The 253,601-nt window shown below is 41.7% G+C and overlaps 19 protein-coding genes and 2 long non-coding RNA genes across 39 annotated transcripts; 10 read left to right on the plus strand and 11 right to left on the minus strand.

The window, feature by feature from the left end:
* Window positions 1-4,911: 4,911 nt before the first annotated feature.
* On the minus strand, window positions 4,912-26,901 carry LOC133163745 (lymphocyte antigen 75-like). Its single transcript, XM_061293960.1, has 67 exons — window positions 26,704-26,901; window positions 25,094-25,311; window positions 24,245-24,357; window positions 23,990-24,111; window positions 23,857-23,919; window positions 23,627-23,782; window positions 23,464-23,546; window positions 22,852-22,966; window positions 22,731-22,772; window positions 21,484-21,707; window positions 21,305-21,417; window positions 20,991-21,112; window positions 20,858-20,920; window positions 20,628-20,783; window positions 20,465-20,547; window positions 20,014-20,131; window positions 19,884-19,934; window positions 19,645-19,812; window positions 19,276-19,386; window positions 19,097-19,207; window positions 18,689-18,897; window positions 18,510-18,622; window positions 18,204-18,325; window positions 18,070-18,132; window positions 17,835-17,993; window positions 17,635-17,723; window positions 17,045-17,165; window positions 16,893-16,928; window positions 16,644-16,814; window positions 16,302-16,415; window positions 16,114-16,224; window positions 16,012-16,044; window positions 14,544-14,764; window positions 14,321-14,433; window positions 14,087-14,208; window positions 13,958-14,020; window positions 13,674-13,829; window positions 13,508-13,593; window positions 12,938-13,052; window positions 12,808-12,858; window positions 12,569-12,736; window positions 12,183-12,293; window positions 12,004-12,114; window positions 11,666-11,874; window positions 11,481-11,593; window positions 11,185-11,306; window positions 11,050-11,112; window positions 10,815-10,970; window positions 10,615-10,703; window positions 9,575-9,695; window positions 9,454-9,489; window positions 9,208-9,375; window positions 8,825-8,944; window positions 8,637-8,747; window positions 8,535-8,567; window positions 8,316-8,468; window positions 7,865-8,008; window positions 7,609-7,743; window positions 7,382-7,542; window positions 7,177-7,300; window positions 7,039-7,093; window positions 6,894-6,960; window positions 6,696-6,829; window positions 6,582-6,625; window positions 6,332-6,505; window positions 6,080-6,234; window positions 4,912-6,011 (listed from the first exon to the last, which is right to left on the minus strand). Exons 1-67 carry the CDS (start codon window positions 26,780-26,782, stop codon window positions 5,904-5,906), a joined length of 7,764 nt encoding a protein of 2,587 aa, XP_061149944.1. The 5' UTR covers window positions 26,783-26,901; the 3' UTR covers window positions 4,912-5,903.
* A 7,010-nt stretch (window positions 26,902-33,911) lies between these two features.
* Window positions 33,912-84,898, minus strand: LOC133163632 (uncharacterized). Its single transcript, XM_061293707.1, has 90 exons — window positions 84,704-84,898; window positions 83,099-83,316; window positions 82,250-82,362; window positions 81,995-82,116; window positions 81,862-81,924; window positions 81,632-81,787; window positions 81,454-81,554; window positions 80,856-80,970; window positions 80,731-80,775; window positions 79,477-79,700; window positions 79,298-79,410; window positions 78,984-79,105; window positions 78,851-78,913; window positions 78,621-78,776; window positions 78,458-78,540; window positions 78,007-78,124; window positions 77,877-77,927; window positions 77,638-77,805; window positions 77,269-77,379; window positions 77,090-77,200; window positions 76,682-76,890; window positions 76,503-76,615; window positions 76,197-76,318; window positions 76,063-76,125; window positions 75,828-75,986; window positions 75,628-75,716; window positions 75,038-75,158; window positions 74,886-74,921; window positions 74,637-74,807; window positions 74,295-74,408; window positions 74,107-74,217; window positions 74,005-74,037; window positions 72,537-72,757; window positions 72,314-72,426; window positions 72,080-72,201; window positions 71,951-72,013; window positions 71,667-71,822; window positions 71,501-71,586; window positions 70,931-71,045; window positions 70,801-70,851; window positions 70,562-70,729; window positions 70,176-70,286; window positions 69,997-70,107; window positions 69,659-69,867; window positions 69,474-69,586; window positions 69,178-69,299; window positions 69,043-69,105; window positions 68,808-68,963; window positions 68,608-68,696; window positions 67,568-67,688; window positions 67,447-67,482; window positions 67,201-67,368; window positions 66,825-66,944; window positions 66,637-66,747; window positions 45,012-45,044; window positions 43,544-43,764; window positions 43,321-43,433; window positions 43,087-43,208; window positions 42,958-43,020; window positions 42,674-42,829; window positions 42,508-42,593; window positions 41,938-42,052; window positions 41,808-41,858; window positions 41,569-41,736; window positions 41,183-41,293; window positions 41,004-41,114; window positions 40,666-40,874; window positions 40,481-40,593; window positions 40,185-40,306; window positions 40,050-40,112; window positions 39,815-39,970; window positions 39,615-39,703; window positions 38,575-38,695; window positions 38,454-38,489; window positions 38,208-38,375; window positions 37,825-37,944; window positions 37,637-37,747; window positions 37,535-37,567; window positions 37,316-37,468; window positions 36,865-37,008; window positions 36,609-36,743; window positions 36,382-36,542; window positions 36,177-36,300; window positions 36,039-36,093; window positions 35,894-35,960; window positions 35,696-35,829; window positions 35,582-35,625; window positions 35,332-35,505; window positions 35,080-35,234; window positions 33,912-35,011 (listed from the first exon to the last, which is right to left on the minus strand). The coding sequence occupies exons 1-90, from the start codon at window positions 84,780-84,782 to the stop codon at window positions 34,904-34,906; spliced, it is 10,443 nt and encodes a 3,480-aa protein (XP_061149691.1). The 5' UTR covers window positions 84,783-84,898; the 3' UTR covers window positions 33,912-34,903.
* A 4,777-nt stretch (window positions 84,899-89,675) lies between these two features.
* On the plus strand, window positions 89,676-90,571 carry LOC133163660 (lys-63-specific deubiquitinase BRCC36-like). Its single transcript, XM_061293751.1, has one exon. The coding sequence runs from the start codon at window positions 89,762-89,764 to the stop codon at window positions 90,542-90,544; it is 783 nt and encodes a 260-aa protein (XP_061149735.1). The 5' UTR covers window positions 89,676-89,761; the 3' UTR covers window positions 90,545-90,571.
* A 2,903-nt stretch (window positions 90,572-93,474) lies between these two features.
* LOC133163603 (cilia- and flagella-associated protein 44-like) lies at window positions 93,475-106,381 on the minus strand. 2 transcript variants are annotated; one of them, XM_061293659.1, is made up of 36 exons: window positions 105,913-106,381; window positions 105,767-105,826; window positions 105,495-105,633; window positions 105,016-105,178; window positions 104,528-104,630; window positions 104,244-104,460; window positions 104,063-104,177; window positions 103,801-103,965; window positions 103,558-103,713; window positions 103,432-103,479; window positions 103,059-103,158; window positions 102,580-102,674; window positions 101,595-101,789; window positions 101,275-101,385; window positions 101,005-101,157; window positions 100,665-100,847; window positions 100,180-100,322; window positions 99,827-100,106; window positions 99,660-99,715; window positions 98,970-99,132; window positions 98,729-98,859; window positions 98,292-98,497; window positions 98,079-98,223; window positions 97,803-97,980; window positions 97,462-97,703; window positions 97,150-97,351; window positions 96,863-97,066; window positions 96,503-96,695; window positions 96,329-96,430; window positions 96,095-96,225; window positions 95,702-95,818; window positions 95,398-95,599; window positions 95,166-95,326; window positions 94,925-95,059; window positions 94,002-94,067; window positions 93,475-93,937 (listed from the first exon to the last, which is right to left on the minus strand). In XM_061293659.1, the coding sequence occupies exons 2-36, from the start codon at window positions 105,804-105,806 to the stop codon at window positions 93,857-93,859; spliced, it is 5,121 nt and encodes a 1,706-aa protein (XP_061149643.1). In that variant the 5' UTR covers window positions 105,807-105,826; window positions 105,913-106,381; the 3' UTR covers window positions 93,475-93,856. The 2 variants fall into 2 exon arrangements, with proteins under 2 accessions (XP_061149643.1, XP_061149642.1); XM_061293658.1 differs by having other exon boundaries at window positions 93,475-94,067.
* A 36-nt stretch (window positions 106,382-106,417) lies between these two features.
* pum3 (pumilio RNA-binding family member 3) lies at window positions 106,418-112,788 on the plus strand. 2 transcript variants are annotated; one of them, XM_061293660.1, is made up of 18 exons: window positions 106,418-106,512; window positions 106,957-107,024; window positions 107,107-107,352; window positions 107,738-107,936; window positions 108,061-108,136; window positions 108,221-108,314; window positions 108,549-108,615; window positions 108,798-108,972; window positions 109,114-109,217; window positions 109,289-109,367; window positions 109,461-109,559; window positions 110,012-110,065; window positions 110,153-110,233; window positions 110,316-110,458; window positions 110,599-110,821; window positions 110,957-111,044; window positions 111,246-111,336; window positions 111,493-112,788. In XM_061293660.1, exons 2-18 carry the CDS (start codon window positions 106,958-106,960, stop codon window positions 111,614-111,616), a joined length of 2,010 nt encoding a protein of 669 aa, XP_061149644.1. In that variant the 5' UTR covers window positions 106,418-106,512; window position 106,957; the 3' UTR covers window positions 111,617-112,788. The 2 variants fall into 2 exon arrangements, with proteins under 2 accessions (XP_061149644.1, XP_061149645.1); XM_061293661.1 differs by having other exon boundaries at window positions 106,957-107,018.
* Window positions 112,347-117,503, minus strand: kcnv2a (potassium channel, subfamily V, member 2a). The gene is made up of 9 exons (XM_061293662.1): window positions 117,369-117,503; window positions 116,867-116,986; window positions 116,279-116,457; window positions 116,024-116,195; window positions 114,173-114,373; window positions 113,714-113,968; window positions 113,517-113,633; window positions 113,314-113,439; window positions 112,347-113,093 (listed from the first exon to the last, which is right to left on the minus strand). Exons 1-9 carry the CDS (start codon window positions 117,501-117,503, stop codon window positions 112,758-112,760), a joined length of 1,641 nt encoding a protein of 546 aa, XP_061149646.1. The 3' UTR covers window positions 112,347-112,757.
* A 2,155-nt stretch (window positions 117,504-119,658) lies between these two features.
* On the minus strand, window positions 119,659-136,313 carry vldlr (very low density lipoprotein receptor). 4 transcript variants are annotated; one of them, XM_061293229.1, is made up of 20 exons: window positions 135,840-136,313; window positions 132,789-132,908; window positions 132,023-132,145; window positions 130,594-130,716; window positions 130,301-130,509; window positions 129,937-130,099; window positions 129,545-129,667; window positions 128,983-129,105; window positions 128,672-128,791; window positions 128,421-128,546; window positions 127,557-127,728; window positions 126,835-127,059; window positions 126,622-126,740; window positions 125,953-126,092; window positions 125,436-125,577; window positions 124,965-125,114; window positions 122,964-123,020; window positions 121,414-121,491; window positions 121,064-121,233; window positions 119,659-120,611 (listed from the first exon to the last, which is right to left on the minus strand). In XM_061293229.1, the coding sequence occupies exons 1-20, from the start codon at window positions 136,084-136,086 to the stop codon at window positions 120,576-120,578; spliced, it is 2,766 nt and encodes a 921-aa protein (XP_061149213.1). In that variant the 5' UTR covers window positions 136,087-136,313; the 3' UTR covers window positions 119,659-120,575. The 4 variants fall into 4 exon arrangements, with proteins under 4 accessions (XP_061149213.1, XP_061149212.1, XP_061149215.1 ...); XM_061293228.1 differs by having other exon boundaries at window positions 129,545-129,670; window positions 135,840-136,312; XM_061293231.1 differs by lacking the exon at window positions 122,964-123,020.
* A 701-nt stretch (window positions 136,314-137,014) lies between these two features.
* sh3bp2 (SH3-domain binding protein 2) lies at window positions 137,015-151,419 on the minus strand. 3 transcript variants are annotated; one of them, XM_061293233.1, is made up of 13 exons: window positions 151,129-151,419; window positions 145,014-145,156; window positions 144,246-144,348; window positions 144,008-144,125; window positions 143,809-143,876; window positions 143,648-143,733; window positions 143,500-143,577; window positions 142,316-143,036; window positions 139,495-139,618; window positions 139,222-139,277; window positions 138,933-139,008; window positions 138,700-138,759; window positions 137,015-138,594 (listed from the first exon to the last, which is right to left on the minus strand). In XM_061293233.1, exons 2-13 carry the CDS (start codon window positions 145,150-145,152, stop codon window positions 138,469-138,471), a joined length of 1,755 nt encoding a protein of 584 aa, XP_061149217.1. In that variant the 5' UTR covers window positions 145,153-145,156; window positions 151,129-151,419; the 3' UTR covers window positions 137,015-138,468. The 3 variants fall into 3 exon arrangements, with proteins under 3 accessions (XP_061149217.1, XP_061149216.1, XP_061149218.1); XM_061293232.1 differs by lacking the exon at window positions 151,129-151,419 and adding an exon at window positions 148,624-151,104; XM_061293234.1 differs by lacking the exon at window positions 151,129-151,419 and adding an exon at window positions 145,485-148,436.
* Window positions 151,420-163,538: 12,119 nt separating this feature from the next.
* On the plus strand, window positions 163,539-170,403 carry spp1 (secreted phosphoprotein 1). The gene is made up of 9 exons (XM_061293986.1): window positions 163,539-163,671; window positions 164,427-164,496; window positions 164,753-164,797; window positions 164,870-164,944; window positions 165,031-165,096; window positions 165,178-165,342; window positions 165,561-165,881; window positions 167,083-167,370; window positions 169,338-170,403. The coding sequence occupies exons 2-9, from the start codon at window positions 164,443-164,445 to the stop codon at window positions 170,304-170,306; spliced, it is 1,983 nt and encodes a 660-aa protein (XP_061149970.1). The 5' UTR covers window positions 163,539-163,671; window positions 164,427-164,442; the 3' UTR covers window positions 170,307-170,403.
* Window positions 170,404-182,459: 12,056 nt separating this feature from the next.
* LOC133163482 (uncharacterized) lies at window positions 182,460-185,099 on the plus strand. The gene is made up of 3 exons (XM_061293428.1): window positions 182,460-182,575; window positions 183,055-183,407; window positions 184,350-185,099. The coding sequence occupies exons 2-3, from the start codon at window positions 183,130-183,132 to the stop codon at window positions 184,780-184,782; spliced, it is 711 nt and encodes a 236-aa protein (XP_061149412.1). The 5' UTR covers window positions 182,460-182,575; window positions 183,055-183,129; the 3' UTR covers window positions 184,783-185,099.
* Window positions 185,100-187,577: 2,478 nt separating this feature from the next.
* On the minus strand, window positions 187,578-189,320 carry LOC133163386 (5-hydroxytryptamine receptor 1A-beta-like). The gene has a single exon (XM_061293225.1). The coding sequence runs from the start codon at window positions 189,108-189,110 to the stop codon at window positions 187,854-187,856; it is 1,257 nt and encodes a 418-aa protein (XP_061149209.1). The 5' UTR covers window positions 189,111-189,320; the 3' UTR covers window positions 187,578-187,853.
* A 454-nt stretch (window positions 189,321-189,774) lies between these two features.
* Window positions 189,775-194,479, plus strand: rnf180b (ring finger protein 180b). 9 transcript variants are annotated; one of them, XM_061293219.1, is made up of 10 exons: window positions 189,775-189,994; window positions 190,076-190,129; window positions 190,341-190,433; window positions 191,241-191,336; window positions 191,438-191,762; window positions 191,845-192,116; window positions 192,193-192,306; window positions 192,711-192,942; window positions 193,109-193,234; window positions 193,786-194,479. In XM_061293219.1, exons 3-10 carry the CDS (start codon window positions 190,383-190,385, stop codon window positions 193,983-193,985), a joined length of 1,416 nt encoding a protein of 471 aa, XP_061149203.1. In that variant the 5' UTR covers window positions 189,775-189,994; window positions 190,076-190,129; window positions 190,341-190,382; the 3' UTR covers window positions 193,986-194,479. The 9 variants fall into 9 exon arrangements, with proteins under 9 accessions (XP_061149203.1, XP_061149205.1, XP_061149201.1 ...); XM_061293221.1 differs by having other exon boundaries at window positions 190,344-190,433; XM_061293217.1 differs by having other exon boundaries at window positions 189,775-190,129.
* Window positions 194,480-195,126: 647 nt separating this feature from the next.
* On the plus strand, window positions 195,127-207,214 carry c6 (complement component 6). Of its 3 annotated transcripts, XM_061293214.1 has the most exons (21): window positions 195,127-195,517; window positions 195,649-195,821; window positions 196,838-196,968; window positions 197,137-197,275; window positions 200,353-200,481; window positions 200,555-200,711; window positions 200,919-201,063; window positions 201,780-201,921; window positions 202,172-202,310; window positions 202,664-202,837; window positions 203,012-203,255; window positions 203,904-204,023; window positions 204,098-204,264; window positions 204,335-204,560; window positions 204,744-204,912; window positions 205,028-205,139; window positions 205,292-205,424; window positions 205,506-205,700; window positions 205,808-205,895; window positions 205,980-206,224; window positions 206,303-207,214. In XM_061293214.1, exons 1-21 carry the CDS (start codon window positions 195,395-195,397, stop codon window positions 206,482-206,484), a joined length of 3,333 nt encoding a protein of 1,110 aa, XP_061149198.1. In that variant the 5' UTR covers window positions 195,127-195,394; the 3' UTR covers window positions 206,485-207,214. The 3 variants fall into 3 exon arrangements, with proteins under 3 accessions (XP_061149198.1, XP_061149196.1, XP_061149195.1); XM_061293212.1 differs by lacking the exons at window positions 195,127-195,517; window positions 195,649-195,821; window positions 196,838-196,968; window positions 197,137-197,275 and adding exons at window positions 199,626-199,774; window positions 199,838-199,893 and having other exon boundaries at window positions 200,317-200,481; XM_061293211.1 differs by lacking the exons at window positions 195,127-195,517; window positions 195,649-195,821; window positions 196,838-196,968; window positions 197,137-197,275 and adding an exon at window positions 199,639-199,893 and having other exon boundaries at window positions 200,317-200,481.
* c7b (complement component 7b) lies at window positions 207,003-213,706 on the minus strand. The gene is made up of 18 exons (XM_061293215.1): window positions 213,548-213,706; window positions 213,295-213,356; window positions 212,845-212,920; window positions 212,562-212,703; window positions 212,352-212,496; window positions 212,127-212,265; window positions 211,778-211,906; window positions 211,423-211,666; window positions 210,947-211,060; window positions 210,712-210,878; window positions 210,147-210,375; window positions 209,800-209,971; window positions 209,587-209,674; window positions 209,277-209,409; window positions 208,744-208,935; window positions 208,361-208,457; window positions 208,120-208,280; window positions 207,003-207,772 (listed from the first exon to the last, which is right to left on the minus strand). The coding sequence occupies exons 1-18, from the start codon at window positions 213,551-213,553 to the stop codon at window positions 207,603-207,605; spliced, it is 2,466 nt and encodes an 821-aa protein (XP_061149199.1). The 5' UTR covers window positions 213,554-213,706; the 3' UTR covers window positions 207,003-207,602.
* A 1,513-nt stretch (window positions 213,707-215,219) lies between these two features.
* On the plus strand, window positions 215,220-224,548 carry ghrb (growth hormone receptor b). Its single transcript, XM_061293663.1, has 9 exons — window positions 215,220-215,441; window positions 216,444-216,522; window positions 220,125-220,260; window positions 220,596-220,774; window positions 220,931-221,109; window positions 221,818-221,962; window positions 222,306-222,396; window positions 222,594-222,663; window positions 222,861-224,548. The coding sequence occupies exons 1-9, from the start codon at window positions 215,259-215,261 to the stop codon at window positions 223,728-223,730; spliced, it is 1,932 nt and encodes a 643-aa protein (XP_061149647.1). The 5' UTR covers window positions 215,220-215,258; the 3' UTR covers window positions 223,731-224,548.
* A 984-nt stretch (window positions 224,549-225,532) lies between these two features.
* LOC133163589 (coiled-coil domain-containing protein 152-like) lies at window positions 225,533-228,784 on the plus strand. 2 transcript variants are annotated; one of them, XM_061293639.1, is made up of 8 exons: window positions 225,533-225,690; window positions 225,812-225,917; window positions 226,442-226,510; window positions 226,700-226,764; window positions 226,846-226,981; window positions 227,242-227,369; window positions 227,787-227,888; window positions 228,058-228,784. In XM_061293639.1, exons 1-8 carry the CDS (start codon window positions 225,628-225,630, stop codon window positions 228,181-228,183), a joined length of 795 nt encoding a protein of 264 aa, XP_061149623.1. In that variant the 5' UTR covers window positions 225,533-225,627; the 3' UTR covers window positions 228,184-228,784. The 2 variants fall into 2 exon arrangements, with proteins under 2 accessions (XP_061149623.1, XP_061149622.1); XM_061293638.1 differs by having other exon boundaries at window positions 225,558-225,917.
* A 1,309-nt stretch (window positions 228,785-230,093) lies between these two features.
* Window positions 230,094-232,317, plus strand: nim1kb (NIM1 serine/threonine protein kinase). Its single transcript, XM_061293783.1, has 3 exons — window positions 230,094-230,367; window positions 230,867-231,135; window positions 231,389-232,317. Exons 1-3 carry the CDS (start codon window positions 230,094-230,096, stop codon window positions 232,151-232,153), a joined length of 1,308 nt encoding a protein of 435 aa, XP_061149767.1. The 3' UTR covers window positions 232,154-232,317.
* LOC133163679 (uncharacterized) lies at window positions 230,751-231,652 on the minus strand. The gene is made up of 3 exons (XR_009716428.1): window positions 231,531-231,652; window positions 231,382-231,450; window positions 230,751-231,045 (listed from the first exon to the last, which is right to left on the minus strand). It is a non-coding gene; the product is annotated as an uncharacterized LOC133163679 (long non-coding RNA).
* A 1,484-nt stretch (window positions 232,318-233,801) lies between the features above and the next one.
* gadd45gb.1 (growth arrest and DNA-damage-inducible, gamma b, tandem duplicate 1) lies at window positions 233,802-235,237 on the minus strand. Its single transcript, XM_061293436.1, has 3 exons — window positions 235,016-235,237; window positions 234,718-234,925; window positions 233,802-234,623 (listed from the first exon to the last, which is right to left on the minus strand). Exons 1-3 carry the CDS (start codon window positions 235,156-235,158, stop codon window positions 234,510-234,512), a joined length of 465 nt encoding a protein of 154 aa, XP_061149420.1. The 5' UTR covers window positions 235,159-235,237; the 3' UTR covers window positions 233,802-234,509.
* Window positions 235,238-238,086: 2,849 nt separating this feature from the next.
* LOC133163576 (uncharacterized) lies at window positions 238,087-240,650 on the minus strand. The gene is made up of 4 exons (XR_009716414.1): window positions 240,534-240,650; window positions 240,400-240,457; window positions 238,413-238,487; window positions 238,087-238,291 (listed from the first exon to the last, which is right to left on the minus strand). It is a non-coding gene; the product is annotated as an uncharacterized LOC133163576 (long non-coding RNA).
* On the plus strand, window positions 238,414-239,691 carry LOC133163575 (growth arrest and DNA damage-inducible protein GADD45 gamma-like). Its single transcript, XM_061293615.1, has 3 exons — window positions 238,414-238,514; window positions 238,640-238,847; window positions 238,941-239,691. Exons 1-3 carry the CDS (start codon window positions 238,414-238,416, stop codon window positions 239,052-239,054), a joined length of 423 nt encoding a protein of 140 aa, XP_061149599.1. The 3' UTR covers window positions 239,055-239,691.
* Window positions 240,651-253,601: the final 12,951 nt, after the last annotated feature.

Genomic DNA, 253,601 nt, shown 5'->3' on the forward strand with positions numbered 1-253,601 from the left:
AGATACAGCCCGCCACATCATCATCACCATGTATGCCAAAAACACATATTGATCCTTGACACAGAAAAGACGAGGAGTGCCTTGCACTGTTGCGCAAGACCAACAAAGAAAGTTCGCAGGAAACCTACTGGCACCCCCACCTCCTCCTCTGTTTACACGTGACAGTCAATATTTTGATCTGATAAAACGAGAAAAGCAACATGTTAGAGGAGTTCCTCAAGAACTAAAAACAGTTTCCACTGCTCAGCTCTGATAATAAAGTAAGTCACACTCTGTGCACACATAGAAGTATTTGTTTAAGAAAATCCGGGAATCGAAGTACACTCCTCTACTTAAGTAAAAACAACATACACAAAAAAAGTACATATTTGAAATGAGCATGAGCACAAGAGTAAACAGTAAATATCTTTATTACTATTATTTTGTATTTATTTTTAGCTCCGAAAGAAGCTAAGACTGCAATGCAGCCCGTGAAAAAAATGAGTTTGACACCCCTGGTCTACACTATTTGTACTATGTGTCCTCTCTGCATCCATTGCAACGTGGTCAACCTGGAAGAGGGATCCTCCCATCTGTGGTCTCTTCTCAAGGTTTCTCATTTCCCCTAGTTGGAGTTTTGAATTTTTCCTTGCCCTCCTGGGAGTTTACGATCAGGGGATGTTTGAGAATATTTGTCATTTTTCACACGTCTTGAGTGTTGTTAGTCACCTAAATGTTGAACAGAGGCTGTGATGTACCGAAGTCAAATTCCATGTTTGGCACGCCTAAACATGGCGAATAAAAATTCTTGAATCTTCAGAAATGTTTTGTCAGTATAGAGAAGGATTCGCCGAAAGACTTTGTCATTGAGATGACACAAAAATAATGAACTGTGTTTCACTTTGTTATTAGTGCGTATCTATGATGCACTCGTTTTCATAGCATTAGCGTCAGTCTTTCTGCTGATTTTAGAGCTGTGCGCTCTGTTTTCACTTGTGGGTGTATTTTGAGTACCGTAATTTTCGGACTATAAGTCGCACCGGAGTATACAGGGCTCGAAACTAACGATTGCCCGATTGCCCGGGGCAAGTAGCGATGGCAGAGGGGCAAGTAGAAATTTTTCCTCACTTGCCCGAACTTGCCCTGCCATAATACCATGTTTTCAAGCTGTAAAAAGACGATTTTGTGCATAATTTCTCGCAACTTCTGCCGCTTCTGGTCCGACATTTTGTTTTCTAGGGAGCGGTTAGTTTCTCGTGTAAGTCTGCAATACATTGAAAACGGCAAAGCGCTTCGTAATTAAATGCATGCTCCCTCACTCGTCCCTGGCTCTTCTGCGCCTGCGCACCAGCAGAGCTTGTTTCCGGTTGGCGGATACGAAGGCATATGAAGGCAAAACTTATAGTGTTGTCTTTTTTATTGCAAAAATGTGTCGGGCAAGTAAAAATCCACTCCAAAAAAATTCGGGCAAGTAAAATTTTGTTTCGGGCAAGTAAAATTTTCTCCAACTTGCCCGAGGGCAACTTGGGCAAAAAATAAGCTTCGAGCCCTGGTATAAGTCGCACCAGCCATAAAATGCCCAAAAAATTAAAAAAAAACCATATATATGTATATAAGTCGCTCCTGAGTATAAGTCGCCCCCCCCACCCAAACTATGAAAAAAAAACGCGACTTATAGTCCGAAAATTACGGTAGTTGTTTCAGAAGAACTGCATCGAAGGTATTGTTGGTGAACACAGTGTGTTAAATCCATTCGTTGGCTTCTCGCTAGCTTGCTGGTTAACTTGACTGCAGTGCTTGTTTACAAGACGTGTTCATAAATATCGTGAGGGAGTTTATTTTGTTACGTGTTATGGTAGAGTCTTCTGCCGTTGACATCTTTTAATCAATCAAAAAGTTTGCGGTGCAAGTAAATGCTAACTTGCTAAAAGACTGCAAATATGTTTGACCAAAAAGTTAGGTGCACATCTTGTGGCCTCGAGGGAGTGGGGTGCAAAGTATCTCATTTGGATTTTAAAAGACCACACCAAAACAGCTTGCTCTGAACCGCACCTCAGAACAAGTATGAAAGAGGGACGTGTAATGCTATCAAAACAAGGAATACAGACAAAAGCATCACCGTTCCACTTTATATAAACCACAACGGAATGAGTAAAACTTAAAACGGAAGAATTTATAAACGTGATATGTGAGCTTAATGGGAATTGTTTATCCAATAAAATATTTACAGAAAATATAGATATGCGTATTTCTGAAAATGAAAATAATATGACTATAATGTCCTGTTATTTCGATGAGATTCATCATGTCTTTGTAATTATATACTGCAGATTCTTTTATTCAGACAAACCTTGCCTGAACAAAAGAATCTGCAGTATATGCTATAATGTCCCGGTATAACAGGAAAACATCAAACAAATCAAATGATAAAGTACTGCAACTTGACATTTGTTTCTTATTAAAACATGGTTGCATGCAGACAGTCACTCTATAAACATGGAGTTCAATTGTATTCAGTATTCTTTCACTAAAATAACCTGCAGTAAATCAAACTCAAACATTTCATCAAATATACCTTATCAGAACTCACTGTTCTTGTCCACTTTTTTGGGATACTTCTCACAATGATAAGTTTCCTACATTGACAAGTAACAACATCCAGGAGGCTGTTAATATTCTAGGTAAGGGCCCTGAAACATTTCTAAGACGACACACAAGCACAATGGTTGCCAAGTTACTCTCTTGTATCCATTGAAATCTGGTATGCTGTCTACGTATAATCTCACTGCTTTTTTTCTGTTTACTGGTAGAATTGTTCACTCAAGAAGCTTCATTATTTAATGAGTCAGTCTATGATTGTAAACCCCAGATTATATCTCAGGAGGTAATGGGCAGACACCTTATGTTACCTCTTGATATAAGCCAGAGGTGAATACATTCCAACCTACTGAGAGATCGAATCTTAATTAGCCTTGGTCCTTATCTTTCACAGCATATCAATTCTGAAAAGCAGATTGAGGCGGTGAACAACATGTCTTAAAAAGTGAGGTCATGATGAAAGTGAAAAAATAAAAGCAGTGATGTAAATGTGGGTGTACATTTTCAAAAAGGAAATACTCAATATTTGAGCCATTGCTTAAGAATGTCAGTATTTTTGAACATTTCTGAAAATGCGGCAATGCTACGCCGGATGTGAATCAATTTATATACGAGTTCAGAAATACCTCTGGAAAATCAAAGCATTCACGTATTTAACTAAAATAAAATGTAATCAATTTATGAATATGTTTAGAAATACCTCTCGTCTTAGACTTACGCGGCAAATGGGACATATGTTATTGTACAAATAGAACAACTATAAAACTTTACCGCCTGGATTCCACCAGGGGCACACCTGTGTTAGCCCACATGATCTAGTATGGGTTTCCAACTAGGTCTTAGGTGGGTTCCGAACTGGCATTTATGTCTGACCCACCGAGGCACCCCGTGTGTATTTGACTATATGGGCTTGAACTAGGGATCTGAATAGTCCTTGTGTGCGCTCCCACAGGACAAATTATATGCAATCCATTTAGACCCCATTTGTGTTTGCCCATTCAGGGCTCCACTGATTTTGGTGGCTCAGGTGCAGTCACATGCTCGGACAACGGCAATGCCAGGTGACTGAAGACTTGATCCAATTTGGAAATCCCTTGTTTAAACAAGGGTGCATGATTTTTTTTTTTGAAAAATAACAAAAGGCGATGATGTGCAGAAGGTTAGACAAAACGACAAAAGGATAACGTAAGGGGTTACCACAAGACAAACAATTCAAAAGAGTCACATGTACGTACTTACGGTGGCAAGAAGAAGAAGAAGAAAAAACAAAATCCATAAGCGCACAGAGCATACAAAAGTCATCACTTAGTACATGAGAGAAGTGAGCTCAAAAACTACAATGCACATGGAAAAGAGCGATGCAAACATTCTGCACCAGCACATTGCTGAAACTGCCCTCAAGTAGCTGCTGATTGGAAAAAGGTGCCTGGTGTGTAGGCCAGGCAATTCCCATGCCCACCTCGCTCAGACACTCCCCTTATTGCACCCACTTCCCATTTACCCAGTTCGAAATGCCCACAAATCCAAGATGGAGACGATGTGGAACCCGGTACCTTTGCCCACTTCCAGCCCATATAAGATAACATGTACAGGTGTGCCTCTGGTGGAACTCGGGGGCGAAACCAGATGAAACCCATCCTTCCTTTGGTCCCCAGGAAACACTCATTCACCACACTTGGGGCACAACTGGACATAATGGCAAGAAGAATTGAGGGTTAGATGAAATCACAGCTCTACTTAGTGGACAAACAGTGTAAGCACACTAGCTTGTATCTCTGTAGACGAAAAGAATATTCATCCTGATTTGAGCTGATGTGGAATATTCTGAAAAGAGCTAGTATATAAGGCCGATTTAGTCGGCAGAATGATCATCGGTTGGGCCCCATTCTGAACGGTATAATGACAAAACCCTCCACCGCATTTGGTCAAGTGTCCGTTTTTCACAACCCTGCAACCAGCCCTTGATGTCTCCAATTTTATGATTTGTTTTTTCTTTTTCCGAGAGGCCACAGGAATAAAAGTGTTTCCAAGTTGTATGAATAGGTGCTTGTTGAGTATTTGTTTTGTCAAACAGCCTCTGATGTTGAGAGTGTTTCAAATATGTAGGTCTATTTTCAAATACTACCTATTCCATCTGATTTGTTAAACAGTCCCAGACAGGGGCACAAGTGTTTAATTCAACCAAATTTAATTCAACCCAATTCATTGAGAGATCATTTAAAATATTTGCCTTTTGTTTTTAAATTTAGCAAGAGTTTGTGGTCGGGGTAAAGCTAACAGTTTAGTTGGCATGGTTTGAATCAGTCAAAAAATGTAGAAAAAAAACCCCCCGAATCGTAATCAGTTTCTTTTATTTTGAAATTAATGAAAATCAAACGGCAGTGAAAGCCAAAATTTTTCTGACAGCAGTGATTGAGTAAATCACTTCTACAATCAGTAATCAAAAATGCAATAATACATGAATTGTATACAGTGAATTGTAGATGTAGTAACATACTGTAGAAACAACAAAAGTGAAAAACACAATTTTTCTGACACCAGCGATCGAGTAAAAAACTGCCATCAGTTATCAAAAATGCTGGCTTTAAATTTATATGATATATACAGTGACTTGTACTTGCAGTACTAATGGAAAATACTGAATTACCCGTCCAGTGAAATACTGTCTACAATTGCAGACATCATTGGCAGTAACATAGCTCACTGTTGATTCACAATTCATTATTTGTAATCATAATATATATATATATATATATATATATATATATATTTTTTTTTAACCAGAATAAAACAATAGGCTGTCGAGTCTGGGCACCCTTTTCTAAGGCCGATTACGACAAGACAACACAACACGACATGAATATAAAACAAAACAAAGAACAATACCAGTAACCAACTTTGGACTTTCATTCCAGCTCCAAGACTATTCTAGCCTGTCACGTTCTTACAATTGGGCTCTTTGAAAGCACTGGGATTTCTGTACAATTCTTTACGAAAAGGCAGTCAAAGTTGTTAAGCGCGCAAAAAAAAAATAAAGAAAGACAAAGTAGACCAAGCAGAGTCGAGTGTTAGTGAACATAGCATGCTTGTTCACATTTCATTTGGACACGACATCTAGTTGGGTAATTATAGCGAAGCTAAATGCAGCTACTGTATGAATTACAAACTTATGCAGAGGTGTTCTGATTGCAATTTTGATACTATTCATAGTTACTGAGCAGAGTAGGGAGGGTATTAAAAGTTGCTCTTCTTCTTCTTCGATGACTTCCTTGGGGCGCACCGTTGTAGATTTTCTCCACGGGCATCCTGCTGTTGGCAGGTGGACTCTACTGTGCTACCTGTGGCTTCGATGAGGTAATTGGAAAGTGCATTTTGGGCATCTTGCACATGAAGCTGTTGACTTGGGCGCAAGACATTAGCTTCCATTTTCCAGTCTGAAAGAAAACCATCAGTTTCAGTGGAACGCAAAGGTATTCTTCCAAATGCTCTTTTGGGCACCCACCTGCCGTAACAGAGCCACGCAGTGCTTGCCGAGGCCAACTCGCTGGTTGGGTTCTCCTGCGACCCAGTGGGTGAAGGTCACCTTGTGGCGGTCCGACCACACGAACATGCCGGGAAGCGCCAGGTCGTTCAGTCCGGTCCACATGTCGCTGGTTTCTGCAGAGGATGGATGGGAACAGAGCTCTCATCCAGTTCTCAGGTATTGCATCCATCGAGTTATTCTACGGAGACTGTTAATGTTTGGGATGCGCACCAAAGTTGGAGGCATTTTTCACCCACGCCTGCTCGACCTCGGTGCGGATGGACACCATTTCGGCATCAAAACCACGGCAGACTTGTTGAGCATCAGCCCAGTTCCTTTCGTCGTCAAAAGGTTTGTAGCAGAATCCCGCAAACTCCTCCCAGTCAGGTGCCGAGCATCTGGGCTCTGCAGGCGAGACCCCGTGTGAGTTTTAGTGGTCATGACAGTTGGCGTGACATAAAGAAATGGTTTTTGAACTCACCCCCATCTGCAAACGTATAAGACATACCCAGTGGGCCGTCCAAACTGCAGATAGGAAAGCGGTAATTAGCTGGTGGCTCTTCATGGGACTTTTCTGTGAAAGTTGGCCACTCACTGTCTGGAGATGATCCCGTTCCCAGCGGAGCCCGTGTAGACTTGCTGTTTGGGAGCTCGCATCACAATACAATCTCCTCCAATGTCATTCTGAATGACTCCAGCGTGAATGGCGGCGGCGCAGATGTGCGAGTCCTGCATTTACACAAAGTTGCAGTCACAGACAAGAACTTGACGGGTGGGTGAGGTAATCACGTACCTTTGAGTAGACCAATGTTCCAAAGACAAAGTGTTTGTCTTTGGCACACCCAGGTGGACAGTAGAACCTGCAGAAGTCACGCACACGTTGTGAAATTGACGACAGGCAGTCATCGTCATGAATCATTGTGTCAGGCGTGACTCACGTCATCGAATCGGTCAAGTGGAGGCTGTTGAACTGTCTGGCACAGGTCATCGCATCTGTCGGACATAAGGCGGGATCATTTTTCATTGTTTTGGGCTTGTTGTTTTCGGCAAGCAAAGCAGTAGATTGTGTTGCTCACCGTCATGTGCGCATCCCAAGATGTCTAAGCGGAGGCCAAATTCTGGACGATTCTCCAGCGGCAGAATGCGGACGTACTGAGCGAACGCGGGCGTCTCAAGCAGATGAGTCCCACCACCGATGAACTAGAAATAGAATGTTTCCTTGTTTGTGGTGACAAGATTGGAGGATGAGGTTGCGGTCGATCTGATTACCCCTGTGCTCACCTTCCCGTTTGGGTGTTTGGTCCACTTCCTCCTATCAACGCTCACCTTCATCTCAAGTTGGATGTCCCAGGAGCGAGTATTGTCGCTATCACACCCCTGGGTCACGATCGCCGTCACCTTTCTCTTGTAACCGAGGTTCACCTGGATCCAGCTGCCGACGGCTGGAGGGGACCAGACATTAGAACGCTCAGGAGACCACAGTGACAAGCTGTCAATTATCTGCGTACGAGCTTTTGACGGCTTCCAGCAGGACTCCCCGTTGAGGCGGGCTTTTTCTGGGGTGGCGTCTTCCATTGAGGAGGAGGCTTTGAAGAAAGAGTCTGCGAGGCTCCCGTCCGCAATGCCCAGACTGTCAAGACATACTGAGGACAGCCAAAAGTCATTTTCATTTGGAAAAGAAATCGGCCCCTTCTATCCGCTTGTGGAACTCCTTGTATTGGTTTTTAGATTGCAGAGCAGAAGATCACAAAACGTGAAGCCCACCTTTGTGCTCACAGCTATAGACCATCTCCAGATATTTGGATGTGGCAGGGCAGGAATCGTCCTCCAAAAGCTCAATGTGGCATTTTTGGTGACCGTTGCACATTTTCCTGTAGCGAGGGAGGATGCCTTCCACTCCGCAGTACTCTGCAAGTTACAACACACCGGTGAGTCTGAGTGGCCCTGAGGAGCATTGATGCACCTGAATGAGTTCACTAAGACAAAGTCGAACCAAACTAGTATGTTTCTGCCCGATGAGCGTTTCTGCATACAGACTAATTTTGGCATCTGAACAATTTTTAAGCATTGGTTCATTTTCATTACGTTTTGTCGCATGCCAAAGTTCTTTGGAGACTTTCAGGAGACCAAGCAAAACACGCTGAATGAGCCTTCAGAGGTAGGCGGATAAATGCCTTAATTGGCAGCATCAAAATGGTGGGTTTTCAGGTCTTACCGTCGTCGTATGAGTCGCTGTCCACCAAGCAAACATTGTCACTCCGCCGACCGTAAAAGGCGGACTGGATGCTGATGCGGCCTTGCTTCTGACCCTCATCCTCACATACGAGGTCAGCAGAATGGTTGTCGCAGACAAGTATCTCCTTAAAGCCTGAAAAAGCATTGTCAGGTCATTTTTGCCTAGGAATGTTTGAAGCCACTGTTTAAGACGACTTACCGTCATGAGGCTTCGAAGGTTTTGGGGAGTTTCCTGCAAGACAAAAGCCAAAGACACGAGACAGCATGTTGTGAGAATCCACTGAGCGTCGTCACGTCTTACCTCTTTTCTTGCAGATGTAGCCCCTTTTCTTCCTGCAATCGTCAAACTTCCAGCGACCGTTGCTTGTGAGTAAGGAAAGACAGGATGCACCAGAGAGGTCACCGGGATCATCTGGAAGGAGACGACAGATGCTCGGCTCCGTTCCTCCGCAACATTTCAGACAAACGTCGATTGGGTGTTTGACCCACCTCCGTCCATGAGCACGTAACCAAACGGGGATCCGTCAGTCCACTCGCTGCCGTCTTTCGTGATGTTGTTGTTGACGCCCAACCACAGAGAGGGAGAGCTCGGCAGAAAGGTGTACAGACCTTTGGAGATATGTGGTAAATGTGCAATAAGCGTTTGAAACAATCCTGTTGGTGCTTTGCTCACTGCCGGCTTCTTGCGGGAGAGGAGCAAAGATACACCAACTGCTCATTGGTAGTATCGATGAACATGCACGTGATTTGAATGACTAATTGTTAAGGGTTGTCCGAGGAAACAAATGCAGGTGACGTCTGGAGCTCCACCCATGTTGGGGCAATTCAACAGCCCTGACGATAACCTGGAACCTGACAGACGGACAGCCTACTTTGTATGAAGGCCTGTTCATGTGAGTTGGTGATGCTGAGCAGATCGCCTCCGCGGCGGAGGCAGTCGTCTCGGGCCTCCTTCCAGGTCTTGGTGGGCCTGTGTTGAATCAAATAGCAGAAGTCGGAGGAGAATCGGTCCGGCCACCAGCCGCACTTTGCACTCCAGCCTGCAAGCGAGACTCGAGTCACTTGAGGGCAAAGCGGTGACAAGAGACCACATGTCGACTGCTGGGTGGGACGCCCACCTGCCGGCGGAGGAAGAACAATCTCTTGGACCTTGGCTGCAAGGAAAAGAGAGAACTCATTAGAACGCTTAGATAGAGGGAGCACATGGAAGTGCAAAGTGAGTGGTCTTCCTTTTCGTACCTTTTTTACAAATGAATGGCCGATTATTGGTGCAGGGCCAGTCTTCAATTTGTCCAGTTGGCGACAGCGCACAGCAATCACCAAGTCCTGTCGGCCGGTTTAGCACCCATGCAATGTTGCCCTGCGGACGACACGCCAAACATGACTTTGGCGCGTTTGGTCTTGCTTCCCGCTACATTTGGGTCCTTTTTTCCTCCCACTAATCAATATTTTCTCCATCCTTTTCTCACATTATATCCATTCATCCAGTTTTGAATGACTTTTATATCAATTTACAACTGTCTTCCAGTTAAATCACAACTTGCGTTTCAGACTCATTTTATTCTCCGAAATATCTAACTTTGACCCGTGAAATTTTGCACTTTGATCATCACTGATTTTTTTTTTCATTTTATTTGGTTTTCTTGTGTGTCAAGTTGAACCACGGCGGGGGCACTCTGGGACAGGGTATTAATAGGAAGTCCCACGTTGCGGCGAGGTGCCAGTTTTGTGTGGATGGCGAGAAAGATCGCTGGGCCCACGCAGTACGGTGTGTGGAGCAAAGAGTCCTAATCTGGTAATTGTTGTTTTAGTGTTTCAGTATTGTGGTATGATTATTTGTGGTAAATGTGTTTTCATTTGACAGGGTCGATTGGTGGTCGAGGCGTGGTGTGTGAGTGACTGGGTGTGGGTGTACAACCCGTCAGGTATGTGGAATTTGGGAGTTGGATTAGAACATAGTTTTAATTGTTTAGTGACACACTTTTTACAGTTGTTCACATATACCGCTGCCTACTGTCCTTTTTTGTTTGTTCTGTTATTCTTTTTTGGTTTTAATACATTTTGTAAACTTATTTCATCTGGGGTCATTGATTCACCCCACCTGCATTACATTTGTAAATTACAATACAACACACATAGTTCCACAACTTTGTCCTTGGTAAAGGTCTAGATGATTTACACATTCAATGTTGTTTATCTCTTCTCGTAACATTTGTCCTCACTTGGAACTTTTGCCATTCGATATAACTTTTGTAGACTGCTCTAAACGTTTCACTTACCGTAGGTGTTGCGTCGCTCCACTCAAAGTTGTCCTTGTTCTTCTTGAGTCCCACCCAAGATTGCACTCCTCCTGCATATGGTGCGTGAGCTTGGGGATATCAAAGAAGCGAGAAAATTTAGCACAAGAAGAGCACCGTGTCAGACATTGTGAAGCGGTCGGGGACGATTGCTGGTATCGGCAGTTGGTCTTGACGCTCACCAGTCAAGAATTGGCTATCAACCAGTGAGTGGACGCTGGCCAGGTGACCGTTCCATTCTTTGCAGAACCTCTCGGCTGCCTCCCAAGTTCGCTTCATCCCCTCAAAGTGATAGCAAGAGTCCTTATACAGGAAGTCGCCAGGGTTGCAGTAGGAAGCTGAAGCCACCAAGACACATGGATTACAAATCCACAACAAGACAGTGCAGGTGTGGAAAAATGCGTCGCTGCCACTCACTCTCCACTCGATTGCGGCCAATTCCATAGTCTTTGTAGGAACAGAGTCGTCCGTCTGGGCAGGCTGCAGGAGGACAACACGATTGCATTTTCTTCTCCTTTGAGCGTCAACATCGCAACGGGCGTGCGGACTTACCGTCGAGCGGCCGCTCGCACATGTACGGCAATGAGGATCCGCACGAGCCATGTCTCCACTTTCCAGGCTGACTGTCTACGTGCACACCTTGGTTGACATACGCGCAGGATTCATCGTTGGGGCTGTTGAGAAAAGTCGGGAAAAAGGAGACACACATCCGACAAACGTGCCAATTAGGAGGCTTTTCCTCCTTTCACATCAATACGAGTGCTCTCTCAAAATTTGCAGATGGGATCCATAATCTCGCTGTGTGTTCCGCCTGACAACAAAAGGACGCAAAGAGGTGACCTTCTTACCTGCTATCTTGACGCGAGTCCCAGTTGGCGTAAGTCGGCGTCACACCGGTGTCTGACAAAGACAGTCTTTTTTCTCCTGCTTCAAAAAACCGACACCAGGCCACGTCACATTTCTGCCGAAAACAATCGCAGGTGACAGTTAAGTACCAGCGGAGAGTCAACGTATTTTACCGCTTTCGTCTCACCAGATTGGAACGTCCGATCCAGAACGGCTTGTCGCCCATTTGCTCCTTCACGAAGCTTTGCTCGTCCTTGGAGATGATGGAGACCAGGTCGCCGCCCTCCCAGACGCAGTCGTAACGAGCCCCCAGCCAACCGTTGGTGGTCTCCATCTTCTTGTAGCAGTTGGAGCCAAAGCGGCGCCACCCTTTGGTCCTTTCACATGTCTGAACGACTGAGGACACATTTGGGGATTACGCACTCAGTTTCAGACAAATGCGTCATCTGCATCAACACTCACGTACGACAAAAAATGTGTCTGTTGACACACATTGGGGAGAATCGGCCGAGCATCTCGTCTTACCTCTTCTCTTGCAGACGTAGCCGCGCTTCTTCTCGCAATCGCCAACTTCCACGCCGCCCTTGCCACTGAGTATGGAGTTGCAGCGTCGGCCGGAGGGGTCACCAGGGTTACCTTGAAAGAGACCACAGATGCTCAGCGCTCCTTCCTTCCTCCATACATCGGCCAGGTTTTAGACCCACTTGCGCCCAAAAGGAAGGAACTCGGTGAGGATTCGTCAGACTGCTCGCTGCCAACTTCAACAATGATGTCGCTGGCGTCCAACCACAAAGAGGAACCGCTTGGCAGAAGCCCTTTGGGTCAAAGGTAAATACAGAACAGAAGGTTGAAGCACCTTACAGATGCGAGTGCAAAACGCTTAACTGAAACAAAGTGCGGGTGACGTCGGGGTTGGGTCCTAGTTGGTGGGGGTCACAAGCTTATTTTTGGTCTTTTCTTTGGAATGACAGAAACTCGGCAAAATGTTGACGCGAGTCGGTGGTCTCTCGATTGAACTTTCTTCCGCATGGATTATTTCATCAAGCACTTCAGACGCACCAAAAAGCGCAGCAGACTGTGGACGGCCTACCTCGTACGAAGGTGTGTTCGTTCGAGTCGGTGATGGCGAGCAGGTTGCCTCTGAGGCGGGCGCACTCGTCTCGCGCCTCCTTCCAGGTCTTGGTGGGCATGGCGTTGATCAGGTAGCAGAAGTCGTTGGCGGGGTTCTCCCGCCACCAGCCGCACTTTGCACTCTTGCCTGCAAGCGAGACTCGAGTCACTTGAGGGCAAACAAGATTCTGCATGTGGGCTGCAGGCTGGGACCCCCACCTGACGCTGATGCCGACGCCGGAAGTAGCGGAAGAGAAGCTCTGGCCTTGCCTGCAAGCATGCGAGAGGGATCAAATATGAGAGAGCAACGAGAAGACAAATGGCAAAGGAGAGGTCCTGACTTTCTGACCTTTTTGACAGATGGATGGATGAAGGCCAGTACAACCCTCAAGCTGAATTTCTCCAGTCTCATTCAACTTTGCGCAGTCATCTGAATTTTGAGTAGGGTTCTTTGTGACGTTGTCCTGCGGAGGATACAGCGTGTTTGGTGTTGTAATTGCTCTGATGGCTTCATGCGAAATTTCCTTCAAAGTCACCTCACTGATTCAAATCTGTTTTTCTTCTCACCATTCTCATCATTTCCGGAACCAATTCCAACCTGAGTTTCAGATTGAAGCTTTCCAATTCCTAAACTGTTTATTTTTATTCTGAAAAATGTTTCCCTGTAAAATGAATGGTGAAGTCTTATTGTTTTTTTTTCCTCTTATATAACTCTATTCTAAGCCATCATCAAACTAAAGGACATTTTCCACCTCTTGTAACAAATTCAAACCAATTGACAGGAAGACCATTCTTGTCAGATTTCTCCTCTCTTTTGAATCAACTGTGGTCTACTAAAATGACACTTTTTAATGTTTTGCTTTCCAACATCTTCATAAGTTTCAATTTTTTACACCTCCGTTGCAAACGTGTCACTTACTGTAGATGATCCGTCAAGCCACTCAAATTTGAGTGCTGTGGTTTTCTTGAGTCCCAGCCAAGGTTGAGATCCTTCTTGCACGTGAGCTTTAGGAAAGCAGAACAAGCACTTGTGACGATGTTGTGAAACATGGCGCGACGATTGGTCAGTTTGTCTTGACGCTCACCAGCCAAAAATCGTCTGTCAACCGGTGAGCGGACGCTGGCCAAGAGACCTCCCTCTTCCTTGCAGAAATCTTCCGCCGCTTGCCAAGTTTTAGGGGTCCCCTCAAAGTGATAACAAGAGTCCTTGTACAGGAACTCGTTAGAGTCACAGAAGGAAGCTGAAACCCAAAATAAACTCATTAGAAAACCACAACGAGACGGAGTAGGTGTAAAACGAAAAAAGAAACTAATTAGAAAACGACAACGAGGGGCTGCGGGTGTCAGAAGAAGCGTCGCTGCCACTCACTCTCCACTCGACTGTAACTGTAACCTAAGTCTTTGTAGGAACACGGCCATCCATCTGGGCAGTCTACGGAAAGATGACATGGTTGTACTTTTCTCCTTTCAAACATCACGTCAAAACGTGCGGACTTACCGTCGGACGACCGCTCGCACATGTACACCAATGAGGATCCGCACGAGCCACGCCTCCACTTTCCAGACTGACTGTCTCCGTGCACACCTTGGTTGACGTATGGGCAGGATTCATCGTTGAAGCTGTTGGCAAAAGTCGGAAAAAGCGAGACATAACCTCGTCACGTGCGCATATTTTGGACAGCAATTCGAAAATATCAACGTGTATCCCCTCTGACACAGGTGATCTTCTTACCTCTGGTCTTGACGCGGGTCCCAGTTGGCGTAGGTCGGCGTCACACTGGTGTAGGACCAAGTCACGCTTTTTTCGCCCGCTTTAAAAAACTGACACCAGGTCTCGTTGCAGTTCTGCAGAGTCCAAACTCATTGTCAATGGCGTACCAATAGTGAGCCAACAGCCACTTGCTTGCCGTTCCATCTCAACGACCAGTAGCGAGCCAACAGCAGCCTGCACTTACCAGATTGGAGAGTCCGATCCAGAACGGTTTGTTGCCCATTTGCTCCATCACAAACATTTCCTCGTCTTCAGAGGTGATGGAGACAAGGTCCCCGCCCTCCCAGAGGCAGTCGTGACGAGCCCCCAGCCAACCGTTGGGGGTCTCCATCTCCTTGTAACAGTTTGAGCCGTGAGGACTCCATCCGTTGACTGTGTCACATGTTGGCTCATGATGGGTTAAAGCTGATGAAACATCAAAGTTCCCATGGTCATTTTTCAACCTTTGTTGACAACCAGAAATTCAGCAAACAAGCAAGAATGCAAGCCATCTAATTCAGCCAAATTGCGTCACCTGCATGACTGACAATCCACCATTGACAAGACTTATAAAGGACTTGGGCATTTAGGGCTATTACAAAAAAAATCAACAAGGCACATTTTTTGACGAGACGCTCATTAACCAGTTTCAAGATGCTGAATGATTTCAAGGACTGCTGCACGTGTCAAATAACGGAGGAAATTCAGTCCACTTCTGTCATTCTGCCCCTCGGACAGAGAAAAATGTGGGTTGTTTTTTATTCATGTGCAGCCCACAGGATGGCGCTACAGGTCAGGAGTCCACGTTCAACTTTTTTTATTTTCATTTATCACCAAAATATACGTTTGCAATCTATGCAAAGGAAGACGTCTTTTTTAACACAGCTACAGAACAATTAGAGCTCACTGGGTTTTTTTTTTTTCAGGTAGTTACACAAGAAAGATCTCATGCCCAGTTGTACATTTGTAACGCATCACTATTCCATCAGCGCAATAGGCTAGCTAGTCAACATTTAAGAGGAAAAAAAAAACATTGAAATAAACTGGCTGAAATTATGCTCCCATTTGTTTTTGCTTTTGGCAAAATCTCAGTGAGGAAAATGCACTATATGCAGCGTATGGGGCGCTGCACCAAAAGGACTTCCCAAGCGACAGGAGAAAAGTTATTTCGAATTGATATTTTATGTATTTATTTAACAGCTGTCTCTTTACGTGTGATCATTAACAGAGGCGCTGCACTGATAGGTGCGCCTCTGCTCTGTGCCCCTCACCTCCACCCACACACACGCAGAGTCGCTCCAGAGCAAAGGAGCCTTCTCGAGCATGCGAGTGTTTTCTAAAGAATTCAGGTGATGGCTTGCACATTTTATCTTGTACAATTATATTTTGTCAAATAAAACAATTCCATTTAGTAAATTATTAGGATTGTACACTTGACCATCAACCCCCACATCCCTGGTTGTCATATGGCCACCCCAGCTGATGCAGGGCCCCCCTCGGCCACCCCGATGAAAAAGTGCATTCAACTCAGGACATTGGCAAACAATGAGGGTTATCCCTCATTAGCTTACAGCCTGAATTCTTTACGCTATGAAAGTAAAGTAAAAATGAAGACAAGCATCGTCATGCCATTTTTGTTTTGCATCGTTTGAAGTCACCGTGCAGAGACTTACCAGGAAGAGGCTGCTGAGGCTTTGCCGGGATTCCTGGAAGACAAAAGCCAAAGACTCGAGTCAGCACGTTGTGAGAATCCACTGAGCGTCGCCACGTCTTACCTCTTTTCTTGCAGATGTAGCCCCTTCTCTTCCTGCAATCGTCAAACTTCCAGCGGCCGTTGCTTGTGAGTAAGGAAAGACAGGATGCACCAGAGAGGTCACCGGGGTCATCTGGAAGGAGATGACAGATGCTCGGCTCCGTTTCACCGCAACATCGCAGGCAAACATCGGTTGGGTTTTGGACACACCTCTGTCCATGAGCATGTAACCGAGCGGGGATCCGTCAGTCCACTCGCTGTCGTCTTTCTTGTTGTTGACCCCCAACCACAGAGAGGGAGCGCTCGACAGAGAACTGTACAGACCTTTGGAGGTAAATGGTAAAATATGCAACAAGAGTTTGAAACATTCCTGTTGGCGCTCTGCTCGCTGATGGCTCGCCGACTGCTCATTGGTGGCCACGCAGTATCGTGTATTCAAGTATATTAGCGGTTGTCCGAGGAAACCAAATGCATGCATGTGAGGTCTGGAGCTCCGCCCATGTTGGGGGAATTCAACAGCCCTGACGACAACCTGACGGACGGACAACCTACCTTGTGCGAATGCCTGTTCATTTGAGTCGGCAATGCTGAGCAGGTCGCCTCCTCGGCGGAGGCAGTCGTCTCGCGCCTTCTGCCACGTCTTGGTGGGCTTGTGCTGGATCAGGTAGCAGAAGTCGGAGGAGGAGGATCGGTCCACCCACCAGCCGCACTTTGCACTCCACCCTGCAAGCGAGAGTCGAGTCACTTGAGGGCAAATCGGCGACAGCAGACCACATGTCGGCTGCCGGGAGGGACGCCCACCTGCCGGCGGAGGAAGAAGAAACTCTTGGACCTTGGCTGCAAGAAAGGAAAAGAAAGAAGTCATGAGCACTCTTAGATTTACCTTAAAATGTAAAGTGCATTCTACTATTATTATTATGAGAGGGCAAAGTGATTGGTCGTCATTTTCGGACCTTTTTTACAGATGAATGGCCGACTTTCGGTGCAGGGCCAATCCTCAAGTTGACCAGTCGGCGACAAGGCAGAGCAGCCACCACGCCCTTTCGGCCCGTTTGGCACCCACAGAATGTTGCCCTGCCGACGACACGCCAGAAGTGACTTTGGTGCGTTTGGGCTTGCTTCCCACCGCATTTCCTCCAAAATGATGAGTCCTTTTTTCCTCCCACTGATCAATATTTTCTCAACCCTTTCCTACAGTATGACTTGAATTCATTTTACAATTTTCTTCCAGTTAAATCACAACTTGAGTTTCATACTCGAACTTTTCCAGTCATTTTATTCTCAGAAATGTCTAACCTTAACCTCTGAAATTATGCACTTTGATTTTTCACTTCATTCACTTTCATTCTCTCCTCATTTCATAACTTTGTCCTTGTTAATGCTTCAGCTGATTAACACCTTCAATGTTTATCTCTTTTGTAACACGCTGACCATTCTTGCCAAAGTCTAACTTACATTGTTCTGTAAAATGTGGCTTCCGATATGACACCTTCATTCTGAGCAAATGACAGCTTTTGTCGACTGCTCTAAGCGTTTCACCTACCGTAGATGTTGCGTCGCTCCACTCAAAGTTGTCCTTGTTGTTCTTGAGTCCCACCCAAGATTGCACTCCTCCTGCATATGGCGCGTTAGCTTGAGGATATCAACGAAGCGAGGACATTTAGCACAAGAAGAGCATGGTGTCAGACTTTGTGAAGCGCTAGGGGACGATAGCTGGCATCGGCAGTTTGTCTTGAAGCTCACCAGCCAAGAATTGGCCATCAACCAGTGACTGGACGCTGGCCAGGTGACCACCGTGCCATTCTTCGCAGAACTTCTCGGCTGCCTCCCAAGTTCGCTCCAACCCCTCAAAGTGATAGCAAGAGTCCCTGTACAGGAATTCGCCAGTGTCGCAGTAGGAAGCTGAAGCCACCAAGACACATGGATTTCAAATTCACAAGACAGTGCAGATGTGAAAAAAAGCGTCGCTGCCACTCACTCTCCACTCGATTGTAGCCGTTTCCATAGTCTTTGTAGGAACACAGCCGTCCGTCCGGGCAGGCTGCAGGGGGACGACCTGATTGCATTCTTTTTCTCCTTTGAGCGTCAACATCAACGGACATGCAGACTTACCGTCGAGCGGCCGCTCGCACATGTACATTAAGGAGGATCCGCACGAGCCATGTCTCCATTTTCCAGGCTGACTGTCTACGTGCACACCTTGGTTGACGTACGTGCAAGATTCATCGTCGGAGCTGTCGGGAAAAGGCGTGAAAAACGAGACAAACATCCAACAAACGGGCAAAGTTCTTTTCTCTATTTTCTGATCAAAAGTAAACAAAGGTCCTTCATGGCGTGCTCACACATTTTAAAAAAGGGGTTCCAAAATCTCCCCGTGCATCTTGCCCGGCACAGGACGCAAAAAGGTGACCTTCCTACCTTCCGTCTTGACTCGAGGTCCACTTAGCGTAGGTCGGCGTCAGAGCAGTGTCGGACCAAGTCAGCCTCTTTTCTCCCGCTTTAAAAAACTGACACCAGACCTCGGCGCAGTCCTGCCAAAAACAATACTGGTTGTCACTCAAGTACCAGTAGAACGCCCACTTGCGCTTCCGTCTCACCAGGTTGGAAAGTCCGATCCAGAACGGCTTGTCGCCCATTTGCTCCATCACGAACTTTTGCTCGTCCTCCGAGGTGATGGAGACCAGGTCGCCGCCCTCCCAGACGCAGTCGTAACGGGCCCCCAGCCAACCGTTGGTGGTCTTCATCTTCCTGTAGCAGTTGGAGCCGAAGCCGCGCCACCCTTTGGTCATTTCACATGTCTGAATGCCTGAGGGAACATTTTGGGATTACGCTGATGTAATAACGCACTGTTTTTTGTCTTCTTCGCTAAAATTATTCATTCAGTTTCAGCCAATTGCGTCACCTGCATCACCACTCACATCAGACCAAAAACTTTACAATTGCCACTTTGGTCCTCTCGGCTTATAACGCAAGTTGGGGAGAACGTACCGGGCATCTCGTCTTACCTCTTCTCCTGCAGACGTAGCCGCTCTTCTTATCACAATCGACAACTTCCATGCTGCCCTTGCCATGGAGTAAGGAGTTGCAGCGTCGGCCGGGGGGGTCACCAGGGTCACCTTGAAGGAGACCACAGATGCTCAGCGCTCCTTCGTTCCTTCATACATCGGCCAGGTTTTAGACCCACTTGCGGCCAAAAGGACGGAACTCGGTGAGGATTCGTCAGACTGCTTGCTGCCGACTTCAACATTGGTGTCGCTGGCGTCCAACCACAAAGAGGAACCGCTTGCCGGAAGCCCTTTGGGTCAAAGGTAAATACAGAACAGAAGGTTGAAGCATCTTACAGATGCGAGTCCAAAACGCTTAACTAAAACGAAGTGATGGTGACGTCTGGGTTGGGTCCTTGTTGGCGGGGGTCACAAGCTTATTTTTGGTCTATCCTTTGGAATGACAGAAACTCGCCAAAATGTTGACGTGAGTCGGTGGTCTCTCGATGGATTATTTCATTAAGTATTTCAGCTGCGCCAAAAAGCGAAGCAGACTGAGGACGACCTACCGTGTATGAAGTTGAGTTCCTGTAAGTCGGTGATGGCGAGCAGGTTGCCTCTGCGGCGGGCGCACTCGTCTCGCGCCTCCTTCCAGGTCTTGGTGGGCATGGCGTTGATCATGTAGCAGAAGTCGTTGGCGGGGTTCTCCCACCACAAGCCGCACTTTGCACTCTTGTCTGCAAACGAGACTCGAGTCACTTGAGGGCAAACAAGATTCTGCATGCGGGCTGCCGGTTGGGACGCCCACCTGATGCTGATGCAGACGCCGGAAGAGGCGGAAGAGAAGCTCTGGCCTTGCCTGCAAGGATGCGAGAGGGGTCAAATATGAGAGAGCAAGGAGAAGACAAAGGGCAAATGAGAGGTTGTGACTTCATGACCTTTTTGACAGATGGATGGACGAGTGCCACGAGTACAACTGTCGATCACAACTTCTCCAACACGACTCAATTTTGTGCAGACACCTAAAAATTTCTCATGATACCACGGGATATCATCCTGTGGACGACAGTGGACATGACTCGAGCGTGTTTGGTGTTGCAGTTGCTTGGATGGCTTCCCACTACATTCCTTCAAAGTCACTTCATTGATTCAAATCGCTCAAATTAATCTTCACAAGGTCTATCTCACAATAAAAATTGTTGCTCTTCCAACTTTCAGTTTGTAATCTATATAATCTAGACGGGGAGACCATTTTTGTCCGATTTTTGCAGATTCAATCAACTTTGTTCTGCTGAAAGGACACTTTTCAACTTTATCCTTATAACGTAACAGCTTCATTAGGGCAAAGTGACAACTTTTTAGACCTCCCTTGCACACATTGTCACTTACTGTAGATGATCCGTCGCGCCACTCAAATTTGCCATTGTTCTTCTTGAGTCCCAGCCAAGAATACCATGCTATTCGCTGGTGATCTTGAGGAAAGCAGAACAAACACTTGTGATGAAAAATTGCGGGACGATTGCTGGCATGGTCAATTTGTCGTGGTGCTCACCAGCCAAAAACTGTCCGTCAACCTTTGAGTGGACGCTGGCCAAGAGACCTCTCTCTTTCTTGCAGAAATCTTCAGCCGCTTGCCAAGTTCCATTCCTCCCCTCAAAATGGTAACAAGAGTCCTTGTACAGGAACTCGCCAGAGTTGCAGTAGGAAGCTGAAAGCCAAAAGAAACGAATTAGAAAACCACGAGAGGGCGCTGGTGTCAAAAGGAGCGTTGCTGCCACTCACTCTCCACTCGACTGTAAGTGTGACCGAAGTCTTTGTAGGAACACGGCCATCCCTCCGGGCAGTCTGCAGAAAGATGGCGCGGTTGCGCTTTTCTCCTTTCAGCGTCAACATCGCAACAGACGTGTGGACTTACCGCCGGGCGACCGCTTGCACATGTACGCCAATGAGGATCCGCACGAGCCATGTCTCCACTTTCCAGGCTGACTGTATATGTGCACACCTTGGTTGACGTACGCGCAGGATTCATCATTGGGGCTGTTGGGAAAAGTCGAGAGACACACATCTGACAAACGTGCCAATTTGGAGTTTATTTTCCTCTTTCCCGATAAAAAGAAAACAAAAGCTCTTTTAAACCTCATCAAAGAAATTTACCCATATTTGGAAAGGGGTTCCAAAATCTCCCCGTGCATCTCGCTTGACACAGGACGCAAAGAGGTGTTCTCCTACCTTCCGCCTTGGCTTGAGGCCCAGTTAGCGTAAGTCGGGGTCACACCGGTGTCGGACCAAGTCAGCCTCTTTTCTCCCGCTTCAAAAAAGCGACACCAGTCCTTGTCGCAGACCTGCCAAAAACAATACTGGTTGTCAATCGAGTACCGGTAGGAAGCCCACTTGCGCTTCCGCCTCACCAGATTGGAGACTCCGATCCAGAACGCCTTGTCGCCCATTTGCTCCTTCACAAACTTCTCCTCATCCTCTGAAGTGATGGAGACAAGGTCGCCGCCCTCCCAGAGGCAGTCGTGGCGAGCCCCCAGCCAACCGTTGGTTGTGCTCATTTTCTTGTAACAGTTTGAGCCGTGAGGACTCCATCCGTTGACTGTGTCACATGTTCCCGCCTCATGATCGGTCGATCCTGATGACACAGCAAAGTTGCCTTGGTCATTTTTCAACCTTTGGTGAAAACCAGAAATTCAGCAAACAGGCATGAAGTGCATTGCCGCCTTTATCAGATCACCAAATGATTCCCGAGCGCGGCACCGCTGCTGCTCACTGCTCCCCTTCCCCCAGGGGATGGATCCAAATCACACGGGGATGGGTTAAATGCCGAGGACGAAGTTTCACCGCACCCAGATGTGTGTGTGACGACGATCATTGGGACTTTTGGGACTTATATCAGTTTTTGACAGATTAAGTTACCTGTATTGCTGACAATCCCCAACTGACAAGACTTAGGTGGGCATTTAGGGCTATTAGTCTGAAAGAATACTGTCCCAAGAGATAAACAAGGCAATTTTTTTCACAAGATATTTATCAACCAGTTTCAAGATGCTGAATAATTTCAAGCACTGTTGCACATGTCAAAGAACAAAGGAAATTCAGTGCGCAGTCAACATGGGCGGCATTTATCATGTCATGTTTTTTTTGGGGGGTCGCCCCCCAAAAAAAGCAAGGCGATTTTATCACTGTTTATCACTGTGTGGGGACTTTAGCGCCACCTTCATCTGCAGGCCGTGTGGGAGAGCTTGAGGCAAGTGAGAGTTTTCAGGTTAACTAAGTCAGTAAGCAATTGGCTAAGGCTGCGTCATGGCCTGTAGCCAATCAGAGCCAGTGTTTTATACATGCTGACTGACGCACTTCCATCAGTAGTCACAACAGGACCGCTGAAGAATTTTCAAGTGGCCATATCAAAATGTATTTTAATATTGATTGAGGTTTAAGGCAAAAACGTCCATGTATTGTGTTGTGTGTTGTTTTTAACCGTAACGCTTTACCCGGTAACGAGTTACTTTTATTCAGTAATACAATTAATCAATCGACCTCGTTGGCGGGGTTCTCCCGCCACCAGCCGCAATTTGCACTCTTGCCTGCAAACGAGACTCGAGTCACTTGAGAGCAAGCAAAATTCTGCATGTGGGCTGCAGGTTGGGACACCCACCTGATCCTGACTCCTGACTCGTTAGAGAATCTCTGGCCTTGCCTGCAAGGATGCGAGAGGGGTCAAATATGAGAGAGCAATGAGAAGACAAAGGGCAAATGAGAGGTTGTGACTTTCTCACCTTTTTGACAGATGGATGGACGACTGTAAGTACATGCGTCAAGCTCAACTTCTCCAGCATTATTCAATTTTGTGCAGTCACCTGAATATTTAGGGTCAGCCCACGGGACATCATCCTGCGGACGACAGTGGACATGACTCGAGCGTGTTTGGTGTTGTGGTTGCTCGGATGGCTTCCCACCACATTTCTTCAAAGTCACTTCATTGATTCAAATCGCTCAATTTTATTTTCACAAGCTCTTTCTCACAATAAGAATTGTTGCGATGTTCCAACCCCCTTCCAACTTTCTGATTGAAACTTTTCAATAAAAAATGTCTCCCCGTAAAATGAATCGTGCACTTTGATTCTACAAATCACGTCATCGTTTTTTCCTTGTAAATTACAATGGTCATCCTCAGAAATCTAAGAATTTTTTCACTTGTAACATGAGTCAATACAAGTCAAAGTCAAATCTATTTGACAGGAAGACCATCCTTGTCAGATTTTTCCTTCTATTTCAATCAACTCTATTCTACTAAAATGACACTTTTTAACTCTTGCCTTCGAACATGACAGCTTCATTGGGGAAAAGTGACCACTTTTTAGACCTCCCTTGCACACATTGTCACTTACTGTAGATGATCCGTCGCGCCACTCAAATTTGCCATTGTTCTTCTTGAGTCCCAGCCAAGAATACCATGCTATTCGCTGGTGAGCTTGAGGAAAGCAGAACAAACACTTGTGGTGAAAAATAGCAGGACGATTGCTGGCATGGTCAATTTGTCTTGGTGCTCACCAGCCAAAAACTGTCCGTCAACCTTTGAGTGGACGCTGGCCAAGAGACCTCCCTCTTCCTTGCACAAATCTTCAGCCTCTTGCCAAATAACTTGCCTCCCCTCAAAATGGTAACAAGAGTCCTTGTAAAAGAACTCGCCAGAGTCGCAGTAGGAAGCTGAAAGCCAAAAGAAACGAATTAGAAAACCACGAGAGGGCGCTGGTGTCAAAAGGAGCGTCGCTGCCACTCACTCTCCACTCGACTGTAAGTGTAACCCAAGTCTTTGTAGGAACACGGCCATCCGTCCGGGCAGTCTGCAGAAAGACGGCGTGGTTGCACTTTTCTCCTTTCAGCGTCAACATCGCAACGGACGTGTGGACTTACCGTCGGGCGACCGCTCGCACATGTACGCCAATGAGGATCCGCACGAGCCATGTCTCCACTTTCCAGGCTGACTGCCTGTGTGCACACCTTGGTTGACGTACGCGCAGGATTCATCATTGGAGCTGTTGGGAAAAGGCGTGAAAACCGAGACACACATCAGACAAACGGGCCGATTTGGTGTTTTTTTCCCTCGTTCACGTCCTCAGATAACGTGCATCCCACCTGACACAGGATGCAAAGAGGTGATCTTCTTACCTTCCATCTTGACGCGAGTCCCAGTTGGTGTAGGTCGGCGTCACACCAGTGTCGGACCAGTTCAGTCTCTTTTCTCCCGCTCGGAAATCCTGACAACCGTCCTTGTTGCAGACCTGCCGAAACCAATCCCGTTGTCAATGGCGTACCAAAAGCTCGCCAACAGTATGCTTCATCGAAAGGATTTGATGTTAAATATCTCTTTTAGATTGCGGTCAAACGTTTTGTACTTGAGAAAACAAAACTCATATGTACTTGAAAAAAATAAAACTTAAATCTGAAAAGAAACGAGCTGATCTTAAAACTAGAAAAATAAAACAATATAGTAAAACAAAAAAGTGTTTTTGATTTCGCCTTGGTAATATTTTGGAATAAACTATTTATTTTCAGGTTTCACCGCAATTTATTTTCATGATTTGAGATCTTTTTTCCAGTTGCATGTTTTATAGTTTAATATTTGGAAATATTTTCAGGTTCAACTCTTGTTTTTTCAGAATGGGATGGATCTTTTTTATTCAGGTTCAAATCTTTTTGAGTTGTAATCCCAAATCTGGCGTGGGTGGGGCGAGGCGTGGAATCACAAATGACAGCTTAAATGGAAGGCTTAATTGGAACCACTGCCCAGAGACAGAGCTCTCAGGTAACGTAGGAACTAAAACAAATGGAATTTGACACCTCAATACGGCATAGTCATGACATTGGCAGCCTTAGAATTGATGCCCGTGACGAATCTATATTCAAATACCCAGTTCTGAGTGACAGTACTGAGCGCCAACAGAGATTTAAGGGCAATTTTTCAAGTTCAAAACGTTTGACCCATCCATACAACAGCCGCTTGCGCTTCCGTCTCACCCGATTGGAGAGTCCGATCCAGAACGGCTTGTCACCCATTTGCTCCTTCACAAACTTTTCCTCCTCCTCGGAAGTGATGGAGACCAGGTCGCCGGCCTCCCAGAGGCAGTCGTGACGAGCTCCCAGCCAACCGTTGGTTGTGTCCATCTTCTTGTAGCATTTGGAGCCGTGAGATTTCCATCCGCGGTCTGTGTCACATGGCTTATGACGGGTTACACCTGATGAACCATCAAAGTTGCCATGGTCATTTTTCAACTCTTGGTGAAAACCAGAAATTCAGCGAACAAGCAAGAATGCACGCCACCTAACTGTGTCACCTGCATAACTGACAATCGACAATTGACAAGACTTCCAAAGGACTTGGGAATTGAGGGGAATTATCCTGAAATAATACAAAAAAATCAACAAGGCACATTTTTTCAGAGGATAACCAGTTTCAATATGCTGAATAATTTCAAGAACTGAACGGAGGAGATTCAGTCCACTTCTGTCGTTCTGCCACTCGGAGAAAGTTTTTTTTTTTACTCAAGTTCTGTCCACACGATGGCGCTACAGGTCAATAAATTCCACATCCAACTTTTTCTTTTCCTTTCATCCATTGCCAAAAGATACATTTGCAATAAGGAAGACGTGTTGACAAGTCACGCCTCTTGTTCTAACATTGGTACAGAACAATGTCCGTGACTATCTTCTGCTCTTCACCCCCTTGACACACGTTTCAAAGTATTTTTCCTTTGTTTTTTTATTGGAATGAGACAAACTCAATGTGCGGTTGCGAATATTAAAGCCAATAGTGGTCTCGCTATGTGCACATCGCTATACGTGTGCGTATACAAAAAAAAAAAAAAAAAAAAGTGGATTTTGTTTGGAGGGATGGACAAAAAAAGTGCGAGGTGAAAATCAAAGTGGATCATATGATATTCTTTTCTGTAAGTGTTTAAGTTGGATCAATATTGCACGTCCTATTAGATATAAAACATTGTTTGGTGGTAAAGAGAGATTTGATCACTTATACTTATCCTCACAATGATGTACGACTTTAATGTAGAACGGACATCTTCATTACTATTAAGTACAAAATGTACTATTTGCTTATTTTCACGACAGTGCATGTGAGGAAAAAAATAGGGCGTCTGCCTTTCAAGAGAAGTGATACTCTGTATACACTGGATACCATGTCCCAATTTGTCTCGCAATCAATGTTAGCTTGTTAAAAAGGTATAACATAAAATAATCAGTTTGCACTCACATGACTCAAGGAAAAACGTTGACCCACAAGGTTTACGTGCACAAGAACATTTATGTGACGTCAAGAACATTTATGTGACGTCAAGAACAGCCAATCTTAAAACAACTCCATTTGGGTCAAAAATTGGACCATATTTGGGTTGCAAATCAGACCGAACTGTTTGGCGCAGAACAATCCATTTTTATACAAAACTCCAAAAATGCCCAAACATCCCATAGTACATTCACCCAGCTTCCTGAGTCGGTCCAATTTTAAACCCAGCAGCGGATCCACACTGCAATCCGAACTTTATGCCTCCTTCCAAAGTTATAATAAAGAGTACAACGATCGCAAAGTTGGACGTTTTCTTTTATGTACTCACCGGCTGCGCAGCTGTAAATCATCCATACGACGACAGACAGGTGGACCAGCGTCAGGCGCGCGGCCAGCGGGGCCATCATGGTGACTGACGGAAGGCCACCAGAGAGGCTATTGAACGCAGAAATCACGATGTGGTGCACACACTAGCTCCGCTCAAAACAGGTGACGGCCGCCGAACGGGCGCTTGCTCCGGTGCTGCTGCTGCTCGGCCCCACCCACGTGACTCACGCGCCTGAGGAAGAGCGCTTCCAGTGGAGACGCTCTTTACGTGTCCACGTCATTGGCTGCGGTAACGCGATATTATTTGGGCCACCTTCGCTCAGACTTTTGACACCACTTTGATTTGATTCAAAGCTTCAAGCTTTGATTCTACGTTTCAAAGCGAAGCCAAGTAATGCGTAAAAGTAATTTTTACTCGACATCCATCAAAGCGGATTCAGCTCATGACAACATTGGCTTACAGAAAGCGAAAAATCATTGGGTCACTAAATCAGCTAACATTTTCAGAAAATGATTTTCTGATCAATTGTGTCGGAGCAGCAATGAGCAGGGTGACATGTCACATTTTGGGCTAGGGAGCCAAATGCAGGCAAGCAGGTCTATTCCACAGAAGGAATGTCTTCTTAAAAGGCACTGGCGGTCCTAGACAGTTTTACCAAGGGGATTGTCTCCCTCAACAGGGTTGCAAGAAACGTGTTGAGAAGAAAAGACGTAAATTAACTGGAAAAGATTCGAGAGGAATCAAAGGTGAAGCCACCACGAACCCGTTATCCTCTAGTGTTGTCATAGTTCAGAACTACAACCTGGAGTGTCAAGGTGTTCTGTGCTCAAAGACATGGCCAGGGTAAGAAAAGATGAAACCCGACCACCACTAAACAAGAGGCACAAATTGAAACGTCAAAACTGGGCCAAGACATATCTTAAGACAGAAGTTAAGATGAACTGATGAGATGAGAGTGACTCTTGACAGACCAGATGGATGGGCCTGCGGCTGGATCAGTGTCGGGCACAGAGCTCTGTTTTGACTCAGACGCCAGCAAGGTGGAGTCCTGGTATGGGCTAGTTGGACCTTTTCGGGTTGAAGATGGACACAAACTCAACTCCCAAATCTACTGCCAGTTTTTAGAAGATACTTTCTTCAAGCAGTGGTACAGGGAAAAGTCAGCATCTTTCAAGAAGACCATGATTTTTATGCAGGACTATGCTCCAGCGCATGCATCAAAGTACTCCGCTGTATGGCTAGCCAATGAAGGCCTTAGAGATGAAAGAAGGATGACATGGGCCCCCTTCCTCACCAAACCTAAAACCTACTGAGAACTTGTAGGCCCTTTTCCAACGGGAGATTTACAGTGGGGGAAGACAGTACACCTCTCTGAACAGTGTCTGGGAGGCTGCGGTTGTTGCAACACAGAAAGTTGATTGTCAGCAGATCAAGAAATGGACAGACTCCATGGCTTGTGGTTATTATTGAAAAGGGTGGCTATATTGGTCACTGATTTTTTTGGGGTGGGGGGAGGTCAGAAATGTTTTGAGTTGTTTGATTATTATTCTCACTTAAACAGATGACAATAAACAAATGATGTGTGAACATTTTGTTTTTCATTTAGTTGCATAATACTTCTCTACACTAATAATTGCCCAATAATTGTGCACACACAGATTTTCTTCTTAGAAAGCCAAAACCTCTGTTTTACTTTATGAAATAATCAGATTGAAGTTTATTAACATTTTGGATTGACTGCGGTCACTGTAGTCATAAAATTAATCCTGAAAAATACAACTTCCTAATCATTGTGCACAGGGTGTAGGTGCTCTCGTGAATAAGTGAGTGTATGTCATCACTGACAACAACAATTGTGGAATCACAGAGAGTGATATTCTAATTGATGAAAATTCAGGATAGCTAGGAGACCGTGGCGGCCCTGCGGCGGCGCGGCACCTTTGAATGGCCTTGAGTGAAACCAAGAGGATCACTGTGCTTGATACATTTGTTACCAGCAGGATCTTGTCGGAAATATGTCTGTAACAAATTCAGGCTCCAAGATAAGAGCGGTGCCAGAGAAAAGAAACCGAAACCTAACACACACAAACGAAGCCTAACTCTTGCTCGCGCGCACGCACACACGCGCGCACACACACACACGCGCACACATTAAGGAATCCTCTCTTCTCAAATGGAGTGTGTGTGTGTGTGTGTGCGTGTGCGTGCGTATGCGTGTGTGTTAAGTTTCGTTTTCTATTATCTGCCTCCTCCTCCCTTATCTTGAAGACCGAATTTGATACAGAGACATATTTCCAACACAATGCTGCTTGTTCCAAATGTTGCCAACACAGTTATTCACAGGTTATCTTGTTTCCATTCAGTCATCCAATGGTGCAACGCTGCCGCACGGTCTCCTTGCCGTCCCGAATCTTCATCAATTGGAATTTTACTCTCTGTGATTCCACCTGCCACAATTGTCTTTGTCAGTGATGCCATACACTCAGTCATTCACGAGAACCTAAATGACCGTCCGGCTCACTTTTACGTGGCACGTGCATGATGGGATCAGTTGGCAACAAGCAAATACCCAAATACTTTGGCACCAGGCACAAAGCTCATGAAGAGCAACAAGTATCCATTTGGGAATAAATGTTTCCTCAATAGATTTCAAAGTTGATTTCTTTTTGTGCATGCGTGTGTGTGTGTCTCAGTCAAAATGAGTAAGTGTGCCATTCCTCAACTATTAATTTTCACAAAGTCGGCTGTTTCAGGTTTTATATTAGCAATTTGCATATCCACCAGAATGTGACCAGCTCAACTGCTGCTTAATTGCAAATTAAACCTTATTTGCCTTGAAAATGAACGCCACACAGGGAAAAAAAAAACACGTTTCCACTGCAGATTTGTTTTTATCCCATTGAAAACTTGGAGTCAATCCTCAGGAGGTGGGTGGGGTGGACAATCAAAAACCCAGAAAGTTTGACAAACTCCAATTATTGATTATGCAAAAACCATTAGTCAGAATCTGGTCCAGAAGTTGATTGACAGCATGCCAGGGAAAACTGAAGATGTCTTGGAAAAGAAATGTCAACACTGCAAATATTGATTTATTGCATGAATTCCCAATAAAAGCTTTTGAATGGTGTCTCTTTGTATTTACCTCATCATAGTCACTAACGATAAACCCTAGTTTGCGTGTCATCAACTCTATGTGGTCTCTTTCAACTCTACTTTTCAATATGAAATGTTGCTTAAGGCCTTGCTTGAATTAGAAGATAAAGCACACAATCAATTTACACCAGTGAAGGCTTTTGTTCCACTGCTTGAAGGAATGTGACGTTGCTGTGGGCCTGCAGTGGTGCAAAAGTACTTTAGTTCTAGCTGTAGCAGTCTGAATGGCCTTCTCTCTCGAAGTGAAGACACAAGCCCAAAAAGGTTGAGAACTATGCGCGCCCAATAACTAATTGCGACATCTAGTGGCGATTGTTAGTTATTTTTCAAGATTCAAGATTCAAGAGTTATATTCGCCATGTTTGAGCGTGCCAAACAAGGAATTTGACTTCGGTAAAGACACACCCTCTGTTCAACATTTAGGTGACCCCCTCCACTTTGCCTACCGGGCAAACAGGTCAGTGGATGATGCGGTCAACATGGGACTGCACTACATCCTGCACCACCTGGACACCCCAGGAACGTACCCCAGGATCCTGTTCGTGGACTTCAGCTCGGCGTTCAAAACCATCGCTCCGGACATCCTCCAACAGAAGCTCATCCAGCTTGCGGTGCCTGCCTCCACCGCATCATCAACATTATTTTAGGCAAGGGCATTTTGGAAAAAAAATATATATATACACTACCGTTCAAAAGTTTGGGGTCACAAAATTGTTTGGGTGACCCCAAACTTTTGAACAGTAGTGTAAATATTATTATAATAAAATATTATGAATTAAATATTATAAATGATATCTTATATTTGTATAAGATTATATATAATCTATGAATATAAGTATACATATATATTATGAGATTTTTTACACAGAAGATTATATATATAATCTATAAATAATTATCTAAATAAATATATACACTACCGTTCAGAAGTTTGGGGGTCACCCAAACAATTTTGTGACCCCAAACTTTTGAACGGTAGTGTATATGTAATTTGTAATTGTTTTTTTTAAGTGAGGTAGTGAATAACGATATAATCAATCATTACATTAGTTGCTGCTTTGATTTACAATTAAATTCCTAATGTATTTTTTGAGAACAGGTCTGTGCTATTATTCTCAAAGGACACTCGGTATGTATAATTTTTATTTTCAAATGGATCAAATAAATAGCACAAGGCCGGGGGAGGAGGGGGGGGGGGGGGGCATGCTTCAGCTTATCGGGGTTGTGAGGTAAACAAGAAAGCCGTCGAAATACAAAGTATGCAGAAGCGACATAGAAAGTATGAATTAGTTGGCAAGATATTAAAACAGTGACACCAGAGAACAGCAAGGCAACATGTGAAGAATTTATAAAAATAAAGGCAGACTCTCCAATTATTGTAGAGGCAATTAGCAAAACTAAAAAAAAAAAAGATAATTGTGAAGGCAACAGAGAAATATCCAAGCATTGGTGGGAAGTAGTACAGGTAGTAGGCGCAGGAGTAACTCCAAAAGTAGAGGTAGCATTTAGACTGGAACATATTCTGCAGGTAGAGATTGGAAAAGTTATTTGAGACAGTGAGGTAAATTTTGGATTCTATGCGTCACTGTATGTCACCTTAAATGGCGACCTTGCAGCAGTGAGAAGACCCTAAGCTATTTTCGCGGTACAGAGAAGCTCTAGTTTCAGTAATGTGTAGGTACTTAGAATATGGAAGGGCCATTCGTCCGTGACCAGGAAGACCTTTGTCCATGCCCTTTTAAGGGCATCGGAAGTAACCAGTAGAGTGAGACTCGGACCGCAGCTGTTGTTTTACGAGGTACAAATGATGGGGGAGAACAGATAGAGAGAAGGACGAGAGCGCGAAGAGGAAGGAGCGCGCAGGGCGCAGAGGCGTGAAGGACAAGAGCAGGCGCGCAAGGGCGCAAGGGGCAAGAGCAAGAAGCGCGAGGGCCTTTTTGGGGCGAACATCTGTGCTGTCAAGAGCTGAAACATCTTTGCTCTTGGGGCCACTCTAACTTTTGGAGAGACATCACTTTGACATCGGTTGAATAAATCTTTTCCCAATCAGCCGTGTGTCACCGAAGTGCTTCCTTCCCCGGACCAGCCACAATCCACTGAGTGTTTTTTTTTGGAGACCAGAAAAACAACAAAGACCATTCACCACAGTTGCATTCCAGTTGTCATGGATACCACATCATGCATGATGTGCCCAAGCAGAGCTCTACTAAGCCACATTGCAAGTGCGGGCAGGCACATGTGACAAACGTGTTTGACCGAATTTACCTTTGAGTGTGTGCCTCTGTGTGCTGATCCCAAGCCATGGTTAAAATGTGACTGACCTGTTGCCGTGGAGACATGAAAGCTGTTGACACTGTTCTATTTTAATATAGAAATAATTATACCATTGTTTATGTCTCCTTATTGTGCATACTCATTTAATATTCACTTAAAGTGTCATGTTTTTACACATGTTCCTGTTTTATATTGTAAGAAGGGTCTCCTGCACCCTGGTCTGATCACCAATCAATTACAGGGCACATACAGACACATAATGCCATGAAAAAGCATTTGCCCTCTTTCAAACTCTTTTTTCTAGCATAATTTCATCATATAGTTGGATTATTTATTTTTATTTTTTTTGTATTGTATTGTAATGTATTTCAGGTCATTTTAATGTAAAGAATTAATTGGAAAACGGAATAAATTCAAGTTGCAATACCACTCATATTCATTTGTTAATTTTTTGATGTGATTGAAGACTTGATCCAATTTGGAAAATACTTTTATTAAACAAGGGTGCATGAAAACAAATGTGAAAAACAACAAAAGGCGAGGATGTGCAGAAGGTTAGACAGAACGACAAAAGGATAAGGTAAGGAGCTACAAGAAAAACAATTCAAAAGAGTCACATGTACTTACGGTGGCAAGAAGAAGAAGAAAAAAAAAGAAGCAAAATCCATAAGCGCACAGAACATACAAGTCATCACTTAGTACACGAGAGAAGTGAGTTCAAAAACTACAATGCACATGGAAAAGAGCGATGCAAACATTCTGCACCAGCACATTGCTGAAACTGCCCTCAAGTAGCTGCTGATTGGAAAAAGGTGCCTGGTGTGTAGGCCAGGCAATTCCCATGCCCACCTTGCTCAGACACTCCCCTTATTGCACCCACTTGCTCCCATTTACCCAGTTCGAAATGCCCACAAATCCAAGATGGAGAGGATGTGGAACCCGGTACCTTTGCCCACTTCCAGCCCATATAAGATAACATGTACAGGTGTGCCTCTGGTGGAACTCGGGGGCGAAACCAGATGAAACCCATCCTTCCTTTGGTCCCCAGGAAACACTCATTCACCACACTTGGGGCACAACTGGACATAATGGCAAGAAGAATTGAGGGTTAGATGAAATCACAGCTCTACTTAGTGGACAAACAGTGTAAGCACACTAGCTTGTATCTCTGTAGACGAAAAGAATATTCATCCTGATTTGAGCTGATGTGGAATATTCTGAAAAGAGCTAGTATATAAGGCCGATTTAGTCGGCAGAATGATAATCGGTTGGGCCCCATTCTGAACGGTATAATGACAAAACCCTCCACCGCATTTGGTCAAGTGTCCGTTTTTCACAACCCTGCAAGCAGCCCTTGATGTCGCCAATATGATGTAAAACAATACTGTGTGTCTGTTTTTGTCAGTGTCAGAAGGAACCAATATTATGATTTTTTTTTTCTTTTTCCGAGAGGCCACAGGAATAAAAGTGTTTCCAAGTTGTATGAATAGGTGCTTGTTGAGTATTTGTTTTGTCAAACAGCCTCTGATGTCGAGAGTGTTTCAAATATGTAGGTCTATTTTCAAATACTACCTATTTCATCTGATTTGTTAAACAGTCCCAGACAGGGGCACAAGTGTTTAATTCAACCAAATTTAATTCAACCCAATTCATTGAGAGATCATTTAAAATATTTGCCTTTTGTTTTTAAATTTAGCAAGAGTTTGTGGTCGGGGTAAAGCTAGCAGTTTAGTTGGCATGGTTTGAATCAGTCAAAAAATGTAGAAAAAAAAAACCCCGAATCGTAATCAGTTTCTTTTATTTTGAAATTAATGAAAATCAAACGGCAGTGAAAGCCAAAATTTTTCTGACAGCAGTGATTGAGTAAATCACTTCTACAATCAGTAATCAAAAATGCAATAATACATGAATTGTATACAGTGAATTGTAGATGTAGTAACATACTGTAGAAACAACAAAAGTGAAAAACACAATTTTTCTGACACCAGCGATCGAGTAAAAAACTGCCATCAGTTATCAAAAATGCTGGCTTTAAATTTATATGATATATACAGTGACTTGTACTTGCAGTACTAATGGAAAATACTGAATTACCCGTCCAGTGAAATACTGTCTACAATTGCAGACATCATTGGCAGTAACATAGCTCACTGTTGATTCACAATTCATTATTTGTAATCATAATATATATATATATATATATATATATATATATTTTTTTTTTTAACCAGAATAAAACAATAGGCTGTCGAGTCTGGGCACCCTTTTCTAAGGCCGATTACGACAAGACAACACAACACGACATGAATATAAAACAAAACAAAGAACAATACCAGTAACCAACTTTGGACTTTCATTCCAGCTCCAAGACTATTCTAGCCTGTCACGTTCTTACAATTGGGCTCTTTGAAAGCACTGGGATTTCTGTACAATTCTTTACGAAAAGGCAGTCAAAGTTGTTAAGCGCGCAAAAAAAAAATAAAGAAAGACAAAGTAGACCAAGCAGAGTCGAGTGTTAGTGAACATAGCATGCTTGTTCACATTTCATTTGGACACGACATCTAGTTGGGTAATTATAGCGAAGCTAAATGCAGCTACTGTATGAATTACAAACTTATGCAGAGGTGTTCTGATTGCAATTTTGATACTATTCATAGTTACTGAGCAGAGTAGGGAGGGTATTAAAAGTTGCTCTTCTTCTTCTTCGATGACTTCCTTGGGGCGCACCGTTGTAGATTTTCTCCACGGGCATCCTGCTGTTGGCAGGTGGACTCTACTGTGCTACCTGTGGCTTCGATGAGGTAATTGGAAAGTGCATTTTGGGCATCTTGCACATGAAGCTGTTGACTTGGGCGCAAGACATTAGCTTCCATTTTCCAGTCTGAAAGAAAACCATCAGTTTCAGTGGAACGCAAAGGTATTCTTCCAAATGCTCTTTTGGGCACCCACCTGCCGTAACAGAGCCACGCAGTGCTTGCCGAGGCCAACTCGCTGGTTGGGTTCTCCTGCGACCCAGTGGGTGAAGGTCACCTTGTGGCGGTCCGACCACACGAACATGCCGGGAAGCGCCAGGTCGTTCAGTCCGGTCCACATGTCGCTGGTTTCTGCAGAGGATGGATGGGAACAGAGCTCTCATCCAGTTCTCAGGTATTGCATCCATCGAGTTATTCTACGGAGACTGTTAATGTTTGGGATGCGCACCAAAGTTGGAGGCATTTTTCACCCACGCCTGCTCGACCTCGGTGCGGATGGACACCATTTCGGCATCAAAACCACGGCAGACTTGTTGAGCATCAGCCCAGTTCCTTTCGTCGTCAAAAGGTTTGTAGCAGAATCCCGCAAACTCCTCCCAGTCAGGTGCCGAGCATCTGGGCTCTGCAGGCGAGACCCCGTGTGAGTTTTAGTGGTCATGACAGTTGGCGTGACATAAAGAAATGGTTTTTGAACTCACCCCCATCTGCAAACGTATAAGACATACCCAGTGGGCCGTCCAAACTGCAGATAGGAAAGCGGTAATTAGCTGGTGGCTCTTCATGGGACTTTTCTGTGAAAGTTGGCCACTCACTGTCTGGAGATGATCCCGTTCCCAGCGGAGCCCGTGTAGACTTGCTGTTTGGGAGCTCGCATCACAATACAATCTCCTCCAATGTCATTCTGAATGACTCCAGCGTGAATGGCGGCGGCGCAGATGTGCGAGTCCTGCATTTACACAAAGTTGCAGTCACAGACAAGAACTTGACGGGTGGGTGAGGTAATCACGTACCTTTGAGTAGACCAATGTTCCAAAGACAAAGTGTTTGTCTTTGGCACACCCAGGTGGACAGTAGAACCTGCAGAAGTCACGCACACGTTGTGAAATTGACGACAGGCAGTCATCGTCATGAATCATTGTGTCAGGCGTGACTCACGTCATCGAATCGGTCAAGTGGAGGCTGTTGAACTGTCTGGCACAGGTCATCGCATCTGTCGGACATAAGGCGGGATCATTTTTCATTGTTTTGGGCTTGTTGTTTTCGGCAAGCAAAGCAGTAGATTGTGTTGCTCACCGTCATGTGCGCATCCCAAGATGTCTAAGCGGAGGCCAAATTCTGGACGATTCTCCAGCGGCAGAATGCGGACGTACTGAGCGAACGCGGGCGTCTCAAGCAGATGAGTCCCACCACCGATGAACTAGAAATAGAATGTTTCCTTGTTTGTGGTGACAAGATTGGAGGATGAGGTTGCGGTCGATCTGATTACCCCTGTGCTCACCTTCCCGTTTGGGTGTTTGGTCCACTTCCTCCTATCAACGCTCACCTTCATCTCAAGTTGGATGTCCCAGGAGCGAGTATTGTCGCTATCACACCCCTGGGTCACGATCGCCGTCACCTTTCTCTTGTAACCGAGGTTCACCTGGATCCAGCTGCCGACGGCTGGAGGGGACCAGACATTAGAACGCTCAGGAGACCACAGTGACAAGCTGTCAATTATCTGCGTACGAGCTTTTGACGGCTTCCAGCAGGACTCCCCGTTGAGGCGGGCTTTTTCTGGGGTGGCGTCTTCCATTGAGGAGGAGGCTTTGAAGAAAGAGTCTGCGAGGCTCCCGTCCGCAATGCCCAGACTGTCAAGACATACTGAGGACAGCCAAAAGTCATTTTCATTTGGAAAAGAAATCGGCCCCTTCTATCCGCTTGTGGAACTCCTTGTATTGGTTTTTAGATTGCAGAGCAGAAGATCACAAAACGTGAAGCCCACCTTTGTGCTCACAGCTATAGACCATCTCCAGATATTTGGATGTGGCAGGGCAGGAATCGTCCTCCAAAAGCTCAATGTGGCATTTTTGGTGACCGTTGCACATTTTCCTGTAGCGAGGGAGGATGCCTTCCACTCCGCAGTACTCTGCAAGTTACAACACACCGGTGAGTCTGAGTGGCCCTGAGGAGCATTGATGCACCTGAATGAGTTCACTAAGACAAAGTCGAACCAAACTAGTATGTTTCTGCCCGATGAGCGTTTCTGCATACAGACTAATTTTGGCATCTGAACAATTTTTAAGCATTGGTTCATTTTCATTACGTTTTGTCGCATGCCAAAGTTCTTTGGAGACTTTCAGGAGACCAAGCAAAACACGCTGAATGAGCCTTCAGAGGTAGGCGGATAAATGCCTTAATTGGCAGCATCAAAATGGTGGGTTTTCAGGTCTTACCGTCGTCGTATGAGTCGCTGTCCACCAAGCAAACATTGTCACTCCGCCGACCGTAAAAGGCGGACTGGATGCTGATGCGGCCTTGCTTCTGACCCTCATCCTCACATACGAGGTCAGCAGAATGGTTGTCGCAGACAAGTATCTCCTTAAAGCCTGAAAAAGCATTGTCAGGTCATTTTTGCCTAGGAATGTTTGAAGCCACTGTTTAAGACGACTTACCGTCATGAGGCTTCGAAGGTTTTGGGGAGTTTCCTGCAAGACAAAAGCCAAAGACACGAGACAGCATGTTGTGAGAATCCACTGAGCGTCGTCACGTCTTACCTCTTTTCTTGCAGATGTAGCCCCTTTTCTTCCTGCAATCGTCAAACTTCCAGCGACCGTTGCTTGTGAGTAAGGAAAGACAGGATGCACCAGAGAGGTCACCGGGATCATCTGGAAGGAGACGACAGATGCTCGGCTCCGTTCCTCCGCAACATTTCAGACAAACGTCGATTGGGTGTTTGACCCACCTCCGTCCATGAGCACGTAACCAAACGGGGATCCGTCAGTCCACTCGCTGCCGTCTTTCGTGATGTTGTTGTTGACGCCCAACCACAGAGAGGGAGAGCTCGGCAGAAAGGTGTACAGACCTTTGGAGATATGTGGTAAATGTGCAATAAGCGTTTGAAACAATCCTGTTGGTGCTTTGCTCACTGCCGGCTTCTTGCGGGAGAGGAGCAAAGATACACCAACTGCTCATTGGTAGTATCGATGAACATGCACGTGATTTGAATGACTAATTGTTAAGGGTTGTCCGAGGAAACAAATGCAGGTGACGTCTGGAGCTCCACCCATGTTGGGGCAATTCAACAGCCCTGACGATAACCTGGAACCTGACAGACGGACAGCCTACTTTGTATGAAGGCCTGTTCATGTGAGTTGGTGATGCTGAGCAGATCGCCTCCGCGGCGGAGGCAGTCGTCTCGGGCCTCCTTCCAGGTCTTGGTGGGCCTGTGTTGAATCAAATAGCAGAAGTCGGAGGAGAATCGGTCCGGCCACCAGCCGCACTTTGCACTCCAGCCTGCAAGCGAGACTCGAGTCACTTGAGGGCAAAGCGGTGACAAGAGACCACATGTCGACTGCTGGGTGGGACGCCCACCTGCCGGCGGAGGAAGAACAATCTCTTGGACCTTGGCTGCAAGGAAAAGAGAGAACTCATTAGAACGCTTAGATAGAGGGAGCACATGGAAGTGCAAAGTGAGTGGTCTTCCTTTTCGTACCTTTTTTACAAATGAATGGCCGATTATTGGTGCAGGGCCAGTCTTCAATTTGTCCAGTTGGCGACAGCGCACAGCAATCACCAAGTCCTGTCGGCCGGTTTAGCACCCATGCAATGTTGCCCTGCGGACGACACGCCAAACATGACTTTGGCGCGTTTGGTCTTGCTTCCCGCTACATTTGGGTCCTTTTTTCCTCCCACTAATCAATATTTTCTCCATCCTTTTCTCACATTATATCCATTCATCCAGTTTTGAATGACTTTTATATCAATTTACAACTGTCTTCCAGTTAAATCACAACTTGCGTTTCAGACTCATTTTATTCTCCGAAATATCTAACTTTGACCCGTGAAATTTTGCACTTTGATCATCACTGATTTTTTTTTTCATTTTATTTGGTTTTCTTGTGTGTCAAGTTGAACCACGGCGGGGGCACTCTGGGACAGGGTATTAATAGGAAGTCCCACGTTGCGGCGAGGTGCCAGTTTTGTGTGGATGGCGAGAAAGATCGCTGGGCCCACGCAGTACGGTGTGTGGAGCAAAGAGTCCTAATCTGGTAATTGTTGTTTTAGTGTTTCAGTATTGTGGTATGATTATTTGTGGTAAATGTGTTTTCATTTGACAGGGTCGATTGGTGGTCGAGGCGTGGTGTGTGAGTGACTGGGTGTGGGTGTACAACCCGTCAGGTATGTGGAATTTGGGAGTTGGATTAGAACATAGTTTTAATTGTTTAGTGACACACTTTTTACAGTTGTTCACATATACCGCTGCCTACTGTCCTTTTTTGTTTGTTCTGTTATTCTTTTTTGGTTTTAATACATTTTGTAAACTTATTTCATCTGGGGTCATTGATTCACCCCACCTGCATTACATTTGTAAATTACAATACAACACACATAGTTCCACAACTTTGTCCTTGGTAAAGGTCTAGATGATTTACACATTCAATGTTGTTTATCTCTTCTCGTAACATTTGTCCTCACTTGGAACTTTTGCCATTCGATATAACTTTTGTAGACTGCTCTAAACGTTTCACTTACCGTAGGTGTTGCGTCGCTCCACTCAAAGTTGTCCTTGTTCTTCTTGAGTCCCACCCAAGATTGCACTCCTCCTGCATATGGTGCGTGAGCTTGGGGATATCAAAGAAGCGAGAAAATTTAGCACAAGAAGAGCACCGTGTCAGACATTGTGAAGCGGTCGGGGACGATTGCTGGTATCGGCAGTTGGTCTTGACGCTCACCAGTCAAGAATTGGCTATCAACCAGTGAGTGGACGCTGGCCAGGTGACCGTTCCATTCTTTGCAGAACCTCTCGGCTGCCTCCCAAGTTCGCTTCATCCCCTCAAAGTGATAGCAAGAGTCCTTATACAGGAAGTCGCCAGGGTTGCAGTAGGAAGCTGAAGCCACCAAGACACATGGATTACAAATCCACAACAAGACAGTGCAGGTGTGGAAAAATGCGTCGCTGCCACTCACTCTCCACTCGATTGCGGCCAATTCCATAGTCTTTGTAGGAACAGAGTCGTCCGTCTGGGCAGGCTGCAGGAGGACAACACGATTGCATTTTCTTCTCCTTTGAGCGTCAACATCGCAACGGGCGTGCGGACTTACCGTCGAGCGGCCGCTCGCACATGTACGGCAATGAGGATCCGCACGAGCCATGTCTCCACTTTCCAGGCTGACTGTCTACGTGCACACCTTGGTTGACATACGCGCAGGATTCATCGTTGGGGCTGTTGAGAAAAGTCGGGAAAAAGGAGACACACATCCGACAAACGTGCCAATTAGGAGGCTTTTCCTCCTTTCACATCAATACGAGTGCTCTCTCAAAATTTGCAGATGGGATCCATAATCTCGCTGTGTGTTCCGCCTGACAACAAAAGGACGCAAAGAGGTGACCTTCTTACCTGCTATCTTGACGCGAGTCCCAGTTGGCGTAAGTCGGCGTCACACCGGTGTCTGACAAAGACAGTCTTTTTTCTCCTGCTTCAAAAAACCGACACCAGGCCACGTCACATTTCTGCCGAAAACAATCGCAGGTGACAGTTAAGTACCAGCGGAGAGTCAACGTATTTTACCGCTTTCGTCTCACCAGATTGGAACGTCCGATCCAGAACGGCTTGTCGCCCATTTGCTCCTTCACGAAGCTTTGCTCGTCCTTGGAGATGATGGAGACCAGGTCGCCGCCCTCCCAGACGCAGTCGTAACGAGCCCCCAGCCAACCGTTGGTGGTCTCCATCTTCTTGTAGCAGTTGGAGCCAAAGCGGCGCCACCCTTTGGTCCTTTCACATGTCTGAACGACTGAGGACACATTTGGGGATTACGCACTCAGTTTCAGACAAATGCGTCATCTGCATCAACACTCACGTACGACAAAAAATGTGTCTGTTGACACACATTGGGGAGAATCGGCCGAGCATCTCGTCTTACCTCTTCTCTTGCAGACGTAGCCGCGCTTCTTCTCGCAATCGCCAACTTCCACGCCGCCCTTGCCACTGAGTATGGAGTTGCAGCGTCGGCCGGAGGGGTCACCAGGGTTACCTTGAAAGAGACCACAGATGCTCAGCGCTCCTTCCTTCCTCCATACATCGGCCAGGTTTTAGACCCACTTGCGCCCAAAAGGAAGGAACTCGGTGAGGATTCGTCAGACTGCTCGCTGCCAACTTCAACAATGATGTCGCTGGCGTCCAACCACAAAGAGGAACCGCTTGGCAGAAGCCCTTTGGGTCAAAGGTAAATACAGAACAGAAGGTTGAAGCACCTTACAGATGCGAGTGCAAAACGCTTAACTGAAACAAAGTGCGGGTGACGTCGGGGTTGGGTCCTAGTTGGTGGGGGTCACAAGCTTATTTTTGGTCTTTTCTTTGGAATGACAGAAACTCGGCAAAATGTTGACGCGAGTCGGTGGTCTCTCGATTGAACTTTCTTCCGCATGGATTATTTCATCAAGCACTTCAGACGCACCAAAAAGCGCAGCAGACTGTGGACGGCCTACCTCGTACGAAGGTGTGTTCGTTCGAGTCGGTGATGGCGAGCAGGTTGCCTCTGAGGCGGGCGCACTCGTCTCGCGCCTCCTTCCAGGTCTTGGTGGGCATGGCGTTGATCAGGTAGCAGAAGTCGTTGGCGGGGTTCTCCCGCCACCAGCCGCACTTTGCACTCTTGCCTGCAAGCGAGACTCGAGTCACTTGAGGGCAAACAAGATTCTGCATGTGGGCTGCAGGCTGGGACCCCCACCTGACGCTGATGCCGACGCCGGAAGTAGCGGAAGAGAAGCTCTGGCCTTGCCTGCAAGCATGCGAGAGGGATCAAATATGAGAGAGCAACGAGAAGACAAATGGCAAAGGAGAGGTCCTGACTTTCTGACCTTTTTGACAGATGGATGGATGAAGGCCAGTACAACCCTCAAGCTGAATTTCTCCAGTCTCATTCAACTTTGCGCAGTCATCTGAATTTTGAGTAGGGTTCTTTGTGACGTTGTCCTGCGGAGGATACAGCGTGTTTGGTGTTGTAATTGCTCTGATGGCTTCATGCGAAATTTCCTTCAAAGTCACCTCACTGATTCAAATCTGTTTTTCTTCTCACCATTCTCATCATTTCCGGAACCAATTCCAACCTGAGTTTCAGATTGAAGCTTTCCAATTCCTAAACTGTTTATTTTTATTCTGAAAAATGTTTCCCTGTAAAATGAATGGTGAAGTCTTATTGTTTTTTTTTCCTCTTATATAACTCTATTCTAAGCCATCATCAAACTAAAGGACATTTTCCACCTCTTGTAACAAATTCAAACCAATTGACAGGAAGACCATTCTTGTCAGATTTCTCCTCTCTTTTGAATCAACTGTGGTCTACTAAAATGACACTTTTTAATGTTTTGCTTTCCAACATCTTCATAAGTTTCAATTTTTTACACCTCCGTTGCAAACGTGTCACTTACTGTAGATGATCCGTCAAGCCACTCAAATTTGAGTGCTGTGGTTTTCTTGAGTCCCAGCCAAGGTTGAGATCCTTCTTGCACGTGAGCTTTAGGAAAGCAGAACAAGCACTTGTGACGATGTTGTGAAACATGGCGCGACGATTGGTCAGTTTGTCTTGACGCTCACCAGCCAAAAATCGTCTGTCAACCGGTGAGCGGACGCTGGCCAAGAGACCTCCCTCTTCCTTGCAGAAATCTTCCGCCGCTTGCCAAGTTTTAGGGGTCCCCTCAAAGTGATAACAAGAGTCCTTGTACAGGAACTCGTTAGAGTCACAGAAGGAAGCTGAAACCCAAAATAAACTCATTAGAAAACCACAACGAGACGGAGTAGGTGTAAAACGAAAAAAGAAACTAATTAGAAAACGACAACGAGGGGCTGCGGGTGTCAGAAGAAGCGTCGCTGCCACTCACTCTCCACTCGACTGTAACTGTAACCTAAGTCTTTGTAGGAACACGGCCATCCATCTGGGCAGTCTACGGAAAGATGACATGGTTGTACTTTTCTCCTTTCAAACATCACGTCAAAACGTGCGGACTTACCGTCGGACGACCGCTCGCACATGTACACCAATGAGGATCCGCACGAGCCACGCCTCCACTTTCCAGACTGACTGTCTCCGTGCACACCTTGGTTGACGTATGGGCAGGATTCATCGTTGAAGCTGTTGGCAAAAGTCGGAAAAAGCGAGACATAACCTCGTCACGTGCGCATATTTTGGACAGCAATTCGAAAATATCAACGTGTATCCCCTCTGACACAGGTGATCTTCTTACCTCTGGTCTTGACGCGGGTCCCAGTTGGCGTAGGTCGGCGTCACACTGGTGTAGGACCAAGTCACGCTTTTTTCGCCCGCTTTAAAAAACTGACACCAGGTCTCGTTGCAGTTCTGCAGAGTCCAAACTCATTGTCAATGGCGTACCAATAGTGAGCCAACAGCCACTTGCTTGCCGTTCCATCTCAACGACCAGTAGCGAGCCAACAGCAGCCTGCACTTACCAGATTGGAGAGTCCGATCCAGAACGGTTTGTTGCCCATTTGCTCCATCACAAACATTTCCTCGTCTTCAGAGGTGATGGAGACAAGGTCCCCGCCCTCCCAGAGGCAGTCGTGACGAGCCCCCAGCCAACCGTTGGGGGTCTCCATCTCCTTGTAACAGTTTGAGCCGTGAGGACTCCATCCGTTGACTGTGTCACATGTTGGCTCATGATGGGTTAAAGCTGATGAAACATCAAAGTTCCCATGGTCATTTTTCAACCTTTGTTGACAACCAGAAATTCAGCAAACAAGCAAGAATGCAAGCCATCTAATTCAGCCAAATTGCGTCACCTGCATGACTGACAATCCACCATTGACAAGACTTATAAAGGACTTGGGCATTTAGGGCTATTACAAAAAAAATCAACAAGGCACATTTTTTGACGAGACGCTCATTAACCAGTTTCAAGATGCTGAATGATTTCAAGGACTGCTGCACGTGTCAAATAACGGAGGAAATTCAGTCCACTTCTGTCATTCTGCCCCTCGGACAGAGAAAAATGTGGGTTGTTTTTTATTCATGTGCAGCCCACAGGATGGCGCTACAGGTCAGGAGTCCACGTTCAACTTTTTTTATTTTCATTTATCACCAAAATATACGTTTGCAATCTATGCAAAGGAAGACGTCTTTTTTAACACAGCTACAGAACAATTAGAGCTCACTGGGTTTTTTTTTTTTCAGGTAGTTACACAAGAAAGATCTCATGCCCAGTTGTACATTTGTAACGCATCACTATTCCATCAGCGCAATAGGCTAGCTAGTCAACATTTAAGAGGAAAAAAAAAACATTGAAATAAACTGGCTGAAATTATGCTCCCATTTGTTTTTGCTTTTGGCAAAATCTCAGTGAGGAAAATGCACTATATGCAGCGTATGGGGCGCTGCACCAAAAGGACTTCCCAAGCGACAGGAGAAAAGTTATTTCGAATTGATATTTTATGTATTTATTTAACAGCTGTCTCTTTACGTGTGATCATTAACAGAGGCGCTGCACTGATAGGTGCGCCTCTGCTCTGTGCCCCTCACCTCCACCCACACACACGCAGAGTCGCTCCAGAGCAAAGGAGCCTTCTCGAGCATGCGAGTGTTTTCTAAAGAATTCAGGTGATGGCTTGCACATTTTATCTTGTACAATTATATTTTGTCAAATAAAACAATTCCATTTAGTAAATTATTAGGATTGTACACTTGACCATCAACCCCCACATCCCTGGTTGTCATATGGCCACCCCAGCTGATGCAGGGCCCCCCTCGGCCACCCCGATGAAAAAGTGCATTCAACTCAGGACATTGGCAAACAATGAGGGTTATCCCTCATTAGCTTACAGCCTGAATTCTTTACGCTATGAAAGTAAAGTAAAAATGAAGACAAGCATCGTCATGCCATTTTTGTTTTGCATCGTTTGAAGTCACCGTGCAGAGACTTACCAGGAAGAGGCTGCTGAGGCTTTGCCGGGATTCCTGGAAGACAAAAGCCAAAGACTCGAGTCAGCACGTTGTGAGAATCCACTGAGCGTCGCCACGTCTTACCTCTTTTCTTGCAGATGTAGCCCCTTCTCTTCCTGCAATCGTCAAACTTCCAGCGGCCGTTGCTTGTGAGTAAGGAAAGACAGGATGCACCAGAGAGGTCACCGGGGTCATCTGGAAGGAGATGACAGATGCTCGGCTCCGTTTCACCGCAACATCGCAGGCAAACATCGGTTGGGTTTTGGACACACCTCTGTCCATGAGCATGTAACCGAGCGGGGATCCGTCAGTCCACTCGCTGTCGTCTTTCTTGTTGTTGACCCCCAACCACAGAGAGGGAGCGCTCGACAGAGAACTGTACAGACCTTTGGAGGTAAATGGTAAAATATGCAACAAGAGTTTGAAACATTCCTGTTGGCGCTCTGCTCGCTGATGGCTCGCCGACTGCTCATTGGTGGCCACGCAGTATCGTGTATTCAAGTATATTAGCGGTTGTCCGAGGAAACCAAATGCATGCATGTGAGGTCTGGAGCTCCGCCCATGTTGGGGGAATTCAACAGCCCTGACGACAACCTGACGGACGGACAACCTACCTTGTGCGAATGCCTGTTCATTTGAGTCGGCAATGCTGAGCAGGTCGCCTCCTCGGCGGAGGCAGTCGTCTCGCGCCTTCTGCCACGTCTTGGTGGGCTTGTGCTGGATCAGGTAGCAGAAGTCGGAGGAGGAGGATCGGTCCACCCACCAGCCGCACTTTGCACTCCACCCTGCAAGCGAGAGTCGAGTCACTTGAGGGCAAATCGGCGACAGCAGACCACATGTCGGCTGCCGGGAGGGACGCCCACCTGCCGGCGGAGGAAGAAGAAACTCTTGGACCTTGGCTGCAAGAAAGGAAAAGAAAGAAGTCATGAGCACTCTTAGATTTACCTTAAAATGTAAAGTGCATTCTACTATTATTATTATGAGAGGGCAAAGTGATTGGTCGTCATTTTCGGACCTTTTTTACAGATGAATGGCCGACTTTCGGTGCAGGGCCAATCCTCAAGTTGACCAGTCGGCGACAAGGCAGAGCAGCCACCACGCCCTTTCGGCCCGTTTGGCACCCACAGAATGTTGCCCTGCCGACGACACGCCAGAAGTGACTTTGGTGCGTTTGGGCTTGCTTCCCACCGCATTTCCTCCAAAATGATGAGTCCTTTTTTCCTCCCACTGATCAATATTTTCTCAACCCTTTCCTACAGTATGACTTGAATTCATTTTACAATTTTCTTCCAGTTAAATCACAACTTGAGTTTCATACTCGAACTTTTCCAGTCATTTTATTCTCAGAAATGTCTAACCTTAACCTCTGAAATTATGCACTTTGATTTTTCACTTCATTCACTTTCATTCTCTCCTCATTTCATAACTTTGTCCTTGTTAATGCTTCAGCTGATTAACACCTTCAATGTTTATCTCTTTTGTAACACGCTGACCATTCTTGCCAAAGTCTAACTTACATTGTTCTGTAAAATGTGGCTTCCGATATGACACCTTCATTCTGAGCAAATGACAGCTTTTGTCGACTGCTCTAAGCGTTTCACCTACCGTAGATGTTGCGTCGCTCCACTCAAAGTTGTCCTTGTTGTTCTTGAGTCCCACCCAAGATTGCACTCCTCCTGCATATGGCGCGTTAGCTTGAGGATATCAACGAAGCGAGGACATTTAGCACAAGAAGAGCATGGTGTCAGACTTTGTGAAGCGCTAGGGGACGATAGCTGGCATCGGCAGTTTGTCTTGAAGCTCACCAGCCAAGAATTGGCCATCAACCAGTGACTGGACGCTGGCCAGGTGACCACCGTGCCATTCTTCGCAGAACTTCTCGGCTGCCTCCCAAGTTCGCTCCAACCCCTCAAAGTGATAGCAAGAGTCCCTGTACAGGAATTCGCCAGTGTCGCAGTAGGAAGCTGAAGCCACCAAGACACATGGATTTCAAATTCACAAGACAGTGCAGATGTGAAAAAAAGCGTCGCTGCCACTCACTCTCCACTCGATTGTAGCCGTTTCCATAGTCTTTGTAGGAACACAGCCGTCCGTCCGGGCAGGCTGCAGGGGGACGACCTGATTGCATTCTTTTTCTCCTTTGAGCGTCAACATCAACGGACATGCAGACTTACCGTCGAGCGGCCGCTCGCACATGTACATTAAGGAGGATCCGCACGAGCCATGTCTCCATTTTCCAGGCTGACTGTCTACGTGCACACCTTGGTTGACGTACGTGCAAGATTCATCGTCGGAGCTGTCGGGAAAAGGCGTGAAAAACGAGACAAACATCCAACAAACGGGCAAAGTTCTTTTCTCTATTTTCTGATCAAAAGTAAACAAAGGTCCTTCATGGCGTGCTCACACATTTTAAAAAAGGGGTTCCAAAATCTCCCCGTGCATCTTGCCCGGCACAGGACGCAAAAAGGTGACCTTCCTACCTTCCGTCTTGACTCGAGGTCCACTTAGCGTAGGTCGGCGTCAGAGCAGTGTCGGACCAAGTCAGCCTCTTTTCTCCCGCTTTAAAAAACTGACACCAGACCTCGGCGCAGTCCTGCCAAAAACAATACTGGTTGTCACTCAAGTACCAGTAGAACGCCCACTTGCGCTTCCGTCTCACCAGGTTGGAAAGTCCGATCCAGAACGGCTTGTCGCCCATTTGCTCCATCACGAACTTTTGCTCGTCCTCCGAGGTGATGGAGACCAGGTCGCCGCCCTCCCAGACGCAGTCGTAACGGGCCCCCAGCCAACCGTTGGTGGTCTTCATCTTCCTGTAGCAGTTGGAGCCGAAGCCGCGCCACCCTTTGGTCATTTCACATGTCTGAATGCCTGAGGGAACATTTTGGGATTACGCTGATGTAATAACGCACTGTTTTTTGTCTTCTTCGCTAAAATTATTCATTCAGTTTCAGCCAATTGCGTCACCTGCATCACCACTCACATCAGACCAAAAACTTTACAATTGCCACTTTGGTCCTCTCGGCTTATAACGCAAGTTGGGGAGAACGTACCGGGCATCTCGTCTTACCTCTTCTCCTGCAGACGTAGCCGCTCTTCTTATCACAATCGACAACTTCCATGCTGCCCTTGCCATGGAGTAAGGAGTTGCAGCGTCGGCCGGGGGGGTCACCAGGGTCACCTTGAAGGAGACCACAGATGCTCAGCGCTCCTTCGTTCCTTCATACATCGGCCAGGTTTTAGACCCACTTGCGGCCAAAAGGACGGAACTCGGTGAGGATTCGTCAGACTGCTTGCTGCCGACTTCAACATTGGTGTCGCTGGCGTCCAACCACAAAGAGGAACCGCTTGCCGGAAGCCCTTTGGGTCAAAGGTAAATACAGAACAGAAGGTTGAAGCATCTTACAGATGCGAGTCCAAAACGCTTAACTAAAACGAAGTGATGGTGACGTCTGGGTTGGGTCCTTGTTGGCGGGGGTCACAAGCTTATTTTTGGTCTATCCTTTGGAATGACAGAAACTCGCCAAAATGTTGACGTGAGTCGGTGGTCTCTCGATGGATTATTTCATTAAGTATTTCAGCTGCGCCAAAAAGCGAAGCAGACTGAGGACGACCTACCGTGTATGAAGTTGAGTTCCTGTAAGTCGGTGATGGCGAGCAGGTTGCCTCTGCGGCGGGCGCACTCGTCTCGCGCCTCCTTCCAGGTCTTGGTGGGCATGGCGTTGATCATGTAGCAGAAGTCGTTGGCGGGGTTCTCCCACCACAAGCCGCACTTTGCACTCTTGTCTGCAAACGAGACTCGAGTCACTTGAGGGCAAACAAGATTCTGCATGCGGGCTGCCGGTTGGGACGCCCACCTGATGCTGATGCAGACGCCGGAAGAGGCGGAAGAGAAGCTCTGGCCTTGCCTGCAAGGATGCGAGAGGGGTCAAATATGAGAGAGCAAGGAGAAGACAAAGGGCAAATGAGAGGTTGTGACTTCATGACCTTTTTGACAGATGGATGGACGAGTGCCACGAGTACAACTGTCGATCACAACTTCTCCAACACGACTCAATTTTGTGCAGACACCTAAAAATTTCTCATGATACCACGGGATATCATCCTGTGGACGACAGTGGACATGACTCGAGCGTGTTTGGTGTTGCAGTTGCTTGGATGGCTTCCCACTACATTCCTTCAAAGTCACTTCATTGATTCAAATCGCTCAAATTAATCTTCACAAGGTCTATCTCACAATAAAAATTGTTGCTCTTCCAACTTTCAGTTTGTAATCTATATAATCTAGACGGGGAGACCATTTTTGTCCGATTTTTGCAGATTCAATCAACTTTGTTCTGCTGAAAGGACACTTTTCAACTTTATCCTTCTAACGTAACAGCTTCATTAGGGCAAAGTGACAACTTTTTAGACCTCCCTTGCACACATTGTCACTTACTGTAGATGATCCGTCGCGCCACTCAAATTTGCCATTGTTCTTCTTGAGTCCCAGCCAAGAATACCATGCTATTCGCTGGTGATCTTGAGGAAAGCAGAACAAACACTTGTGATGAAAAATTGCGGGACGATTGCTGGCATGGTCAATTTGTCGTGGTGCTCACCAGCCAAAAACTGTCCGTCAACCTTTGAGTGGACGCTGGCCAAGAGACCTCTCTCTTTCTTGCAGAAATCTTCAGCCGCTTGCCAAGTTCCATTCCTCCCCTCAAAATGGTAACAAGAGTCCTTGTACAGGAACTCGCCAGAGTTGCAGTAGGAAGCTGAAAGCCAAAAGAAACGAATTAGAAAACCACGAGAGGGCGCTGGTGTCAAAAGGAGCGTTGCTGCCACTCACTCTCCACTCGACTGTAAGTGTGACCGAAGTCTTTGTAGGAACACGGCCATCCCTCCGGGCAGTCTGCAGAAAGATGGCGCGGTTGCGCTTTTCTCCTTTCAGCGTCAACATCGCAACAGACGTGTGGACTTACCGCCGGGCGACCGCTTGCACATGTACGCCAATGAGGATCCGCACGAGCCATGTCTCCACTTTCCAGGCTGACTGTATATGTGCACACCTTGGTTGACGTACGCGCAGGATTCATCATTGGGGCTGTTGGGAAAAGTCGAGAGACACACATCTGACAAACGTGCCAATTTGGAGTTTATTTTCCTCTTTCCCGATAAAAAGAAAACAAAAGCTCTTTTAAACCTCATCAAAGAAATTTACCCATATTTGGAAAGGGGTTCCAAAATCTCCCCGTGCATCTCGCTTGACACAGGACGCAAAGAGGTGTTCTCCTACCTTCCGCCTTGGCTTGAGGCCCAGTTAGCGTAAGTCGGGGTCACACCGGTGTCGGACCAAGTCAGCCTCTTTTCTCCCGCTTCAAAAAAGCGACACCAGTCCTTGTCGCAGACCTGCCAAAAACAATACTGGTTGTCAATCGAGTACCGGTAGGAAGCCCACTTGCGCTTCCGCCTCACCAGATTGGAGACTCCGATCCAGAACGCCTTGTCGCCCATTTGCTCCTTCACAAACTTCTCCTCATCCTCTGAAGTGATGGAGACAAGGTCGCCGCCCTCCCAGAGGCAGTCGTGGCGAGCCCCCAGCCAACCGTTGGTTGTGCTCATTTTCTTGTAACAGTTTGAGCCGTGAGGACTCCATCCGTTGACTGTGTCACATGTTCCCGCCTCATGATCGGTCGATCCTGATGACACAGCAAAGTTGCCTTGGTCATTTTTCAACCTTTGGTGAAAACCAGAAATTCAGCAAACAGGCATGAAGTGCATTGCCGCCTTTATCAGATCACCAAATGATTCCCGAGCGCGGCACCGCTGCTGCTCACTGCTCCCCTTCCCCCAGGGGATGGATCCAAATCACACGGGGATGGGTTAAATGCCGAGGACGAAGTTTCACCGCACCCAGATGTGTGTGTGACGACGATCATTGGGACTTTTGGGACTTATATCAGTTTTTGACAGATTAAGTTACCTGTATTGCTGACAATCCCCAACTGACAAGACTTAGGTGGGCATTTAGGGCTATTAGTCTGAAAGAATACTGTCCCAAGAGATAAACAAGGCAATTTTTTTCACAAGATATTTATCAACCAGTTTCAAGATGCTGAATAATTTCAAGCACTGTTGCACATGTCAAAGAACAAAGGAAATTCAGTGCGCAGTCAACATGGGCGGCATTTATCATGTCATGTTTTTTTTGGGGGGTCGCCCCCCAAAAAAAGCAAGGCGATTTTATCACTGTTTATCACTGTGTGGGGACTTTAGCGCCACCTTCATCTGCAGGCCGTGTGGGAGAGCTTGAGGCAAGTGAGAGTTTTCAGGTTAACTAAGTCAGTAAGCAATTGGCTAAGGCTGCGTCATGGCCTGTAGCCAATCAGAGCCAGTGTTTTATACATGCTGACTGACGCACTTCCATCAGTAGTCACAACAGGACCGCTGAAGAATTTTCAAGTGGCCATATCAAAATGTATTTTAATATTGATTGAGGTTTAAGGCAAAAACGTCCATGTATTGTGTTGTGTGTTGTTTTTAACCGTAACGCTTTACCCGGTAACGAGTTACTTTTATTCAGTAATACAATTAATCAATCGACCTCGTTGGCGGGGTTCTCCCGCCACCAGCCGCAATTTGCACTCTTGCCTGCAAACGAGACTCGAGTCACTTGAGAGCAAGCAAAATTCTGCATGTGGGCTGCAGGTTGGGACACCCACCTGATCCTGACTCCTGACTCGTTAGAGAATCTCTGGCCTTGCCTGCAAGGATGCGAGAGGGGTCAAATATGAGAGAGCAATGAGAAGACAAAGGGCAAATGAGAGGTTGTGACTTTCTCACCTTTTTGACAGATGGATGGACGACTGTAAGTACATGCGTCAAGCTCAACTTCTCCAGCATTATTCAATTTTGTGCAGTCACCTGAATATTTAGGGTCAGCCCACGGGACATCATCCTGCGGACGACAGTGGACATGACTCGAGCGTGTTTGGTGTTGTGGTTGCTCGGATGGCTTCCCACCACATTTCTTCAAAGTCACTTCATTGATTCAAATCGCTCAATTTTATTTTCACAAGCTCTTTCTCACAATAAGAATTGTTGCGATGTTCCAACCCCCTTCCAACTTTCTGATTGAAACTTTTCAATAAAAAATGTCTCCCCGTAAAATGAATCGTGCACTTTGATTCTACAAATCACGTCATCGTTTTTTCCTTGTAAATTACAATGGTCATCCTCAGAAATCTAAGAATTTTTTCACTTGTAACATGAGTCAATACAAGTCAAAGTCAAATCTATTTGACAGGAAGACCATCCTTGTCAGATTTTTCCTTCTATTTCAATCAACTCTATTCTACTAAAATGACACTTTTTAACTCTTGCCTTCGAACATGACAGCTTCATTGGGGAAAAGTGACCACTTTTTAGACCTCCCTTGCACACATTGTCACTTACTGTAGATGATCCGTCGCGCCACTCAAATTTGCCATTGTTCTTCTTGAGTCCCAGCCAAGAATACCATGCTATTCGCTGGTGAGCTTGAGGAAAGCAGAACAAACACTTGTGGTGAAAAATAGCAGGACGATTGCTGGCATGGTCAATTTGTCTTGGTGCTCACCAGCCAAAAACTGTCCGTCAACCTTTGAGTGGACGCTGGCCAAGAGACCTCCCTCTTCCTTGCACAAATCTTCAGCCTCTTGCCAAATAACTTGCCTCCCCTCAAAATGGTAACAAGAGTCCTTGTAAAAGAACTCGCCAGAGTCGCAGTAGGAAGCTGAAAGCCAAAAGAAACGAATTAGAAAACCACGAGAGGGCGCTGGTGTCAAAAGGAGCGTCGCTGCCACTCACTCTCCACTCGACTGTAAGTGTAACCCAAGTCTTTGTAGGAACACGGCCATCCGTCCGGGCAGTCTGCAGAAAGACGGCGTGGTTGCACTTTTCTCCTTTCAGCGTCAACATCGCAACGGACGTGTGGACTTACCGTCGGGCGACCGCTCGCACATGTACGCCAATGAGGATCCGCACGAGCCATGTCTCCACTTTCCAGGCTGACTGCCTGTGTGCACACCTTGGTTGACGTACGCGCAGGATTCATCATTGGAGCTGTTGGGAAAAGGCGTGAAAACCGAGACACACATCAGACAAACGGGCCGATTTGGTGTTTTTTTCCCTCGTTCACGTCCTCAGATAACGTGCATCCCACCTGACACAGGATGCAAAGAGGTGATCTTCTTACCTTCCATCTTGACGCGAGTCCCAGTTGGTGTAGGTCGGCGTCACACCAGTGTCGGACCAGTTCAGTCTCTTTTCTCCCGCTCGGAAATCCTGACAACCGTCCTTGTTGCAGACCTGCCGAAACCAATCCCGTTGTCAATGGCGTACCAAAAGCTCGCCAACAGTATGCTTCATCGAAAGGATTTGATGTTAAATATCTCTTTTAGATTGCGGTCAAACGTTTTGTACTTGAGAAAACAAAACTCATATGTACTTGAAAAAAATAAAACTTAAATCTGAAAAGAAACGAGCTGATCTTAAAACTAGAAAAATAAAACAATATAGTAAAACAAAAAAGTGTTTTTGATTTCGCCTTGGTAATATTTTGGAATAAACTATTTATTTTCAGGTTTCACCGCAATTTATTTTCATGATTTGAGATCTTTTTTCCAGTTGCATGTTTTATAGTTTAATATTTGGAAATATTTTCAGGTTCAACTCTTGTTTTTTCAGAATGGGATGGATCTTTTTTATTCAGGTTCAAATCTTTTTGAGTTGTAATCCCAAATCTGGCGTGGGTGGGGCGAGGCGTGGAATCACAAATGACAGCTTAAATGGAAGGCTTAATTGGAACCACTGCCCAGAGACAGAGCTCTCAGGTAACGTAGGAACTAAAACAAATGGAATTTGACACCTCAATACGGCATAGTCATGACATTGGCAGCCTTAGAATTGATGCCCGTGACGAATCTATATTCAAATACCCAGTTCTGAGTGACAGTACTGAGCGCCAACAGAGATTTAAGGGCAATTTTTCAAGTTCAAAACGTTTGACCCATCCATACAACAGCCGCTTGCGCTTCCGTCTCACCCGATTGGAGAGTCCGATCCAGAACGGCTTGTCACCCATTTGCTCCTTCACAAACTTTTCCTCCTCCTCGGAAGTGATGGAGACCAGGTCGCCGGCCTCCCAGAGGCAGTCGTGACGAGCTCCCAGCCAACCGTTGGTTGTGTCCATCTTCTTGTAGCATTTGGAGCCGTGAGATTTCCATCCGCGGTCTGTGTCACATGGCTTATGACGGGTTACACCTGATGAACCATCAAAGTTGCCATGGTCATTTTTCAACTCTTGGTGAAAACCAGAAATTCAGCGAACAAGCAAGAATGCACGCCACCTAACTGTGTCACCTGCATAACTGACAATCGACAATTGACAAGACTTCCAAAGGACTTGGGAATTGAGGGGAATTATCCTGAAATAATACAAAAAAATCAACAAGGCACATTTTTTCAGAGGATAACCAGTTTCAATATGCTGAATAATTTCAAGAACTGAACGGAGGAGATTCAGTCCACTTCTGTCGTTCTGCCACTCGGAGAAAGTTTTTTTTTTTACTCAAGTTCTGTCCACACGATGGCGCTACAGGTCAATAAATTCCACATCCAACTTTTTCTTTTCCTTTCATCCATTGCCAAAAGATACATTTGCAATAAGGAAGACGTGTTGACAAGTCACGCCTCTTGTTCTAACATTGGTACAGAACAATGTCCGTGACTATCTTCTGCTCTTCACCCCCTTGACACACGTTTCAAAGTATTTTTCCTTTGTTTTTTTATTGGAATGAGACAAACTCAATGTGCGGTTGCGAATATTAAAGCCAATAGTGGTCTCGCTATGTGCACATCGCTATACGTGTGCGTATACAAAAAAAAAAAAAAAAAAAAGTGGATTTTGTTTGGAGGGATGGACAAAAAAAGTGCGAGGTGAAAATCAAAGTGGATCATATGATATTCTTTTCTGTAAGTGTTTAAGTTGGATCAATATTGCACGTCCTATTAGATATAAAACATTGTTTGGTGGTAAAGAGAGATTTGATCACTTATACTTATCCTCACAATGATGTACGACTTTAATGTAGAACGGACATCTTCATTACTATTAAGTACAAAATGTACTATTTGCTTATTTTCACGACAGTGCATGTGAGGAAAAAAATAGGGCGTCTGCCTTTCAAGAGAAGTGATACTCTGTATACACTGGATACCATGTCCCAATTTGTCTCGCAATCAATGTTAGCTTGTTAAAAAGGTATAACATAAAATAATCAGTTTGCACTCACATGACTCAAGGAAAAACGTTGACCCACAAGGTTTACGTGCACAAGAACATTTATGTGACGTCAAGAACATTTATGTGACGTCAAGAACAGCCAATCTTAAAACAACTCCATTTGGGTCAAAAATTGGACCATATTTGGGTTGCAAATCAGACCGAACTGTTTGGCGCAGAACAATCCATTTTTATACAAAACTCCAAAAATGCCCAAACATCCCATAGTACATTCACCCAGCTTCCTGAGTCGGTCCAATTTTAAACCCAGCAGCGGATCCACACTGCAATCCGAACTTTATGCCTCCTTCCAAAGTTATAATAAAGAGTACAACGATCGCAAAGTTGGACGTTTTCTTTTATGTACTCACCGGCTGCGCAGCTGTAAATCATCCATACGACGACAGACAGGTGGACCAGCGTCAGGCGCGCGGCCAGCGGGGCCATCATGGTGACTGACGGAAGGCCACCAGAGAGGCTATTGAACGCAGAAATCACGATGTGGTGCACACACTAGCTCCGCTCAAAACAGGTGACGGCCGCCGAACGGGCGCTTGCTCCGGTGCTGCTGCTGCTCGGCCCCACCCACGTGACTCACGCGCCTGAGGAAGAGCGCTTCCAGTGGAGACGCTCTTTACGTGTCCACGTCATTGGCTGCGGTAACGCGATATTATTTGGGCCACCTTCGCTCAGACTTTTGACACCACTTTGATTTGATTCAAAGCTTCAAGCTTTGATTCTACGTTTCAAAGCGAAGCCAAGTAATGCGTAAAAGTAATTTTTACTCGACATCCATCAAAGCGGATTCAGCTCATGACAACATTGGCTTACAGAAAGCGAAAAATCATTGGGTCACTAAATCAGCTAACATTTTCAGAAAATGATTTTCTGATCAATTGTGTCGGAGCAGCAATGAGCAGGGTGACATGTCACATTTTGGGCTAGGGAGCCAAATGCAGGCAAGCAGGTCTATTCCACAGAAGGAATGTCTTCTTAAAAGGCACTGGCGGTCCTAGACAGTTTTACCAAGGGGATTGTCTCCCTCAACAGGGTTGCAAGAAACGTGTTGAGAAGAAAAGACGTAAATTAACTGGAAAAGATTCGAGAGGAATCAAAGGTGAAGCCACCACGAACCCGTTATCCTCTAGTGTTGTCATAGTTCAGAACTACAACCTGGAGTGTCAAGGTGTTCTGTGCTCAAAGACATGGCCAGGGTAAGAAAAGATGAAACCCGACCACCACTAAACAAGAGGCACAAATTGAAACGTCAAAACTGGGCCAAGACATATCTTAAGACAGAAGTTAAGATGAACTGATGAGATGAGAGTGACTCTTGACAGACCAGATGGATGGGCCTGCGGCTGGATCAGTGTCGGGCACAGAGCTCTGTTTTGACTCAGACGCCAGCAAGGTGGAGTCCTGGTATGGGCTAGTTGGACCTTTTCGGGTTGAAGATGGACACAAACTCAACTCCCAAATCTACTGCCAGTTTTTAGAAGATACTTTCTTCAAGCAGTGGTACAGGGAAAAGTCAGCATCTTTCAAGAAGACCATGATTTTTATGCAGGACTATGCTCCAGCGCATGCATCAAAGTACTCCGCTGTATGGCTAGCCAATGAAGGCCTTAGAGATGAAAGAAGGATGACATGGGCCCCCTTCCTCACCAAACCTAAAACCTACTGAGAACTTGTAGGCCCTTTTCCAACGGGAGATTTACAGTGGGGGAAGACAGTACACCTCTCTGAACAGTGTCTGGGAGGCTGCGGTTGTTGCAACACAGAAAGTTGATTGTCAGCAGATCAAGAAATGGACAGACTCCATGGCTTGTGGTTATTATTGAAAAGGGTGGCTATATTGGTCACTGATTTTTTTGGGGTGGGGGGAGGTCAGAAATGTTTTGAGTTGTTTGATTATTATTCTCACTTAAACAGATGACAATAAACAAATGATGTGTGAACATTTTGTTTTTCATTTAGTTGCATAATACTTCTCTACACTAATAATTGCCCAATAATTGTGCACACACAGATTTTCTTCTTAGAAAGCCAAAACCTCTGTTTTACTTTATGAAATAATCAGATTGAAGTTTATTAACATTTTGGATTGACTGCGGTCACTGTAGTCATAAAATTAATCCTGAAAAATACAACTTCCTAATCATTGTGCACAGGGTGTAGGTGCTCTCGTGAATAAGTGAGTGTATGTCATCACTGACAACAACAATTGTGGAATCACAGAGAGTGATATTCTAATTGATGAAAATTCAGGATAGCTAGGAGACCGTGGCGGCCCTGCGGCGGCGCGGCACCTTTGAATGGCCTTGAGTGAAACCAAGAGGATCACTGTGCTTGATACATTTGTTACCAGCAGGATCTTGTCGGAAATATGTCTGTAACAAATTCAGGCTCCAAGATAAGAGCGGTGCCAGAGAAAAGAAACCGAAACCTAACACACACAAACGAAGCCTAACTCTTGCTCGCGCGCACGCACACACGCGCGCACACACACACACGCGCACACATTAAGGAATCCTCTCTTCTCAAATGGAGTGTGTGTGTGTGTGTGTGCGTGTGCGTGCGTATGCGTGTGTGTTAAGTTTCGTTTTCTATTATCTGCCTCCTCCTCCCTTATCTTGAAGACCGAATTTGATACAGAGACATATTTCCAACACAATGCTGCTTGTTCCAAATGTTGCCAACACAGTTATTCACAGGTTATCTTGTTTCCATTCAGTCATCCAATGGTGCAACGCTGCCGCACGGTCTCCTTGCCGTCCCGAATCTTCATCAATTGGAATTTTACTCTCTGTGATTCCACCTGCCACAATTGTCTTTGTCAGTGATGCCATACACTCAGTCATTCACGAGAACCTAAATGACCGTCCGGCTCACTTTTACGTGGCACGTGCATGATGGGATCAGTTGGCAACAAGCAAATACCCAAATACTTTGGCACCAGGCACAAAGCTCATGAAGAGCAACAAGTATCCATTTGGGAATAAATGTTTCCTCAATAGATTTCAAAGTTGATTTCTTTTTGTGCATGCGTGTGTGTGTGTCTCAGTCAAAATGAGTAAGTGTGCCATTCCTCAACTATTAATTTTCACAAAGTCGGCTGTTTCAGGTTTTATATTAGCAATTTGCATATCCACCAGAATGTGACCAGCTCAACTGCTGCTTAATTGCAAATTAAACCTTATTTGCCTTGAAAATGAACGCCACACAGGGAAAAAAAAAACACGTTTCCACTGCAGATTTGTTTTTATCCCATTGAAAACTTGGAGTCAATCCTCAGGAGGTGGGTGGGGTGGACAATCAAAAACCCAGAAAGTTTGACAAACTCCAATTATTGATTATGCAAAAACCATTAGTCAGAATCTGGTCCAGAAGTTGATTGACAGCATGCCAGGGAAAACTGAAGATGTCTTGGAAAAGAAATGTCAACACTGCAAATATTGATTTATTGCATGAATTCCCAATAAAAGCTTTTGAATGGTGTCTCTTTGTATTTACCTCATCATAGTCACTAACGATAAACCCTAGTTTGCGTGTCATCAACTCTATGTGGTCTCTTTCAACTCTACTTTTCAATATGAAATGTTGCTTAAGGCCTTGCTTGAATTAGAAGATAAAGCACACAATCAATTTACACCAGTGAAGGCTTTTGTTCCACTGCTTGAAGGAATGTGACGTTGCTGTGGGCCTGCAGTGGTGCAAAAGTACTTTAGTTCTAGCTGTAGCAGTCTGAATGGCCTTCTCTCTCGAAGTGAAGACACAAGCCCAAAAAGGTTGAGAACTATGCGCGCCCAATAACTAATTGCGACATCTAGTGGCGATTGTTAGTTATTTTTCAAGATTCAAGATTCAAGAGTTATATTCGCCATGTTTGAGCGTGCCAAACAAGGAATTTGACTTCGGTAAAGACACACCCTCTGTTCAACATTTAGGTGACCCCCTCCACTTTGCCTACCGGGCAAACAGGTCAGTGGATGATGCGGTCAACATGGGACTGCACTACATCCTGCACCACCTGGACACCCCAGGAACGTACCCCAGGATCCTGTTCGTGGACTTCAGCTCGGCGTTCAAAACCATCGCTCCGGACATCCTCCAACAGAAGCTCATCCAGCTTGCGGTGCCTGCCTCCACCGCATCATCAACATTATTTTAGGCAAGGGCATTTTGGAAAAAAAATATATATATACACTACCGTTCAAAAGTTTGGGGTCACAAAATTGTTTGGGTGACCCCAAACTTTTGAACAGTAGTGTAAATATTATTATAATAAAATATTATGAATTAAATATTATAAATGATATCTTATATTTGTATAAGATTATATATAATCTATGAATATAAGTATACATATATATTATGAGATTTTTTACACAGAAGATTATATATATAATCTATAAATAATTATCTAAATAAATATATACACTACCGTTCAGAAGTTTGGGGGTCACCCAAACAATTTTGTGACCCCAAACTTTTGAACGGTAGTGTATATGTAATTTGTAATTGTTTTTTTTAAGTGAGGTAGTGAATAACGATATAATCAATCATTACATTAGTTGCTGCTTTGATTTACAATTAAATTCCTAATGTATTTTTTGAGAACAGGTCTGTGCTATTATTCTCAAAGGACACTCGGTATGTATAATTTTTATTTTCAAATGGATCAAATAAATAGCACAAGGCCGGGGGAGGAGGGGGGGGGGGGGGGCATGCTTCAGCTTATCGGGGTTGTGAGGTAAACAAGAAAGCCGTCGAAATACAAAGTATGCAGAAGCGACATAGAAAGTATGAATTAGTTGGCAAGATATTAAAACAGTGACACCAGAGAACAGCAAGGCAACATGTGAAGAATTTATAAAAATAAAGGCAGACTCTCCAATTATTGTAGAGGCAATTAGCAAAACTAAAAAAAAAAAAGATAATTGTGAAGGCAACAGAGAAATATCCAAGCATTGGTGGGAAGTAGTACAGGTAGTAGGCGCAGGAGTAACTCCAAAAGTAGAGGTAGCATTTAGACTGGAACATATTCTGCAGGTAGAGATTGGAAAAGTTATTTGAGACAGTGAGGTAAATTTTGGATTCTATGCGTCACTGTATGTCACCTTAAATGGCGACCTTGCAGCAGTGAGAAGACCCTAAGCTATTTTCGCGGTACAGAGAAGCTCTAGTTTCAGTAATGTGTAGGTACTTAGAATATGGAAGGGCCATTCGTCCGTGACCAGGAAGACCTTTGTCCATGCCCTTTTAAGGGCATCGGAAGTAACCAGTAGAGTGAGACTCGGACCGCAGCTGTTGTTTTACGAGGTACAAATGATGGGGGAGAACAGATAGAGAGAAGGACGAGAGCGCGAAGAGGAAGGAGCGCGCAGGGCGCAGAGGCGTGAAGGACAAGAGCAGGCGCGCAAGGGCGCAAGGGGCAAGAGCAAGAAGCGCGAGGGCCTTTTTGGGGCGAACATCTGTGCTGTCAAGAGCTGAAACATCTTTGCTCTTGGGGCCACTCTAACTTTTGGAGAGACATCACTTTGACATCGGTTGAATAAATCTTTTCCCAATCAGCCGTGTGTCACCGAAGTGCTTCCTTCCCCGGACCAGCCACAATCCACTGAGTGTTTTTTTTTGGAGACCAGAAAAACAACAAAGACCATTCACCACAGTTGCATTCCAGTTGTCATGGATACCACATCATGCATGATGTGCCCAAGCAGAGCTCTACTAAGCCACATTGCAAGTGCGGGCAGGCACATGTGACAAACGTGTTTGACCGAATTTACCTTTGAGTGTGTGCCTCTGTGTGCTGATCCCAAGCCATGGTTAAAATGTGACTGACCTGTTGCCGTGGAGACATGAAAGCTGTTGACACTGTTCTATTTTAATATAGAAATAATTATACCATTGTTTATGTCTCCTTATTGTGCATACTCATTTAATATTCACTTAAAGTGTCATGTTTTTACACATGTTCCTGTTTTATATTGTAAGAAGGGTCTCCTGCACCCTGGTCTGATCACCAATCAATTACAGGGCACATACAGACACATAATGCCATGAAAAAGCATTTGCCCTCTTTCAAACTCTTTTTTCTAGCATAATTTCATCATATAGTTGGATTATTTATTTTTATTTTTTTTGTATTGTATTGTAATGTATTTCAGGTCATTTTAATGTAAAGAATTAATTGGAAAACGGAATAAATTCAAGTTGCAATACCACTCATATTCATTTGTTAATTTTTTGATGTGATTGAAGACTTGATCCAATTTGGAAAATACTTTTATTAAACAAGGGTGCATGAAAACAAATGTGAAAAACAACAAAAGGCGAGGATGTGCAGAAGGTTAGACAGAACGACAAAAGGATAAGGTAAGGAGCTACAAGAAAAACAATTCAAAAGAGTCACATGTACTTACGGTGGCAAGAAGAAGAAGAAAAAAAAAGAAGCAAAATCCATAAGCGCACAGAACATACAAGTCATCACTTAGTACACGAGAGAAGTGAGTTCAAAAACTACAATGCACATGGAAAAGAGCGATGCAAACATTCTGCACCAGCACATTGCTGAAACTGCCCTCAAGTAGCTGCTGATTGGAAAAAGGTGCCTGGTGTGTAGGCCAGGCAATTCCCATGCCCACCTTGCTCAGACACTCCCCTTATTGCACCCACTTGCTCCCATTTACCCAGTTCGAAATGCCCACAAATCCAAGATGGAGAGGATGTGGAACCCGGTACCTTTGCCCACTTCCAGCCCATATAAGATAACATGTACAGGTGTGCCTCTGGTGGAACTCGGGGGCGAAACCAGATGAAACCCATCCTTCCTTTGGTCCCCAGGAAACACTCATTCACCACACTTGGGGCACAACTGGACATAATGGCAAGAAGAATTGAGGGTTAGATGAAATCACAGCTCTACTTAGTGGACAAACAGTGTAAGCACACTAGCTTGTATCTCTGTAGACGAAAAGAATATTCATCCTGATTTGAGCTGATGTGGAATATTCTGAAAAGAGCTAGTATATAAGGCCGATTTAGTCGGCAGAATGATAATCGGTTGGGCCCCATTCTGAACGGTATAATGACAAAACCCTCCACCGCATTTGGTCAAGTGTCCGTTTTTCACAACCCTGCAAGCAGCCCTTGATGTCGCCAATATGATGTAAAACAATACTGTGTGTCTGTTTTTGTCAGTGTCAGAAGGAACCAATATTATGATTTTTTTTTTCTTTTTCCGAGAGGCCACAGGAATAAAAGTGTTTCCAAGTTGTATGAATAGGTGCTTGTTGAGTATTTGTTTTGTCAAACAGCCTCTGATGTCGAGAGTGTTTCAAATATGTAGGTCTATTTTCAAATACTACCTATTTCATCTGATTTGTTAAACAGTCCCAGACAGGGGCACAAGTGTTTAATTCAACCAAATTTAATTCAACCCAATTCATTGAGAGATCATTTAAAATATTTGCCTTTTGTTTTTAAATTTAGCAAGAGTTTGTGGTCGGGGTAAAGCTAGCAGTTTAGTTGGCATGGTTTGAATCAGTCAAAAAATGTAGAAAAAAAAAACCCCGAATCGTAATCAGTTTCTTTTATTTTGAAATTAATGAAAATCAAACGGCAGTGAAAGCCAAAATTTTTCTGACAGCAGTGATTGAGTAAATCACTTCTACAATCAGTAATCAAAAATGCAATAATACATGAATTGTATACAGTGAATTGTAGATGTAGTAACATACTGTAGAAACAACAAAAGTGAAAAACACAATTTTTCTGACACCAGCGATCGAGTAAAAAACTGCCATCAGTTATCAAAAATGCTGGCTTTAAATTTATATGATATATACAGTGACTTGTACTTGCAGTACTAATGGAAAATACTGAATTACCCGTCCAGTGAAATACTGTCTACAATTGCAGACATCATTGGCAGTAACATAGCTCACTGTTGATTCACAATTCATTATTTGTAATCATAATATATATATATATATATATATATATATATATTTTTTTTTTTAACCAGAATAAAACAATAGGCTGTCGAGTCTGGGCACCCTTTTCTAAGGCCGATTACGACAAGACAACACAACACGACATGAATATAAAACAAAACAAAGAACAATACCAGTAACCAACTTTGGACTTTCATTCCAGCTCCAAGACTATTCTAGCCTGTCACGTTCTTACAATTGGGCTCTTTGAAAGCACTGGGATTTCTGTACAATTCTTTACGAAAAGGCAGTCAAAGTTGTTAAGCGCGCAAAAAAAAAATAAAGAAAGACAAAGTAGACCAAGCAGAGTCGAGTGTTAGTGAACATAGCATGCTTGTTCACATTTCATTTGGACACGACATCTAGTTGGGTAATTATAGCGAAGCTAAATGCAGCTACTGTATGAATTACAAACTTATGCAGAGGTGTTCTGATTGCAATTTTGATACTATTCATAGTTACTGAGCAGAGTAGGGAGGGTATTAAAAGTTGCTCTTCTTCTTCTTCGATGACTTCCTTGGGGCGCACCGTTGTAGATTTTCTCCACGGGCATCCTGCTGTTGGCAGGTGGACTCTACTGTGCTACCTGTGGCTTCGATGAGGTAATTGGAAAGTGCATTTTGGGCATCTTGCACATGAAGCTGTTGACTTGGGCGCAAGACATTAGCTTCCATTTTCCAGTCTGAAAGAAAACCATCAGTTTCAGTGGAACGCAAAGGTATTCTTCCAAATGCTCTTTTGGGCACCCACCTGCCGTAACAGAGCCACGCAGTGCTTGCCGAGGCCAACTCGCTGGTTGGGTTCTCCTGCGACCCAGTGGGTGAAGGTCACCTTGTGGCGGTCCGACCACACGAACATGCCGGGAAGCGCCAGGTCGTTCAGTCCGGTCCACATGTCGCTGGTTTCTGCAGAGGATGGATGGGAACAGAGCTCTCATCCAGTTCTCAGGTATTGCATCCATCGAGTTATTCTACGGAGACTGTTAATGTTTGGGATGCGCACCAAAGTTGGAGGCATTTTTCACCCACGCCTGCTCGACCTCGGTGCGGATGGACACCATTTCGGCATCAAAACCACGGCAGACTTGTTGAGCATCAGCCCAGTTCCTTTCGTCGTCAAAAGGTTTGTAGCAGAATCCCGCAAACTCCTCCCAGTCAGGTGCCGAGCATCTGGGCTCTGCAGGCGAGACCCCGTGTGAGTTTTAGTGGTCATGACAGTTGGCGTGACATAAAGAAATGGTTTTTGAACTCACCCCCATCTGCAAACGTATAAGACATACCCAGTGGGCCGTCCAAACTGCAGATAGGAAAGCGGTAATTAGCTGGTGGCTCTTCATGGGACTTTTCTGTGAAAGTTGGCCACTCACTGTCTGGAGATGATCCCGTTCCCAGCGGAGCCCGTGTAGACTTGCTGTTTGGGAGCTCGCATCACAATACAATCTCCTCCAATGTCATTCTGAATGACTCCAGCGTGAATGGCGGCGGCGCAGATGTGCGAGTCCTGCATTTACACAAAGTTGCAGTCACAGACAAGAACTTGACGGGTGGGTGAGGTAATCACGTACCTTTGAGTAGACCAATGTTCCAAAGACAAAGTGTTTGTCTTTGGCACACCCAGGTGGACAGTAGAACCTGCAGAAGTCACGCACACGTTGTGAAATTGACGACAGGCAGTCATCGTCATGAATCATTGTGTCAGGCGTGACTCACGTCATCGAATCGGTCAAGTGGAGGCTGTTGAACTGTCTGGCACAGGTCATCGCATCTGTCGGACATAAGGCGGGATCATTTTTCATTGTTTTGGGCTTGTTGTTTTCGGCAAGCAAAGCAGTAGATTGTGTTGCTCACCGTCATGTGCGCATCCCAAGATGTCTAAGCGGAGGCCAAATTCTGGACGATTCTCCAGCGGCAGAATGCGGACGTACTGAGCGAACGCGGGCGTCTCAAGCAGATGAGTCCCACCACCGATGAACTAGAAATAGAATGTTTCCTTGTTTGTGGTGACAAGATTGGAGGATGAGGTTGCGGTCGACCTGATTACCCCTGTGCTCACCTTCCCGTTTGGGTGTTTGGTCCACTTCCTCCTATCAACGCTCACCTTCATCTCAAGTTGGATGTCCCAGGAGCGAGTATTGTCGCTATCACACCCCTGGGTCACGATCGCCGTCACCTTTCTCTTGTAACCGAGGTTCACCTGGATCCAGCTGCCGACGGCTGGAGGGGACCAGACATTAGAACGCTCAGGAGACCACAGTGACAAGCTGTCAATTATCTGCGTACGAGCTTTTGACGGCTTCCAGCAGGACTCCCCGTTGAGGCGGGCTTTTTCTGGGGTGGCGTCTTCCATTGAGGAGGAGGCTTTGAAGAAAGAGTCTGCGAGGCTCCCGTCCGCAATGCCCAGACTGTCAAGACATACTGAGGACAGCCAAAAGTCATTTTCATTTGGAAAAGAAATCGGCCCCTTCTATCCGCTTGTGGAACTCCTTGTATTGGTTTTTAGATTGCAGAGCAGAAGATCACAAAACGTGAAGCCCACCTTTGTGCTCACAGCTATAGACCATCTCCAGATATTTGGATGTGGCAGGGCAGGAATCGTCCTCCAAAAGCTCAATGTGGCATTTTTGGTGACCGTTGCACATTTTCCTGTAGCGAGGGAGGATGCCTTCCACTCCGCAGTACTCTGCAAGTTACAACACACCGGTGAGTCTGAGTGGCCCTGAGGAGCATTGATGCACCTGAATGAGTTCACTAAGACAAAGTCGAACCAAACTAGTATGTTTCTGCCCGATGAGCGTTTCTGCATACAGACTAATTTTGGCATCTGAACAATTTTTAAGCATTGGTTCATTTTCATTACGTTTTGTCGCATGCCAAAGTTCTTTGGAGACTTTCAGGAGACCAAGCAAAACACGCTGAATGAGCCTTCAGAGGTAGGCGGATAAATGCCTTAATTGGCGGCATCAAAATGGTGGGTTTTCAGGTCTTACCGTCGTCGTATGAGTCGCTGTCCACCAAGCAAACATTGTCACTCCGCCGACCGTAAAAGGCGGACTGGATGCTGATGCGGCCTTGCTTCTGACCCTCATCCTCACATACGAGGTCAGCAGAATGGTTGTCGCAGACAAGGATCTCCTTAAAGCCTGAAAAAGCATTCTCAGGTCATTTTTGCCTAGGAATGTTTGAAGCCACTGTTTAAGACGACTTACCGTCATGAGGCTTCGAAGGTTTTGGGGAGTTTCCTGCAAGACAAAAGCCAAAGACACGAGACAGCATGTTGTGAGAATCCACTGAGCGTCGTCACGTCTTACCTCTTTTCTTGCAGATGTAGCCCCTTTTCTTCCTGCAATCGTCAAACTTCCAGCGACCGTTGCTTGTGAGTAAGGAAAGACAGGATGCACCAGAGAGGTCACCGGGATCATCTGGAAGGAGACGACAGATGCTCGGCTCCGTTCCTCCGCAACATTTCAGACAAACGTCGATTGGGTGTTTGACCCACCTCCGTCCATGAGCACGTAACCGAACGGGGATCCGTCAGTCCACTCGCTGCCGTCTTTCGTGATGTTGTTGTTGACGCCCAACCACAGAGAGGGAGAGCTCGGCAGAAAGGTGTACAGACCTTTGGAGATATGTGGTAAATGTGCAATAAGCGTTTGAAACAATCCTGTTGGTGCTTTGCTCGCTGCCGGCTTCTTGCGGGAGAGGAGCAAAGATACACCAACTGCTCATTGGTAGTATCGATGAACATGCACGTGATTTGAATGACTAATTGTTAAGGGTTGTCCGAGGAAACAAATGCAGGTGACGTCTGGAGCTCCACCCATGTTGGGGGAATTCAACAGCCCTGACGATAACCTGACAGACGGACAGCCTACTTTGTATGAAGGCCTGTTCATGTGAGTTGGTGATGCTGAGCAGATCGCCTCCGCGGCGGAGGCAGTCGTCTCGGGCCTCCTTCCAGGTCTTGGTGGGCCTGTGTTGAATCAAATAGCAGAAGTCGGAGGAGAATCGGTCCGGCCACCAGCCGCACTTTGCACTCCAGCCTGCAAGCGAGACTCGAGTCACTTGAGGGCAAAGCGGTGACAAGAGACCACATGTCGACTGCTGGGTGGGACGCCCACCTGCCGGCGGAGGAAGAACAATCTCTTGGACCTTGGCTGCAAGGAAAAGAGAGGACTCATTAGAACTCTTAGATAGAGGGAGCACATGGAAGTGCAAAGTGAGTGGTCTTCCTTTTCGTACCTTTTTTACAAATGAATGGCCGATTATTGGTGCAGGGCCAGTCTTCAATTTGTCCAGTTGGCGACAGCGCACAGCAATCACCAAGTCCTGTCGGCCGGTTTAGCACCCATGCAATGTTGCCCTGCGGACGACACGCCAAACATGACTTTGGCGCGTTTGGTCTTGCTTCCCGCTACATTTGGGTCCTTTTTTCCTCCCACTAATCAATATTTTCTCCATCCTTTTCTCACATTATATCCATTCATCCAGTTTTGAATGACTTTTATATCAATTTACAACTGTCTTCCAGTTAAATCACAACTTGCGTTTCAGACTCATTTTATTCTCCGAAATATCTAACTTTGACCCGTGAAATTTTGCACTTTGATCATCACTGATTTTTTTTTTCATTTTATTTGGTTTTCTTGTGTGTCAAGTTGAACCACGGCGGGGGCACTCTGGGACAGGGTATTAATAGGAAGTCCCACGTTGCGGCGAGGTGCCAGTTTTGTGTGGATGGCGAGAAAGATCGCTGGGCCCACGCAGTACGGTGTGTGGAGCAAAGAGTCCTAATCTGGTAATTGTTGTTTTAGTGTTTCAGTATTGTGGTATGATTATTTGTGGTAAATGTGTTTTCATTTGACAGGGTCGATTGGTGGTCGAGGCGTGGTGTGTGAGTGACTGGGTGTGGGTGTACAACCCGTCAGGTATGTGGAATTTGGGAGTTGGATTAGAACATAGTTTTAATTGTTTAGTGACACACTTTTTACAGTTGTTCACATATACCGCTGCCTAGTGTCCTTTTTTGTTTGTTCTGTTATTCTTTTTTGGTTTTAATACATTTTGTAAACTTATTTCATCTGGGGTCATTGATTCACCCCACCTGCATTACATTTGTAAATTACAATACAACACACATAGTTCCACAACTTTGTCCTTGGTAAAGGTCTAGATGGTTTACACATTTAATGTTGTTTATCTGTTCTCGTAACATTTGTCCTCACTTGGAACTTTTGCCATTCGATATAACTTTTGTAAACTGCTCTAAACGTTTCACTTACCGTAGGTGTTGCGTCGCTCCACTCAAAGTTGTCCTTGTTCTTCTTGAGTCCCACCCAAGATTGCACTCCTCCTGCATATGGTGCGTGAGCTTGGGGATATCAAAGAAGCGAGAAAATTTAGCACAAGAAGAGCACCGTGTCAGACATTGTGAAGCGGTCGGGGACGATTGCTGGTATCGGCAGTTGGTCTTGACGCTCACCAGTCAAGAATTGGCTATCAACCAGTGAGTGGACGCTGGCCAGGTGACCGTTCCATTCTTTGCAGAACCTCTCGGCTGCCTCCCAAGTTCGCTTCATCCCCTCAAAGTGATAGCAAGAGTCCTTATACAGGAAGTCGCCAGGGTTGCAGTAGGAAGCTGAAGCCACCAAGACACATGGATTACAAATCCACAAAAAGACAGTGCAGGTGTGGAAAAATGCGTCGCTGCCACTCACTCTCCACTCGATTGCGGCCAATTCCATAGTCTTTGTAGGAACACAGTCGTCCGTCTGGGCAGGCTGCAGGAGGACAACACGGTTGCATTTTCTTCTCCTTTGAGCGTCAACATCGCAACGGGCGTGCGGACTTACCGTCGAGCGGCCGCTCGCACATGTACGGCAATGAGGATCCGCACGAGCCATGTCTCCACTTTCCAGGCTGACTGTCTACGTGCACACCTTGGTTGACATACGCGCAGGATTCATCGTTGGGGCTGTTGAGAAAAGTCGGGAAAAAGGAGACACACATCCGACAAACGTGCCAATTAGGAGGCTTTTCCTCCTTTCACATCAATACGAGTGCTCTCTCAAAATTTGCAGATGGGATCCATAATCTCGCTGTGTGTTCCGCCTGACAACAAAAGGACGCAAAGAGGTGACCTTCTTACCTTCTATCTTGACGCGAGTCCCAGTTGGCGTAGGTCGGCGTCACACCGGTGTCTGACAAAGACAGTCTTTTTTCTCCTGCTTCAAAAAACTGACACCAGGCCACGTCGCATTTCTGCCGAAAACAATCGCAGGTGACAGTTAAGTACCAGCGGAGAGTCAACGTATTTTACCGCTTTCGTCTCACCAGATTGGAACGTCCAATCCAGAACGGCTTGTCGCCCATTTGCTCCTTCACGAAGCTTTGCTCGTCCTTGGAGATGATGGAGACCAGGTCGCCGCCCTCCCAGACGCAGTCGTAACGAGCCCCCAGCCAACCGTTGGTGGTCTCCATCTTCTTGTAGCAGTTGGAGCCAAAGCGGCGCCACCCTTTGGTCCTTTCACATGTCTGAACGACTGAGGACACATTTGGGGATTACGCACTCAGTTTCAGACAAATGCGTCATCTGCATCAACACTCACGTACGACAAAAAATGTGTCTGTTGACACACATTGGGGAGAATCGGCCGAGCATCTCGTCTTACCTCTTCTCTTGCAGACGTAGCCGCGCTTCTTCTCGCAATCGCCAACTTCCACGCCGCCCTTGCCACTGAGTATGGAGTTGCAGCGTCGGCCGGAGGGGTCACCAGGGTTACCTTGAAAGAGACCACAGATGCTCAGCGCTCCTTCCTTCCTCCATACATCGGCCAGGTTTTAGACCCACTTGCGCCCAAAAGGAAGGAACTCGGTGAGGATTCGTCAGACTGCTCGCTGCCAACTTCAACAATGATGTCGCTGGCGTCCAACCACAAAGAGGAACCGCTTGGCAGAAGCCCTTTGGGTCAAAGGTAAATACAGAACAGAAGGTTGAAGCACCTTACAGATGCGAGTGCAAAACGCTTAACTGAAACAAAGTGCGGGTGACGTCGGGGTTGGGTCCTAGTTGGTGGGGGTCACAAGCTTATTTTTGGTCTTTTCTTTGGAATGACAGAAACTCGGCAAAATGTTGACGCGAGTCGGTGGTCTCTCGATTGAACTTTCTTCCGCATGGATTATTTCATCAAGCACTTCAGACGCACCAAAAAGCGCAGCAGACTGTGGACGGCCTACCTCGTACGAAGGTGTGTTCGTTCGAGTCGGTGATGGCGAGCAGGTTGCCTCTGAGGCGGGCGCACTCGTCTCGCGCCTCCTTCCAGGTCTTGGTGGGCATGGCGTTGATCAGGTAGCAGAAGTCGTTGGCGGGGTTCTCCCGCCACCAGCCGCACTTTGCACTCTTGCCTGCAAGCGAGACTCGAGTCACTTGAGGGCAAACAAGATTCTGCATGTGGGCTGCAGGCTGGGACCCCCACCTGACGCTGATGCCGACGCCGGAAGTAGCGGAAGAGAAGCTCTGGCCTTGCCTGCAAGCATGCGAGAGGGATCAAATATGAGAGAGCAACGAGAAGACAAATGGCAAAGGAGAGGTCCTGACTTTCTGACCTTTTTGACAGATGGATGGATGAAGGCCAGTACAACCCTCAAGCTGAATTTCTCCAGTCTCATTCAACTTTGCGCAGTCATCTGAATTTTGAGTAGGGTTCTTTGTGACGTTGTCCTGCGGAGGATACAGCGTGTTTGGTGTTGTAATTGCTCTGATGGCTTCATGCGAAATTTCCTTCAAAGTCACCTCACTGATTCAAATCTGTTTTTCTTCTCACCATTCTCATCATTTCCGGAACCAATTCCAACCTGAGTTTCAGATTGAAGCTTTCCAATTCCTAAACTGTTTATTTTTATTCTGAAAAATGTTTCCCTGTAAAATGAATGGTGAAGTCTTATTGTTTTTTTTTCCTCTTATATAACTCTATTCTAAGCCATCATCAAACTAAAGGACATTTTCCACCTCTTGTAACAAATTCAAACCAATTGACAGGAAGACCATTCTTGTCAGATTTCTCCTCTCTTTTGAATCAACTGTGGTCTACTAAAATGACACTTTTTAATGTTTTGCTTTCCAACATCTTCATAAGTTTCAATTTTTTACACCTCCGTTGCAAACGTGTCACTTACTGTAGATGATCCGTCAAGCCACTCAAATTTGAGTGCTGTGGTTTTCTTGAGTCCCAGCCAAGGTTGAGATCCTTCTTGCACGTGAGCTTTAGGAAAGCAGAACAAGCACTTGTGACGATGTTGTGAAACATGGCGCGACGATTGGTCAGTTTGTCTTGACGCTCACCAGCCAAAAATCGTCTGTCAACCGGTGAGCGGACGCTGGCCAAGAGACCTCCCTCTTCCTTGCAGAAATCTTCCGCCGCTTGCCAAGTTTTAGGGGTCCCCTCAAAGTGATAACAAGAGTCCTTGTACAGGAACTCGTTAGAGTCACAGAAGGAAGCTGAAACCCAAAATAAACTCATTAGAAAACCACAACGAGACGGAGTAGGTGTAAAACGAAAAAAGAAACTAATTAGAAAACGACAACGAGGGGCTGCGGGTGTCAGAAGAAGCGTCGCTGCCACTCACTCTCCACTCGACTGTAACTGTAACCTAAGTCTTTGTAGGAACACGGCCATCCATCTGGGCAGTCTACGGAAAGATGACATGGTTGTACTTTTCTCCTTTCAAACATCACGTCAAAACGTGCGGACTTACCGTCGGACGACCGCTCGCACATGTACACCAATGAGGATCCGCACGAGCCACGCCTCCACTTTCCAGACTGACTGTCTCCGTGCACACCTTGGTTGACGTATGGGCAGGATTCATCGTTGAAGCTGTTGGCAAAAGTCGGAAAAAGCGAGACATAACCTCGTCACGTGCGCATATTTTGGACAGCAATTCGAAAATATCAACGTGTATCCCCTCTGACACAGGTGATCTTCTTACCTCTGGTCTTGACGCGGGTCCCAGTTGGCGTAGGTCGGCGTCACACTGGTGTAGGACCAAGTCACGCTTTTTTCGCCCGCTTTAAAAAACTGACACCAGGTCTCGTTGCAGTTCTGCAGAGTCCAAACTCATTGTCAATGGCGTACCAATAGTGAGCCAACAGCCACTTGCTTGCCGTTCCATCTCAACGACCAGTAGCGAGCCAACAGCAGCCTGCACTTACCAGATTGGAGAGTCCGATCCAGAACGGTTTGTTGCCCATTTGCTCCATCACAAACATTTCCTCGTCTTCAGAGGTGATGGAGACAAGGTCCCCGCCCTCCCAGAGGCAGTCGTGACGAGCCCCCAGCCAACCGTTGGGGGTCTCCATCTCCTTGTAACAGTTTGAGCCGTGAGGACTCCATCCGTTGACTGTGTCACATGTTGGCTCATGATGGGTTAAAGCTGATGAAACATCAAAGTTCCCATGGTCATTTTTCAACCTTTGTTGACAACCAGAAATTCAGCAAACAAGCAAGAATGCAAGCCATCTAATTCAGCCAAATTGCGTCACCTGCATGACTGACAATCCACCATTGACAAGACTTATAAAGGACTTGGGCATTTAGGGCTATTACAAAAAAAATCAACAAGGCACATTTTTTGACGAGACGCTCATTAACCAGTTTCAAGATGCTGAATGATTTCAAGGACTGCTGCACGTGTCAAATAACGGAGGAAATTCAGTCCACTTCTGTCATTCTGCCCCTCGGACAGAGAAAAATGTGGGTTGTTTTTTATTCATGTGCAGCCCACAGGATGGCGCTACAGGTCAGGAGTCCACGTTCAACTTTTTTTATTTTCATTTATCACCAAAATATACGTTTGCAATCTATGCAAAGGAAGACGTCTTTTTTAACACAGCTACAGAACAATTAGAGCTCACTGGGTTTTTTTTTTTTCAGGTAGTTACACAAGAAAGATCTCATGCCCAGTTGTACATTTGTAACGCATCACTATTCCATCAGCGCAATAGGCTAGCTAGTCAACATTTAAGAGGAAAAAAAAAACATTGAAATAAACTGGCTGAAATTATGCTCCCATTTGTTTTTGCTTTTGGCAAAATCTCAGTGAGGAAAATGCACTATATGCAGCGTATGGGGCGCTGCACCAAAAGGACTTCCCAAGCGACAGGAGAAAAGTTATTTCGAATTGATATTTTATGTATTTATTTAACAGCTGTCTCTTTACGTGTGATCATTAACAGAGGCGCTGCACTGATAGGTGCGCCTCTGCTCTGTGCCCCTCACCTCCACCCACACACACGCAGAGTCGCTCCAGAGCAAAGGAGCCTTCTCGAGCATGCGAGTGTTTTCTAAAGAATTCAGGTGATGGCTTGCACATTTTATCTTGTACAATTATATTTTGTCAAATAAAACAATTCCATTTAGTAAATTATTAGGATTGTACACTTGACCATCAACCCCCACATCCCTGGTTGTCATATGGCCACCCCAGCTGATGCAGGGCCCCCCTCGGCCACCCCGATGAAAAAGTGCATTCAACTCAGGACATTGGCAAACAATGAGGGTTATCCCTCATTAGCTTACAGCCTGAATTCTTTACGCTATGAAAGTAAAGTAAAAATGAAGACAAGCATCGTCATGCCATTTTTGTTTTGCATCGTTTGAAGTCACCGTGCAGAGACTTACCAGGAAGAGGCTGCTGAGGCTTTGCCGGGATTCCTGGAAGACAAAAGCCAAAGACTCGAGTCAGCACGTTGTGAGAATCCACTGAGCGTCGCCACGTCTTACCTCTTTTCTTGCAGATGTAGCCCCTTCTCTTCCTGCAATCGTCAAACTTCCAGCGGCCGTTGCTTGTGAGTAAGGAAAGACAGGATGCACCAGAGAGGTCACCGGGGTCATCTGGAAGGAGATGACAGATGCTCGGCTCCGTTTCACCGCAACATCGCAGGCAAACATCGGTTGGGTTTTGGACACACCTCTGTCCATGAGCATGTAACCGAGCGGGGATCCGTCAGTCCACTCGCTGTCGTCTTTCTTGTTGTTGACCCCCAACCACAGAGAGGGAGCGCTCGACAGAGAACTGTACAGACCTTTGGAGGTAAATGGTAAAATATGCAACAAGAGTTTGAAACATTCCTGTTGGCGCTCTGCTCGCTGATGGCTCGCCGACTGCTCATTGGTGGCCACGCAGTATCGTGTATTCAAGTATATTAGCGGTTGTCCGAGGAAACCAAATGCATGCATGTGAGGTCTGGAGCTCCGCCCATGTTGGGGGAATTCAACAGCCCTGACGACAACCTGACGGACGGACAACCTACCTTGTGCGAATGCCTGTTCATTTGAGTCGGCAATGCTGAGCAGGTCGCCTCCTCGGCGGAGGCAGTCGTCTCGCGCCTTCTGCCACGTCTTGGTGGGCTTGTGCTGGATCAGGTAGCAGAAGTCGGAGGAGGAGGATCGGTCCACCCACCAGCCGCACTTTGCACTCCACCCTGCAAGCGAGAGTCGAGTCACTTGAGGGCAAATCGGCGACAGCAGACCACATGTCGGCTGCCGGGAGGGACGCCCACCTGCCGGCGGAGGAAGAAGAAACTCTTGGACCTTGGCTGCAAGAAAGGAAAAGAAAGAAGTCATGAGCACTCTTAGATTTACCTTAAAATGTAAAGTGCATTCTACTATTATTATTATGAGAGGGCAAAGTGATTGGTCGTCATTTTCGGACCTTTTTTACAGATGAATGGCCGACTTTCGGTGCAGGGCCAATCCTCAAGTTGACCAGTCGGCGACAAGGCAGAGCAGCCACCACGCCCTTTCGGCCCGTTTGGCACCCACAGAATGTTGCCCTGCCGACGACACGCCAGAAGTGACTTTGGTGCGTTTGGGCTTGCTTCCCACCGCATTTCCTCCAAAATGATGAGTCCTTTTTTCCTCCCACTGATCAATATTTTCTCAACCCTTTCCTACAGTATGACTTGAATTCATTTTACAATTTTCTTCCAGTTAAATCACAACTTGAGTTTCATACTCGAACTTTTCCAGTCATTTTATTCTCAGAAATGTCTAACCTTAACCTCTGAAATTATGCACTTTGATTTTTCACTTCATTCACTTTCATTCTCTCCTCATTTCATAACTTTGTCCTTGTTAATGCTTCAGCTGATTAACACCTTCAATGTTTATCTCTTTTGTAACACGCTGACCATTCTTGCCAAAGTCTAACTTACATTGTTCTGTAAAATGTGGCTTCCGATATGACACCTTCATTCTGAGCAAATGACAGCTTTTGTCGACTGCTCTAAGCGTTTCACCTACCGTAGATGTTGCGTCGCTCCACTCAAAGTTGTCCTTGTTGTTCTTGAGTCCCACCCAAGATTGCACTCCTCCTGCATATGGCGCGTTAGCTTGAGGATATCAACGAAGCGAGGACATTTAGCACAAGAAGAGCATGGTGTCAGACTTTGTGAAGCGCTAGGGGACGATAGCTGGCATCGGCAGTTTGTCTTGAAGCTCACCAGCCAAGAATTGGCCATCAACCAGTGACTGGACGCTGGCCAGGTGACCACCGTGCCATTCTTCGCAGAACTTCTCGGCTGCCTCCCAAGTTCGCTCCAACCCCTCAAAGTGATAGCAAGAGTCCCTGTACAGGAATTCGCCAGTGTCGCAGTAGGAAGCTGAAGCCACCAAGACACATGGATTTCAAATTCACAAGACAGTGCAGATGTGAAAAAAAGCGTCGCTGCCACTCACTCTCCACTCGATTGTAGCCGTTTCCATAGTCTTTGTAGGAACACAGCCGTCCGTCCGGGCAGGCTGCAGGGGGACGACCTGATTGCATTCTTTTTCTCCTTTGAGCGTCAACATCAACGGACATGCAGACTTACCGTCGAGCGGCCGCTCGCACATGTACATTAAGGAGGATCCGCACGAGCCATGTCTCCATTTTCCAGGCTGACTGTCTACGTGCACACCTTGGTTGACGTACGTGCAAGATTCATCGTCGGAGCTGTCGGGAAAAGGCGTGAAAAACGAGACAAACATCCAACAAACGGGCAAAGTTCTTTTCTCTATTTTCTGATCAAAAGTAAACAAAGGTCCTTCATGGCGTGCTCACACATTTTAAAAAAGGGGTTCCAAAATCTCCCCGTGCATCTTGCCCGGCACAGGACGCAAAAAGGTGACCTTCCTACCTTCCGTCTTGACTCGAGGTCCACTTAGCGTAGGTCGGCGTCAGAGCAGTGTCGGACCAAGTCAGCCTCTTTTCTCCCGCTTTAAAAAACTGACACCAGACCTCGGCGCAGTCCTGCCAAAAACAATACTGGTTGTCACTCAAGTACCAGTAGAACGCCCACTTGCGCTTCCGTCTCACCAGGTTGGAAAGTCCGATCCAGAACGGCTTGTCGCCCATTTGCTCCATCACGAACTTTTGCTCGTCCTCCGAGGTGATGGAGACCAGGTCGCCGCCCTCCCAGACGCAGTCGTAACGGGCCCCCAGCCAACCGTTGGTGGTCTTCATCTTCCTGTAGCAGTTGGAGCCGAAGCCGCGCCACCCTTTGGTCATTTCACATGTCTGAATGCCTGAGGGAACATTTTGGGATTACGCTGATGTAATAACGCACTGTTTTTTGTCTTCTTCGCTAAAATTATTCATTCAGTTTCAGCCAATTGCGTCACCTGCATCACCACTCACATCAGACCAAAAACTTTACAATTGCCACTTTGGTCCTCTCGGCTTATAACGCAAGTTGGGGAGAACGTACCGGGCATCTCGTCTTACCTCTTCTCCTGCAGACGTAGCCGCTCTTCTTATCACAATCGACAACTTCCATGCTGCCCTTGCCATGGAGTAAGGAGTTGCAGCGTCGGCCGGGGGGGTCACCAGGGTCACCTTGAAGGAGACCACAGATGCTCAGCGCTCCTTCGTTCCTTCATACATCGGCCAGGTTTTAGACCCACTTGCGGCCAAAAGGACGGAACTCGGTGAGGATTCGTCAGACTGCTTGCTGCCGACTTCAACATTGGTGTCGCTGGCGTCCAACCACAAAGAGGAACCGCTTGCCGGAAGCCCTTTGGGTCAAAGGTAAATACAGAACAGAAGGTTGAAGCATCTTACAGATGCGAGTCCAAAACGCTTAACTAAAACGAAGTGATGGTGACGTCTGGGTTGGGTCCTTGTTGGCGGGGGTCACAAGCTTATTTTTGGTCTATCCTTTGGAATGACAGAAACTCGCCAAAATGTTGACGTGAGTCGGTGGTCTCTCGATGGATTATTTCATTAAGTATTTCAGCTGCGCCAAAAAGCGAAGCAGACTGAGGACGACCTACCGTGTATGAAGTTGAGTTCCTGTAAGTCGGTGATGGCGAGCAGGTTGCCTCTGCGGCGGGCGCACTCGTCTCGCGCCTCCTTCCAGGTCTTGGTGGGCATGGCGTTGATCATGTAGCAGAAGTCGTTGGCGGGGTTCTCCCACCACAAGCCGCACTTTGCACTCTTGTCTGCAAACGAGACTCGAGTCACTTGAGGGCAAACAAGATTCTGCATGCGGGCTGCCGGTTGGGACGCCCACCTGATGCTGATGCAGACGCCGGAAGAGGCGGAAGAGAAGCTCTGGCCTTGCCTGCAAGGATGCGAGAGGGGTCAAATATGAGAGAGCAAGGAGAAGACAAAGGGCAAATGAGAGGTTGTGACTTCATGACCTTTTTGACAGATGGATGGACGAGTGCCACGAGTACAACTGTCGATCACAACTTCTCCAACACGACTCAATTTTGTGCAGACACCTAAAAATTTCTCATGATACCACGGGATATCATCCTGTGGACGACAGTGGACATGACTCGAGCGTGTTTGGTGTTGCAGTTGCTTGGATGGCTTCCCACTACATTCCTTCAAAGTCACTTCATTGATTCAAATCGCTCAAATTAATCTTCACAAGGTCTATCTCACAATAAAAATTGTTGCTCTTCCAACTTTCAGTTTGTAATCTATATAATCTAGACGGGGAGACCATTTTTGTCCGATTTTTGCAGATTCAATCAACTTTGTTCTGCTGAAAGGACACTTTTCAACTTTATCCTTATAACGTAACAGCTTCATTAGGGCAAAGTGACAACTTTTTAGACCTCCCTTGCACACATTGTCACTTACTGTAGATGATCCGTCGCGCCACTCAAATTTGCCATTGTTCTTCTTGAGTCCCAGCCAAGAATACCATGCTATTCGCTGGTGATCTTGAGGAAAGCAGAACAAACACTTGTGATGAAAAATTGCGGGACGATTGCTGGCATGGTCAATTTGTCGTGGTGCTCACCAGCCAAAAACTGTCCGTCAACCTTTGAGTGGACGCTGGCCAAGAGACCTCTCTCTTTCTTGCAGAAATCTTCAGCCGCTTGCCAAGTTCCATTCCTCCCCTCAAAATGGTAACAAGAGTCCTTGTACAGGAACTCGCCAGAGTTGCAGTAGGAAGCTGAAAGCCAAAAGAAACGAATTAGAAAACCACGAGAGGGCGCTGGTGTCAAAAGGAGCGTTGCTGCCACTCACTCTCCACTCGACTGTAAGTGTGACCGAAGTCTTTGTAGGAACACGGCCATCCCTCCGGGCAGTCTGCAGAAAGATGGCGCGGTTGCGCTTTTCTCCTTTCAGCGTCAACATCGCAACAGACGTGTGGACTTACCGCCGGGCGACCGCTTGCACATGTACGCCAATGAGGATCCGCACGAGCCATGTCTCCACTTTCCAGGCTGACTGTATATGTGCACACCTTGGTTGACGTACGCGCAGGATTCATCATTGGGGCTGTTGGGAAAAGTCGAGAGACACACATCTGACAAACGTGCCAATTTGGAGTTTATTTTCCTCTTTCCCGATAAAAAGAAAACAAAAGCTCTTTTAAACCTCATCAAAGAAATTTACCCATATTTGGAAAGGGGTTCCAAAATCTCCCCGTGCATCTCGCTTGACACAGGACGCAAAGAGGTGTTCTCCTACCTTCCGCCTTGGCTTGAGGCCCAGTTAGCGTAAGTCGGGGTCACACCGGTGTCGGACCAAGTCAGCCTCTTTTCTCCCGCTTCAAAAAAGCGACACCAGTCCTTGTCGCAGACCTGCCAAAAACAATACTGGTTGTCATTCGAGTACCGGTAGGAAGCCCACTTGCGCTTCCGCCTCACCAGATTGGAGAGTCCGATCCAGAACGGTTTGTTGCCCATTTGCTCCTTCACAAACTTCTCCTCATCCTCTGAAGTGATGGAGACAAGGTCGCCGCCCTCCCAGAGGCAGTCGTGGCGAGCCCCCAGCCAACCGTTGGTTGTGCTCATTTTCTTGTAACAGTTTGAGCCGTGAGGACTCCATCCGTTGACTGTGTCACATGTTCCCGCCTCATGATCGGTCGATCCTGATGACACAGCAAAGTTGCCTTGGTCATTTTTCAACCTTTGGTGAAAACCAGAAATTCAGCAAACAGGCATGAAGTGCATTGCCGCCTTTATCAGATCACCAAATGATTCCCGAGCGCGGCACCGCTGCTGCTCACTGCTCCCCTTCCCCCAGGCCCAGGGGATGGATCAAAATCACACGGGGATGGGTTAAATGCCGAGGACGAAGTTTCACCGCACCCAGATGTGTGTGTGACGACGATCATTGGGACTTTTGGGACTTATATCAGTTTTTGACAGATTAAGTTACCTGTATAGCTGACAATCCCCAACTGACAAGACTTAGGTGGGCATTTAGGGCTATTAGTCTGAAAGAATACTGTCCCAAGAGATAAACAAGGCCATTTTTTTCACAAGATATTTATCAACCAGTTTCAAGATGCTGAATAATTTCAAGCACTGTTGCACATGTCAAAGAACAAAGGAAATTCAGTGCGCAGTCAACATGGGCGGCATTTATCATGTCATGTTTTTTTTGGGGGGTCGCCCCCAAAAAAAAAGCAAGGCGATTTTATCACTGTTTATCACTGTGTGGGGACTTTAGCGCCACCTTCATCTGCAGGCCGTGTGGGAGAGCTTGAGGCAAGTGAGAGTTTTCAGGTTAACTAAGTCAGTAAGCAATTGGCTAAGGCTGCGTCATGGCCTGTAGCCAATCAGAGCCAGTGTTTTATACATGCTGACTGACGCACTTCCATCAGTAGTCACAACAGGACCGCTGAAGAATTTTCAAGTGGCCATATCAAAATGTATTTTAATATTGATTGAGGTTTAAGGCAAAAACGTCCATGTATTGTGTTGTGTGTTGTTTTTAACCGTAACGCTTTACCCGGTAACGAGTTACTTTTATTCAGTAATACAATTAATCAATCGACCTCGTTGGCGGGGTTCTCCCGCCACCAGCCGCAATTTGCACTCTTGCCTGCAAACGAGACTCGAGTCACTTGAGAGCAAGCAAAATTCTGCATGTGGGCTGCAGGTTGGGACACCCACCTGATTCTGACTCCGAATGACGCGGAAGAGAATCTCTGGCCTTGCCTGCAAGGATGCGAGAGGGGTCAAAATATGAGAGAGCAATGAGAGGACAAAGGGCAAATGAGAGGTTGTGACTTTCTCACCTTTTTGACAGATGGATGGACGAAGGTCAGTACAGCTGTCGATCATAACTTTTCCATCATTATACAATTTTGTGCAGTCACCTGAACTTTTAGGGTCATACCACGGGACATCATCCTGTGGGCGACAGTGGATATGACTCGAGCGTGTTTGGTGTTGCGGTTGCTCGGATGGCTTCCCACCACATTTCTTCAAAGACACTTCATTGATTCGAATCGCTCAAATGTATTTTCACAAGCTCTTTCTCACAACAAGAATTGTTGCGATGTTCCAATCAACTTTCTGATTGAAACTTTTCAATGAAAAATGTCTCCCCGTAAAATGAATGGTGCACTTTGATTCTACAAATCACGTCAAGTTTTATTCCCATTGTAAATTACAATGGTCATCCTCAGAAATCTAAGGCATTTTTTCACTTGTAACATGACTCAAAACAAGTCAGTCAAATCTATTTGACAGGAAGACCATCCTTGTCAGATTTTTCCTTCTATTTCAATCAACTCTATTCTACTAAAATGACACTTTTTAACTCTTGCCTTCTAACATGACAGCTTCATAAGTGACAATTTTTTAGACCTCCATTGGAAACGTGTCACTTACTGTAGATAATCCGTCGAGCCACTCAAATTTCCCATTGATCTTCTTGAGTCCCAGCCAAGAAAAATACAAACCACTTGAGCTGCTGCCTCTTCGACCATGAGCTTGAGGAGAGCGGAACAAGCTCTTGTGAAACATTGCAGGATGATAACTGGCATCGTCAGTTTGTTTAAGCGCTCACCACTCAAGAATAGGCCGTCAACCTCTGAGTGGACGCTGGCCAAGAGACCTCCCTCTCCCTTACACAAATCTTCAGCCTCTTGCCAGATTTTCCATGTCCCCTCAAAATGGTAACAAGAGTCCTTGTACAAGAACTCGCCAGAGTCGCAGTCGGAAGCTGAAAGCCAAAAGAAACGAATTAGAAAACCACGAGAGGGCGCTGGTGTCAAAAGGAGCGTCGCTGCCACTCACTCTCCACTCGACTGTAAGTGTAACCCAAGTCTTTGTAGGAACACGGCCATCCGTCCGGGCAGTCTGCAGAAAGACGGCGTGGTTGCACTTTTCTCCTTTCAGCGTCAACATCGCAACGGACGTGTGGACTTACCGTCGGGCGACCGCTCGCACATGTACGCCAATGAGGATCCGCACGAGCCATGTCTCCACTTTCCAGGCTGACTGCCTGTGTGCACACCTTGGTTGACGTACGCGCAGGATTCATCATTGGAGCTGTTGGGAAAAGGCGTGAAAACCGAGACACACATCAGACAAACGGGCCGATTTGGTGTTTTTTTCCCTCGTTCACGTCCTCAGATAACGTGCATCCCACCTGACACAGGATGCAAAGAGGTGATCTTCTTACCTTCCATCTTGACGCGAGTCCCAGTTGGTGTAGGTCGGCGTCACACCAGTGTCGGACCAGTTCAGTCTCTTTTCTCCCGCTCGGAAATCCTGACAACCGTCCTTGTTGCAGACCTGCCGAAACCAATCCCGTTGTCAATGGCGTACCAAAAGCTCGCCAACAGTATGCTTCATCGAAAGGATTTGATGTTAAATATCTCTTTTAGATTGCGGTCAAACGTTTTGTACTTGAGAAAACAAAACTCATATGTACTTGAAAAAAATAAAACTTAAATCTGAAAAGAAACGAGCTGATCTTAAAACTAGAAAAATAAAACAATATAGTAAAACAAAAAAGTGTTTTTGATTTCGCCTTGGTAATATTTTGGAATAAACTATTTATTTTCAGGTTTCACCGCAATTTATTTTCATGATTTGAGATCTTTTTTCCAGTTGCATGTTTTATAGTTTAATATTTGGAAATATTTTCAGGTTCAACTCTTGTTTTTTCAGAATGGGATGGATCTTTTTTATTCAGGTTCAAATCTTTTTGAGTTGTAATCCCAAATCTGGCGTGGGTGGGGCGAGGCGTGGAATCACAAATGACAGCTTAAATGGAAGGCTTAATTGGAACCACTGCCCAGAGACAGAGCTCTCAGGTAACGTAGGAACTAAAACAAATGGAATTTGACACCTCAATACGGCATAGTCATGACATTGGCAGCCTTAGAATTGATGCCCGTGACGAATCTATATTCAAATACCCAGTTCTGAGTGACAGTACTGAGCGCCAACAGAGATTTAAGGGCAATTTTTCAAGTTCAAAACGTTTGACCCATCCATACAACAGCCGCTTGCGCTTCCGTCTCACCCGATTGGAGAGTCCGATCCAGAACGGCTTGTCACCCATTTGCTCCTTCACAAACTTTTCCTCCTCCTCGGAAGTGATGGAGACCAGGTCGCCGGCCTCCCAGAGGCAGTCGTGACGAGCTCCCAGCCAACCGTTGGTTGTGTCCATCTTCTTGTAGCATTTGGAGCCGTGAGATTTCCATCCGCGGTCTGTGTCACATGGCTTATGACGGGTTACACCTGATGAACCATCAAAGTTGCCATGGTCATTTTTCAACTCTTGGTGAAAACCAGAAATTCAGCGAACAAGCAAGAATGCACGCCACCTAACTGTGTCACCTGCATAACTGACAATCGACAATTGACAAGACTTCCAAAGGACTTGGGAATTGAGGGGAATTATCCTGAAATAATACAAAAAAATCAACAAGGCACATTTTTTCAGAGGATAACCAGTTTCAATATGCTGAATAATTTCAAGAACTGAACGGAGGAGATTCAGTCCACTTCTGTCGTTCTGCCACTCGGAGAAAGTTTTTTTTTTTACTCAAGTTCTGTCCACACGATGGCGCTACAGGTCAATAAATTCCACATCCAACTTTTTCTTTTCCTTTCATCCATTGCCAAAAGATACATTTGCAATAAGGAAGACGTGTTGACAAGTCACGCCTCTTGTTCTAACATTGGTACAGAACAATGTCCGTGACTATCTTCTGCTCTTCACCCCCTTGACACACGTTTCAAAGTATTTTTCCTTTGTTTTTTTATTGGAATGAGACAAACTCAATGTGCGGTTGCGAATATTAAAGCCAATAGTGGTCTCGCTATGTGCACATCGCTATACGTGTGCGTATACAAAAAAAAAAAAAAAGTGGATTTTGTTTGGAGGGATGGACAAAAAAAGTGCGAGGTGAAAATCAAAGTGGATCATATGATATTCTTTTCTGTAAGTGTTTAAGTTGGATCAATATTGCACGTCCTATTAGATATAAAACATTGTTTGGTGGTAAAGAGAGATTTGATCACTTATACTTATCCTCACAATGATGTACGACTTTAATGTAGAACGGACATCTTCATTACTATTAAGTACAAAATGTACTATTTGCTTATTTTCACGACAGTGCATGTGAGGAAAAAAATAGGGCGTCTGCCTTTCAAGAGAAGTGATACTCTGTATACACTGGATACCATGTCCCAATTTGTCTCGCAATCAATGTTAGCTTGTTAAAAAGGTATAACATAAAATAATCAGTTTGCACTCACATGACTCAAGGAAAAACGTTGACCCACAAGGTTTACGTGCACAAGAACATTTATGTGACGTCAAGAACATTTATGTGACGTCAAGAACAGCCAATCTTAAAACAACTCCATTTGGGTCAAAAATTGGACCATATTTGGGTTGCAAATCAGACCGAACTGTTTGGCGCAGAACAATCCATTTTTATACAAAACTCCAAAAATGCCCAAACATCCCATAGTACATTCACCCAGCTTCCTGAGTCGGTCCAATTTTAAACCCAGCAGCGGATCCACACTGCAATCCGAACTTTATGCCTCCTTCCAAAGTTATAATAAAGAGTACAACGATCGCAAAGTTGGACGTTTTCTTTTATGTACTCACCGGCTGCGCAGCTGTAAATCATCCATACGACGACAGACAGGTGGACCAGCGTCAGGCGCGCGGCCAGCGGGGCCATCATGGTGACTGACGGAAGGCCACCAGAGAGGCTATTGAACGCAGAAATCACGATGTGGTGCACACACTAGCTCCGCTCAAAACAGGTGACGGCCGCCGAACGGGCGCTTGCTCCGGTGCTGCTGCTGCTCGGCCCCACCCACGTGACTCACGCGCCTGAGGAAGAGCGCTTCCAGTGGAGACGCTCTTTACGTGTCCACGTCATTGGCTGCGGTAACGCGATATTATTTGGGCCACCTTCGCTCAGACTTTTGACACCACTTTGATTTGATTCAAAGCTTCAAGCTTTGATTCTACGTTTCAAAGCGAAGCCAAGTAATGCGTAAAAGTAATTTTTACTCGACATCCATCAAAGCGGATTCAGCTCATGACAACATTGGCTTACAGAAAGCGAAAAATCATTGGGTCACTAAATCAGCTAACATTTTCAGAAAATGATTTTCTGATCAATTGTGTCGGAGCAGCAATGAGCAGGGTGACATGTCACATTTTGGGCTAGGGAGCCAAATGCAGGCAAGCAGGTCTATTCCACAGAAGGAATGTCTTCTTAAAAGGCACTGGCGGTCCTAGACAGTTTTACCAAGGGGATTGTCTCCCTCAACAGGGTTGCAAGAAACGTGTTGAGAAGAAAAGACGTAAATTAACTGGAAAAGATTCGAGAGGAATCAAAGGTGAAGCCACCACGAACCCGTTATCCTCTAGTGTTGTCATAGTTCAGAACTACAACCTGGAGTGTCAAGGTGTTCTGTGCTCAAAGACATGGCCAGGGTAAGAAAAGATGAAACCCGACCACCACTAAACAAGAGGCACAAATTGAAACGTCAAAACTGGGCCAAGACATATCTTAAGACAGAAGTTAAGATGAACTGATGAGATGAGAGTGACTCTTGACAGACCAGATGGATGGGCCTGCGGCTGGATCAGTGTCGGGCACAGAGCTCTGTTTTGACTCAGACGCCAGCAAGGTGGAGTCCTGGTATGGGCTAGTTGGACCTTTTCGGGTTGAAGATGGACACAAACTCAACTCCCAAATCTACTGCCAGTTTTTAGAAGATACTTTCTTCAAGCAGTGGTACAGGGAAAAGTCAGCATCTTTCAAGAAGACCATGATTTTTATGCAGGACTATGCTCCAGCGCATGCATCAAAGTACTCCGCTGTATGGCTAGCCAATGAAGGCCTTAGAGATGAAAGAAGGATGACATGGGCCCCCTTCCTCACCAAACCTAAAACCTACTGAGAACTTGTAGGCCCTTTTCCAACGGGAGATTTACAGTGGGGGAAGACAGTACACCTCTCTGAACAGTGTCTGGGAGGCTGCGGTTGTTGCAACACAGAAAGTTGATTGTCAGCAGATCAAGAAATGGACAGACTCCATGGCTTGTGGTTATTATTGAAAAGGGTGGCTATATTGGTCACTGATTTTTTTGGGGTGGGGGGAGGTCAGAAATGTTTTGAGTTGTTTGATTATTATTCTCACTTAAACAGATGACAATAAACAAATGATGTGTGAACATTTTGTTTTTCATTTAGTTGCATAATACTTCTCTACACTAATAATTGCCCAATAATTGTGCACACACAGATTTTCTTCTTAGAAAGCCAAAACCTCTGTTTTACTTTATGAAATAATCAGATTGAAGTTTATTAACATTTTGGATTGACTGCGGTCACTGTAGTCATAAAATTAATCCTGAAAAATACAACTTCCTAATCATTGTGCACAGGGTGTAGGTGCTCTCGTGAATAAGTGAGTGTATGTCATCACTGACAACAACAATTGTGGAATCACAGAGAGTGATATTCTAATTGATGAAAATTCAGGATAGCTAGGAGACCGTGGCGGCCCTGCGGCGGCGCGGCACCTTTGAATGGCCTTGAGTGAAACCAAGAGGATCACTGTGCTTGATACATTTGTTACCAGCAGGATCTTGTCGGAAATATGTCTGTAACAAATTCAGGCTCCAAGATAAGAGCGGTGCCAGAGAAAAGAAACCGAAACCTAACACACACAAACGAAGCCTAACTCTTGCTCGCGCGCACGCACACACGCGCGCACACACACACACGCGCACACATTAAGGAATCCTCTCTTCTCAAATGGAGTGTGTGTGTGTGTGTGTGCGTGTGCGTGCGTATGCGTGTGTGTTAAGTTTCGTTTTCTATTATCTGCCTCCTCCTCCCTTATCTTGAAGACCGAATTTGATACAGAGACATATTTCCAACACAATGCTGCTTGTTCCAAATGTTGCCAACACAGTTATTCACAGGTTATCTTGTTTCCATTCAGTCATCCAATGGTGCAACGCTGCCGCACGGTCTCCTTGCCGTCCCGAATCTTCATCAATTGGAATTTTACTCTCTGTGATTCCACCTGCCACAATTGTCTTTGTCAGTGATGCCATACACTTGAAACCATTCACGAGAACCTAAATGACCGTCCGGCTCACTTTTACGTGGCACGTGCATGATGGGATCAGTTGGCAACAAGCAAATACCCAAATACTTTGGCACCAGGCACAAAGCTCATGAAGAGCAACAAGTATCCATTTGGGAATAAATGTTTCCTCAATAGATTTCAAAGTTGATTTCTTTTTGTGCATGCGTGTGTGTGTGTCTCAGTCAAAATGAGTAAGTGTGCCATTCCTCAACTATTAATTTTCACAAAGTCGGCTGTTTCAGGTTTTATATTAGCAATTTGCATATCCACCAGAATGTGACCAGCTCAACTGCTGCTTAATTGCAAATTAAACCTTATTTGCCTTGAAAATGAACGCCACACACACACAAAAAAACCACGTTTCCACTGCAGATTTGTTTGTTTGTATCCAATTGAAAACTTGGAGTCAATCCTCAGGAGGTGGGTGGGGTGGACAATCAAAAACCCAGAAAGTTTGACAAACTCCAATTATTGATTATGCAAAAACCATTAGTCAGAATCTGGTCCAGAAGTTGATTGACAGCAAGCCAGGGAAAACTGAAGATGTCTTGGAAAAGAAATGTCAACACTGCAAATATTGATTTATTGCATGAATTCCCAATAAAAGCTTTTGAATGGTGTCTCTTTGTATTTACCTCATCATAGTCACTAACGATAAACCCTAGTTTGCGTGTCATCAACTCTATGTGGTCTCTTTCAACTCTACTTTTCAATATGAAATGTTGCTTAAGGCCTTGCTTGAATTAGAAGATAAAGCACACAATCAATTTACACCAGTGAAGGCTTTTGTTCCACTGCTTGAAGGAATGTGACGTTGCGGGCGTCCCTCTTTCCTGTGGGCCTGCAGTGGTGCAAAAGTACTTTAGTTGTAGCTGTAGCAGTCTGAATGGCCTTCTCTCTCGAAGTGAAGACACAAGCCCAAAAAGGTTGAGAACTATGCGTGCCCAATAACTAATTGCGACATCTAGTGGCGATCGTTAGTTATTTTTCAAGATTCAAGATTCAAGAGTTTATATTCGCCATGTTTGAGCGTGCCAAACAAGGAATTTGACTTCGGTAAAGACACACCCTCTGTTCAACATTTAGGTGACCCCCTCCAGTTTGCCCTACCGGGCAAACAGGTTAGTGGATGATGCGGTCAACATGGGACTGCACTACATCCTGCACCACCTGGACACCCCAGGAACGTACGCCAGGATCCTGTTCGTGGACTTCAGCTCGGCGTTCAACACCATCGCTCCTGACATCCTCCAACAGAAGCTCATCCAGCTTGCGGTGCCTGCCTCCACCGCATCATCAACATTATTTTAGGCAAGGGCATTTTGGAAAAAAAAAATATATATACACTACCGTTCAAAAGTTTGGGGTCACAAAATTGTTTGGGTGACCCCAAACTTTTGAACAGTAGTGTAAATATTATTATAATAAAATATTATGAATTAATTATTATAAATGATATCTTATATTTGTATAAGATTATATATAATCTATGAATATAAGTATACATATATATTATGAGATTTTTTACACAGAAGATTATATATATAATCTATAAATAATTATCTAAATAAATATATACACTACCATTCAGAAGTTTGGGGGTCACCCAAACAATTTTGTGACCCCAAACTTTTGAACGGTAGTGTATATGTAATTTGTAATTGTTTTTTTTAAGTGAGGTAGTGAATCACGATATAATCAATCATTACATTAGTTGCTGCTTTCATTTACAATTAAATTCCTAATGTATTTTTTGAGAACAGGTCTGTGCTATTATTCTCAAAGGACACTCGGTATGTATATTTTTTATTTTCAAATGGATCAAATAAATAGCACAAGGCCGGGGGAGGAGGGGGGGGGCATGCTTCAGCTTATCGGGGTTGTGAGGTAAACAAGAAAGCAGTAGAAATACAAAGTATGCAGAAGCGACATAGAAAGTAGGAATTAGTTGGCAAGATATTAAAACAGTGACACCAGAGAACAGTAAGGCAACATGTGAAGAATTTATAAAAATAAAGGCAGACTCTCCAATTATTGTAGAGGCAATTAGCAAAACTAAAAAAAAAGAAAGAAAAAAAAAAGGGTAATTGTGAAGGCAACAGAGAAATATCCAAGCATTGGTGGGAAGCAGTAAAGGTAGTAGGCACAGGAGTAACTCCAAAAGCAGAGGTAGCATTTAGACTGGAACATATTCTGCAGGTAGAGATCGGAAAAGTTCCGAGACATGTATTTGAGTTCCCTGGGAAAACCGGGTTAATGGAACGGGTAGTGTTCCTTAGTCTGTAACTGCAGGCTCTCTCGTCATAACATTCGACCCAGTAGGTAGCTTTAATGCCCCATATATCATGAGGTAAACTGGCAACAACAACAAAAAAAAGCAGGAAAGAAGATTTTTCTTTTTTTTTCTTTTGAGTAGGCGGAAACTTGCGTCGATCGTTGCGTCAACTCAGACCAACTGAAAGCAAACGCCAAGGTAAACCCAAGTTCCCTCCCAGTTCGTGCTTTTAATATCAGTCTTGTTTAAGATTTGTTTTGAAGAAAGAGAATGGCAGTCAGTGCGGTTCATCTAGAGTGGGACGCCTTCCTGGTGTGTATGAATCACGCGTTGAGCACAGAGAAAGAAGAAGTGATGGGTTTGTGTATCGGAGAGGTAGAACTCACCAGGGTCGTCCACATACACTCCGTCATCATCCTCCGCCGGTCGGACAAGAGGAAGGACCGGGTGGAGATCTCCCCGGAGCAGCTGTCTGCCGCCTCCACGGAGGCCGAGAGGCTGGCCGACATGACAGGCAAGCCGATGCGAGTGGTTGGCTGGTACTACTCCCATCCGCACATCACCGTGTGGCCCTCGCACGTCGATGTCCGGACTCAGGCAATGTACCAAATGCTGGATCAGGGCTTCGTGGGCCTCATCTTCTCCTGCTTCATCGAGGGCAAATACACCAAGACGGGCCGCGTTCTGTACACCTGCTTCCAGTCGACCCAGGCCCAAAAGGGTTCCGACTACGAGTGTCTGGAAATCCCGATTCACGTTGTCCCGCGCGAGACCATCGGTAAAGTGTGCCTGGAGTCGGCCGTGGAGCTCCCGCGGATTCTGTGTCAAGAGGAGCAGGATACGTACCGGAAGATCCACAGCCTGGCCCACTTGGACCCGGTCACCAAGATCCACAACGGGTCTGTATTCACCAAGAACTTGTGCAGCCAGATGTCAGCAGTGAGCGGACCGCTGCTGCAGTGGCTGGAGGATCGCCTGGAGCAGAACAAGCAGATCATCGCGGAGCTGGAGCGGGAGAAGGAGAGACTGACGCAGGAGCTGAGTGCCCTCTGAGTAGGTGAAGGATGGGAGAAGAGTTGATTGGGGGACATATTTTTCTTCGGGTGGGGGGGTCAGGGGGATTGGGTTTCCTTCTCTGAAGTGGTCATTGAAGTTATTCCAAATACAATGTTGTCTAAGTCAAATGTTTGCTCTCAGCACACGGACATAAATAACCCAGCGATTGCGCATTATGTAAAAATTTGCTTAAGTTGGAGCTCTAGTGAGTCAAAGCACCATGTTTTTTTCCTTTTTTTTGTCCTTCCAGTCAGTGATAAATAGAGCACGTGCCAGTATTTGAGGATTTATTAGAGATGGTAAGCTCGACAGAGCACCGAGCTTTTTGAAACTGAAGTGTTGCTGAGTAGTGTTTTTAGCACACCCCGTCACGTGACCACTTTGAGCGAGGCCTCGGTACGTCACGCTGCATCACGAGCGGGAAATTAGAAAAATCTGGCCGTTTCAGTAATATACGTTGATTTAAAGGTGAGTTGAATCACAGCTCATACCGTGGGTTTTTAGAGGGGGAGATTGCTATTGTTATTGCCAGATATCACTTGATTCAATTAGCCAGGGAAGGTATTTGTATAGTATTAGTTTATATTAAGGTCTAGTCTAGTTTAGAAGTGATTCGCTATGTTAGCTACATACACATAGGGCAGGCAGAAACAGGCACCACACACATAGGGTGACCAGATGTCCCGCTTTGTACAGTTGTGCATTTTTATTACTTTTCACACGTCCCGCAAAATTGAGACGTTGTCCCGCATTATTGACAGTCAGTTATAATCTGGCATTTATCAAATAGGAGGCGGGGTTGACTGTTCGATCATGTCAATCAAACTGCGTCCCAGTTTGCGATGCGCGCAAACAATGCAAACCAGGTCAGAGTCAGAACGGCAGGTTGAGACAGAGACACGGAGGACAGCACAACTACAACGACCAAGAAGCGGAGATGTGGCCACAATGCATACTGGGAAACAATCTGTCCCTGGGTGAAACCAGTAACAAGAGTCTGGTAAAGTTTTCTGTGAAGTGTGCTTGAGTCATTTTTCCGTCACTCGCGGAGGTGAATATGATGTGAGACGACACCGCAACTTGAGAGGCACTGTGAAATAGCCATGAAAGCATCATGCTGACTTTTTGCACATAAGAAAACTTGGGAAAGTTGCATTTAAATAAGATACAGTTATAATATAGTTTTTGCTTGCAGGTTGTTATGTACTACTGAATCAACCGAATGGCAAAGCATAGTAATGTTTTAAGCAAAGGGGCAAAAAAAAAAAGTTTATATTTTCAAAAGTTCTATTAGACTACCTTGATGCATTGGTATCGCAAATTGTCCCAAACATAACCTTTGTCCCTCATCTGGTGAATTGGGATCTGGTCGCCCTACACACACATTTTCAATAGACATTTAGCACATTTAATATAGATGATAGGTTGAGTAAGTGAGTGAAAGAGTTGTGATTGTGTTGAAATGAAAGGTGTGTAAAAGGTGCATGAGTGCGTGTGTGTGTGTGACAAAGAGGAAAGCAGTGAGGAAGGGACATGGAGGAAGAGCCAGTATGAAAAAGAGCACAATCAATTGCTTTGTAGCACTTTGATCTTATCGGCCCCAAAAAGGGGAAAAAAATATTTATGCCATGTGAGGGTCTTCTCCAAAGCTGGAGAGGGAGTGAAGCAGAAGAGACAATTAAAGCCAAGCACTGTGGATTTTTTTTTTTTTTTTAATAGAAAAAAATGGAACCATCCCAATGACTACAAAGTTACACAATCAGCTGAAAATATCAAACTCCAGTAAATATCTGTACGTAGGTCATAACAGTAAGCATGTAAGCATTAGCTCTGTCTCCTTGTGCAGCGTAATAATGTAGAACTGTTATAAAAGTTGTACATTAAGACCAAACTGGGCTGCCTTGAAATCAGTTCACCACCAAATTTACATGTGGCAGGCAGACGACAGTCAAATTTATACTGATATTACAACAATGCATTGTACATTCAATCTCATTATGCCTTTTCTAGAAAAAAAGGGAGTAAAACTCAAAGCTACTCTTGTCCAGTAGTCATATTTTTTTCCTTTTGCAGTCTGAAAAATTTTGTTGATAACCTAATAAAAATAACTACAAAAGTAAAAAAAAAAAACCAGGAGATGCGATTGTAAGTTACCAATTAACCCAATGATGAGGCCATGATCAAGGTTATAAAATAGATGGGTAACTTTATTAACAAGCAGTAAATTCAAATCATTCAATGAGTTCTGGTATGCCATTTGATTTTAGTTGATTCTTTTTTTGAATAATCAAAGATTTTCTGAAAGGAATAAATCAATTAAAAAAAGGAACTAACCTGAGCATGCCCCCCGCTCAGCTATATGTTTTAGGAAATAGCTTAATATCAAGAAAAAAATGGCGCTTGAAAATTTACGACATGAAAATTTAGTATTGATTTTCACAATTATAGCTTCAATCGATTGCTCCGGTTCAATTCAAAACGTTTTTCCCCGTGAGAGGAAAAGCGAATAGATCAATAAAGTCGTGACGCGCGCATATGTATGTTCTTGCGTCTATGACGTCACATATAGCGTCATAACAAGCTGGAGAGGAACACTAAACTAAAGAACGGGAGTGATCAACATCCAAATTCAGTGAAGACACCTAAAAACGATTAGAGCTACAACAAAAGGGTGAGTCCCGCATAGTTAGTATAAGCTTCCGATGCACTAAAAAGGGAGTGGGTGATTATTTTTTGCTGTTTTCACCGCTGTTTTGGCGCCCCTTAGAGGTTGCAGTGAAGTCCGACTAGTGGGCAAAACGCAATGATCACAATGACCACATGAGGATAAGGTACACTTCTCTGTTTTAAAATGTCTTCAACCACGGCGGTGGTGGGAAACATGTTGTAGAGATAAATGTGTAAACTAAAGAAAAAAAAAAACGTAATTGGGATTTCTTAATTATGTATTATTAATAAATCATCCAGATGTAGCATCAAGAACAATTTCTTCCCAAATAAGTTTCTTCACGTTACTGACTGCAAGGAGGACTATCTAAAATTAATTTCTCAATCATTTAATCAACACACCAAAAAGAAATGTCTGCACACAAAATCATTAGCTTCTTATATTAATGTTCATAGTGCTCATATATTGAGTAAAATGTGTCTTTGTATATCTTTACAAAATTCCAACACTTGGTTATATGCTTAAGCATGTGGTCATATTAATTTTAAAAATATCAATTTAATTTCTGACTTGTAGTTTGGGATACATTCAGTTGTACACCTTTGTGTCTTTTCTATCAAAATTTGGTTTACCTGGTTTTCTCAGGTGTTTTCGAATTGTTGGGTTGTGTGAATGAGCAAGTGGAGGCAGCTTCGCATGGCTTGGTAGATGGGCGTGGGCTCCTTTAAGCGAAAGGAGGTTGATTTCTGTATTGAGATGCTCCATCTGCTGCGACTGCTTTCTTACCAGCTCTTGAAGACTCAAGATTTCATGTCTGCCATCTCGCCCGCTGCTGTCTTGGAGCTGTTTGCCCTGAGAACACACATGTATTATATGAAAGAGGGAAGAAAATGTCCTCATAGCTTGCTTAAAATTGTTTGCAAAAGGGTCAAGAAAACAGTTTTTAGAGTTTTGCTCCTAGTTGTCATGGTAACGTAAACCATACTCTCCATCGATCTAACGGTGTATGCAGGGACGAGGGCTTAGGGGTGGCTTTGCATGAGACAGGAGATTACTTTAAAGAAACTAATTTCAGCAAGAAAACTCGTGTGGATGTTGTAAAGTGAATCTTAATCTTTGGGGTATTTTAATGAAAACCTTTTAGAGCAGGGGGGTCAACCTTTTTTTTTCGCGGGCCGCATTGTAGTCATAGCTTCTTTCGGAGGGCCATTATGACTGTCAACCCAAACAAATGCATGAGCACCTCATATATACAGTAAAAGCTACAAAACAAACTGACAAATAACTCGTTTTCAAATCAGATGAGGAAAAACTGGACAAATATTATTGCAATTCTAGTAATGACGCACCGGATTTGATGGACAATTTGTCTTCGCGGGCCACATAAAATGATGTGGCGGGCAGTATCTGGCCCCCGGGCCTTGGGTTTGACACCTGTGTTTTAGAGGCTTTTTATTAAGATGCCTGGAAAGTGTTAGATTGTGGTAAGAATGCATCAGTCTGCTTAAAGTCCCTGTATTCCATTACCTTTGCCTCTTGTCTGAAAATGCGGCATTTCAAACAATGCTAAGCCGGATGTAATTACTGTATTGTATGCAGAAATAAGAATTGTGACCTGTGAACCAGTTGTCTCTCAATAATGAGTATACCTTACGTCTTACTTATGTAATGTCAATAATCATAACATTCAGATTACAAAAACAAATTACAATTTTCTTCTGTCTTGCATCGAGTTTCTGCTCCAGCTCCTTCTTCTGCTCAAAGAGACTATTCAAGCGGAGGAGTCGCTCTGTGTTGCTCCTTGTCTTCTCCATCAGAGCCTCACGAGCTTTTTCTACTCTGATCTAAGAAGTGTATGCAGAAAAACAAATGTCGACAAGAATTCTTGTCAATCCTTGTAAAACTCACACACATGCACTCCTAAACCAACACACACAAAGTTCCACGTACATCCCACTTTTTGATTTCTTTGGCAAATGCAGCTTCTTGAAGGAGTTTCTCCTGCTTCAGCTCCTCAACGGTCCTGTTACCGGACAGCGTCTGCAGAACTTCCAGATCGACCTCTCTCCCAAACCTTCTCATCATTAGCTGATTACAAAGCTTCTCAAGCGCTACATTGAAACAAAACATAATTTGATGAGTGCATCAAGGCTCTCTGGTTATGTATCTATTCGGGTCTTACACTGGATCTCATTGTTCATGTCCTTGCGTTCTTGAATGAGCCTGATGTGCTGCTGCTTGGCTTGATTGTAGACTTCGATCTGCTGCTGCTTTTCAACCTCCAGCTGCTTCACTCGCTCCTGCAGACATTTCAGCTCTGTCCTGTTCAGTACCAATGCCGGACGGAGGTCTGGAGGAACCCGAACTGTGATATCAAACTCAATCTTAAAGAAAAGGGAAAGCAAAGTAGACGGTGGCAGAAAATCATTTGAAAGAATGTGTTGCTTTTCTTAAAATATACAATAAACTCCCCCAGTTCTCTTTACCTGCTGTAGTCTTAGAGGAACCACAACATCTAGTTGATTCATCTTCTGCTGTTTCTCCCTGTTGACTTGCTCCAATTCATCCTCTACTGCCTTCCGACTGATTTTTACTGATTTGAGCTGGAGGTTCAAACAAACGACATGTTTCTCCTACGACGTTTTGTGTTCAAAATCGCCACGAAAATCGGGTCAATGATCCCTAAAAACATCGAGGTTTGTGGTTGTAAGGAGGCAAAATGTGAAAAAGTTCAATTATTACTTTTTCAAGCAATGTAGGTTTTTGTTCTGCACGTTATTTTCTGTTTTCCTGTATCTGTCAATGCAACTGAAATGACAACATTTCCCCTTTGGGGGACTAATAAAGGTTAAGTGATTAAATCTTGTCCTATGTTACACCTTCTTCACAAGGCAGTCACACTCCTTCTCAAGAGCGTCAGCAGTTTTCTTCTCATCTGTCAGCAGTTCTTCCATGTCCAGTCGACGTTCACGTAGATGCAGTATGTGCTCAAACAACTTTGGCTCACAGCCTGTGACCAAAAGTAGAAAAGGTACACACGCACACACACGGACACACACACACACACATGAACAAAACAGAATTCAGGAGCCTTAAAAAAAAAAAACATTGACCTAGAGGGCATTCCTCTACAGCAGCTTCTCCTTCCACTGCATCCCAATCATCATCGCCATCCCAGTCTTCATAATTGTCAAAGTCGTCCTCATCCTCTTCTTCTGCAAAATACATTTGGACCATGAAAACAAGATCACTCGCACTTAGGTATATTTGATGAGTCCTCTTCTCACCTTCACCTGGCTCCTCCTTTTTCTTAGTGCGTTTGATTTTTCTTCTGAAAACCTTTTTCAGATATTCTTCAATTTTTTGGTCGTAACCCAACGACGCCTGGAAGGCTTTTGTTACAGCCTTCTCTTTCTCCCGCACCTCAGTTATGGCTTTATACTTCAGTTCTAGCTCTTCCTTACACTCGTCCAGCTTATACTTTTGACAAAAGTGTAAACAAATACAGATAAAATAAATGTACAAAAATATACAGAAAAAAATAAATGGTGAGACAACACAGGTGACAATTTGTATAAACAAATACAAAAAAAATAAACAAACGTCCAAAAATACACTGAAAAAAACACAGGTTACAATTTTCTCACCTTCAAGTTGTTCTCCTCCTTCACACATGTGTTGAGCTTCTCTTGCAAAATCTCCTCAGTCTTGGCCACTTCTTTGAGGAGCAGGAGCTCCTGATAGAGTGTAAGCTGACGGAGGTTGCCAAGTTTTAACTTCCAATCTAGCATCTGTACCTTCTGAAGACACATCATGTGCTCCTTGTCAAACTGATTCACCATGCTTTCCATCTAGTAATTAAAAAAATGAATACATTTTCAAATCATAAAATGACTCATTTATTTGTGACCTGAAACTAAACTGTATCCCAGACCTTTTCCAGGAGACAATCCTGCATGTCTAGCAATTTGCTCTCCTCCTTGCTCAGTTGTGCTGCTTCCTCTTCTTCTCTTTCTTCAGGGGCAGCAGATACAACTAACCCATCTCCTGCTTCCTTCATTTCCTCAATTACATTTTCCAGTCGCTTCAGGAAATCTGTGGTTCTCTCTTGATTCTCCTGCTCGGTCCACTGAAACCTGTAGCAGGTACATTTTCGATAAATGTTTTGATGATAATAAAACAAATCACTTTTAGATGAATGCAAAAAATTGAGACTGATAACAAATATGAAATGTGGCCCCAGCACCTTTTCTCCTTCAGCGCTCTGTATCTTTCTAGAATGGTTCGGGTGCATCGCTGGCTCTTCTCTGGTACTTCCTCACATCGTATAGTGGGCAGCGGGGGTGGGTGGCGGTGGAGTTGCGATGGCAAACAACTCTGGACCCTCCGGAGCTGTTTAACTAGGGCTCCCAGTTTGGATAACAGGAGAAGTTTGGAGTCTCGCAAGGCCACAATTTCTCTGTTCATCTCAGTTTGTTTCTCACGTATCTGGAGGGATGAATACAATTATTTAAAAAAAATCTCATGAGTAGTCATCTAGAAATTAAATTTAAAAATCCAAATGATAAATGTGTGTGTGTGCTTTACATTGCCCTCCAGGTTTGTCATCTCTGCTTTCTTTTTATCTGCATTCATTCTCAAGTGTTTTGCTACAGTAAAGTTTTTGTCAGTTTTAAGTTTCAAGTCCCCAATACTCGCTTTGGCTTCGCAGATGGCCTGCACATCGTGTGGATCTTCGCAGTTCTTTTTGGGTTTCTCTGTATAACTGAGATACCAATCAAATGGTTAGCGTTGTGTTAGTTGTACAAATCATGGGTCGTGGCTTTTAGTGTGGAAAAAGATCTGCAGTGATACTACACTTACATCTTGTCCCATTCCTGCTTCCTCTTTTCAATCTTGGCCCTTGCCTGTTCAGCTTTCTCCGCGGCCTTTCTGAGCCGCTCTACCTGCCGATCTGCCAGCTTTACCGTTGACGATCGAGTCACCAGTGGGTGTGGCATATCCTCTTCTGGTGAGCACACATCAGCGGGATGTTAATGTACCGTATTTCGCTGCTAAAACTAATTGTTGTCTCACCATCTGTTACTTGATTGTCTTTTACAGTTTGATCTTTGGATTTCTTGTGTTTATCTGGAGCATTTTTATTGCTGCTGTTATCGCTATAACTGCTCTGTTGATGAGTCTGTACTGAAGAAAGTGGTGGAATATGGTATGTGGAGACTCTGTGATTAGAGTGGATTGCAAATACTGTGACTATGTTGGATTCCAGGGAAACATTGAACCTGAAAGAAAAACACATCCAAGCCTTTACAAAATTCTTCATCTTTTATAATTTGGTCGTGTGTTAAAAAAAAATCGGTGTTTTCGAAGAATGTGCATGAGGAAATTCGAGTAACAAGTTCACGAGACAAATGATATTACTATTTGTGGAGAAAATATCGACACTAAAATGAAAAGCATCTTAAGTGGAATATCACACCGTGACGAAAGCCGTACTAGTAATCAGTCAATACCATTGCTGTAGTTTGTTTAGAGCTATATGGGAGTGTTGTTCTTCCCAACTCATTTGTTCTTGGAGTTCTTTTAATTTCTGGGTCTTCTCCTTCTCAGCCTGTTCTGCAAAACACTTGTCCAGCTGCAGCTCCTGCTTACAAATAAATTACAAAGCCATAAAAGCCAATTTACTTTCACCCAGTCTCAATTCAGATTTGTCTTTTTCATTAACAACATTCTACCGCGTTTATGTTTTTGTACCGTAAGTGTGAGTCGGTAATGTTCTGGCAGCTCAAGGTTGTCCTTCAGCAGTTTTTTGAATGTATTCTGAATCTCAGCCAGCTTTCTCCGCTTGTCCGATTTCTTCTTCTCAGCTTGTTGGCACTGATTGTCTCTCTCCAACTTCTGTTTGACCCTCTCTATGCTAGGCGAGCGAATCAAATCACTTCAATGATTTTTCGAAACACATCAAACACCTTGCGTTCTGGAAAGATTTATCATAACAATAAAAGTTTATCTAGCCCACAATTTCTTTACGTTTTAACCTGGTACGGGAAAACATAACTAACTTAATGTGTGTGGCGGTTTATACTTCAATTGAGTTTTCGAATATTTAAAATCTAGTTGCGTTGTGGGGGAAACAATTCAAGGCCACATACAATGACTTCCCGATGTTAAAAGTTAAATTGTCAGTTGGGAATTGTCAGCTATACAGGTGACTTAATCTGTCAAAAACTGACATAAGGTTAAAGTCCCAAAAGTCCCAATAATCGTCACACACACATCTGGGTGCGGTGAAAGTTGTCCTCTGCATTTAACCCATCCCCGTGTGATTTTGATCCATCCCCTGGGGGAGAGGGGAGCAGTGAGCAGCAGCGGTGCCGCGCTCGGGAATCATTTGGTGATTGTCCAGGGAAGGTGATATCCAATGACAATTGATTCATACTCAACCTATCAGCCGCTGGGTCATCGATGTCCTGAGCCAAATCCTCATTCTCAAGTCCGTCCTAGTTGAAGGATCACAATATTGTTTTTCTATAAAACCACTAATCTGCATGTCAACATAAATGGATCCAAAAGAAAGCTTCTTTGTAAAAAAATATATATATATGACTAACCCTTGGAGAAGGAACCATGGCCCTTTTTCTTCCCAGTCCTTTCTGCAGCTCCTCATGAGAAAGCAAGTTGAAGGAGAAGATATTTCCATCATCTCCTGCTGTAAGCACAAACTTGTCGTCATGACTGCAACAGACATGCCGCAAGTGTCCATAAGTGCTGTCGTGGATACTCAGTTCCCAGTACGCCTGCATGGATTTTAGAGCGTGATCGCCGGGATCCAAAGGATAAGCTCTGATCGAGCCCGAGTGCATTCCGCATATCATGAGCTGCCTGTTGGAGCTGTGACAAAAACAACCAAACATAATCTGATCACTACAAAGTATTTTCACTTTAGTGTCTGGAGTAATCATACTTGAATGTGACCGAACAAATAGCATCATCATCAGCATTGAGGACAGTCAGGTAGTCAAATGGCTTGTCTTGACGTTGGTTTGGATCCTCATCCTGACTCTCAGAGAATTTGCAATGGTACAAGAAACCTGAGTCAGACCCTCCCTGGAGACCAAAGTATTAATGCAAATGAGGCAGATATACATTAGAACCGATAATAAGTCCAAGAATAGAACATTACCGTAATTTTCGGACTATAAATCGCACCGGAGTATAAGTCGCACCAGCCATAAAGTGCCCAAAAAAGTGAAAAAAACATATATATGTATATAAGTCGCTCCTGAGTATAAGTCGCCCCCCCACCCAAACTATGAAAAAAAACGCGATTTATAGTCCGAGAATTACGGTAATATAGAATATCTTATTCTTGGAGTTAATTTCTGCAAACGTGGGCTGATTGGTGTGTTGGACGAGATCTGCCGATCTCGTGATTTCATGTGTGTGTACCATTGCGAGCCAAAATTGGCCAGGCTGTGAGTAGAAACCACAGTGAAGAGGACTGCGAGGGTTACTGATGAAAATAGGGGGTAATTCCTCTTCCAGTATCTTGTCTCCTATGATTTGATGCTCCTCTTGCTCTTCTTGCTGCTTTGCCTTTAAAGCTTGCCATTTTGCTATTTCCTCTTTTCTCTACAATGCATGGATATATTTGCAAGTCAGTTTTGTTGATTATTTAAATGAAAATAATTGGTAGCATGCTGTATATTGTTTAACTTTTCAATCAAGAAACATTGCTGTAACAGTATAGTTAATGACATATACTGAAATCATAGACGTGAAGCAGAACCTTGATTTGTGATTTGATGCTATTGAAGTAGAAGGATTTTCTCGGCAGTTCAAGCAGTTGGTAGGATTTGGTTGGCTTCAGCATATTCTGATCAGGACATGGTACCTCCACAACATGACCATTCTGACATAGTATTAGCAGCCTGTTTTCATGCTGTACAAGATTAGAAAATGGTACATTGGCTTTCATGCTGTGCAAGAATCATAATAAAGACTGTGTATCATGTGTTTTGCACATGCAAAATAGAATCTCCTTCAAATAGATACTTACATGGGAAGTAGGTGACCACTCGAGTAATTGTACTGGTCCAGGAACATGGACAAAGCCGATTGGCTCATATTTTTCTCCAACAGTAAAGAAAAATACCGTGCAATCTGAGCTCTGAAAGATTTTTTTAAAGGTAAAATGTGAAATTTAAATGAAGACTCCCCTCATGACAGCCAATAAGAAAAAAATCATCAGATTAGTGGCTGAGATTTTGTCCCCACTCCAAATGAAATAAAACTTTTCCAATTAAATGCACTGCAAGTCTTGTAAGCAAATTATTTACAATATTATAATTTCTAAAAAGATTATAACAACGTACTTACTCCCGTGGCTAATATTTTTCCATTGTACTCATAAGCAACCGATGTTATAGTGGAATTATGTGGCTTGAAGGCCTGTTTGAGTCGAATGTGGGCATCTCCTTTATTGTTGTGCAACCCCGTGGGGTCGAAAATCTCCAGTAAGCGAACAACCCCATCTTCAAATCCTGCCACCAATAAACCTCCACTGTGGTTCACCTGCAAAAAAATATTTGAGGTTATTTATTCCATTACTGTCTTGCGTCAGGGATTGTCAGCCGGTGGTCGGCGACCATCTAGTGATTGTGGCGGTATTGAAGGCGGTCCGCATAATTGGAAGTGGAACATTTTTGTGATTTATTATTTAGACTTACCGTATTTTCCGGACTATAAGGCGCACCGGACTATAAGGCGCACCTTCAATGAATGGCCCATTTCAAAACTTAATCCTTATATAAGGCGCACCGGACTATAAGGCGCACCATTAATGCATCATGTCAGATTTTTAATCCAAATAAAATCATTCTCCATTTTATCTTTTTTATTTCAACTTCAGATGCAACAAATGACTTTATAATCACAAAATAATGATCCATAGTCTTTTTGATTCATGATTCATAGTCTTCAGCAGGCCACTTGTGCTTGATTTCATGACACAATGCTTCGGGCCAGTTTGAATTTAGGAATTTAGTCCATATATAAGGCGCACTGGACTATAAGGCGCACTGTCGGCTTTTGAGAAGATTTTAGGTTTTTAGGTGCGCCTTATAGTCCGGAAAATACGGTAGTTTATTTCCCAACAAATTTTGTGAATCATTTACCCATTCAAATTATGTAAAATGTAGCTGAAATTCCCAAAATAGATTTAGTAAGTATAGGTCTATGCTTCTTCAGTGCAAAATAAAATAAGATTCCACCAAAGCAGTGGTCCCCTTGAGTTGGGTCCCTTGGACAAAACCAGTTGTTCTGTCTTATAGAAATGAAGTTGTACTACTGCATCTTTACTTACAGAAGGTGGTGCCCAGTGAAGAGCAGTTCCACCTTGATTGAATCTGCTACTGATTAGTTCTGTTTTCGCCAGAAAGTCAAAGACTCTGACTGAACCTGGAAAAGAAAATACCCAGAATACTGGAGACAATCCTTGGTATCCTTTCAACTAACAACAACAACAAAAACTCAGTGGTCATTAAAACAGTATTTAACTGACAAAAGCAAAGATACTTTTTTTCCTGAAAAGGAAGATGGATAGCTTTGAGACAAGGTAAACACATTTGCATTTCATCATTCACCTCATCAAAAGAACACAACAGGAAGCATGGCAATAATTTTGTCCATATGTAAGCATAGAAGAAAAAATATATAGTAATAACAATAATACATTTAATTTAGAAGCGCCTTTCAGGTCACTCAAGGTCACGTTACAAAGAGTTAAAAAGTTAAAAACAAATTAAAACAATAGCATTCAGTAAAGAAGAAGTAATGACTCACGGTCCAGAGCAGTGGTGGCCATAAGGTGACTTTTCTTTGACACATCAAGACCCTTGATTGGTCCGGCATGGAAGGATAACAGGCACTCTGGATCAGGAGTCTGTTTACGAAGATTTCAGTTAAAGTCATTCAATTCTGTTCGATTGCTGTAGAGTAGTTACTAGAGTAGAGCAGACAATTTGTTTACAGTCGTTCCAGAAAGTGGTGTGGAGGTGCCCAACTCTTCAAATAGACCCGATTTGGAAATGTCACAATGCGTAGGGTGATTGGTCAAAATAGGTTATTTTACCGTTCACTCAACATGATCCTTAATTTAATCCGATTCAAAAGTCAAGGTAAACATTGCTTTGTTAATTGTGCAGATGAGCCTCACAGTGTATGTGAATGAAAGATCCAGTTTCCAAATAGCGCCATTGGAATCCTACAAAATAAAAGAGTTCCAGTTTGAATTATTCCTCGAGGTACAATTTGTGCATTTTCATGAGAGATGAGTGGTGACCTGAGCAAACCAAACAATCGAGTCCGGCTGGGACGTTTTCACGATTGAGGAGAGACATACGTGGCGCCCAACCGTCATCTCATTCATGGGCTCCATTTCAAACTTGCCGCTTTCACTGCTACTGTCTGCATTGTTGATTGTTTCAAAGTCCCAGCCCTGCAGGCACAAAGCGTGGTCACAATGGCTTATTGAACCAACAGGACCACTGCAGCCTTTCAGTTATGACAATTATTTCCGTTTTACCCGGATCACTCCATCAGAGCCAAAGCTCATCAGTTGTCCATCCTCCAAGGCAAACGGTTGGACAGCCCCTGCATGACAACACTGTCCTCCCTTGCTGCAGATCTCAACTTTGATAGAATTTCCATCCCACACAAGCAGGTTACCCCAGGTTGAGCCAGAAACCACCTTGAGAAGATGCACATGGGTCAAAGCCTTGCATTGTTTTTGAGCCACACCTCCTTCCTTAAATAAACCCAACCTGTCAAAAATGCAGGAAACAAACCTTTCCATCGGGAAGTTCCATGTAGCCTTCAATGTCTGTCGCTGCAGTTTTGCCAAAATGACCAATAAGTCCTTCCAATTTGAGACCTGTAAATGTGCTGGCCATTCTCCAGAACCTAGGCAGGGACAACATTTAAATCATCAAAGGACAGTGAAAGAACTGTAAGAATTGTGTCCTTTACTTGATATGTCCAGATCCCGATGATGTGAGCAGGTCAGGGTTGTATGGGGAGAAGCTCACCCGGTAAACCTCTTGAGAAATGGCTTTACACCTGAGCATTACCTCCTCCTGCCTCCACTTCCACACTGTCAACATGTAGTCTGGTGCACTGGCCAGAGTGGCCAGAAGACTCCCATCACTGTTAAAGCTCACAGAGCTAAAAGCATGTTCTGCACCATCTACACACACCCAATGAACAAATGAGCGCAACACCAAATTATACAACACAGATATAGGTTTGCTTACCTCTAAGAATACGGTATGCTTGTAGTGACGAATACTCATATATTATCACGATGGGCTTTTCCCCCTTTTCCGCCACAACAAAATACTCTTGGCTTGGGTGAACCTATACATACATAATTTAAATAATTACCAGCCACTCACTACATTATTTATGCACTCCAGGGCTAATGCAAGAAACGGAGTCTATTTTTCCAGAATTTGGGGAAAAACTGTGAATGACCTAATTAGTGATGACAGAATATATTCTTTGACTGCAAAGACTTGAGCAACTGATTATGACCTCAAGTGCTCAAATGAGGACACCTGCCAGGTGTGGCAGAACCAAATGTCTGCTGGAAATGTATCTGCAGAACTTCACGCATGTCCTGGAGGAGGCGGGAGACATTGCTACCAAATGGGCCAGTGGCATAGTCTGGGATATCCTATCATTAGGATTCAGGTTGTACACAGTATTTGTTGCCTTATAATTTATTTCCCCCCATTCTTACCCCAATCGAACCAATTCCACTTCCACTGCGGGAGCGGATGTATTTCTGCTGCTTGGTGGAAATATCAAGCAGGATCAGGATCTGACCTGCAATAAAGATCAGTGTTCTGTCTTCCAGCAGCAGTAGGTTTGCTCTGCGCTTACAGTCGTAGCCAAAAGAGTGACTGAGAAAAAGATTGAATCAAAGTCCATATTCATGTTTTTTTTAAGTTCAGAGCCACTGTGAAATTAAGGTCAGGTTTTATACTAACAGCTATGTCCCTAAAGGAGGAAACTGATTGTTGAAGACATGATTGTTTAGCTTTAATTTTGTTGTTATGAGGAAAATAAGAAGAAGGGTGTCAACAGCAGCATCCTGTGATGGCCTCAATAATTAATGAAAATAATAATGATGAATAAATCTAGAGCGTCTAATTCATAGATAGTTGCACACAAAGATAAACTAATGGCCTCCATGGCAGAGGTATACATGAAAGATACGAGAGATTCAGGAGGTTTTCTGGGATGTTGGAGCCGGGAGTGATGAACGGTCTTGAATAAAGCTGCTCATATTTGTAATGCATGTCTGCAGGAAGTTGTTTCCCCCCAGCAGATACCGCAATGTGATCACAAGCCGCTTCTGTGATAATAAAAAAAAAAGTTTCAGATTACAGAAGGCATGATCACCATCACAACAATAGATGTAACAATTGTTCCAATTTACATAATACAACGCATAATAATTCATTCATGCTTAGTGTGTGTGCGGTCACCCTTTTCACTGCCATCGTGAAATGGGAGTATTGTAGACATCTTCACTCCTTGTCTCAAAACTAGAATAAAGGAAAAACAGTCATTCCATTATTGGTCATATGCTAACATATTAAATGCTGGCAAAATAATGGTAGGTCGCGCTTACGTTTTTACTTGATCGTTGCAATTTTAGCGTGTCTCATGTCCAAACTTTCCAATGTCCAGTTCCATTGCCTCCGTTGCCAGGCAACAGGGAGACACCCCTAACACTACTGAGCCTGTTGGTTACCGTAGTCCTCCCCCATAGACTTTTTTTTTTAAGCGATTACTATTGAAAGAACACCAGATTTCTTTTTTTTTTTAAAGAAAATATTTAATTACATATCAATTAATAATTTGTTGGTACTTTTTTGATCATCACCTCCTATAGATTGATTGCAACCTTGCACGACTTTAAGTAACAGTCAAAACAATTTTAAAAAGCATTTTGCTAACTTTTGGTAAATGTCAAAACAATTTTAACAAGCAGGAAACGTTTAAGGAAAATAATGACCATATGGCGAACTGCTTTTGTGGATCCTGGCTCAGTCGGAGAAATTAAAAAAAGTTTCGGGTCGTTTATTTTGTGCTACGGCATTGTCGTAACGATACGAACGTTTTACGGTAGGAAACGTCGAGTTTGATTGGATCTTTCAGTGTCGTAAACTGTAGGGGTAAAACACGCGTGGACATTAGAGGCGGCGTGTCTGTGTCCTAGCAATCTAACGTAAGTAAACATCTTAAACAACGAACATTGACAGAGGCGTTGTTTTTAGTATTTGTAGATTATATGTGTGCATTTTTTGAAAGCTTGGTAATTTTGAATTCGCCGGAATGCTCGCTAAAGTGTCACCTAAACCCGAAGTGTAAACTAGATAAAAATGGCGACAAGTCAGTTTCTCTTCTGTAATTCCCTAAAATGTCCTTTACTTGAGAAATTAGTTCGTTACATCGTTTATTTACTTTAATGGTTATATCCGCCCCTCCGACACACACGTCACATTTTGTTAATAGTTACTAGTTATGATACAGGTTTTCCCATAACTTTCCATTGTTAATTGTTGGTATTCAATATTGAATTGGCTAATTCAGGCAGTTCAATTTATATTAAATGCTTTCATCAATATTAATCCTAGCAAATATTAAAATAATATTTCTATCACTTCTGCAGGATGGAAGCTAAACCTAAATCACCCCTTTCCCCCAAGGGAGGAAAGAAATTGAAACAAAAAGGCAAGGGTAAGCTTGGAAACACTGTTCAACAACCAAATGATCATGTCTTAAGTTTGAACCTATTGTGTTTATATGTCTCTCTCTACAGATTCTTCTGGGAAAGCATCAAATAGTAGGCCACCTGGTAAAAAGCCTTTCAAACCATATAACAAGAAAGATATGATGGGCAACATGGGGAAGAGTAGAGATAACACCAAGAAACAACATACATTTGTTAAAGATGGGAAAGGGCCAAAGAAGAAATTACTAAGCGGTAAAGGGGAAGGTGGAAAAGGCTCAAAGAGAAGATTCCCTGTTGACAAACGAAGAGGAGACAATACAAAAGATGATGGAGGTAAGGAATTATACTCACTCACTCACTCACTCACTCACTCACTCACTCACTCACTCACTCACTCACTCACTCACTCACTCACTCACTCACTCACTCACTCACTCACTCATGCTTGTTTATCTCAGGGGCACAAGCTTTACCAGGGAAGCCCAGACCCCTCTGCTTAGCAACAAGGGTCTTTTAAAAAGGCCACAGCAGTAGACTGTTCATTCTTTGTGACGTGGACATAATGGGGGAGGGACCCAAGTATACCATTTTTAGCCAAGCCCAAAAAATTATGAAATAGGAAATTGTGGCTCACATTTCATAAACAAAGCAATGCACATGTTGCCACACGCTTCCATTTGAAAACATTTAGAATTAGTTTGTTTTTATCTTTGACCAGGTCCGCAGGCAAAGAGGTTCAAGAAAGGAGAGTTCAAGCCACAGAAGAAAAAGCAGGGAGCACAGGAGACAGATGAAGAGCTGAAGAAGAACAGGCTGCAGAAGAAAAAAGACCTGAAGAAAAGCAGACAGCAAGCAGATCGAAAGGACATGTACCAAATAATCAATCAGGCCAAACAAGTGTGGGGAGACTTAAGGATGTACGTAGATGCATGCTCATACACACACAAGTGAATTTCAAACTCGTCCTTTGTGTGGTGCTTGTTTGGCAATCATGATCTACATATGAACAATTCTTTGCGTGTCCGATGTGCATGTCCACAGGAAGAAGTGTGAGAGCGATTTGAAGAGGAAGCTGATGAAGGACCTTCATGCTCTTATTAGGGGGAAGTACAAAGAGGTATTTGTCCGAGTTGTTGAAAACCAATCTTTGCCATTTACATGCACTGTCTATGCGCTAAGTCCCACTATCTCCCGCCACCAGATGGCGTACGCGCATGACTCTGTGCGAGTGCTGCAGTGTTTTATCCAATGGGGTAGTCATGAGCAAAGACAAGAAGTGTTTGACACCCTTAAAGGTGAGATATTTTAACTAGAGCTATCTGTCTTGTATAGTTTTCCATCCAGCCAAACTTCAATACTAAGAGTTTTGCGAACAACTGAATACACTTTATTTCCTATGAGGAAAATTATATTCAAAATGGAACAGGGGCAGTTTGGTATTCTCAGTGTGTATTTGGAAGTGAAACAAATTCTGCTGTTTATCAAACATACCGGCTTTGCTAATGTACGGCGTCACGTGTCTCCTGCAGATGATGTCGTTGCTTTGTGTAAGTCGCAGTACGGCAAGCACGTTGTGAAAAAGTTGCTGATGTATGGGTGAGTTGCTCGCCTTTATGCTGATGTCCCATTTTGACGTTGTTTGCTCCTAACCATATCACAAGCATGTTGCGCAAGATTTCTGTTGAATGTGAAAGTTCTTGTAATGCCTTAAGACTAGAACACAGTTTGTCTCCATTATATTTTTATGAGCAGATGACTTAGTGAATTTGTCTCTACAGGAATAAGGAGCTGGTGGCAGCTGTGATGCAAACGTTTAAGGGTAACGTGCGACCGATGCTTCGCCACGCTGCCGCTTCGGCCATCATTGAGTACTCCTACAACGACAAAGCTGTGCTTGCGCAGAGACTCATGCTCACCGAGGAACTGTATGGAAACGCCTTCGCCATTTGTAAGGTACACAAACCGAAGCATAAAAACGCACCTAAGAACTTTGAATTTATGATGAAAATGCAAAATATCTTTATGCGTCCAACTGTGTGGACTTGAATCAATGTCGCCGCTGCTCGTTGTCAATCTTGATCTCTCTGCGTGCAGTCATCGGTGTGCAACACTATCGATAAGGTCGTAGAAGCCAACCCGGACAAGTTGCACCATATCATCAATGATATGAAGCAAATTCTTACGCCAATGGCACAGAAGTAAGTCAATTCAAAATGAATTCATCATACACCTTCATTCTTTGGCTGAGAACACTATTGATTTGTTTCAGAGAGCAGGTCATCAAACATTCTCTCGTCCACAAAGTATTCCTGGACTTTTTCTTGTTAAGTCCCGCCAAAGAGAGAGCGGTGAGTGTAATGTTCTCGAGTAATGTTGTCATGTTGCGGTGACTGTATCCCTCATGAACCTGTTTCTTTGGTGTATGGTATCACCGTGAACAGGAAATGATTGAGTCCATAAGGGAGGCAGTAGTCTACATGGCTCACACTCATGATGGAGCTCGAGTGGCCATGCACTGTCTGTGGCACGGCACCACCAAGGTAAACACACTGACATGCACTGACCAAAGAAATAACGTCACAGTGTTGCTTTGGCACATCTGCTGGAATGTGGTTGCAAAGGAAACAAGTAGAACTGAAATTAATGGTTTAACTAGATTGTTTTTGCTGCCCTCTTTTGGCGTCTTTAGGCAATTACAAAAGGTGAGGGACAGGCCGATTTTTGCTATTTGCACCAGGGCGGGTTCACATTCCAGTGAATTATTAGGTTTCCTATAAAATTTGTCTAGTTTCTTCTATGCACTTTACCCATATAATTTGTCTCAATTTGGCTTCTGCAAGTATTACTGCATGATGTGCAATAATAATTTGGCCAATTTTGTTCAAAGATCAGACAAGATGCATCAAAGGTTTTAGTGCAGGTTCGGCACTTTAAAACCCATGTCTGATATCACCATGTTCTTTATTTTGAGCCCGAGGTTTTTCTTTTTCAGGACAGGAAAGTCATCATCAAAACAATGAAGACATACATGGTGAAGTTTGCCACGGTGGGTTTTCACACAATCTTTTTTTTTTTTTTTTACCCACTGTCACGTTTAGCCAACGGGTTGAATGTGTGACTGTTGTGTCCTCAGGGGGAGTTTGGTCACCTGGTTCTTCTCGCTATATTTGACTGTGTGGATGACACCAAACTTGTCAAACAGGCAGTGTTGTCCGTAAGTGTAACATTTGTTTGAGAGTTCTTTACCCCTTTGAATGTGTGAACATCATCAAGTGGCATGTTTCTCACCTGTCCAGGAGCTCATGTCATCATTGGATGATGTCATCAGTAACAAGTATGGCAAAAAGGTTCTGTTGTACCTGCTGAGCCCCAGAGACCCGGCTCATTTGCTGCCTGAGATCATCAAGGTGCTGGAAAAAGGAGATGGCAATGCGCACAGGTCAGACATGGAAAACCATTCTTTCTAGTCACTTTTGGCATGTCTAAGTATTACTGCTCACACCTGATGGTAAAGTTTGTAGTCCGCAAGCAAGAAGTGACCAACTTAACACCCATCTCGACCTCTTCTTCTTGCACCAGTAAAAAGGACACGGCGCTTCGAAGGAAGGAGCTACTTGAGGTTGTTTCCCCGCAGTTGCTAGATTATCTCCGTGACAATGCCGCCGCCATGGTTATGGACAAAGCCACCAGCGTGACAGTTAGTGACATCCTGGCAGCGGCCTGCGGCGAGTTGCGACCCGCTATGGCAGCTGTGGCTCAGCTGGCCAATCAAGATCTAGTGCCTGGAGGTGTTGAAGGACAGGTCAGGGAGAATGAATGAGGACTTTGGGGCATTTAAAATCATTACATACCATCATGTGTTGGAAATAGCACAAAAAGGTGCTAGTGTGAAGTTGTTTACACATGTGGGTCAAACGTTCATTTCTTTTCTTTCTAGCTTCACATGGCAGAACATCCTGCAGGGCATCTGGTGCTCAAATGGCTGATAGAGCAGGATGTCACTCTGGCTGAGGCTGGCAAAGAAGGTGACTAAATTGAAGCAATATATTTTCCCCCACATCACATATTTAGACAAAATATAATAAATATTTTCACATTTATTTTTAATATTTAATCATTTCAATATTGGCATTTTCATTTTGATTTAAACATGCTTGGTCATTTGTTGAGTTTTGTGCCAATGCTGACAGAATGCTGAGTAATTTCTCTTTGTGTCCTTCTGCCAGAGCGATTTTCCAGGATCTTGGTGGACACTGTTGGAATGGAAAAACTGAAGAGTTGGGGAAAAGTCAACAGAGGAGCCATGGTGCTCTGCAGGTCCGTGTGTATTTTCCCCCACTCAAGTTACTGTTGAGTGTTGTCATCCCTGTCAGACAGTAATTGATTCAAACCCATGCACTAAATACCATTCCGAGGAGAAAATTACATTATCAAGATGTAATGTTTTTAAATGTTTGTCTTTACTTTCTACAGCCTTCTGAACAGCTGCGACAAATCTGTGGTGGCAGATGTGAAGACAGCTTTACAAGACTTTGAGCTTGACGGTGGCAGCAGCAGCAAGGGAGCTGAAATCCTGCTGGAAATCTTGAAAAAATAGATAAACCAGTCATACAAACAGCTTGTGACACTCTGCATCACTTTGGATCTGGAAGTAGGACTGTGTTGCTCCAGAAGCTGATGAGGACCATATCTAAACTATTTCAAGATGTTTAATGCCGAAAAGTGTCTCAAAGAGAGAGAGAGCACAGAACATTATCAACTTTGGCTGATGTTTGAGTACTTGTAAACACATCTCTACTCCCAAGTTAATTGGGGTCTTCTGCTTGAGGATCACAGAAAATCTCTGGAGTAAATAGCGTAATCCGGTTTAACAAATGGACAGACGACCTGATTAAGTAATGCTCTTAGTACCCAAAGAGTGAGACATCAAATTACTACAGAATTCATGAGTGGGGTCACAATGTTGTGCCCTGGAGATGAACCTCAAGTCACATTAACAAAGAAGGTTTACACCTAAAAAGTTACATGATAGTTTTGCTTTGCATTTGCTGTTCTACTTGAGAATACGATAAAGACCAGTTGTACTAAGTTCATCTTGTTTTCCCTTTTTAATCACTTCACTGGTTCTTTTATATCAAACAAAATATTTTAGGTGCATTACCTGACATGTTTCGGTGGGTTCTTCCGCCCGCCGAAACATGTCAGGTAATGCACCTAAAATAATTTGTTTGATATAAAAGAACCAGTGAAGTGACGATAAAGACCAGTTGCTCTGTGTTCATAAACGGTTGATGCAGTATGGCTCGACATGCCAGTGGTAAGATACATTTTATAAAATGTGATCATATTTTCATGTAAAGTTTCAATTGATTTTAATTACAGTTGTCTTTGAAATGTTGACAAATTCATTGCATGTAAAGATTCCATCTGGGCAGTTTGTTAGCACCTACATGCATCACACACTTGTCTCCATTACACATTAGCTCGCCTTCATAGTGCATCTCCCTCATGTACTCTTAGCATGCTTGCAAACTCGTTAGACATGCCTCACTTGCAGTATTGGTTCTCCTCCAGACAATTTGACATTTAGAAGAAAGGAAAGATGCTATTACAAAGTTGGGAAAAGATGTCTTGATTTTCATTATATTATGTCCTTCAGAATGAGTCCAACAATTTACTAGGGGTCAAAGGTGATTTGTAAGGTTGTAATTGTAAATAAAAGTCACAGCCATGAGTTGTCAATGTGGCCATAACAGCCTTCTGCCATTAGTGCTCTCTTCTGTCTCAATGTGTTGACACTGCAGCCGTGACACTCTCAAATGAAGGCTGTCCTGATAACATTCTGCAAACTTCTTGGCAGCTCTTCGGGCAAACTGCACATCGCCGCGGGCCTTGGTAATGGCGGCATACTCTTGCGACTTGAGCTTGCCGTAGTAATCGGAGAACTTGTTGTAGAGGACGGAAATGGGCATACCGTTGAGGATGATGCCGAAGGCGATGCAGGCGAAGGCAAAGACGCGGCCCAGGTTGGTCTCTGGGAGCATGTCGCCGTAGCCCACCGTGGAAATGCTTACCTGTGGGGATTGGAGACACAGATTATGAGATCCTTTAACAACAGCTGTCAAAATGAGCTTTTACCGAGAGAACTTCGGTTCGTTAGGACGTTCAATATTCAAGTGTTTTCTGGTGACCGATTTGAAATCGGCCCGAATCGAAACGTTCATCAGGCATTATCCATTGTTTTGACGGTCATAAAAACACCTACTAAGGCTGTTACTGGTAGTATTGACTCACAGCTGCCCACCACCACGCAAGCGGCATGGAGGTGAAATTGGTGTTAGGAACATCACGCTCGACCGTGTACACCATGGCTGAAAACATGAAGATCCCCATGCCAATGAAGAGCAGCAAACAGCCCACCTAAACACACGCACACACAAATGATGTGACTACAAGTGGTCTGGCCGAGGAGCATTAAGGTACATGTAGAATGTGACCTGCTGGTAGCAATGTCTCAGTGTGAAGCCGAAGGCTCTGAGGCCTGTTGAGTGACGAGCCAGCTTCAGGATCCTGAAGATCCGCATTAATCGCATAATCTTCAGAACTTGACCCAACTACAGAGGGAATCCATACTTAGTCTGCTTCCTTATGTAAGGTCATAATAATCTCATCAGTCACAGAGTGCTGCTTTTACCTTCCCAACACGTGTCATGGCTTCAATGTCTCCAGAATGCATATGTGTATCCTCTTCATCGAAACACTCAAGGACAATCTGCAGGTAGTGTGGTAATATGGCAATCAGGTCGACAGAATTTAGGACGCTGCGTCCAAAGCTTCTGATGTTGGGCGTAGACAGCAAGCGGAGAATGTACTCCATCGTAAAGAAAGCGATACAGAAAATCTCCACGTGATCTCCGTAGAACCTGCTGCTGAGCTGTCCTGATGGCGTCTGGAACATAAAATCAGAGAAGCGGTATTTTTTTTTCATAGCACTTCGAATTCAACGCAAATAATTTTGGTGCTAAGGCACTATGTTGAAGTCAGTTGAGAAGTTTCATTTAGACAAAAGTGCTTAGACACTAATGTGGCATCTAAATGCAATCAGAAATGTTTTGTCGGTGTTGATGTCTAGTCTGAGTTTCCCCCTTCACACCTTATACTGCATCTCATCGACGGTGTTTAGCGTCATAGCAACCAGTGAGATCAGGACAAACATGGCAGATGCAACAGCCATCAACTTGGCAGAAACAGAAGAGAAGGGTTTTTCCATCATGTTCCAGATCTTCCAGCGGGTGCGTCCAAAGATCATGTTTTGATACAAGGCCTCATCTTCCTCCAATGCCATAATCTCCACCTGCAGAAAAAAAATGTTGGGAAAGGCTGCACAGGGTTACAAAATAAAAGCAGGTTATATTACTTTCCAGGAAACTGTGACGTCCGATGAAATGTAAATTGTATTATGTTTTTTTTTATATTTACGATGTTCTAAAAGCAAGGTACTGAATTTCCGTTTCATGCTGATCCTTGAGCGCCACAAGGCCACATTTCCAGGTGTCAGGTTGGTATTGGCAACACATAGCCTTGGAAAGGGTTGTTTTGACTACATACGTATGCCTCAGTATGTTTGGCAACTGGGAAATTTGGGACAACTTCTGGTCAAACCTATTTAGGCTTTTGCAGCAATACATAATGTCAGTTTGTAAAGTGAATTTGGAAAATTGAACAAAAAGGTGTGTAAAAAAAATAATTTCAAAAAAGTCATTAAAAACATGCAAAATATACAAAGGATAAATATAAAAATGTGGGCAACATTTTTTAGTAAAGTGTAAATTGTGTAAAAAGTGAAAATCTAAATTTAATTTTTCTTAATTTAGCTTTAATTTAAAAAAAAAAAGGTGTTCTACAAACTGACCTGAGGGACTGAAAATTAACACCGTGTATTGCATTGCCATAAATTGTTCTTGTTATTCTTTTATAATCCTTGATACCCATTTATTGGGTTGCAAGATAATTTAGTCTGTGAATGATGGCCTCTCCAACTATTTTCATTTGTCAGAAATAATAAACGTGACTTTTTTCATTCAACTGTATTTCGACTGGGTCTCTGTTCTTAATTTGATATGAAAAACATTATATATCACCGCATTATTCTGCATAGAAGTTTTTATTATGCTGCCAGCAATTTAGGTCTGGTAAAATGTAAAGAGAGTAAAAGACAGCAGACTTTGTGATCAAACATTTTGAAAGAAATGACAATTTCATTTGCAAACTGGTTTTTAAATGCCAAATAGGAATAACATACTAAAATGGTGAAAATCTCTTAACTCAGCAAAGGTCAAGCTGAATCGTGTTATGACAAACTATCAGCGCAAGGACTTGTGAGAAGCAAACATGTTGGTATATGTGTGCCAAGAAGAGGCCTTTTCTCATCACATCATCTGTCAAGAGGAAAACTGATTTAGGTCAGACTGTCAGTCAGCACGCACTTTCGACATGAAAAACAGCAGGGTTAGGATTGGGCGGGGGACCTTGAGATGATTTGGCCCACAGTGTAATTATATTTGGCCCGCGAAGACAAATTGTGCACGGACTTCATCTGTCAATACTAAAATTGCAAATTGGCTTCACTTTTAAAAAATAGACAAATTACTATCAATTTTTTTTACCATCCAGCCATCCTTTTTTTATTTTATTTTTTATTTTTTAATTTTAACAGTTTTTACTCTTCTCCGATTTCAAAGACCTTTATCAGTTTGTTCAGTAGCATGTACTGTATTTAAGTTCATGCATTTAATTGGGTTGACTGTTATAATGGCCCTCCAAAGGAAAAACGATACCCTTGATTTTCTTCAATTAACTCAGTGCTGCCTCTTTAGACATTGAATTTCTAAGGCAATTGGTTTATTTAGCATTCTGGCTTATGATATTATCATTCCTAGTTATAAAAATCTGAAACAATTTCCTCCTCAGACTACGGCTGAGACACTCAAGAGTCCTGACCCACCTCTGCCATAAGCTGCTTCTGTATTTTCAGATGCTCGTTCAGCTCGTCCTGCCTCTCCTCGAATGAGATGCGACAGCAGCGTTGGCTGTTTTTGAGCCTGACCCCCCAGTAACTGATCTCCTCCAGGAAGTTACGAGGGCAGAGCTCATCTTTAATCCATAACACATCGGTCCTTGGCAGAAGGAACAAGAAAAGTGTGATGTTTGTGGGCCGTGTTTTACTTCAATTGGGTCCAATGGCATCAACTTGTGGTACCTATAAAAGTTGAAGATATTTTGGAAAACAGTGGGGTCCCGATCAAAGAAGAACTCGTTGTTGTGCACAATGTAGTCGTCACATAGTTCCAGCTTCCTGTTGTGGTCTGTGAATGTGGCAAGGCGGCCAATCCGTGTTTTGGGATATCTGACAACTAACCTGTAGGGCAGGTGGTACACCTAAAACGTAGAAAAACAAAACAAGGCCGGTTCCTAGTTAACAATTTACTGTGGTTTTAAAAAGTCAAGGTTTCAATACTGGTATATGTTTTGGTAGCTCAAAAAATTATCAATCTTATGAAGTTACTTGGGGAAAAAAAAAACTTTTTTCCATGTCAAAATTTGTTATATGGTACACAAATCATTTCTGAGTTGCTGTGGAGAAACTGGACACTCAATTTTTGGTATATTCAAGTTGACAAATAAAACCTCATTCCTGTTGAAAATGGCAAAACAGAACGCTCACTGAAATGGAAAGAATCTATATTAAAGCATATGATAATGGATCGAGTCCATGTCATGTTTGGTGCCAGACTGAAGGAAAACTGATGGCTCGGAACATTCTGGGTTTCACCACTAGAAAATTTACCGTTCCACCAACATTGATGTTGAGTGTGAAGTGCTCTGAAGGCGACAGCAGCGTGCGAGGTGGCGATGCATACTCCTCTTCATCCTCAGCATAAAGATCATAAACATCTCGCCCTAGTTCCTACACAAATATGGTCAGGTGACCAAAACATATCATTGAATACAATGGGCAATAAAACAATGACTCATTACCACAGTTATCTTCACATTTGTAAAATATTCTGAATATTTGGACTTAATGTTCAACTAATTTTTAAATCAAGCAAACTGAAAATCATTAAAATGAATCTGATCCTTTTGATGAAATTACACAAATGTATTAAAATCAAATGACACAATTCTAATAATTTGCACAAACTACACTAAAAATGTCCTCTAAGTTTAAAAACAAAAATTTGACCATAGTCCAAAAGACCTCATGTCCCATGACCTCTCTAGAAATGCACTCTAAAACCAAGTTTAAAAAAAAAAAAAAAAGAATATGAACAGCTTAATTATCTGACCTGCATAGAATTCCATGGCTTCACAAGGATCCTGGTTAGATTCCCATAATTGCTTGGTTCCTTGAAGACTGTTCTGCTGTCTGATTTGTATCCGGGAAACAAACTCCTGCTGCGAGCTCGGAGGAGTCTCAACATGCTTTGATTCTCATACATGAAGGGTTAGGGTTGACATGCTAAAGTAAATAATTTTGTCAAAGTAAAAAATAAAAAAAAAACTCAGATGAATTTCTTTGTCAGGCAGGAGGTCATGGTGAGAGAGAGCTGCTGACAAACTGTTGAGCTGTGAAGTTGCTTTGCGATGATCTGGGTTCTTAATGTTTTAGGTGGAATTATCCTTTCTCTCATCCATCTCTTAATCCAGGGGTGGGCAAACTACGGCCCGCGGGCCACATCCGGCCCACGGGACCGTTTAATCCGGCCCGCCAACCCTGAACAAATTGTATTATTAAACTTTTATTTTTTTTGTCATTTTGCCTGCAATGACTGCGTTTTCCCAGTAGATGGCGAAGGGCTCGCCTGCGCATTTACTACCGGAAGCCGTGTCAGAAAGCTCGGTGCACACTCACAAGTGCGTGTACGTACTCAGTAGTACGGACTTGGCGCACTCTCGCTCTATTCGTATCAGTCCCGAATTTAGAGCGTGGGCTTTGACGACAGCGTTCTTATAATTCGCGCGCTGAGCTTTCAGATGCAGTTTTGCGCTAAAGCCACCCACAAACCTTCCCCTGGAATCCTTCCATTAAAATGAGTGGCCCGAAAAAAAGAAGTGAGTGCCGAGTGTTTAAAAAAGAGTGGCCGATTTGGCTCGACGTACGCGACGTGACGTTCAGCCACATCAACATCAACCCGTCACAGATCAAGGTAAACGGACCAACACCTCGGATCTCGCCTAAGAATTGCCACAACAAATTTTACTCCAGACTATGACGCACTAGCAAAAAAGGGACACCAACAACACTGTTCCCACTGAAAATGAACGGGAGGCTCTCAAGTTTATTGTAAAAAAAATGCATTTTGAATATGATTTGTACACATAGCAGGGATTGAAACTAGCGACCATTCTCATTTTCAAACAATGCAGGATGCTCAAGGACACCTGTTTGCGACTAATCTTAACCTGTAAAGTTCTTAAGGCTTACTTTAAGCAAGTGTTTCCCGTTTCCTCACCTCTGTTACCAGGTGTTTGCGAGTTTAAACTCTGCTCTGATTTTCAGATACCCCTCACCGTGTTGCTGTTTTGATTACTTTATTTGGATGTATGCTTTCACCGATTCTTCAAGATGATATATTTGGTCAGAATGTTTGCTGTTTGATGTGATCTCATAAGATAAACATCTTTCATTAATCTGACCTGCAGGCACTGAAGTGATGGAGATTGTTATTCATAATAACAGTGTCGTATTTTATGAGAATCACTGATAGCAGTTTTTTAGTGAATTATTATTTTTTTTTAATGCTGTTAATAAATGCATTTGTTTTCAAAAAACTTGTTTGGAATATCCATGCTTTACTACCTACTAAAGGCCAAGATCTTCTATGCAATGACCTTTACAGGTCGCTTATATGACTTCACACAACGCCTACGTCCATCTGCTCCTGGTCCGGCCCTCCGGTCCAAATTTAGAACCCAGTTCGGCCCGCGAGTCAAAAAGTTTGCCCACCCCTGTCTTAATCCCTCATCTCTCAAGACATAACATGACCAATCAGGACGACTTTAATGGAGACGTTTTACAGCAATCTTTAATGAATAAATAAATTCCGGGCACTGAAAAAGACTAAAGAGAAAAGTGAAAATACTTTGTTTTAACATAGCAAAACAAAAATGCTAAATTCTGGACAGTAATTTTCATGCATACACCGAGTGGGGGGGTGGGGGTGGGGAAGGATTACCATCTCTTCTGCCCCTTTGATTTTGGAACAAAAGTCATTTTAAATTCTGTTGCGCAGTCTTTAAATATTTTTTCTTTTAAACAAATCTGTAATTACCTTTCGCAAACATTTAGGAAAGAGCTAGTGAAGGTTTATCAGCTTTTTCTTTTTGGCGTTCGTTTTAGGGGGGAAAAATATATATTTTTGTGCCCTGCAGGGCCAGGGCGGATGGGGTCGGGTGGGGGGGGGGGGGGGGGGGGAGTGTTTAAAATTTTACCCAATAAAATGGTGACCCATGCATTGCGTTAACCCATTTCCTTGCCAATTGAGAGCTGGTGTAGTCAATAACATAAAATAAACAGTCATCAATAGTAAGCTGTTGACAGTGACACCAAGGAATGATTGGCACCCAAGACTGGAACAAATTTCTGGATTAGAGTTTTAATTTAATTTGTTTTCAAATCATTCTTCCCCACAGATACAGCGCTTTCAAATGTTTAAACAACTGTACAAGGCTAGAAAAGATCAACAGCCACAGGAAACATACAAAATAGTTTTACCAAATTGTGTTGCACCCTTCCCCCCGGCTATGTTCAGTACATTTGAATCATAACCTTGGTACAATGGCCAACCATATCCCAAGTGTATACAATCTTATTTACACAAAACATTTGATCAAAGTGCATTGAATAGAATCCTGATTGACAGCCTGAGACGATGGGTAAATATGTACAATGTTTAGGAATGCTGAAAACCTGTTGTCAATAATAGAATTAAAGATTCAAACTACTAAGAGGTATTGCAAACATGATTTGATATTTTAACATAAGACAATTTCACACACACCGAGCCTGTAGGTTTAAAAAAGGCAAGATGTAGATTTGATCAAGTTGTGAAACCTGCCCGGCAGACTGTTTCGTGAGCGCAGGACTGGTCTGCTGCGCAATTTCAAGACCCCCCACCCCACCAAGCACAAAAAAACAGCTCAGCAAAATTCTACCGACTAATGATTTCGCTTTCTTTCCGGAAAAGGGCGGGAAAAGACTGTCATATTGCCTTCAGGGCAGGGAAGCTTGGAAACCAGGAGAATGGAAAAAAACAAAATCAAAAGCATTATTTACAAAATAAATAACATCTTTCAGTTACTGTCACCACTGATCATGATTTAATGCACTTCAGAAGGCATGTCGTACTGTGAGCAATCAAACTGGTGCTGACGGGACAACCAGCAGCGTGGGAAACAAGGGGACAACATGCTCAGCACCATGAGTTCCCTTAAAAACCAAAGGGGAGAGACAGAAGAGGGGAGATAGGTTGGGTGGGGGGGACCCAACATGGTCACGATAGATCATCCTCCGTGCTCACTATTGAAATCTGAAAAGAGAAGCATAGACAAACAGAATTAATGACCAATTTATCTCATGCCGTCATACCTGAATGTGCAGTTCTATTTACAGAGACAATTGCAACGCTCCTATAGACAACTTATGGAGTGTTGAATTCGAAGAGCGTTGTTTTGGCGGCAGCAAGGATGACGGCCAATGTTGCGCCGTCTTGCCTTGGAGCTTTGAGTGGTCAGAGGTTAATCTACTTAATCTGTGTACATGGGCGGATGGCCAACAATTCATTAAAGATTACAGAGGGTCACAGATGAGCGTGGAGGTCATAAACAAGCAGTCGCAATCCCCTGCTGAGAAGAAATTATTTAATCTAGTTGAATCGAACCCTAAGCGACTCTGGACCAATTAACCCATTTCTTCTTTGCAGGGTCACTTGCTTTTATTATCAGGACAATTCAAGGGGAAGGTTATCAGCCTTTGACTTACTGCTGGGTATGTGTGTCCCACATTTGCGCCGTGCCGTGTGATGTCAATGTTGAGGTCTTCTTCTGTGGTCTTCAGGTAGACTGGGTTGTCAAAGTTCATGCTTTTCTGGTTCTTCGACGTCCAGTTTCTCCACATCAAATAGCCGCCTGTTGCCGCCATGGCAAGCAGCACTGAGTGTGTGAGCATGGACACACATTTATTAGTAAAAAAAAATTTGGTTGGGGGCAAACTGATTTAAAATTGTGCCATCTGGTCCCAAAAAGCTACAACCTCTTGAATTGTATGCCAAGTATACTACTTTAGGTGTTGATATTAATTCAAAGAAGGTACATGTGAAGATGTGCACTTACAGACAGGTAGTATGGCCCAAGCTGCTGCAGAACCTCTGGCCGTGGTGTTTACCTGAATCGACGTACTCACATTGGCTTCTGGAAAAACAAAAACACACCTTGTGGGCAAATCAAGCACACTAAAAGTTTAAGTGATTAAAGTAAAAACAGACATCTTCATTGTTGAGGCAATTGTGGCATTCAAGCAGGGTTTGGAGGGGAAATGAAAAAGCAGCGGCACACCAATGCACATCGCAGCCGAACCTTGATTGGTAGCCATTTTCTACTTAAATGGAGCAAAAACCCCAAACAAACCAGTCGGAATGTTAGTTGTAACTAAACATCCTAGGAGTACTACTGGAATTAGGCTTTGTGATGCATTTATGTTAATTATGTGCCCCCCTTGTACAATGCTCTTCTCCCAGATATTAACCAATGTATATTACGGGATCCATATTTTTAATCATCCTATAACATGCACCATAATTGCTGGGTTAATTGGAATTGGACCAATTCATAACCCTAATTGGATCTTTTCTTTTTTTACCCAGCGTGAGCAGTTAGGTATTATTTTTTCAATAGTCACTAGAACGCCAGAAGACAAGTCATTGCCTTTGTTCGCTCAGAATATTTTGTCTTTAAAGTCATCCAGGAGGTGGTCAGCAGGTTTTGGGGTGCCAAATCACCTTTGGTACCCATTTGACAACAAGACCAAAACATGCACCCCTGAGCGTAGGCTGCTAGGAAGTTTACAAACTTTTGAACAAGGCGAAATTCACGCACTTTTGAGAAAGTATGAATATCACCTTATATTAAAAAAAGGTTTGTGCAAACAAGTGATATTAATGCCAAATCGGTGAGCTCAAACCAGAGTAAAATGTCCTAAAGGTATGCGCAATCTTGTGTTCTCAAATTTGACTTAGTCTCAACAGGTTGACAGTATTTCAAAACATCCTGTCACCCAGACAATGCCACACACCTCGCAAATTTGCAATTACACCCCTCAAGGGAAAAGAAAAAAAAAAAAACTGGACTCTGATGAAGGCGGAAGATTCCACCGAAACATGTCAGGTAAATGAACCTAAAACAAATTTGTTTGATATAGAAGAACCAGAGAAGTAAAAAAAAAAAAAAAACTTCAAATAAGCACAAAAAAAAAAAAAAACTCAAATACAAAAAACAAACAGAAGCTGTAGTGAGAGTCGATAGAATTTGCAGCCACAAGAAATTCCAAGATACGAATCTAATTAGGTGGAACAAAATAGAGTAAAGAACAGCTGGGCTGATGACTAAAATAGTAAAAGCAATGTTAAAAAAAAAATAGTAGCATTACCAAAATGTTGGAACTTGAGATAATCGTTTGACAGGCAAGAAGCGGAACAGCAAATATTACTGTGCACATAACCATGCCACAAGATTTTTTGTCCCCTATAACAAAGACGAAATACTTGCGAAGGAGAGTTATGCAGCCAGAGAAAGGCAAAGCACGTAAAAGCAAGCCTTGAGGTAAGTTGCCACTTGCCAGCAGCCCAGCATCAGGAAGCACAAAAGGCAACAACTGATGGTATTACCTGGGGAGGGCGGCAAGACAGGTTCCCCATCCTCTGTTGGACTTTTGGTCAAAAGGTCTGTACCAAGAATCAAGGGGTCAGACTTTAACGGGGTGGGGGCAAACTGAAAATTAGCTTGTGAATGCTGAGAAGTTTTCATGTTTTGCAGTATCACACCTATCATATTTCTCTGATGTACTGAAGATACCTCATTTGCAGGAAAATAAATAATTGAGAACCTTCTTAATGCATCTGAATGGAGCCAGTTTAGGGTAACCCTCACAGCTTCATCTCAAGATGGTCAGACGATTTGTTTTCCATCTCACTTTTTTTTTTAAAAAATGTTTTTCCCCCTATTTAGTGCTGCATAGCAAACAATTTACTGGCAAACACTGGTTCTTTATATTTTATGCTTATCTCAGTCAATCACCCTCTCATGGGTGAATACAAACTATTCTTGATTGTTCTAGGGCCAACCTAATCTGTAAGTGCATTAACCACAATGGAAGTTGAGCTTTGTTTTGGCCCAACCCTCCCAGTCCACTGGTTTTTCCTTTCAGGTGTTTAATTCCATCATTCAAGTCATTTCTTGTTTCTAACAGCTGGCTTAGTACTGTCTTCCGCTTTCACTCAAGTTTATAAAACGACTGATTTAAGCATCATGGCCACCTTATGGTGGAAGGTTGTATTGCAGCCAAGTGGCTAACACCCAGGGGGTCACCAACCTTTGACACTGAGGGCTTTTTCATGCAGGCACGGGATGATGTAAAAAAACAACAAAACAAAACATGCTGGATGATAATTTTGCAGCCCTCAACCACGTTTCCTGACTTTTGAGCCAGAGTGCATGGTTTGGGCGTACTTTCAACTTTGAGCTTGAGGTTTTCCAAACTAATTCAGACTGGTGCATAAAACTGATCAGGTTTTCTCAAACAAGAGGGTAAGATGAACCAAAGAGTGCAGTTGCGTCTGGGAACAACTTTGTCACACAAGCTTACTCTAAAATTCACTTAGAATAGAATAAAAACAATGATCCACGGTTCCTTTTAGTGCAGCAGAAATTGCTGAACAAAGGACATAAATGCATTTGCTTGAGATTTCGTAAAGGGCTTTGGCTCCAATCCAATTTCAAGAGACTGTGAAAGGCATTCTTTCCCAAGCTATTTATTCAGCACACCAAATTCACGGAAGGGTGTGTTAACAATTACACAAACTTGGAATCTAAAGTTTCAAGGCATCTTAGACTAGCAAGGCATTTATTTTTCTTTTGGCGGACACAGTGGCACAGAGTTGTCAGGGAGATGTTCTATTGCTTTGTTTACGCCACTTGCTTGGTCTACACCAGAGTCTAATTAGGAGTTTATATGCAAGAATTCCGTTGCCGGGTTCCTCTCTCACTATCTCCTGTATAGATTTAAAATAACGAAGGAGTAGAGTAGAGCATCCCCCAGTCACATTGAGCAAAAAAAAAAAAATACTGCTGGCATAGCAACCATGAAATGTTCACTACCCCTCTTAAAAAAAAAAAAAAAAAGTGCTCCTGGATTACGGAGACCCCCCACCCCAGAAAGAAATCCTTGGAATGAGCACCTCAAACACCTTTAAGATACTCCATAACATTCATGAAAAACAATAGACTACAGTACACAACCTATTCTACTGCCAACATGGCTCTCTCAAATAAGTGTTCAATTTACATTAATTCAAGACAAAATGTTTTTTTTTTTTTTTAAGTGCGCGAGACCATGAAAGATGAGGGAGCGCCTGGAAGAACATCTGAGAATATCCGCTTGCATGAGTTTAATGATGAGCTTTGACAAATACATGCTAATTAGGGTCTCACGAGCATGTCTATTAAACGAGTCAACATTTTTTTTTTTTTTTTTTATTCGGTGGCCAATCATTACGTTAGTTTTTACGTGAATTTAACCAGGTTATTTAAAGGCAAGCTCACAAGTGCGCTCCCTTCAACCTCCACCCACAAATATAGCTCATGCTTTCATCATGGGTGTTTTAACTCACCAGGTCTGCAGAGTAGACCATCAGCAGCCAATTCCTGCCCTTGTGGACACAGGCAAGTGAATTTGGGAGAGTGTTTGTTGATTTGTGGTGCAGGTAGACACATGTAGCTGCAGCCCCCATTTGGACCTTTCTCCGCACACCAGTTTGTTCCTGCAAACAAGTGTAGGTTTCTTGTTAGATCATGTCCAAGTTTTACTGGCAGTTTTGCCACTGAATTGATCCATTCTGCCAGTTTCCCAGATAGATTTAGAAGGATGCTGGAGCTTTGACCTGACTGACTGTTTGCAAAAGACAAACACCCATTATTGGTTACCAGTCAGTCACAGGGACAATGAATTAAAAGCACAATCTAGTCCACATTAACTTTAGGTAGAGAGTTTTTTAAATATATGGAAATTGACCCACAAACGTGCCAATTTATCATTACAGAACCCATTTTTCTTTTCAATTGTGTTTTAATTGCATTCTTACCAGAAAGTTGAATGAGCTCATGGTACACTATGATGTCCTGTGGATCATGCAGGTTGTTGGCGAGTGTCACAATGTCCATTCCTGTGAATTTGTTAGCTCCGTAGATGGCTTTCTTCTCGCCATCTGTCCAGAAGACACGATCCTGGAAAAAAGGATCATGGAAGAAAAAAAAAAAAAAAAGCCATAATATTAAAACTACGCTATAGTGATAGCTATATTGGTAAATCATACATTTTAGAACAAACTGAAATCTAATTCTAAACATGAACGTACAGTAGCAGTAACTTTCAGTTTTCCCTGTCTGGTTGCCACAGCCTGCCACTCGCATGATTTGTTTGGCACAGTTTAAACCTTCAGTTGCCCTTTGTGACACAGCCCACCCATTTAAAATCTTAAGCATTTGATAATGTTAAGATAAAAATAAATCAGGAAAAAACCCTGCAGATTCTTTGTGGATTGTGTTGATCTTGCAACAATGACAAAAAAGGCCCACTTTTTGGTAAAATGGTAGCAGTACCTCAAAAACAGTAAGAGCAAAGGGGTGCGCAAGGTAGTCTGAAGATTGTAGCACTTTCTTCCTGTTGTCACCATTCAGGTCAACACTGCAGAGCATGTGTAGCTTTGAATCAACCCAGTACAGCCGTCCTTTGATTAGATCTAAATAAAGAACATACAGAAGATTAAATGGGTACGACACAAAAATGGCAAATCTAAAATGTGACCCAAAAAAAAGGGAAAAATGTAGATTTACCGGTGAACATCTAATTCCAATTCGCTTTCACCCCAAAGTGAACACCCAGGGTTGCTCAAAATAAATGATAAAACATTTTAAAATGACTACAAAAGTCAACGTTTTGCATAGAACACTTGAATCTGCGGTTGTTTTGTTGTACATTAGGTTAATCGGACATTAAAACAAAAGTTGTTCCAAGACATCAAATCGGTGAAAGCAAAGCCAAGAGTTTATAAAAAAAAAAAAAAAAAAAAATAGAGCCCTTGAAGAATTAGCCCTGCACATTGAAACACATCTGAGGACAAAAATAAAGATCTTCTACAAGCCACAATTTCAAATTTCAACCCTAACACCCCCCAACAGTGGTTGAAATAAGTCACAATTGATATTTGTTGACTTGATCTTTATAATCAGCTGTGTCAGCATATCGTCAGTGTGATATATAACCCTTACCAAGGGTTATTCCATTTGGCCACTGGATGTCTGTTGCCACCAGAATCTGCCTGTTGACTCCATTCATACCAGACTTCTCGATCTTGGCTGGCACACCCCAGTCAGACCAGTACAGGAAACTACAATTGACAGATGTCCCCAAAATAAGAGAAACCCAAGTCAGAAAATAGATTTTACAGTATTGACATCTTCAAGACCTTGACAAACACCTACCCAGACAGAGGATCCACAGCAATGGAAGCTGGTTCTTTCAAGCCACTACTAAAGAGAATTTTCTGCTTGGTCCCATTAAAGTTCGCAATGGAAATGGTTTTGGTACCCAGATCGGACCAGTACAAGTTCTTGTATATCCAGTCTACGGCGATGCCAACGGGAGAGATGACGTTTTCTATCACTTTGCTGTGGGTGCTCACGTCGCCTCGTTTGTCCAGCACAGTGCTGTAAGATTAAATTGAAATATATTTCAGCTCACTTGAACATGTCGTACTCCATCAGCATATACAAATTTAGTCATGCAACAAGTCTAGGTAAATAATTAAACAGAAGTAGGTGTTCAGATGATAGCGGAAATAACTTAGTTCTGTAGAAATGTCTGAGCCGCCAGCAGACTGACATATTTCGGAGTCATGAAGTACTGCTAAACATTTTGTCCATGTCCGAAATAAAACTACATGGAAAAAAAAAAAAAGAAAAAGTCCTGCAGATGCAAGAATAGTTGTGTCACACACACACACAAATACAAAGCTTGCAGTTTCACTTCTCTATTGAAACAGTAGGGGGATAGTAAAACCCAAAAAACCCACATATCAAAATCAGACCAAACTGTGAGGCCATTCAAAATACCGCCACAATACTAGTTTTGAGTTTTAAATTCCATACATCAAGATTAATTTATTGCAGTTTTCAAAAGTATGGTAATGTGAACGTTACAATACCTAAATATGGCTTTCTGTCCCAGATCGGCCCAAAATATCATCTGCTGGTCATAATCTGCATCCAGAGCCACCGTGTTCCTCTGCTGCTCCACAATCTGAGTGTACTCCTTTCTCTCCAGACCCAGACGACGAATGTCACGACGGTTTGTGAAAATCAGACAGGGCTCCTTACCTGAGGGGGGAGGGGACACACAGGAATAGGTTTGCACTTCAAAACGTGTCCAACATATTTATGATATTCTCTATTATGTTTTAATGTTTAATTCATCAAAAGGATATCATTCTCTATTATGTTTTAATGTTTAATTCATCAAAAGGAGGGATTAAAAAATTGGGCCCAGCGCATTTGTGATTTGAAGAGCACCCAGTTGGTGACAAAACCTTCCAATTCGACTGATTGTGAAACACTGATGAGGAAGCTGGAGCCTCACTTTACACTGCTTTCCTCATTCCTTACCACCAGTCATGTGGTCCTGCCCATTTGAATATTTCGAAGACCAGTTGTGATCAGAATAGTTGAAGCTGGCAGAACCAAGCGCTACTCTCATCCACCACAAGCTTACATAAGTTTGTATTCTCAACGCCGTGCAGATCTATCATAGTTGGGCCGGACATTTCACTGCTGCGCATAGCGTTGTCGTTCCCAGGTAGCAGCAGACAGGTGATTATGTCTTTAAAGCTTTAACCAATACAGAGCCGTAAAGTGCAATATTCAACTAATCAATTCAATTTATTAATTTGTCATCACTACAAATACATTAGTGTTGTAAAATCTGCAAAGGACCAATACATTTCTGTGAATCTTTAATGCCAGTGATTAACTAGATGAGGCTGGCGTATTCGATTTGATCGGGCCTCACTCACCTACAGCTTTACAGACTCCTGTCGTTGGATCCATCTGGTAGCCGTTGTGGCATTCGCATTTGTATCCTCCTTTCAGGTTAATGCAGATCTGACTGCAGATGCCTGGGTTCAGACACTCATTGACGTCTGAAGAAAGAAGGGTTGAATGAGATCTTTCAACACGCAACGGCAAAGTCACAGCAACGTATGCTACCAGAACGAATGGAGCATCATGTTGCTGCAAGCAATATTGTTAAAAAGGACTGTCATACCTCCACAGGTTTTGTGATCAATGAGCTGCAGCCCGGGCGTGCAGTCACACTCAAAGCCAATTGTCATGTCTTTGCAGATATGCGAGCAGCCCCCATTGTTCATTAGGCACTCATTGACATCTGCAGCACAACGCACAATACAGCTCTTAACACAGCAAATACAGTTTCTGCCCGACTCAGTCAAATAACTGAAGCATGTTGACGCACAAGATTGTTTTTCTTCATTTGGTCTGTTGCATGACAGCTTTGGCTTGATCATGAACTCTTATAATATTAGGCAACTAAAACAGGACATTTAAAAGATAACTCACCACATTCTTTGATGGGTTCGTCACTCCAGTCTGGACAGTCTCGGTTCTTGTTGCATACTTTGCTCATCTCAATACATTCCCCACTACGACATTTAAACCGCTCAGGTCCACGACATTGCGTCGCTGTGAGGAGGGGGGGGGGGGGGGGGGGGAGTACATTTACAAAAACTTTTCTAGCATCATCGAAAATTGAAATACCTATTCCTTCACTTTTTTTCTAGTATTTTGACTGGGCCACTCTTGGCACACATTTTAGTATATTTTTTATTTCCAACATCCGTGTTAAGTCCAATGATATGTGATGTACGTATACTGAACGAAATGTCATCTAGTTATTAAATATAAGCCTACACTTGCTTCTCTTGTAATTCTGAAAATATTGTGCATGTTATTTTTGTGATTATGAAAACAATTGTTTATTCACGTGTTTGAAAGCCACTTCATGACCAATTTATCTAACAATTTAAGAAATTCCAAAGGGTTCACATAAAGACCATTAAAGCCATTGTGCAAATGAAAAAAAACCAAAAGGAATAAAACTATTAAAGGAACCAAAACTTACAGTTTTTGCAGTTGACCTCATCTGATCCATCAGCGCACTCTCGGATTCCGTTACATTGTCTGTTGCCCAGGATACAGTTCCCGTCGTCACATTTGAACTGATCTGCTCCACAGGTGCGTGCAGCTGCTAATACCAGACAACATAACCAGAGTCATATTAGACACCCTAAAAAGTTCACGTGTGTTTGAACACACATTGCAGTCTACCCCGGAATAAGTAAAATCCGTGAAAAAGAATGACTTTGCTTTAATTGCATTTATGGTACTTAATTTGTTAAGTGATTAAACACAATATAAACCAGCAGTCACACATGCATGTTACTCTGTTTTTACAGTATTTAAAATAAATCAATTAAAAAAAACTGTATGTACGGTGTTTAAGTTTGTACATACGACAGTTTGCTTCATCGCTGCCATCTTTGCAGTCCGAGTCGCCGTCACACCTCCACTTTTTGTGAATACACTCTCCGGAAATGCATTGCATGTCACTCGTTGAGCATTTGGCTGGTGGGGTTGGGTGACGACCACACCGTAACGGTGACTCATCGGACTGATCCTGCAGAAGAACAGAAAAGTTGGACCGCAAGAGACGTGTGAAGAAGCATGTACGCGTTGGATGACAAATCTGGTGTTAATTGTTCTTGGTCGGACGTGGCAAAATTGGGATAATTTGAGCTACACAGCCAAGAATGCGTTGAATTTAGTCTAAACATACATTCGTGATAACAGCTATTCTTGTTCATTGCCGTTTCCTTACCTGGCAGTCGACATCCTCGTCACATACCCAACTATTTGGGATGCATGATGAATTTCCACACTGGAATTGACTTGGGCCACAGGAAGAAGGCGCGCACCCCACCTCATCCGAGCCATCCCCACAGTCGTCCTCGCCGTTGCAAACAAAGTTTCGGGAGATGCAGCGTTCACTGGCGCACGTGAATTCGTTTGGAGCGCAGGTTACATTTCCTTTTCAGACAGATTGAAATTTACATCATTTGGATGCATTATCAAAATTTTACAAGACAGCCATGACAGCAAATCTCAACCTACCGCAGTTCACTTCATCTTCTCCATTGTCACAGTCCTTTTCACCATCACACTTCCAGAAGTTGGGGATACACTGAGTGGAACCTGCTCCACAGCTAAACTCATTCAAACGGCAAGTCCGCATGTCTGTATGATCCCCCCCCAAAAAAACAAAAACAGGTCACGAATCAATGCATTGCAAGGCTTTTGTCCCCCCCCCCTAATATAACCATTCAAAAGAAATGCGCTGCAAATATTTTTCTAGTTTCAGCACAAGCCACGACAGATACAGAACCCTGGAGAGAGAAAATTTTAACGGCGCAATATACAACAAATTAGCAACAACTGCCCTGAGTGGATAGTTAATATTTACACACACACACACACACAGGATGCGTAAAATTGACTAAAAGGATCTTCCAGAAATACATTTTTTTTGCCCTTAGTTGTATCAATTCTGCATATGGATCTGTTTGGCTCATCTAAAATTATGAAAACCTTTAGGCTCAAAATTGATGATCCAGCTCCTTGTACAGGCAAGTTGAACTTTTATTTTTAATGTGATACGTAAAAAAGGTGTATTATATAATTATTAATTCTATTAATGCATTATGGGTCATACTTTATGTAGACCTTGCCTAGGCTCTACTTCAATGAACAAATACTCATGCAGCTCATGTTACCAGAACTCTCAAACAGTAGTACCTAAAAAAACAAACATTGACATTATCAACTTACATGTATTAAAGCTTGTGTCAAGCTAATAAAACAGACTTATGCATTCACAGCATGCCAGCCACATGTCATCCGAATTCTTTTTCCATTACAGTCACTAGAGATGACCATGCAAGTGCAGTGTTTTCCACTACTAAGAATAAAAACAGCTGGACAAACAGTGACGTACGCAGTTGTACGTGCAGCTCAGCTCATGTACACTGCAGCTAGAATACCTGGAACTTAATCAGATGCACATGATCAGAGCCTCAAAGTTCAAGACCTTCAGGAAAACGTTTGTGTTAAGACTACTGGAAATATTGTTCAAGTATAAACAAAGTACACATGACAAGACAAAACACTCCAGTGAGAAAGTGCTGACAAGACACTATCTAATTTGCTTGGCAAATACGCAGCCGAGCCCAAGTCTCAAACTTGCTCATTCGTGGTATTAACATAGTTTCATTCATGAATGAACATGAAGTCTCATATCAATGTTACATATACAAATAAACTTGTTTTTTTCAGGACTTAAGTTGTAGTGCATTACTACTTAAGCCAACTGAGTTTTTGTGCTTAAGATGGTTGATCAAAGCAGAACGGTGCTCGATTTTGATGCTAAATTGATTTGAACTGTATCTTGATCAAATCAAAAAAAATAATGCAATTACACCGAAGGCAGTTTAAGATTTTAGTAGTCACAATTTAAATCAGAATTTAAGGCTTGTGCAGTACTTACGGCAAATTCCGACACTTTCGTCTGAGCCGTCCTCGCAGTCTGGCTCCCCATCACACTGCCACCTCTTTGGAACACACTGGCCATTACGACATACAAAGTCTGCCTCTGGACAAACCTTTTTGACTGTTGTGGGATGGGAAGAAAGCAATCAATATAACAATCAAAATGCACATCATGACTTTATTCTCACTTCATACAAAATTTCTCAACAAATATGGCATGACTGACAAAATGAATTGAGATGTACATAAGCTATAGGTAACCTCTCAAGTGCTTCGTGATGGGCTCAAATTGGATAACATTTTAAAATCAAATCAACAGATTTTCATGTGTGACCTTTAAGTAATTGGATTTTTCTTCATTTGGCATCTTACTATATTTATTCTTTATTATTTTACACTCCATGTGTTACATGACCCGGATAAAATAAAAAGGAGAGGTGACATTTGGGATTGGTTTTTAAAGAGAAAATTATTGTACATCTGTACTGTGGGCGTGTGTATATTGTATGCCGTTAGCACTACTCTGATGCCCCTGTATCAGCAGGTTGGTCATCCCAGGAGATAAGAGATACACCAGTTATGTGTGACGTCTACAAGATCACAATGATATGTTGCCCAACATAGTCTCCTCCTCTCCACTTCATAGATTACAAATGTGTCCATAATTGACCACACTTGATTCGCCCCCCCCCCACCCCACCTCAAAGAAATCTGCAGAATCTAAGAATACATTTGGCAGAATATTTCAAGCAAGCATTTCTTACCACACGAGCGTTCATCACTGCCATCACTGCAGTCCTCGTCCCCATCACACTTCCAAACAGACTGGATACAACGACCATTTTCACACTGAAATTGGTTGGCCTCGCATTCTGTTTTAGTTCCTGACGGACAGAAACAAATCATGACATGAATTTTTGCAAAAAGAGAAATATGATTTTGTAACTAGGGATGAGCAGTACATTTTTTGTCCAGACCGATTAATATTCGCTCGAGGACTCAGTACCGGTTCCAGTACCTTTCTTACACGCATGATGAGTTTGCACTGTGTTTAAGTGCATCAACAATGACTGGCAAGGAATTGGATTTAGAGGTTTTCCTGCCTCAAGTATCAGTGGCTGGTATTGGCATCCTTCACAAGTACCCAAAATCTTAGAATAAGGACAGTATTAGCCCGATACAGGTACCTACTAGTATTGGTACACACCCATTTCTGCACATACAGTAATGTTTCATTATCCTTGAGGTCTTGAGTCTCTTTGCTCAGTATACTAGTAAGTTTAGAATTTAAAGTTTAGAGTTCTTATGTGCTATTGTAAGACTATCCTGAACTAAATAAAGTAAAGAAAGGAACCATTCAGAGAAAGACTCAAAACTGGTAGTTTGGTAGACAAAAAGTCTTATCTAAAATATCAAACATTGCTCTTGTGTCCTGCTAAAAAAGGTAAGTCACTGGGCATTACATAAGCACTGTCACACTGGTGGTCACGTTAATGCATTTTTGCCCAGTAACACAAACTGTTGCAGTGCGTTCCCCTCCTCCTCTTCCAGTCCACCACCCCGCCCACTTCAGGAGCCAAGCGCACCCCCACACCGCCAGTGCTCATGTAGCTGCAGATCTGGGTCTAACATGCCATCATATTCACTGTGGAGGGAAACTACATCCATTTTAATCAGGGCAAGCAAGCATTGACGCTGGTCTGATTTGTGAGACGCCTTGCTCACAGACTTAATTTAGATCTACGTTTTTAGAAGACAATTGTTTATTCATTAATATCCTGTATACCACAAACTTCAACACCTCAAATCTGCAGAGAAAGGGAAAGAAAAAACACCAAAGAGCCGAATTGTGCCTCTCTCTAGCTCTTGATAATTGAGCCTGGATTTCCTCTACTCTTGGACAGAATTGAAATAATGTGCCAATGGTATGCACACATTTTATCTACCAACAAAGAAAATAAGCTTGAATATGTTGTGGACGATTGGTGAAAAATACATTTAAAAACTAAGTTAAAAGATTGAAAACAATGTTACCTTGACCAAACTGATTAAGTTAACAGCATGTTTCAGCACAATGTTAAATTGAGTGACTTGATTAGGGTTTAGCAGAGGTCTGAGTCCAACATTTTCATTCTAGGTGTCTTTGTCGAGGATGAATAATCTGAGACGAGGTTACATTTGATTGTTTGCTTAAGACCGCTGTACAGATACCGATAATTGGATCGATTTTGAAGCAGATTCCTCGGCTTCCGATCAAAATCAGCTAAAGCCAATTTAATGGCCGTCTCTAAAGATAATCCAGAGCAATTATCCGTTGGTGGTGGGTGCTAAGAATGTCTTTTTCCTTTTCAATTAACTTTAAATTTTCGAGGTTCTAGATTTTCAATGCCAATCAGAAAGCAAGGAAAATAGTTCAATGCTGCCAAACTTAAATATTTGTGTTATACAAAGATACTATTACTTCTATTATTGACAGGTGTTAAGCACCAAGCCCTGATGCGAATACCAAAAATGCACATTAGATTTACACTACATTTATAATTGTGTGTAGTAGACTTAAGGTGACAGCAATGGGGATAATAAAGCATAATGTTCATGTGTATAGCATGTCCACAACTATGAACACAACATTGAAGACCGTCTCCAGTAAGTCCAAATGATCCACTTTCACATAAAACTCATTATCTAACCTAAATAACACCCTCATCACTATCCTACTGTGGACAAACAGCATATTAGCTGGATTGATAGTTTATTCATTTGCCTCTGCAATAAATGTTAAATGATAAGGAGACGCTATAGATCTATCGCATCTGCGCTTTCATGTTAGGTGGTTGCTCTGAAAAAGGAGGCCAGAGATTTAGCAAGAGAAACTACAGATGGACTCCTCTGCAACAGTAGCTTTGTTGTCAAAATTCTGAGGACAATGGCACTCAGTGTGGTACTACTCCACAGGCTCACTCAATACGAGTGGTAGGCAAATATATCACAACTACAGCTCAGATTTATGATTTTTAGTACAAATAGCCGCTATTTTGGCACAGTGTGTATATATATATATATATATATATATATATATATATATATATATATATATATATATATATATATATATTATTTATTTAATAATATATTATTTATAATATATTATTTAAATAAATAGTATTTTCATAGTATTTGTCCGTATGAAATATTTAGGTGAGTGTGTATATATACACACACGTATATGTACACACCTAAATATTTCTTACTGACAAATACTATGAACTAATCAATGAAATATAATTAATGAATTAATCAGTGTCATTCAATTAGCGTAATTAGACCTGGCCCAATGATCAGCCCTTGATTGAAGTCACCTGCAGCAGGTAAACTCGGCTGTCGCCACTTGTCACAAATTCATATTCGAATTCATCGTGACCCACTTCGAAATAGGTATTTTTATACTCATTTAAATATGAATGGGAGCGTCAATAGTAACGCGTGATCCCACAGTAGTAGTAAATGACCACAAAATCAGATTAGATTACGTGCACAATGTGAACAGGACAATTAGACAAACCAAACAGGGCCCGCTTCGACATTCATTCCAGAGTGCAATATTATAAGCTATAATAGTCAATCTAGATTTGCAGCGACGTAATATCGTTTGTGTAAAGAAAACAGGTCATGCATGCATCGTCCCATTTCTAACAATAAACGCAAGGTACAAGACATCATAACCGAGCTGGGTCATTCAATCAGAGGGCAGCACTATGACAGGTGTTCAAAGTGGGCGACATTTGCTGCGTTCATGCGGGGAAATCAAGACTTACCACGAACGCTCGTGCAATGTTGGAGGCATATTAGCAGCGGGAGCAAAAGGATTCCGGCTTTGGAAGCAATCATGTCTCGCCCTGAAACGTGCGCTTGGTTGCTAGCCAAGCTCTTAGCTCTGCTCTGCTCCGCTTTTCTTTCTTGAGGCTCGGTGCTGCCCTGCTTTGCTCTTTGGGTCTGCTGCTGTTCAAGCGCCCAGCATATATGCACGTATGCGCGCGCGCTCTCGCATTTGTGCTCGGACATACGCACTCCCACGCACGCACGTACGTACGTACGCACGCACGCAAACTGATCGACCAGCACGCGCTCGACGGAACCAATTAGGAATAATGTTCGTGCGCCTCACTGGTCGCGCGTGGACCAGTTGACGCGATTTCACACTAGATCCATTTCATAAACGTGACGTTCAAGGACGGCCCCGTGTGATCGGGGAGCTGGTGCAATAGCGATCCCGGCACAACCAAGGTGGATTTCTTTTCCCCTCCTCTACGTCTTGTTAACCCTTAACAACCCTTAACGATGCGACATTTAGTTTTATACTTGCAGTATTTCAGTTATTCAGTCATTTAAAAACATTGAATGTATTCGATGGGCTTTATCATCAATAATACTCAATGCGAGCTCAAAAACGCTTCTTTTTCCTCCCCCAAAAAGATTTTACTCACCACAACCAAACATTGACAGTTTAATATGATTATTTACAGTACAGCAGAAAAAAATACTAAGCTCTCCAAGTAACAAAATATGACCTAAAATACACGTGTTTATCCGAAACATGGCAGTTTTATTCTTATTATCATTAATATGAACAACAACAACAATAATAACAATAATCCTAAACGCTTCACAAAATGGATGGAAGCCAAGTAATAGTTCAGAATAATAAACAATGTGTTTATAAATAAATGTATGAAAACAAACTGTTTTGTATGCTTAAGTGCAAATTTCACTGAACAACAAATAGAACTGAAGGATCTGAGCACTTATTCTTTTGCATACCACCAGAGGGGGCCCGCGTGGAACTAGTGGTTCTAAATTAGAACCATTAGAACTTCTAATAGCATAACTAATACCATACCTGCAGCTGGTGACACCAATCTCACTACTTGTAGCCATTGAGTGTACATTATACCTTAAAATACTGCTAAGATAGAAAGCGTATGCAATAGAGTGAAGTAAAGTAATTAATATTTAATTTCAAGTTCAGTTCAGGATTCAGTTATATATTCAGTTTATTCCTTACTGACAGTCTTAATTTTGTTGTCTAATTTTTGAAGAGACTATCTATTAGAATCAAGCCCGGCTTTCGTTCCTTCCCGATCTGATACTATTCTTCACCGTTTTGATAACGGGGCCTTTTTGCTGTTCCATTGTGTTGCTGGTTGCCAAATTTTACAGACTATCAGTTTTTTAGTGATGGCTGATGGCTGCAGATACCCCCTGAAGCTTGTTCCGCCCTAGAGTTCTGCACCTTGCAATGGGCTTATTGTGTCATGAAGCTCCTATAGGATCTGAAAACGGGAGAAACCTTTCAAAGTAAACATGACCTATTTTGTCTGAAAAATGACATTAACAATTAGACCGGTGCTATAAACATATAGCGCTCATCCTATTTTTCTTTTTAAAGACTTCAGCACCACAGACAGCGACACTTGATGTCACTGCAAACATCTGGGATCATCCATCCATCCCAGTGCATTGTTAGCACTTCTACAACTTTGCATTAGAATACAGAGAGATTGTTTGGTAATCATGATTCATGTACCACAACAATCTGAGTTCTATTGTTGTTTTGATCATGGTCAATCATAACTGGAAACTTCTTGTCTGTTACCTGCATGAGAATGATGAATCCAGATACTGTTATGTTACACTTTAACAAACAACACAATTCTGCACTGTAAATTTTGCCATATCAATAAAAAAAAAAACTTTTCATTGATTATTTCTTTGTAATTTGATTCTTTTTACATACATCTCTCTGATATAATGCATTTGTTTTATTGCTATGTGTAAGTATCTGCAGATTTTGTTAAGGAGTTATTGTTGTTTTTTTGGTTTTGGAATGAATTAAACAAATTACAATGTATTATTATGGCAATATTTGGTGCAACATATGACTATTGAACATATGAAGTAGGTCCCGGAACGAATAAAATTTGTATGTCGAGGTTTGACTGTTCTTAAATGTAAAAGAAAATGCTGCAAAAACACTCATAGGCAGCTCTCTCTGGTATTGGCTGAGAAATCTTATTTCTCAAGAGGAAGGTTCAGTCAAATATTGTATTTGAAAACACAAGACCTAATTTTACATTTGCCTGCTATATATATGATTGAAATTCTTTGAGATTGACTTGCCTTTGTGTGATGACACATTTTCATCTTGTTTTGTTTTTTCTCCTCGAGAGGCCACAGAATATTTGTATAGCAACAAGAGACAATTTGTCAGTTATAACAATACCTACAATATCACATTTTAAAGTGCTATTTGAGCCAAGATTTTCCACAATTCAACAAGTATTCACACAATGACATATTTAGCTCTGATTGAATTTAAAGCAAGTCTGTCTCCATGGTAGTCAGCATTTTAACATTGCGAGTTCTTGCTCTTGATTAACGTGGTGCTTATTCTGAATAAGGTTTCTGCAGGCATAGCGAGCCCTGCTGAGGAAGAGGATGGCTGTAGTAGTGTTCGATCAGAGCTGAAAGAGTCGGGAAGGTCACATCACAGTCCAGAAACACCAGGTCACCCTGTGTTTTAGAGAGGATATTACGTTTTACAGTTTCAGTTTGGCATGGACAATATTCTACTGATGTAATGATCTAATATGAAAGGTAACAGACAGTTTTGTGTACCTCTTCAAACAACCGGTAATTTCTGGCTTTGCCTATGCTGACATCCCATACCACCAGCACCTGAACACATTGAAATATTTGTTACAACATTGCCATTGTTGCACAAAGAAATCTAAAGCATCATCTGTTGACAAAACACTGGATATAAACAAGCCTGTGGAAACAATAAGATATTTTAACAAATACATTATTTTTCCTATTTTGAAAATGCATGCTTGAATTTTTTTTCTTACCTTGGAGGTTTTGGTTCCAGATTTTCTAATGGCATAAAGTCCATCTTGCGGAAAGACAGAGCTCTCTTTAAATAATCTACAGGAACAAAAGTCACAAAGCATTAACATTGGAAGTAATAAATATAAATAGATACAATAAAATTATTTTACATGTAGTTTACACAAATGTAGTCATCATAGAATTTCCTCGGAAAAGTATTGATCCACTAGTAGATAGTATGTCATCACAAGAGAGTAGCCCTAAAAATCAAGATCAAAAGTAATATCATTCAAAAAATCAGTGTCATACTTCTCTACAAAGTTGGTATCCGTCGAGTCAATGAAAACGGATTGCGGCAGATGCATCTGGAAATAAAACAAAAATATTTGCACTTTTAAATGTTTTATAACTTTTTATATGAGTTGATCATGATGTGTTAATCTGAGTACAAATCAAGAATTATAATTTTTGTTTTTGTCCATGCTGCTGTCTGCAGCCAGGTCAGCATTGCCTTCCTGGATAAGTAAAAGTATGAATGAAGTGAGCTCACTGTTAATGTAGATTAATGTCAATTTTTCTTACGTCATCATAATCCTCATCGGAAACATCTCCTTCAGTGCTCTCAGTCAAATCTTGTTCCTTCTTGGGCATCTCAGTGTCCTTATCTCTTGATGAACGGAAACTTTGACCTTCTGGGGATGCTCTTCTGGTGGGAAAACACAGTATAAATAGTAGGACTGCTTTGGTTAGAAGGCACTATAGTTTCAAGACCACCCTTTGATTTCGTAGTTTTATTGGTACAACCTGAAGTGAACATGGTGGAGTAATAAATAAATGTGGCAAGTAGGTGATCTGATTGATGGCTTTAAATCTCATTTTGGACCTTTCTGTGTTATTTCCATGTTCTTTTCCCACTCTCTCTACTTGTTACTAGTTGTTGATTTACGGTTTACTATTGGTGGCCCAAAACTTTGGTACCGTACTGGACTGATATCGTAAGAATATCCGGTCAGTGTTTATGTTTTGTGTTCAAGTGATTTCTCAATTATACAAGTCAAAAGAATTTGAGGTTGTTTAGCTGTCTGCTCTTATTTTATCCATCCATCCATCCATTTTCTGAACCGCTTAGTCCCATCGGGGGTCGCGGGTGTGCTGGAGTCTATCCCAGCCGTCATCGGGCAGTAGGCGGGGGACACCCTGAACCGGTTGCCAGCCAATCGCAGGCCACACAAAGACAAACAACCATTTGCACTCACACTCACACCCAGGGACAATTTGAAGTGCTCAATCGGCCTACCAAGTATGTTTTTGGGATGTGGGAGGAAACCAGAGTGCCCAGAGAAAACCCACGTGGGCCTGGGGAGAACTTGCAAACTCCACACTGGGAGGGCCGGAGGTGGAATCGAACCCGCACCCTCCTAACTGTGAGGTGAACGTGCTACCCAGTGCGCCACCGAGCCGCGACTCTATTTGACTTATTTTCAATTTTTTTACATGGTATCAAGGTACGTATCACTGGCATTGGGCTGAAACCGTGTAGTCATTTTTTGGCAACCATGCAGGTATAAGTATCAAAGTCAACATTTTTGTATTGTAACGATGCTAGCATAGCATAGTGCTATATAGTACAGTCTGACGTGTGCCTTGGCCACCTGGGGGTAGTATAGGACAAAGATGGATCTTGTTTATAGAGACGTCTCAACTCCTCTCACCTCATCAGTACGACACTAAAATCATTATTATTATTTTGCAAAGCGTTAAGAAAATATGCCTGTGAACACTGTAAAAATTGTCTGTCTACATGTGTTCCAGCAACATTTGTGTTCAGACATCCAATGCTTAAAGGTTGACAGCACCATCACTGCCACATACCTTAGATGCCGATTAGATGTGTATCTAAAGTTTTTTTTGTTTATTTTGACTTTTACATTATCATCATTCATCACAATTTCATCACATACACTACTACCACATGACTTGCTGAAATGGTAAATTGAATAAAGCAGTTCTGCTTATCTTGTTCCGCCCCGATTTCAACAAGGGATTTTGAGTTCATTAGTTGGAATCTTCTAGTTAGTTTACATCACCGATAGTTTACATTTGTGATCTGTTATACCACTTCCATTTTTTTTTTTGCCCAAGTGTCCTAATTAACTGGATACCCTGAGAGTTCTTAAGAGTCTTTATAAGATTTCCAGTCTGTCATTTCCAGTCTTGAATGTTCGAGTTTTGTACATATGAGATTTTTATTAGAATTTTTGAGAGTTCTCTGGGAGTCACAGCCCACAAGATATAGGAGAGCATCACAGGACGGCACCAGTCATTCATCATCTTCCATGCCAGCCTCACGCTGCTCGTGGATTTTTTTATAATTCAGACATCTCCAGGCGAAGTGTAGACATCATTTCTCTGGGGTCTGCGGCGTCGGCCTTTAACCTTAAGAGGTTCCTCATTGCTGAGGGAACAAGACCCATCTTTCAGTACACTTTCAGCACCGTAAGGTCTACAAAGATGTAGACGTTCTCCACGTCTTCTGTTTCCAGCACACCAAGACACAAGACACACATTTATTCGAGCCATCCATTGTATAACCTGCCAATGAAATACCATGGAGCAGGGGAGCTTGCCAGTTCCGTTGTGTCGTGTGGAGAAGATATGATTAATTACGTTTATGGACCGGCTTAGGGAAATTCCTCATGAGAGTCATCTGAAGGGTTGGTGTCTCTTCCCGCTCCACAAAACCAATGCCCAGGTAACTTCCAAACCACGACCCTGAACTGGTTGCCAGCTAATCGCAGGGCACACAGAGACAAACAACCATCCACACTCACACCTACGAGCAACTCAATCGATCTACCATGCATGTTTTTGGGATGTAGGAAGAAACCGTAGTACCTGGAGAAAACCCACTAAGGCAGGGGGAGAACATGGAAACTCCACACAAGGAGGGCCGGAGGTGGAAATGAACCCGCACCCTCTGAACTGTGCGGTGGACGTGCTAACCAGTGTCCTACCATGCCACCCTATGTTCATTTTATCCCTCTTTGAAAGATAATACATACAATAACATGTATGCGAGTTTCACATCTAGCTCATTTGCACCTATTGATGTTTTGCTCGTGCACTTAGTTAAGGTAGACCTCATCTCAACTTCAGTTTTCAAGTTGATGTCCTTCCAAAGTATCGCTTGTTCTCATAGTTTCCCATCGTTTGTTAGCATTCAGCTAGCAGACAATACAATTTGGAATTATCTTTCTTTTATGTTTAATTTGACAGTACTGCTTGATGGGAGTGGGAACAGACAGTTAAAAAAAAAGAAGTTCTGATTGTATCTGCCAAACTGGTGCTTGTCGTGAAGTGAGTTTAGTCACCGGTCAGGTGTATGTATGTGAGAAAAACTTACTGGAGAGGTGTGCCTGTTTGTCTGGGCTTGGTTAAAGGCAGTGGAGGCTTGACTGTTGGAGCTTTTGGTGCATTTGTACACTTGTGCAGTTCACTTTGAAGAAGAATAGCTCGAGATGCGTGACAGGGAAATGGTGGGTAGCAGAAAGGTGTCGGCACCGAGGGAAATGCCGTTCGAGGTTTTGGCATTGGCTCTTCAAAATTTGCTGCTTTGGTCAGTGCTTGGCTTGGCTTGCTGCGGGGGTTTTTGATAGCGGACTGTTTTTTTCCGGTATCACGAGGGCAGTTATCTCCATCACTGACAGTCATCCTGCTTTCTAGCTGATCACAGATGGGAATGGTGGTGGGGGATTGGAGTGAAACCGAGGATGAAGGCTTCTGGTGTTTTCTGTCAGTCCCTGGTCCAACCACAGACTGCATCCTGTTTTTAAGAGGCCGCTGTGAATTGGGTGGAGGAAGGGGTGGGGGGATAGAAGAGGCGTGATTGTGCATCTGGGCGGCGAAGGGTGGAGCGGGAGGCGGACCTTTGTTTGTGTCCTTCAGGATGGGAGGAGAAATCGAGGGCGGGTTTTTTCTAATGTTTGCACTGGTTTTGACTCGGTTGTGTGATGGGATTGGAGGTGGTGGCCCTTTAAGGGTTTGTAAACAAGATCCAAAAGGTCGCGGAGGTACCATTGGAACAGGAGGAGGCGGGTAAGAAGGTGGAGGGCCAGTGGGTCGACCTGTGGAAGTAGAACCGACATTTCCAATCAATTAACATTTTCTTTGAGGAATTTTTATTGTCGAATAATTAATGAATCACAGTCAAGAGACAATCCAATGATGTATGTTGATTAATCATGTAGAAAACTTCCTACTCAAACCTAGCATACTCTGTAAATTCAAATGAATACCCTTGAAAGCTTACTTTCAGATATTATTTACTTATTTTTATTTCAATAGGATTATATGCATGCAGCTACAATACAGTATTTGCAGATGTTAGGGAACAAGTTAGAGTGAATAGCCAAACTCTACTGTTTGAAATGAGACGTCCAACAAAAAATTATAAATTACAATAATTGCCACAAGATGGCAGCAAAGCAGAATTGATATCATTTTGTAACATTCTGCAAATCATCAGTAACAAACGGATCATTGATCTACACTTTGGCGTGAACATGTACATGAATATGTTGTGCTTACTTGTACTTGTTGGAACACAGTCACTGTCTGGCTTCAGATAGTCTTGCTCATCTTCATCATCATCATCCTCACCATAATCTACATCCAGAGAGGATTGGATAGCTCAGAAGCAAATTTAGCCAAAATCAATTCCTCCTGCATGTCTTACCAGTGTCTGCATTATTGATTGGGTGTTTAATATCCAAAGGCCTTTCAATGGTCCCGTAGAAACTGTCTGCATCTGAATCCGAGTCACTATGGCAACAAAGACAATGATTGCAGGAAGAAAGCAAATTGAAACATGAAAATGCCTCCGATTAATTGGATTACCTTGGAATCTGGGACTCTTTCCTGTCATTATAATGGTCAATTTCATGTCGTAAGGATCGCATCCATGTCTGTATTACGGCATAAAATATAATGTGTTAAGTGTGTGCATGAAAAGTGTTTATCTAGTTCATCCCTAAATCACAATATTCATCCAGTCTTTTACAGCTACTTTATAACGTCCGGGTGTGATTCTTCCTACCCTCCTCTCATCTTCACTAGCTGCAGAGAAAAACCACGTCCTGTGTTTTTTACTGATGTGGATCATCTTAAACGGAAAAACATTGTTAGATGTCGTTTCCTCTGCTGCTCTCATCACTCTGTGGGAGAGGAGGGAGGGGGATATAGCCAACAATGTAATGATTTGTCTTTTAAATGTTAGATGCAAATCTTAGCAGCTAAAGATAATTTAAAAAAAGAGAGAAAATTCTGCTGCTGACCTATTGTAACCGTTTAGAGAGAACGCTCCGTGTGGTGCAGGAGACGTACTACTTTTAAAGTAGTACACACAGCCCTTGTGGACGATGATGTACCTCAATGGCCCTGAAAAAAAACAAAAAAAACACTTAATAATCTGTTTTGATCGATAATAAGAGCACTCACGATATGTAATTCTTCACAGATTTAATATTTATGGATTATTGTTGGAAATGTCGCTTAACATATTATTTGTTTTGTAATTGTGAATATGTATTTATTAATTAATTATTATTATTTAGTAACTCTCTGATAGTATCAATACACAACTGTTGTATGAATTTCTTTAAAATAAATAATCAATTTCAGTTCTCACCAAGTGGAGAATACTTGCGACCAGTGAATTTTAGATTTTGTCAGGGTTCATAAAAGGTTGCAGAAATATTTGCAGTTTTAGTCGTCGCAAACAATTTTGCAACATGTTTAAATTTTTATTTCATTTCATTTTAAATTAAAATTTTTAAATGTTTAAATTTTTACTGCAGCAAGTGTCGGGTTGTTCGCGAATCAAGTCGAGTGTGTTCACAGCTACAACAGGGCAAAACTTCTCACCAGCTTGCACGCATCAGGGAATATTTCAAACTAAGTTCCGGTTATTTCATCATGTATCTATCACATTGTGTCCTATCATTAAGATTTATATGGATACACAATGTAAAATAAAACATAAGGGTACACCCCTACCTAGAGTCATTTAGAAATTGGATTAGGTTTTTCCAATATTTACTCACATCTCATGAGACTAGCAAACTGATTGGCTCCCTTCTTGTGGAGGTATCCTGCTATAGAAACTCCACCAGGCATAGTGAGGAGGTTCTGGGCTCCGATGGCTCGCATTGGCACAGGCCAACACACCTCCTGAGCTGACATGGTTCTGCATGAAAAGAAATGGGACGTCAAAGGAAAATGACAATAAAAGTGAGCCACAGTTAGAGACAGAGGCTTAACATAGTAATTAATAGTGAGCACAACCCTTCGCTAAGATTTATAAAAATGAAATGGCGGAGTATTGAGTTCTTGCAATGTGTGCTCTGACAAAAAATGACAAAATGTTGTCCTTAAAATAATACAAACAACAAATGTAAATGAGATAACAGAAAAATCACAAATTCTGGCTTATTGACAGAAATGTTCCTTCATATGTACTGTCCCTTTGATAAATAAATTAGTAAACACAACTGTGTAATACAAATAAAACGTACCTGTTTTGATGAGACTGTGCCGCACATAATTAAAAAATACACAATTTACTGTGCCTCACATAATTAAAAATACACAATTTAAAGACATTACAAAACAAGAGACTACGACATCTAAAAGCAAATAAACACACATACAAAAAGCCTTAACAGCATTCCCCTGACGGACGATATCCATTGACTCACTTTTCTAAATGTGATGACTTGTAACCGAACATGAAATGTTAGCTGCAGTACGGTTGGCACATCCTTGTTTTCGCTGGATGAATGCCAGAAGAAATGATCTCACACATTCCTTTGCAGCACTGAGAAGACGTGACCTGTTCTACATGCTGCCTACCTCCTGTCACGTTTTATTTTAATGCTCAACATTGCATGGCTGTCTCTTAGCAGATTGACAATGGAGACGGCCACCGTATACGGCAGAAGCTCTATGGCTGGACCTTTTAATGGATCCAGATGAGGTCTATCTTTTGCCTCTTCATGGTTGTCTCTTACTGGAAAACCTGTTCCATACATGACCTCCCTCACACACCTAAGCTGAGATAGTACCCTGACTTCAGCAAACAAACACTCTGAGTCCAAACAGGAAATATTAGTGCCAAGAATCATTTCAGTTGAGGTTTTATGTAATGTGTGCGTGTGTATGTGTGTGTTTGTTTCAAAATAAACATCCCAAGTCAAGCCCTTCATCCTCAAATGAGTTTACGAGTAACTTCCAGTTTATCAGCAGACCTCAGAGTGTAGGGTTAGATGATGATGTGTGTGTGTGTGTTTGTGTGTGTGTGTGTGTAGCCTATAAAGAGTGAAGGCATCTGCTCCCTTTCGCTGTCACAGTACACAACTGTATAAACATCTGACTTGATGTACTGCAGTCCAACTACATTCTTAAACATTAACGTGTATGATGTGAGTTTTTGGATTACATCAAAGCAGTGGAATTTTGGTACTAATAGTATGACAATTTTTTTTTATTCCTGACGTTGTCAATCAAAAGTCTGCATCTTTTTTTTCCTTGTGGAGTCAATTCAGGATTTTGCTGAGGATGTACCGAATGGAGCATCAGTCTTTACACAGTCAAGTCTTATGTTTTCTAAGTATCTAATAAACTATCTAAGTTACAATAGTTAAAATAATACAACTCCAAGTGAGCCTTTGCACATTTAATGGCATCATCGGAAAAACATGAGAGCCTTGCAAGACAATAAGAGTAAAAGTTCAAATCATCTGACCAAATCAGAAGAATTAAAATTTATTTTGTAATACCACAGTAGAAGGACACCATTGATGGCAAGTAGGACAAAGTGTGATGTAGGACTGTAATATTTTTTTTTGTCCAACAGGTGCCAGGTAAGTGTAATTCCAGAATTCATACTAACGTTGTAAAATCATAAAAAATACTTAAAGGGGATCATATCTTTTTATTATATGTTTAACTCATTTGAATGTTTGCCTGGAAACCATTACCCACCAGCATCACAAAGCAGAGTGTTTATAATCCCACTTGATGGCTGTGTGTTTACAGAAATAAATCCATTGAGCATGACTAAACTATTCTGAATTCAAAGCTTGAAGTCCCATTTAAAATGCACATAGTTAGAGTATGAGTCATCTTGTAATTTGAAATGCTGACAACTCTGCGGCCAAAAGGAGTCAACCGTCAGGAATGAAAGGCATGGCAGCCCAATAGAGACTGAACCGGAACACAGCTAAAAGATGAGACGCCAGTCAATCATCAGGGTGGCGCGTATCTAAGAAGACACGCAGAAGATGTGTGTGGTTTGTTCTCAGGCGCGAACACCGCCACTATCATCATCTCGGTGTGGCAGAGGTTTGGGTTCTCCTTCTGTTTATCAAATGGGAAGGGTGGATTTCCTGTACCATCCCCCCGTGTGGAGCAAATCCAACACACAGGCAGCAAAGGAAACTAAAGCATAATGGTGCTATAACTATGGTCGCATTTTTAGGGGATCAACTCCAAAGTAGTAGTAACATTAATTAATATTGTTATTTTGGAATTTTCTAATTTGGGGGATTCTATGTTCGTAGACAGTGGAGGTGCACTGGGGCGTTAAAAGCCATGTGCACAATTTATTTATATAATTTTTTTAGTTACATGGAGTACAATGAAACTTTCATTCTGAAAATGAAAGTGTTTTTTCTTTTTGCCCAAATGTACTCTAAAGTGTCAGACGAGGTCACTTCCTCCTCTTAGAGGATGTACTGAATGAAAAATAAGCTTAAATGTTTCGATCTGAACCTTTAAGGACCCCTCTGAGCATTTCCTCTCACTAATAAAACTATAGCCACTCATGTCAATCTGCCAAGCTAATTATATTATTTTCAACTATATGGCTAATGCTACACGGTAAGTATTGAATCAAATGGTAAGGTAAAGCGAAAGAGCAAAAGGCAGGAAGACGAATCCGATCCCACGCCCATCCTCCCCCCTGACAGAGAATGAAAACTAAAACACTTCCTGGAAATGTCCCATTTTCTAACACAAACCATTAGTCTAGCAACAACTTACTTGGAATGCAGTATTATCTCACACTGATAACAGTTTCAAAAACCCTGACTGTAATAGCTTCTTTGGTCACTGAAAGTGCATAACTTACATTAATGAAAACAGATGCCATAAAAATAAATGCCATTTCTGACTCATGCATGACAATAGCATTTGATTCCACACAAATTTACAAGGTTGGTTCATTTGATGATGAATTGGGCCTTTGCATGGTATAGTGAAGTATTTTGTGCATGATGTCTTGCATGACGGAAGTATGTATGGCCTCGTTTCCGCCAAACAGCTCAAAGAAATTCCAAATGATGGAGGTGGGTATTTAATTCTCAGTGTTGCACTAACCCTCAACAAGATAGAAGTGTGTTTAACACCATAGACACAATGCTGCTGGATATATAATAACCTAGTTCGGAGTTTCCTAAAAAAAAAAAAACAAAGAAAGTCTGAAAAAAAGTCAATTAAATATAATAGAAATAAAATATTTTAATAATTTATTTAATCATATTAATAATAATAATAATTATGAAATGTATTTCATTAGATTATATAATATATACTGTCTATACATTAAAAATGCAATTCTACACAAGACTGCAAAAAAGGAAGGTTCCTACTTACATGACATCACTCTGTTCCTGAAAACACATCCTGACCCTCGCTTTGGAGCTCCACACAGTGGATTTTCTCACAGATGGAACATACATGGTAGTAAATCCCAGTCGAGCATTTTTTTTGCCTCACGTATCTTGATGCAGACTGAATTTCTAGTTCAATTGAGCGAGAGTTGTGTAGGTGAGATCCGTACTGTAAGAGGAGACTGAATGAGCAGAGCGGGTTGCCAATTGTTGCGAAATGATCCAATGTAGCCTCAGAAGGATGTATGGAAGGTCAAAGTAAGAAGAAAAGGTCACTGAGTTGTGTTTTCTTTTAATTCTGCAAAGCAGGTTTGAAGTCTTCTAACTTCCTGCAGGTGGGTGATTGGTCAGATGCCTGAAGTGTACTTCCTTCCTGCCTTGGGTTAGTCACAATGTGATTGGTTGGTAGGAAACACCCACACCTCTACACAAACATGCTCTTCATGTGGACACAAAGACCTCAGAAAGATGGGGGGACTTTCCATCCTTTGCTACCAGATAAACTGCTGTCGACCATATTGTCTTTCCCAGGTAACTCACCAGAGAAGCATATTGTGAACCCACATTACATGTAAAGGTGTTCAAATCACATCTTCACAGTCTTCAACAGCAAACCTCTCAATGAAACTTTCCCATTGAGTGGGAACTGAACTCACACTTCCTGCACAGAAGTCACGTGAATAAACCATCAGCCCACCAATGACCTATTTTATGAAAAATATAACTTCATTTATCAATTAACCAAAGCTAATGTATTGCGCTAATTATCACAACATGTGACTGCTGTATAGGAGAAAATTAAGGTCTAATTTGTCTAATTTAATTAACAAAAGACCCATAATACTGTTGAATTACAGTTAGTGTGACAAACTACTTCCTGTTACAGTGAGTAAATACAGAAATCTCAAACCACAAGATCGGTCTTTGTCTGGCAGCAAGCAACACAACAGTACCAACAGACATCATTGTTTCATCATCATTTGGAATTGTAATTTCCAAAGTGGAGTTTTGATATCCTGCCACTGTCAGTGATGTTTCCTCTATTTATTAAGCAGGTGATGCCTCTGATGAGAATGCACGCCACGTTCCAGGAATTCTTATAAACCTGTCTACACCATTATCCCACATTCTCCTCATGGCGCTGACATCATCACGAAACCGCTTACCTTATATACTGCAAAATTCCCTAACAATCAACTCAAGCAGGTTTTAATGATACTATGGGAAATTTGTGAAGACAGATTCACTATACTACTATTTCATTATGTGTCTGGGTGGCCCATGTCAGACGATCGCTCATGTGAAGACACCTGATGTGGCCAGTGTGGTCGTTCATCTGTTTCTGTGAAAACACCTCTTTGGCTAGATTTCCATTACGTGTTTATTTTTGTGGCTCAGTTTGGATATACATGGTAGCGTAAGGGCTGGGAAATTGGGTTATTGTTTGATTTTTTTTTTTTTTTTAGCCTTACTGCCAACGGGTGAATGACTATAATGTCAAAGCTAAAAAGGCTGCGTTGTTTTGTTAAATTCTTAAATTAGCATCAGATCAGTGTCTAGTGTCACCAAGATTGCTTAGTGAAGTTGTCGACCCGGTACAGTGAGGTTGTGACAAGGACTTGAGAAGAATATTTTAAGCAAGTGCCAATTAACCCTTTTGGCGATGACACTATATCAGTTGAAGGGAAAGTACACAGAAAAGATTAACAATCAATAAGCAGCATAACAATAACGAAAAGAAGATTTTGCTCAAGTATGGACTTCTGTGCTTTTGAAGGGAACAAGTTGAGCGTCGGGCAGTTGAAAACATTGAACTATTTTATATGACATTCTGTTTATTTGTTTTTTTGAAGTAACAGTCACTTATTTTATTTTCATTGTGTTTCTTATTTTCTCACCTTCGAGTAGTGAGCATGGTAGATTGTTGTTGTTGCAAAATCTGATTTTATCTTTTATGTGTACCTAATATAATATACACTGGCCCTTCAGAATAGTGAGTGCACATGCTCACAAATAGCAATGACTGCTTTTTTTTATTTTAAGTTTTTGTTTTTAACAATTCAGAATCCCGATTCACCTTACTTTGCCTTTGCAAATGTTGAGCATGGTGTCACAATTTTTGTCGTTATCTGATTGGTCTATCACTGCTGACTGTCTTGCGATGTGCACAATGGGTGACTAGTGACAACAACAAAAAGTCGAATTTGAAGTGGCGCTTACCAAATAGAACATATTGTACTACCCTTTTCTAACAATGTCTGAATATGCAGCATTAGTAAATAGTGATCATATCAATTAACCTGCAAAATGTTTACCCCAACATTTTTTTTTAACAAGCAAAGAATTAGAAGGTGTATTAACTCTCAGGGATGTTAAACATTTCATCATAAACAAGAAGCACTGAAGTAAATACAAACTGAAAGTATAAAAGTGAGAAAGTAAAAGTTAGAGCATGATAAGTAAACTTTCAATTTTGAAGCAAACTCACCCATCTAGTGCAGTGTTAAGTTGAGCAGCTCCTCTGAGTGTGTTATTGCAGCTCTCGGTGCCGCTGAGTTCCAGCCCAGATCACTTCCTGACACGGATTTTCAGAGCTACTGTGTCAGGGCAGCCTCCATTCCACCAAAGCAAAAATAGCTACGGTTTTCATTCAGACGCTTAAACAATTACAAAAGAAACACAGTTCCAGTGCATGCCCAAATTCCTACTATAAATGTGCTGGTTTGACAGCACTCCGATTCTGTGTTTACTTCCTCTTTATAGATAACTCCCTCAAACATCTGGTCACTATTTCACAAACACCTACACTAGAAACTTGAATAATCCCAGACATCAGGTTTCAACAGAAGTTTTTTTCCAACACTTGGTAAAAATTCTACTTTGCTGTATTTTCATTTTTTTCGCGCTTTTTAGCAATAAAAAAAAGTAATTAAAAGGACTTTCAAAATATATTAAAAAAAACAAATTTTCCTTTGTAGAATCTTGATTAAAGTCACACCGCAAAGTACGTTAAACACTTGGTAAAAATTCTACTTTGCTGTATTTTCATTACTTTTTAGCTTTCATAGCAATAAAAAAAAAATAATAATAATAATTAAAAGTACTTAAAAAATGGTAAAATGGTAAAATTGTTGATGGAAGTGTTTATTCAACGCTTTTTTTTGCCCCAAACTCTTATTGGAACTGGAGCTGCAAATATTATTTCACTCATATGCTATTTTTCCTTTGTAGAATCTCGATTAAAGTCACACCGCAAAGTACTTTAAACACTTTCCATAGATCATCTATTTCCAGCCCAGGATCCTGTCTTGAGGATTGTGTCACTTCTCGTGATGGTTTTTCAAGACAAAACCCAAAAAAATGTGACTACTGCTCTTAAGTAGAATTACTGACAAAGCAGAAAGCAAGTTGTGAAGCAGAAATTGTGCGAGCGTTACAGTTATGCAAAGCCAAATGCCAAAATGGCAGCATTACTGTAGCCCATCAATAAACTTGGAATTTCTCAGCAGAGAAAGTGGCAAAGGTGTGTGGGTGAGTGTGCGACTGAAAGAGGTCAGTGATGTGGAAAGCTATGTAATATTGGTAGAACAATGAAATTGAAACTGCTCGGGTTTATTTTTACAGGCACATTTCATTTCTATTATCAATATTTCATTCAACAGGAATATTATTTCAGCCTTATAAAATAAAATTCCAATTAAATCTCCCTTCTCATAAACATCCTACTATTGAAGTACAAATATGGCCCCAAGTTATGTGCCTTTAGAGCACAGGTATCAAAGTCAAGGCCCGGGGGCCAGATACGGCCCGCCACATCATTTTGTGTTGCCCGCGAAGATAAATTGTGCATCAAATTTGTGTGTCATTACTAGAATTGAAAATTGTCTTCACTACTAATAATATCTTTTTTTTTTAAATATTTGACCAGTTTTTACTCATCTGATTTGAAAACGAGTTATTTGTCAGTTTGTTTTGTAGCTTTTTCTGTATATAATATGAGGTTTTCATACTTTTATTTGGGTTGACAGTCATAATGGGCCTCCGAAAGAAGCTATGACTACAATGCGCCCCGTGAAAAAAATGAGTTTGACACCCCTCCTTTAGAGTATGTTTAATCGTCTGGAACATCTTATCATATTTATTTAGTACTTATTCGGCTGCAATATACGTTATATCCCGATCTCCAACGCAATTAAGCTTATCCTCTACTGAAGACTTGCAAAGTTACCTTCTAATTGTCTAGTGCAGTCAATCCTCAATCACATTGTGGGTCATAAGCAGTGATGCTGCTACCGATGCTGTTTCTTGTAATGTACATATTTTCTGCAAACAATCTAACAAGTTACTTTACCAAGTCAAGTAATCAGATTAAAATTACTCATCAACTCACATAATGTTATCTCATTCATACAAATGAACTTCATGACACCCCGAGTATTTTTTTACCTTTTTCAAGGCATAATCAGTTAAACGTTGCACTCAGAGGGTTATTTCTCAAATTATGTGGTCTGTCTTTAACACAGAATAAGAAAACAAAAAAAACCTCAGACCGGACTACTTTCTGTATTCAAAGAATAAATGTCAACGACAATAATTGTGACCACAGCCCAGAGGTTTGTGTTGCAACGGACGACTTGTGGAAAGAACCAATGTTCTTTCTTAACGTGTACAAAAATAACATTTTCAGGCGTGCTGAAGTTTCAATTATATAACATAGTGCTTTTACACCACTTTTTGCTTTTACACGCAGTATTATCTCAGAGTCCTAGAAAATCGGGTAGGGCAATAATAAGTAATAGGAAGTGACTGTATTGTCACTCAAACTAATTTGCTCAATAGTTTTTGAATGATCACATTTTGGATTTGGAAAGTCTTCATGTAAAAGTTTGCCCACCAATTAACATTTTAGCACAATATCATTCTTCGAGAACACGGTCGAACATTTTATGTTGGTTTGGTTGGGGAAAAACAAATGTAGTGACGGATATGTTGGGTTTCAACCCACGCTTCTCAGAGTCTCAGAGGCAACAATACATGCTGCACCATTTTTAGCACAGGAAACATGTCAAACCACAACAGCGACAATGAGCAGACTCTCTGACTCATGCTTGATGACTTCCATGTAGGTCTATGCTATTTTTTTTTCTGGTTATGAAGACTTATTCTAATCATTTTCAATCAAGATAAGGATTTTGTCTCTTTTTACACCCAGTAATATAAATGAAAATCAGTAACTTCTTCTCCATAAATGTGGTTTTCACAAATTCCTCGTTGTGACAGTATTGTCTCACTTTTTTTCTGTAACACAATAAAATAGGAGAAGAAATATTTCAAAATTTTCTTTCTTTCTTTCTTTCTTTCTTTCTTTCTTTCTTTCTTTCTTTCTTTCTTTCTTTCTTTCTTTCTTTCTTTCTTTCTTTCTTTCTTTCTTTCTTTCTTTCTTTCTTTCTTTCTTTCTTTCTTTCTTTCTTTCTTTCTTTCTTTCTTTCTTTCTTTCTTTCTTTCTTTCTTTCTTTCTTTCTTTCTTTCTTTCTTTCTTTCTTTCTTTCTTTCTTTCTTTCTTTCTTTCTTTCTTTCTTTCTTTCTTTCTTTCTTTCTTTCTTTCTTTGTAATTTAACATATGTCTCTCTGTCTATCTCTCTTTCTATCTCTCCTTTTTTGTACATTTAACATGCATAATCACCATTTTAACACCAGACCAGAGAACTTTGGGCTTCCGGTGCATAATAATGCCCTTTTATCAAGATATTGCTGCCTGATGGTGACTGAGTTGTCTCAATACACTCACCACAAGAATCAAATACAGACTGCAGCCTTAAAAAAACGGAGTTTGCTTGTCCTTCCAGTGCATGTGAATGTTTTTTGCTGGTGTGTCGGCTTCCTCCCACATTCCAAAATGAAGCATGCGAGTTTCATTGAAGTCTAAATTGTCTCTTGGCCAAAGTTAGGCACCAAATTGCCCCCGAAAAGTGGAGATAGAAAAGGGACTGCTTTTTATTATGTATACAATGAAAAATTTAATAAAATACCACCCCCACCAAATTACTACAGTAATAACGGTTGCTTTATATATTATTATATTTATTATATATTATTTCTGGATAGTATGTACAAACAAATATGCCATACTATTTATTATACCTAACTATTATCATTATGACCTCCTAACTTACATTTGACGAACGATGCTGCCCTCTAATGTAACATTTCAGATACCACACAGTATAACATTTTAAGGGAAATAGTGCATTTTAAAATGGACAATAGCGACAAGTAGTGGTAAAAAATAAATATTGCAATGTTTCCACACAAGATTCTATTCAGGCCAGTATCTTGATAATTGCCAACAAATGCCACCTTGGTCATGACTCATGACCGAGTATTAATGGCTCAGATAGATATAAATATTACGGTGACAAATATTTGGAGGTAAAAATTCTCATTATTACTTGCATGGGGTAAAACAAAAGTAAATGAAACATATTTTATTCAATCTACAGCTCGTCCTAAACACGCACATGCACGCACAAACACACACACACACGGACACACATACACGTATATGGAGGAGGCAGACATACAGCATAGTTTGTGGCCGTATTTCTGCAGACTATTCCCAGGTCCAGACATTTAGAGTGCGTATTTAGCTCCCTCTGTCATCTCACCGCAGTCGAATCTTTGGCACCTGGAGTGGAAAGTTTTTTTGTGCTTTTTTTCTTTTTTCATGTCTTAAAGAAATAACACACACGCACGCAGTTATGTAACATCACAGTATTATGAAACTTGTAAGGAAAAATAGCTATTGTATACATCATATGTAAGGATATGAAGAGAATGGGAATAAATGCAGACATTACACAGACACAGGTAAAAACTGAATGTGGGCCACACCAAGCCTAGAACATTTTATGTGTGTGTGTGATAATTACTACTATTTAGAAGCATCTTTATTGCATGTTTAAATGCTAAAATGCTGTATAATTATTATTGTCATCCAAAAACTGCTAAAATAGGCAAACTCACCGTTTTGACCTGTTATCAGTTGTTTTGAGTTGAAGCCTACTTTAGATAGAGGAAGTCGAGCGGCAGAGATACTACTCCACCAAACTGCCCTAAAAAAACAATACTGTAACTTCTTTTTAAAAAATGTTTATGTGTGCTCTTATGTCAAAGTTTTGCTACAAAAGCTTCCAATTGGTTAAACAGTGAAAGTCTGCAAGAAAGCATCCACTAAGGATGCTGAACAGAGACTTCTGATGAATTTAAATAATAAAAATAAGTGCTGTACAGTACATACTGTACATATAACCATATCTCCATTAGTAGTAATTTTAGAATACATTCTTATTACAATAAAAGCAATAATGTAATACATTATAATATTATAATATATTGCGGATGACGGGAGAAAACAATGATTCACATATTTCCAGCACACCCTATTTTTCTTTCTCTACCAAAAAGATTCACACCTACAAAATGATGCCAGACACACATACTTACATGCCAGCTAATGCAATTAGGTTTCCCAAGTGGTGTAATGGAAGAAAAAACAAAACCAGGATGGTTAGTGACGTCTTTAAGAAAATGTTGAAGTACATATAAAGGGAACATCCCTGAAATAGGAGCCAAACCTCAGATAACAGACAATTCGAAATGCTCACTCACATAACCAAAGCGCACAAAGCATGAAGTTCTAGCAAAATAATTTAAAAAACAAAAACCATGTGAAGCAATCAAAACAAGAGAAAAAGTACGGTGAAAAAATGTGTTGTATTTATTCAATTTTATTTCATGAAACCATTTCATGAAATAAAAGTATCTGGATCCAAAAACATTATTTAAGTGGAATCATAGTTTAAAAAATCTATCTGGATCCAAATGATCTCTTATCATGAAACCCCTTGCCAAAACAAAATAGAGTAAATTCAACAAACAATCTGATCTTTTTCATTTGTCCAATTATTTTCTCCAGCTCACAGTCTTACACCCTTAAAACTGCTGGGTTGAAATTTGAACCGACCCAGGAAGTTGGAACAATTTGACCCAAATCTGGGTCGTTTTGCAAAAAAACATTTTTGGGGGGATTTGTATCAAAAAAAGATTTGCTGTGTGTAAAACAACTGGTTGAATTTTCAACACATCAGTTTTAAGGGTGTAGATATCCTCTAGTCTAGTACATGGCCCAAATGAATAAATCATTCTGAACATTTCCTCTACTACTTGTGGACCCCTGTATACTCGTAGCAGAGCACCTGTGGATTTTCTTACAGCGCTTATCTGGAGCCTATTTCCGGACAATAAGGTGCACGTAAAAACCGAAAATTTTCTCAAAAGCCGACAGTGCGCCTTATAGTCCGGTGCGCCTTATATATGGACCAAATTCCTAAATTTAAACTGGCCCGAAGCATTGTGTCATGAAATCAATCATAAGTGGCCCGCTGAAGACTATGAATCATGAATCAACAAAACTATGGGTCATTATTTTGTGATTATAAAGTAATTTGTTGCCTTTGAAGTTGAAATAAAAATAAAATAAAATGGAGAATGATTTGATTTGGAATAAAAATCTGACATGATGCATTAATGGTGCGCCTTATAGTCCGGTGCGCCTTATATAAGGACAAAGTTTTAAAATGGGCCATTCATTGAAGGTGCGCCTTCTAGTCCGGTGTGCCTTATAGTCCGGGAAATACGGTACACTTTTGACAGGGGCAGTGCACATATTTAGAGAGACAACAATTCAGTGAGTCGGTGAGTGGGAGATAAACCCATGCAGCCTGCACAAAAGCTGAGTGTGGGAAAAGGAACAAAATCAGCTGTTTTAGGAGTAGATCAGCTGTCGAAATAAAAGTCATCCTACAAATTTTGAGAAGTGCCAGGCCACCCCATGCTGTTAAATTAGCGCTTAGAGGAAAAGGTTGGAGACCTCCATCTTACAGTAACCTGCATCCTAGTCATGCTTTGTTCTATTTCCAATTGTGTTTTAATTTTTCTTCCAGCATATTTAAAAAGGTTGTTGCAGGTCACAGAGGTAGGCTTTAGGGCTTCATCAAACAAAGGAAGTGGCCATATATGGTCGTTTCCTTGGCCCTACTGCCGGGCCTCTTCTCAGGGAGTGTCAGCCTGGACTGTGCAGTGATCTGTAATTACACTTGGCCCAGTCAATGAGTGCCACATGAGTGTTGGTTCTGAAGTAGCTACTTTTCTTAAAATGTTTCCAATTGGAGTTAGAACACACATGCATAAACATGTAATCACATGCTCACATATGTAACAGCAGACCATGTTTAGAGGAGTATACAGGATATGCTTGCATAACACTTCCTTGTCTGGACATCATTTTACACAAACACCCACAGCGACAATCATAGGTGGGTAACATAAAATCACTGTGAAACAAACATTCTTTAATTTAGGACTGCAATAAAATTAAAACAATCAGGACAACAATAACAACAACTAGATTTGTGTATAAAAATAGACACATACCGACTGTCTGAAAGTTGGTGATGAATTAATGCAATCGGCTTTTTATGGATGCGTATAATATTTAGTAGCTTTGCACAAACACAATTCATCTGCAGTCTTTTTACAGAGAGGTGAACCCTTTGTTCTAGAGCACAGGTGTCAAATTCAAGGCCCGGGGGCCAGATACGGCCCGCCACATCATTTTATGTGGCGCGCAAAGACAAATTGTGCATCAAATTTGTGTGTCATTACTAGAATCACAAATGGTCTTCACTTTTAATAATGTCTTTTTTTAAAAATATTTGACCAGTTTTTACTCGTCTGATTTGAAAACGAGTTATTTGTCAGTTTGTTTTGTAGCTTTTACTGTATAGAATATGAGGTGCGAAAAAAATAAGTTTGACAACCCTGCTTTAGAGGAAGCCTCAGTCTGCAGAAGTCTCCAATAACCCCATAAAACAACATTACTATTGCAGGCCGCTTTTTGTAAAAATAGTTGTTTGAGGGGTCACTAAGCCACGAAGTTGGCAACATCGTGTTTCCGCTGTAAACCGTCAGTATTTACCTAGAACAGACCCCAACAAACAGATTACAAGCAACCTTTGTGAAGTGTGCTGCAGTTCCTCACCTTTTGTGTACTTTGACTGAAGACTGTCAAAAAACACTTGCAATCAAACATCTTAAAAGACAACAGCGAAACTAGAAATGAAATTACAAATCTATTGTTTTAGCTGTCATCATTAAGATGTGTGATCCCTTGCTGATTTGACTGATTCCACTTGGTTGGATTGTGGTCAATGACTAGACTTCTTGTTTTTTTCTGCGCCTTTATGATCAGTTCATACTGTAAGTATAAACATCTTAAACCATGGGGCAGTACACTGACCAGTTTGGGGTAAGTCCCTAGTGTAATGGTGGTTTCACAGTTATTTCCCAGAACAGCTCTACAAAACACAGTATCGTGAGGATAAGGCTTTTCACTTGTGAAAATAAGCAAACTTAAAACATTTGATTTTATCTATGAAAAAACACTATTAGTTTGTGTTTTATGCTAGGTTCCTTCAATTTTGCTTTCATCTCATTGTTGATGGTTCTGATGATGCAGATGAATGTTTGAGTTGCACTATTTGTGTTTTATGCTAGGTTCCCTGTATTTTGCTTTTACGCAAATGAATGAAGATTTGACATTGCATTCTTACCAATAAAAAAGTGCATGCAGCACTTCTCCACAATTGATGACAAATGTATGTCATGCTCAATGGCATTTTTGCAAAACAGACAGAAAACATCATCAAAACGACACCGAGAAATCAATGTATTCAAATTGGGTAAGCTTAGTAATGGGCAGGTGGCTTCATGTCTTCCGACTGTGAGTAAGTTAGTTCATTCATATTTATGTCCGTTCTCACAAGCTATTTACCTATTTATGGTTAGCTATTTGGTTAGCTATAACTATTAGCTATTAATGGCACATCACATACTTTGAATAATTATTCCCACTCCATTGATCTTAATAGAGGATGTCTTGACTGTATGTTTCGTCTTTACAGTACCAATAATTAAACTGCGCTCCCTTTCCAGCTTTAAACCAAGTCGGTCAAAGTATGAAATGAGAACAACAATTTTAGGCATACATTCTTTATAGACGTGTGAGCTTTCTGACAAACAGTCTGTTCTTGTCATGAAGCTATTATGTACATATATCCTTAGATCTTCATCCATCTGACATCTGCTATAACCTCAAAATATACCGGAACTCATGTGAAGCCACGACATAGTCTCTGGTTTTGCTTCCCAGATATCATTTTGGAAACAATAACCCGGTTGATGGAACCACAATGACGGGGTTTTCCTCACTCTGACTTTCATAGTTTATAATACTGGCTTGGTGGACAATGAGAGGGACCAAAGTGATGTGTGCCACAATGACACTGTGTCGCATGCGCACCACAATGAACTCATGTGAGATTATGCTCTTGTTATACTGTTCCCTGTGAAAAAATAGAGCTCTAAAGAATTCATATACAAATAATTAAGGTGCATAAAAATCAATGCTGTAAAAAAACAAACAAAAAAAAAAACACACTCGTTGGAGATCATTTCATTGTAGTGAGAGGAAATTAATTAGATGTTCTCCTCTTGTCAGTCCTCATTGCTCCTTCTTCGCCCTAAAATTTCTCAAGCGCGTAAAAGTCTGGTTTGACTCTAACCACAACACAACCACAGCGTCCATCCTTACAGACACAAATAACTCATGCAGGCCCTCTGCAGCCACACCCTCAAACAAAAATAGTTTTGACAAAACATGGCACTAGCGGGAATTCAATTCTGTGCAAAAAAATATTTCATTATATCATGTAGAGTATAATGTGACATACCAACAGGTCATTTTCATTCTGAAATCAAATCCATAATCAAATAACATTTGCATTGACAAGGTATTTGTTTATATTCCACCACCAAGACCCATTTAAAATATTGGTGTGGTGCATTTTGTTGCATGAGCCTTCGTCATAACAACAACTTTACTAAAATGGCTTTGCAATACGTTGTTCCCTCGAAGTCATAAACTGGAGAAAAACATATCTACATTTTCCACCCTATCATCCTCCCGGCAACATGAGCTTACAGCCGCAACTATGAAGAACACGCCCTGGTGAGGCAAACTATGTAGCCAATCAAACGCAGCCAGTCATCCTGGAAACTGTCCAGTATGAACAGAAAGGGAGAAGTCATCCAAAGCTACATTTGTGTTCTTAAAATAAAATCGTAATTCTCTGTCTACCAGATTGACATGCATATTGCTCAATCCTTTACGTGGCATTCTACCCTGATGGACGTAAACTATTCTGATAACCTTCACTCTCACAGTGTTGAGAATTGGTATAGATTAGCAATAAATCATTGGGAAACTAGAAAAGAATTATGAGAATATTTTAGTCACTGGGTAGATTTCAGTATTGGATCATCTGGCTGTGCCTGTTATGTAAAGAGGAAGTCCCTAAGAGTAATGACAACCTTGAAGATGAATGCAAGACGTTTTTGAAGGACACAATTCTGAGTGGAGAAATTTGATAGCTATATATGAAGTATAATTCCACAGTCATTGAGTGCAGAAGAATTTGAGATCTGGTCTCTAATGTAAGTGAAGACATTTTTCAAGACTGTCTTTTTGGTGTGTGAATTAAGATAGGTGGGATTACACAAAAAAACTACCAAGAAATACAAATGTAACAATAACCATCACGCAAATAGCAACCATCTTCCTCCGGGCTCAGATGTTGTTGTTGTTGTTTTTTTAAATCATTAATGCATTGAAATTATTTATATTTGTGGCAGGCTTTTCACAGTGACTCTTAGCGAGTTATGTATACACGAGTTGTGTCAGGATCAATATCACAAAATATATATATTTCAAACCAATGCTACAAACTATATATATATTTTTTTACAATCAACCAGCATAACAACAAAAATATCCAATGATCCTTTGCTTCGTTCAGTGCGTGTGAAAAAGCTAGTGGTGCGATATGACACTATTAGAGGAAAACACTGAAGAAGTTCACATGATCATGTGATCATAACACATGCATATTCTTTTGTTCCATCCTAGAAATGGCAACAGTGAGAAAACCAGACAGCTCTCCGATTGATCACGAAACAGTTGTTGAATGAACAATTCACACTGTGTATCTCTTCAGTCTCGTCCAGACTCGAGATCATGGAGCTCAAGCAATAACAAGTGCCATTTGTATTGTTATAATGTTTTTTTTATTTTCTCTTTGTCTACAATTTTAATTTGCTCTAAAAAGAAGACACACTATTTAAGTGGTGCTTTCATATAATGAAGACTTAATCTGTTGATGTTTCATTTTAAATGCAGTTAAATGCATACTTGTATAAACAAAACAAATTCCTTTCAGTGCCGAATGTAAACCAGGAGTTCGAAAACTATGTATGAATCAAACTGTGATTTGTTATTTTATTTATATTTATACACTTTGCCCATTATACCCTCTCTTTTCTAAAATAGTCCCACAAACTTGAAACATAGGATTGGCTAAGAGATTAAGGGCCCCTATTTTTGTAAGCAGGTGCCCAATAATAGTTTTTATCCAGTTGCATTTTATCATACTGATGATGACAAAGCAAATCAAACCGATCATGATTACAAACATAAGTATATTTGATCCACCTAGAAATAAAAATAATAATAAAGTCTTCAAGTTCATGAAATTCCCTTGTGTTTAAAATAAACTGACTACCAGAACAACATGCCTAAATGGAAAAGAGAAGTGAGAAAATATATCCAAACCAGACACAGAAATAACATCACCCACCCAATCATCATGGAATATTGTGTGAAACAGTAATGATGACAGTGGACGTTATTTTTTTATTTTAATGTCCTCATTTTGGGTACGCCTGTGTTACTTTGTCCATATTGCCACAGCAGAACAATATATTGGAAAATACAACATTTAGTTATATATCTGATCAGGTCATAATTCATTACCTGCGACTGGGGACCTGTCAGAAAATAGACTGGTGGAACGTTTAGATGATGATGATGATGATGAAAATTGATGATAATGTAAGGATAATGAGCGGGTACCTCCCTTCTCAGCTTCATTGATCCATATGGCCTATTTAGGTCTTTATAAGCATGCAGATGTAAAAGTAATTCAACACAAACCCCCCAAAATATGCAGAGTCCACTATTCAAAATAGTATACTAGTGCAAAGCACGTTTGCAGTTAGTTAAATATGACTCATCTCATTCCAGTGCATTTTGTGTGGCCTTTCATGCATGTAAATTAATTTACTGGTGCAGTTTACAATTTCTATTGTGCAAAAAGTGCTTTGTCCTGCTAATTGTATAATTTTGTACAGCTTTCCCATGTTGCATTACATTGATTTTCTTCTTCTGTGTACAATGACACTCGTGCAGGAAGAACATAATAATAATGACGTAACATATCACATTTATTTATTATTTATACCAACCAGGCAAAATGCCCTTTAAAAAACTGACAATTCAACCCATTTGTTGTTCTTTTGAGCCACATCTAAAATAGTTATACACACGGGATATTCCCACAGAAAAGAGGCAAAGCCATCACTATCTGGTTATTCTCTTCAGTTGACAATTTAAGATGATTCAGTCTCCTCTTGCAGACAAATTGCCAATTATCCGAGTAGACCTCAGTCAGACATTTTTCTGTCTGTCAGGAAGTTGAGTCATTGTCACAGCTCTTGTTTTTAAATTTACATCATGATAGGGCCTTTTCTTGGATTAATTTAATTCTTTGTGTGTGTATGTGTGTTAGCCCCCACACCACAAACCAAAGGAAGAGTGGGGGAGACAGACAAGAGGTGGACCATGGAGCGGTTAACCTCATGACATCAGAGTCTCGGCCCTGATTGGCTGCTGACAGAAGCATGCAGATAAAAAGGGCAGCGGGGAGACTGCAATAGCATCACGGCAGCACACAGCATCCAGGGAACATACTACGATCAAACCTCACCAGTGTCCACTCTTCCTGCTACTCCAAACAAGGTTAGTATATGTTCATTATATATGAATAACAAAATGGAGTGTTTGGGAAGGACTGTGGTTTGATGGAGCTAATAATTATTTGCAATGTTTTGCTTTTAATAGCTGCAAGAACATGTAATGTAAAACATCTGGAATGTAGTCGTAGGATTAGTCGAAGTGAATTACATGTTACTAGATAATTGTACTCCAGCAAATAGTTGTGAATAGTTGGGTAAATTTTATTTGAGCATTTTACAGTTACAAATTCCCAAATAATTCCCCAAATATTCATTTTCATTTATGCAAGATGCTGGGGGATGCGGGGCAGTACACCTGATTTTCCCCATCCAACATCTTTAGGGGAAGTAAAGAGAATTGATCAACAGCAGTGTCTTGCTTTTGAGACGGAGTGGTAGAAAATCCCTTCGACTTGTTGGAAAGCCAAAAAAAAACATGAGTTTGGGCTAAGCGGCAACAGATTACTAGGCATGGTTTTGGAATGAGATGTTAGTTTTTGCTCTGTATGTCTGCTTGGGTGGGTGTAGTGCTTGGCCGTTCAGTTGTTCCCATAATTTCGGGTCTTGTGGCAGATGCAATTTAATTTGAACTTGCAATTTAACTCTTTACATGATGTATTTTGAACATTGCTAGAAATTACATAGCCAACAGAGAGTCAAGCCCAAAATTCATCACCCCCCTGGAGTTATTATTTTAAAACTCTATTTTGTTGTTTCAATTCAACATGAGTGCTTTATATTTTTCTTTTGTTCTCCTAGACACCAAACAGACACGATGAAAGTGGCATTTGTATTTGTTCTGCTCTTTGCTGCGGTTCTCTGCCGACCAGTGAGTTTCCTCTTTGTTTTCTTTAAAATGCATTTCTACGTCAGGAATTAGAACCCATGTTTTCCTCTTAGTTGAGTTAAATTGTATGAAACATGACAATTACTTGATAACGGTGCGATTGCATGGATTAAGAAATACTAGAACAAACCAGCCAAACAAATTAGAGCAAAGTTCTTTATTTCTCACTTTTCATGATACCAGTTCAACATTACAAATATAGTGTGGTTTGTATTGATTGTGATTGTTTGCTTCTCAGGCAAAAAAATATTCTGACAGTTCGGCGGAGAGTTCTGAAGAAGTGGTGGGTGTAAAGTCGGACAGTCATACAGAGAGACAGTGCAACCTCCACGTTGATTGTTTATATTGTCCACAGGTCAGACGATCTGGAGCGTCACTCTTCAGGAAAAAGATGGCCCAATTGACTCGCTTCCATGTGTCACCATTCAGGGTACAACATTTCTGCAATTCAAACTAAATTGGACAATGTTTACTTAAATCAAACATTGGAACTCATCAGTACGAATGTCTTAACAGTTGTTCCAGAATTTTTTAGCACCTGTTGCTATGGGTTCAGATGAGAGCACAGATGGTTCTAAGGAGGTAAGACATGAAGAATACAATATAGTATATAGTGTCAAGACGGTTTATTTTGTATAATTGTGAGTCTTTGGATTTCAACAGGCAGCAGTCGAGAGTCCAGCTTTAATCAACTTTGAAACTACAGATGATGCTGCAACAGACACACCCTCCGTTGACCACCAAGATGAACCAAGTAAAGACGGTGATGATGATGACAATGACGACGATGATGATGATGATGATGATGAAGAGGAATCAGAGGAGAGTGTGAGTAGTTAAAACAAATCCTGTCTTTCCCTGTCATATGGAGTTCCACAGGGTTCTATTTTGTGGCCCTTGCTGTTTTGGTGTTTGGTCACAGAGTCCCCTGTACCCTGTTGAACTAAAGCCAACAGTTTCGAACTTGCATTTTTAATTGGACAGTGCACTTGAATTGGTTGTTGTCGTTAAATCTTTTTATGTCGATATGTGATTTGGCCCTCTAGGAAAGTGAAGAGGAAGACGAAGAAGAGAGCTCAGAGTCGGGGGAGTCTTCCACTGTTGCTCCCGAGACAGTAACCCCTGTAATTGTGACCGAGGAGCCCCTGTTGCCCACCATTGTCACAGACACAGATTCGGGCCGCGGTGACAGCATGGGAAGATACCCCAGCGAGTACAAGAGCTATGTCTACGCGGAGGAGAAGACCTACCACAAGGCTCCTTCATCTTACAAGTCCTATGAATATGTTGACACAGGCAAAAAATCAGGCTATGACATGCCCATTGGCAATGAGGTGGAGAAGTCACCAGAGGTGTACAACAATGAGGTCAGTTATTATTATTATTATTTTTTTTGCATATTGTTTTTGTGGACATTCAGGTCTGACTCATTTCAGATTTAAGGGGAAAAACAATCAAAGCATAAATTATACATCTTCATAAAAAAACAAGAGCAACAAAAAAAAAAAAAAAAACCTTTGTGGCAAGGGGGATAATTCATTCCCCATTCGGTTGGTTATATCGGTGGTGGTTATATTTGCAAGGCCTCAATATTCTGCAAGCTCCGACTATGTTTTTGTGGTGTAAGACGTGAAGCTTTTTCCCAGTCAAAATTTTTTTGTACTGTGATCAGTCAACAGAATATCAGTGTCACATTGGAAACACACAGAGACACAAAGCGTGTCTCAATATTAGTTGTTTTTTATTTTTGTTTCAGAGGTAGCTAAATGTAGCATGTAAATGTAGTATATGTAATTTCAGTGACTGGAAATCCTTTGATTTAACACCAGTTTATACAACATAAAACTTTGCCAAGACCAAGACCACCATCGATGTTGCGTGTGCTCTGCAAAACCAAAATAAGCCAATATTGCAAAAACTGTAATGCCCCGGGTGCAAGCTTTCAAAGGAAGAAAACAAAATACAGTAGTTGAAAAACTCAGGGGCATAATTTAAGAAAATCCAAATTACAGACTTTCAACTGGCGCCTTGACATTGCCAGTTGGATTATTCCCCTCTTTAAATGAGTCCTGGTCCATCTGGCAGTAGCCAGTCTTGAGGTGTCCTGAATTGGACTACTACTCCGTCTAAGCCTGCATGTTTGCGTTAAATCTTTAAGTAAACATAGAGATTTAAATATAATGTGACATTTTACACACGCTGACCCTGATGGCTCACTTATATATGGCAACATAAAATCCAAAGGCCTTAAGTATAGGTTAATCAAAAAATTTAAAAAAACAGATATCCTATCCATTTTTACACACAGCATGTAAAGCAGAAAATAGCCTACAGGAAATACAGTCCTGAAATTAAAGCCACTGCCTTTCAGTGAACCATTGGCAGCCCAAAGCGACACTAAATCTTTAGTTTAGTCAATCCAATGATGTCTGTCAAATTCTGGCAGCCTCTGTGTACAGTGTTCCTTTCAATACCATAAATGTTTACTAAAGTATACCTTGCACCAAAGTCTTGTCTTTATTTTGTAACTGTAAAGCTGTAATAAAGCCTTCCATCTCTTTGTTTCAGATTTACCAGGAGCACTCTGACGTACTGGAGGAGGACAGCAGCACTCCTGAGAACCAGGAAGTTCTTCCAGTAGAGGAGGAGGAGAACGATGGCACAAACGATAGCGGAAGCTCCACAGATGTGGAGGAAGAAGAAGAGTCTGAACACGAGCAGAGCAGCGAGGAGGCTACATCCACACCCGGGGCTGCTGACAGCGATTCTGACGAGAGTGACAGCATGGAAAGTGACTCAGATGAGCAGGAGATGAGCCCCGAAACCACTGACATGCCCGCGGTCATCACTGCCAAATAAGTCGTCCAGAAACTCAGGTGGTGTCCCTCATAACGGTATAAGGGGTTCATGGCCTATTCTAGTTCATCTGTCCACTTTGGAGACACCTTCTACGGGTGGAACCAAGAGAACCAATGTCAATTATTGACTGAGTTCGGAAAATATTTTTGAGCTAATTGGCACATTATTTATCAGATTCAAACAGGTTCTGTTGAATTTTGAATGAAAAGATCCAAAATTGTAAATGATGACAAAAAAAGATTAATCAGGAGGAAAATATTTGACTTAGCGCAGCAGGAAATAAATCAAAATCCAAGGGGCGCATTCAAGGTAACATGAACTTGCATGCAAATATGGGTCATCAGTTCAAAAGCATTATGACTTTGCCATATATTTGCCTCATGTGGGCTGAAAATTGTTGCTTGCTACATTATAACATCTGCTGGTGTCTTCAATTCTTTACATGACATGTGGCTGCACCCCATGTCGATTGTAATGTATAATTTTGTACCATTTCTAAAATATAAATAAAAATATTTTAATTAAATCCACCCTGCGTATGACTTATTTTGCTCCAAATGGTAAGATTAATTATTTTTTTTGCTGACATAGAGCATATCGAATCATTAGATTGATGAATAAAGAGATCATGAACGACTTCCAATAAAAATTGATTACCAATTGGAAATGAAAAAAAAAAGTGACATCATCAGCTCAAAACGAACAATCTCAACCATGAGTGGGTTGCCAACCTTTTTGGTTTTGTGTACCTCGAAGATTTTCGGCATACCACGAATACCCCAAAAGTAGAATGTAACACAACTGATAAAACGAAAGTCATTTCATTTTGTCTCCTCAATTTAAACATTTAATTCTCCAGCATTGCCTTGTTTTTAAATAAAATCATAAATTAAATCAATATTGTCTTGAAAGTAATATAATTTGAAAACCTCTAAATAAATAATAAACAAATTTTTTTGTATATCTTTTTTGCAACTTTTACTACAAAAAACAGAGATCCTTTAAATAAGGCATTTAACTTCCAATATCACAAACAAAACGAAAATAATATTCAACCCCACAATCAAAGTTTTACTTTCTTTTTATGAGTCATACCTATACGATAACAGATTTGCATGTAACATTTGCTTACACACAATTAAAAATTGGATGTCTGGATGTGTCTTTAATTCATGACTTCTCCCACTAGATGTCATTAGACACTTTGAAAACTACTATCCTGCATTACACTGAGCAGACACAATTTAAGGGCACATCTGCACAATCAATTCTCTAATGATTTGCCATTATTGCAATAGAGAGAGAGGATTTTTGATCCAGTAGTTTTTTTTTCTCAGTTTGATCTGAGCTTGTGTTGAAGAGTACTACCTAATGAAGTGTCCGGCAAGTGTACAGAATTCAAAGTTCTTGTTTGATGTCGTAATCAATGCGAGCACTGTAAAGTACACATGTCAAAAAATAAATATCTTTACCAATGCAAAATTGATGTACTATGCCAGTCTAACTATACCGGCTCTTGTGAGGATGTTGCAAATGTGCCTGAGTCTTAGACCAGTGTGTGCTTTCATTTTTTTCATCACATGCATTGTGTAAGTGACCTAGTTTTGTTGTTGTGACAAAACAAACATGGCGACATTTTTTTAAATATATATTGTTTTTATGAACACAACATTTATTTTTGGTACTTTAGATGTACATATGTACATCTGATGGTATATGTGAAAACAGTGGCAATACATCTTATTCATTAGAACAATTGATATAAATAAATAATAAGTAGAAATAACATTATTATCCTGATTTGTTGGCAGCTTTAACACAATATGTTTGTTCTAAAACACAATGATTCCAATCAATTTTGAGTCCAGAATCATACCATTTTTAATTATTGTATATATTTTTTGTTTCGCGTGCTCCATGTTCAGTTGTCTCCTCTTCTTTCAGTGATGTGAGCCTCTGTGGAGACACCATTGCTTCCGGTCACATCTCCAGCAGTTGTGGTCGTCCCTGGCTCATTTGAGCTTGAGGTGTCGGGTTTGGGTGTTGGGGTGTTTCTGTCTTCTGCGGTCTTCATGTTGGGATCTGTGACAGGAACCTCCTTAGAGGATTCCTCAGAGAACTCCTCGGAAGACTCTTCAGATGATTCCATGGAAGACTCCTCAGATGATTCCATGGAAGACTCCTCAGAAGATTCCTCGAAAGATTCCTCAGAGGAAGGCTCAGTGGATCCCTCAGAAGATTTGTTCGGTGTCTCCTCAGAGGATTCTTCAGATGACTCCTCAGAGGATTCTTCAGATGACTCCTCAGAGGATTCTTCAGATGACTCCTCAGGGGATTCTTCAGATGACTCCTCAGGGGATTCTTCAGATGACTCCTTAGAAGATTCCTCGGAAGATTCCTCAGAGGATTCTTCAGATGACTCCTCAGAGGATTCTTCAGATGACTCCTCAGGGGATTCTTCAGATGACTCCTCAGGGGATTCTTCAGATGACTCCTTAGAAGATTCCTCGGAAGATTCCTCAGAGGAAGGCTCAGTGGATCCCTCAGAAGATTTGTTCGGTGTCTCCTCAGAGGATTCTTCAGATGACTCCTCAGAGGATTCTCCAGATGACTCCTCAGAGGATTCTTCAGATGACTCCTCAGGGGATTCTTCAGATGACTCCTCAGAAGATTCCTCGGAAGATTCCTCAGCGGAAGGCTCAGTGGATCCGTCAGAAGATTTGTTCGGTGTCTCCTCAGAGGATTCTTCAGATGACTCCTCAGAGGATTCTTCAGATGACTCCTCAGAGGATTCTTCAGATGACTCCTCACGGGATTCTTCAGATGACTCCTCTAAAAATTGTGGCTGTGGCATCTTGGACGACACCTCAATGGATTTCTCGGACGACTCACTGTCGGATGCGACTCTAGACTCTAATGAGTCACGTGACTGAGCTGACTCGGAAGAAGAACTCAAGTTGTCCATAGCCAGTAATTCTTGTTTGTGATTATTTTCAGGAATCTCAGCATCCTGATGCCAGTTCTCATCAACCTTTAGGGAGAACATGACCAATCACCATTTTACAAATGCTAAGACAGCACATATTCACAATCATTCGTTAACATAGTATATTGGTTTTACACTTCCATTTATGATTCAAACAATAATATAAAATTATACTAGGTATATAAAATGCATCAAATAATGGTATCAAGTCTGGTATTTGTGTAAAAAAACCAAACACACACAGGTGAGTGAGCAGTACAAGAATGCAGCCTTACTGGTTTAGCAGATGCTGCAGCAAGAAGTACAACAATCAGTGAAAATGTTGGAAGATTCATCTTTAATTGGTTCCTGCAAATAAAAGTAAAGTTACAAAATCATAGTACCGTATTTTCCGCCCTATAAGGCGCACCTAAAAACCTAAGATTTTCTCAAAAACCAACAGTGCGCCTTATAGTCCGGTGCGCCTTATATATGGACCAAATTCCTAAATTTAAGCTGGCCCAAAGCATTGTGTCATGAAATCAATCATAAATGGCCCGCTGAAGACTATGAATCATGAATCAAAAAGACTATGGATCATTATGTTATGATTATAAAGTAATTTGTTCCGTCTGAAGTTGAAATAAAAAAGCTAAAATGGAGAATGATTTGATTTGGATTAAAAATCTGACATGATGCATTAATGGTGCGCCTTATAGTCCGGTGCGCCTTATATAAGGATAAAGTTTTAAAATGGGCCATTCATTGAAGGTGCGCCTTATAGCCCGGTGCGCCTTATAGGCCGGAAAATACGGTACATATGACCAAAAACCATCATAAAACAATGCCGGACTTGTATAAAAAAATGTCACTACAGGAGTTTTAAGAAATATATATTACAAATAATAATCAATTGTAATAGATTTACCTTTTTTCCCTATGATACCAGAACAGCACCTAGATATTTCAGTTCTCTGAGACCTCTGTGTTGAGTCCAAAAAGATGTGGGAGTGTCATTTGAGATGATCTGATGCTTAAGTATGCTGTGCAGAGAGGCTGGGCAGGACTATTGTGCGATTTGTGGACAGGATTGAGTAAGACTAGGTTACCTGCAGCCAGGGAGCAGAGGAGGAGCGAGAAAGCCCGGACAACACAAAATGTAGATTTGGTTTTTCAGTTGCACTTGGCAGATTTTCTGGTTCAGGATAATGCCATGCGCTTCAGTAAACATCTGAATACTAAAGTATGATTGTATGATTTGAAATGACCTAACTGGAATTTGTGTGGAAGGTTTTGTGACCTTGTGGATGGCATCTGCATAGAATATTGTGTTATAAGTGAACTTTTAAATGGTAATATAAAGACATTGTTGGATTATTTCATTTTTTGCTTTAACACTTTGTTGTTCAATTGTGACTTTCATACGTATGTGCATTGAGAAATGTATTATGGAAAATGGAATATAGTAAGAGCATGTATGTTGCAGGTATGCATGTATTTTGGCCATATTTGAAATTTCTTTCATACATCTGGTTAGTGTGTGATGCTATGCTGCTCACAGTACAACTCATGAAAAAATTACCGTATTTTCTGGACTATAAGTCGCTACTTTTTGCATTACTTTTGAATCCTCGGGCTTAAAGTCCAGTGCGGCTTATTTATGGATTTTTCACGATTTTTATGATACTGTATGATTAGTGCATATTCTGTTATATATGGAAATTAAATGTTATAGTACAGAAATGAAGGTAGTTAAAAACCAAGATGCTCATGCCTGAATTCCATCCATCCATTTTGGGGTTAAATTAAATTGATTAGTTCTCCCTGTAGTATCTAAATTACTCTTGCTAAGACAATCTGGACGATGCACACCTCATGGGAGCAGTTTGGGGAAGGCCCTTTACTGTTGTATTCCATGTCCCAGCACTAAAAGTGAATTATGTCATTGTTTTTCATTTCTCTGTATGAAATTCTTAATTGGGCATTTGATTTGTTCGAAATAAGTGGATTAATATGGGAAAAGCAAGTAGCAACTAATGTTTGCCTTCTTTGTTTGCTGTCGTGCAGATATTCCATAAGGCTTCTGAGAAAGTCAGCAGTGGGTGTTTGGCAGAGGATGATAGTCGGATTTTAGTGCTTTTGGCTCGGCTGATCTGATAACTGTGAAGTTTGTCATGGCGACGATGTAACCGGGGTACTGTATGAAACATAGTGTTTGATGAAATGAAGAATTTATTCATCATTTAGGCAGACTGAGTGGCAGCCTGTGGAATTTTACAGGGGAGTAAGAGTTTGATAAGTGTGTATGTCTACGTCTGTGTGACACAACTGTGTTACTCCAATAGTGAAGTCACGACTGAAACGTTCCTCTTCCTGTTGCTTCAGCGTGAATCATAAAGAGGATATCATTAAAGAACTTTCAAGGGACACAAAGTCACAAAATAGTTGTGTGCAATGTACTATATGGGTTCATATCTTATTGTTAGGGATGCAGCAGTAGGGTCTGCGACATGGAAAATATAACAGCCTTGCGAGTTAACAGCTAACAGTTAACTTTTCATTCTAAAGAAAACGCACACACCACCATGAATGTTGTTGTAGTCCAATGTAGGACTATAACTAACGTTTGATAGAATAAATTAAAATCTGACAAGGTCTCCAACTTATTAATTTCATAAAACGATTAATTGTTGCTCCTCTATCCCAATGTGCATTGACGTGAGAATGAAAATATTTAAGGGGCCATGGATTTCCCAGTTCTATAAAACTCACTAACTCCTCACGTGGATGACAAAGAAACAACAAATCCAATACTATGGCATTCAATACTATTAAAGTCACAAAAAATCTACCCGTAATATATATATATAAGACATGAAATTTATTGTTATCATAGCAAACACAGCAACTAAACACAGAATCTTTAAAAGTTCAGACTCTGATTGATTGTAAATGTGTTTGTTAATCATACAGGTAATGTAGTATTTGGCAGAGTATCAAATGATCTAAGGATACTGCATCAGTAAAAAATGAAATGAAAACTGTATGTATGTCTAAAGAATTTCACCGAGATATGGGGTGGCCATGGCTACCATTTAGCTATGGCCCTGATATGGGCAAACTCTTTTTTTTTCTCTTTCTTCCCTCAAGGGTTTTCTTGGCAAAATCGGTTCCATGGTGACTGCAGACTTGCTTGGGTGTAACTTGTATAACAATCGACTTCTTATGACAAAAACTCATGAGCCAACAATTGACTTTTTACGACTTTTTGTTTTTGGTTGATGACGTAGGCATTGGACCACAACAATGTTCATGGTATTGTGTGTTTGAAAAAACAAACAAACAAAAAAAAAACATAAATTCCCATTATTGTTTCAAGACTCCGCCTCAGTCCTCGGCTATGAATACAGCTCTATAGTACTTGCCCAAAAGAGGTGTTTCTTTTTTTTTTACCCAACACATATGACGTCTGGGTTTACGTGCAAAGTGTTGTGCAAAGTTGGCAGTAGGTGAACCATTGTCATCCTCATGAACAAACAGACAATCTGTACACATCACATTTTGAACATAATTACTTCCTCTTGCCTAATTCACATGTCATGCTCCCTGTCACAAGTCTCTGCAAACTAAAAAATCTTTAATTTCATCTATTATATTGATATTTATTACATTGATTATAATGTGGTTAATATTTGGTTAATAAATGTGGTTAATAAATTACATACAGTTACTTGCCACTTTCTTTTTGTCTTTTGCAAATAAAGCACTCTTTACAGTACCTACATATCATGATGGGTTCTTTCCCACTACTTGATGAAATAGATTTAATCATGTTGAGATTAGTAACTTATTTGAATAATTATGGTTTTCTCAAATAAATTCCCACAGTGAACACAGAAATACCTTTAATCTGACAAACGTGAAAATTAACCAATAAAAATTAAACATTACATTTATTATTTCAAACACATGAAACAGGCCAGAGGAAAAAATATTTAGAGTACTTTTTTTTTTAACTAAAAAATTGTTTAGACGTTTTCTCAGAGGTATACAGGATCCAGCTGGATCGATCTGAAATAATCAGTTCCGCTGGTATCGCAAAAATAGAATTTGGTGATGAGTGACATCTAGTGAAAAGAAAAGGGAAAAAGATTTCGATGAGGTGTAGCAGGAGAGAGAGAGAGAGAGAGAGAGAGAGAGAGAGAGAGAGAGAGAGAGAGAGAGAGAGAGAGAGAGAGAGAGAGAGAGAGAGAGAGAGAGAGAGAGAGAGAGAGAGAGAGAGAGAGAGAGAGAGAGAGAGAGAGAGAGAGAGAGAGAGAGAGAGAGAGAGAGAGAGAGAGAGAGAGAGAGAGCACAAATATTAGGAGAATGAAAGGGGAAATTACATCAATAATAAAGACAGTGACTGGCAGTTTTGTATTCATAACATCAGCCAACAGAGGGCAGCACGCCCATTCAAAGCATTACAATTGCATTTGTCAGAGCTCATAAGGCAGAGTGACTCTATCCATGTCGAGCACATTCTTTACCAATCCTTTCTTTTTACCTACTCCATTTATCTTCTCCTTCTCACCATAGCAAAATAATTTGAAACCCGGGAAGACTTGTTACCTTGCCACCTGGTCTAATCCTAACCCTAATCCATCGTTTTAACTAAATCTCAAATCTGATTCCCTTACTGGCACAAACCTCTGCCTTCAATTTGAGATGACCTGTGCATTATACATATGTATATTTGTACATATATATTATGTAGGTTAGAATTGACTAGATTATGATGAAGTCCATCCATCCATCCATCCATCCATCCATTTTCTGTACCGCTTAGTCCCCACTGGGGTCGCGGGCGTGCTGGAGCCTATTGGGCAGTAGGCGGGGGACACCCTGAACCGGTTGCCAGCCAATCGCAGGGCACACAGAGACAAACAACCATTTGCACTCGCACTCACACCTAGGGACAATTTGGAGTGCTCAATCGGCCTACCAAGCATGTTTTTGGGACGTGGGAGGAAACCGGAGTGCCCGGAGAAAACCCACGCGGGCCCGGGGAGACATGCAAACTCCACACAGGGAGGGCCGGAGGTGGAATCAAACCCGCACCCTCCTAACTGTGAGGCGGACGTGCTACCCAAGTGCTCCACCGAGCCGCCCTTATGATGAAATCGTCCCAAAAAAATATAATTTTAGTACCGTATTTTCCAGACTATAATGCGCACCGGACTATAAGGCGGACCTTCAATGAATGGCCCATTTTAAAACTTTGTCCTTATGTAAGGCGCACCGGACTATAAGGCGCACCATTAATGCATCATGTCAGATTTTTAATCCAAATCAAATCATTCTCCATTTTATTTTTTTTATTTCAACTTCAGACGCAACAAATTACTTTATAATGATCCAGTCTTTTTGATTCATGATTCATAGTCTTCAGCGGGCCACTTATGATTGATTTCATGACACAATGCTTCGAGCCAGTTTAAATTTAGGAATTTGGTCGATATATAAGGCGCACCGGACTATAAGGTGCACTGTTGGCCTGTGAGAAAATTTTAGGTTTTTAGGTGCGCCTTATAGTCCGGAAAATACGGTAGTATCATCCGGAAAATGATATTGCGTCAATTTCTCATTAAAGGACGGTGGATGTTTGTTTCACAGACCGTCAGTTTCTCTTTTCATTTGCCCTCAATTGTGGACAAACAATTGAATCCAAAATTGCAACTGTCTTCAGACATCAGAGCTTGTGCAGACACTATCTGAAATGACAATCATTTTAGCGCATCCTTTAAGAATTTGAACTCAATCAAAGGCGATACCGAAGGGCATATCAATGCTGACGAGCTGCCTGCTCAAGTCCCCCTCTTCTTCCTCCTCCTGCTGATTGCAGCTATCAGCGGCTGCGTGGGCAAGACATTGCCTGATAACGCTCCTCTTTCAAATGAGTACATGGGCTATGAGTTGTGATGTCCCTCGGCCGGTGGGTGTCATTGCAAAAATGCTCTGATGTCTAAGTACATATTGAGGTGGAATTTCAAATGTAGTGTCTTGTAGTATGCAATTTACTGTTACCTATTTGCCCTTCAGGTTTTGTCTTATTTACGTCAATTTTGTTTTCCAAACGAAACACTTGGACATTCGATGTATGTCTACATGATGTGAACCTGAGCCAATATTGTTGAAGCATCTATTTCAAACTAGAAATTCAGATTTAAAAACAAAAAAAAACGTGACAACCACTGAAAGCACCACACAGGTAGGTATATTTGTTAGCTGCCTCACAATTCTGAGGTTTAAATCTATTTTTTTTTGCAAGGACTTTGGCTTCCTCCTTTATCCCTCAATCACATCACCCAGATTAGCATAAACAGCACGCATGGAGTGACTGCCACTTTTTTCTTTTAAAAGTTTTGTTGTCCTAAATGACACAGGTAATCATCGCCAATGTCACAAAGCTTTTTTAGCAAATTCCTTTCAAGGTGATGTCACATAGAACTGGGCTCTGGGGCCGTGAAGGGGAAAATTGTTTTCCCTGAGGCCTTGGAATGAGTAGCTTGAGGAAAATATAGAAAGTAACAACTAGAATATTTAATGTTCATAATGGACCAAAGGTAAATATTCAATTCTGTCAACCGTCTAACAGTATTTTTCTTCATTGCTGCTTTGGTTACAACAGTGCTTAATTTTAAATTAGTGTCCTTGGCAAGCAGAACAATGTATGTAAAATGTATACGACATCGTGGAGCTCTAATACACAATATTTTGACTTATTTGGATGAGCTTGTTAAATACTGGGTACTTTGAATGATTATGGAGTGGATTTAGTGATCAACACAGATTGTTTGCTTGTCTATGGTATTGGCTAACTTGGTTTGGTGCTTACCAAATTCCTTTCTGTGCTTGTATTGCAGACAGTTCACACCTTGTTATGATCATGGCACATACAATTGCCTGACCTTTGGAATACACAAGTGGTAGTTACTCTGGCTGTGTCTCCCATTAAAGAACAGGAGTTGCATCAGTCGAACGTCACACTTACGATTGCATACACCAGCTTTGAAGGAGAACCAATTACGCCCAAGTTCAATTTCAGTCATCAAAATGGAAAAATTGGATGCAAGCGGTGACAGCAATGGTGAGACCGGTTCGCTCATCTCCCCGCCCAGTAAATCCTCAAGATCTGCAACACATCCCACTGTTAGTTCTTCCAAAGGCTCTTTGAGTAGGTCATGCGCCTCATCCAGAGCCAGAGTGGCGGCAGCATTCGCTAAGGCTGAAGCTCAAGCCGCAAAAGCCAGATTAGCCTACGTTGAGGAAGAAATAAATATTAGAATTGAAAAAGCCCGTTTGGAGGCAAGCTTAGGTCTTCTTCTTCAGCGAAAAGAAGCTGATGCAGCTATAGCTAACGCAGATATGATGGAGTCTGTTGTTGCTTGCTTTAGCATGGAAGAACAAGAAAAAGAAGATCTGGGATTCCTCCCTATTCAGACTACCCCAGAGCAGAAAGTGACTGAATATATAAATAAACAACAAAGCGAAGCGGAACTCACTCATATAGAAAGTAATTCCTTTTCCCAGCATTATGATGTCATACCAGATCAGGAGAAACAAACTGGCTCTCCACTACCAGTCTTCACACCCCTTCATATCCAACAAGAACCCAGTCAGTATCCGTATGTGCCACATGACAGAGAGCAAGCAAAAACTGTAAACCAGCAAGATGCTTTCCATGGTATACCGCAAGCACAGCAGAAGTTAAACCATTACAACATTAACATTGCAACCAGTGACCTTGCCAGGTTCCTCACAAAGATCCAGCTGGTGATGGGAGCGCTGGCTAAATTTGATGACAAACCAGAAAGTTATCTTAGCTGGAAGGTCACATTCCAGACGACCATCGCTGACGTTGGTCTAACGGCGGATGAAGAAATAAACCTCCTCATCAAGTGGCTTGGCCCTGAATCATCTCAACATGCAACAAGGGTCAAAGCGATTCATTTTAGGCACCCCTCTGTTGCTCTGGGAATGATCTGGACCAGACTTGAAGAAGTCTATGGCTTGCCAGAAGCTATTGAAAACTCCTTGTTTTCCAGAATAGAGAAATTCCCAAAATTGTCTCGTAATGACTCTCCCAAACTCCAGGAGCTCTCAGACCTCATCAGTGAATTGGAAGCTGCAAAGCAAGATGGGCACTTCCCTGGTTTAACTTATTTTGACACAGCCAGAGGAGTGGGTCAAATTGTGGAGAAGCTGCCCTTCTATCTTCAAGAAAAATGGCTTATGGTCGGGTCAAACTACAAAAAAGATTACGGTGTTACATTCCCACCCTTCTTCTTCTTTTGTGAGTTTATAAAAGGACAAGCCAAAATGAGGAGTGACCCAAGCTTCACTATCTCAGCTTTCACAGCAGGCCAATTTCACTGCCACACACAGAAAAGGAAAGCACGCAAGCATGCACGCAAATGAAAAGCGACTAAATACAAGACACCATAAGTTAAATTTATCCTAAATAATACAGACTGTTAACATATGTTGTCTAATGACTTAGGTAACTTAATTAAATCCTTACCTAATGGCATTCTGTGCTTGTTTTGCGGTTTCTCAACTTTTTGTATGACAACAAATCTTGTCAATTATGAGAATTGTTGTTACTTGGAGGAAGTAACTCAAAGTGTTTAGTTGTCTTTTGTTTCCATTACATAGTGACATTGGGTGCAACAACAGGGCGCGATACCCTGGAGATTTTTTTTTTTTTTTTTTTTTTTTGCTGTATTGTACTAGAATAAAATGTCATCACACATCCACTACAGTAGGTGGCAGCAGTACCATCATTATTGTCTTTTGTTTTCTTTTTAGGCAAATTCTTTGTCGTGTTTTCTGATTTTCATTCAAGTCATTTGGTCATCAATATGAGAATATGGCTCCATTTTAGCTTAATAAGCAAATAAAAATGTTGCAATGTTGATATTTGATTATGCAGACTCAATTAGATTGATTGGTGGGTAAGCATATATCTCAACCTGTGCCTGTGTGTTGTATACGTGTGTGTACTCTGTCGACTTTCTAAAAAAAATTCAGACCCATTTTTTCCACAATAAAGGCACTGATTCTGCGAACAGACAAACATCAAACTTTGAGAGCTATTACCAAATATACTGTCATTTAGATGGTTCTGTATATGTGGATGAAATTACTGGCAACAAAGACTGACCTTATTTAGAATGTAAATGGTTGAGAGTATATTTGTGCTCTGTGTGAGCCAATGGTGCTTGAGAGTGTTTTCTCTTTTGATACAGAGGCGCATTAAACAACAGCACCAATTTCCGCTCTAGCAACCCGATGATTGCCATCAAGAGTGCACAGACGTTCTACCCCCGACTATTAAGCATTCAAGCTCAGCTCTGTGTGCTATCTGTTGACAGAGGGGTCACAGCTTGGTGGTCAGACGGGAACTTTTGAGAAACGTCTCAAATATAAACAAAACATTAAGAGCAGGGGTGTCAAACTCAGACCCGCGGGTCAAATTTGCCCCACTGTTTAATTATATTTGGCTCGCCGAGTCCATCAATGTGCAACGACTTGGTCAAAGTGTGGTCACTTTTAAAAACAGAGATGTTGCTAGTAATTTTTATTAGCATTCATCTTTTTTTCTAGTTTCTGATTTCAAAACTAGTTATCTATCAGTTTGTTGTGTAGCCTATCCCGTATATAATATGAGACGTTATTTGGGTTGACGGTCATAATGTCCCTCAGAAGAAAACTGACTACGATGCGGCCCGTGACAAAAATGAGTTTGACACCCCTGATTTTTTTTTTTTGACCATGTCCTTGACTCCCACAAATACCCGTCCTGCTCTGTTTTTTTTCATAGGCTTTGCCTGTTTAATCATCCAGCCAAATAATTATACAAAATGGTGAGAGAAAGTGAATAAATTCCTTCATTTGGTCTCTGTGGTTATGTTTGGTTAGTCTTAGAACAAGCCAGTGCACCGTTCCGAGACATGCTTGGTGCGCACTGAAAATGATATCCATCAGCTTGACAGCACAACAGTGGAAATCCCAAAATGGGCGGTGAGTGTACTGTGCCGCCTCACTGAGAATGAATATGGACAGCCGAGTGACTGGGGGCAAACCCGACTGCTGGTCATCATCTGATGACCTTGTGCTGTCTGCTGTGGATAGTCGATCTGACAGTGTGAGGCCTAAGGCTGGAGACGCAAATGTGGATGTGCACATCACCAACCAGCAAACACACTTGACAGGGGTGTCAGATTTTTTGTCAGTTGGCCCACAATGACTGGAAGGCTTTGTGTAATTTGTGCATCAATTAAACAATTAGTGACCCGCAGTTTGTCGTTTTTGATGGTTCAAGGGCGATATCAAAACAATCCCAGCTAATATCCGAACGTTTGTTATGATACAAGCATAAGCCGATGCTGAAAAGCAAAATGATGGAAAATAAAAGGAAATTATTTTTTTCATTCAGGAAATTGCATATATTGAGTATGAATAAACTTTCTACCTTAAATTACCAAATTGAAGAAAGCATCTTTTATTTATTGGCGGCAAGCTTGTCCAAAGAAATAATATTAAAAAGGTCTGAATCAGAATCTTCAAATGCTAGCAGCTGGGAACATTATGAAAATCATTTTTTCTCTAGACTTTATTTTTTTTAACATTGGCATTAATTTACCATCATACGTAAGCCATCATCTGCGTCATCACCGTTCTCATTTTCACCACCATCTTAGGGAATCTGTAGTGCATCCTTATGAACAATTGTGAGTATGATTGACCATCATTGCTACTGAATGTGCCATTGCACTGATTGGATATTGTGCCGGACTTGAAAGTGATTATTCATAAGTGCAAAGCATCAGGAAACCGCACAAAAAGGGTCATCAATGACAGCTAACGAGCGCTCATGATGGCACCTTGAAGTACTCCGAAGTAAATCAAACCATCAAGTGTTTAAGACAGAGGCTCCCGTTAAAACCAACGAGAGGGAAAATATCGCTTCCATCAAGAAAAGTACTACCTCATGATAGAAATTCCGGTTCTTTTAAGGGCGCCTTCCTTCGTTAACAAATTTGCTTTAAAAACTGCAAAGTGGTCCACCATCTTACAAAATATTTCCTCAATCACGATTATTTGTATTTGAAATGATTTCACACAGGCTCAAATGGTAGCACCATAAAACATGTATTTGCTGTACTGTCAGTTTTTTAAATTACTGTTACTATAAATGTATAAACAAGAACATGGCTGTAATGTAAAAAAAAAAAAATCAGTAAGAGGAATGGAAACATTAAAAATGTTCCAAAATGTGTTTCTAATTTGCATTACCAGAATCCAAATGATATTCCTTCCTTTTATTGTCTATGGTTTTAAGCTGGAGAATTGTTCCTTGTTCCATTTTCGACTGGGTTGTCTGGGCAGGTCACCTCTCCCCTCAACCACAATTGGACTTGTGATAACGGATCTTTTAATATTACCCTCTCCAGTATCAAAGGACTGTGAAAGTACCAAGCAGGGATATTGAGTGCGAGCTAAGACTTGCTCACTTTTGGCTTGGCCCGGAATCAAAACTTATTAGACCGATAAATGAAAGCTGGACTTGCATTGAAGCAAGCCTTTTTAGTGCCAGTGTGTCATTTATTTGTTCCCTGTATAATGGCTAAATCAGATAGTAGCAAATTTTTCACACTGCCTGCCATCTGTCTGCATCTGTTGACCTCCACCAGCACTGTCACAGTTTCTCTGGACTTTGGTGGCATTGAGGCAGATGTTTATTTCCTCTTTAAATGAACATATGTTTAGTTTTGGTCCAGATAAAGTGGCATCACAAAGGTCAGACGTGTGTGTGTGTGTGTGTGTTTGACGGCTGCATCTGGCATGCTGTCCCCTGATTCAAATGAAATAAAATTTTATATCTGCATTTATTTTACAACATTGATCCTACTTTATTTTGGATGACAATTATTGTACAGTAGATACATCAAGGCGTGTGCATTTTCTAGCTCATTTAGACACACAAAGACGAAAAAAGGGGAGGAAAAAAAGACATCCTTGACTAGTTTCCTGTAACCATGGCGATAGGAAGTCATCACAGCACTCCTTCAAGGAAGTGCACTGTTTCCTGTTGTTTTTACTAGCTTCCCTCCAATTGTATGTGCCTGGAATTTTGCATTTAGTACTGGAAAGCTGCACAACCACATGGTCAGTGCCCTCGTCGTCTTTAGGGTAAGCTGAGCTTTTGTACTTTTTTCCAACCAACATTTATTAAAATCACATCTCTCATAATTTAATTTCCCTGGTTATCTAAAGCAGGGGTGTCAAACTCATTTTTTTCACAGGCCGCATTGTAGTCATAGCTTCTTTCGGAGGGCCATTATGACTGTCAACCCAAATAAATGTATGAGCACCTCATTATATCCAGTAAAAGCTACAAAAAAACCTGATATAACTTGTTTTCAAATCAGACGAGTAAAACCTGTTCAAATATTAAAAAAAAGATTAAAAGTGAAGACAATTTGCAATTGTAGTAATGACAGGAATTTGATGGACAATTTGTCTTCACGGCCCACATAAAATAATATGGCGGGCCGTATCTGGTCCCCGGGCCTTGAGTTTGACACCTGTGATCTAAAGGATAAAGCATTAATGGTGAGACCTATAGTTAAATAATAACCACAACATTTTTTCATCATTTGATTTTACAGGCTATCTGGAGCTAACCGTTGTGGACAGGATGATTTATAACAGAGTTCGTTGACTGCTGCTGAAACCTGGTAGTGATGCAGGATAGAGTTGAGGTCGCCAACAGCACTTCTCCCAAGATCCCTCCCCACCTTAAGACAGCTTTGCTGACCACCAGCCAGCCAACCCCAGTCAAAGCAGTTGTCAGAGCCAAACAAGCGATGGTGACAGCACAGCCCCCCGGCACCTTTAGCTCATCTGAAGCAGCTGGCAAATCCTGCTGGAGTTTGGATGCCAGAGTGGTGATGCTTCTAGTGACTCTAGCTGGAGCCGTCATCTTGATGCTTTTGTACAGACTCTTACAAACTCGACATAGGTGTGTATAAAATTTTCACTGCCAAATGTGAATTTCTGCTTTTGTCTGGACTGGAATGAGTAAAATAATAAATTATGTTTATAATGCACTTTACATTTAAAAAGAATCAAAGTGCTACAGAAAAATCTTTTTTTAAAAAGAAATGTCTTAAGAACTTTTTTAAAAATGCCAATCGTATAGATTCAATATGATTGTTGTACTTCTATATTATAGAAGCTGACTTTGGGCAAAATGTGGACAACAACCTGGGTTGTACATTAATTCAAAACCAAAACCAGAAATTTCAATTTCAAAGTATTTATTCAACATGAAAAAAAGTGTAGAGAAGCCAAAATACAAGATTAACCTTTTTTAACAAAACATGATTCAACAAGTGTGTATATTAACTCTTAACAAAAAGCAACAAGGATATGTGTTTGACAACAGCAGAAACATAAGCAATCAACAGACAAGACACCAAGGATCTAAATACAAGCAAAGCGATGAGACCATGAGGAACACCTGAACAAGACACGAGTAACTCAGTGAGCTGATAGATCGATAACCGGACCGGGCTAATGAGAGTAGGTGGGAACAAAGATTCAAGACCAAATCAACAAAAACACATTCACAGAGCGGAAACTACTCCTGATCACGTTTAAACTTAATCAAACTTAAAATCAAATTCATCGGCATAAATTGTATTACAATCCAAAAGTTGGCATTACAAACTCAGTGCAGTGCATCAAAATAATATTATCGGCACATATTCGTTTACTACCATCATCCACTTTTTTCCTTTGACTGAAAATGAAATAAGCTGGCATAATTTTAAGACACTAAAAGAAGGGTGGAGTCTCTCCATGCTAGTACAGTATTATCAATTTTAAAATTTTAGATACACCATTGTTTTACTTGATATTGTGTCCAAGGGGCCACATTGACTCTTGTGATGTTCCACAGGCTGAGAATGGCAAGTGCAAGACATGCTCTGGAGTATTACAGTTTCTACCATACAGGCACCTACACCTTCAAACACCCATCATCATATGAGAAGCTGTCCAATGGCAACATACCGGACACTATTCCACCTGTGCAAACTGTCGCCATAGCAACACCTGTCACCACCAGCGTACTGCCACCCCTTCCAGTGTGCCCTCCAGCCTCAATGCCACTGCCCCCAGCACCTGGCCATGCTGCAGTACCTTCCCTCCAGAAGACGCTCCCTCCACTGACTCCTCCTCTGAGGCACACCGCCGCACCGAGCCCCCACCTATCATGGGGTGCCTGCTCAGACGTGGATGTGTACTCTCGTATTGGAGCTTACAGGCCCTCCAGGCTGTCCAGCCTATCCAGCCATTCAAAGGTCATCCTTTTCGAACACTCGTCTTTCTGACCTGAGCATGTTATGTAGTCTGATTTCCTTCTTTTTCTCCATATTAAACAATAGTTGCGTCAAGTAATTAAATTACTGTATTACTCTCTCTGAAGTGTATTGTGATCAAACAGTGGTTCTTTATAGCCACAGAAGACAAAATCCTGTGGGGAAAAAAAAAATACAATGCTTGCTATTCTACTCAAACTTTGAAGTGGATGTATTTGTACAGGTTTACATTATGCATGTGTGCTTTAATGTCTTCCTTTTTTAAACACTTACGTTTTTGTGTAACTAATATTTGGGTGCGAAAATAAAATGTTTCCCATACAAGTCAACTGTTACACTCAAAAACATTTCTGTTGATTACTGAAACTGAAAACAGCTCTTCTTGCCTATCTAATAAGGTGCTGCTAAAATATTGTCAAATAACATAAAACTATCCTCATTATTTATTGTTGGCTCTTCTGGAAAGTGATATATAAATCTAACCTCTACATACGTACCGCCCTAATATTAACAGGATCTTGGAAAGTACATTTTTGTCGACAATGCTTGATTTATGATTTCTTCTCTTTAAAGTCCTTGATTCTCAGAAAGCAATCTTTACTCCTCTCGTTTCCAAACAATATTTGGCGAAAGCAAATGGCAATTATTGTCATTCCCAACAACCCTTTCAAACTGGGATGCAAATACTATGCAATTAGCGTTGATCACTTTGTTGATCAAGACAGCACAAAGAAACCAAATTTGAATGTGTAAACACGAGTATAGTTGGAAGAGACGATAAAGACTTACTGGTGAGTCAAAGTTAAAAATGGTGACATTGACTCTTGGATTATAACAAAACAAATATACAATATTCATCATATTAAAAGGGACCACACACTACAGAAAATGTTTTTCTTCCCATCAGTTCATGTCAATCTGAGGCATCAATGGCCAGTTAACTTTGCAAAGGGGATCACATGAGTAACTCACTGATAGCAAAAACCTATTTTCCAAGAGGTCAGGAAATACATATTTACTACGATATGAAAACAAAATCACACTGTTACACAATCAGCTCTTACGTACGAAGCAATCACCATCATGAATTTTTCAACTACAAATTTGAACCAATTTTAGAATTCCATTCACATTTGTTCCACCTTTCTTTACACTAGACATGAATCTGTCTGAATAAATTCCGGCAATGATGACTTACATTGTCACGGAGCGGAATGGAGCATGGTGACCAAATGCAGCTTGGACCAGGGTTTATTGGAGAAAATCAAATCATTCTGAGTTTTTTATATTTTTTATTTCACCATCAGACGCAACAAATTACTTTATAATCACAAAATAATGATCCATAGTCTTTTTGATTCATGATTCATAGTCTTCAGCGGGCCACTTATGACTGATTTCATGACACAATGCTTCGGGCCAGTTTAAATTTCGGAATTTAGTCCATATATAAGGCGCACCGGACTATAAGGCGCACTGTCGGCTTTTGGGAAAATTTTAGGTTTTTAGGTGTGCCTTATAGTCCGGAAAATACGATACATAGATTAAGAGTAGACACAGGAAGGGAGGGGCGAGCACACAGACACTGACACACATCACATCCAATAACCACAATCCATAAAACTGTAGATTTGCGTCCACTAAAATCAGGCCAATTGTGTAGGAAAGCAAAATGTTGCTAACATTAGCACCACTGCTGTCATTTCCGTTGCTTTCTGGTACATTTTTTTGGGAGTTGCTAAAGAGGTCAGAAAAGTTACTGAAAATAGCAAAAACGTCACTTGTTTGGCAACAACACAGACCCCAGTTGTAGCAATTGCTTTTAGTTAGTTTGTCTGTCCCTGTCCCAATAATAGATACATAGCAAAGATATATTTGTTTTCCTCTTATGTCGTTTAAGTAATGCTCTCCGTTTTCATCTTTCATCAGTGATGTATAAAAGTTGCAAAACACAGGAATTACATGAAAACTTGTTTCTGCCAAAGGCTGTATTACATCTTTCAGTACAGGCATTGCTTCTCTGCATGAAAAACAAATGAAAGAATAGAAAATAATAGAAAATAATAGACTTGTTTATTGTACGTGATGGCTGCCAGCTGTGGGCCACTCAAATACACCTCTGTATGCTTGTGTTGTACCAGGCCTTTGATCAGGTAATTGCCCCTTCGGCTCCCGGAGTTTGCATCTCCCATATGTTGCTATGGCAACCACCTCTCCAGCATCCGTCTGCCTTTCACGATATATTGTTTGTTATGAGATTGAGAGTGACAGAGAAAGGGCATTGGAGACACACCCTGACCTTGAAGATCTTTTGGGGTGCCCTGATGATTTACGTGACAACAAACAAAAAAAAGAAAATATATGTGCCATTGTTTCTACAGTCCATGCAGACATAACTCCTGTCCCATGAGGCCCCACGTCAATCATGTTACTTGTTTTTACATATACAACATATATATATATATATATATGTGCATTTTCATGGGGATGTTAAAAATGAGAAAGCATTTTCCTTTTCAAGCCGTGGTGTTATAATAAATTACCGTGTCAGGAAATAAGTGAAACAAACCTCATGGACGCCTGTATATGATATATACAATTATATATTCACATAATAGGGGGTTGATTTACTATAATCAGCAATAAATAACCTCAAAGTATAGTTGATCTTGTCATTTGTCTGGCAGTAAATTACCTGATGGGATTATATCTAAAATATTTAACAAAGTGAGGCTCCTGAGGAACGACAAAACGTCATTGTTTTTAATGCCAACTGTTTAATTCAAGTCTCACAAAAGAACCCAGAAGACATCAACAAGTTTTCATATGTATGTGGATACTTTCAGTTTCACTTTTTAGATACAGAATTTAAAAATGGTGATCTGTTAATTATAGAGTGTATCTTTATTGAGCATTACAGAACAAGATGATGACCATGAAGGTTTATCAATGCACATACCTCAGGTAATATTTAACACTGCATGGTGATGGTTGAGGCGAAGTCAATGTGAGTTTTTGTCAGGATCAGTACAGCAGAGTAATTTCAGGGCAGCTCCTGTCAGGATGGTGCTATTAAAAGAAATTCATGGTCTGCAGAAATGACACTTGATGATTTTCTTAAAAGCTCCCTGGAAGTCTTTGTTGAAGTAGGCATAAATGATGGGATTGAGCAGCGAGTTGGAGTAGCCCAGCCAGTTGATCACATCCTCCAGCCAGCGGGGCATGTAACACGACTCCTGGCAGAACGGCATGACCAGGGCGACGATAAAGAAGGGTAGCCAGCAGAGGATGAAGGTCCCCATAATGATGCCCAGCGTCTTGACTGTTTTGCGCTCCCGAGCCAGGGCAATCTTTCTCTTGGCCTCGGTCGCCTTCTCGTGTCTGCTCTCGAACAACGGCATGGGGCTCGGAGTGTTTGGAAGCGGGAGGTTGTCTTTGAGGCTGCTGTGAACCTCGATGATCTCCAGAGATTCTCCGTCCTCGGCGTGCTTCACCGCGCCGTTGACGCACGCCACCGGCGGCCGCGGTTCCACGCTTCTTTTCCAGCTTTTCGTCTGCGCTTCTCTGGGTGTCTTTTTGTGGAAGGGAGCGGGGGATATAGCCGAGCAGGAGTCAGCCACTTTCTTTTTTTCGCTTTTACGCACAGTCCGTCTGATACGGAACCTGGCGGCTTTAAATATCCGCCCGTAGAGAACCAGCATGAGCATGAGAGGGATGTAGAAAGCACCAAACGTGGAGTAAATGGTGTACCAGACGTCTTGCCTGATCTTACATTGCTTTGGGTTCTTCCTGTATTCCTCCACGCTGTTCGGCTGGGAGCGCATGATCAACATAGGCGGCACCGAGATGGAGAACCCAACCAGCCAAGTGACGCTAATCAAAATCGCTGCTCTCCGAGGTGTCCTCTTCTTCATGTAGTCTATGGGCTCGGTAATGGCCCAGTATCGGTCCAGAGCGATGGCGCACAGGTGCAATATGGACGAGGTGCAGCATAAAACATCCAACGAGATGAAGATGTCACACGGAATTTGTCCCAAAGTCCACCTGTTCAAAACCTGATATAGTGCCGCCATGGGCAGAACCAGCACCGACACCATTAAGTCGGTGACAGCAAGAGAACCGATCAAATAGTGGGCCACATTCTGCAAAGAGCGCTCCAGGGCGATGGCAGCCACCACACACGCGTTCCCAAATATTGCGCACAGGATGAGCGCACAAAGGAGTAAGGAGGTGAGGATTTGGTAACTCAACCTCACCTCATCCTCTTTGGCTGCTTTAGTGGTTTTGTTTAAAGGGAGGTTGAATTGAGACAAAACTGTCGTGTTGTTTGCGTCCTCCATGCCGGCTTGACAATTAGAGATGCTCCTCGTTGGCACAGAGCGCTCTGTTCCACTTTGAAGAGCGCATAGCGGACTACTACTGTTTGAGGCTCACGGTTTAGAGAGATGGTCCTTATTTATACTGGTGCGTCACTGTGGGTGAGGGTGCAGGGAGGAAGTTTGTACCCCAGCAGTGTGTCGCTGCTTTTACGTCGTAAACACTCATAATTTTTGATTTGCTTTCCCCAAGCTACTCACTGCCTATTTGGTTGCACCCGTACACATACTGCAGATCTTTTTTTTCAATTATTTGGCTCAAAAACAATATGCAAAAGGCATGTATGTAAATTTAAGACATTGAAAATCATTAATCCGTGCAAACATTCAGTATACACAAAATGTGAATCTAATATTACATGGATCTCTGTCTGTCTGTCCGTCCGTCCGTCAGAGTAATTTCCTGGTAATGTAAGTGATCAATATAAAAATGGAAAACTTTGCAGTTATTGTTCTTGGTATTCATTTGTTTCCGATCTTGTTTATTAGTTGTTGGTAGGCATGGTTAGATATAATTAACAAGTTGAGTATCTTCACATATAAATGTATTTTATAGTTTGAGGATAAGCGGTTCATAAGGTAAATGAAGAATGGACATTTCAAGGTAATTTGATCAAATTTCAAGTGTGCATCAGTGGGTGGCCCTTCGCTTTCATCATTACCCATAAAAAGTCGATTTTAATGTCCTCTTTTGGATACCTTCTGTAAATTACTGTCAATGTGCATTTGTATATGTAGCGGCAAAAACTGAACAAAATGTCTATTTTGTCCTATCCGGCCTGCCGTAGTACCTCAGCTCTTAAACAAGAAGTCCTCCGGGCGAGTAGTGTTTCTTTCCGATGCAAAAGGTATCTTAGATTCAATTTCTTTATTTTAAACTCAGATTAGACCGAGGATAAGTTTTTATGCGTCAACATGTTTTGTTAAAGGAGCAGAGTTTGAGGACATTGCTTTTCTCCTCATGATACTCGGGTAATGCAGAGGTGTGTAATTAATCATAGCAAAGTCTTCCAACGTAAACATTGTTGTGCGTAAGGAAACATTTGACTTTCTCCTACCCAGAGTTTCTTATGACGTACTGTCAATTTTAGCCTGAGTTGGGAAGTTGCAATCATCATTTAGATGGAGCCTGTAACGGGAATTGTAAAGTCTTTAATGCGTTTTCATTTGCAAATGGATACTGTTGTTTTTCAGCAGTGACCGAAAAGGTTGGTTCCAAACCGATTAAAGACAGCAATGCTTCGCTGTAGGAAGTGCCGGAAAGTTGTCATCGAATGTCTGCAAGAGGTGACTCGCATTATCAACACTTGATTTGTTTTCTGAGAATAGTAATTTAGTCAGTCCTAAGATTTCCATCAAATTTTTGTCTTTCACTTGCCTTATCTGATAAGCCTTATCAGGGCTTATCAGAACCCCAGTACAAAAAGATCAACAAGATAATGGAAAATCATCACGGGAGAAACTTAGTTGTGCGATCGGTAGGCGGGTTTTGCCTGCGGTTGTGGACCGTGCCCGGTATGCTTTCAAGATTGTGACTCAAAATTGATGAACTGTACTGTTGTATGAAATCAAACTGTTACGGGTTATAACAAAATAACTTCATGGCCGTATACAAAACAAATTGATGCAAACGTCTATTCGCCATTGCTGTCTTGAAAACAAATGTTACCTTAGTCAAACCTCCAGTAAATATAGGTATTGCTGTATTCAAATCATCTGTCATATCAGTCAAATGTTTGTTCTTTGTTTTCAACTTTTTATTCAAACTTCCAGTTCATTTGTTACAGCTGCATTCAAATCACATTATAGTAGACAAAGCTATGTTTTTTCTCTTGTTGCTCACTTTCCTCTTTATGGTATATGGTAGTATATAGGTTGCACTGTAGAAATTTAAATTGTGTCTGGTAGTGATACCTTGGTTGTAATCAGGGACGGGACTAGGTAAGCAAAATATATTCCTCCTCCCTTTTCGACAAGTCATGTCAAACAATTTGTTTGGAATTTGTAATAAGTATGTTGTTTATGTACTCTAAACTACTCTACTCTTATGTACTGTAAACAAATCAAAATGTCCTGTCTATTGTATGTTTGCAGGTTGAGGTCACAGATGAAAGTTCAGAGGTGGCTTGCACCATTTGGCACATGAATGTTGACACGCTTCCAGAGTGGATACGGAACTCATTGCACTTGGTACAGTGCACAAGTCATCTAGAGAATGAATGATTTTTAAGTGACGTTAGTGGAGAGCTAACTTAAAGTTGTGTATCTCCAACCTGACGCTTTCTTTTTAGGCCCAGTGGACTGCAGGGAGACTGGAGTGTCAGAACTGTGGGGCTCGTCTGGGAGGCTTCAACTTCATCCGTTGCAGTCAGTGTCCTTGCGGCCGCGACGCCACAATCCACCTCAGCAAATGTCGTGTCGACCACGACCACAAGCAGAGCCTTTTCCAAGTCCAGCCAAGATGGTCGAGGCCAGACAAGAGGCCGCAAATGACAGAGGGCTCTGAGTATAAATATGAGAGCTTGGAATTGAACAAAAGTAATCGTTTACAGCTCAACACTGTTGATCACATGCCCCTCCCTGACCTCGGTGTATCCTCACAAGTAATGTCAGAAGGTAAGAATGGACAATTTATTAAGTCCATCTATTTTTAGTACGCTTTTGAGGAATGCTTTTATTTGACTCTGGTTTGTAAAAGACTCTCCAGATGGGTCTATGCTGTCCCCTATCTTGTGTCCCATGACCAAAGATGATGACGCCACCTTCAGTGCTGTCACTAGCAGCTCATCTGTCTCCGCACTAAGACAGGCGCCTCTGGAATGTCAGATACAGGCGCCTCAGGAATGTCAGATGGTGCAAACTGAGGAAAATGAAGGGTCATCTGCTGAAAATGCACACGAGGATGTTTCACTGTCCCTCAGAAGAACGCCCTTTTCTAATAGTTCAGCCGAGCAGGAAGAGGAGATAGTGGTATGTTACAATATATTGTCAAATATAAATTTACTTGGAGCGTATTTGGTAATATTATTTGTGCAATCATATGCAGCCTGGATCCTCTCTGGCGTCCACATCCTTACACAGACAAAGTAAGAGAGAGAAGAACCACCGTAAGAGCCAGCGAAGGAAACAGCAGCGCCGGGAAAAATGGCTGCAGAAGCAGGTGAGGGGAAAGTCCACACTGATGTTACATGTTGCAATATTTTTACTTGAGTTTTAATGGCATTTTTTATTGGCAGATTTTCTTAATTGTGTTCTTGTTTTGCAATTCCTGGGCAAAAACAGGGTTCTGTGGTTTTACTAGGCGGATTTTTGACTCGTTTTAAAAGTCCAGCCGTAAAATGGCTTAATTCATTTCGAGAATTCGCCTTTCCATTCAAAATGGTGAAACAATAAGATAACAATAAAAAGATCAATTTGACTTTTAATTATATTTTTAAAGATATCTAAACTATTTGTGTCATTTAAATGAGAGGTCTATTTAATTATTTTTCAAACCTATTTTAAAGAATAACTAATTAATTGATATGAAAATATCCTATACTGAGTACTGTATTGTTTGTCTAGGCCAGCAATTTGAATGATTTGATGCTCAACGGTGAAGAAGCAGAGGAGGAGGAAGACAGGCAAGGCCTTACGTGTGCAGTGTGTCTCGACATCTACTTCCACCCTTACAGCTGCCAACCCTGCAGCCACGTCTTCTGCGAGCCGTGTCTGCGCAAGCTCGCCAAGAACCGAGAGGAAAACACACCTTGCCCTCTATGCCGAGCCCTCATCTCGCACACTAAATTTCACACAGGTAAACATTGTCCAGAACCAGAAGGTAATTGAATATTTTTAAGAATGTGTACATGCTTCAGTCTTCATTGTGGAACTGGATAGGACATGCGTGCGATTTGAGTTAGTAGCTTGGTCGCATGTCAAATTTGACTTGTAAGTCAAGGCACCACTTCCTTCTTTTTCAGAACTCAGCCAGAAAGCAGAATCTTCTTTCCCGAGAGTGCACCGCGCTCGCAAGCAGTACTTCCAAAATGCCTCATGTGTTAAATGGCCTCTGCCCAGCTGCCGCAAAGCCTTCTGTAACTGGTGGGGTGGGTCTCAAATCCTGTCACACACATTTATTTGATATTATTAGTAACCCTGCACTTTTATAAGCATCAAAACAATCCAATTAGTGTTTGGGCAGCCCAAGTGGTTCGAACATCTGCCTCACAGTTTTGAGACTTGTAGGTTCTACGAGTGGATGATGATTTACCCATGAAAATTGGTGGTGTGATTTTCTTATGTAAAATATGTCCTCAGTATATGCTCAGTAAAGGTTGCCAAACACAATTCTATTAACAGAAATTTGTCGTAGCCATGATTTTCCTCTTCAGAGCGATCAAATAGACTATCACATCTCGCCGTGATGTATTAAGTGAGGTAAAAGTTCAGGCCAGGTCACGAAGAGCAAATATCAAGGCAACTTTGTGAAATGTAGCATGTAGTCGTTCTTACCCTAATGCACACACTGATGCTGAAGGGTGTAAGATAAGACAAGAACTAAAAAGGAATTGTCACAAGAAGGTCTTGGGTTCAACGCTGAGCTGGGCTGGTGAATCACTTTGGGTGCCCCATTGTCATTTGATCTCTTTCCTTTCAGGATATAGGAGGAATGCCGAGAGGGCTCACACAAGCTGGCATTTCGCCCACGTCGGCTTCACGCTGCAGACTTTCCACCTCTCAGACGTGTGCGGCTGGTTTTTTGATATCGTACTGGCCATGGTATACACCCCTTACCCAGCTATCTGGATGCTGACTTTCCTGTTCCTTGCCATGTCCATGTATTACCTGTGTATTTAACACGTGGAAGAGAATTCAATAGTTTACAAGGAACTTTACTGCTCTATTTTCTTTATTAAGGAACGTTTTTATTCTGTTTAACGGCATGGCTGAATCCAGCCCTACGTTAACCTGTTTATTTTAGTGTTCATATATTTATCAAAAAATATGGTCTGGAAATGTATATAAATTTTAGAATTCAGTGGTTTCACATTTTTTGTTGTTGTTATTTTAGGACAAATCAGACAAAATTAACAGTGAGAGATGGTTAGAAATCGGTAATCAAAAGCATAAACAAAAATGCAATTCTGCAATATAGCCTAGCCAAAATTGCAGTCTAAGTGTGCATGGGTGGAGTTAATGTGGATGTGTGTAAAATAGAGCAAGAATGATCTCCACTTGTGCATCATGTAGTCAACCACTGTAAAGTGGGCACTTCAAAATCACCTTCACTTCGTACAGCCCAACTAGTCCAAACACAGCATTCTGATTAATAAAATGTTTCTGGAATATGAGTTAAGCAGTAACATTTTTATCTATCTCATGGGCCGGTTTTTGACTAAAAATGACATCACAGTTGGCTACATATACACTTGAAACTGTACTAAATTTAGTACATTTAAATGTACTTGGGCCCAAGTGATTTGACTTACTAGAATTAATTAGGATGGTACTAATATTGGATAATCTAAAACTAATTTAAAAAAGCCAAACTCGTGTACAGTGATCCCTCACTACTTCGCGTTTCGTTTATCGCGGCTTCACTACATCGCGGTTTTATTTTCCAAATTAAAAAACATTTAAAAGTCAAAATAAAACTTCTGAATTGAGGAAACATGTGTCTAATCTTTAGGGCAATGTGGTATTGCTCCAAATGTTCATTTACATTCTTTTAGAAGTACGTTTTAGCACAATCGCGAATTAGCATCTTTTCGCTAACTCGTTAGCCTGCCCAGTACTTCTTGTTGGTTACCGTAGTTCGCGTATTTCACTTATCGCGGGTGGTTTTTTGAACCAATTATCCGCGATAAACAAGGGATTACTGTCTTGTAAGTTAGACTGCAAAAATAGACACCGATTCGGGTTTCCTCCGTTTGTGTGGTGTATATAATGGGTTAACATTGTCAGGCGGTAGGGTGACGACTTGTTTCCCTCCTCACACGTGAGCGTGCGGCGGAAGACGTCGGAGCCTCCCCCCCGGCCTTCACGAGCGGCTGAAGGTGACTCTCCTCGGCTGGGGGATGCAGAGGGAGCTGCTGGCGGTCCTTCCGCCCCTCGACGCTGTGCTCATCCGGGGCCAATCTATTCGCCTCAGCCGGGGTTCCAAACGTTAACTGCGCTTCTCTGCGGTATCCGAACCGGTGTCGTCTTTGTGCTCTGCTGAGAGGACACAGCAAATCTCCAGAGGAAGACGGGCGCTCTCTGCATGCATGAGTTCTGCACCGTGCGGGCGGAAAAAGCGCCCCAGATCTGCAGGCAGTGTCTTGCCCATCACGAGAGGGGCGCAGACGGATTTGGAGCAACGGGAGAGCACAGTGGACGGCAGCAGGATGGTGAGTTTCTCGCTGGGGCTGATTTCAGGGTGTGCGGGTGCAGCACAGACACATTGTTGCCATTCGTTTGCAAAACACAAAGCACGTAAACAGCCTGCGAGGAAAACGTCAAACCGATTATTTTTGTTCAGACTGTGCAGGAATTCAACACCCTGGTGGCGCTGTACAGAGAACAGGTCATTTCTGTCGGTGAGATGTCAGCCGACTGCCCATCTCTGCGGGCTCAAATGCACTACACGCGAGCTAAAGGATGCTCCATGGCTCGGACTGCGCACCAAGACCTCGCCCTGATTGCTGTGTCTGGGTAAGCAAGGGGCGTCACATCCCTAACTTCTCCATTTAAAAACACAAAGACGGTATTTGCGTTTGTTATTATGGCACGGTTATCCTTGTTTTGTAGACACAAAATGAAACAGCAGAATGACTATATTATGTATTTTGGATGGCATAGTGGTATGCCGAGAAGCCTATTGGCATATTACATGTGTTTTTATTTGTGTCGTTTAAAAGTATAACGACTATCAACCCCTGGATATCCATCCATTTTTAATAATACTTCGCCTTGTTAAGGTCACACAGGTAAACTGAAGCCAATCCCAACATTTTTGAATGAAAAGCATAAATGGAATGCTCACCAGTGGCGGTATTAAAATTAATCAACAATTCGATGATCAGATTAATTGCCTTATATTTTAATAATCGAGAAATCATCAGACATTTTTCTTTATTTAAGATTGTCCAAATTGTCTGATGAAATTCACACAAGAGGCCTAGAGTCGACATTTGAACCTTGAATCTCAGAAGTGTTGAGCTGCCCCAGCCAACCTTTAATTAACATATTACCCAATAGTGATATCATTGTCGAGAATTCTGTCCTATGATGAGACCCCTGAACACATCAAATCGTTGGGTGAATCAGAATTGATCTTTTGAGTTTACCTGTCTCTTAGGACACACACACTTCCCAACATATTCAAGTAGTCCCTGTCAACTGTTGGCCGCAAAATAGGCCATGTGTTTTGTATTCTAATTTCACATCCATTGCATTTGTTCAACTAATGAATCATCATACTCTACATACACATGTATAAGCCAGAGATCACAGCCTCATGAATGTCAGTCAAAATCAAGTAATGTTCTCTTTTATTGATTTGCACCAAGCCATATTCTATGTATATTATCTGTACAAGAATTTTCCACTTGAGGATTATTATTGAGTTTAAATTGTTATTTTTTAGAGATTGGTTTTCACACACCGTGTTTCACCGACTGCATGCCCGCCATGAATTTCCACTTTTCCCATGTCACCTGCCGATGCAGTCGAGAGGATGGAGAGATCCACCCAGAGATATGTCGGCTCTTCATCCAGCTGCAGTGTTGCCTGGAGATGTTCATCACGGAGATGCTAAAGTCCATGTGCCTGCTGGGGGTGCTGCAGCTTCACAGAAAAAGTACCAGCACTGTATAGCACACAGCGACATCACATCACAAGGCAGATGATGTCCCATAATACAAACTCACAAAAGTAGAACTATGCACTTATACTATAAACCGATTTCAGAAACCAAGATAAACACTTAAAATAGTATTCATTGATCATTTTGTGTTTGGCCCTCAAGGAACCGACTCAGAGCCGAAGATGGATTTCAGGGTGGAAGAAAGTTCTGATGTTCCCATCCTCGAGGATCGCTCCTCCTCACCCACTGACTACCCTCATGATCCGTGGCTGGTGGGAGTCCATATTGAAAACATAGAGAGGTATGCTGACTTTTCAGAGAGACTAAACTGGTTGATTAGTAGGACAAATGCTGAAGAAAAAAAAATGCTGAAAGGGCTTTTATTTGATTTGGCAGAGATATGCAGGAGATGAGAAATCTGCTCAGCAAACTCAGGGACACGATGCCTTTGCCACTGAAAAATCAAGGTGTGTAACAACTCAAATTAGAATTTTACGATTACTATTTGAACAATTCCTGGAGAAATTTCAAACTATCATGTATTTTATGTATTGTATGGTGATTGTTGTACCATATACTAAATATCGTAGTTCAGCCTTGTCAAAGTCTGATGATGGCTCTTGATACATTGCAAAAGACTCTTTTAGAGCATCGGATAAAATATACACAAGCTACAGTACTTTGCCACAAGCAACCATAACTACCATTCTCCCCATTTAACATGGGTTTAAATGTAATTGGTTTAGTCAGAATCCAGCCACATTCCAGAAGTTACAAAAGGGTGTGAACACTTGTACAACCACATTATCTGATTTGTTGACTTTTACTTACCCATGTGAAAATTTTCAGTTGTACAGGTTAAAGGTCACAATGTGAAAAATCTTTTACAATTTTTTGTTTTTAGTTTTCTGTCTCCATGGTAGAGGAATAACTACTCACATTTGCAATTCACTGAACATTTATGAAAACAAAATGATGGATTTTGGATCTTCTACAGTGTCACTGTCGCGTAATGTTTAAACGTGAGCGTTGTGTGTCACAGACGACAGCAGCTTGTTGAATCTGACTCCACATCCGCTGGTCCACCAAAGGAAGAGACGCTTCCCTGGACTCTGCTGCATGGTATCCGGTTAACAGTCTGAACTCAATTCATCATGTACTGTACATCAAAACGTTTGGTTATTCTTTTATCCTTATAAAGTAAACTGCTGGTCCTTGGTCAGTGGACATTCCTCGAGCATTTAACGATAGTGGTTATTTCTTTCCACAAACTGTACTATTTAGATTCCATCAGCCTCTTAGCCTTTAGTTCTATTTCTAGGAGGTTATCACTGAGTTTTCAACATCTACAGTATATTGAATTAAATTGTATATATTTGGGCTATGCACAAGCATTATCATTGTTTTGGTTTTCTCGCTGTGCATAATGTGTGTCACAATACACAGTGTTTGCTTCACAGTAGGTACACACTGTGGACAAAATAGCGTATTGGTGTTATGTTGCATACACACAACTGGTTCCGATTATGTGTTTGGTTTTAGAGAGGCTGAATGGGAATTGCAGATAATATTTGATAAGTCTCAATGTTTTTCTTTGTAGATGTTGTTCGTCTTTGATTTCACCCTTATAGTGTTGATGCATGGCTGTACTGGTTGCTCGGTGCTTTTCAGTTCGACTATGACATGTCTCAAACTGCAAGAATTACTAGCATGATATTTAATTTGAATGATCTCAGTGAGATCATCTCACTGTTTTCCTTTCAATCGGTCGTTGAAGATCAGTGATCTAGTGAAATAAAATAACATTTCCCAGCCACCCCTATTTAAGACAAAACTGCCCTCATCTGAGCTTCTCTAAGTTTATATTCTTTCCCCAGACCCCAAGTGATAATTGTTAGTATTCATGAATGGAGATTTAAGTGCGTCATGATAGTTTTCTATTATGCATGAGGGAATTGATCATTGCCCTACCCCCCTAGTGGACATCAGTAGACCCTGGAGTTGTTTTGATAAACAGCATGCCAAATAATGTCTTTTTCAGCTTTACAACTTTTGGGAAAGGGAACGGCTCCCAGTCTCAAAATAGACTGAACACAATTCCAGCTCAAGACAAAACTCACTCATAACATTGATCTGTTATACTGGTTGTTTCTCCATTGAATGTAAATGCAATGTATTGTATGGTCATTTGTAAAGTTTGTGTTTATGTGGAACTTTTCTTTTCTTGTGTATTTTTTCTATCATGGCATGTATTGTGTAGTTAGTGTCCTTCTATGTAGACAAGCAACTGCTATGTATGTACAGCTTAATTTTATAATGTGAATAAAGTTTTCTATCCAGTCAGGGGTTTGTTTGTTTATTTATTTATTTATTTATTTATTTATTTATTTATTTATTTATTTATTTATTTATTTATTTATTTATTTATTTATTTATTTATTTATTTATTCATTTATTTATTTATTTATTTATTTAATTTGCACTTTTAAGAATTTTTGTAACTCTTGTCATAAATAATGAGTTTTGAAGGAGTGCAAGATTGTGAAATTGCAAGGGGGAAATGTTTTCTTATCTTTGAATATGAAAGCATCAAGCTTGAACACAACACATCTGGAGCATATCTTGCAGATGGGAAACTCCTCAGCGTTTAACTTCCCGTAATTTTGGGGTGAGGCGGGACAAATGGTTTATGTTACTTTGTGTTCAGAATTTTGTTATCAAAAAATTTGCGCCTGTTTGCAAGTTTCTGGGAATGCTGCACAGAAAAGTTGATCCAAGGCTTTCTGGAGTAATTCCAAAGGCAAGTTTTATTTATAAATACCTGTCAACACAGACTTTAGTTCACATTCAGTTCTGCCTGCAGTGCAGACAACATCCCAAACTCAACAGATATTGGCTAGGAAGGCAACACTGTCTGTGGTGAGTCACATTATTTAATCAATTTCTGTTTTGTGTTGTTCCTGCATAACATTAAAATATTCTCTTTGAGCAGTGCATGCAGACACATGAAGTGGAAAATTATAGTTCATTATAATTATATAATGAAATGAATAATTATAGTTAATAGCTCAATGCAACTGTTTTTAATTCATTTAGCACCAAATGAAGTAATATCGATTGTTGTATAATTTGTATATGTCTGCCATCATTATTGTTTCTATTGAATCCAATGAGAAATTCCAAATAGAGCTTCATGATATTTTATATATTTCAATATTTAATTGTTAGTAATAGTTATAATTATTGTTGATGCTCTTGATAGATTTTTAAAATAGCATTTCAGAAAATCATGAGAAAATGTTATATTTATGTGTGTGTGTGTGTGTTCTTCATCTCCTTTAGGGTCTTTCTGGCAACCTTCCTGATGGACTCCAAAAGTTTGTTTCTGCTCCTCCATCTCCTCAGTTTGATAACTACCAGTCTATCTTGTTTCTGTGATCGCTACCCATGGGGCTCTTGGTCTTCTTGTTCCCGAACATGCAACCAGGGCACACAGAGCAGACATAGGTAAAACAAGTCAAAATTGGTGGTCCATGGATTCTGATGAAAAATATTTGTTTTGTTCTTATCCATTTAATAGAACATTTCAATATGATGATTACTACTGGAAGAGCAGCTGTCATCAGCTGTGTGAGAAACATGACAGAAGGGCTTGTAATGTGCAGGCTTGTCCCATAAATTGCCTGCTGACAGAGTTTGGGCCCTGGTCTGACTGCTCATCCTGTGCCAAGAAACAGGCAAGACTCTTTGCACTTAGTACATTCCAGTTTTATAATAATTTAAATTCATACGAATCAATCACAAACATACATTGTACGGATTGAGTGAGCATATAACAAATAAAATATAACAATAAATATTCTTGTAATTGTTTCTCTTTTTCCAATAAATACTGTATATTGCTGCTAGCGTGATTGTTTTTTTTTTTTTTTATGGTGTCATAGTTACGGACCAGGGCTATCCAGACACCATCCCAGTTTGGTGGTCAACCATGCAGTGTGGAACTGATGGAGGAGAGGCCATGTTATCCTGCCACAGAGTGCAAGTTGGCACCAGTCGACTGCAGAGACAACTTTAAATGTGACAATGGTAAAGGCAGTGCGCTTTCTGTTGGGATTGCAGGTTTAGTTAAACAGTATCCTCCACTTGAGTAATTGAAATAACAACAACAATATTTCATAATGAATGCATTGTCATGGAAATGTCTGCTTGTTTTGAATTGCTGTATTAAATTTAAATTATTGTATCATGTATTAACCAATATTATAATAGTTGACAAATATGAACGAAATAACTAAACCAAAATTGAAACATTTTTGTTTAATAAATGAAATAAAAATAAGTCCTTTAAAAACATGAAACTAGAAAAAATGATAGTGAACATGTTTTTTAATAGCTGACAAAATAATTGACAAAAATGGACAAAATAACAAAACCAAAATTGAAACTAAATTTTTGGTCAATAAATAAAATAGAAATCACTGCTTTAAAAAAAAAAAAAACTAAAATTAAAGTCAACATGTTCTTTATTTTTTTTCTTTGTCACTCCCTTTCTTATTTGTGCTTTCAGGGTTTAGTTAAAAAAATCTGTATCAATGTTTGCTGTACAGATAAAAAGTCGTTTGCTGTTGTTTCGCTAAAAGTGAAACTAAAAGTGATCAAATAAATAAATTAAAACAAAGAGTTTGGGGGAAAACATAGAAATAAATAAAAATGATACATAATAAAATTATAAAACCATTGCAACCCTTTTATTAACAGAATTTTGGTGACTTTGCTTCTTAAATCTCCCCTTTCTGATTCAGGACGTTGCATTAACGCCACACTAACTTGCAACAAACAAAACGACTGTGACGATAACTCTGATGAGAGGGACTGTGATGACTTCAAAGTTGTATGTCCAGCTGATAAGAGAGTGGCTCCTGGTGCTGACTTGGTGGGGAATGGGTAAGCTAAAGGTCAAAGCATCACTACTCCGATTACTGTGACTTGTTCTTGCATTCCTTCCTGTTGTGTCCCATAAAATGCTTGAATATCAGTTGAACACAGTAACTTGCATTGCTCTCACATTTCAAAATATTAGTTTCATTGAAGACCGAATTATTTGAACCCTTTTGGTTGGGGTAGGTGGGAAAAAGCTGAATATTCAATTCAAACCTTTCCAGATTTACCAACTCACTGATATATTGGTTTATAGGTTTGATGCATTGGCAAATGAGCCGCGGGGGGCAGTCCTGGACAACATGTTTATGGGAGGAAGTTGCATCATCAAGAGGCCTCAAAGCACACTGCTTTATCATCGAATACCTCACAACTTTGAGAGCTTTGAAATTAAGGTAACGTAAACTACAGTCTTGTCCAAATGCATTGGAATGGAAATAATGGGTTTCATCGTATTTACCACAGTAAGTCATCATTGGAAATTTTAATAATAATAATAATAATAAAAATATACTTTGCATTTTTATTTAACCAACTGGAGACTTAATTGTCAGTGCATATTGCCTGTTAAGACTCTTTGTATCTTTTGTGTCAAATGTCTACTAGTGCAATTTTTATAAACGGATAGTTTAAAGTCCTGCTAAGAATGAAATGGGTTATAAGGCAAAAACAAAATTAATCATTTTAGTATCCTCTCTGAAAAGAAATCCAATAGACATGAATTCACGTTGTTATTGTGGTCATAAAGGTTGGTGTGATCGAAGACTTCACCGCGGCTCCCACCACTGTGCACTCTGAGTCCATTGATGTGAAGACCTCCATTTCCACTGAAGAGGAGAGACACAAAAAGATCTTTTGTATTTTCCCTTTTTTGACATCACATATGAAATCAAAGGATGCATTTGAGGCTTCAAAGAAAACTGTGAGTGAGCAAAAAATCAATGCAAATGCAAATATTTAGCATCAGAACGACGCGACCACCAATGACATCACTAACTCCGTTATTATATATTCTACTCATATCTTTTTGCTGAAGTCAACTGATGCTCTCAAGTTGACATACCTGTATAGTAAACCTGATCTTTTCTCGTGTTAGGATTCCACTTTTTTCCGGGTGCACCAGATTCTGCCCATTTCCACATTCAAAGTGCGGGACTCAAGTGATTTGGTCTTATCTGGACCTTTCCTTAAGTTCCTCCATGCTCTTCCTCTTGAATACAACTACGCCCTCTACAGAAACATCTTTCAACGCTTTGGAACACACTACTACAGCTCAGGAACACTAGGAGGCATCTATGACCTGCTCTACCAATACAAACGAGAGGAGCTAACCAGTTCAGGTACCATAAGCCGAGAGCACAACAAACAAAATCATACCTCAGGTTAAAATAGTAATTAAAGTTGGTCGATTAACTTGTAGCTCTTCTTGAACCTTTCGGCACCCTATTGTGTTAAAAGGCTGCTGTGTCTAAAGATTATTGCAAACTTGTGTTCTCTGTCATAACCTGGACATTGGACAAATGAAGCTTCATAAAGCACTTGTGATATATTTTTTACTCCTCTCACTGTCACTCTTTTGAGAGGCAAATGAAATTCAATACATTTATCTTTCAACCAAGAGTACCGTCTAGAAGAGTAAAACAAAAACTCACAATTGCTTCATGAAGCTTCATTTACCTGTCACTAGAAATTTGTCTCAAATGCATATAAATAAATAAGCAAGAATTAGTTTCATGCCCAATATAGAGTAGATATGCATTAATTGTGGCTAAAGCAATATACTATAATGCACTCAATCAAAACAGCATTATTCAGAACACTGGGGATCTTTTGTGCTGAAGCGTCTTCTTGGCATGATCAAAACTACGTATTCGCTTTTTAGATCAAATGTTACACCCGTAACAATCAGAATCAAAATCAATCTTTATTTGCCAAGGAATGTCTACTTAATTTAAAAAATACTAATACATGCAATGTCTCTCTAACAGGTGAAACAGAGGAGCATGTCAACGGGTGTCTGGGCCAAGAGACCAAATGGGCAATCGTCCTGGCTCAACCGAGGGCTCTACCGATGTGTTCAGACAGCAAAATGAGTCAAAAATATCAAGGTCCAATACCACACTACAACAATAAGTATAAGAGTAATTGTTAGCATAAATTTGCTTTTTATTCTCTGGGCCAGGCTCATACATTCAGGCTGCAGAGAAGTCTTACTCAGCAGTAAGAGGCGGACGAACCAGAGAGGCAGCATCTCTGGCCTGGGATAGGCAAGGCCCTGCTCCTGATCAACATTCCTACAAAAACTGGGCTAAATCTGTCCTTGATAATCCGGCTGTGGTCGATTTCAAGGTTAAATTGAAAAGACTCAAATGCATGGAATGTATTGAATTCAATAAAAAAATAACTTGTGGTTATCCAGGTGGAGCCAATTGTAGATCTTGTGCGTGGGATCCCCTGTGCAGCCACAAAGAGGAGGCAACTGAAGAAAGCTTTGCTGCAGTACTTGCAAGAGTTTGACACCTGCAAATGTGCTCCCTGTCCCAACAATGGCAGAGCATTTCTCTCTGGAACAGAGTGCAAATGTGTCTGCCAGACCGGTACTTTTGGGCCCAACTGTGAGCAGCGAGCTCCCGACTACACTTCAGGTACTACATAAAAACAGCAGGATACACATGACCAAATGCATTACCCTACACAAAAGATGGAGAATATTTTAAAGACCTCCTTCGACACACTTTCCAAGGAGGAGAAGAAGAATTAGAGGGCTTTCCTAACTCTGAAGTTGAAGTCTAAGACTCTAGATGTTGTGGTTGTATTGAATGTCACAGAGGAAGTAGATGGTTCCTGGAGCTGTTGGGGATCTTGGAGTCGCTGTAGTGCTTTCATGAAGAGACACCGTAGAAGGAGGTGTGACAATCCTGCCCCCTTGAGAGGGGGCCAACCCTGCAAGGGTCCTGACAGGGATGAGGAATCATGTCACATCTCACTTTTTAAACAGTAGGAAAAGTTCAAATGATACATAAAAAGTGCAAACCGTCATCTTTCCTTCAAATTACACTAATTTTACGACTCATTATTAGTGTGACTTTTCAATTTATGTTCTTGTATCCAGACATGAAACGTGTGAAAATGATGATGACTTCACCACGGGATGGAGAGATGAGCTTCCTCCCGGTGTGCAGGGTTGTCCCAGGCCGAAGCCGCCTGTCAACAGCTTGCTCAGGGTAAAGGCAATATTATCCATTCAACTCTTAATTTTTATTTAACCTGAAAATTGCATCCACTCATGAATTGAAAAGCGTGGTCATAAAGTCTATGATTGAAAAGAAAAATGATGGTTATCTGCTGTCTCTTAAACCCTATGTTTTGTATCCAGAAAGCAAAGCAGTACTATAGTTTTGGAGAGGATGAAGAGTTCAAGTGCTTCACAGGATTTGACCTGGAGGGTTTCCAGTTCATAAATTGTCTGCCTAACGGGACATGGAGTCAATTAAAAGGAAGCTGCCTCAGTGGGTTTACGATTCTGAGAATAAGTTGCTCTAATAATACTCCGTCTCTCTTCATTACTGCACGTTCTCCTCTACTTTTAGGAAAGATATGTCTTCCCCCTGATATTCCTGATGACATGACGCTGTTCCCCACCAAAGAAGAGTACAAAGTGGGTGATTCGGTGGGTTTGAACTGTGTTGAGGCGGGTTTGATGCCTTTGCCTCGAGGCTTCTTCAGGTGCAGCAACAGTCTGACTTGGGAACCTCCATTACCTGCAGGATTGCACTGCACTGATGGTATATGTAGTTTTACATGTGTCAAAGAAAACTATTTTGTCTAACATTGTCGAGAAGTGATGTTTATTTTCCACAAAAAGACAAAGCCTTCTTTTGTTACTTTATAGTGGAACCTTTTGAACCTGACAATCAGTGTGGTCCAGGTCAGAATCGTCAAGGCTCTCAATGCGTCTGTTTACAGCGTGAGAACTGCCTGTACGTTTTTTTCCAATGAACATCTCATTTTGTACAGTAATGTGTGTGTGTGTATATAATGTATATGTGTGTACGTCCACCCAGATCCGAACCGGAGACTCTCTGTATCTTGAACACTGACATCAACGTCACTGTGCCGATGTCCGTCTGCTCCTTCCACACCGGGCGTTGCCATGGCGATCCGCTTTTCTTTGTCAGCGAAAGTACTTGCGATACCGTGGATCCGGACGAACTGGAATGGGCCAGGTTCCGCGCCAAGTTTGCCTCGAAGAGTTCTGTCAAGGAGTCATGTGATCTTCACACGTGTTATGAATGGGAGAGCTGTTCAAGTAAGCGTGACTTTATGTGCACACTTTCTGAATGGAAGATTAAAAACAAATTCACATTTGTCCTCAATGTCTTTTCAGCATCTAAGAAATGCGATTGCATAGCTGCTCGGGAGTGTCCCCAAGTTGAGACGCACAAGTTTTGTCTCATGCTGACCAGAATCCAGAAGACTCGGAGCATGAACCTTTGCTCCATGGCTGCTCTGAAGTGTGCCAAATATCAATTTGAGATCCTCAATGAAGGTGACTGTGAATCCAGATGAGCCAATATATGTATGACCAGACACATTTGACATGACGATATACGGAACTTCCAATATGGACTACAATTAAGCAAAACAAGTCAACACTTCCATTCTTGTTAAATGTTGTTGAATTTCCCCATTTCTTTTTTCGGTCCAAAGTTATTATGGCACCACAAAAAAAAACACACCCCAAAAGTTAAATATAACATAATACAAATATATAATTTTGAGGTTGATGATAGTTTGACCTTTCTGTGATGATTTAAACAAATATATTGCCCATGAAGCTTGATTAACTTCCTAGTTGTATGACTTTGGAGGATCTGCCATCATTTCAAAAGCCCACGATGTATGACCACAAAGCATTTTTTTTTTTTTTTTTAATTCAAGATGGATTAGCTAAATAATTCGCACCTAACTATATTTATGTAGATCATTGCAAAGATTTGAAAGCCTTTGTGAACTAAATGATCTTGCATAGGCTACCTGGTTATATTATACCACTCTATTTCTTCCTCATATTTTTATAAACCACGCAGTGTCAAGTCATTGCAATATATTTTGAGTACTGTATGAAATAATATACCACAGAATCACTTTTGTTTGCTATTATTCCTTTTCAATATCATGAAAAGTCACATTACACATTTGCATGGACATAATACAAGTAGAGTAGAGACTTAAATAAGTCGTTTTAACAAAAGTTGCAATTTTCTTGAACTCAATAAAAACATACTGGTTGTTTCCACCTCGTAAAGTATATTATTGCCAGTGTTTGGTCATTATTCAAAACAATTTACTCTTGCCATTTTTATAATTAACATGAAATTACAGCAGTTGAAAAGAGTTCCCGTACCAACCGACAAGGAAAAAAAAACGCGTTCAAGCCATTTACGCTGTTTTCTCAGCCCCTCTACCCTGGTCAAATGACATGGGAGGGTTAGTTTACCCGTGGCGTCATTGGTGCCACTTATGCCAAAGTATTATTATTTATGTGCACCAAGTTATTCTGATGTATTGTGATCCCTCTGTGGTTTCATTATATTGTGATGAATTTTTATTGGAAAATCCATACAAACAGTTTGTTATGGGACAGGCAAGAACAGAACATATGTGAGGGAAATTAGGTAACTTTATTAGGGACACGCGTGAATACTGATCACAGTGAGCTGCTCACCAGAACACCTCTTGGACCTCACTTGGCATTCGGTCATCGTCATGGCAACAGTGCCAACGTCTGATGTCACACACAGGGGGTGTGAGTCTTCTGAACATTCTGACGGATTCTGGCATTGACAATTTCCAGCTAATTATAGAAAAAAGAGGAATGGGTTATGACTTGCCAGTTATAAATTACACTAAGTACATTTATTTATATCCAAATTCATGACATAATGTTCAGAATGTTAGACTCCAGTCCTCGGGGGCCGCATTCCTACATGTTTTTGAAGTTTCCATTGTTAAACACCTGATTCAATTGATCAGGATCATTAGCAAACTCCTGCAGAATGCAAGGATTAACTGGATGAACCTTTTTCAATATTTTCTCTTAAAAGCTACTGTATGAGTCATTTTAAGACCTACAAATTTTATATTTCAACAACAAGATACAAACTTTGAAATGATTAAACTTTTAAAGTATTCCTGACTCACGCTGACACTTTGTTCCAGAGGTCGTCCCTTCCGGCCAGTCACATTCGCTATTATTGACCAGGATAAAAGTACGGCCTAAACATTGCAGTGCTCCAACCTGGCAAACACCAAGCACCCGAGGCTGGCTTGAGCTTACTCTGGCACACAACTCCAGAGAGGTCCTGGCAAAACCAATAAATTATTTCAAAAGGTAAAAGTAAGTAATAAAACAAAAGAAATCATTCACCCAAATAATACTCACGGGCACTGGAATGGCATTTTACACACACAATCAGTTTTTCCGACATTCTCCCAAGGTTTACACTTCAGGCCCTCGGGAGGAGTCGGAATTGTGGGGCCTGAGAGCAAATATAAATAACATCAATATTTTTTATTATAAATATCCCATGTGGGCACGGGGAGAATGTGCGAAATTGAACCCGCACCCTCCTAACTGTGAGGTGGACCTGCTAACCAGTGTATCACCTAGCAGGCATATAAAGCGGACACCTACAAATAAAACACAACTGCCACAAGATAATCCATTTTCTACAGCTGATTCACGGAAAGACAAGGGCTATTCTAGTTGAAATGGGTGAACTTGAATAAAATGTATGACGTAATGCTATTTATGATAGTTATCACCTTCATGACAGTGAGCTGTGGAGGGAGAAGGAGACCATTGCAGACTGGGAGTACATATGATGTCTGAAATGTCACCAGTCAGCATCAATCCCTTAGGACAGGACAAGGATATCCGCTCTCCAATCCGATAGTCCACTTTAACAGGCGTGGCCGTCACGTCATTGTTGAGATTGGGATTGTGGCATGTTGAACCTGTGAACAGAAGTGAAGAAAGTACCATATTTTCCGCACTATAAGGTGCACCTAAAAACCTCAAATTTTCTCAAAAGCCGACAGTGCGCCTTATAATCAGGTGCGCCTTATACATGGACAAAGTTTTAAAATGGGCCATTCATTGAAAGTGAGCCTTATAATCCGATGCGCCTTATGGTGCGGAAAATACGGTAAATAAGAGTGGTTTATAGTGGTACATTGTGGGAAAATATATATAAATACATAAATATATATACATCTGTTATACATGTTATAACCTTATGAGAATCTAATGAAGTGGTTTTATAGTCATTTTTTGTGGTAATGGAGAGAAGACTTACTTTTACAAACCATTGCTCCAGTCTTCCAGGTCTGATTTTCAGTACATTCGGCCAAAGAGTTTCCACTGAGGTAATAGCCATCTATGCAAGAGTACTGCACTGTGTTCCCAGCCAAATAGAATTCGCTGGTGTCCTGAAAAAGACACACAGAAGCAGGTATACTTAAAATAATCCATATTTGAGAATTGGCAAAGGACAATGCCGGTTGTTTATTCATTGCCCAATAAGGTACACACATGGATTTTTTTTTTTTTTATGTGAAAATCAGACATCAGAACACAGTATTTTCTTTTAATCATATGAATTTCACCTGGATGTAACCATTTCGGAGGTTTGGAGGAGGTCCACAGGTCTTTGGTGGAGTCACAGACAGGCCGAAACATTGCGGCTCCATCATCCTGCACGGAAGTTAGAACCGCCCCCACAAATGAACATCATCATTGATCCATTCTATTTAATGCATGGTCACTTTGAATATGTAATTGGATCGATTCAAAACAGATCCATGCTTTTGTGTCCTTACTTTAAATACTGTATATCTGCATCTTCACAGGGCATTTGCTCTACAGTCACCCCGGAGCAGTGCTGGCCCCCTCTGCTGGGGCTGGGGTTGTTGCAGTTGCGAGACCTTTCCCTTTGACCCCCAGAACAAGAGCTCCAGGCTGACCAGCAGCTCCAGCCACCATGGATCACCCCTGCGAAGAGTTATCAGGAGTGAACATACAATGGACATTTGCAATTATTTAATAATTCATTTATTTATACATTTGTGTTCATCAACTCCACTTTAAAAATCTGCCTCCAACATTTTTTAAAGATTTAATCATTCATCTAATTATTATTATTTTTTAATTCCAAACTGTTTGTTACCTGTTTGTTCCCCAATCACAGCTCCATGTTCACATGCCGGTCCTGAAGTTCCAGGGCGACAGATGCATCGACACTCGGAACCAGAAAGGAACGCCTGGCCGTTGTTACGGCAGGGTTGGCAGTGACATGGGTGCTCCTCTGCCAAGTATTCTTCAATGGCTCTTTTGAGGTGAAGCTTTTTTAGTCCTGCACACTGCACCTCCTTTATAAGCTCATACAGAGGGCGTAGCTGCAAAGCAAGTTTCAAGGCGATCAGTGTATATAGTACAATGTAAAACGATTTACTATCTATTGGGCTACAAAAACTCAACAACAATACAATATATAGACAAAAAAAAAAAGGGGGATATTTGAGACCTCCATTGCTCTCCTGCCTGGTGAAGGGGTTTGTGTGTCCCAATATTCCCAGATAAAAAAAAATTTAAATGAGGGAAAGCATAGCTTCAAAAAAATGGCTTGAGTATAAAATATCATATATTTTTTTTCATGCTTGCATTGGTTCGTGAAAGGGTACGAGCAAGCTGAATGCATTCTTTGAACCCCAAACAAGTCCTAGAAGTCATACCTTCTTGTCAATTACGTCAGGAAAATCTTTAACAGAGGAGGCCCAGTTATCATAGGCCTCTCCATTTCTTTCTGGATTTTCAAGATCCAGAACTTTCAAAATGTCTGAAAACGATGGATCGCCTCCATATGTGTTCACCTTAATGGGCATCTTGGTCACACCTCTTTCTGATGAGAAGAATATTGCAATTTGAGAATGAGAGTGACACCTTATCGTGCTAAATACTTATACTCACCTTCACCAAATGATATAGACTTGGAGAATTTTTCACAGACGATTTTGACTTTTTTCCAGAACAGTCTTCGTTTCACCTTTCTCCAGCAGTACTTGTAGTCTATATGTGTTGCACCTTTACACAAAAGAGCAAGACCACATGACATCAACACATTTTTCACTTAAAATGTTACCGTATTTTCTGGACTATAAACCGCTACTTTTTGCATAAACTTTGAACCCTGCGGTTTATATTCCAGTGCGGCTTATCTATGGATTTTTTAATGATTTTTCTGATACTAAGAGATTTGCGCATATTATCTTGTATATATAGATCAAACATTAAAACACCTGTGTTATAAAGTCCAGTGTGTCTGAACAAAACTGGATTTTCCTCTAATTTTAGCTGGTGCGGCTTATATTCGGGTTCGGTTTATAGTCCAGCAATGACGGTACTTTGTTTTTCAAATGGCATAAAATACATACAAAGATACTTACTGGACGAGACAAATGTTTGGCGGTCTAACTCCAACAAGCCTTGGTATTCACCTCCAAGAGAGCCTTCAGCGAGATAATGTGTGCCGTACTTCTGCAGCAGTTGACGGTAGGCGGCATAGTTGTATGTGAATGGAAGCGAGATTAAAGCCTTCCAGAATTCTTCAGCCAGAGTTAGATACTGAGGGGCTGAGTTTTGGAACTGGGCCAACTCCACTTTATTCTTTAGAATTAAAAGTCTCTGATTCTGTTTGATTTTGTGATTGAATGAGAATTTCATGAAGACAAAGGAAAAGGCAAGATCAGGGTAAGGTATTTGTGCTGTACAGCCAACCAAGCAACATAACGTCATTGTTACCATTGTTTCAGTAAGCTCTTTGTGAAAGCTGCGACGGTCATGTCCCACTAAAGACTTGACCTGGATATCTTGCATGTAGGACCAAGAACTTTCGTAAGATTCATCACTTTCCTCGTTGTCGACTTTCACCTGCAAAAATGAAACATCTTAAAATACGATTCCACAGTATACCCCTTCTCTACCATACATAACATGCATTGTTGTTCCTTGCTTTAAAATCAACAGAATCTTCAGAGTATTGTACTGTATTGATTGTTTATATGATGTATACATATATATATATGCTTATGTTTTCTTTCTTAGAGCTGGCATATGCTGGCAATGATTATGGTAGATCGGTTTTACTCACCTCAAAATTATACCTGAGGATGTTCTGGGGTAATCGATAATAAATTTTATGGTCACCGCTGAACACCTTTCTGCACTGCCCTCCAAAACTCAGCGTATTGATCACGCCTCCCCTCAGCTTCCCTGTCAGCACGTCATACCTGGTAATAGTGACAACAAACTCATCAGATTTACAAGGATCACTTTGGGTTGTACAATATATGCAGTCGAAGTTTGAGGTACTCACCCTCTGCCAGTCAAGTCAGAGTTGGGCGGTGTTTTATCAAGATCACATACAAAGTGGCTGTTCTCTTCATAACAGCCTCTCTCATCCAGACCATCTTCACAGTCCTGATCTCCATTGCACACCAGAGACCGGCTAATGCACTGACCTTTATTGATGATATTTGAGAATTTATATTGGCAACATTTTTGAGAGCTAATGGTTTTAGCTTACCAGATGTGCATCGGAATCTTGATTCACAACCCATTTCTAGAGGACACCCCTTTTGGGGCACACAGGGATGGGATTCTGCAATTTGTCCAGAGCATGGCACACCACCAAATTGGGCATATACCTCCACAGTTCGAGTGCGCACCTATAGGAGATGAACAAACAAAGTTTAAAAAATATATACATATGCACACTTAATATAAGAAAATTGCAAATCTGAAAATTTACTTTTTATAGCAACCGAGGTTACATTTAGAGCACACCACTGGCTACTACTATGGGTTACCTTTGTCTTAGTGCAGCCATCACATTCAGACCAATCTCCAAAAGATCCCCATCGGCAGTTGATGGGCTGCTGACAGCTAAAGAAAATACAGTGATTAAAACAACTGAACCTCATAACAAAAGCTATACATTTTATGCATAAGCAAGATGCTGTATCAAGAACTACCGTAATTTTCGGACTATAAGTCGCACCGGAGTATAAGTCGCACCAGCCATAAAATGCCCAAAAAAGTGAAAAAAAAACAACATATATATGTATATAAGTCGCTCCTGAGTATAAGTCGCCCCCCCACCCAAACTATGAAAAAAAACGCGACTTATAGTCCGAAAATTACGTTAGTTAATCACAATACTGCCTAGGATAACAGCTGATAGACAAAATGAAATATTGTTGATAAGTAAATGAAAGCAGTAGTAAAAGAAGACAGAGAGCATGTGAGGTATCACTTACCAAATAGGAAAAATAAATGTAAGCAGTAAAGCCAATGAAAGCGAGGCTGCAGCCAAGTCCAACTGTTAACATAGAACAAAAACAAAATAACTAATTTTATTTCTATGAAAAGTAATGAAAGGCAATATTAATAATAAAAAATATTTAAATGTGAGCTCTGATACAAAAAAAGGCAACAATATCAAACTAAAGAAACAGATTTGGATATATACACTGAACCTTAAAGTACACCAAACAGTGTTTAAGGGTTTACCTTCATGATACCTTCCTTAGATGCTTGTTTTGTCCAGCGTTGTAACCCTCGGTATCATATGACCAGCAAAGCACGATTACCCAACAGAAGTCCATTATTTGGAATTCCCCCCACTGGCGAAAGTCTCAGCTATCAAATTGGAACAAGTGTATTTGAAATGCCTGAGTACACACAGTGAGTCAGGAAGAAATTCAGCATTCTTTTCCAAAACTTCAATTTCAAATTCTGTTAAATCGTATTATTCCGAGTGTATCCAACGATGTTATAATTGAATTCTTCCTCCAATACTGGTACTATTTTTTAAAATCTTTTTTAAAGGCATATGCTGCATTCTACTCTGTCAGAGGGCTTCATTACAGGAATGGTTGCGTAATCATTGTTTATTCTGAATAGAGCCATCACCAGTTGAGTGTGCTGGAGCAGGACAAAGGTTAACACGTCCTATTTGATAAATTGTTTATATTGTCGAATCCCCCCCCCCACACACACACACTTATACACCCGCACAAAACAAGCAATATACAATAATATATATATTGCCATTATATATAAAGCAATTAAGGCAACAACACAATTGTGAACAAATACCTAACGCATACAAAAAGTCTCGTGTTACCTCTGCTCACATTATTTGCTGTGAAAATTGCTGATGTGTCAAACGTTCACCGAAACTTTATGAACCGTATGAACATGTACCCGGGCCCATTTACAAATATAAAAGTCTTTTGTGAGAACTTTGTACAAGCTGCTGTGAGATTTTTGCATGTTTGTCAAGAGCAAAACATTTGTCAGGTCAGAGGTCTATGTTGAACAAGAGGGACTGATCCCCAAGCATTCTCATAACTCATTGGCTGGACATAATTAAAATGTGTACTACCTTCAAGGGTAAACGGAGTAAATTATGTCAGTTTAACACATTTTAATCACCCACATTCATTCACTTCTAAACAGCATCTAAATTATTAAAATTGAAATTAGATGATGTTATGGAATTCTCCTTTTATCCAATAATGTGTTTTCCTTATTTTGTCTTCATATTTAGGATTCAGGGCATTTCTAGGATCAGAGATTTGGGGTGCTGAGCTCACTGCCAGGCAAGATCAATTTTAGTAAACTATAGATTGTATTCCAATTTGACCCCGATTTGACCCCTTGTCACACCTTTTATTGTTTTTGTTGTTATAATAGTACTACTGTATGTTTGAACTGTATGTTTGTTATTAATGGAAAACTACTTACGGGGGGGGATCTCGCAAATTTGCCTATAATAACTATTTAATACTGAATTATGTTAAACAAAAAATGAAGGACTTTTATGTTAATATTCACGCTGAACCTACATGGCTCTATTTTAGTGTACAGCGCACAAGTCTAGCACGTTTGTCTTTTTGGTCTCATTTTGTCAAAAGGTGAGCAAGCATAATGAGGACTTTTGGGCACATAAAACACAAAAGGTAAGGAAATGTATTCCCTTTTTTTTTTTTGAGTCATGCATGAGAAAAAATGGAAAAACTAATAATTCGTCCTTTTCAAAGGTAGAAATGCTCAGGCATGTTTCCTCGAGGAAGAGGACTCCTGACAATTCCTAAAATGGTGGCAACGCCCCTGTTGGCTTCATATGCGTCCTATTTCTCGCAGTTCCTGGAAATCTAACTTTTATAGCGCTTCCCATATTTCACCAACAGGTGGCGCGCACAACATCCAGTTTTAAATGGTACAGCGCTGTACACTACACAGATTTGCCTTATTGATCGCCACACTTCGAGGTTGTCTTACCCGGTTGCAATCTTCTGGTGTTATTGAGGAAGTTGAGTCTTGCAAATTTTGTGTGGTCGACTCAACGAAACCGATGGAATCGCGTGGCTGTGAAACGCTTGTTTTCCACTTCTCAGCGGTGAGTGACTTCAAGTCAGCTCTCGTGTTTCACTTGCGTGTTTCTTCTGCATGTTTACAACTTGGTTTAATCAGCTCGTGTCTCATAATCGTCTAATTTACGTGGTTGATAGTATGCTATAATAAGGCAAGTTGCAACTCTTCATTCAGTTTTTATTGTTTTGGATTTTCTATGGGAATGTTGCACAATCCTCGAGAGCACGTCAAGGGAATGATCCAGCGAAAGCAGTGAAAACTATCTGGAGTGGATGTAAACAGAATGTTCTCCAATCTTGGTCAACAGGCTGAGTTTGTTCTCCGAGTTTGAGTTTCCCATACGTATGAGTTACTTGCAAATTGTGCCAGGGTGAGGCATGACAACCCAGTAATGTTCCTGTGTGTGTGTGCGCGTGTGTGTGCGTGCGTGCGTGTGCATATTATAGTGCTATATATTGCTTGTTTTGAAGTGTGTGTGCGCGCGCGTGTGTGCGTGTGTGTGTGTGCGCGTGTGAATGTGTTGGGGGGAGTTACGGGGTTAAATCCGAATCTAATTGGTTAGATCATTTGTATTTGTTCTTGCATCTACTTATGTATGTACTGTGTGCTTCCTCTTTTAGGAATGAAACGCTGCTGAACTTGACTCAAGACCCCATTAGTGATTTTATTTTTTGATTACCGTAATTTTCGGACTATAAGTCGCACCGGAGTATAAGTCGCACCAGCCATAAAATGCCCAAAAAAGTGAAGAAAAACATATATATGTATATAAGTCGCTCCTGAGTATAAGTCGCCCCCCCCCACCCAAACTATGAAAAAAAACGCGACTTATAGTCCGAAAATTACGGTAGTTGTAGATGAAATAAAGAGGGAAGATATTTTCTGGGAGTATGAAGTTCTCTTATGCTTGAAATGAAGACAGGACGGCGTGCCCTTGATGCACGTCATAGATGTGCTATTCCGTGAGGATTCGATTATGTGGGCTATACTGAGCAATGAACGCACTTGCCATATGTTTCCTTCACAGATCAACATAATGGCTGCTGGTTTCTTCCTTTTTCTTCACTGCATCACCGCCTCAGCGTTGGAATCTGGTTCCGTCCAAGGTATGTTTTTTACAGCTAAGGATTTATTTACTCAGCATTGTTTTGGTTTATTTGTTTAAGATACCTTGATAAATGGATTTGGGGAAACTCTCAGTAATAATTAAATACAGGATATTAGAAAAGCATTTTGTTGGGATTTTAAAACCCAGTTTTTTTATTAGGTTACAATGCAATTCGAATTGTAGGAGTCTATCCAAGAGCTTGTATAGTTGGAGAGCCTCGGGTTGGTGGTAAAATGCACTGAACAACCGCAAAACCCTCCACATGGAGAACAGCCTGCAGATTCCTAGGAAAACGGCTTCCCAGGAATTCTGCAGAGCAAAGATAGCCCTAACAATGGGAAGTTGTTTAAAGTGCAAAACCTCTCAACACCACAAAAAAAGCTTTGTGTACATGGATCCCATTTTATCCCCAGACATAAATTAGGTCCCCATTGACCATTCACATCCCAACATCCTGTGCTGATTCTTGTTATGTAACTCTGTCTGTTTATGGTGGAGGATATTTTCCTAGTCTGGAATACCTACCATAGATTTCCGTCATGTAATTTGTAAAATGTTAAATTGAGAGAAAGTAAAGAGCAAAATTAGATGCATTACCAGATTACAATACAATAACAATAATAATACAATAACAGATGTTCATTAGAAATATTGTACAAAGTGTACGGACTGTATATTTTGCCCCAGATTATTGGAAAATGAATTGGTTGCTGTTTCCCTGGCAAAGTTAGAGCATCAACATCTTTGTACTTTTAGAGTAAAGGTTTTCTGGTGCTGGAATCTCTTGGCTACTTTCCTCACATTGACATTAGCCAGGAAAAATCATTAAGATGGTTTCATTGTGAATGGCTCATGTTTTGGAATGTGACACATTTTGGGGGTATTTTTTATTGGGTACAAGCAAATGCTTAATTTCTTTTTGTTGGTGTATAATTTCTGTCTGAAATCAAGATTTAGTGATCATGGTTTCTGTGGGACAAGGAATAGTAACTAACATGAATATTTTCAACAGTAAATGAATTAAATTAAATGGTCTAAATAAAGGCTCTGCACGGAATTACATTTCTAACTGGAGCAGTCATTCTACTCAAAGTGAATTAACCATAATTAATCAATCATAGTTGGAGTGAAATTATGCGTTTAGAAGAACCACAAGCAGTATGAGATCACTTGAATGTTGATGGAAGAGATTCTATTTGGTAGACAACTCAAGAAACAACCAAATTATCTATCACACAGTAATTATTATCAGGTCAGTACAAAGAAAAAACACTAAGATGTAAATTATTATTATTGGCTTTCGAAGGTATTGTACATTGTTATCTAAAGCAGTGGTCCCCAACCTTTATTGCGCCACGGACCGGTTACCTGTGGCGAAAAATCCATATTTTAAATAGGACTCCAGAAATGTTCTTTTAGATGCAGCTTTCCTTTTCTTAGAAGTTGTAGCCTCTTCTTCATCCGTCTCCTCATTGGGCTTTTTTTCCTTTCCGAAGAAGCTTTCCAAACATCTCTGTTTCTTGCTCATTTTTGCTTGCTTCCCGGGCTCGACTGAGGCTGACATGTCACGTGACCGAGACAAGTGTCTTGACCTGAACCGACGGATGTAATTAGGAGGGAAACGCCAATTTTTTCATATTTTTCAAAAGAAATTCTTGCTCGTTTTTGCTAGCTTTGCAGGCTCGACTGGGGAAACGAGCGTCTTGACCTGACCGGTAACGGTCCACGGCCCGGTGGTTGGGGACCTCTGGTCTTAAGGAAACCTAAAAAAAAGTCATTCCCAGCTCTCTTATAACTATGAGGATCTGAATTAATCAAAGTACAATAAAGGAAGATATTTCTTTTCATCTTTTAGACTTTTGCAGCCTGCGGTAAGACAAAAGTACAGCCTAAAAATAAAAATCGGCCTCGTAAACATGTTTACTTCTCAAAGTTCTGCTTTCCGAAAGAGTAATTGGCCATTCATATTGCCATCTCAGAAATGTTTCTTGAGGCTTTAAGTGTGAACAGGCTGACGAGTCTAGTACGCTCTTGTTCGCTGACAAAGATTGAGCAAGCACATCCTTTGACATGGAGCCAAAAGAATGCAGTCTGTTCAGTTAGCTGGTTAACACTATTTTAAATTTAAGTTCTTACAAAAAAACCCGTCTCAATGTCTTGCACTGTGTTACACAGTCATTGTCAAGGTACAAAAATACAGTTTTATAAATAAATCCACAATAGACAAATATTGTGGTGTTCTTCTGGTATCCTACTCACAACAATCTTTAACAAGATGGATGCCCGATCCTTATCTGTAAATCACAGTAGTGAATGGCTATTTGGTGTATTACTCTTCATTGGTTTAGGTCATACTTGTTACAAAAGCTTGTGTGTGAGTCTCAGTGTTCCCCCAGGGCTCAGGTCGAAGAACTTTATTGTTTTTGTTGTGTTTGCTGTGTGCAGCTCGTGTCATGGTTTTGTCGTTCTGTTTCATGCAAAAGATAGGGTAGATTCCTATTCCTTTGAAAGAGGTGGTTTTATAAATGTAAAAAAAACATGGCGCTCATTTATTTCAATGAAATGAACTAAGGTGGTGTTTGCTTTAGAGTCTTTACATAGTACCTCTTCTGTGCACTTGAGCTCCCTTTGAGAATTCATGGTCATTAATTTAGATAAATTATAATAAATTAATAATTAAATAAACAAATTAACAAATGTGTTTTATAACTAAAACAATTGACAAGATCCATCAATGGATGGACTGATGGATGGACAACTGAAAAGAATGCCACTGTTTTAAAAATTTCAGGACCTTGAAACAGTAGTTCATGTTTTTACTTAGAATTAGGTTAGACTAGTCAGAGCACATAGAATATATTGTTAAAACAATTAGTTGACTTTCTCTTTAAGGTCCAATGTAGTGAGATAACACACTGCACATGTTTTGGAACTCCTGGAAGAAGCTGTAGGCAAGCACAATGGGGTGGGGGGAATAATTGATTTTTCCCTGTATCCCCAACCCAGCTATTTCCTGGTAGTAGTTTGTCCTATTGTAAACAGATTATGTTTTAAATATAAAGCCTTTTGGAAAATCTGGATTTTTATTTGTGATGTAGTGATTTAGCGCATGGACACAGAAGCATTTAACAGATCTACAGTCTACAATTTTACTGGAGTTTACCTACTGATTAACGTCCTGCAGTCGAGTAACTGATTAACCAAGCAAACTAGTGGTGACTAGTTTTCCCTGGTTCCCTCTTTAGTTGTTTGCTTCAGTGTGCATGAATACAGCTCATTCGGATGTCAAGAACCCAGACAAACATGTGATTCCTCTTTTTGTTGACCTGTCTTTACCCTGTATAATTTGATCTAAAAAATGTGTCCTAGTAAAGATGGAAAATAGCTGCTTCTAAGAGGCGCGGCAGTATAATGTGGAAGCTTGCGCTGAAGAGCAGTAAAATGACTTCCAGGAAAATGGGAGTGTTTACACTGTGGCTGAGCAAGAGCTCAGTTACCCCATTAAGAAGCTTCACTCCAAGGCAAAAGCTTTGAAATTTTGCAGGGAAAAGAAAGATTTAATTTTTTTTTCTCTCATTCTTTTCTTTTGTGCTTTCCTAGACTCACCCATTAAGTACCCACATCTCACTGACTGTGTGTCTGCCAACATGGAGACTTTCTACTGCAGATGGGATGTTGGTACGTTGCAGAACATCTCCAAGCCAGAAGATGTGCGCTTATTCTACATTATCAAATTGTAAGCAAACAAGTTCCGTCTGGATTAACAAAGTGACTGTTCTCAAACAACAGGGCCCTGAAATGATAATTTTGATAATGTATTTAATTAAGAATTTTTTTTAGAAACTACTAAACCTTTTAAGATTCTCTGCATTCTCAAAAATCTATTCACAAAGTGATACCCACAAACCTCTAGCATCTAATTGTTTTACATGGTCTCTAAAAAAAAAAAAAGGTTTAACTAGTTTTAATCATTAAAACACATGCTCGTTGTTCCCACCCTTAATTGTTACTTACCTCTTATTACACAATGTAAATGATTACATATGATTGTATTCTTTACCATCCTTGCAGACCCCTGTCCACATATTCTAAAGAGTGGAGTGAGTGTCCTCATTACTCCACAGAGAGGTTCAACGAGTGTTTCTTCAATGAAAACCATACTTCTGTCTGGATAGATTACACCATTCAGCTCCGCTCAAGAGATCAAACTATCCTCTATGACGAGAAACACTTTAATGTTGAGAACATTGGTAAGTTTGGTACAATTTACTATCTGACTATCATTATCCACTTCAGTAGAATCATTGATTTCAAAAAATTAAAAAAATATTTTAAAAAAGCACAAGGAGAAATAGTTTGATAAAAGTATCATGAAGAAATAATGATCAAAAAGTATTTCTTTGCAGTGCAACCTGATCCGCCTCTCGGGCTGAACTGGACATTGCTGAATATGAGTTTGACTGGCAACTTCTATGATATCATGCTCAGTTGGGAGCCGCCTCCATCTGCAGATGTGAAGATGGGATGGATGACATTGCAGTATGAGATCCAACACCGCAAAGTCAATTCTGAACGCTGGGATACGGTGCGTGTGGAATGTGCACGATAAGGCACTTTGGGTTAAAAGGCGCAGACTCAATTCCGAGGGCTTTTATGTACTTAATCCACACATTATAGGGCGCATGTATGCCATGATTTACGGTAAAAAAAAATAACATCACAGGAGCGAGGCAGTCACTCTCGTTATATTTGCACATACTCTACGTGTTACGTACAGTCCTCTGATTAGTCTACCACCCCAATCTACGTAAAACTTAATGTCCTTTGATTGGTTCATCAAGTGCCTGTATATTACGTCTCAAAACAAAACAACTTTACAGATTTGCACAAACTATAGTATTTATTTATCAATGGCGGCGGAGGTACGTCGATCTACGTAAAACGTACTGTCCTCTGATTGGTTCATTGGGTCTGCATATTATTACACATGTATATTACGGAAGCCAGACAAAACAACTTTACAGATTTTGGAATTTGGTCAACACACAAGGCGCACCCTTTTAAAAGGCGCACCTTCGTTTTTGGAGAAAATTAAAGTCTTTTAAGTGCGCCTTATGGGGCATAAAATACGGTATATATGTTTGATACTTTGCTAGTATATTAAGCTGGTCGCCAACAGAGGAAGCTTGTTCTCCATTTAGACAAGTTGTTTGCTATTTTGTTTTCTATATCATTAATGATGCCTAGTGTTTGAAATGTAAATACCCAATTGTGTCCATTCTGTTGCCCACAGGTGGAGCTTGTAAAAACCACACATTGTTCCCTGTATGGGCTTCAAACTAATGTAAATTATGAAGTTCGGGTTCGCTGCAAAAAGCTCGGCGAGAAGAAGTTCGGAGGGTTCAGTGACTCTATATTTGTCCACGCCACATCTGAAGGTAAAAACTTTGACAGGAGGTCTACTGAAATGGGAAAAATAGCAATGACACACGTTTGTTTTATTTTGTTCTGTAGGGCACAAGTAATGGTAGGGTTAGTAGAACCAAGTAATGTTAATTAATGTCTAATATGCCACTTCTGCCAATAAATTTGATTCAATTTTTTTCTATTTAATTGAAATACATTTATTATACTAATTTAAATTCCTCAAAGGGGGGACATTTATTTTATACTCTTGTACACTGCAAGTGAACCAGACACATGCAGGTTTACACCAATTTTTTTTTCCTGTTCTTTTTTCCAATTATAAACGTGTGATAGAGTGTGTTTTTACTTTTCTAGTATCGAGATTTCCTTTGTTGGCTTTACTCATCTTTGGCACCTTGTGCTTGGTAGCCATCCTGATGTTGGTCATCTTATCGCAGCAGCAAAAGTAAGTAGTTAGCTAATAAAACAGGTTTATACGTATATGATAGACAGTTTCGGGTTTGTCATTCAGAAAGCGACATTGCAAGCTCACAAAAAACTTGAGTAATGATTAACAAAAAAAAAAGTTTAACAGTAAACAGTGTGCCAGAATTTCTGGTTACAGTTATTTGCATATAACATTTTCCCGTTTTCTTATTAAAGATTGATGGTCATTCTTCTTCCACCTGTTCCTGGACCTAAAATAAGAGGAATTGACCCTGAGCTACTCAAGGTATCTGTGGATTTCCTGGATTTTGACTTTGTTCTTTTTTGCATGCAAACACGATTGGCCGAAAACATATATTTATATCTGTAATGACGTTTCAAGACCCATTTTTAAGTAATCTCAATTATTATTGATGTAATTAATGGAATTATAAAAGAAAATGTTAACATCTGTATCAAAGTTGTATTTTTATAATCCCATAGAAGGGGAAGATAAAGGAGTTGACATCCATCCTGGGCTATCCTCCTGATCTGAGACCAGAGCTGTACACCAACGACCCCTGGGTGGAATTCATCGATCTGGACTTTGAGGAACAGAGCGACAAACTAACAAACCTGGACACGGTGTTTCTCATGGATCGATCTCTGTTTTCCAACTGTTCAAATCTTTCCATCGGTTTCAGGGATGATGACTCAGGTCATGCAAGCTGCTGTGATCCTGATCTAACCAATGATGCAGAAACATCACATTTGAATTCTCTTGCCACAAACCAAATCCGCAAAAGAGATCCGGCTACTACTTCTGGACCTTGCTCTGTAAGCCCAAACACCACAGCAGGAGATCTTCCTTCAGAAGACCCTGTCAGGCAGGCTTTGTATACACAGGTAAGCGAGATTAGGCCATCTGGGAAAGTCCTGTTGTCTCCTGAGGATGACATGGAGAAAAACACAGTCAACGATGCTGAAGAAATCAAAACGGCAGAAAGAAAGGAGGACAAGAACACTTTTCAGCTCCGTGGAATATATAGCTCGGAGGTCAATGCAGTAAAAACGAGCCCATCTTTGCCCGTATGCAATTTCAATGATTTATGTTCAACTGGTGAGGACTTGAGTTTGATCACATGTTCATCTTCGGAGAACTACCAAAACCCTTCCCGTGAATCATTTCCAAATCCCACATCCCACCTTCCCCCAACTCCTGTTTATACCGTAGTAGAGGATGTCGATAGACAAAACAGCCTCGTACTAACGCCAAATTCAATACCTACCCCGCAGCTGACAATCTCAAAGAACATACCGACGACACCTGATGGCTACCTGACCCCGGACCTTTTGGGAAATATTACACCATAAACATGCAATGACCTTCTAAAATTATTCAGTCAACAACAGCGACAAACTCCTAAAACTGTCTTTGTGATTAATGACTGAGAGTCTTTTGCTTCAGTGTTGAATTTCAGTTCACTGAAAATAGAAAGGGATGACTTGCTGCTATCTATGCTGCCCCTAGTGGCAAAGATGTGTATTACTTTATAAACAAAAGGGAACTGAAAGATGAGCCAGAGCTGGAATCTGTTGCCATAAATCTATACTGGGAGCCTTCACATATCTGTGGTTAAAGATTCATGAATTTGCTTATTTACATATATATAGTTGTTTGACCCTTTTTGTTGTTGTTCATGAAACATTTTGGCCATTTGCTGCTTTTATGGTCAAGTCAGAGCAATTACTTCAGATTGGATCTTGATGCTGTTAAGTTCATGGTGGGTTTTTTTTTTTGGGCTACGTTTGAGATGTCTTGTTATGTTGTCAATCCTTAATTGCCTACGCAGTCAAAGTGAAATTGAAAGTATGTTTTTGCCTCGCTTTCTTACTAATACCAGGTGAAATCTACGTTGCATATAGTTTCCCTGCATCCCTGTATTTTTTTGTAAATGTCAAAGGAAGAGTTTATTGACTCAATCTTTGATCGATTCTGCTATATTTTTCATCTATGCGATTGTCCGCAGTTCACTGTATTGTACCATCTCTTCTGAATATGTCTCCATGATTTAGTTCTTGAAGGCAAATTATTAGCCATCCGCTATCAAACAATGTCATTTTCCTTTTTTTGAATAATTAAAGCCTCTGTACAGCTGCAGTTCTAAATAAAACAATACTTTTAAATCTGACATTTTAAATGTAAGTAGTCCTTCACATAAACAGATTCTGTATATGCCGAAAACATTTTCTTGACTGTATAAAGAGGGTTGTAGCTATTTTATATTCTGGATCAATATTCATGTAAATAGACATGTCACTTCAATTCCAAAAACTTCACACATCTTGGTATGGTTTTGTTCAGCTATAATAAAAATGTCTGCTGTCAATGTGATTTCTAAGCACTATCTGCATTTGAATATTCTCAAGTTCTTGTACTGTGTAACTCATCCATCCATTCATTTTCTATGCCGTTTGTCCCCACAGGGGCCGCGGACATGCAGGAGCCTATCTCGGCAGTCATCGGGCAGTAAGCGGGGTCACCCTGAACCGGTTGCCAGCCAATCACAGGGCACATAGATGAACAACCATTTGCACTCGTACTCACACCTAGGGACAATTTGGAGTGCTCAATCGGCCTACCAAGCATGTTTTTGGGATGTGGGAGGAAACCGGAGTGCCCGGAAAAAACCCACGTGGGTACGGGGAGAACATTCAAACTCCACACTGGGAGGGCCGGAGGAGGAATCAAACCTGCACCCTCCTAACTGTGAGGTGGACATGCTAACCAGTGCCCTACCATGCCACCCTGTGTATTTCATACGTACATACAAAAATTGCAAATCTAATGATCAGCATATCCATATCTAATTTTTATCATTTTATGACATTTCTTTCAGCCAAGACCCTCTTTTCAGATGTGCCCTGGAGGGATAGAATTGGAATTAGAATTAGTCATTATAGTACTTGATTTGCAGTACTTGGGCATTAACTACAAATACTAAATTATTATTTATTAGGTAGAATGTCATGTCCTTTATTTATTTATTTATTTATTTATTTATTTATTTATTTATTTATTTATTTATTTATTTATTTATTTATTTATTTATTTATTTATTTATTTATTTATTTATTTATTTATTTATTTAAACAAACTATTTTTAATAGTTATGCAGCGAGCTATCGGTGCCTGTTACTCGGACGCATTTAAGCTAATCCTCCCCTGCTTCAAGATATTTTGACGTATATTTCGTTCCTTATCTTCTACATGGCACTGTTAAATGGAATTAATCTTGACAAATTAACAGAGGAATTCATCGTACTCGAAAATGTAAGTTAATATTTAACTTTTGTCTCCAGGTCAGGTTTTAGCGTGGTAATTCTGTATGTACAGAACTGCAAAACAGGTCGATATCGAATGTGTTAAAAAAAAAAAAGGTTTGTACGCGCAGACAATTACAGATTTAAATGGTAAAACCATCTTGCTGGAGACGATGCTGGAAGACGCCAACAGACAAGTGAAATTTTACGAGACCAAGGAGAAAGCAGTCACTGAGGGTGAGTTTCTGTATTTTTTTTATAAAACCTCGTGGTTCATTTGATGTTGATGTGACACGGTTATGTATGTATTACATAATTAAAGTACGGTTATTGACCTGCGTGAAGCTGGCCCCTCACCCCACGCAAAATTTAAGCAAAATAGTCTGTTTTGTTTGTGCTTCGTTTGTGCTGGTTTGTGCAGCAAAAAGTTCCGTTTGTGCTGCTATGGTTTTTTAGTTATGAAAGAATATTTTATAGGTCATGACCAGTTTTTACTCGTCTGATTTGAAAACGAGTTATTTGTCAGTTTGTTTTGTAGCTTTTACTGTGTATAATATGGGGTGCTCATACATTTATTTGGGTTGACAGTCATAATGGCCCTCCGAAAGAAGCTATGACTACAATGGGGCCAGCGAAAAAAAATGAGTTTGACCCCCCAGCATGCCTTGATGATGCGTTGTTGTTTTCCCGAGGCGTTTATTTGTCGCCTCCTGCTGGACATTTTACAAAAACGATTGTTTCTCTGATCAATTTTTTCTCAGAAAGAGATGCCCTTCTTGTCACAGTGAACCAGCTACAACAGGCTTTGCAGGATCAGTGCGACCTCAGAGGTAACACAAGTGCATGTATTAGGAAACCATTGTTACTTTGGACATTGTAACTGATTCAAAAATATGTCACTTCTTTTCTGTAGGGTGTATCACCAATGTATTGAACTGTTTATAACATCACAACATAACTAATGTTTCAGTATCGCCTATATAAGAACCATAACGCAATTGTTTATTTTCTCACACCAGTGGAAAATGAGACACTGAAAAGCAATATGGAAATCTTGAAGCAACAAAGTAAACGAAAAGCAGAGGTAATATTTGAAATCAGTGAAAACTGGCCTTGATTCAAGAGCTCCTTTTCCACTTTTTGTTTATGCTTGTTTTTCTATCAGGATGGAAAGACTGAGCTCCAACGACTGCTCTGTGAAATGAAAGCACACAAAGAGAGCCACAAGAGGGAGCTAGAGACTGTCAAGCAAGAGTGCAGGAGGCAGGTGGAGGAGACCCACAAAGAAGCTTGCAGTCAACGTAAGAGCAGTAAACAATATTCTCACATGAGAAATTTCATTGAGCACTTTTACTGAACCATTAGAATACATGACACATGCAAGTAGTCTGGTGACAGTACCACATGAAGTACCACATGAAGGTCACTGAAAACAGTTTAAAATATTTTGATCAGGATGAAAACTTTCAGTTTCTTGATATTATTCTTGGTATGAATAGTTAAGCAGTATTCAAGGCTAACTGAATTTTAAGGTCAGTGATGTCTACGTCTATTATTGCAGTGCAAGCCAAAGAGGTTGAAGTTATGAGGTTAATGGAGCAAAAAGATCTGGATCTGGAGGAGATGAAAACAAAGCTGAAGGACCAGGAGAGAAAACAGCAAAGCGAGCTTCTGAAGCTGCAAATTGAGGTAAATTAAATGTTGGTCCTCCATCACTGTTGCTTGAAATATCCATCCATCCATCCATTTTCTGTACCGCTTTGTCCCCACGGAGGTCGCGGGCGTGCTGGAGCCTATCCCAGTCATCATCGGGCAGCAGGCGGGGGACAGCCTGAACTGGTTGCCAGCCAATCGCAGTGCTTGAAATATATATATATATATATATATATATATATATATATATATATATATATATATATATATTTCTGTGCCGTTAGAACCACCAGAAAAAGTAGTAAAGTTCAAAGTCAGCAATGCAGCTCTCCTCATAACAAGTACCATCAAAATGCAAAGAAAGATTATGCTGCTACATACAGTTGCTTTAAAGTAATTTATCTGTACTTCTGTCATGAGTTTTGAATGATGTTGGTTCATTTTATTTCGTAGTTTGGTGAAAAGTTGGGGAGAATCCAGAATACTGCTCAGATGAACCAACACCAGCAGAAAGAACACGAATCTGTTCTTTCTGCACAACATTTCTTCAAAAGGGTGAGCATGATTTTATTCATGTAAAAAAATATTCACGTTCTAAAGCAATCCTCAAAGTCAAAGTCTCATTGAATTAGAAAAAATATGGCAACATTGTTATCTTTGTAAATGTTCTGAGAATTGTAATCTTGGTTATTGAGTATATGGTCTGTGCTTGTTTGTCCATTAGAAGCTGCAGTTCATTCAGGAAGAAAAGAACAAAGAGATTGGGGTTCTACGTCAGAGAATTAAAGAGCTGGAAGACAACCAGCGCATTGGCAACCTCTGCAGTCGTTCGAAGAAAAGAAGGACCTAAATTGTTTACGCGTTAATAGCACTAATAGGCTATTGGCCTGCCAGTTCCGAAGGTTCGTGTTTCCTGGGTGTTTACATTTACCACTTATTTGAATTCAAGTTTTTGACTTCCCGTAGGGTCATTTAACAGGATAATTGTCTCTCATGCACGATGTATTGTCACACATTGATCTGCAGCGTGACTGCCATTCTGGCAGCTGACCGGTGTGCTGAGATCACAGTTAAACACAGGCTTTATTCCTGTCTAAGGCCTTAATCCAATCGGACACTTGAAGCGGTTGACGGCTGGCAGGCGGAGGACTAAGTAGAACAACACGAGACCATTTGACTTTCAAAATTCTATTCTGTGGATCTTTCCCCAGTTCATTTCAACTTATTTTATGATTTATTTTTTGAAGTTAGCGCAACTCAGAATCACTCATGGTATGTGTGTGCGTGTCTCCAGCAAAGAACGATTTGATACGTATTTGATGCATTGGTTAGTATATGATTCAAGAAGTGTTCATTTTCAATTGGAATGATTGCACCTTGATTCGATATGGTACGGATGAAACATCTGTCGAGTTCATTGATGTGTAACAGCTTATTAAATTCTTTCCAACCCCCCCAAAGTTCATGTTAATTAGAGTCAAAGAAACAAAACATCACAAACATCAAACCAATTTATACCTGGTGTGCATTGCTCATGATAATTCATAATATTTATGCAGAATTGAACTCATCTTGATATTTTTATTATGATCTTTCATACAACTATCCTTCCATATGCTATAGCACTTGTCCTTGTTAATTTTACTGGTAGTGATGGGAAATGAAGCTTCAAATATGCTTCATGAAACAGTTGTTATATTTTATCCCCCCCCTCAAGAAGGCACTCTCTGTTCAACATTGGGTTAAAAGTATACCAACTTGCCATTTCTAAAATGCCTTTATTTCTACTTATATCTAGTTATCCCACTTGACTTTGGGAAAGAAGCAGGGGACACGCTAGACTGGTCACCAATAGTGAATAATCATTTTCTATTTGTTTAATTTTTCATAAAATCAGATCCTTGATAGGCTCAAAATTGTCATGAAAAGTAAAGGTAAAGGTTCAGGGTTTTGCTGTCTGTCTCACCGTGTCAGAACACCTGAATGGAGAAGCTCCTCCCGGTAAAGCTTTGACATGATGCTCTGTAATCTCATTATCTGTGCTACTCACACGGCGTTTGAGTCGGAGCCCAACGCTAAGCTCACCTAGAACATTGTGTAATACAGTTGCGTAACAATTCATCTCACAAAAGCTAACAAGTCACTTGTCACCGCATTCGATACAACCACACACAGCAGCCATTTTTCACCGTTATCACATTTGTTCTTAAAAAAAGGTTGTGCCTCATTTTTTGTTGTGAGCTGATATCTGCGTTTTCAGAGGGTTGGGGCAAACTAAAACAGGATTTATAGCTCAGGACACCAGCATAAGACATCCTCCCTCAATGAGCCAAAAGGATGGGTGGAGGTGAGAGGTGTGGCCTGAGAAACCTTCATCCTCATCATTAGTATTGTCGCGCATTGGAGGCTGTGATGGGTAACAATTCCAAAGTTTGGAGTTAGTTTTACCCCCCAGTATGGTGTTTTGACATCTACCAGCAGTTTGGAAACTTGGTAAGAATATACAGATCTTAAATATGGCTTTGCATTCATCTGTGTAGTGTTTGATACTTTATTGTATAGCCGGGTTGTCCAAACGCCATTCTGCCGTCCACTTTTAGTGTTGTGCAGCATATATTTTTGCAAACAGAGCTCTATAGTCACCAAGACCCCCTTGGTCATAGCTTGCTATTCACTACACTCATGGTTGCATTTGCATTGACATTGGAATATTGTTCTGTTGTCTAAAATTTACCATGATGGGTTTGCAGATCATCAAAAATGCCAGCTGGACAGATCCAGGTGACAAGCCCCAAACTCCACCATAGCCTTTACTGCCTTACAGACAGCTCAGACCCTGAACAGGAGGGAGAGGAAGCAGATGGTCCACAATGTCTTACCCCGCTGCAGAAGCTCACGACGGACATGCACAAGGATGACAGAATCATCAAGGAACTTGTCATCGGCCGCAGGGTCGGCTTCTACAAAGTTAGAGGAGAGATTGGCCATGGGACCTTCTCTAGAGTCAAACTGGCTTTTCATGCTCTCACAAAAGGTACCTGCAATATTCAGCTCAATATTGTGAGTTTGTGATTAGTTACTCAAAATAATTGATTTGAGTAACGTTTCTACCATCAAGATACTCAAAGCATTTTAATTCGGTTTTCTCAACCATATTCTGATGACGCAGCATCAGGGTCAGCAACTGAGTTACGGTTTTAAGTTGTGTTTTTGTATTTCTTCTTATCAAGATGTATTGTTAGGTTCTACCGTGTTCACCTTCTGTACAGAAAAAAGGATGTGTCGATGGATGGTAGCTAAAATGAGTCACGCAAATCAATCAAAATATACATCAATGATCATTTAATTAATGCTAGCTGTTGCTGTTATTTGTTTTTGTGACCAGAATTTATTTTCATTCATTCCATCAGCGTAAATTTAAATTTGGTTCTGATTTACCATAAAACCATCATCCATTTTTTATACCCTAATTTTTTCAAAGTTATTCATCCAAACAGCCAATGTGTTTGAAGTCTTATTATGTGTCCTCATAGACAAAGTGGCCCTTAAGATCGTGGACAAGACAAGATTTGACAATCAGGCCCAGCGGCTTCTCTCCAGAGAAGTCAGCAACATGAACTCCATCCAGCACCCGAATGTCATCCGTCTCTATGAAGTGGTGGAGACGCCAAGCCGCCTCTACCTGGTGCTGGAGTATGCTGGTGGGGGAGACCTTCACAACATAATTTGCAATGAGGGAAAACTGGCAGACAACACCAGCAAGATTACATTCTCGCAGATCCTCTCTGCTATTAAATTCATGGTGAGTCAGCGCAGTGAGTGGATGGATGGATGGATGGATGGATGGATGGATGGATGGATGGATGGATGGATGGATGGATGGATGGATGGATGGATGGATGGATGGATAAATGGATGGGTGGATGGATGGATGGATGGATGCAAAATCCTCCACTTTTCGTCAAGTATTATAAACAGGATTCTACCGTAGAATATTCAGTAATGATGTTTTCGGTATTCAGAAATAAAACGATCCGTAATGATTCACCTTGCAGCACAATAATAACATCATCCACCGAGACCTGAAGGCAGAGAATGTTCTGTTCACCGCCAGCGCCTGTGTCAAAGTGGCAGACTTTGGATTCAGCAAGCAGATTTCCAACCGCAATGATACACTCGACACCTTCTGCGGCTCACCTCCGTATGCCGCCCCGGAGCTCTTCAAGGACGAGTGCTACCTGGGGCCTCCTGTGGACGTGTGGGCAATGGGGGTGCTCCTTTTCTTCATGGTGACGGGCACCATGCCGTTCCGTGCTGACACAATGGGCAAGCTGAGGCGCTGCGTCATCCAGGGCACCTACAGCATCCCGCCTTGGGTTCCTGGTCCCTGTCAGAAGCTCATCAGGGGCATCCTAAAAACAGATCCCATTGAGCGTTATGCTGTTGACCAGATGCTGGGTTGTGATTGGCTTTTACCTGTGGAATTCCCCTGGTCGTTGGCATCTCCTGAACCAGCGAGCCCGCTGCAAGGACTCTTGGATTCCAAAAGTAGAGACTTTGTGAAGGAGGAGGAGATGGGGGAGGTCAGGTACTCCCTGGAGAAGCTCGGCTTTACCTCGGCACACCTACGGAACAATCAACTGAATGATAGTCGCAGTCCCGTTACAGGCGTCTATCGAATCCTACAGCACCGAGCGCAAAGAAGGAGGGGCTGCGACAGCCTGCCAGTGGTACGTGGGATGGTGCGGGACCCCAAGCGGGAGGGACTTCGAGCGTATCGGGGCCTCAGGCACACCTCCAAGCTCTGTGTGATTTCTTAATATGAAGGTCTGCTCAAACTGGTGATTTTACTTACACAAGTTTTGTGTTTTTATTGATTTCAATATTTTTTCCATTTATTTAATTACCTTGACAACCAATCAGTGGAGCACATTAAGAAAGCAACTAATCAGTTTGAGGACCCTAGATGCCTTTCCAATAGATGCCAAAGGTCTTATTAATTCTTTTTATTTTTATTATAATGCAAATAATGTTTTTTTTGTAATTCTCACTTTGGTTCCTTAATTCTAAATATCTGATGTTGTTGTATTCTTATTTGTTTGTTATTCAATATATTTAAAAATATATATATAAGTTCCATTCCAGTGTGTTTTTCAGTCGTGTGTGTCACGAATCTGGGAATGGAGGACCCAAGTACAAGGAAGCAAGGTTGTAGGGCTGTGGCTCAGTGAAGAAATATTGAATTAAAAGGAAACACATTTAAAAAAAAAAAACAAGGCTCTACTGGTCAAGGAAAAGCGGAAGAAACAGAGTTGATTGAACTAACTCAGATCAACTGTCAAAGTCTCTCATCTCAGAATAAGTCAATTCAGAGTTCAGGGATAGACTCTGAGTATGTTGAACCTGCTTTCTGGAATGCATAACACTGACAAAAAGAAAAACGAACCAAAGTACAAATCAGAACCAAACAAAGAACATAACAGTGTGTGTGTGTGTGTGTGTGCGTGTGCGTGCGTGCGTGTGTGCGTCCGTGCGTGCCTGCCCTGGGATGAGAGCGTATTCGAGATGCATTTTGGAAGCCCGCTACTAAGACTATTCAAGTCATACTAAATGAATTAAAACATCCAAATATTGAACTATACAATCTTTTAATCATCTTTTAAAGTCACAATAGAACCAATTTGGTCCATGATGTATACATCGTGACCTCACAAAGAGATGATTCTGTAAATTTCTTTATGGAAAAGCAGAAGTTACACTAAATACAATTCGTGCTCCAAAGACAGTTGGTAAGCGAACCCCAGTTGAGTCAGTGAGGAAATTTTATTCTTCCATCGAGCAGGTGGCAGAGTTACTGCCGCACCCAAACACAGCTGAAACTGCGTCCTTGTGTGGGCTGTTTACCGAAGCTCCAACAAGTTCCTGCGAGTAAACAATAGTCCTATAACAGCAGCTGGCAGGACACCAGATGCTGCACGGTCGGGACCCCTCTCTTTTTCACAACCGACCCAGACCAGCTAGACGGGCCCACCAAATCCAACGTGTCACTTTTTTTTTTTTTATACAGGACCACTCACTAAAGCCTCAGCTCCTCCCCTCTCAGCTATGCCCTCGCCGACCCCCTTCTGGAGGAACAGCAGATGGTGTGGCGTGGTTGTGGAGACATCTGCAGGGCAGACAATGGGGGCTCTGTCCGGGTTGCTGGAGCTGACAGGCCCGGAGCTGCGCTATTGTGTTTGTAAGCTTTACACATGCAGATTAAATGATGGGTGAGGGAGGGGTGCGGTTGTTCTTGTGCTGCAGGGGGACAGCATTGAGCAGATGACCGACCGGAGCCCCCCTTTCAGGCAAATTTGCTGAGTTTAAAACTTTTATTAGGACACGCACTCCTCCAGCCCTGCAACACCATTTGCCAATAGACACTTTGCATCACTGCAAGAGAGAAAAAAAACCCCACACAAGCCAAAGTTATAATTGTATTTTTTTTTATTCAGCTTTTCCACAAATTTTCCAACAATATCAGATTTTTTTTCCACAAGTGACATACTCTTTAGTACAATTCTTTTATAATTAGCATTAATTTAATTCAGCCATATTCTAAAGTGAAACCTTTAGGGAACAGGCATAGGTTTTTTTTTCAATATTTATCTTTTTTTTTGTCGTTGTTAAACTTCTAAAGTGAAACCTTTAGAGAATTAAGACAATTCTGGAAAGTGGGAAACATTTTCGCTGACTGCAACTGTTGCCATGTTGCTCAGTCTTGCAAGAGGCCATGGTTAAAAAGTCTCTTTTTAACAAGTCCTCTTCCTCAGCACCGCTTCTTCTCCTGCTGCGCGTGCTTCAACGAGCGACGTGTGCTGCGTGCATGAACGAGATCTCACCGCACGCACACGCCGCTTCTCCTTCCTCTCCAAACCTCATCCGCACAAAGAATGAGGGTCGATGCGTCGCTCTTGAAGCATACCTGACCTCATTCACATAAAGAATGAGAGTCATCTTGGCATGGACGGGACAAGAGGCGACGGTTCACGGGGGCCCCTCGGGCCGGCGCCGTGCTGCCTGGATTGGGAATCCTCCTCAGGAGTATCCAGGGATGAGCAGAGACAGCCTCATCCTGTCAATCAGGATGAGTCTTTGCCACATGGGAAGCTTCACATAGGGGAGCCCAATCCCGCATCAGCGTCCGGGGAGGCTGATTTCGGGAACCCAGTCGTTCAGATTCCGGCTCTCCTCACAGAACAAGTGCAGCTTCTCCAGAGAGGGGTCCTCCCAAGCCCCTTCAGATGGATTCTGTTATAACAGAAAGAGGAGAAGGAATTTAGACGGTGTCCTTATTTCACACATAATAAAAACATTTTGCATTGGTGTGAGGAGCTCTACGTACCGTGATGAGGACACAGTGAGCATCTTCGAGCTGCTCCGACTTGCCAGCAACAATCTCAGACAGACGTTGCTTGTCGCTCACTCTGACAATGCTGATGTCGTTGTCAAAGCAGAAGGACTGGATGAGGGTGAAGTGGATCTGCAGCGCAATGTCACACTCGAAATCCTCATCCACGGCAAGCACGCAGAAGGAGACACTGTCTGGATCACTGTTCAAAGAAGAAGAAAAATTCTAAGCATCTCCAAAGTAAACAATGCTACACGTTTTGTGCAAATTTTGTGTTCTATAAAATACTTACAGATTCATCACTTTTGCGCACTCGTAAACTCCTACAGTGAGGGAGTCGTTGTCCATGGCGGTAACCAGCACTTCTTCCAAGGCTTTGCCGGTACACTGAGCACGCTCAGTGGATTTCTGGGTCAGAACTTCCTCAAGAGTCATGTTGATGAGGTTCCTCAGAAGCACAGACAGGTAGCTATGAAAGGCTGTGTGGGTTTGATCCGCAGAAAGAGCAGAGTGCCCTCGGAGGAGAGGCTTGTGCCTTTTATACAGAGCAGCTCGTGTGGGGTTGTAAAAGAGCTTCCCTCTGATTGGCTGTGGCCGCGTGTATTGGTATGATAATACTATTGTCACACTTCTGGCTCGTGGCAGATTGATGGGGGTCATCGAGCCACGCACGCTCCCCCTTTGGGATGCAACAGCCTGGCCCGAATCTAAAAATAGCCTAATATACGCACACAAAAGTGTGGTTGCTTCTTCTTTTGTGGAACTTGCAAAAGAAAAATCACGTGACATGGGGTGAGCGAGTTCTTGCAACCAACTATTGAACCCAAACCATAAAGTGAAGATTTAGACTGTTGTTGAATTTTTTTGGGAAATGTAGCCTTTATTATTATTATTAATTATTATTATTATTATAATTATTATGAATTATTTTTTTTATTTTTGAAATGTTCTTAATGGGATAAAGAAAGTGTGCAACCCCCCCAGCTCTCCCCCAGCAGCCCATGTAGAGAAAGGGCAGGTGGACGATGCCATCTGTGGACTCGGGGCTGGCCTGACCATAAAGCAGCCCTATTGTGTGTGCAGAAAAGCTTTCCATTATCACAGTTTCTATACAAATGCAAATGAGCAGCGCGTGCCAGAACGTTGCGCGTGCTGCTGCATCGGTCACGCAGACCACGTGATTATCAGTTGTACACAAAAATCCTTGCCTGTTTTTCTTTTTTCTTTTTTTATATATTTATTATTATTACGCTGCGGAGCCCCGATGGAAGGGACTGTTTTCAACTTCAAAACGTTTAATGCAAATAGCACACTTCTTTGCAATTTGCTCAAATGTGACCCAACAAGTAGCCTTTTGCTCTGATTATGCTTTTGGAAGCTACTGCAATTCTGGTGAATTCATAACATTATCTTATTGTTGCATATATTGCATTTCTAACCCCTATCTAAATAGTCATTAGGCGTATATGAGTGATGTGGTGAAGAGGCGGTGCAGAACTCAGGTTAGGACAGATTGATTCCCTCCATTGTTCAACTGAAGGCAAAACGGCAGATGGAGAAGTGTCGCGATGCCCCCCCACAAACCCAGGTCAACCCCAACCCCGGGGCGCCACACGGATCTTTTGTCCACAACTTTGCATGTGTTGCCCTGTCTGAGTTTTGATTAAATTTGAATGCCAAAGAGGTCACAGTTGTAGTTTGCGCTCCAAACATTTACAATGAAGTGAAATGTGCCAAAGGCGCACTAACGGTGATAAAAATCGCCTGCATGTGTGTATACTCTCAACACGCGTAAAGAATGTTCAGAGTGTGTTGTGTATGACAACAAACGCTTATCGGGAGATTATTGCGGCAACAAAAAAGTGTTTACTTGCAAACTTGCAACTTTCCGTTTCTGTCCCGCATGTGCGCTCGTCATGCAGGTTCAGCTGCAAGAGGCTCACGCAGTCGTGTATGAAGCTATTTGATGGCGCAGGCGCGTGTAAATCGATACGATCCTTTTGTGGCTTCAGCACATCTGCTTCACCGAGGCCTCCTCAGATGGTTGTCGCGTGTCACAGGTGTTTGGTTTTGGGGACGAGCTTCTGATCTGGTGACCCGCTGCGACTCAGAAACCCCTACGCTCATTGGAGAGCTGACGCATAAATCAGCCAGAAAAAAAAGGACTGATATTAGATTCAGTAAAAAGAAAAAGTAAAAAGAAAAGAAAAATGTATCGCTGCATGATGCTACTTACGCTGTGTTTATTCAAGAAATACAAATCAGGTGTTAACTTTTTTATTAATTTTTCTGAAAATTTGAAACCTGCCAAACACGTAGAGAACAATAAATCAACATACACTGCGCAGAGATGAACATATTTATTGTATTATTCACAACCCAAAGTTTGTAATTGAAATAAATAAAAAGTGCCTCGATCGTGTGCGGCCCACGCTGCGCAGCAGGTGCCGGCCGACTTCTTTTGTCCACCCTTCCCTAGGGGGACAGATGGCGCCCCTCGGTCGTCATGGAGATCGATGCAGACTGCGAGATAAGACACGAAGGCATATCTCCAGATGCCACGCGCCTCGACTGAGGTCCGTCTTTGCTTATGCAAACTAGTGGCGCGTGCCGCTGCATTTGACTTATAAATGCGAGCATGTCCTCCTCCGAAATTGTAAAAGTCCAACTCAGATGATACGTCTCAAAGAACTTGCCAATAAGCAGACACTTTTCATTTCCTTTCTTTTTTTTTTCATTTGATCAATGCCACACTACTTCATGACCGATATTGTTACCGAGAAATTGAAAATGTTGTATTACAATATGCATCATCTTTGCCTGGGATTAAATCAGTTATCAAGGTATTATAAACAGCTATTAAAAAATATTATTACCTTGGAAAATTCCTTTAACTTCAATGTGGTCTTCATGCTCTGCACGGGCTGCAGAACAATACCATTAAATGGAATTGTGGTTGTTTTTTATTAAGTTGCACGTCTACTACGGTTCAATATTTTTATGGAAAAAATAAGCATCCAAAGTTACAGTTACTTTAAAACTTCAGAATTAAAAAATCCATCATCCTGGAATTTCGGCACTCAAGTGTTACAATGTGTGAGTTGTCATTTCAAGTAAAAGAAAAGAAAGTGCAATTGTTATTGACAATTATGAATGCTAAGATGCATGCGCCTGTATCATGACTCACTTTGACATCATACTTTCATCATTAAAGTAACATGTCATTTTATTTTGTTAACATAAGACTTGTATTTGTATATGACTATTAGGAATGGTACAAAATCCATTTTTCCTAGCAGATTTACAAAAGATTTATACATAATGGCATCTAAAAAGTCAACAAATATGTTTAAACATCCACAACCTCACCATGTTGATTTAAAAAAAAAAAAACTTTGACAGAAGGGTTTTCCTCTTGTGTGGTTTCATGATTCCAAAATCATCGAAAGGTCAAAAGGTCTCGTCTGATCCTTTCATTCAAAGGATGCCGCCCCGACTTTGGAAGAGTTCTAAAGGCACGCGTCCCAGAGGCAGACGGAGGGCAACAGGCCTGTTGTAGCCATTGTGCCTGAAAGAGCCAATCAGACAGCAAGCGTGTGCCGGGACTATAGTATAAAAAGTGGCAGGGTCTTTGAATACAGCACAAACAGCTCACCATCAACTGAATTGTAAGATACCCTACAACTCACCATGCAGTCTGCTGGAAAATCTCTGAAGGAAGCTCTGCTCTGCGCTCAGGGCGAAGATCGACTCACCGTTGGGGTCTATGAGAGTGCAAAAATAATGACCGAGTAAGTTGGAATACATTTCTCTAGAACATTTCACATTTTGTTTGCTTGGATTCCCTATCATCACCAAGATAATCAAATCAGTTGCAGCAGCTAACCATGTGCTTTTTCTTTCTATGCTTCAACAGTGATCCAGACAGTGTGTCCTTCTGCGTGCTTGCCGTGGATGAGGATTTTGAGTGTGACATTGCGCTGCAGATCCACTTCACCCTCATCCAGTCTTTCTGCTTCGACAACGACATCAGCATCGTCAGAGTGAGCGACAAGCAACGTCTGTCTGAGATTGTTGCTGGCAAGTCGGAGCAGCTCGAAGATGCTCACTGTGTCCTCATCACGGTACGTAGAGCTCCTCACACCGATGCAAAGGTTTTTATTATGTGTGAAATGAGGACACCGTCTAAATTCCTTCTCCTCTTTCTGTTCTAACAGAATCCATCTGAAGGGGCTTGGGAGGACCCCTCTCTGGAGAAGCTGCACCTGTTCTGCGAGGAGAGCCGGCGTCTGAATGACTGGGTTCCCGAAATCAGCCTCCCCGGACGCTGATGCGGGATTGGGCTCCCCTATGTGAAGCTTCCCATGTGGCAAAGACTCATCCTGATTGACAGGATGAGGCTGTCTCTGCTCGTCTCCTGAGGAGGATTCCCAATCCAGGCAGCACGGCGCCGGCCCGAGCGGCCCCCGTGAACCGTCGCCTCTTGTCCCGTCCATGCCAAGATGACTCTCATTCTTTGTGTGAATGAAGTCAGGTATGCCTCAAGAGCGACGCATCGACCCTCATTCTTTGTGCGGATGAGGTTTGGAGAGGAAGGAGAAGCGGCGTGTGCGTGCGGTGATATCTTGTTCATGCACGCAGCACACGTCGCTCGTTGAAGCACGCGCAGCAGGAGAAGAAGCGGTGCTGAGGAAGAGGACTTGTTAAAAAGAGACTTTTTAACCATGGCCTCTTGCAAGACTGAGCAACATGGCAACAGTTGAAGTCAGCGAAAATGTTTCCCACTTTCCAGAATTGTCTTAATTCTCTAAAGGTTTCACTTTAGAAGTTTAACAATGAAAAAAACAAACAAACAAACAAACAAACAAACAAACAAACAAGATAAATATTGAAAAAAAAAACTCTGCCTGTTGCCTGAAGGTTTCACTTTAGAATATGGCTGAATAATGAAAAATAATAGGGAAAAAAATCCAGATGTTTACTTAATTAACTAGTATTGATCTATGATGTTCTAGCAAGCAGCAAATGTGTTGTAAAAGAAAAAAAATGTTTTCACCTTGTCAAATGATTTGCCATATTAGATTCAGGTGAAAAAAGATTTTTAAGGAAGAAATAAAACGTTTTAATTCATCACATTGGTCTTTCCTCCCCCCACTGCCAACGTGGGTGCCATGTCGGCATGTTGCTTAGATAGGCTGCTCCATAGTGCTGAAATATCAAGTTGTTACACTTGTGATAACAACATTCTACTATCACAAAAAACATCATGAAAATATAAAATGTACGAGGTATTAGATGAGCTACCATAAAAATGACCTTCAAGACTGTTGAAATTAGTTGTGTAGATCAACAGTCACAGTTTTGGGTCATTTAAACCTGTCAAACTCAATATCTGGTATTCAAGGGCCACTATCCTGCATGTTTTTTCTATCAATAAAAACAACAAAAAAATCTGACTCAAAAACCTAACCATCTATGTATCTAGACTCAGAACCACCACATTTCAAATCTTAATCTTACTCGTGACAAAATCTACTCCATACCACCCCACCTCTAATGCAATTAAAGTGACATTTTGGACTTGGCACGCGTGCTTTATTCTCTTGCGCCGTTGCAATTCAAACATTTCCACTAGTCCTTTGTGACTTTGAATTCAGACTCTAAAGTCAAACTGACCTTCAAAGTCTTGTGTCACCATTGCAAAGTCAACAGCTGCTGTAGTCTCCACGCCCCACTGTCACACACAAAGCAAGACCAGCTGAAATGCAATCAGCACTTTAAATCTCCTCGGCAACCCACCCGGCACTCACTCCATCTGCTTTTCAGTTTAATGAGCTGACGAAAGAGAGGGTGAAGGGTAGTGATGATGTCGGCTTCTGCAATTCAGCGATGGGTGACAGTAGCTTGAGGAAAATGAGCACATCTCAAGTCACAACACTGCAGAGTTCCAGCATGATGAAACAATTGGAATATCATGCATTTTGAAAGCACAGTGAACCTCAATTTATTGTTTTGAAAACATTCTCGATCCACCCACAGGGGTGAGACCATGGACTATAATTCTGCATGGAAATGTTTGTTCATCCTAGTATATACTTTAAACACATTTAAATTTAGCACCTGTTCCCACTTGCACAGCTCTCTAAATAGTTTTTTTTCAACCCATTTATTTTAATTCTCATCTGCAATTTATAATACAAAAATAGGATATAAAGCAAAAGTTTAATATTGACACCAAACTGTTCAAAACATCAAAAAATATAATTTGTCTCATTACATTTTTCTAGCTCAATGCTAATATATAATGTGAAGTGGCATAGACAGGCTAACGAAATTAGCATAGATGTGATGTAATAATAAACGTTCCAACAACTTTAACACAAATCGAACAACTTATACAAACAATGCATGCAAAATCCAAAAGTATTGTTACGAACATCACCTGAACAACTTCAACCTGTGAAACATCGACCCGCTTTCTAAACTAGGCCATAAAGAGGTCCACTGCTGCAGCCACATGCTGCTTCTCAAGTGTCCCTCCTCCATAACCCCCCCACCCCCTAAATCCTTTCTATGTGCAAGAGAGCACCAGCAGATGGTTCTGATGGACAGCATTCAGTGTGCGTCTGGGCTCTATGCATCTCCAATTAATCTAATTGAATGATTCAATTAATTATTAAAGAAAACATTTAATGTAAATATTCTCATTGCTGCCAGTAATGCCAGTTTTAATTCAAACCACAATTGACTTTATAAAGTCTTTTATTGGATGTCATTATATTGTATGTGGCCATAAGGTTGTGGTCCTGTCTTTTATATTGTGCAGTAAGTGCCACACTTTTTCTAAGCTACGAGGATCTATTTTGATTTGATAATGATTAAATGTCAACCCTCATGATTAAACTTTGTAGGCAAAGTCCAAAGCTGCAAAAAAACATTATCTTCCAACTCCTCATGTGTTTCAGCTTTTTATTTCATTTAATTATTATTTTGAAAGGGACAATGCACATTGATGAAGACTGTTAAATGTTACCATACAGCTGATTTACATTTATAGACATGGGACAGGTGAAATAAAAAATAGCCATATCAGGAAGAAAAATCTTAAGTAATTCTTACGTTCATATTTACACAACAGTCTAGTTATATGGTTTGCTGCCGTAATTAGCTCATAACAAGCACACTTGACTCTTTTTTTTTTTTTTTCGGTTCACTATCTGTCGAACTGCACACAGCACACTCAGCGATAGCAGCAAAGACATTATGGTTCCTAAAGTACAAAAAACATCAGAGCACCATCTTGTAACTTGAAAAAAATGTAGAAGTTGTAGCACTTGTATGTCAAGGCACTTGTATGTCAAGGCACATGTGTGTAAGATCTGTATTTTCATCTATTGGTGGTTCAGGACTATCTACCCAGCGTTAATTGTGTGTGCATGCAGAATGCCAGTTACAAAGTCCTAAATTATTCTCTCTTTTGATGTACACTAAAACCACTGGCGAGTTTTTGCTTTAACATGTACTCATGCATTTATTGTAAACACCACAATGAGTTTGTGTCGTGCGTCTGTTTTTGTGTGCTGCAGAAAGGTGGCTAAATGTGTTTGTTCCGCACCCCCTCCACAACTCGACTCGCCAAAACAAAACTCAGACAAAAGCTGCAGCCAACACTTCTGCACCCTCCTCAATGGATGCAAAGAGCAGAAAAACGAGGGGAGGGGCCTTCAACAAAAGTGCATGGGGGACCTTGGACCTCTCTCCTCTTTTGTGCTAAAGAAAAGAGAGGTCCAATAGCAGCTGCTGCGGCTGCATTGGACATTTGAGACGGTCCCTTTCACCCCAAACACAAAGTCTGGAGCTGTGAGTGTGCAGGCTGCAGGGTGGGATGGGGTGTGGGTGGATTCAGTGAGGGGAGGGGTTGGGGCACACAAAACGCAAGGCACACTTTGCCAGATCATCGTGCTGACTCGTTATTCAGCCAGCAAATCAACAGAAGGAGGAGGAGGACTTAAAGTGCAGGAAGAAGCCTTTAAAGTTGTGAGGCGCATCAGTCACAGAACAAAAGAGGCCTCCGGGTCGACCATATGGATGCACGCACATCATCTGTTTTCCAAAGAAATCCAGTCTGAGCCAATAGCAGCTCTAGCTTGCCTTCATATTTACCTAGTGACAGCAAGTCTGGTTTCTGATTGGTTCTATATGGGTGTCCTAGTAAAGGGTCTCAATTAGTTGATTAGCTGGTGGTTCTTTTTTTTCTTTAGCTTGTTGAGTAAACCTCATTAACGTGTGCACGTGAAAAGTGCACACTCAGGAATCATTCCACAACTGATTAAAGTTGCTTCATTTTTGGGGACAAAGATTTATATAATTATTTAGAATGCCACTTATGAGTGTATACATATGTAAATACATGTTGGATTGCAGGTAAAACTGGATTAGGTACAGATGGCAAAAAAATAACAGAATCAAGGCACAGTTGTACAAAAGGTCATATTCAAATTGGTATTTGTCTCCAGTCAAGCGTACGTCATCGCTTGAAAGTATCAGTGGCATTTCATAAAGTGAGGTAATTTGAGGCACCACATTCTGTTGAAACCCTTGCTTGTGGGTTTTCTGCCACCAAATGGTGATATGGAAATACTGCATGTGTAAATTGCGCTGCTCCTTTTTGGTTTTATAGGATGCAATACTACCACCTTGTGGTGGAAAGATTTCTCACTGGACTTTAATTACTACGAGAGTTATAACATTGATCACTTAAAAATTAACATTAAGAATTCAAATTAGGATGAATCCCCACAGACAATCCATGGGACATAGCCCGAGAAGATCTAAACATATAAAAGCATCTAGAATTATTTTTGCTACACTTGACCTTGTACTACCTTTTTAGTGAGCAATAATTACCGTAATAATACAGTAAATCTCTGTATTCCAGATTTACAGAACACAGAGTTTTCAGATCAACAGTGTTCGACATCATTCTTTACTATGAGGTGCCATAATGAGCTGACTTTTAACTGTATGTAAACTCTGATAATGGTTCTTTCCTTCTCATTCCTAATTTCTTGTCATTCTGTGTGTGTGCATGTGTGTGTGTGTGTTGATGGGTGGGTATGCACAAAAAAGGCTGGAAGTCATTTCAGAAAGAAATTAACACCACTGCCTAATACTCTATCCCTCCCGCAAATTGGATTCATTCAGTTCACGGTTTCAGTAAATTACAGGACTCAAAATCTCCCTACAGCTTTTTTTTCTTTATTCTTTATTCAATGTTTTACCAGGTAAGCCAATTGAGAACACTTTTTCATTTACAATGGCGACCTGGGTTTAGGTTGAGAGGTGGGATTCCCAGTCAATTCCTAGAAAAATAGAGACAAAATGAAAATGATTAAAAAAAAAGGTCATTTATTTGGCTTCTTTCTGTGATCCCATAAGAAAATGAAATCAGCCAGCATTTTGAATTTTATTTGAAAGTCTGAAAGTTCTTTTCAAACTATTCAAATTGTTTAGCCACAATCTCATATCCCCACGGGCTACCAGTGTACCTGGCCGCCTGCCATAAAATTCACATATTTTATTCATTACATTTCGCAAGGACAATAGCATGATACCAATATTAAACATAGATGCTTGGGTTTGTCTCTTAGAACTATTTCTGCAATTTTTAACCTGACACCAACTCTCATATTCTAGCCCCATTACCTCCCTGCATTCACGCATAATCAAACAAATTAGCCGTTATGCAAATAACATGGCAATCAATTATGTTAAAAGCCTGGTATAAATGACAGCCATAATTAAACTCATAATACTGGTAGAGATATTAGTGGAGCGTAATGATAATGCATATTAAGGAAAATGCTGCATGTGCTCTAGGAAGATGCAAAAAAAAAAAAAAGCTGGTGAGCTGTAACTATGACTTTGTCCGGCAAAATGTTTCACAAGAAGGTTTTACAGTGCTACACATTATTCTATCGAATCAAATTGAATCGACTGGTTACATACTCACATCCAGCAATTATCCTTTTCCTCATAGTGTGCGAAGGAAATTGCAAGCCCTCACTGATATAACCTTTTAATTATCAATGTTTAACAAAGGTCAATCACATGTCTCCTGTGACCTATTATGTTATTTCTCAGAACATGTGACATTTGGCTTGCTCATATCATTAGTATTGTATCCAAACCTCTGACTGTTTAATTAACCTTCCTATATGCCATACATGTCACATAGATGGGTTATTATAGCATCAAATGAAACGCCAGAGACAGCTATGAAGAGGCAAAAAAAAATGATTTTGTGTTGCTGCGCTCCGGAGTAAATAAAGAAATGAATGAATATTTATGTGTAGATCAGTAAAGGTTAGTTATGGTTATAAATCGTGAGCAGACAAGATGATACGCTGATGCTTGTTGGTGTCTCTAATGCTTTGCTGTCTCCATTATCTCCTACTCATTTGGAGCAGGATATGGATCGTTATTGTTATCACTCCACCGCTGCGGTTCAGAGTCTGATATGACCGTCCAATGGGATCGCAGACACCGCTCACGCTCGCTGCCTTGGCTCACTTCGAAGGGTGACAAATATGACAATTACTTTGTGTGTTAGGAGTTGGCCCTTGTTTCTATTATGTCTAAACAGGCTGGCATGACTGAGGTAGCTCATAAATTCTGTGAGGCACATTGTGTACTTGAATTCTTAATGTCTTACGATCCTACTGAGCTATCTTTGACGGTCCAGACACATGAATAAGTCTGGCGGGAGGCCATAAAGCATCAACAGGTATACAAAGTGGATCATATGCTATCTGGAGTGTAGTTCCAAGAGATAATATTTTTGTGTGAGACCAGAATGACATTCAATCAGACACGCTGTAAGGCAAATGTAATATATGAATCAAAACACGACGCTCCAGGAGAGACCTTGACTGCTGAGCGGGATAAAATACACCGTATGTGTTTGGATATGCTCTGTAAATTGATTTCTGAGAGATCCTCTTCATTGTTTTTTTTTTCGAAAGATTATATAGACTCACACAGAGAGCGGTGATTCATCCAACAAAAACGAGAAGCACATTCTCTGTGTCTTAAAAATGTAATAATATTTTCTCTTTTTCAGCTTTCTATTGCGATATCATAAATTGACTGTACCAAAAGAGTTTGCTGCAACAGATCGAAAAATATTTGCTTAAAGATTTGGTGAAGTAGCAAGAAGCTCATCAGTCAAGGTTATTTCTCCATTCCGGGATCCAAGTAACTAAGCAATTGCATGTTTGTGGTCATGCGGTGGCTCAGGTTTTATGTGTTGCGGCAGCTGCTGTTTTTGTTAGAAGACTGTGTATTGCATTCAAAACATGTGCTCTGCAAAATCCGTCCTCAAGAAATAACATACCAAAAAAAGTACGTTCATCTTTAGGCCTATCCCGACTCTGTTTACGAAAACTGTTAATGTTGTCAAGGTAATTAATACCTTAACATCATTTGAAGAAAAGTCATTCTGTGATGATTGCAGGATGATGATGTCACAGGAGAGACAAAAGATTACATCCTGCATCATATGCAAATGAGAAGTACTTTCATGTTCCACAGAAATGTACCTTCATATATCAGATGTAATCCACTTTTACAGTGATGCTGTCCTCATCACACCAGTAATTGTGGTCATTATGCTTCTCCTGATTTGATTCTTATCTCATCGCCTGGTGGTAAGTGAATATATTTATGAGTGGGGGGGAAATTGCTGTTAAATGACTTTCACTTAGTTTCGATACAAAGTCGTATTCAGTCATTGCCTGAGATACTCAGATGGTGTCTGAATTTTAGTTTAAGAAATAGAGCAAAAGTTGGTATCCAAGCTTTATTCTTGGTTTAGTTTACTGCTCTCCAGGTGGTTGATTTGTTACCACATCTGTTTTATAGTTCGGATGTTGGAGGTTTAAATTCAGGCTCTGGTCTTTCTGTGTGCAGTTTATATGATGCCCATGTGCTTGCTTGGATTATTCTATTCTATTCTATTCTATTCTATTCTATTCTATTCTATTCTATTCTATTCTATTCTATTCTATTATCCATCCATCCATCCATCCATTTTCTGAACCGCTTAGTCCCCACGGGGGTCGCGGGAGTGCTGGAGCCTATCCCAGCCATCATCGGGCAGTAGGCGGGGGACACCCTGAACCGGTTGCCAGCCGATCGCAGGGCACACGGAGACAAACAACCATTCGCACTCGCACTCACACCTAGGGACAATTTGGAGTCTTCAATCGGCCTACCAAGCATGTTTTTGGGATGTGGGAGGAAACCGGAGTGCCCGGAGAAAACCCACGCGGGCCCGGGGAGAACATGCAAACTCCGCACAGGGAGGGCTGGAGGTGGAATTGAACCCGCAGCCTTCTAACTGTGAGGCGGACGTGCTACCCAGTGTGCCACCGAGCCGCAATATATTATATTATATTACATTATATTATATATCATCACCAGTCACAGGTATCGAGTGCCTTCATCTTAAAGTCAGCTGGGATAGGCTCCAAGTTACACACAATAACCAGTATAGAAATGGTTGGCTCATGCATGGGAGTTTCTTTTACAATTGCAACAAGCTGGAAAGGTCAGTCGAACTGTTGTTCGTGATTAACAGCAGATGTAAAATTCACATGAGCAATAACATGTTTCCTGATTTTAGAAATTCTTCTTGTATTTCACAGTTAGCCTATATATTTTTTTTAATTTAACTTAAAGTGTGTTTGTAATGATTGCAGGCAGACTGTTTATTGGACTTTGATGATTATTTATGTCGAGACCTAAGTGAAAACATGTTTTCATATCGTCAAACATAGAGAACTGGCATCCACATGGACACTTTATTTTCCGCTCAGGAATTTTTTTCTTCCTGGCAACCTGGTGAGTCCTTCCCATGCTCAACGGATGACTGATACCCGATCTGGTCCAAGACCCATGAGACCCTCATTTAAGTCAAACTGAATGATTTTGTGATTAATAAATGATGGTTTAAATGGACCACAAGTAAGCATGCTTTGAGTTAGCTCTCTGCTGAGAAATGCGACACATATACTAAGGGAAATAAAAAAGGTCTACAAAGCTGGCTTGGCCAATCGGTGCTCTTGGTAATGTTCCATTGTTGTTTACCTTTTTTAATATGTCAAAACAATACACTAATACAATATGTATACTGCTTATGAAAAGACTCACACTTGAGGTCTCAAAACTTGACAAAATGTGAGAAAGTCTCAAAGGTTACATACATTTATTTTCAATGTTTTTAATTTTTTTAAAAACAGCATTGAACTCTGCTGACTGACAAATGATTTTTGGGGTGTTTTGGCGGAGGCGGGGCTTGCATGAGCTGAGGCCCCTGGGGCCTTCTCACTCAGAAGGGACTGCTTCTCATGTCATGACCCTGAGGTGACACTCACTATTTCTCACTTCCTACGATACGCATTTTCCCACCGACACAATAACACCGTGTAGGATCACCTGAACGGAACTTCCAATGTCAGTATTGCCTCTTTTATCTAAAGTGAAAGTCTCATTACGGTGGTTGAAAAATAAATTCTGTGGTTAAAATGGAAATTCTCATTTCCTTACCAAAGTTAGTGTATATTGTTTGCTACTTTTCACGTGTACCTCCCTGGAGAGTTGGTCATGCACAGTTAAATGAATTTTAATGACCATTCACAATACACATCTCTGAACGAGGTATCGACTGAACGAGGACCCCTTGTTTTAATGAAGCAGTGTAAACGCTTGAGCAAACTCACCCTAAGCCACAAATAAAGGAAAGCTCAAGAGATACGTGTAATATTTCCCCAGTTATGAATTAAATGCTATTGTATGCTTATGAGTAATGGCCTGCCTAAAAAATGTATATCACACGGACTCTGAGGACAATGTTTACTGCCCTTTGAATAATTCATAACAGTAAGGTCACATTAAAATGCATAAATAAAGTTGCAGCTGTTACCGAGGATGTTATTTTTCCGCAACTATACATAATGTCCTGGCTAGAAGGTATTTTTGTAGAGTCATAAACTGCATCAATCTTGAGGATCAGTCTTAAAATGCTGGGTTAAAAACAACCCTACGTGGGTTAAAAAAAATGCACAAAAGAATTTTTTTGTACAAAACAAGCCAACAAATAGAGTTGTTTTTTTGCAAAATTATTTTAGCCAACTTCCTGGATCGGTTCAGTTTTTAGCCAAGCAGTTTTAATGATGTTGCTTTTATTTGTTAACCTGACTTTTACTTTCCAATAACAATAAGAAATTCATTGCACCACCGGTTGATTATCCTGGAAACTTACGATAGAGTCAACAGCATTAGCTACATATAAATGTTTGGTTTTTAAATCATCTTTATATAGTTGCAATCACATTTTTATACCTAAGCAGGAGGACAGAAATAAAACACGTGAAAATCGCATTAATTGAGGTCAGTGAAACTTGTTGGCATAAAATGCTGATATCGAGCAGCAAGGGCAAGTTGTGTTGTCAATGTTGGTGGTACCATTGACTTTTCATGTCCACTTCCTCTAGACCTCGTTCTAAATTTAGACCACAGGATTGTAATAATGGGCTGATAAATTGACTTGGCAGGGCCTAATATAAGGAAATCCCAAGAGAAAAGATCAACTGTCGATGTTATAATCATCCTCAGGGAAAGATCAGCAAAAACTTCTACGGAGGAAATGAATGTATCATGATTCATAGGAAAGTAACTTGATGTGTGTTCGATCTTGCACAGCAACATCACCTTCACTTGGATAATATATACATATATATATATATATATTGTATTGATTGAACTCTTAAGTAGCACAGTAAAGTAGTGATTTGTTTTAGTTTTTTTGTGTTTGTAGATTAGCCCATAGATTTATTGGAACCTCACAGCCTTATTTGCAATCAATTACTGGGTGATGGAATTTGTTTTGCATCTCCCCAAACAATAAAGTCACAGTTTAAAAGCTTGAATTTTATATCAGTAGTAGATGTCGGATTGAGCGCAGACACAAATCACTTTGTGTGATTTGAGGGAATATCATAGTTTAGGTTTGAATAAGCACTTTGTAAGTATTAGAAAAGCACTGTGGTTAACTGTAGATTACTGCATAGATAAGCAAATGGTTAATGTAAGTGAACAAATGGGATCTTAGGTTGAAGAAAAAAAAAGAAATATAAACAGTGACCTTCCACCAATCAAACTCAACTTCTTTGCTTTACTTTGTAATAAGATCGTTATGCGTCCTCCCTTGCTCCTGTTTCATCCCTTACAGCGGCATAAGTTTTAGTTGTGACATATTGCATTTTTCTTGGGACCAGAATAGGTGGTTGTGATACCTGAGAATCGGTTGAAGGAAATGAAGACTGACTAATTTTATAGCGCAGAATAAAAAAATAAATAAAAAATACTGAATGTGATATACCGTAATTTGAAACAGACTCAAACAGAGTCAAATATATTATGTTTTAAAGATATTATAGAAGAGGATTTTTTTTTCTTTTTGTGCACTTTATCATAATTTCAAATAACACTAATAATTATATAAATCATAATATAAACTATGATTATTTTGTGCACTTTATCATAATTTCAACACTAATAATTATATAAATCATAATAGCAACTATGATTCTAAAGTAAATTCAAACATGACCATAAAAATGGAAGCTACGACAATACAGAATATTAATGCTACCAGCAGAGGGCAACACAAATGACCACTTCTCTGGAATGTGCCTAGTTCTCAGCTTTTAACATATCTTTTGTGTGTGTGTGTGTGTGTGTGTGCAACACAAGATGGCCTGGTCAGAGGGTAGTTTGGCCTTCTGATGCTCTGGTGTAAATATAAAAATAAAGCATGACACAGGAAAGCCCTAATTAGTCTGTCAGTACTTCTCAAAAGCTCACCATCCAGACCCCCGCAGCAGCAGCAACTCTTCACCTAACACTCTCTGACCCTCCCCACCTCACACTCTCACCATGCAGTCACTCTACCCTCCTTACCCCTCAGTATTTTTTTCTCACTGTCAGAGCTGGTCATCAGTGTGAGACTGAATGTGTGGTTGAGGTCAAATGAGCGCGGGTGTGTTTATTGTAGATAAAACAGATTGAGGGAATGGCCGGGCCCTGGAGAAGGAAACAGCCTGACAAATCCAATAATTCAGTAAAACACCTCAGAGGAGTCTCTCTGTTGCTTTCTGCTTCACTTAGTCTCCCTGAATGAATATGTTTGTCTAAATATAACATGCAGTACATTACTGTGTTGTGAATATTTGTCATTTTTTCTGGACCACTCTTCTCCTTGCGTCTTCGTCTGAGTGAATCCCATTACACATGCCACCATCACTCAGCTTGGTTAATGGAGTGAATGATATGGACAATTCATTGTTAAGAGGAATCTATTGATGATATGTATGCTGCACCAGTCAACTAATGTCATGTTAGACTCTGAAATGTTAAGCACTGGAGGTTTATTTAATGGCCTCCATTACCATGCACATGCACTGATGAGCCAGTGCCGATTTTTTTTTTTTACCCAGCAAAAAAATCAACTGTATTTCGAATATTAATTTGTTCCCGATGGAGTGGTGAAATGGTATCTTGTAGCCACACCGAGGATCATTATGCTAACAGAGAATCCGTACATGCTATTGGCTAAGGGTGAGGGCTTGCTCATTTGCATGAGTCAAAGCCAGCCTCTCTAAACAAGATCAGTACGGCAAGAGCGAGAAATTACCTTGAAATTACTTTGGAAAAGAAATCCGTATTTTTAACATGTGTTAATATATTAAAACATGTTTTGTTTGAATATGTGTGGACGATTGACAATGATAATAAGCAAAGTACTGAAGCACATTTGCTGAAGCAAATAAACAATCATAGCATGATCTGTTTTTTGGCCCCTAGGGTCACACTTAAGTAGTCAGGGTTAAAGATGCAGAAAACTGGCCTGCCCTCTGTTTTAGGGGCCGAGGGCAAGAATCTCTGTAATCAATGATAATTAGGTTTCAAAGACAAACATGTAGCTGGACTACAGAAAATGAGTCTAACTTTGGAATCAACTTTAATTGAAACCCGGAAACCACTAACATTACTCATCAAACCGGTATCTTTGCAACCAATCAAGCTTTAAGTCAAGCCAATCCGCATTGAACAATAAAAAACAAAACATTATTTCTCCAAAAGTATCAAAAGCTATCTTAAACCAACATTTAAGTTTGAAACCTTTGTACAGGTTATGAAGGATGGAACCGTTTAGGTTGTCTCCTTGGAAAGCATACGTTCCACGTCCATGTATTTTTCTTACTCTTCTTCCAAGATTCCTGCAGCACAGCATGGAATCTATGGCCCAGCTCACATGGGCTTAATGATTTTATCTCGGCAAACACGACAGCATTAACCAAGAATGTGTGTGAGGAAAGATCAGCCAGCAGGGAACATTTTCACAGCCTCTTCAATATTGTCTTCACTTCAACCACATCCATAAAAACATGTGAGCTGTGATTAATCACTGTCATGGGACTATTAGAATTAGTATATAAGCATGGCAGTACATTTGAGATAAAATGTATTTGCCGTGGGCAAACGTGTTACTTTGAAAATATACACATTATAAACCAGAAAATTTGGATACACTTAATAATTCTGTTCTGGTTTTCCCCTCCACAACAATTTCACCTAAACCCAGATTTTACTTGCCAAAACAATTTCCCACCTGATTTTTTTTACTTTGCCATGTTATTTCATCATATCTTACATTTTACATTATACGTTAGAACTGTTGGTCGTCGATTCAGAAACGCAACTCAATCGTACACGAACGAAAAGTATTGCAGTAGCTTCACCAAGTATTGAGTCAACAAATGCTCTGTGCACATCTGCGAATCACACCCATAAAAATACACACATTTTTTTTGACTTAGTAAAACAATTTGTGATTCACACAGACGTTCTTTAAAAAATCTCACTAAAACAGCTGCACCTAATGTTTTGACAGGTGAATGTAAAACACGACGCGATTAACCTGTTAGTGATTTGACATTGGGGCACTTTTACTATATGGCACCCTTGCTGCATTGGATACACAGAGGGGACCGTGGGAGAAAGTGACAAAACTTTGAAGGCAAAACATGCAGGAGCAAGGAGAACCTGCATAGTCTTCACAGAAAGACTCTTACTGTGAGAAAACAGAGATTCCGCACCACTGTGCTGCTCAGCTATCCGGCACTTTACGATAAACATCCTAAGGTAAATACTGCACATTATAAATCTTACGAGGACATTCCGCTTGGGAACTTTTGCTTGTACAAATAAAAGTGAGAATAAGCACACCCGAACGCTGTAGACATGACAGAAATTCAGCTGCTATTTTAAAAAGGAATTCAAGCTGTGGAAATTGCAGTGGAATTAAACGGCACGAGCAAAATTGGGATGCTCTTTTATGATCAGGATTGGAATCAGAGCTCATTAGGTCGAGTTTGCTAGCCTAAAATGATCAAAGTCGACTGATATACATCTCCCCAGGAAGTTCCCGTTATGGTTATGTCTTGTCGCCTAGGGGCTCAGCGTACCATATGGAAGACATGTGCACGTGGTTATCTCCTCATGTAGAGACAACTCGCGTCTTCGCTGTGTTCTGTGATATAATTAGTAGCTTCCTTTGTCGAGAATGAGGCTACTGTTTATCTTTGTCAAAACCTGTCCGTTAAATCATTATTAGCTGGCTAAATGCTGTTGGAGGAGTGAACTGCCTCAGTGTGAGTTATGACCAAATATCTGCTGTGTCTGACTGGGCAATAATGGATGGCTCTGGCTTTAGCTTAGGTCCAGTTTGAAGAGCATCGTAGTACCTACAGGCC

Source organism: Syngnathus typhle, linkage group LG12 (assembly GCF_033458585.1).
Source record: "Syngnathus typhle isolate RoL2023-S1 ecotype Sweden linkage group LG12, RoL_Styp_1.0, whole genome shotgun sequence".
Classification (NCBI taxonomy): domain Eukaryota; kingdom Metazoa; phylum Chordata; class Actinopteri; order Syngnathiformes; family Syngnathidae; genus Syngnathus; species Syngnathus typhle.

Excerpts from the sequence above, each read along its gene's own strand:
- LOC133163745 (XM_061293960.1), bottom strand. The coding sequence starts at position 26,782 with ATGATGGCCCCGCTGGCCGCGCGCCTGACGCTGGTCCACCTGTCTGTC. Across the intron at positions 13,053-13,507 it reads GGCTTGACGGATCATCTACA|GACAACGTCACAAAGAACCC; the intron begins GTAAGTGACACG and ends TATCCTCCGCAG. Across the intron at positions 11,307-11,480 it reads GACTCGCGTCAAGATAGCAG|CCCCAACGATGAATCCTGCG; the intron begins GTAAGAAGGTCA and ends TTTTCTCAACAG.
- LOC133163632 (XM_061293707.1), bottom strand. The coding sequence starts at position 84,782 with ATGATGGCCCCGCTGGCCGCGCGCCTGACGCTGGTCCACCTGTCTGTC. Across the intron at positions 83,317-84,703 it reads GATTTACAGCTGCGCAGCCG|GTGTAACCCGTCATAAGCCA; the intron begins GTGAGTACATAA and ends ATGGTTCATCAG. Across the intron at positions 37,469-37,534 it reads ACCTTCGAAGCCTCATGACG|GCTTTAAGGAGATACTTGTC; the intron begins GTAAGTCGTCTT and ends ATGCTTTTTCAG.
- LOC133163660 (XM_061293751.1), top strand. The coding sequence starts at position 89,762 with ATGGCAGTCAGTGCGGTTCATCTAGAGTGGGACGCCTTCCTGGTGTGT.
- LOC133163603 (XM_061293658.1), bottom strand. The coding sequence starts at position 105,806 with ATGTCTACAATACTCCCATTTCACGATGGCAGTGAAAAGG. Across the intron at positions 100,107-100,179 it reads ATTTGTTCGGTCACATTCAA|CTCCAACAGGCAGCTCATGA; the intron begins GTATGATTACTC and ends TTTTTGTCACAG. Across the intron at positions 95,060-95,165 it reads AAGAAATCAAAAAGTGGGAT|ATCAGAGTAGAAAAAGCTCG; the intron begins GTACGTGGAACT and ends TACACTTCTTAG.
- pum3 (XM_061293660.1), top strand. The coding sequence starts at position 106,958 with ATGGAAGCTAAACCTAAATCACCCCTTTCCCCCAAGGGAGGAAAGAAA. Across the intron at positions 108,973-109,113 it reads ACGCCTTCGCCATTTGTAAG|TCATCGGTGTGCAACACTAT; the intron begins GTACACAAACCG and ends CTCTGCGTGCAG. Across the intron at positions 111,045-111,245 it reads GGCTGAGGCTGGCAAAGAAG|AGCGATTTTCCAGGATCTTG; the intron begins GTGACTAAATTG and ends TCCTTCTGCCAG.
- kcnv2a (XM_061293662.1), bottom strand. The coding sequence starts at position 117,503 with ATGTTGAGACTCCTCCGAGCTCGCAGCAGGAGTTTGTTTCCCGGATAC. Across the intron at positions 113,440-113,516 it reads TGAGACATTGCTACCAGCAG|GTGGGCTGTTTGCTGCTCTT; the intron begins GTCACATTCTAC and ends GCGTGTGTTTAG. Across the intron at positions 113,094-113,313 it reads TTGCGTGGTGGTGGGCAGCT|GTAAGCATTTCCACGGTGGG; the intron begins GTGAGTCAATAC and ends CAATCCCCACAG.
- vldlr (XM_061293228.1), bottom strand. The coding sequence starts at position 136,086 with ATGTCCGAGCACAAATGCGAGAGCGCGCGCGCATACGTGCATATATGC. Across the intron at positions 126,741-126,834 it reads GCTGTGGATCCTCTGTCTGG|TTTCCTGTACTGGTCTGACT; the intron begins GTAGGTGTTTGT and ends TGTCAATTGTAG. Across the intron at positions 123,021-124,964 it reads TGGTCTACTCTGCAGACCTG|ACCTTTTGACCAAAAGTCCA; the intron begins GTGAGTTAAAAC and ends TTCTTGGTACAG.
- sh3bp2 (XM_061293232.1), bottom strand. The coding sequence starts at position 148,709 with ATGTATGTTCCATCTGTGAGAAAATCCACTGTGTGGAGCTCCAAAGCG. Across the intron at positions 143,734-143,808 it reads AAAGAGTCCCAGATTCCAAG|TGACTCGGATTCAGATGCAG; the intron begins GTAATCCAATTA and ends TTGTTGCCATAG. Across the intron at positions 138,760-138,932 it reads CTGGAACCAAAACCTCCAAG|GTGCTGGTGGTATGGGATGT; the intron begins GTAAGAAAAAAA and ends CAATGTGTTCAG.
- spp1 (XM_061293986.1), top strand. The coding sequence starts at position 164,443 with ATGAAAGTGGCATTTGTATTTGTTCTGCTCTTTGCTGCGGTTCTCTGC. Across the intron at positions 164,497-164,752 it reads CTGCGGTTCTCTGCCGACCA|GCAAAAAAATATTCTGACAG; the intron begins GTGAGTTTCCTC and ends TTTGCTTCTCAG. Across the intron at positions 165,882-167,082 it reads CAGAGGTGTACAACAATGAG|ATTTACCAGGAGCACTCTGA; the intron begins GTCAGTTATTAT and ends TCTTTGTTTCAG.
- LOC133163482 (XM_061293428.1), top strand. The coding sequence starts at position 183,130 with ATGCAGGATAGAGTTGAGGTCGCCAACAGCACTTCTCCCAAGATCCCT. Across the intron at positions 183,408-184,349 it reads CTCTTACAAACTCGACATAG|GCTGAGAATGGCAAGTGCAA; the intron begins GTGTGTATAAAA and ends GATGTTCCACAG.
- LOC133163386 (XM_061293225.1), bottom strand. The coding sequence starts at position 189,110 with ATGGAGGACGCAAACAACACGACAGTTTTGTCTCAATTCAACCTCCCT.
- rnf180b (XM_061293217.1), top strand. The coding sequence starts at position 190,383 with ATGCTTCGCTGTAGGAAGTGCCGGAAAGTTGTCATCGAATGTCTGCAA. Across the intron at positions 192,307-192,710 it reads AAAAATGGCTGCAGAAGCAG|GCCAGCAATTTGAATGATTT; the intron begins GTGAGGGGAAAG and ends TTGTTTGTCTAG. Across the intron at positions 192,943-193,108 it reads GCACACTAAATTTCACACAG|AACTCAGCCAGAAAGCAGAA; the intron begins GTAAACATTGTC and ends CTTCTTTTTCAG.
- c6 (XM_061293214.1), top strand. The coding sequence starts at position 195,395 with ATGAGTTCTGCACCGTGCGGGCGGAAAAAGCGCCCCAGATCTGCAGGC. Across the intron at positions 201,064-201,779 it reads CAACTTTAAATGTGACAATG|GACGTTGCATTAACGCCACA; the intron begins GTAAAGGCAGTG and ends TTTCTGATTCAG. Across the intron at positions 205,140-205,291 it reads CTGTCAACAGCTTGCTCAGG|AAAGCAAAGCAGTACTATAG; the intron begins GTAAAGGCAATA and ends TTTTGTATCCAG.
- c7b (XM_061293215.1), bottom strand. Across the intron at positions 212,704-212,844 it reads ATGGCTGCACTAAGACAAAG|GTGCGCACTCGAACTGTGGA; the intron begins GTAACCCATAGT and ends CATCTCCTATAG. Across the intron at positions 207,773-208,119 it reads CTCTGGAACAAAGTGTCAGC|CTGGAAATTGTCAATGCCAG; the intron begins GTGAGTCAGGAA and ends TTCTATAATTAG.
- ghrb (XM_061293663.1), top strand. The coding sequence starts at position 215,259 with ATGGTACAGCGCTGTACACTACACAGATTTGCCTTATTGATCGCCACA. Across the intron at positions 221,963-222,305 it reads TGTCCACGCCACATCTGAAG|TATCGAGATTTCCTTTGTTG; the intron begins GTAAAAACTTTG and ends TTACTTTTCTAG. Across the intron at positions 222,664-222,860 it reads TTGACCCTGAGCTACTCAAG|AAGGGGAAGATAAAGGAGTT; the intron begins GTATCTGTGGAT and ends ATAATCCCATAG.
- LOC133163589 (XM_061293638.1), top strand. The coding sequence starts at position 225,746 with ATGTACAGAACTGCAAAACAGGTCGATATCGAATGTGTTAAAAAAAAA. Across the intron at positions 226,765-226,845 it reads AAAGTAAACGAAAAGCAGAG|GATGGAAAGACTGAGCTCCA; the intron begins GTAATATTTGAA and ends TTTTTCTATCAG. Across the intron at positions 227,889-228,057 it reads CACAACATTTCTTCAAAAGG|AAGCTGCAGTTCATTCAGGA; the intron begins GTGAGCATGATT and ends TTTGTCCATTAG.
- nim1kb (XM_061293783.1), top strand. The coding sequence starts at position 230,094 with ATGCCAGCTGGACAGATCCAGGTGACAAGCCCCAAACTCCACCATAGC. Across the intron at positions 230,368-230,866 it reads TTTTCATGCTCTCACAAAAG|ACAAAGTGGCCCTTAAGATC; the intron begins GTACCTGCAATA and ends GTGTCCTCATAG. Across the intron at positions 231,136-231,388 it reads TCTCTGCTATTAAATTCATG|CACAATAATAACATCATCCA; the intron begins GTGAGTCAGCGC and ends TTCACCTTGCAG.
- gadd45gb.1 (XM_061293436.1), bottom strand. The coding sequence starts at position 235,158 with ATGACTCTTGAGGAAGTTCTGACCCAGAAATCCACTGAGCGTGCTCAG. Across the intron at positions 234,926-235,015 it reads TGCGCAAAAGTGATGAATCT|TGATCCAGACAGTGTCTCCT; the intron begins GTAAGTATTTTA and ends TTCTTTGAACAG. Across the intron at positions 234,624-234,717 it reads CTCACTGTGTCCTCATCACG|AATCCATCTGAAGGGGCTTG; the intron begins GTACGTAGAGCT and ends CTGTTATAACAG.
- LOC133163575 (XM_061293615.1), top strand. The coding sequence starts at position 238,414 with ATGCAGTCTGCTGGAAAATCTCTGAAGGAAGCTCTGCTCTGCGCTCAG. Across the intron at positions 238,515-238,639 it reads AGTGCAAAAATAATGACCGA|TGATCCAGACAGTGTGTCCT; the intron begins GTAAGTTGGAAT and ends ATGCTTCAACAG. Across the intron at positions 238,848-238,940 it reads CTCACTGTGTCCTCATCACG|AATCCATCTGAAGGGGCTTG; the intron begins GTACGTAGAGCT and ends CTGTTCTAACAG.